Source organism: Pseudophryne corroboree, chromosome 4, assembly GCF_028390025.1.
Source record: "Pseudophryne corroboree isolate aPseCor3 chromosome 4, aPseCor3.hap2, whole genome shotgun sequence".
In the NCBI taxonomy this organism is placed as follows: Eukaryota; Metazoa; Chordata; class Amphibia; order Anura; family Myobatrachidae; genus Pseudophryne; species Pseudophryne corroboree.
The window spans coordinates 274,957,914-275,246,271 of NC_086447.1; the positions used below are offsets into that span (position 1 = coordinate 274,957,914).

The window sequence follows — 288,358 nt, forward strand, 5'->3', positions numbered from 1 at the left end:
ATATACATTTACAGACACCACTCAGAACACTTCTCAATATAGGGTTTTGCTACACTACACGATTAAGTCCACCAGTCGGGGTAATTGAGCTGTATTCCACTGGTAAACTCTGGGAATTATCAAATGGATTATCAGGTGACTCCAAAAGTCTGACTCCCACATCTTGTTTGGTCGTGTGCAATTTCCACTGTAAAGCAGAACTTGTCCGAACCAGCATTCACTTTAATTGTGCAATAATACTATTGCATTTGCCTTTCATGTTGGAACTGTTGGCAGGTCTGAGAGGACGCAGGTTACCCAGAACCTACTCTGGTACCCATTTCTAAGTTTTAAAATTGATTTTATCCAGATTAAAAAATGTTGCAACTTTTTAAATATGTATTGGTAATTGTTACCATGTATGAAGAATGGTTTGAGTCCTAGACATGTACCAAATTCACCACAGTATGTAAAAATGTACTCTGTTCTGTTCAGTTCTGGAATATTAATAAGGATAACTTTGGATTGAGGTACATATTTCACTGGATAAGTAAACTATGCATAGCTCCTAGGCTCAACATAATTCTTTCACTGCCCATATTATCTTCAAGCTTTAGGGAAAACAAAGAAAAAAAACGGTTTCCAAGATATGTGCAGAAATGTGACCTGATTTATTATCAAGAGCTGTACTTTTACCCAGAGCTCTACTCTGCTTGAGATGTTCCTTTAAAATAAATAAAGACTGACCTGAACAAACTAAATATTAAAAGAATACCATCATCTCAACCAGTAACAGTACACTTTGGGCGAGATTCAATTGATATATCACGCCCAGGGCCGGTTCTAGACCTTGTGGCGCTCAGGGCGAAATTTTCCATTGGTGCCCCCCTCCCTCTCCCGGGACATTAAAATAGGGTTAGTGCGCGCTGATTGCGCGCGTAAAAATTGGGGGCGTGGCTTCATAGGAAAGGGGCGTGGTCATTTTTGCTCCCTGTAGTTTTGCCCCCTGTAGCGTTGGGCACCCTGTAGAGCTGTGCCCACAGTAGCTGTGTTGTGCCCCCAGTAGCTGTTGTGCCTCCTGCAGCCGTGCCCCCAGTAGCTGTTGTGCCCCCTGTAGCTGTGCCCCCTGCAGCTGTTGTGCCCCCCTGCAGCTGTGCCCCCATTAGTTGTGGCCCCAGTAGTTGTGCCCCCTGCAGCTGTGCCCCCAATAGTTGTGGCCCCAGTAGTTGTGCCCCCTGCAGCTGTGCCCCCATTAGTTGTGGCCCCAGTAGTTGTGCCCCCCTTAGTGTGCCCCCTGCAGCTGTGCCCCCATTAGTTGTGGTCCCAGTAGTTGTGCCCCCTGCAGCTGTGCCCCCATTAGTTGTGGCCCCAATAGTTGTGCCCCCATTAGTTGTATAAAAAATACTTACCAGCCCCGTGCCTGTTCCCGACCACTGCACTGTCTCCGGTGCCGGCGCTGCTCCTCTGATCTATGGGAGAGACGTCATGACGTCTCTCCCATAGCGCTGCACAGAAAGGTCCTCTCCACGAAGGGAAACTAGACGCTACCTTACTGCGTGTCTAGATTCCCTTCGCGGAGAGGAGCTTTTCAAACCCGCCGCCGCCATCCTAGTTAGTAGCGGCTCTTGCCACGGCAGCAGCGCCCCGGGCAAAAGTACTGCTTGCCCGTGGCAAGAGCCGTTACTGATCACGCCTGATCTCCCGTCTTAAGTGACGGGAGTAGCGGGGCAATATACAATTGTCCTCTGTTATCGCCCCTATCATGCCCATAGCAGCCGGGTTTAGCCATGTAAAAAAGTGGCTAAACCTGACTAAAGTCATGGGCGCGATCGCAAAAAGTCCAGTTTGGCCACCCAAAAGGGTCACTTTTTCACGAATTTCAGCTCGCCGCCCCCAGGGGTAGCGAGCTGGAATGCTGATGGCACTCCCGTCGGCAGCAACATTTGTATTGCAGCTGGCGGGCACGATAGGGGCTGGGAGGGGGTGGCAACATTTGAATTCCGCCCCAAAAAATGAGTCAGATCAACTACTGTAAGTCGCTCCATGGTGCCTGAATCTGGGTTTAAAAGATTAAAGAACATCACTAGAGTCAGTGTTTTGTCAAGTAAACAATATTCTACTTGTTCTTCATTCTGTGTTCAGTGTGGATCTTACACAAGAAAATAGCTTAAATTTTAGCTCTTAAAAATAATACATCCGTGACTGTGATATTGTTGGCTCTGTTGGAGACAGTAAATCTAGTGTTTTGGGGCTTATTAAAACTTACAGTAAAACCACATCTGTGTCATATAAATGGATAGGGTAAATCTTTACTAGTAAGAATTATTTCTCCAGATAAAACAAATAGATTTAGCAGCTGCTGGTGTACTGAACAGTCTGGATCAGACATCTAGAAGTGATCAGAACTGCAAGAAGACTAATAGAAAAGCAACACTTTCTAGTATACAATGAAGAAGACTCGCTTGTAATGGGTCATAAAGTACAAGAGCTGGACAAGTGATGATTGGAAATAGGTAAAGTTTTCTGGTGAAACCTTCCCTTCTGCTAGAGTACAAAAAAGTTGTTCTACAAAGAGGCCAAGTTGAACTTCTATGAATGGGACTCCTTCAGCAATCCGTAACATATCCCCCAAAAAGGTATTTAGGATATATTTTATTTTTTACCTCTACATGGGCTGGGAGCTTCATTCTCATTAAAGAAGTGATGAATACAGCAAAATACAGTTAGAGTCTAAGGGGTAAATTGACTAAGAATTGTGTTTACCCGCGTTGCATTCTCAGGTGTATTTGCCCATTTTTTTCAAACATGAAAATATGCTAAAGCCAAACATGGGAGTTTTGCATTGAATCGAGCTTCCAAACACAGGTGAAATCCGGGCTGTATATCTGTAAGGCTGACTATGCTGAAGCCTAGGGGCCCATCTTTTTTTTTTTTTGCTGAGGCACTGTTACCTGTGCCCTATGGCACAAATTGTTAAGGGCGCTTTGCAATTTACGCTGTAGCAAGGAACACTCATCGTCAGCTGAGGTTTCTTTCTTTTGAGTCAATGGATGGGGGGGGGGGGGAAAGGTGACCAATAGCGCACTAACACTATTTCAAAAGTGAAAAGAAAAGGAAGAAAGATTGCGCTGTGAGAAAAGAGGACAGCAAACTTTATTTCAATTGGGTATTGGTAAAAACTGCAAGTGTAAATAATGGCGGAAGCTCTGCTTATCAACCGTCAGATGGCAAATGAAGTGCCGGAGGGGGCCCGAAATGCCTCAAAGCCTAGGGACCCGGCCATGGGTTAATACAGCCCTGGGTGAATTCACAAATACGATCAAATGCACCATTGGACAAACTCGAAAGTACTTTACCACAGTACACAGAACTTTACCAAGATTCGTGTTTGCAAACACAGCCGAGAATTAGGTAAACTCAGAACAAGATACACTTTTGAAATAGACGAACCCCTGAGCAGGGTTTGGAGAAGCCTGCACAGATCAGAATAATAAGTGTGATCTTTTCAGTGCTTCTCTGTGTAAAATTACAGAAAGAGTACAAAAAATAACAATAATAATAATAATGTGTGCCCCCCCCTCCCCACTATAACCAGCCCTGGTCTCCTTGAGCCGGTCCTGGATCAAAAAAATACACAGGACAAAATGCATTGGGATATCCTGTATTTACTGAATCAGCACCGGGTTCTTGGAGCCGGCCCTGGGTCTGAAAATATAGGGGTGGGGGGGTGTTCGTAGGAGTCCCCCGTATTCTTAGAAAAGGCTCCATGCTTCACTAGCGGGGGTGTAATGCCACAACCAGGCGACATGGTTTTGTGGTCTCCCCAGCCAAAGAATTCATCCACACTAACTAGTCAGCCCAAACCGGGGATTCTGGGGATATGAGGAGTTGAGGACCCCCCCCCCCCCCCAATAAAGAGATCCCCCTCTCCAGTTTACCCTAGACCTGGGCGGAAGGCCGGGGCTATCCCCTGCACCCCTGCTGGTGGGTACCAGGTTGACGGTGAGGAGCAGTAAAAAAAAGTAATATTGTCCTTTACAGGCTGACTACAGGTCCCAGTAAGCCCCCACGTGGGTTCCGTCACTTGTATAGCAGCCAATCAGTGGCCACTTCCATGGTAACTGGCCGCTGACTGGCTGTGAGTGGCTGGCTCTCAGCCAATCCACGCTTCCCGAATTGGTGGAACTGCACATTTGCAGAATGAGTATTGTGTTATAGCTCGTAGTCCCATACCCCCCTTAGCCGGAGAATGATTGACATGCTGTGGTATTTGGGGATCGGCGACTGGTACCATTCTTTAAAACCAAGGCATGTTGCCCCCGTTTTGAAGGTGGGCCGGGCCCAGGATCTGTGTTGTCAGGTGCAGACATTGTGGACTCGACAGAGGTGTTCTGATGGCCAGTCTGAGAAAGCTTCGGCTAACACAGATAGCTGCGACCATCGCGACCAATGGTCCCCATGGTGGTCTGATGCCTCTTTGGATGCAGCACTTGGAATGCATATGCTGGCAGGAGGCATCTAAAGACATCTCCTGCAGCATTACCATATTAGTTGTACTGGGATACATACGATGTCCCGGCAGACCGGACGCCGGCTGTCATTATCCTGACAGTAGCATCCCGTCTGTCAGAATATCGGTGGCAAGGCAGCAAGTTACCTCGCCACAGATTCTCTTCCCACTTGGTCGGTGGTGTGGACCCACCAACCGGGTGGGAAGTATGGGTGGTTGACGGGAATGCCGGCTGATTGTTTATCGGCAGGTGTTGGGATTCTGGCATCGGTCTCCTCAACACTGGGATCCGGACAGCCGGTAAACGGACTGCAACCTGTTGTACCATATTGGGCAGTTGCTTTGCAGTGGCTGTGCAATACTGTACAGATTATAATCAGACCTGTAGATTTATCTTGTGTATAACACCCCAGATGCACTCACATATAAATAAGATTTGATAAACCAGTGTACAAAGGTTTCTTTATGCTTTCATCATCTGATCATGGAACATTACCACAAAACCAGGAGCGCATCTACTGTGGGGTCCTGAAGCAAAGTTTTTTTTGTAATTAGTGAGTTTTTTAACAAAATGTAAGGAGTTTTTTCAGTGTATGTTATTAATATAAGATTATTTTAGTGATAGAATAATCACTTGTCTCACTTATGCATTTTAACACCAAAAATCAGATGTTCACATCTTGGGGGTCATTCCGAGTTGTTCGCTCGTTGCCGATTTTCGCAATGGAGCGATTAAGGCTAAAATGTGCATGCGCATGGTACGCAGTGCGCATGCGCTAAGTATTTTAGCACAAAACTTAGTAGATTTACTCACGTCCGAACGAAGACTTTTCATCGTTGAAGTGATCGGAGTGTGATTGACAGGAAGTGGGTGTTTCTGGGCGGAAACTGGCCGTTTTTTGGGAGTGTGCGGAAAAACGCAGGCGTGCCAGGAAAAAACGCGGGAGTGTCTGGAGAAACGGGGGAGTGGCTGGCCGAACGCTGGGCGTGTGTGTGACGTCAAACCAGGAACGAAATGGCCTAAGCTGATCGCAATCTGTGAGTAGGTCTGGAGCTACTCAGAAACTGCTAAGAAATTTCTATTCGCAATTCTGCTAATCTTTCGTTCGCACTTCTGCTAAGCTAAGATACACTCCCAGAGGGCGGCGGCCTAGCGTGTGCAATGCTGCTAAAATCTGCTAGCGAGCGAACAACTCGGAATGACACTGTCACTGACCTAGGTTGGGGGTGTTGTGAACTCGGGGGTTCTCCCGATGGTAGGGGAGAGGAACCACAGTTGGCTTGATATGGGATGGCTTGATATAAGTCTTCCTCATACAGGACTCTGACAGAAAAGCTTGGTGAAAATATTAAAGGACTTTATTGCAGGAAGAGAGCAACACAATGTCACATAACAGAGAAGGAGCGTATGGAGAAATGTCCAGGAAGTACTTGTGAGTGATGGTAAAAGATACTGGTGACTAAAGAACTTGAGAGCGGTGGTTAAAAGACACTGATGATTTGAAGAACTTGAGAGCGGTGGTTAAGACCCTGATAATTTGAAGAACTTGAGAGCGGTGGTTAAAGACACTGATGATTTGAAGAACTTGAGAGCGGTGGTTAAAGACACTGATGATTTGAAGAACTTGAGAGCGGTGGCCAAAGACACTGATGACTTGAAGAACTTGAGAGCGGTGGTTAAAGACATCAATGATTTGAAGAACTTGAGAGCGGTGGTTAAAGACACTGATAATTTGAAGAACTTGAGAGCGGTGGCTAAAGACACTGAGGATTTGTATAACTTGAGAGCGAGGGTTAAAGACACTGAGGACTTGTATAACTTGAGAGCGAGGGTTCAAGACACTGAGGACTTGTATAACTTGAGAGCGAGGGTTAAAGACACTGAGGACTTGTGTAACTTGAGAGCGACGTTTAACCTGCAGCCCACGCTGACTCCAAGAAGCACTGGTGACTAGAGCGCAGTGGAACCCAGCAGCGGCTGGGAACGCTGGAAGCTGTGCAACAACTGACACCTGGAAATGCCGGAGACACTGGGGTATGCTGCAGAGAGATCCGCCGAGGACAGAAGCACTGGCATCCACTTCAGGGGAAAAGACAGTACTCAGGCGCCGAGGCGCTGCCCGGCGTCTGCCTTTGAATCTCCTGCCTCCGCTGGATTGGCGGAACAGTCTGATGACGTCACCTGCTCCCCGCCCACGTGATGCTGGGTGTCATGGCGGTGCCCCTGCCCTGGAGAACCGCCGGGAGCCGCGCTAGCCAGGCGCAGGAGCCCGTGGACCAATGAAGGCGGAGGCCGCAACACAGACCAGCAGGCACGCAGGGGTAAGCGCAGTGAACTATTGCGTGTGACAGTACCCCCTCCTCCAGGAGTGGCCCCCGGACACTTTCCAGGTTTTGTTGGATGTCTGGAATGGAAAGCCCGCACCAGTCGGGGAGCCATAACTTTAGTAGCCTTGACCCAGCTCCTCTCCTCGGGGCCAAAACCTTTCCACTCCACCAAATACTGTAGATTCTTGTGAAGATAACGAGAGTCAAGAATAGCTTTGATTTCAAAGTCCGTTCCAGCTTCAGACTCTGCAGAGGTTGACCTTGGGGACTTTGAATGGAACCGGTTTAAAATAAGGGGGCGAAGGAGAGAAATATGAAAGGAGTTTGGTATCCGGAGGTGGGAAGGCAATCCCACTTTGCAGACAACCGGGTTCAGGACTTGTAACACGGGGTAAGGACCAATAAACTTTGGGGCAAACTTCATAGTGGGCACCCTTAACCGGAGGTTGCGGGTGGAAAGCCATACCCTGTCACCAACCTTGTATTGGGGAGCTGCTCGTCGCTTCCTATCCGCAAAGAACTTATAGCGGCCGGAGACTCTCTTGAGATTAGCATGAACTCGACTCCAAATTTGGCTGAAGTGCCGAAGAGTAGAGGCTGCAGCAGGAACCTCCTCCGGAGGACAAATGGGTAATTCAGGAACTTGAGGATGGAACCCATAATGAATGAAAAATGGGGACTCACCAGTCGAAGAGTGGTATAGATGATTATGGGCAAACTCGGCCCATGGCAACAGATCCACCCAATCATCTTGCGAAGGAGAAAGATAAACACGGAGAAAAGTCTCTAAATCTTGATTGACGCGTTCAGTTTGCCCATTGGTTTGTGGATGGTAAGCGGATGAAAACTTGAGTTTTATTTGTAAAGCCGTACAGAGAGCTCTCCAGAATCTTGCAGTGAATTGTACCCCCCGGTCAGAAACGATTTCCTGAGGTAAGCCGTGCAGGCGGAAATGTTCTCGGATAAATAACAAAGCCAACTTGGGAGCTGATGGTAACCCAGTCAAAGGTACAACATGTGCCATCTTAGAGAAACGGTCGATAATTACCCAGACAGTATTGTGACCCTTGGGCCAGTATTTACTAAAAATCCGAGTTTGGCTGATTTGTGTTTTTTTTTCTAAGTCCCAATCCGGGAATTCACTAAGCACCAATCTCGGCAGTGTCTGGTCTATTCGTAATGGTTTGAATGACAACGTTCCGAAATACGAATGAATAGACCATCGGTCAAACGCGGCTGTTATTTCATAGAATACGGGAATTCACTATTCATTCGTATTTGGGTGTTAGTCTCTGAGTGCTCAAATGCGGTCGTATTTTTTTGCGATTCGTAAAAAAAAAGCGGCAAAAAAATAGACCTGCTTTTTTCAGTCGTGTTTACATGTGTTGCAAATAAAAAAATCACTCACACCTGAATTAGGATGCCTATAAAAGGATGTTAGGCCCATTTCAATACACCTACACTCAGAAATGGCAGCAGGACTGTGGGCCAGTGATCTTTTGTGTGCTGTGGGATTCCTCAGACTCAGACATCACCCTGTAAGTAACCAGGGCCAAGAAACTGAACATGGTCAGCAGGTTGTACAGGTTCCGCGGAGTCTGCGCAGGCCTCGTTTTTTTAGGGGGCGTTTAAACTTGAACGCATTGTCCGATGATAAGGTCATACAGATGTTCCGTCTAAATCGTAACAACTTTTTCCGTCTGTATGACCTTGTCAAACTGGGCCTAGACCATGAGACAGCACGCTCTCGCCCTGTCTCAGGCCTGCACAAACTCCTGGCTGTGTTGCACTTTAAGGCTACTGGCAGCTTTCAGGCTGTGTCTGGGGATGTCATAGGAATCTCACAGCCCTCATTTTCCAGAATCTTAACACAGGTGATGTATACCTAACGACCTCTTCTGTTTTGTGTTTGTTTTAATTTCTTGGTGGCCAGTTCTGTCCTAAAATCTCATGTTTATTGTGCTTTAAAATATACACACAGGTGTTGGCTGTTTTGCAGCCCCACATCGAGGCCTCAATCTGCTTCCCTACCCAGGAGTCTCAGTGGCATGCCGTCAGGGTAGATTTCTATGAGCTGGCTGGCATGCCCAATGTGCTTGGAGCCATAGATTGCACACACATTCAGCTGAGACCACCTAGGGGCAGGCAGCACATATATACAAACTGCCATTTCGAACACTCCACAAATGTGCAGGTGGTTTGTGATGCAAATCTCAAAATAATGAGTGTTGTTGCTGGTTACCCTGGGGGCTGCCATGACTCCTTCATCCTCCGTCAGTCATCCCTCTTTGATAAGTTTGAGGACGGACAAATGCCAGATGGATGGCTGCTGGGTATGTAATTTGATATGTGTAGGCCTGTGTATACTTTGTCCAAATACAGGGGCAGATGTATTAACCTGTAGAAGGCATAAGGAAGTGAGAAACCAGTGATCTGTGCAAGGTGATAAAGGCACCAGCCAATCAGCTCCAATATGTAAATGAACATTTAGGAACAGATTGTCTGCTGCCTTTATTACCTTGCACATATCACTGGTTTTTCACTTCCTTATGCCTTCTACAGGTTAATACATCTGCCCCACAGTGTGTTACTTATGTGTTGCTGTATCTTAACATGAATCACGTTACTATATCTGTCTTTTAGGTGATGGAGGATATGGCTGTTTCTCTTGGCTTCTAACTCCATTGTCCCGACCTGATACCCCTGCTGAACACAATTACAATCATGCACATAAGTCCACGCGGAATGTGATAGAAATATGTTTTGGTGTGCTGAAATCTAGGTTTCGGTGTCTGGATAAGTCTGGTGGCCTTTTGTTGTATAGTCCCTCCAAGGTGACTCAAATTGTGTTCTGCTGCTGCTTTCTTCATAACATGTGTTTGCAACAACATCTGCCACATGTTGAGGAGGAGGAGGAGGAAGAAAGCAGCCAGTAAGCAGAGGAATTAGAGACATCTGGTGATACTTGGAGTACTGATGTAGGGAGGCAGGTTAGTTAGGCAAGAGATCATCAATCGCTATTTCTAAGGTAAGCTTGGTTTGCTTATTTCATTTGTTGTGTAATCATAAATAGATGTTTTGCCTTTTTTTCCAAAAACCATTACTCAGAATGTGTCTGTCTCCTTGACACATACAAACATACCCTCGCTATATGAAAAACAAATGTCGCATGTGTATTGTGTGTATTTTTATTCTCAAAACAGTGGCATGCATTAAGTCTGGATAAGTGATCGTAAACTTGCAGTGCTAATTTCTTACAAGCCCACATCATCCATTTAGTATTTCACTTTATCATTGTGTGTAACGTCCTAATGCACAGGTTCACAAACTCGGCCTTCAGGACCACACACAGTGCATGTTTTTCACGTAACCCAGTAGAAGCACAGGTGTATGAATTACTCACAGACATATGTTAAAAGGTTCACAGGTGGAGCTAATTATGTCACTTGTGATTCTGTGAGGAAACCTGCAAAACATGCACTGTGTGGGTTCCTGAGGGCCGAGTTTGAGAACCTGTGTTCCCAAAAAACACTCCTCAACATATAATATGTTAGCCTTGAGGAATACATGTGTCCCTATGTGTGATGCACCATCATATTTAAGACACACAAACTTACTGTAATCAGGAATAATTTATTTCCTAATGTTTGATGCTGTAAACTTGATGATGTGTAAGTAAATACACAGTTTGCCACACATATACATTATTATACACATTTTTTGTTTTTTGTTGTAAAAGTACATATTTGTTTGTTTCAGCATCATGTGTAAAAACATTCTTACTAATTTTTAACACACACAAACATGTCCCAACAATACTGACATTCATTTGGACAATGTTTTTCAAACAAAACAAAGCCAACATATTACAGGCTTTTTACGCAACTCAATTGTGTTCTTCTTGTAATGTTGTATAGATAAGAAAGCTAAGATATGTATCAATAACATTGTAATTTGGATTGTCTGCAGGAAAAGAGAATGATTGGAATCTAGAAAGAGTAATGATTAGAAAAAAATCAAGTGGTCAGTTTACTTCCTGCTAAAGATATTCTGCCTGGCTGGCAATTATTGTATCTGCAGGAAAAGAGAATGATTGGAATCTAGAAAGAGTAATGATTAGAAAAAAAATCAAGTGGTCAGTTTACTTCCTGCTAAAGACATTCTGCCTGGCTGGCAATTATTGTATCTGCAGGAAAAGAGAATGATTGGAATCTAGATAGAGTAATGATTAGAAAAAAATCAAGTGGTCAGTTTACTTCCTGCTAACATGTATGTGTGGCTCCATCAACATTTCCCTCCTCCAATACAAAAAAAAAATGGTAATGAATAAATGTGCGTACAAATTTTATGTTTTTGTTTGTACCACTTATAATTAATGGTGTTGAAAAAAGTGTCAAGGAGCTAAGTGTTATATTTTTTTAGCAAAAAAAACACTTGCTAACTATTTTGAGTTACTTATCACAAATGTCTAACTTGTTTTCTTTCACGTTTTTTTGGGTGGCTGCTTGTCCTGCCCTTTGCCTTTAGTACTGTCATGTTGTCGTGCTCTGGTGGAGCGTCTTGGTGGTGATGAGACTGGCGTGATATTTGGAGTAGTCGTACCAGAACTGCTGCTTGTTTGCTGTTGGTGCATGCATCTGAGTGTTTCATTCAGGTTAGTGAGGGTGGCATTGAGTTCACGTGTAGCAGCATTTTGATTGTCTACTATTTGGAATAAACTTTCATTAATCTTTTGATTGTTTTGAAAAATGCTCATATAACTTTGCTGTTGTCTGTGCTGTTCTTCCATTATGCGCTGTAAGTTGCCCATGACCTGTGTAATGTCTGTACGCATGAGTTCCATGGTATTGCCTATTCTGGTTGTTTGTTCATTTTGTCTACTTAGATTTCTTGATATTCTTCTGAGGTGAGATGGTAGGCTTGCAAACATTTGTGTCTGCTTACGCAGGCTATCTTCATTAGTGGCCTGCTGTCTAGCCCAAATAGTCCAAAACACCTGATCAGGGCCTTGTGTTCCTGGTGTTGTTGGGCTGTGTTGTGGTGGTGGTGTGCTTTGCTGTGGTGGTGTACTCACAGGTGCTGGGGGGCTCATTCCTTGCATTAATGGCTGCATTTCTAAGATGTTTGTCTCCTCCATGTCACTGTGTTGGTGTTGTTGCGGAGGGATGCTGTTCCCAGGACTCGAAGCTGAAATGTTAAACAAATCTCCGTTAGCTATCCATATATTTGTGAAATGTAAACAAATCACTACACATGGAACACATGTCATTCACTGTTGCTTTCAACTATTCTGGCTAGCAACATCATCACTCATAGCTTAAATACATACATATGCCTGTTTGAGGCAAATGTGTCTGGTTACTTAATTGTGAAAGCAAACACTTTAGTTTTATTGTAGCTCACACATACTCCACCATAAAAAAAACATTGGAATGCATAATGTGTTACCTTATAGCTTTGTTCAAACAAACATAGTAATGTTTTTATATGTATTTTGCAATGTTACCTCAAGCACACATGTGAAATTTGGAAAAACAACCTTACTTTTTGCAAACAAACCAACATGCGTTTTTGTTGCAGCATCTTACACACAATGTCATACTGTATGGCTCAAGTGGACATACATATCTTTACTGGATGTGGACAAGGCCATTTAGCTTGGATTCCATTTCAGTTTTTACTTACTGCAGTAAGTATTTTAGTTTTTGATGTGTTTTGACTTAATGCGGTTATGAATGATTTTGATTATGTTCTGACATTTTACACATTTTTTTCAGTTTGATACTCACAATCAAGATGAGGGGAGTGTCGATGACGTCTTGGAGGTGTGTCCAAAATTTGGAGTGGGGGTACAGAACATACGGACGATAATCTTCGTGGCGGGGTAGCCTGCTGTGTTTGTGCCGGGACATACGACCTTGCTTTCTTTTCGGCCACAGGTTTTTTGTGGTGATGTCTTACAAAAGTGCCACTTCTGCTGCTCCATACTTCTTTTGATGGACCTTTTAATGAAAGTGCAATTTTGTTATGGCCATTCCTTTACAAGCATACCCTATACTACAATGGACACTTTACCTGCTTCCGCAGCGTCATTATCATCAGATGTGATAGGAGTTACTGGCCGACAAGTAGTACTGCTTTTTTCAAACACTGTATAAAATAAATTATAAAAAAAATTCATGCTATTGTGTATACATCCACCCATTATGCTTATAAACATTTATTCTTTTAGAAATGCTTGGTATTTATTTAAAACAAACATAAGGACCAGAAATAAAAAATAAAAAAAACATTGACCAAAACACATATGCACTATGGCAACATCAACACAGGAAAACATGTACAGGACACTGACATAGGCCACAAGTTCAAGAAAGAAAAAAAACACACACAACTTAATTTTGTATTGAAAGGAAAAATATTACAAAAAACACTGACCAAAACACATATGCACTATGGCAACATCAACACAGGAAAACATGTACAGGACACTGACATAGGCCACAAGTTCAAGAAAAAAAACAAAAACAAAAAACACACACAACTTCATTTTGTATTGAAAGGAAAAATATTACAGATGCAATAATAAGATTTTACTCACCGGTAAATCTATTTCTCGTAGTCCGTAGTGGATGCTGGGAACTCCGAAAGGACCATGGGGAATAGCGGCTCCGCAGGAGTCTGGGCACAACTAAAAGAAAGCTTTTAGACTACCTGGTGTGCACTGGCTCCTCCCACTATGACCCTCCTCCAAGCCTCAGTTAGGATACTGTGCCCGGAAGAGCTGACACAATAAGGAAGGATTTTGAATCCCGGGTAAGACTCATACCAGCCACACCAATCACACCGTACAACACGTGATACCATATCCAGTTAACAGTATGAAACAAAACTGAGCCTCTCAACAGATGGCTCATAACAATAACCCGTTATTAAGCAATAACTATGTACAATTATTGCAGACAATCCGCACTAGGGACGGGCGCCCAGCATCCACTACGGACTACGAGAAATAGATTTACCGGTGAGTAAAATCTTATTTTCTCTAACGTCCTAGTGGATGCTGGGAACTCCGAAAGGACCATGGGGATTATACCAAAGCTCCCAAACGGGCGGGAGAGTGCGGATGACTCTGCAGCACCGAATGAGAGAACTCAAGGTCCTCCTCAGCCAGGGTATCAAATTTGTAGAATTTTGCAAACGTGTTTGCCCCTGACCAAGTAGCAGCTCGGCAAAGTTGTAAAGCCGAGACCCCTCGGGCAGCCGCCCAAGATGAGCCCACCTTCCTTGTAGAATGGGCTTTAACTGATTTAGGACGCGGCAGTCCCACCGCAGAATGCGCCAGCTGAATTGTGCTACAAATCCAGCGAGCAATAGTCTGCCTAGAAGCAGGAGCACCCAGTTTGTTGGATGCATACAGGATAAATAGCGAGTCAGTTTTCCTGACTCCAGCCGTCCTGGAAACATACATTTTCAAGGCCCTGACTACGTCCAGCAACTTGGAATCCTCCACGTTACTAGTAGCCGCAGGCACTACAATAGGTTGGTTCAAGTGAAAAGCTGATACCACCTTAGGGAGAAACTGGGGACGAGTCCTCAATTCTGCCCTATCCATATGGAAAATCAGATAAGGGCTTTTGCATGACAAAGCCGCCATTTCTGAAACACGCCTGGCCGAAGCCAAGGCCAATAACATGACCACTTTCCACGTGAGATATTTAAGATCCACGGTCTTCAGTGGTTCAAACCAATGTGATTTTAGGAAATTCAACACCACGTTGAGATCCCAGGGTGCCACTGGAGGCACAAAAGGGGGCTGAATATGCAGCACTCCTTTTACAAATGTCTGAACTTCAGGTAGTGAAGCTAGTTCTTTTTGGAAGAAAATCGACAGAGCCGATATCTGCACCTTAATGGAGCCTAATTTTAGGCCCATAGACACTCCTGTCTGTAGGAAGTGCAGAAATCGACCCAGCTGAAATTCCTCTGTTGGGGCCTTATTGGCCTCACACCAAGCAACATATTTCCGCCATATGCGGTGATAATGTTTTACAGTTACATCTTTCCTGGCTTTAATCAGCGTAGGAATGACATCCTCCGGAATGCCCTTTTCCTTTAGGATCCGGCATTCAACCGCCATGCCGTCAAACGCAGCCGCGGTAAGTCTTGGAACAGACAGGGCCCCTGCTGCAGCAGGTCCTGTCTGAGCGGCAGAGGCCATGGGTCCTCTGAGATCATCTCTTGAAGTTCCGGGTACCACGCTCTTCTTGGCCAATCCGGAACCACGAGAATTGTCCTTACTCCTCGTTTTCTTATTATTCTCAGTACCTTTGGTATGAGAGGCAGAGGAGGGAACACATAAACCGACTGGTACACCCACGGTGTCACTAGAGCATCCACCGCTATCGCCTGAGGGTCCCTTGACCTGGCGCAATATCTCTCTAGTTTTTTGTTTAGGCGGGACGCCATCATGTCCACCTGTGGCCGTTCCCAACGATTTACAATCAGTGTGAAGACTTCTGGATGAAGTCCCCACTCTCCCGGGTGGAGATCGTGTCTGCTGAGGAAGTCTGCTTCCCAGTTGTCCACTCCCGGAATGAACACTGCTGACAGTGCTAAGACGTGATTTTCCGCCCATCGGAGAATCCTTGTGGCTTCTGCCATCGCCGTCCTGCTTCTTGTGCCACCCTGTCGTTTTACATGGGCGACTGCCGTGATGTTGTCTGATTGGATCACGACCGGCTGGTTTTGAAGCAGGGATTTTGCCTGACTTAGGGCATTGTAAATGGCCCTCAGTTCTAGAATATTTATGTGTAGGGAAGTCTCCTGACTCGACCATAGTCCTTGGAAGTTTCTTCCCTGTGTGACTGCCCCCCAGCCTCGAAGGCTGGCATCCGTGGTCACCAGGACCCAGTCCTGTATGCCGAATCTGCGGCCCTCTAGAAGATGAGCACTCTGCAGCCACCACAGTAGAGACACCCTGGTTCTTGGAGACAGGGTTATTAGCCGATGCATCTGAAGATGCGATCCGGACCATTGGTCCAACAGGTCCCACTGAAAGATTCTGGCATGGAACCTGCCGAAAGGAATTGCTTCGTAAGAAGCCACCATCTTTCCCAGGACTCGCGTGCAGTGATGCACCGACACCTGTTTTGGTTTCAGGAGGTTTCTGACTAGAGACGACAGCTCCATGGCTTTTTCCTCTGGGAGAAACACTTTTTTCTGGACTGTGTCCAGAATCATTCCCAGGAACAGTAGACGTGTCGTCGGAACCAGCTGTGACTTTTGAATATTTAGAATCCAACCGTGCTGGTGTAGCACCTCCTGAGATAGTGCTACTCCTACCAACAACTGCTCCTTGGATCTCGCCTTTATTAGGAGATCGTCCAAGTATGGGATAATTAAAACTCCCTTTTTTTCGAAGGAGTATCATCATTTCCGCCATTACCTTGGTAAACACCCTCGGTGCCGTGGACAGACCAAACGGCAGCGTCTGGAATTGGTAATGGCAATTCTGTACCGCAAATCTGAGGTACTCCTGGTGAGGATGGTAAATGGGGACATGCAGGTAAGCATCCTTGATGTCCAGGGATACCATGTAATCCCCCTCGTCTAGACTTGCAATAACCGCCCTGAGCGATTCCATCTTGAACTTGAATTTTTTTATGTATGTGTTCAAGGATTTCAAATTTAAAATGGGTCTCACCGAACCATCCGGTTTCGGTACCACAAACAGTGTGGAATAGTAACCCCGTCCTTGTTGAAGTAGGGGCACCTTGACTATCACGCGCTGGGAATACAGCTTGTGAATTGCCTCTAGCACAGCCTCCCTGTCCGAGGGAGTTGCTGGCAAGGCTGATTTGAGGAAACGGCGGGGGGGAGACGCCTCGAATTCCAGCTTGTACCCCTGAGATACTACTTGAAAGATCCAGGGATCCACCTGTGAGCGAGCCCACTGATCGCTGAAATTTTTGAGGTGGCCCCCCACCGTACCTGGCTCCGCCTGTGGAGCCCCACCGTCATGCGGCGGACTAGGAAGAAGCGGGGGAGGACTTTTGCTCCTGGGAACTAGCTGTTTGTTGCAGCCTTTTTCCCCTACCTCTGCCTCTGGACAGAAAAGACCCGCCTTTTCCTCGCCTGTTTTTCTGGGTCCGAAAGGACTGTACCTGATAAAACGGCGCTTTTTTAGGCTGTGAGGGAACATGGGGTAAAAATGCTGACTTCCCAGCTGTCGCTGTGGAAACGAGGTCCGAGAGACCATCCCCGAATAACTCCTCACCCTTATAAGGCAAAACTTCCATGTGCCTTTTGGAATCTGCATCCCCTGTCCACTGCCGGGTCCATAAGCCTCTCCTAGCAGAAATGGACAATGCACTTATTTTAGATGCCAGCCGGCAGATCTCCCTCTGTGCATCTCTCATGTATAAGACTTTTATATGCTCTATGGTTAGCAGAATAGTGTCCCTGTCTAGGGTGTCAATATTTTCTGACAGGGAATCTGACCACGCAGCGGCAGCACTGCACATCCATGCTGACGCAATAGCTGGTCTAAGTATAATGCCTGTGTGTGTATATATAGACTTCAGGATTGCCTCCTGTTTTCTATCCGCAGGCTCCTTCAGGGCGGCCGTATCCGGAGACGGAAGTGCCACCTTTTTAGACAAACGTGTGAGCGCTTTATCCACCCTAGGAGGTGTTTCTCAAAGTGCCCTATCCTCTGGCGGGAAAGGGAACGCCATTAGTAATTTTTTTGAGATTATCAATCTTTTATCAGGGAAAGCCCACGCTTCTTCACACACTTCATTTAATTCTTCAGATGGGGGAAAAATTACGGGTAGTTTTTTCTCCCCAAACATAATACCCTTTTTTGTGGTACCTGGGTTTTAATCTGAAATGTGTAACACCTCTTTCATTGCCTCAATCATGCAGCCAATGGCCTTAGTGGACATTAGATTAGACTCATCGTCGTCGACACTGGTATCAGTATCCGTGTCGACATCTGGGTCTGCCATCTGAGGTAGCGGGCGTTTTAGAGCCCCTGATGGCCTTTGAGACACCTGGGCAGGCACAAGCTGAGAAGCCGGCTGTCCCGCATTTGGCATGTCGTCAAATTTTTTGTGTAAGGAGTCGACACTTGCACGTAATTCCTTCCATAAAACCATCCACTCAGGTGTCTGCCCCGCAGGGGGTGACATCACTTCTACAGGCATCTGCTCCGCCTCCACATAATTTTCCTCCTCAAACATGTCGACACAGCCGTACCGACACACCGCACACACACCGGGAATGCTCTAAACAGAGGACAGGACCCCACAGAAGCCATTTGGGGAGACAGAGAGAGAGTATGCCAGCACACACCAGAGCGCTATATACTGCAGGGACTAACTGAATTATGTCCCCTATAGCTGCTATAATATTTACTGCGCCTAAATTTAGTGCCCCCCCTCTCTTTTTTACCCTTATTCTGTAGTGTAGACTGCAGGGGAGAGCCAGGGAGCTTCCTTCCAGTGGAACTGTGAGGGAAAAATGGCGCCAGTGTGCTGAGGGGGATAGCTCCGCCCCTTTTTCGCGGACTATTCGCCCGCTTTTTTAAGGATTCTGGCAGGGGTAATTATCACATATATAGCCTCTGGGGCTATATATTGTGATTGTTTTGCCAGCCAAGGTGTTTTTATTGCTGCTCAGGGCGCCCCCCCCCCCCCCCCCCCCCCCAGCGCCCTGCACCCTCAGTGACCGGAGTGTGAAGTGTGTATGAGAAGCAATGGCGCACAGCTGCAGTGCTGTGCGCTACCTTGGAGAAGACAGAAGTCTTCATGCCGCCGATTTTCCGGACTTCTTCTGGCTCTGTAAGGGGGACGGCCGCGCGGCTCCGGGACCGAACACCAAGGCCAGTTCCATGCGGTCGGTCCCTCTGGAGCTAATGGTGTCCAGTAGCCTAAGAAGCCCAAGCTAGCTGCAAGCAGGTAGGTTCGCTTCTTCTCCCCTTAGTCCCTCGTTGCAGTGAGCCTGTTGCCAGCAGGTCTCACTGTAAAATAAAAAACCTAAAATATACTTTCTTCTAAGAGCTCAGGAGAGCCCCTAGTGTGCATCCAGCTCGGCCGGGCACAAAAAGGGCACAAAAATCTAACTGAGGCTTGGAGGAGGGTCATAGTGGGAGAAGCCAGTGCACACCAGGTAGTCTAAAAGCTTTCTTTTAGTTGTGCCCAGACTCCTGCGGAGCCGCTATTCCCCATGGTCCTTTCGGAGTTCCCAGCATCCACTAGGACGTTAGAGAAATATAAATTGTTCTGTGATGTGGCACTCCAAAGACACATTACCACTATATGAGCAAAAACAAAATGCAGCAATTTATATAAAAATTACATTGCAGTGTGGTGTCGCGGTACAAATACAAGAAAAAAATATATATTGTTTTTTAAATTAAATAATTAACATTATCTAAAGATGACATTACACATGTAAGTGGTTTCCAAACCACTTTCCAGTACTCCAGCCTCTAACATGACAACCACTGTTTTTAAAACATTGCACATGGATCACTTAAATATAAAACATAGTCACAATTTTTTTTTTTAAAACGCCCAAAAGGAAAACATTATTGCAGGACAATTCAGAGACACACCAAGTCCAAACTACACATGCAAAATATCTGTCTGAAAAACACATGACATACAATAAAGTAAGATGTTACATTGGCTTTTGTATAAAACATTAACCAAAACAATGTATTTGCTGACACACACTTGAAGATGGGAGTAATATCCAACGTCACATGACACACATTTCCAAAAAAAAAACACCAAAAAAACATAGAATGTAAATGCAAATACACATGCTCACCATTCTTCCTGGGCCTATCTTAATCCCGGACATGGGTTGCAGAGACAACTTCTGGAGGGATTACACTCCGCATGGGCTCCTCATACTCCAGATAACTTGCAATATAGGGCTGCCCACCACCGGTTTTCCGAGCCTCCTTGGCCTCCTTGGCCATTTTGGACTTGACACGTCGCTTTATGTCATAGTACTGTTTGCGGCACGTGTCCTCCGTCCGCTTGACCACCCCCTCACTATTGACAGCAGCAACAACTTTCGCCCACAACACCGTCTTCCTCCGTGTTGGCACCTTGGCGGACTCAGGGCCAAATAGCTGCCTCTGATACTTCATAAGCTCACGCACCAATGCCACATTTTCAGCAAAACTAAACTTTACATTCCGCCCAGTATTAGTAGTGGTGCGTGGCTGCGGAGCACTCTGACTGTCACTATCACTTGAGGCTGCTGCAGCAACCTCACCCACCTCCTCCACCTCACTAACCTCACTAACACACACCTCCTCCACCTGACCAACCTCCTCCCCCTCACTCACACCCTCCACCTCTGAGTCACACATAATTGTGTGTCTAAACAGTTAACACAGGGGGAAAAAAAGACAAACAACACACTCCTCCACTACCACTACACAACTCACACACACACACACACACACACACACACTGACAAGGGACTATAAAGAAAAATAACTTGGACTAAAAATGAGACAAAACCACAAAATACAAGACAACAAGAATGACAAGACGACTTCCAAACACAATACCACACTCAGAAATCGCTACCAACACTCCTCACCAAACCACAAATTCACCTACCTCCACAGCACAACCTCCCTCCTCCTCACCACTAACTAAACCCACGAGGTGCGGACGGTTTGGGGCGTATTTATATGGTTGCGCACAGACACTCCTACCATCTGAAACACAACCAATCACGAACGGGGATGAAAATCGAAACTGAAAGTGAAAATGCGGCCGCGGGAAGAAAAAAAAACCCTGCCGCGTTTAACTTAGGAAAAAAAACAGCAAATACAACGAAAACACGTACGCAAACGACAATGACGGCCGTAAATGTGCCAAAAAAAAAACGACTGGCATCGACATCGGAAAACACGACAACCATAAAGTCGACTGCTTCGTAACTTTGCGTATATGGGGGGTCATTCCGAGTTGTTCGCTCGCAAGCGGATTTTAGCAGATTTGCTCATGCTAAGCCGCCGCCTACTGGGAGTGAATCTTAGCATCTTAAAATTGCGAACGATGTATTCGCAATATTGCGATTACACACCTCGTAGCAGTTTCTGAGTAGCTTCAGACTTACTCGGCATCTGCGATCATTTCACTGCTTGTCGTTCCTGGTTTGACGTCACAAACACACCCAGCGTTCGCCCAGACACTCCCCCGTTTCTCCGGCCACTCCTGCGTTTTTTCCGGAAACGGTAGCGTTTTTTCCCACACGCCCATAAAACGGCCTGTTTCCGCCCAGTAACACCCATTTCCTGTCAATCACATTACGATCGCCAGAACGAAGAAAAAGCCGTGAGTAAAATTCCTAAGTGCATAGCAAATTTACTTGGCGCAGTCGCAGTGCGGACATTGCGCATGCGCATTAAGCGTAAAATCGCTGCGATGCGAAGATTTTTACCGAGCGAACAGCTCGGAATGACCCCCATGGATTCAAAAAGTTGCATGAAAATGCACCTGATACAAAACGAGTTTAAACACTACACAAACCGACTCAAACACGAATATTAGTAAATATTGCCCTTGGAGAGGGGCAATTCGGTGACAAAGTCCATAGAGATATGGGTCCAAGGCCTCTGAGGAATGGACAGTGGATGCAATAACCCCGCAGGAGGCAAACGAGGAATTTTGTGCTGAGCACACAGAGGACATGAGTTGACATAATCTTGAATATCCTTCTTCATAGTGTCCCACCAGTAAGACCTTCATAGAAACTCCCACATCTTTTGAACTCCAGGATGACCGGAAAACTTGGAAACATTAGCCCACTGCAACAACCTTGGTCAAAATTTAGCTGGCACAGACATTCTCCCAGGAGGAGGACCCAAAGCGGTGGGAGCCGCTGACATAGAAACTGGACTGAGAATCAAAGCCTTCTCAACGGAATTCTTGAGGTACAGCAAATTCTTGTTATGATTCCAGTACTCCTGACCGGAGGAGATCTTATGACAATGGCCAGAGTACTGGAAGGGAATGCTGGTTACGGGAGCAGGAAAGACTAGTTGCCCCTGGCGCCCTAACTCTATTGTCTCACCCGTGCTATTGGAAATCCCTTGCGAGACTATGGTTTCTTGAGCCCCTGGCAGCCACGTTTGAAAGGCGGATTATGTCTGCCCAACTCCGGTGCCCCCCGGTCTTAGTGAGAGACAAAGGGAAATCCGAGGCAGGATGATGACAAGAGGACCTCTGACTAACAACAGGCCAAGGGCAACAAGCTAACTAACCAAACCTGAAGTATGTGCGGAAAAACCGCCAGGTAAAAGGACAACCAAAATCCACTAGTCCATTACTCCTACCCAGCACCGCTGGATACCAGAGTGGATCTGTGGGAGCGTAATCCTCCGCAAAATGCTCCGAAACACAAATAATAAGTAATAAATAATAAAGCGGCCAAGCCGCAACACACGGCAACGCCGCGACTCACGAACACCACTGGATGTTTAAACGGTGCTCAGTCAGGACTCCAGGAACAAGATGACGACTTCCGAGTGCAGGACAACTGAGGACTGGAACGACCGGATACAGCAAGACTGGAAACACTCTCAGCAAACAGAGACAGCATGCAGGAAGCTATTACCGGCGTCTGTGTGAGGCACTGCAAGAGCATATAAACTGAAGCCCTCCAATCAACTGCTGACAGGGCTAATTGCGTGGATGCCGTGCAGCTGCCTTGCTGCACGGCCAGGAAACAGGTGCCCTACTTAATTTAAATGGACCCAGCAACGGGGAACGCGGTCCGCCAGTGGCGTCCCCGTTGCTAGGGTCCGTGCGGCTCCGTGCGCCCGGCGTCTAGCGTTGCCAGGGAGCCGGCGGCTGTACGCGTACGGCGTCCCAGGTTGCTAGGCGCCGGGCCGCACCGACGAGCGGACCCCGGCGCCTAACAATTCTTATGATCAGTGAAAATTGTAATTAGGTGTTTAGCACCTTCCAAAAGATATCTCCATTCCTCCAAGGCAGATTTTATTGCCAAAAGCTCTTTGTCTCCAATGGTGTAATTCTGTTCCGCAGGAGAGAATTTGCGAGAATGGAAACCACATGGATGTAACTTCCCATCTGGAGCGTACTGCGAAAGCACGGCACCTATGCCTACCGAGGAAGCATCAACCTCCAAGAAGAATGGTTTTGAAAAATTTAGTTGTTGAAGGACTGGAGCGGACATAAAGGCTGCCTTTAACTGAGCGAACACTGCTACAGCTTCGGAGGACCAATGACTTGGGTCAGAACCCTTCTTGGTTAGGGCAGTAATGTGTGCCACGATGGTAGAGAATCCCTTTATGAATTTCTGGTAGTAATTTGCAAAGCCCAGAAATCGTTGTACCGCTTTCAAGGAAAGTTGCTGAGTCCAGTCCCGGATAGCAGTGAGTTTCTCTGGATCCATACGAAGCTCCGTGCCCGAAATGATGTAACCAAGAAATGGAATAGAAGGAACCTCAAAAGTACATTTGGAAATCTTGCCATAAAGATGATTCTCTCGCAATCGAAGAAGTACCTCTTTGACCTGTATTCTGTGCTCTGTGAGATTTTTAGAAAATATCAGAATGTCATCCAAATATACCACTACACTTAGGTATAGCATATCCCGAAAAACTTCGTTAATGAATCCCTGGAAGACGGCAGGGGCGTTGCTGAGGCCAAACGGCATTACCAGATACTCGTAATGCCCGTCCCTGGTATTGAAGGCCGTCTTCCATTCGTCCCCCTGTCGGATACGTATCAAATTATAAGTTCCCCTTAAATCAAGCTTGGTGAAAACTCGGGCTCCACGAACTCTATCAAAAAGCTCCGTAATGAGCGGCAAAGGATACTTATTCTTAATGGTGACATCATTTAGACCACGATAGTCAATACATGGTCTCAGCCCTCCGTCCTTATTCTTCACAAAAAAGAAACCCGCCCCCGCCGGAGAAGTAGAGGGGCGGATGAATCCTTCCTGTAGATTAGACTTGATATAGTCCAACATAGCTTGGGTCTCGGGCAATGATAAGGGATAAGTGCGACCCCGAGGTGGCATTTTCCCCGGAATGAGCTCAATGGGGCAGTCCCAGGGTCTATGCGGTGGTAGCTGATCGGCCGCTTGCTCCGAGAACACGTCAGAAAACTCCCGATAGGCCTCCGGAATGAGCCCTTCATCTGACTTGGAAGATACATGGAGCGGATAGACTGGGGTGAGACAATTTGAATGACAAAAAGAACTCCAAGATGTTATTTGTGTCGAACTCCAGTCGACGTGAGGGTTGTGAAGTTTAAGCCAAGGAAGGCCAAGAACCAGATCGTGGGGCATCTCCCGATTCACTAGGAACTCTAGGTGTTCTTGATGCAGATCTCCCACTTGCAGTTTGATTGGTACTGTACAACTTGAAATCAGACCGTTAGAAATTTGGGTACCATTGATAGCAGTCAACGTAATAGGTCGTTCGACCGACCGCAGCTGACAACCCAGATCCTGGGCACAGGAAAGGGAAATAAAATTCCCTGCAGCCTCTGAGTCCAGCAGAGCCTTAACGGGTTTGGCTATTGACTCGGAGAACAGAGACACGGAGAGTAAACAGTCCACTGGCGGAGAAGGTTTAGAAGAAACTCCTAGCTCGACTCCTCCGGAACAAGCTAGGACTGCCCGTTTCCCGGGCGAGACTTGCAAAACTTGAGAAAGTGATCCACGGCTCCGCAGTAGAGGCAGAGTCTACCCTCACGACGACGCTGACGTTCTTCTGGGGACAGCCGGGATCGATTAATCTGCATGGGTTCATCAGGACTTGGAATAATCGTTTGCTTAGACGGAAGAGATCGGACCCTTGATCGATCTGACCGACTACGTTCGCCAGCTCATTCCTGCATGCGAAGATCCACCTTTACACAAAGCGAGATCAACTGTTCTAAAGAATCCGGCAAATCTCTAGTGACCAACTCGTCCTTTAGACGATCGGAGAGCCCGTTCCAAAAGGCAGCCCGAAGGGCATCATTATTCCAGCGCAGTTCTGAGGCTATGGTCTGAAAATTAATCACATACTGTCCCACTGAACGAGAGCCTTGTCGGACACGAAGCAAGTCTGCAGAGGCAGCGGTTGTCCTGCCGGGCTCATCAAAGATCCTCCGGAATGTCGTAATGAAATTGGTGTAACTAGAAACCAATGGATCAGATCGCTCCCATGACGGAGACACCCAATCCAACGCTGAACCCTCGAGCAAAGAAATAATGTATGCCACCTTGGACCGATCAGTAGGGAAGTTATGTGAAAGCAGTTCAAAATGTACCTCGCACTGATTGAGAAAACCATGGCAATTCTTTGGATTCACATTATAGCGAGAAGGAGTAGGGAGCTGAAGGCGTGACCTGGTTCCAGAGAAGGATGGAATATTACTAGAGACAACCACTGGAGCGGGTACTGGAGCTGGGGCCGGTACTACTGAAGCCAGAGAAGTCTGAATTTGATCCAGCCGGCCAGATAATTCCTGGAGATAATGCATCACCTGGCCCTGTGCTGCTTCCTGACTTTGTACTCGAGAAATAAAGTCCTGGATGGTACTTGCCTCTGGGCTCCGATACCCCGGGTCCATGTGGCCTGAGTATACTGTCACTGACCTAGGTTGGGGGTGTTGTGAACTCGGGGGTTCTCCCGATGGTAGGGGAGAGGAACCACAGTTGGGTCGGAACAGGGATGGCTTGATATAAGTCTTCCTCATATAGGACTCTGACAGAAAAGCTTGGTGAAAATATTAAAGGACTTTATTGCAGGAAGAGAGCAACACAATGTCACATAACAGAGAAGGAGCGTATGGATAAATGTCCAGGAAGTACTTGTGAGTGATGGTAAAAGATACTGGTGACTAAAGAAATTGAGAGCGGTGGTTAAAAGACACTGATGATTTGAAGAACTTGAGAGCGGTGGTTAAGACCCTGATAATTTGAAGAACTTGAGAGCGGTGGTTAAAGACACTGATGATATGAAGAACTTGAGAGCGGTGGTTAAAGACACTGATGATTTGAAGAACTTGAGAGCGGTGGTTAGAGACACTGATGATTTGAAGAACTTGAGAGCGGTGGTTAGAGACACTGATGATTTGAAGAACTTGAGAGCGGTGGCCAAAGACACTGATGACTTGAAGAACTTGAGAGCTGTGGTTAAAGACACCGATGATTTGTATAACTTAAGAGCGGTGGTTAAAGACACTGATAATTTGAAGAACTTGAGAGCGGTGGCTAAAGACACTGAGGATTTGTATAACTTGAGAGCGAGGGTTAAAGACACTGAGGACTTGTATAACTTGAGAGCGAGGGTTAAAGACACTGAGGACTTGTGTAACTTGAGAGCGATGTTTAACCTGCAGCCCACGCTGACTCCAAGAAGCACTGGTGACTAGAGCGCAGTGGAACCCAGCAGCGGCTGGGAACACTGGAAGCTGTGCAACAACTGACACCTGGAAATGCCGGAGACACTGGGGTATGCTGCAGAGAGATCCGCCGAGGACAGAAGCACTGGCATCCACTTCAGGGGAAAAGACAATACGCATCGGCGCCTGCCTTTGAATCTCCCGCCTCCGCTGGATTGGCGGAACAGTCTGATGACGTCACCTGCTCCCCGCCCACGTGATGCCGGGTGTAATGGCGGCGCCCCTGCCCTGGAGAACCGCCGGGAGCCGCGCCAGCCAGGTGCCGGAGCCCGTGGACCACGAAGGCGGAGGCCGCAACACAGACCAGCAGGCACGCAGGGGTAAGCGCGGTGAACGCCGCCTATGGCGTGTGACAGGCCCCCTTGTTTTTATGTAGTGTATAGCTTTTCACCAATAACACTATGACAACTAGGCTTCTAGCACAGCGTAGCTGCTATTACAGCTTGGATGCACGTCGATTGGTACCCCGGTAGATGCTGGGGGTTGTAGTCTGTCTAGCTCTGTGATTTGTGGCCTGTAAATAGTGTGATCTGGTTTAAACTACAACTCAGGACAGCCTGCAGAACTTCTCTTTGCAGTGGTGCAAGTAGAAAAAAACGTCTTAGTGGTACTGTGTGCAAAAATGGGTATGGCCACATGCCACACGGGGCGTGGCCAATGAAAATGGGGGCGTGATACACATATGGGGGGCCAGACACACATATGACCCAGTAGTGCCAGATACACATATGCCCCCACACAGGGATGGATTGGGGACTAAAAGTGGCCCTGGAAATACTTCTGGAAGTGGCCTCATGTGGGCGGAACCAAATCAACTGTAGGCGGAGCCAACATCAAAGTAGATGAGATTAGTACCTCACTATACCTGGGAAATGGTATGTTTACATAGGGAGGATAACATAACAGGATAACAATTTAAATAAAATCCTCTGCATATACAGTAAGTAAGGAAAGCAGTTGTTAACTGTTTGGGGATAAGTTACATTTCCCACATAATTTACAACAAATAGACCTTAAAAAATCCTGATATACTATGCTTATGGCTGATATCTCGAAAAAACGTAAGGAAGAAATATAAGGACACAAAGGAAGTAAACAATTTTAAACCACACATTTCTCTTACTTTTTCACATATTTCCTCTATTTTAAAATAGCAATTAATTTTGGATGATACACCATTTTAAAATGGCTTTAAAAAAGGTTACGTTTTAACTAATGGAGGATATATATACATCAATACAAATTAAAACAATAACAATTTGGGTTGAAACTACCATTCCTAACTACTGTTCCCATTTTTACTACCTACCATACCCAGCTCCTGTCCCTACTTTCAATACCTGTCGCTCTCACTTTCACTACCTGCCGTTCCCATCTCCTGTTCCCAGTTTCACTGCCTGCCACTCGCAGCTCCTGTCCCCACTTTCACTGCCTGGTATTCACAGCTCCTGTCCCCACTTTCACTGTCCGCCATTACCAGCTTCTGTCCCCACTTTCACTGCATGCATTTCCCAGATCATGTCCCCACTTTCACTGACCACCTTCCGCAGCGCCTGTCCCCACTGTCACTACCTGCCGTTCCCGGCTTCTGTCCCGACTGTCACTGCCCGCTATTCCCAGCTCCTGTCCCCAATTTCACTGCATGCTATTCCCAGCTCCTGTCCCCAATTTCACTGCATGCTATTCCCAGCTCCTGTCCCCAATTTCACTGCATGCTATTCCCAGCTCCTGTCCCCACTGTCACTGCCTGCTGTTCCCAGTTCCTGTCCCCACTGTCACTGGCTGCTATTCCCAGTTCCTGTCCCCACTGTCACTGCCTGCTATTACCAGCTTCTGTCCCCACTGTCACTGCCTGCTATTCCCAGCTTCTGTCCCCACTGCCACTGCCTGCTATTCCCAGCTCCTGTCCCTACTGTCACTGCCTTTTATTCCAAGCACCTGTCCCCACTATTGCTGCCTGCCCTTCCCAGCTCCTGTCCCCACTTTCATTGTATGCATTTCCCAGCTCCTGTCTCCACTGTCACTGCCTGCTATTCCCAGCTTCTGTCCTCACTGTCACTGCCGGCTATTCCAAGCACCTGTCCCCACTTTTGCTGCCTGCCATTCTCAGGTCCTGTCCCCACTTTCAATGTATGCATTTCCCAGCTCCTGTCTCCACTGTCACTGCCTGCTATTCCCAGCTTCTGTCCACACTGTCATTGCCAGCCATTCCAAGCACCTGTCCCCACTTTTGCTGCCTGCCATTCTCAGGTCCTGTCCCCACTTTCAGTGTATGCATTTCCCAGCTCCTGTCTCCACTGTCACTGCCTGCTATTCCCAGCTCCTGTCCCTACTTTTACTGCCCGCCATTCCAAGCACCTGCCCCCACTTTCACTGCCCACCATTCCAATTCCCACTTTCACTGCCCACCTTGCCCAGCTCCTGTAACCCACTTTCAATGACCGCTATTCCCAGCTCCTTTTCCCACTTTCACTGCATGCATTTTCCAGCTCCTGTCCCCACTGTCACTGCCTGCTATTCCCAGTTCCTGTCCCCACTGTCCCTGCCCCCCACTCCCAGCTCCTGTCCCCACTGTCAATGACCGCTATTCCCAGCTCCTTTTCCCACTTTCACTGCATGCATTTTCCAGCTCCTGTCCCCTCTGTCACTGTCTGCTATTCCCAGTTCCTGTCCCCACTGTCCCTGCCCCCCACTCCCAGCTCCTGTCCCCACTGTCATTGCCTGCCACTCCCAGCTCCTGTCCCCACTGTCATTGCCAGCCATTCCAAGCACCTGTCCCCATATCACTGCCCGCCACTCCCAGCTCCTCTCCCCACTGTCACTGCCCGCCACTCCCAGCTCCTCTCCCCACTCCTCTCCCCACTCCTCTCCCCACTGTCAATTCCAAGCACCTGTCCCCATATCACTGCCCGCCACTCCCAGCTCCTCTCCCCACTGTCACTGCCCGCCACTCCCAGCTCCTCTCCCAGCTCCTCTCCCCACTGTCAATGACCTCCTGTAACCCACTTTCAATGACCGCTATTCCCAGCTCCTTTTCCCACTTTCACTGCATGCATTTTCCAGCTCCTGTCCCCTCTGTCACTGCCTGCTATTCCCAGTTCCTGTCCCCACTGTCCCTGCCCCCCACTCCCAGCTCCTGTCCCCACTGTCATTGCCTGCCACTCCCAGCTCCTGTCCCCACTGTCATTGCCAGCCATTCCAAGCACCTGTCCCCATATCACTGCCCGCCACTCCCAGCTCCTCTCCCCACTGTCACTGCCCGCCACTCCCAGCTCCTCTCCCCACTGTCACTGCCCGCCATTCCAAGTACCTGTCCCCACTGTCACTGCCCGCCATTACAAGGACCTGTCCCCACTGTCACTGCCCGCCATTTCAAGCACCTGTCCCCACTGTCAATGCCCGCCATTTCAAGCACCTGTCCCACTTTCGCTGCCCGCCACTCCCAGCTCCTGTCCCCACTGTCACTGCCCGCCACTCCAAGCACCTGTCCCCACTGTCACCTCCCGCCATTCCAAGTACCTGTCCCCACTGTCAATGCCCGCCATTTCAAGCACCTGTTCCCAGGGCCCCTAAGTTACCTAATGGAAGTGTCGGCCCCTGCATTCATTATGTTGACACCAATAAAAAATAACCTTTTTTAACACTGTCAGTGATCGCGCTGAGCCCCCAAAAAAGTGGGTCCCAGGAACCCCTCACTTTTAAAAATTGGGGTCCTACCTGTCCTCTTCTGGGTCCAATTGGAATGAAGGTTCTTATTACTCTTATTAATGATTTGGACACGACAAAAGTGTTGCAAGGGGGAGGAGGGGGAGACAAAGCTCCTAAGGCGCGCATCAAAAATTTAGGACCGTGGCCACATAATCGTGCCAATTCACATTGCACCACACAGTAGTGCCGCTTATACACATTGTACCAGATAGAACCTCCTATACACACTATGCCAGGTAGAGCACTTTATACATACTGCGCCAGATAGAGCACGGTCTACACTTTGTGCCAGGTAGAGCATGTTATACACATTGTGCCAGGTAGAGCACATTATACACATTGCACCAAGTAGAGCACGTTATACACTTTGTGCCAGGCAGATTAAATTATACACATTGCGCCAGGTAGAGCACGTTATACACTTTGCGCCAGGCAGAGCAAATTATACACATTGCACAAGGGAGAGAATGTTAGACACATTGCACCAGGTAGAGCACGTTATACACATTGCACCAGGTAGAGCACGTTATACACATTGCATCAGATAGAGCACGTTATACACATTGCATCATGTAGAGCACATTATACACATTGCACCAGGTAGAGCACATGATACACTTTGCACCAGGTAGAGCACGTTATACACATTGCACCAGGTAGAGCACATTATACACATTGCACCAGGCAGAGCACGTTATACACATTGCACCAGGTAGAGCACGTTATACACTTTGCGCCAGGCAGAGCACATCGTACACATTAAACCAGGCAAAGCACATCATACACATTGCACCAGGTAGAGCACGTTATACACATTGCACCAGATAGAGAACGTTATACACATTGCACCAGGTAGAGCACATTATACACTTTGTGCCAGGCAGAGCACGTTTTACACATTGCACCAGGTAGCACACGTTATACACTTTGCGCCAGGCAGAACACATTATACACATTGCACCAGGACAATAATGGAAAATGTGCATTGGAAAACGTCACAAATAACATTTAATGATGTAAACGTAAATCCGAGGCGGTCAGCAGATGGTGACCTCAGTAGTATTTTACGCATAAAATTAAAACCTTTCCTTAGCACAGAGGTTCCCAAACTGTGTGCCGTGGCTCCCTGGGGTGCCTCGGGACACTTGCAGGGGTGCTCTGGGTTGATGGTCCAGGACCAATTCAAATTATTCATGGTCAATATAATAGGCAAACCAGTGCTGGTGGCTGCCAGTCATAAAATATGTGGCCAAACAGAAGCAAATCTTGTCCCTAACCACACAACTGATCCTAAGGATGACATATAAACGCGATCTACTTAATGTAATATTTCTTTCTAAATTTCTCAATAAGAAATTTATGGCCTAGGGGTGCCGTGAAAAAAATTCTGATATTCTAGGGCGCCGTGATTCAAAAAAGTTTGGAAACCACTGCCTTAGCATATAAAACTTTTTTTAAAAAAGGACATGATTGTCATTTTGAAACACACATAATCCTACTACAAGCCTGGCAGCATAAACTGTTCAATGAGACATATACATACAGATACATGTACATATGCATACGGTCACATACATAAACAAACATACTTCTATGTACTCAAACATAGGACACATACTGTATGTATAGCCATGCAAACAGATACACACACACATACTTCACATGCTGCCCATCCCTGAGTGGTCTATCTCCAATGTTACCTGGCTTGAGGGTGCTGGGAATGGCAGGGGACCCATTCCCAAATGGGGGTTCTTCGTGTACAGGCTTTTTAGAACCTCTGGAATAGCAGCGGGTAAAGGCAAAAGCCGAGGCAGAACTCTCTCTGCTCCGAGTCTCCCCCGCTGCCCGCCCGAGCTCTAAGCGGCTGTGCCTGTCACGTTGCGGCCATTCACTTCCTGAAGCAGGATGTTAGGTTATAGGGAGAAATGTAAATTTCTTTTGGATAACATGTTCCTCACACGTGAAAACACGATGAATGATGAACCTACAGTTTATCATCTAGAGAAAGCTATGTATGATTTAGAGAAAACTCTCATACGAGAAAGTAGTTTGTGGTGGGAAATAGCCACACTAGAGAGATATATAGGGGACAAAATGATACCGAAAGGTTTAACTATTCAAAAGGAATCATCCCATCAAGCTGAGAGTGAGGACTTTAATAAATCTTGGAAGAAAGTTCTCGATGCCTGTTCTTATTCTCTTATGGAACTAATTATCAGAGAACGAAGGAAGTCTTTAGAAGATCTAGAAGAGAAAATCAATGAGCTCACAGCTCGCATAGAACCACTAAGTAAGTTGGAAGGATATAAATCAATGGAAGAAGACATGGAGCACAGAGTTAAAAAGAAAGAAAGAAAGAGAAATTATTCAACGGTAACAAAAGAAATATTTCAGAGACAGAAATTCCATATACCCAGAGGAGTCAAAGGAAGAAGAAAAACAACTACTTTCTAGACAAAGAAGTTGTAGTTGTTCCTCAAGCGTCATTACAATAGAACCAGAAAGTCCACAACAGAAGAGCCTGAAATGGAGGAAACCATATACATCTCATAGGGAAAAAAATTACCTATAAGAATGAAAATCGCCCCAAACAGGGAACTCCTTTTCGAAAGAACATTGACAGAGGAAGATTCCGCTATTATGACAACCGCGATTTGGACTATAGGAGAGATACTTCTAGGAACCAATATAGAAGAAACGCACAAAGAACATACACCAATCGTTATGGTGATAAGTAAAAAAACTGCAAAGATGGAACAACAATAAAATGGGAAGAAGTAAATATGAGAATTATAAGCCGAAAGACTATATTGTGATGGATGAATATACAGCAGGGAAGAATTCACCATCCCCTTTTGTCACCAGGAATAGGTATGAAATATTGGGCCAGGAGTCTTTTTTAGACAGGAACAGAGGAAGAATGAACAGAAGATAGACCCCAAACAGATATGCAAAAAGAAGAAAAGAGGAACAAGGGATAAAAGAAAAAATAAAAGTAAAAACAAAAAATGTAGATTTGAATACCTCCACAACTATAGCCCAGGAAAAAAATATCACGCATATTTCAAAGGAGCTGGATAATCGAGTTTTTAATTTGAGTGATTACTCCTTAAAAAAGGATGAATTATCGGTCCTACAGAAGGGCTTAAAATATGCCCCAGATAATAAAATGGACAAATTCAATACTTATGCAGACCTCCAAAAATGTACTAGAAATTTAACACTTAAAAGATTCTTCATTACACAAAGAGAAGCGAGTTCAGAGATTAAAAATATCTTCAAACCAAAATCTTCTTTTTTCCCCTCACATATGAAAGGTTGCTATGTGGAAACCTTTAGTACGTTGGTAGGAGAAGATTTGGAGAAAATATTACCAAAAAAGAATTATTATCCAAATATTACCAGAAATGAAAGAGAAGCGCTCATATCCTTAGAAAAGAACGAGGAAATTATTATTAAACCCACTGACAAGGGGGGAAGTATCGTGGTAATGAATAAAACAGATTACGAACAAGAGGCTTTGAGGCAATTAGGTGACAAAACTACATACAAAATCCTTAGAGGTGACCCAAGTATGAGAATACAAAAAGGAATGGAAACCCTCATAGGGAAATACAAACTTCTCCAGATTATTAACGATAAAGAAGCTGGTTTTATTATCAACCAAAATCCTAGCTTACCTGTATTCTATTTGTTGCCCAAAGTCCACAAAAATATGGAAAAACCTCCCGGACGCCCAATTGTCGCAGGCACAGATTCCATAACAGCCAATCTCTCTGAGTACGTTGACCATCACCTTCAACCTGAGGTGGTCAAAATTAAGTCTTATTTAAAAGACACCATTAATGTACTCACAATACTAAAGGATACGGTATGGGAAGAAGGAGATGTCCTTGTGACAGCTGATGTAGGATCTTTATATTCCATCATCAATCACAATATAGGAATAAGTGCAGTGGAATACCATCTAAAAAATAGTAATATGGAGAGCACTAAGATTGATTTTTTTGAAGGAATCCATACAATTTATTCTTACAAATAATTTTTTCTGGTTCAAAAATCATTATTATCAGCAAGTGCAGGGCACCGCAATGGGCACAAAATTCGCCCCGGCCTACGCCAATATGTTCATGGGGTACTGGGAGGACCAATGTATTTGGAAAAATAATCTCTATAGTAATAACATCAGAATATGGAGGCGTTATATAGATTATATTTTTTTCATTTAGCGGGGGGAAGAAAAAGATCTGAAAATCTTCTGTGACATATTGAATAATAATTCTTATAACATACATCTCACCTTTGAGATTAGTACTAAAGAAGTACATTTTTTGGATTTAAGTATATACATAGAGAACAATCAAATTGAAACAAAGAATTATATAAAGCCGACCGACAATAACTCCTATATACCGAGAAAGAGTAATCATCATCCTATATGGCTTAAAGGAATTCCGAAAAGTCAACTACAAAGGATTAGAAGAAACTGTTCTAATATCGAAGTATATGATGAACAGGCTTCAGCTATGAAGACAAGATTTGAAGATAAGGGATATGATGGAGAAACTATAACAGAAACTATAAGAACAGTACGAAATACGGAGAGAAAAACATTATTGAAATATGAGGAAAAAATTGCCACAAACACCATAGAAATTCCATGTATCACCCAATACAATACCCAATATCAGGAAATTGAGAAGACGATCAAACGTCATTGGCATATCCTTAAAAGTGACCCACTCCTAAAAGAAAATATTCCGGAGAAACCCAAATTCGTCTATAAGAAAGCCAGGAATCTAAGATCAAGCCTGGTAAAAAGTGCCCTACCAGAAAAGAAATTGGGCCGGATAAAAACGACAGGCTTTCACAGATGTTGCGATTGCATTATGTGTAAACATCATACAAATACCCCAAAAAAGGTAACAGAATTCATTGCTACAGCTAGTGGGCAAAAATACCCAATAAAGGAATTCATTACGTGCAATACAAATAATTGCATATATCTAATACAATGCAGTTGCAATTTGCAATATATTGGACAAACATCCCGTAAACTCAGAGAGATGGGCTGAACATACCCGGAATATCAAAAAGGATTCGAGAAACATAATTTATCTAATCACTTCAAAGAGAAACATGTGTGCTCTTTGGACTTTATATCATTGGTCATCGGTATTAAAAAAGTATTTGGGAATTGGAGGAAAAAAGATGTGAATACTTTGTTGGCACAAACAGAAATGAAATTTATTTACAACTAGAGATGAGCGGGTTCGGTTCCTCGGAATCCGAACCCGCCCGAACTTCAGGTTTTTTTACACGGGGCCGAGCGACTCGGATCTTCCCGCCTTGCTCGGTTAACCCGAGCGCGCCCGAACGTCATCATCCCGCTGTCGGATTCTCGCGAGGCTCGTATTCTATCGCGAGACTCGGATTCTATATAAGGAGCCGCGCGTCGCCGCCATTTTCACACGTGCATTGAGATTGATAGGGAGAGGACGTGGCTGGCGTCCTCTCCGTTTAGACTAGAGTACTAGAGAGAGACACAAATTTTGGGGAGCATATTATTAGGAGGAGTACTACTTGCTGCTGATAGTGTGACCAGTGACCACCAGTTTAATTAATCCGTTCTCTGCCTGAAAAAAAACGATACACAGTGTGACACAGTCACATACCATATCTGTGCTCAGCCCAGTGTGCTGCATCATATGTAATACTGTATATCATTATCTGACTGTGCTGAGTGCTCACTGCTCACACAGCTTAATTGTGGGGGAGACTGGGGAGCAGTTATAGCAGGAGTACATATTTTAAGTACAGTGCACACTTTTGCTGCCAGAGTGCCACTGCCAGTGTGACTGACCAGTGACCACTGACCACCAGTATTGTGATTGTCTGCTGACCACCAGTATATTGTGATTGTCTGCCTGAAAAAGTTAAACACTCGTCGTGTGGTGTTTTTATAAACGCATTCTGCAGACAGTGTCCAGCAGGTCCGTCATTACATAATATATACCTGTCCGGCTGCAGTACTAGTGTGATATATATATATTTTAATTTTATCTCATTATCATCCAGTCTATATTAGCAGCAGACACAGTACGGTAGTCCACGGCTGTAGCTACCTCTGTGTCGGCAGTCGCTCGTCCATCCATAATTGTATACCACCTACCCGTGGTTTTTTTTTTTTTCTATCTTCTTGATACTAGTAGCTTACTTTAGGAGTCTGCAGTGCTGACAGACAGTGTCCAGCAGGTCCGTCATTACATAATATATACCTGTCCGGCTGCAGTACTAGTGTGATATATATATATATTTTAATTTTATCTCATTATCATCCAGTCTATATTAGCAGCAGACACAGTACGGTAGTCCACGGCTGTAGCTACCTCTGTGTCGGCAGTCGCTCGTCCATCCATAATTGTATACCACCTACCCGTGGTTTTTTTTTTCTATCTTCTTGATACTAGTAGCTTACTTTAGGAGTCTGCAGTGCTGAGTCTGACAGACAGTGTCCAGCAGGTCCGTCATTACATAATATATACCTGTCCGGCTGCAGTACTAGTGTGATATATATATATATTTTAATTTTATCTCATTATCATCCAGTCTATATTAGCAGCAGACACAGTACGGTAGTCCACGGCTGTAGCTACCTCTGTGTCGGCAGTCGCTCGTCCATCCATAATTGTATACCACCTACCCGTGGTTTTTTTTTTTTCTATCTTCTTGATACTAGTAGCTTACTTTAGGAGTCTGCAGTGCTGAGTCTGACAGACAGTGTCCAGCAGGTCCGTCATTACATAATATATACCTGTCCGGCTGCAGTACTAGTGTGATATATATATATATTTTAATTTTATCTCATTATCATCCAGTCTATATTAGCAGCAGACACAGTACGGTAGTCCACGGCTGTAGCTACCTCTGTGTCGGCAGTCGCTCGTCATCCATGAGTATACTAGTATCCATCCATCTCCATTGTTTACCTGAGGTGCCTTTTAGTTGTGCCTATTAAAATATGGAGAACAAAAATGTTGAGGTTCCAAAAATAGGGAAAGATCAAGATCGACTTCCACCTCGTGCTGAAGCTGCTGCCACTAGTCATGGCCGAGACGATGAAATGCCAGCAACGTCGTCTGCCAAGGCCGATGCCCAATGTCATAGTACAGAGCATGTAAAATCCAAAACACCAAATATCAGTAAAAAAAGGACTCAAAAATCTAAAATAAAATTGTCGGAGGAGAAGCGTAAACTTGCCAATATGCCATTTACCACACGGAGTGGCAAGGAACGGCTGAGGCCCTGGCCTATGTTCATGGCTAGTGGTTCAGCTTCAGAGATTAATTGCTTCTTTTTTGGTGGGGGTCCAAACCAACCCGTCATTTCAGTCACAGTCGTGTGGCAGACCCTGTCACTGAAATGATGGGTTGGTTAAAGTGTGCATGTCCTGTTTATACAACATAAGGGTGGGTGGGAGGGCCCAAGGACAATTCCATCTTGCACCTCTTTTTTCTTTCATTTTTCTTTGCGTCATGTGCTGTTTGGGGAGTATTTTTTTGAAGGGCCATCCTGCGTGACACTGCAGTGCCACTCCTAGATGGGCCTGGTGTTTGTGTCGGCCACTAGGGTCGCTTATCTTACTCACACAGCTACCTCATTGCGCCTCTTTTTTTCTTTGCGTCATGTGCTGTTTGGGGAGTGTTTTTAGGAAGGGCCATCCTGCGTGACACTGCAGTGCCACTCCTAGATGGGCCAGGTGTTTGTGTCGGCCACTAGGGTCGCTTATCCTACTCACACAGCTACCTCATTGCGCCTCTTTTTTTCTTTGCGTCATGTGCTGTTTGGGGAGTGTTTTTTGGAAGGGCCATCCTGCGTGACACTGCAGTGCCACTCCTAGATGGGCCAGGTGTTTGTGTCGGCCACTAGGGTCGCTTAGCTTACTCACACAGCTACCTCATTGCGCCTCTTTTTTTCTTTGCGTCATGTGCTGTTTGGGGAGTGTTTTTGGGAAGGGCCATCCTGCGTGACACTGCAGTGACACTCCTAGATGGGCCAGGTGTTTGTGTCGGCCACTAGGGTCGCTTAGCTTAGTCATCCAGCGACCTCGGTGCAAATTTTAGGACTAAAAATAATATTGTGAGGTGTGAGGTGTTCAGAATAGACTGAAAATGAGTGGAAATTATGGTTTTTGAGGTTAATAATACTTTGGGATCAAAATGACCCCCAAATTCTATGATTTAAGCTGTTTTTTAGTGTTTTTTGAAAAAAACACCCGAATCCAAAACACACCCGAATCCGACAAAAAAAATTCAGTGAGGTTTTGCCAAAACGCGGTCGAACCCAAAACACGGCCGCGGAACCGAACCCAAAACCAAAACACAAAACCCGAAAAATTTCAAGTGCACATCTCTATTTACAACATGAAAACCCTGATGCCGGGGGGCCTCAATGCAGAATTTGAATTAAAATGGTTTTTATAAAGAAGAATCCTATAGATATATTAAAATATTTTATTATTTTTTCTTCCCCATTATATATATTTTTCACTGTTGTTTTATGTTTATGTTTAGAGACACATTACAAATAGGTCTTTTTTATGTTATATATTCATATATTTATTATATGTATGTGTTCTCTGTTCTATATATAGTCCCCCAAGTAACTTTCAATTGTTTAAGTGTATGTAACACAGCTTCTCTAGACCTGGCATCCATTAAGACGTTAGGTATACGGAAGATGATCGCACATACTTCCGGGTTCGAGGTGAAGCGCATTTTGCGTTTCAAGGGAACAGGATCTGACGTCCGAGACTCTTCCGGGTTTGATTTGGAACGCATTGTGCGTTCCAGACGGGAGAGAACGGTCACAGCAATATGTCGTCTGTTCCCGCCACTATTCTTATTGGCTCCTATAAACCCTGAGGCCACCCGCGCATAACATCATTGGAGAGATGTAGTGTCAATTAGGAAAGTCTCCGCTAATTGGCTAAGCGGCGATTACCATGGTAACCCGTTTTTTTAGGAATAATTAGACTTTTATGTCAATATCAAGAATTTATTTTAGTATATTTAGCGTTCCTTGTACATGTATGAATTGTATAATGGGTCCACATTATATACCCATGTGAAAGATGTCATCATTTGTCGCAATCTCCATATATCTCTATAAAAAGGGGCGGGAACAAACAGAGCTTAAATAGATTGCTCTGGGATCACATAGCACACCCTGAGGAAGACAGTAATAGTCGAAACGCGTTGGTGGTTTTTGATCTATGTTGTTCAGATCTGTCACCTGAGGGATCCAGCTCTTTGTGGCAGTGGTAATTTTTGGGCCCATATTATTATTCATTTGCCACACTGTGCTGTTGTTTTTACATCGTCCCTGAAACAGGTGGCTGTTTCTGTGTAATACAACATTTTTATTGTTTGTTTTTTGTTTTTTATCAATAAAGTCCGTTTTTTTACATTTAAACGGTCTTTTTTACGGTTTGTTTTCCGACTTCCACATACATGAGGACGGAGATACAAAAGAAACCGCTATAGGAGTGGACATCGCCTACTTCAAGTAAGCATACATGTACGATTGTTATACCGGACGATAAAGAATATTAAAGATACCTTTATATGTATGGATCCATCTTTTTATTGTAAGCATGAAAGTGAGCATCATATATTACTGAGACACACATTGTGGGTGACCCTTAACGTTTAACAACACGGTTTGAGGGTTACTATAACCTCCTTTCCAAGAATTTATCTATTACGGTATTACACATTGGAATACCCTTTTTTCCCCATCTTTATATGTATCCTGTGGAGGGGCCTATATAAGATTGTCTAGAGGACGCCATCCCAGGACCTATTTAAAGATACCTTTATATGCATGGACCAGATTTTTTGAAAGTAAGAATTAAAGTGAGCATCACCTCCTCTGACTACTGCACCTATTGGGTGATCCCATTACGCCTTTCCATCACTATAAATGTGGAGGATTTGAAGATCTACACTATTTCTTTGACCCTTTGACTTTTATTATCAAGAATATACTACACATTGGGACATTTTTCTGTTTGTGTTTCTCTTCCATATGAACATTCCCGTTGATGAGTCAACATTCTGGTGAAGATATATTGAACCGGTCCTAGTAAGAAGTTAATTACAGGAATTATCTATTTACCGTTAAAAATTGGCGCGATCTAATGCCACCATTTACATTGTGCATTTACTTTTCTGGTCTGATAACACCAGTAGGTATTGTGTTGCTGCCTTTTGTTGTCCAGCGCAGAGTTGTATTTTCCTTTTCTTTGTTGTACTTCCTGATGTGTTATGACGGGGCTGTTCCTCGCTCTGCGGTGTTGGCCGCGGCTGCGTGTAGGGAAGGCGACACCAACCCTGCTATGCTCCGCCCTCCCTGTCTATGGTATGCCCAGACTGAACAACAGTGATTGGGTGGGCGGCTGGTCTCACACGGACACGGCATCGCCAGTGCGCCACAGCGATTGGAAGGGGAGACAGTTGGATTGCCATTAGTTGTGGCACACAGCGGTCATCACAGCGCGTCCTGTGGGACCCGCCTATTATTCAAACCAGAGTCCCTTAATGCGTATAGCGCGTAAAAAACGCGCTATAGCAAGTATTTGCGAACACTGCACTGTTGTGGTAGCATCGGTGTGGGTGCACACGCCTCTTACCTGGTCACGAAAGGTCTGTCTTGCCCATTGTCAGACTGCCTGCAGCAGCTGTGGAGGATGAACGTACAGAACCCCAGGAGCCACAGTTCTTTTGCAGTGCTGCTGGATGGATTTCCTGTCCTTCTGTTGGGGCTGGGCTCTTGCTGGGAAGCCTGGTGATGAGCTCCTTCTCCCTAACCAACATTTGGGTACCTGCCAGCAAGACTCCCCTCCCAACAGCCTAGCGAATCGCAGCCATAATGCTGCGGGGGGCGTGACCTAATGCCGCAAGTGGGCGGGGCTATGGTCAGCAAATATTTTAAAAAACATTGGTCTATCTAGTCCCCTGCTGGCTGGGAGGAGCTCTGTCAGAACAGCCTCTTCCTGCGATGTCAGAACACAGAGCTCCTCCAGGCTACAGGGCAGCTGACAGGCACTGGCCAGCTGCCTCTGCCTGTCAGAAAGGATGTGAGTAACTCAGCACTGGGGGCGTGGCCAGCTGCATCAATCGGCCCCACAGTGCTGCCGGCCTCCCGGGGAAGTTCCCGGCCACCTTTATGGCCAATCCGGCCCTACCCCCACAGTGCTAGATACGCCCCCACCGTGCCAGATACACATATACCCCAGCAGTGCCAGATATGCTCCTACAGTGTCAGATATGCCCCCATAGTGCCAGATACACAAATGACACCACAGTGCCAGATATACATAGGCCCCACAGTGCCAAATACACATATGCACCACAATTCCAGATACACATGCCCCCAGTGCCAGATAGGCTGTGCCCCCTGCTCACCAGCTGCTGCTGTGTGTCGGGAGGAAAGGAGAGCACATCGCCGTCCCTCAGTGCTCAGTCTGACTACGGCGGCGTGTATCTTCTTAAATGAGGCGCCGGTTCGTTAGCCAATCAGAGTTCGCGGACCTGCAGCCAATCAGGAGCTGCGGCTGCCAGTCCGCGAGCTCCGATAGGCTAACGAATCGGCGCCTCAGTTGAGAAGATAGATGCCGGAGACCAAAGTCGGACTGAGCAGTGAGCACTGAGGGACCGCGCTGCGCTCTCCTCTCAGCTCGTGCTGCAAGCTTGGTGGTCAGCCAGGCGGTACTGGCAATTTCTTATCAGTACACAGTACCACCATACTTGCAGCACTGTCTTTGTGACATTCCCAGGAATGGCGGAGCCTGAGAGGGTCCGTCCTAGGAAGGAGTCTGGGAGCAATGAAAAGTGAGACGGAGACGGAGCCCGGGACAAGGAGGCATTTATTAAGGTAATTTTGCTGGTGCTGAGCGCTCTGTGCTATTCTTGCAAGCGCAGTGAGGCCCTTTGGCCATTATTTGATGTTGCTGGTTGCAAAGGGGCCCCCATAACCGTTCAAGCTTTAGGGCCCCAAAAATGTATAATTTAGCTCCGCCCCTCTATTCAGAACCGCAAATCCTGGGTACAGCATTATCTCTTCAGCCTGCACGGTTCACTAGGAAGCGGGTGGGATGTAGGAGGTCTGACCACTCCTTCATTGTGCGGGGGAACTACCCAAAAAATCAGGAGTCTCACTCAGCTTGCAGGAGATTAGGCAAGTATGATGCAAATATGTGCGCAGTCATGATGTTTGGCGAGGCATCATCCGTAGCCCTAACTACATACCTACCAACTTTCTGAAGAAGGGAGGAGGGACACTAGGGTGCGTGACCTCAGAGGTAGGGGGTGTGGCTTCTTGGGAAGTGCCACGATTGCGGGCAATGCCCCATTTTTGCCGCTGTAGGGGGCTCTGTGTGCTCCTGGCATGCCGCCTGTCCCTCTCTCCGTGTGAATAGATGCTGTGCACATGCGCATAGAGTCTATTCACCGCTACTCTGCAGCAGGTGAGAGGCAGAGGGTCTCCCAATTTCCCCCAGACCGTGGGACACTGTGACCCGCGGGTGGGACAGCGGGACATTCCCAGAAAAACAGGACGGTCCAGACAAAATCTAAACAGTTGGGAGGTATGTAACGTAATCAGCCTCTTACTAATATGCTCTGTCCTGTTTACAAACACACCCTGTAACATGGCAGAAGCTGATCGACTCCTACTTTATAGATTTAGGGCCTAATTCTGAGTTGTTCGCAGCATCAAATTTGTTAGCAGTTGAGCAAAACCATGTGCACTGCAGGGGGCACAGATATAACATGTGCAGAGAGAGTTAGATTTGGGTGTGGTGTGTTCAAACTGAAATCTAAATTGCAGTGTAAAAATAAAGCAGCCAGTATTTACCTTGCACAGAAACAAAATAACCCACCCAAATCTAACTCTCTCTGCACGTTATATCTGCCTCCCCTGCAGTGCACATGGTTTTGCCCAACTGCTAAAAAATATCCTGCTGCGATCAACTTGGAATTACCCCCTTAGTATAAAGTCACAGTTGCGTTGCCTTGTGCTACTGGCCAGTATTGAAAATCATCATGGACAAATCACGGCTGCTGGCAACTATTAAAAACCATTTCTATGTCCTAAACTATACATTTACTAATTGCATATGAGATATGATCATGGTTTTCAGTGATAATACATGCAGGAAGCATAAAGTGGATCTTAGAACTAAACGTATGACACTGACTGGACACTTGTGTGGCTTTATTCTAGCTATTTCCATCCCAGGCCTGATCTTGGCAGAGACACTGTTGACAGCGGTTGCCAAGGAGACAGGAGAGGGTCCCATCTCTAGAGACTTCTGCAGGCGAGCAACCAATCATCGGCGCCACAACAGATCATGTGACGTTGAGTTGTATAATATCGTGTCCCCAACGGCGTGAGCGTGCACTGTACATCATCATCAGACAACGGCTGAGCCGGGCTCGGTGCGGGGCGCTACTGCTGCGGGAAGATGTTCGGGAACCTGCTCAAAGACTTCGAGGAAGACCAGTTCTTTTCGTGAGTTGCACATTGCAGTACATTATTTCTATCTATCTATCTATCTATCTATCATCTATCTATCTATCTATCTATCTATCTATCTATCTATCTATCTATCTATCTATCTATCTATCTATCTATCTAGTAGTGAATGATGCATCATATACGATGAGCTGAGGACACCCCTACCCTGGATACAGCATTGTAATGTCCCTTCTCGTCATCCTATGCCTTTATACTTACGATGTGCTGCTACCTCTAGTTCCACAAGTGCTGCAAACTGCCCATTAATATGAACATAGTAACCTATGTGCTTGTTACTTTCTGTATTAATAGGCTTGTACAGTAGTTCACGATCTCCTCTAGGAATATACAGTTACACCTTTTGTAAATACTTCCACACATGTTCTGTGCGTCCCCCTGTCATTTTTTTTAACAGTTTGTTGTTGTTGTTGTTGTTTAATACACTATGGAGAAACGTATGAAAGCTTGGAGAGAGATAAAGTACCAGCCAATCAGCTTCTGACTGCCATACTACAGGCTATATTTGAAACATGACAGGAGCTGGTTGGTCGGTATTTTATCTCTTTCCACACTATCTCTCCCCAAGTTTTGATAAATCTCACCCCCTAGTTGTTAATCACAGCACATTTCCTGGTAATGTTATTTTAGTATTAGTTAGTAATTTTAAATGTAAATATGATGCACTTGTAGCCTGTGGGAGATTGTAGTAAACCTTTCAGAGTGCTAAAATGGAGAGAGCTAAAGTACCAGCCAATCCGTGTTACAGGCTGTGTTTGAAAAAATTATTGGTTGGCACTTTATCTCTTTCCACGTTATCACTCTCCAAGGCTTAATACATCTACCCCAAGGTAAAAGAAATTCATTTTTATTTGATGTTGACCATAATGTGATCTCCAGTCAAGAACTACTTGCATTTGGGACTTCTAAAATGTTTAACTTGTTAACAGGACATCATTTCTACCGCTTGCGCCATTGTATGGCGTATATTTATTAAGCAAGGATAACCTCTCTTTCTGCTTAAACCAATTTACAAACCAGTTACCACTGAGAAATCATAATTTTCTAACACGGGGACATATGTACTAAGCGTGGCTTTTTTTTTCTATTGGCTGCAGTACCCCCAGGTAAAATCCGCCACCCAGCTCACTGTCAGTGAAGCCAGATGCCGTCCATGAGACTGCACTGGCTTCACCGTGATAGGCAGTGACCTCCTATTGGAAGTCCTACCTGCTAGTCACAGACACACAAGGCAGTCCCACTGGGAGGTGTTTCCTCCCTCCAGGACTGCCAGACCGGGCTGCCATAGGCAGAGAGCTGGCTTCCTGTAGAAAACCAGCTCCCTGTCTCGTTAGCTATAGCCAGATTCTATGGGCTGCAGCTGATGTTGACCATAAAAGCCGTGGTTTTGCACATGCACAGTATGGGGACAAGGTGGCAGAGACCCGGCAGCAGCGCCAATTGCAGCCCTCCTCTTCCACCAAGGTAGGAGCCACCGCTGGTACTAAGCCTTAAAAGTGATAAAGTGGAGAGTGATAACATACCAGCCAATCAGCTCCTAACTGTCATTTTTCAAACACAGCCTGTAACATGGCAGGTAGGAGTTGATTGATTGGTTGTTATGTTATCACTCTCCACTTTATCACTTTTTAAGGCTTAGTACAGAGGTTCTCAAACATGGTGCTCAAGGCACTCTAACAGTCCAGGTTTTAAGTTTATCAATGCCTGGGCACAGGTGACTTAGGGGTCTATTCATGTAGAAAACGAAAACAGAATTGCTACTTATCACTATACATCGCATCGCTTCGATGCAATGTATAGCTGTGATAAGTAGCAATTCATGTATACTTACCCTTCCGACGATGCGCTGCGGTGTCTGGGGCTCCTGCGGTTAGGTCATCTCCAGCGGTCCTTTCCAGCGATGCGCGGGATCCAGCGGCGGGTCCCTTTGCGCATGCGCAGGGTGTTGACCTCCCGGCAGGCCGCAGTGGTTGCTGGGAGGTCGGGGGGTGGAGCCAGCGCGAGGTGCAGAGCAGCGATCAGGGAAGCATTGAGCTTCCCTGCCATCTCCGCACCACAGTTCAGGTTACGCCGTCCTGAGATGGCGAACCTGAACTCCATGGAGAAGCGTAAAGCAGAGCTTTCCGCACCTTCATGAATCGCACTCACCATACAAAGGTATGGTGATGCGATTCAGGCAGAGAGTGGGGGTGCCGCTGGAGAAGTCAGAGACTTCTCCACGGTAACCCGCTCTGTGAATTGCAGTAAGCAGAGAAAAGCCCTGTTTAACGCAAAACAAGGCTTTTCTCTGCTGCATGAATAGACCCCTTAATAAGCACCTCAGTCAATTTGTTTCTGTGCTGAGCAGTGGCTATACCTAAACCCTGGACTGTTGGGGTGCCTTGAGGACTGCGTTTGAGAACCTTTGGGCCTTAGTACATCTGCTCAACAGTCCCTTAAATTTGGGCACAGTATTTTATAGGGACTGGGATCTGTGTGCAGTTTCGGCATCATGGCTTTATGTTTACTTGGTGCTGAGCGCTGTCCACTTGCGATACACTGCGTGTATGTGATTGTACGGCACAGTGAACACAGCAGAATTCCCCTAGGCATGTGTAGCCTTCTCGGCTTGCACATGTTCAGTATGAAAATGGTGGGAAATAATCACTGCTCATGGGCGGGCTCTTTGTGCAAGAGGTGGAGATGGGAAAGTGGTGGAGGATGTAACACTTGCACCGCTCAATTCTCTGGGGGGATAGTTTCATGTCTCCTGTCAGATTCCAATTATTAGCTTATGAAACATATAAAAGTAATACATTTTAGCAAAGTTAATGTGCGTATTGGAAACATCAAAGTGTTGTAATACATCAACCAGTAGAATGCCAACTTTTGTTAGTCCTACTCTGGTTTGGTTGCCAGGAATGCAGATTGTTGTGCTATTTCCGTAAACATTGTGTACTGTGCCGTTTCCTGAGAAGCCAACACAACTGTCTGATGTAGGCTACATATGTAAGCAGTATTTCTTCATATTATTAATATTCTGAATGTTTTCTGTTGCTCTTTCAAACCACTTTATGTACAAATGTTTGGTGTGTATTTAATGGCTTTCATTAATGCAGAAATTCGGCTGCTACAATCAATGCAGGTTTTAGTAATATGCATGCTTAAGTCCAGCTTGCCTGAGGTACATATTAAGTTACCTGTGCTCAAGCATGGATAGCCTTAAAACCTGGACTGTTCTTCTCCAGCATGAAAAATCGATAATGTATTGAAGTATGGGCCACAGGTTGCACAGGTCAGCCATATGAAAAAGATCAAAATCCAGGAAATTATTATTATTATTATTATTATTATTATTATGATTTGTATTTTCCTCTCTAAAGTGCCAACATACATTGCATATCGCTATACTTTGAAGGTATAATAGTAATAAATAGCATGCCACTTGAAACATGGTAAATATGGCCCTGTGCAAATGATCTTGCTGTCTAATAGTAAATGCAATCATTTAATTAAAAACTAAATTTGAGAGTCATCTATTCTTGTATGTGAAAGTGCTAAATGCTTCTAAAAGCATAATAAGTAAACTAGTAAAGGAGGTGAAATTGTCTGCTTAAAAATCCGTTTCATTTGCCCGCTGTCTGGATCCTGGCAGTCAGGATACTGACGCTGGAATCCCGCCAGCCGACATTGCCGGCATACCGGCACTACAGGACAATTCCGCTGCCGGCATACTGGAGGCTGGAATGCCGCTGTTGGTATATTGACAGACGGCCGCCGGTAAATCATACTGAATCCAGGTGTGAGTTGGCATGTGGGATCTGATTTTCCAGAAATCTGGTACCCTGCAGTTTGCAACAACAATTTCTCAACAATCTACTGATTAAACAGGTCTTCTGATATCAAAACAACTTGTCACATTTATGGTGATCCCATAACTTCTTACCTGATGGAATTAAGTAAATGGGGAAAGTTGGGACATATGATGTATGGGCATTAGATGTCATAGAGGAGTTATGTAACTATATAGAGCAGGGCTGGCCAAACCTGTCCTCGAGATCTACCAACAGTTCATGTTTTCCAGGCCTACTGGAGACCTGTAGAATTGTCAGTTAGGAATGAATGCAGCTCATATTAATTAGTAATGACTACACCTGTGCACCAGCTAGGTGGTCTGGAAAATGTGAACTGTTGGTAGATCTCGGGGACTGGTTTGGCCAGCCCTGATATAGAGGCTGTAGATCAAATGCTTATTTACACGCTGCAGAAATCGGAAGTGACTTCTAATATCTGTAATAATCTACGATAGCAGTGGTGTATTATTCTAGTAGACCCTGAAGAAACATCACAACTCACTCTTTATTACAAATAGTATTAACAGGAGTTTATATGTCACTTGTGTGTTATAAATATGCATGCACATATATTCTTATGCCTATTAACAGCAAATCAGGCCAGAAAGACTGGTCATACTGGACTAACACATGTATAATCTTTTATCGGCAACAGAGCTGAAATAAACACATTAATTGCTGAGGAGGATGACAGTAGTTTAGAAAGCAGTAAGTATGACGAGGTCACTGTGGCCTCACAGTAACCTTAGAAGTAAGTGAAAGGAGATGTGTTCTAAGTATAAAGTGGCTTGAACGTGTTGATAGAAGAGTTTAAACAGTGCACTGTATACTTTTTGGATTCACATGCAAGAGCCTCTGTTACATAAATCCCCATGCAAAGCCCTCTTCTAATCTGACTGATAACATTTGCAGGGAGAACATTGTACCTAGAAAACCAGTTCACAAACAGAGCTTTAAATAAGCTCTTTTTTTCTTACTGCATGTTATACGCTGCAGCATCAGAAGGTGCGTTACCTTATAATTACATTCTTATTATTTTTTAAATTTTTTACATAATCTACTGCATACTTGCCTACGCTCCCTAATTCTGCAGGAGACTCCCTTAAACAGCAGCAATCTCATTCACTCCCTGAATAGTCCAGCAATCTCCCTGATTGCACCTTAACCCCATTGTGCAGCTGTTACATTCTTAGGAGGAAAAAAATAAATCAGAGATACATACATTCAAATGGGAACATCAGTGCCATTTCCCTGCATTGGCTATAAGACACATTGGGCCAGATGTATGAAAGTGCGCTGTGGTTTCCGCTGACCACAGCGCACCTTAAGTCTGCATTTTGCGCTTACCCCTAATGTATGAACGGCGTGGTAACGCTGTGTGCATTGTCCGCCGCGCGCCCCCGCCGCTTCCCCGCAGTGGTGACTGTCAAACGTTGGGCAGAGGCAATGTATCATTGCCTCTGCTGTGACTTTTTTGACTCTTAAGTCCACCGGGCCGGAACGCCTCCCCCAGGCAGGCGATGTCTGCAAAATGTGCACTGGCTTAATTTTTTTTTTAAATAAACTTTATTGAACATTCTTCTGCTGGTCCACACAGCTCTACTGCGCATGCGCCGGGTGCCTCCGGCGGTGCAGACAGGAAGCAGGGGAGAAGGGCGCATGCGCACACATTGCGGCGCCGAGCCAATGTGGAACGTGCGCTATCGCGGGACAGGTAGGATAACGCCCTCCCACATCGGCTGGGGCCTCAATAATACATTGTGGCGGCTGCTGCGGGCGTATCACCGCGATAATGTGGTGATACGCCCCTGGACACATAACGTCCGTTAGGACGTTTTTCATACATCACCCCCAGTGATCCCTATGGCTACATGCATTTTAAATAAAGTTTCTCGTGGCCACTTACAGTATATGGAACCTCTTGTAAAGCACAATACACAAACAAATTCTGCAAAATATCAGTGTCTTTTCTTCAACAAGTAGATCTTGCTAACTTTGGGGGCTCATTTACATTTGAATGTAAGTCATTTTTATGACACGCCTCTCAGATGTAGCAGTACACGTCCGCACTGATAGGTGTTACTTTTACATCTCCCTGAAATGCGTTTTCAAAAGTAGCCAAGTATGATCTACAGTGCTGGTATCCTACCATTGTAGAGTCATGAAGTGCTACATTTCATAATGACTGAATTGTAATATCACAACATTGTCAATTTGATTGAGCAACTCAAGTGTTGCTCCATGCTGGTGCGCACAGCCGCCGGCGCTAACATTACTGTTCTTTTTCTCCGTCATATTGACGGGCTGGTAAGTAGTTGTGTATATGGGTGATTTTACTATTAATGTTTCTGATATGTGTTCATCTTAATCCAGTACCTACCTCTATATTGTGCAAGATCTGTAATAATAAGAATTTACTTACCGATAATTCTATTTCTCATAGTCCGTAGTGGATGCTGGGGACTCCGTAAGGACCATGGGGAATAGCGGCTCCGCAGGAGACTGGGCACATCTAAAGAAAGCTTTAGGACTAACTGGTGTGCACTGGCTCCTCCCCTATGACCCTCCTCCAAGCCTCAGTTAGGATACTGTGCCCGGACGAGCGTACACAATAAGGAAGGATTTTGAATCCCGGGTAAGACTCATACCAGCCACACCAATCACACCGTATAACCTGTGATCTGAACCCAGTTAACAGCATGATAACAGAGGAGCCTCTGAAAGATGGCTCACAACAATAATAACCCGATTTTTGTAACAATAACTATGTACAAGTATTGCAGACAATCCGCACTTGGGATGGGCGCCCAGCATCCACTACGGACTATGAGAAATAGAATTATCGGTAAGTAAATTCTTATTTTCTCTAACGTCCTAAGTGGATGCTGGGGACTCCGTAAGGACCATGGGGATTATACCAAAGCTCCCAAACGGGCGGGAGAGTGCGGATGACTCTGCAGCACCAAATGAGAGAACTCCAGGTCCTCCTCAGCCAGGATATTAATTTTGTAGAATTTTACAAACGTATTTGCTCCTGACCAAGTAGCTGCTCGGCAAAGTTGTAAAGCCGAGACCCCTCGGGCAGCCGCCCAAGATGAGCCCACCTTCCTTGTGGAGTGGGCATTTACAGATTTTTGGCTGTGGCAGGCCTGCCACAGAATGTGCAAGCTGAATTGTACTACAAATCCAACGAGCAATAGTCTGCTTAGAAGCAGGAGCACCCAGCTTGTTGGGTGCACACAGGATAAACAGCGAGTCAGATTTCCTGACTCCAGCCATCCTGGAAACATATTTTCTCTAACGTCCTAGTGGATGCTGGGGACTCCGTCAGGACCATGGGGAATAGCGGCTCCGCAGGAGACAGGGCACAAAAGTAAAAGCTTTAGGATCAGGTGGTGTGCACTGGCTCCTCCCCCTATGACCCTCCTCCAAGCCTCAGTTAGATTTTTGTGCCCGGCCGAGAAGGGTGCAATCTAGGTGGCTCTCCTAAAGAGCTGCTTAGAGTAAAAGTTTTGTTAGGTTTTTTATTTTCAGTGAGTCCTGCTGGCAACAGGCTCACTGCATCGAGGGACTTAGGGGAGAGAAGTGAACTCACCTGCGTGCAGGATGGATTGGCTTCTTAGGCTACTGGACACCATTAGCTCCAGAGGGAGTCGGAACACAGGTCTCACCCTGGGGTTCGTCCCGGAGCCGCGCCGCCGACCCCCTTGCAGATGCCGAAAAGTGAAGAGGTCCAGAAACCGGCGGCAGAAGACTTTTCAGTCTTCATAAGGTAGCGCACAGCACTGCAGCTGTGCGCCATTGTTGTCAGCACACTTCATAACAGCGGTCACTGAGGGTGCAGGGTGCTGGGGGGGGGCGCCCTGGGCAGCAATGATAGTACCTTATTCTGGCTAAAAATACATCACATATAGCCCCTGGGGGCTATATGGATGTATTTAACCCCTGCCAGGTCTCAGAAAAACGGGAGAAGAAGCCCGCCGAAAAGGGGGCGGGGCCTATTCTCCTCAGCACACAGCGCCATTTTCCCTCACAGAAATGCTGGTGGGAAGGCTCCCAGGCTCTCCCCTGCACTGCACTACAGAAACAGGGTTAAAGCAGAGAGGGGGGGCACTGATTTGGCGATATGACTACATATATTAAAATGCTATAAGGGAAAAGCACTTATATAAAGGTTGTCCCTGTATAATTATAGCGTTTTTGGTGTGTGCTGGCAAACTCTCCCTCTGTCTCCCCAAAGGGCTAGTGGGTCCTGTCCTCTATCAAAGCATTCCCTGTGTGTGTGCTGTGTGTCGGTACGTGTGTGTCGACATGTATGAGGACGATGTTGGGAGGCGGAGCAAATTGCCTGTAATGGTGATGTCACTCTCTAGGGAGTCGACACCGGAATAGATGGCTTATTTAAGGAATTACGTGATAATGTCAACACGCTGCAAGTCGGTTGACGACATGAGACGGCCGGCAAACATATTAGTATCTGTCCAGGCGTCTAAAACACCGTCAGGGACGTTATAATGCCCATTTTACCTCAGTCGGTCGACACAGACACAGACACGGACACTGACTCAAGTGTCGACGGTGAAGAAACAAACGTATTTTCCTTTAGGGCCACACGTTACTTGTTAAGGGCAATGAAGGAGGTGTTACATATTTCTGATACTACAAGTACCACAAAAAAGGGTATTATGTGGGGTGTGGAAAAACTACCTATAGTTTTTCCTGAATCAGATAAATTAAATGAAGTGTGTGATGAGGCGCGGGGTTCCCCCGATAGAAAATTATTGGCGGTATACCCTTTCCCGCCAGAAGTTAGGGCGCGTTGGGAAACACCCCTTAGGGTGGATAAGGCGCTCACACGCTTATCAAAACAAGTGGCGGTACCGTCTCCAGATACGGCCGCCCTCAAGGAGCCAGCTGATAGGAGGCTGGAAAATATCCTAAAAAGTATATACACACATACTGGTGTTATACTGCGACCAGCGATCGCCTCAGCCTGGATGTGCAGCGCGGGGGTGGCTTGGTCGGATTCCCTGACTGAAAATATTGATACCCTTGACAGGGACAGTATTTTATTTACTATAGAGCATTTAAAGAATGCATTTCTATATATGCGAGATGCACAGAGGGATATTTGCACTCTGGCATCAAGAGTAAGTGCGATGTCCATATCTGCCAAAAGATGTTTATGGACACGACAGTGGTCAGGTGATGCAGATTCCAAACGGCACAAAGATGTATTGCCGTATAAAGGGGAGGAGTTATTTGGGGGTCGGTCCATCGGACCTGGTGGCCACGGCAACTGCTGGGAAATCCACCGTTTTTACCCTAAGTCACATCTATGCAGAAAAAGACACCATCTTTTCAGCCTCAGTCCTTTCGTCCCCATAAGCATATCTGCCCAGGGATAGAGGAAAGGGAAGAAGACTGCAGCAGGCAGCCCATTCCCAGGAACAGAAGCCTTCCACCGCTTCTGCCAAGTTCTCAGCTTGACGCTGGGGCCGTACAGGACCCCTGGATCCTACAAGTAGTATCCCAGGGGTACAGATTGGAAAGTCGAGACGTTTCCCCTCGCAGGTTCCTGAAGTCTGCTTTACCAACGTCTCCCTCCGACAGGGAGGCAGTATTGGAAACAATTCACAAGCTGTATTCCCAGCAGGTGATAATCAAAGTACCCCTCCTACAACAAGGAAAGGGGTATTATTCCACACTATATTGTGGTACTGAAACCAGAAGGCTCGGTGAGACCTATTCTAAATCTGAAATATTTGAACACTTACAAAGGTTCAAATCAAGATGGAGTCACTCAGAGCAGTGATAGCGAACCAGGAAGAAGGGGACTATATGGTGTCCCGGGACATCAGGGATGCTTACCTCCATGTCCCAATTTGCCCTTCTCACCAAGGGTATCTCAGGTTCGTGGTACAGAACTGTCACTATCAGTTTCAGACGCTGCCGTTTGGATTGTCCACGGCACTCCGGGTCTTTACCAAGGTAATGCCCGAAATGATGATTCTTCTTCGAAGAAAATGGACGACCTCCTGATAAGAGCAAGGTCCAGAGAACAGTTAGAGGTCGGAGTAGCACTATCTCAAGTAGTTCTACGACAGCACGGGTGGATTCTAAATATTCCAAAACCGCAGTTGTTTCCGACGACACGTCTGCTGTTCCTAGGGACTGGACACAGTCCAGAAAAAGGTGTTTCTCCCGGAGGAGAAAGCCAGGGAGTTATCCGAGCTAGTCAGGAACCTCTTAAAACCAGGAAAAGTGTCAGTGCATCATTGCACAAGAGTCCTGGGAAAAATGGTGGCTTATTACGAAGCGATTCCATTCGGCAGATTCCACGCAAGAACTTTTCAGTGGGATCTGCTGGACAAATGGTCCGGATCGCATCTTCAGATGCATCAGCGGATAACCCTATCTCCAAGGACAAGGGTGTCTCTCCTGTGGTGGTTACAGAGTGCTCATCTTCTAGAGGGCCGCAGATTCGGCATTCAGGATTGGATGCTGGTGACCACGGAGGCCAGCCTGAGAGGCTGGGGAGCAGTCACACAGGGAAAAAATTTCCAGGGAGTGTGATTAAGTCTGGAGACTTTTCTCCACATAAATATACAATTTATAATGCTCTAAGCTTAGCAAGACCTCTGCTTCAAGGTCAGCCGGTATTGATCCAGTGGGACAACATCACGGCAGTCGCCCACGTAAACAGACAGGGCGGCACAAGAAGCAGGAGGGCAATGGCAAAAACTGCAAGGATTCTTCGCTGGGCGGAAAATCATGTGATAGCACTGTCAGCAGTGTTCATTCCGGGAGTGGACAACTGGGAAGCAGACTTCCTCAGCAGGCACGACCTCCACCCGGGAGAGTGGGGACTTCATCAGGAAGTTTTCCACATGATTGTGAACCGTTGGGAAAGACCAAAGGTGTACATGATGGCGTCCCGCCTGAACAAAAAACTGGACAGGTATTGCGCCAGGTCAAGAGACTTTCAGGCAATAGCTGTGGACGTTCTGGTAACACCGTGGGCGTACCAGTCGGTGTATGTGTTCCCTCCTCTGCTTCTCATACCCAAGGTATTGAGAATTATAAGACGTAGAGGAGTAAGAACTATACTCGTGGCTCCGGATTGGCCAAGAAGGACTTGGTACCCGGAACTTCAAGAGATACTCACAGAGGACTCATGACCTCTGCCGCTAAGAAGGGACTTGCTTCAGCACGTACCATGTCTGTTCCAAGACTTACCGCGGCTGCGTTTGACGGCATGGCGGTTGAACGCCGGATCCTAAGGGAAAAAGGCATTCCGGAAGAGGTCATTCCTAACCTGGTCAAAGCCAGGAAGGACGTGACCGCACAACATTATCACCACATGTGGCGAAAATATGTTGCGTGGTGTGAGGCCAGGAAGGCTCCACGAAGAAATTTCAACTCGGTCGATTCCTGCATTTCCTGCAAACAGGAGTGTCTATGGGCCTCAGATTGGGGTCCATTAAGGTTCAAATTTCGGCCCTGTCGATTTTCTTCCAGAAAGAATTGGCTTCAGTTCCTGAAGTCCAGACGTTTGTCAAGGGAGTACTGCATATACAACCCCCTTTTATGCCTCCAGTGGCACTGTGGGATCTCAACGTAGTTCTGGGATTCCTCAAATCACATTGGTTTAAACCGCTCAAATCTGTGGATTTGAAATATCTCACATGGAAAGTGACCATGATGTTGGCCCTGGCCTCGGCCAGGCGAGTGTCAGAATTGGCGGCTTTGTCTCACAAAAGCCCATATCTGATTGTCCATTCGGACGGGGCAGAGCTGCGGACTCGTCCCCAGTTTCTCCCTAAGGTGGTGTCAGCGTTTCACCTGAACCAGCTTATTGTGGTACCTGCGGCTACTAGGGACTTGGAGGACTCCAAGTTGCTAGATGTTGTCAGGGCCCTGAAAATATCGGTTTCCAGGACGGCTGGAGTCAGGAAAACTGACTTGCTGTTATCCTGTATGCACCCAACAAACTGGGTGCTCTTGCTTCTAAGCAGACGATTGCTAGTTGGATGTGTAGTACAATTCAGCTTGCACATTCTGTGGCAGGCCTGCCACAGCCAAAATATGTAAATGCCCATTCCACAAGGAAGGTGGGCTCATCCTGGGCGGCTGCCCGAGGGGTCTCGGCATTACAACTCTGCCGAGCAGCTACGTGGTCGGGGGGAGAACACGTTTGTAAAATTCTACAAATTTGATACCCTGGCTAAAGAGGACCTGGAGTTCTCTCATTCGGTGCTGCAGAGTCATCCGCACTCTCCCGCCCGTTTGGGAGCTTTGGTATAATCCCCATGGTCCTGACGGAGTCCCCAGCATCCACTAGGACGTTAGAGAAAATAAGATTTTACTTACCGATAAATCTATTTCTCGTAGTCCGTAGTGGATGCTGGGCGCCCATCCCAAGTGCGGATTGTCTGCAATACTTGTACATAGTTATTGGTACAAAAATCGGGTTATTATTGTTGTGAGCCATCTTTTCAGAGGCTCCGCTGTTATCATGCTGTTAACTGGGTTCAGATCACAGGTTGTACAGTGTGATTGGTGTGGCTGGTATAAGTCTTACCCGGGATTCAAAATCCTTCCTTATTGTGTACGCTCGTCCGGGCACAGTATCCTAACTGAGGCTTGGAGGAGGGTCATAGGGGGAGGAGCCACTGCACACCACCTGATCCTAAAGCTTTTACTTTTGTGCCCTGTCTCCTGCGGAGCCGCTATTCCCCATGGTCCTGACGGAGTCCCCAGCATCCACTACGGACTACGAGAAATAGATTTATCGGTAAGTAAAATCTTATTTTCAGGGCACTGACAACGTCTAGCAACTTGGAGGCCTCCAAGTCCCTAGTAGCCGCAGGCACCACCAATAGGTTGGTTCAGGTGAGACGCTGAAACCACCTTAGGGAGAAACTGAGGACGAGTCCTCAATTCCGCCCTGTCCGAATGGAAAATCAGATAAGGGCTTTTTCAGGATAAAGCCGCCAATTCTGACACGCGCCTGGCCCAGGCCAGGGCCAACAGCATGACCACTTTCCATGTGAGATATTTTAACTCCACAGATTTAAGTGGTTCAAACCAATGTGACTTTTGGAACCCAAAACTACATTGAGATCCCAAAGTGCCACTGGAGGCACAAAAGGAGGCTGTATATGCAGTACCCCTTTTACAAAACGTCTGAACTTCAGGGACTGAAGCTAGTTCTTTTTGGAAGAAAATTGACAGGGCCGAAATTTGAACCTTAATGGACCCCAATTTCAGGCCCATAGACACTCCTGTTTGCAGGAAATGTAGGAATCGACCCAGTTGAATTTCCTCCGTCGGGCCTTACTGGCCTCGCACCACGCAACATATTTTCGCCAATTGCGGTGATAATGTTTTTGCGGTTACATCCTTCCTGGCTTTGATCAGGATAGGGATGACTTCATCCGGAATGCCTTTTTTCCTTCAGGATCCGGCGTTCAACCGCCATGCCGTCAAACGCAGCCGCGGTAAGTCTTGGAACAGACAGGGTCCTTGCTGGAGCAGGTCCCTTCTTAGAGGTAGAGGCCACGGATCCTCCGTGAGCATCTCTTGAAGTTCCGGTTACCAAGTCCTTCTTGGCCAATCCGGAGCCACGAATATAGTGCTTTCTCCTCTCCATCTTATCAATCTCAGTACCTTGGGTATGAGAGGCAGAGGAGGGAACACATACACTGACTGGTACACCCACGGTGTTACCAGAGCGTCTACAACTATTGCCTGAGGGTCTCTTGACCTGGCGCAATACCTGTCGAGTTTTTTAATCATGTGGAAGACTTCTGGGTGAAGTCCCCACTCTCCCGGGTGGAGGTCGTGCTGAGGAAGTCTGCTTCCCAGTTGTCCACTCCCGGAATGAATACTGTTGACAGTGCTATCACATGATTTTCCCCCCAGCGAAGAATCCCTGCAGCTTCTGCCCTTTGCCCTCCTGCTTCTTGTGCCACCTTGTCTGTTTACGTGGGTGACTGCCATGATGTTGTCCGACTGGATCAATACCGGCTGACCTTGAAGCAGAGGTCTTGCTAAGCTTAGAGCATTGTAAATGGCCCTTAGCTGCAGGATATTTATGTGAAGTGATGTATCCAGGCTTGACCCTAAGCCCTGGATATTCCTTCCCTGTATGACTGCTCCCCAGCCTCGCAGGCTGGCATCCGTGGTCACCAGGACCCAGTCCTGAATGCCGAATCTGCGGCCCTCTAGAAGATGAGCACTCTGCAACCACCACAGGATGGATACCCTTGTCCTTGGTGACAGGGTTATCCGCTGATGCATCTGAGAATGCGACCCGGACCATTTGTCCAGTAGGTTCCACTGGAAAGTTCTTGCGTGGAATCTAACGAATGGGATTGCTTCGTAGGAAGCCACCATTTTTACCCAGAACCCTTGTGCATTGATGCACTGAGACTTGGTTCGATTTTAGGAGGTTCCTGACTAGCTCGGATAACTCCCTGGCTTTCTCTTCCGGGAGAAACACCTTTTTTTTTTTTTTTCTGGACTGTGTCCAGGAACATCCCTAGGAAACAGAAGACAAGTCGTCGGAACCAGCTGCGATTTTGGAATATTGAGAATCCAATCGTGCTGCCTCAACACTACCTGAGATAGTGCTACACCGACTTCCAACTGTTCCCTGGATCTTACCCTTATCAGGGAATCGTCCAAGTAAGGGATAACTAAAATTCCCTTCCTTCGAAGGGATATCATTTCGGCCATTACCTTGGTAAAGACCCGGGGTGCCGTGGACCATCCCTACGGCAGCGTCTGAACTGATAGTGACAGTTCTGTACCATAACCTGAGGTACCCTTGGTGAGAAGGGTAAATTTTGACATGAAGGTAAGCATCCTTGATGTCCCGAGACATCATGTAGTCCCCTTCTTCCAGGTTCGCAATCACTGCTCTGAGTGACTCAATCTTGAATTTGAACCTCTGTATGTAAGTGTTCAAAGATTTTAGATTTTAGATTTAGAATCGGTCTCACCGAGCCGTCTGGCTTCGGTACCACAATAGTGTGGAATAATACCCCGTTCCCTGTTGCAGGAGGGGTACCTTGATTATCACCTGCTGGGAATACAGCTTGTGAATGGCTTCCAAAACTGCCTCCCTGTCAGAGGGAGACGTCGGTAAAGCCGACCTTTGGAAACGGCGAGGGGGAGACGTCTCGAATTTCAATATGTACCCTTGAGATATTACCTGAAGGATCCAGGGGTCTACTTGCGAGTGAGCCCACTGCGCACTGAAATTCATTGAGAATGGGCCCCCACCGTGCCTGAGCTTGTAAGGCCCTAGCGTCATACTGAGGGCTTTGCAGAGGCGGGAAAGGATTTCTGTTCCTGGGAACTGGGTAATCTCTTCAGCCTTTTTCCTCTCCCTCTGTCACGAGCAGAAAAGAGGAACCTTTTGTCCGCTTGCCAACAAAGGACTGCGCCTGATAATACGGCGTCTTATTTTGAGAGGCGACCTGGGGTACAAACGTGGATTTCCCAGTTGTTGCCATGGCCACCAGGTCTAAAAGACCGACCCCAAATGTCCCCTTTCAAAGGCAATACTTCCAAATGCCGTTTGGAATCCGCATCACCTGACCATTTTACTGGTAGAATTGGACAACGCACTTATACTTGATGCCAGTCGGCAATTATTCCGCTGTGCATCCTGCATATATAGAAATGCATCTTTTAAATGCTCTATAGGCAATAATATACTATCCTTATCTAGGATATCAATATTTCCAGTCAGGGAATCCGACCATGCCAACCCAGCACTGCACCTCCAGGCTGAGGCGATTGCTGGTCGCAGTATAACACCAGTATGTGTGTGAATACATTTTTGGATACCCTCCTGCTTTCTATCAGCAGGATCCTTAAGGACGGCCATCTCATGAGAGGGTAGAGCCCTTGTTCTTACAAGCGTGTGAGCGCCTTATCCCCCCTAGGGGGTGTTTCCCAACGCACCCTAACCTCTGGCGGGAAAGGGTATACAGCCAATACTTTTTAAGAAATTATCAATTGTTATCGGGGGGAAACCCACGCATCATCACACATTTTATTTCTCAGATTCAGGAAAACTACAGGTAGTTTTTCCCTCACCGAACATAATACCCCTTTTTGGTGGTACTCGTATTATCAGAAATGTATAAAACATTTTCCATTGTCTCAATCATGTAACGTGTGGCCCTACTGGAAATCACGGTTGTCTCTTCACCGTCGACACAGGAGTCAGTATCCGTGTCGGCGTCTGTATCTGCCATCTGAGGTAACGGGCGCTTTAGAGCCCCTGACGGCCTATGAGACGTCTGGACAGGCCCAAGCTGAGTAGCCGGCTGTCTCATGTCAACCACTGTTTTTTTATACAGAGCTGACACTGTCACGTAATTTTCAACAGTACATCCACTCAGGTGTCGACCCCCTAGGTGGTGACATCACTGTTACAGACACTCTGCTCCGTCTCCACATCATTTTTCTCCTCATACATGTCGACACAAACGTACCGACACACAGCACACACACAGGGAATGCTCTGATAGAGGACAGGACCCCACTAGCCCTTTGGGGAGACAGAGGGAGAGTTTGCCAGCACACACCAGAGCGCTATATATATACAGGGATAACCTTATATAAGTGTTTTTCCCCTTATAGCTGCTGTATAGGTAATACTGCGCCTAATTAGTGCCCCCCCTCTCTTTTTTAACCCTTTCTGTAGTGTAGTGACTGCAGGGGAGAGCCAGGGAGCTTCCCTCCAACGGAGCTGTGAGGGAAAATGGCGCTTGTGTGCTGAGGAGATAGGCTCCGCCCCCTTCACGGCGGCCTTTTCTCCCGCTTTTTTAGGAAAACTGGCAGGGGTGAAATGCATCCATATAGCCCAGGAGCTATATGTGATGTATTTCTTTAGCCATATAAGGTTTAAACATGTTGTATTGCGTCTCAGGGCGCTCCCCCCCAGCGCCCTGCACCCTCAGTGACCGGAGTGTGAAGTGTGCTGAGAGCAATGGCGCACAGCTGCAGTGCTGTGCGCTACCTTATTGAAGACAGGAACGTCTTCTGCCGCCGATTTTTCCGGACCTCTTCGCTCTTCTGGCTCTGTAAGGGGGCCGGCGGCTCGGCTCCGGGACCCATCCAGGCTGAACCTGTGATCGTCCCTCTGGAGCTAATGTCCAGTAGCCAAGAAGCCCAATCCACTCTGCAGTCAGGTGAGTTCGCTTCTTCTCCCCTTAGTCCCATGATGCAGTGAGCCTGTTGCCAGCAGGTCTCACTGAAAATAACAAACCTAAACTAAAACTTTCACTAAGAAGCTCAGGAGAGCCCCTAGTGTGCACCCTTCTCGTCGGGCACAGAAATCTAACTGAGGCTTGGAGGAGGGTCATAGGGGGAGGAGCCAGTGCACACCAGTTAGTCCTAAAGCTTTCTTTAGATGTGCCCAGTCTCCTGCGGAGCCGCTATTCCCCATGGTCCTTATGGAGTCCCCAGCATCCACTTAGGACAGGGGTGGCCAACCAGTCAGTGACAAAGAGCCAAAAAACCTTGTTAGGTACGTCAAAGAGCCGACATCGAGCCGATGGCGCGCATGCAAAAAAGGAATGTGGCCTTGTGCCTGCTAGACTACACCCCTGGTATAAAATACATTGACAAAGCCAGAATGACATAAAATAAATTTTTAAAGCCAAATTCATTGAAAAAGCCACTTTCACATAATAAACTTCAGCTCCCCCATGTGTCACTCCAGCCAGCTACCCCATGTGTCACTCCTGCTAGCACCCTCCTATGTCACTCCAGCCAGCTCCCCGTGTCACTCCAGCCAGGTCTCCCATGTGTCACTACTGCCAAGACCCTGCTGTGTCACTCCAGCCAGGTCTCCCATGTGTCCCTACTGCCAAAACCCTACTGTGTCACTCCAGCCAGCTCTCCCATGTGTCCCTACTGCCAAAACCATGCTGTGTCACTCCAGCCAACACCCTCCTGTCACTCCAGCCTGCTCCCCCGTGTCACTCTAGCCAGCTCTCCCATGTGTCAATACTGCCAAGACCCTGCTGTGTCACTCCAGCCAGGTCTCCCCGTGTCACTACTGCCAAGACCCTGCTGTGTCACTCCAGCCAACACCCTCCTGTCACTCCAGCCAGCTCTTCCATGTGTCACTCCTGCTAGCACCCTATGTCACTCCAGCCAGCTCCCCCGTGTCACTCCAGCCAGCTCTCCCATGTGTCACTACTGCCAAGACCCTGCTGTGTCACTCCAGCCAGCTCTCCCATGTGTCACTACTGCCAAGACCCTGCTGTGTCACTCCAGCCAGCTCTCCCATGTGTCACTCCAGCCAACACCCTCCTGTCACTCCAGCCAGCTCTTCCATGTGTAACTCCTGCTAGCACCCTCCTATGCCACTCCAGCCAGCTCTCCCGTGTCACTCCAGCCATCTCTCCCATGTGTCACTACTGCCAAGACCCTGCTGTGTCACTCCAGCCAGGTCTCCCATGTGTCACTACTGCCAAGACCCTGCTGTGTCACTCCAACCAGCTCTCCCATGTGTCACTCCAGCCAACACCCTCCTGTCACTCCAGCCAGCTCTTCCATGTGTAACTCCTGTTAGCACCCTCCTATGCCACTCCAGCCAGCTCCCCCGTGTCACTCCAGCCATCTCTCCCATGTGTCACTACTGCCAAGACCCTGCTGTGTCACTCCAGCCAGGTCTCCCATGTGTCACTACTGCCAAGACCCTGCTGTGTCACTCCAGCCAGCTCTCTCATGTGTCACTCCTGCCAACACCCTCCTGTCACTCCAGCCAGCTCTTCCATGTGTCACTCCTGCTAGCACCCTCCTATGTCACTCCAGCCAGCTCCCCCGTGTCACTCCAGCCAGCTCTCCCACGTGTCACTCCTGCTACCACCCTCCTATGTGACTGCAGCCAGCTCTCCCATGTGTCACTCTTGCCAACACCCTCCTGTCACTCCAGCCAGCTCTCCCATATGTCACTCCTGCTACCACCCACCTATGTCACTCCAGCCATTCTCCCATGTGTCACTCCTGCCAACACCCTCCTGTCACTCCAGCCAGCTCTCCCATGTGTCACTACTTCCAGCACCCTCCCGCGTCACTCCTGCCAGGACCCTCCTGTGTCTCTCCAGCCAGCTCTGCCATGTGTCACTCTAGCCCACCCTCATGTATCACTACAGGCCCCCCCATCAACTCGTGCCATTGCAGCAGTCCCTAATGTGTCCTCTGTTTGCTTGTGGGTGTCTCACCTCTAGTATCTGGCTCCTTCAGTTTTCAGTCCCTGTAGTGCTGCTGCATGTCTGGCTGGAGTGCAGCGGTTTCTGTATCTGTTGTGGTCACGTGATTTAGAGTGTTGGGAGCCACATTTGAATAAAGAAAGAGCCACATGCGGCTCAAGAGCCACAGGTTGGCCACCACTGACTTAGGACGTTAGAGAAATCCGTTTAAAAACATTTCAAACAAAACTATCTAGCACTTTAACTTTGCTTGCTACTGAGCTGGTATCCGGTTGATAGGTCGACACTATATGGTCGACATAGTCAAAAGGTAGACAGGTTCAAATGGTCGACACAAGTTTTTGTTTTTACACATTTTTAAATTTTTCCATACTTTACCATCCATGTGGACTACGTTTGGGAATGGCAATTGGTGCCTATGGCAGCGAGGCACCTTGCCCAAAGCATGGCTAGCAAAACAGTACACTAAGTGGGGGTTTGTGTGCTGTAACCTACAATTGCACAGTGTCTAGTTCGACCTAGACACTGTCAAACTTTTTACTGTCGACCCATAACCATCATCGCCTTATGCTGGCCATACATCAGGGAGATATCGTTCCAACCAGCCAACTAGTTGGCTGGTTGGAACGATAATCTGGCAGTGTGTGGGAGCAAACGATTATCAGACGTTTGCTCCCACACGCTAAAAAACGTTCAGAAACGGTTGGTCCAACTAGTTGGGAAAATCAAACTTGTTTGATTTTCCCAACCAATCGTTCAGGTGTAGGGGGAACTTTCCCCCCAACTGAACGATAAGTAGGTGGACACTGGCCAGCAGTGTCCGCCTGCTTCTGTCATCACTGCCGGCTGGGCTGTCTTTTTCATCCCAGGATCCCCGGCAGCGGTACTATGGAGCAGGTCATGGGGTCTCACCGGGACCCCAGCTTTGGCACCCCATCCGAGATCACTGCACCCCGCAGTCGAGGCACCTCTCCACCTCTCCCCCCCCCCCCCCACGTGCGCGATCGTGGCACCCCCGCACCCCACCCGCAATAAGAATGGAGGGACAGAGACAGCGGGCGAGGGGAGCTGTCATTGAGGAGGCGGAGGTGAATGTCACATAAAGGCAGTGACCGGCTCCGAACCTGCACCCGAGATCACTGCACCCCCCCCGATTGCGGAACCCCCCCCCCCCCCGCGGTCACTGACACCCCCCCACTCCTGCACGATCGCGGCACCCGCGATGAGAATGGAGGGATAGCGGGTGAGGGGCACCCGCAATAAGAATGGAGGGACAGAGACAGCGGGCGAGGGGAGCTGTCACTGAGGAGGCGGAGGTGAACTCCCGCACGATCGCGGCACCCGCGATGAGAATGGAGGGATAGCGGGCGAGGGGAGCTGTACCTGAGGAGGCGGAGGTGAACTCCCGCACGATCGCGGCACCCGCGATGAGAATGGAGGGATAGCGGGTGAGGGGAGCTGTCACTGAGGAGGCGGATGTCACATAAGGGCAATGACCGTCTCCATACCCGCACCCGAGATCACTGCACCGCCCACAATTGCGCCCCCACCCCCGCACCACACCCGCGATGAGAATGGAGGGATAGAGACAGCGGGCGAGGGGAGCTGTCACTGAGGAGGCGGAGGTGGATGTCACATGAAGACAGTGACCAGCTCCGTACCCCCATGCCCCTGTGTGCTGTGACACAGGGGTGGCCACCAGGAGCTGGATCCAGCTAATTAACGCACCAACAAGTTCAATTCCTTTATACTTATATTGATCATGTTGGTGCGTTAATTAGGGGTGGGGGTGGGGGGTAACAGAGAGAGAGAGAGAGAATTAATTACACTTGAAACATTGGATGTTAGCTTTAAGTTCCCCGGTTCCCAAATCACACCCTACATTTGATAGGCACGTAACATTGCAACCATGAATGATGTGCAGTTATCTGTCATTTTAGATGGAGATACATCATCCTTGTGTATAAAAATAAAAAGTCATAATGGATTCAAAATGTCCTTCTAAGTGGTAACTGTTCATCTTTCAGTATATATAGCATTTAGTAATCAGAAGAAATTAAATGAAAAGCATATAGAAGCAATAAGTTCTACATATGATGACAGCAGGACTGTTTATTTAAAAGTGAAACAGTGTTTCTAGTCAATAGATACTTTATTGTGAAGACATGCTGATATTGCTAATTATAGACAAACAGGATTATTTATTTGAAAGTGAAACATTGTTTCTGGACAAGAGATACTCTGTTGTGAAGATTTGCTGCTATTGCCAACAATAGTTCAATATGTAAAACCGACAAAAGTTTTTAAAAGCTTTTTAGTTTATTTTTATCTTTTTGTTTTTTAAATTGTGTTAATTGCAGAGTGGTGTATATTACCCAAAGGATTCCGGGATCTTATTGAGAGGAGCAGCGGTTCCTTATTGTTTGTATTGGACTCTAGTGAGATATAAGGAGTGGAGTGGTTTTATCAAGTCCAAATGTGGTATTAAATAACGGTGTGAAACATCTAGGAACAGCACAGTGTTTGAACTGTTTGTATCTTGCTGTATTTATATATATTATATATATATATACACATACACACATATATATATATATATATATATATATAGCAACATCTAGCTCCTTCCCTTCCCTGCCTGCATCCACCCCAAGAATACCAAAAATCACCTGTCCGCATCCCCCACCGCAGCATAGACTCCCATGCCTGCATCTCCCAGAACAGTCTCCCCTGCCCGCACCCACCTCAGAGTGGCAGCACAGATTCGCCTGCCCCCGCCTCCAGCAGCAGCTCTGGCAGCAGCACTATAGTGTCCCCTTCCTGCACCCCACTATCACCCGGCACCCCTAGCACCCCGCGATCACCAGCTCCGGCGGCAGCACTATAGCGCCCCCTTCCTGTATTCTACCCCCTGCGATCACCCAACACCCCTAATCTTTACAGTTACCTGCCCTCATGCCAAATCCTCCACTTTTATAAAAAAAAAATAGCACAATTTTATTAAAATAAACATGCAAAAGTTTTTTGTTTCCTATAAAAAAACCCACATTATTTATTCAAAACATGCAGAAGTAGGCAGGCACTGTCCGCCTACTTCGGTGACATCACAAGTTAGAGAGAAGATGGCAGGTTGGTTGGTCTGATGAAAAGTTGGTTAAGTGTGTGGAGCACTGATGAAAAGTTGGTTAGATGTGTGGAGCACTGTTTTAGTTGAACAGACAAGTTGGATGGTTGGAAGTTTGGAGTGTTGGAGAAAAGTTGGTCTGATGTATGGCTAGCATTAGATAGACCAGCGTTTTCATGACTGCTGCCTATCAATTTATTTGCATTTAAAGAAAGTGTTCCTTCCAGATCCTTCTGGGGTTTTTTAGGACCAAATGTTGCATCCATTACTTTGAGAAAAGCATCTGCTGCTTGGAAGTGTTTTGGCCATCAGGTATTGGGGGAATTCAATTAAAAATTGAATAGCCCGTGGTTATTAAATTGCACTCCCATTTTCACCTGACAGACTTGTTAACACCCGTTAAATTAGTGTGCTAACGGGAGTTAAAACACTAAATCCGTTATAAGTTCACAGGGTCGCAGCACCTGTTAACCCACTAGTTATCTGGGAGGCAGTGAAAAAAATCTCTGTTAGCTCCTAGCTTTGGGCATAATTGGATAGCCCCACTCCATTGTGCGTTTATGGAGGCAAAGTTATTCCATGATGATTTCCAAAATCTTTATTTGTCACGGTGTAACTACATTATTGTCATGGGGTAACTACATTATTGTTATGGTGTAACTACATTATTATTATTATTATTATTATTATTATTAATAATAATATTATGATGAAGATATACTGAGTTTGAACATAGAACAAATTGCTTGTATGCGGTGATCCTCACAAGATATTTCTAGGTTTACAGAAAGTTACGCTTTCACTCAGTAGTTTAACAGTGAGTCATGTGACACGGGATGTAATAATTTCGACACTACAAGGTCAACAGTTATGAAGTCGATATTGTCAACATTCTCAGAATGTTGACATTATGTTTAGGCTGTGGGTGGGAGGGTAATGCTGGGTACACACTGGCCTATATATTGGCTGTTCAATTGGGCCAGTATATTATAGGCAGGTGTGTACCAGTGATATGTATGTGAACAATGTTGTTCACAGATATATTGTGTCGGCTCTGCAGTACAGCCAAGAATGTGATACATCTGCAATTATATTGGTGCATTGTGCTGCATGTACGGGTGGTCGTACACTTGCCTGTGGGGGACAATGTTACAGCTGTGCGGGCAAATTCAAATGCTCCCCCTCCCTCCAGGGACCGTCATAATAAACTGTCAATCAGTAATGTGTGTATACTTACCTTGATCGACGGTAGGTCCACCAACATCTGCCAGGTGTGTACCCAGCCTTAAGATGCAGGGGGGTGGGAGGGTTAGGCTGCAGGAGGGATGGTTAGGCTACAGGAGGAGGTTAGGATGTGGAGGGGGTTAAGGTTAGGCACTACAGAAGGGTTAGGTTTAGGGCAGGGCTTGACAAATTTTTGTAAAATCTAGAAGCAAGATCATTGTCTACAAACAAAATATGTATTGCCCACCATACATCAGTGGTCATCAGATTCTGTCACATGCAAATTTCATCTGGGCCGACCTTCCCTCAGTCCAGGACCTGTACCTGTCCAGAGCTAAAAAGTGGGCAACAAAGATAGTAAAGGACTAGCTACAGTGACATGTCTGAGCTGGACCTCACACTTTGCCCTTCATTGGGTGTCCACATATATTATCTATTTGGGGGTTATGGTGCCACGCTATATGTCTGAACTATACAAAATCAATGTAAGCAAGGCCATACTCACTCTAACTGATGATATTAAGAGATGGGAATGTCTTCCACTGTCATATCTAGGCAGGGCTAACCTGCTAAAAATGGTGGCTATACCGCGCATATTATATCCATTGCAAACACTTCCCATACTACTGACTAAACAGGACGTCCAAACGATCAACAAACTAATCAGAACCTTTATATGGAAGGGTGGCCGGGCACATATTGCTTTTCTCTAACGTCCTAGTGGATGCTGGGGACTCCGTCAGGACCATGGGGAATAGCGGGCTCCGCAGGAGACAGGGCACATCTAAAAAGCTTTTTAGGTCACATGGTGTGTACTGGCTCCTCCCCCTATGACCCTCCTCCAAGCCTCAGTTAGGTTTTTGTGCCCGTCCGAGAAGGGTGCAAACTGGATGGCTCTCTTAAGGAGCTATTTAGTAAAGTTTTTTTTTAGGTTTCTAATCAGTGATTCCTGCTGGCGACAGGATCACTGCAACGAGGGACTTAGGGGAGAGACTGGCAACTCACCTGCGTGCAGGAGGATTGAAGTCTTAGGCTACTGGACACTGAGCTCCAGAGGGAGTCGGAACACAGGTCAGCCTGGGGTTCGTCCCGGAGCCGCGCCGCCGATCCCCCTTACAGACGCTGAAGAAAGACGGCGGAACGGAGGTCCGGAAACAGGCGGCAGAAGACTTCACAGTCTTCAGAGAGGTAGCGCACAGCACTGCAGCTGTGCGCCATTGTTGTCACACGGCTCACTGACACGGTCACGGAGGGTGCAGGGCGCTGCTGGGGGCGCCCTGGGCAGCAATATAAATACCTATTTGGCAAATAAATACATCACATATAGCCATTAAGGCTATATGTATGTATTTTAACCCAGGCCAGTTATTAAAAAACCGGGAGGAAAAGCCCGCCGAAAAGGGGGCGGAGCTTATTCTCCTCAGCACTCAGCGCCATTTTCCTGATCAGCTCCGCTGGTGAGGAAGGCTCCCACTCTCCCCTGCACTGCACTACAGAAACAGGGTTAAAAGAGAAGGGGGGCATAAATTGGCGATATAATGATATATTAAGAGCGCATATATAGAAACAACACCTTCTAGGGTTGTTATATACATTATAGCGCTTTTGGTGTGTGCTGGCAAACTCTCCCTCTGTCTCCCCAAAGGGCTAGTGGGTCCTGTCCTCTATCAGAGCATTCCCTGTGTGTGTGCTGTATGTCGGTACGTGTGTGTCGACAGGTATGAGGAAAATGTTGGTGAGGAGGCGGAGCAAATTGCCTGTAATGTTGATGTCACTCTCTAGGGAGTCGACACCGGAATGGATGGTCTACTTATGGAATTACGTGATAATGTCAACACGCTGCAAGACGGTTGACGACATGAGATGGCCGGCGGACAAATTAGTACCGGTCCAGGCGTCTCAGACACCGTCAGGGGCTTGTAAAAACGCCCATTTACCTCAGTCGGTCGACAGACACAGACATGGACACTGACCCCAGTGTCGACGGTGCAGAAACATACGTAATTTTCCTTTAGGGCCACGAGTTACATGTTAAGGGCAATGAAGGAGCTGTTACATATTTCTGATACTACAAGTACCACAAATAAGGGTATTTTGTAGGGTGTGAATAAACTACTTGTAGTTTTGCCTGAATCAGATAAATTAAATGAAGTGTGTGATGATACGTGGGGTTCCTCCGATAGAAAGTTATGGGCGGTATACCCTTTCCCGCCAGAAGTAAGGGCGAGTTGGGAAACACACCTTAGGGTGGATAAGGCGCTCACACGCTTATAAAAACATGGCGTTACCGTCTCTAGATACGGCCGCCCTCAAGAAGCCAGCTGATAGGAAGCTGAAAAATATCATGACAGTATATACACACATACTGGTGTTATACTACGACCAGCAATCGCCTCAGCCTGGATGTGCAGCGCTGAGGGGGCTTGGTCGGATTTCCTGACTGAAAATTTTGATACCCTTGACAGGGACAAGATTTTATTGACTATAGAGCATTTTAAGGATGCATGTCTATATATGCGTGATGCGCAGAGGGATATTTGCATTCTGGCATCAAGAGTAAATGTGATTTACATATCTGCCAGACGAAGACACGACAGTGGTCAGGTGAGGCAGATTCCAGACGGCATGTGGAAGTATTGCCGTATAAAGGGGCGGTCCATCGGACCTGGTGGCCATGGCAACAGCTGAAAAATCCACTTTTTGTTACCCCGAATCACATATCGGCAAAAAAGGACACAGTCTTTTCAGTCTCAGTCCTTTCGTCCCCATAGGGGCAGGCGGGCAAAGGCCAGTCATATCTGCCCAGGGGTAGAGGAAAGGGAAGAAGACTGCAGCAAGCAGCCCATTCCCAGGAACAGAAGCCCCTCACAGCTTCTGCCAAGTCCGCAGCATAACGCTGGGGCCGTACAAGCGGACTCGGGTGCGGTAGGGGGTCATCTCAAGAGTTTCAGTACGCAGGGGGCTCACTCGCAAGGGAACTCCGGGATCCTACATGTAGTATCCCAGGTGTACATTGGAAATTCGAGACATCTCCCCCTCACACAATTCACAGGCTGTATTCCCAGCAGGTGATAATCAAAGTACCCCTCTTACAACATGGAAGGGGGTAGTATCCCACACTATATTGTGGTACTGAAGCCAACCGGCTCGGTGAGATCTGAAATATTTGAACACTTACATACAAGCGTTCAAATCAAGATGGAGTCACTCAGAGCAGTGATAGCGAACCAGGAAGAAGGGGACGATATGGTGTCACTGGATATCAGGGACGCTTACCTACAGGTCCAAATTTGCCCTTCTCACCAAGGGTACTTCAGGTTCCTGGTACAGAACTGTCACTATCAGTTCAGACGCTGCCGTTTGGGTTGTCCACGGCGCCCCGGGTCTTTACCAAGGTAATGGCCGGAATGATGATTTTTCTTAAAAGGAAACATGGACGCTTTCCTGATAAGGGCAAGGTCCAGAGAACAGTTGGAGGTCGGAGTAGCACTATCTTAAGTAGTTCTACGTCAGCACGAGTGGATTCTAAATATTCCAAAATCGCAGCTTTTTCCGATGACACGTCTACTGTTCATAGGGATGATTCTGGACACAGTCCAGAAAAACGTGTTTCTCCCAGTGGAGAAAGCCAGGGAGTTCTCCGAGCTAATCGGGATCCTCCTAAAACCAGGAAAAGTGTCAGTGCATCATTGCACAAGAGTCCTGGTAAAAATGGTGGCTTATTACGAAGCAATTCCATTCGGCAGATTTCCCGCAAGAACTCTTCGGTGGGATCTGCTGGACAAATGGTCCGGATCGCATCCTCAGATGCATCAGCGGATAACCCTATATCCAAGGACAAGGGTGTCTCTCCTGTGGTGATTACAGAGTGCTCATCTTCTAGAGGGCCGCAGATTTGGCATTCAGGATTGGATGCCGGTGACCACGGAGGCCAGCCTGAGAGGCTGGAGAACAGTCACACAGGGAAAAAATTTCCAGGGAAGTGTGATTAAGTCTGGAGAATTCTCTCTGCATAAATAAGCTTAGAGCAAATTTATAAGGCTCTAAACTTAGCAAGACCTCTGCTTCAAGGTCAGCCGGTATTGATCCAGTGGGATAACATCACGGCAGTCGCCCACGTAAACAGAAAGGGCGGCACAAGAAGCAGGAGGGCAGTGACAAAACTGCAAGGATTTTTCGCTAGGCGGAAAATCATGTGATAGCACTGTCAGCAGTGTTCTTTCCGGGAGTGGACGACTGGGAAGCAGACTTCCTCAGCAGGCATGACCTCCACCCGGGAGAGTGGAAACTTCATAGGGAAGTTTTTCAGCATGATTGTGGACCGTTGGCAAAGACCAAAGGTGGACATGATAGCGTCCCGCCCGAAAAACGGGACAGGTATTCCGCCAGGTCATGAGACCTTCAGGCGATAGCTGTGGATGTTCTGGTAACACCGTGGGTGTACCAGTCAGTGTATGGGTTCCCTCCTCTGTTTCTCATAACCAAGGTATTGAGAATTATAAGACATAGAGGAGTATGAACTATACTAGTGGCTCCGGATGGGCCAAGAGGGACTTGGTACCCGGAGCTTCAAGAGATGCTCACAGAGGACTAAGGGCCTGGGGAGCTAAGAAGGGACTTGCTTCAGCAAGTACCATGTCTTTTCCAAGAATTACCGCGGCTGCGTTTGACGGCATGGCGGTTGAATACCGGATTCTGAAGGGAAAAAGGCATTCCATAAGAGGTCATACCTACCTTGGTCAAAGCCAGGAAGGAGGTGACCGCACAACGTCATCACCACATGTGGTGAAAATATGTTGCGTGGGTAAGGCCAGGAAGGCTCCACGAAGGAAATTCAACTAGGTCGATTCTGCACTTCCTGAAAACAGGAGTGTTTTGAGTCTCAAATTGGGGTTCATTAAGATTTAAATTTCGGCCCTGTAGATTTTCTTCCAGAAAAAATTGACTTCAGTTCCTGAAGTCCAGATTGTAAAGGGTGTATTCCATATACAGTTCTTTTGTGCCTCTAGGGGCACCGTGAGATCTCAACATAGTGTTGGGATTCCTTAAAATCATATTGGTTTGAACCGCTCAAATCTGTGGATTTGAAATATCTCACATGGAAAGTGACCATGCTGTTGACCAATATCTCACATGGAAAGTGACCATGTTGTTAGTCCTGGCCTCGGCCAGGCGATTGTCAAAAAGAATGGGCGGTTTTGTTTTACAAAAGCCCATATTAGAATTTTCCATTTGAACAGGGCAGAACTGGGACTCGTCTCCAGTTTCTTCCTAAAGGGGTGTCAGCGTTGTCACCTGAAACAACCTATTGTGGTGCCTGCGGCTACTGGGGACTTGGAGGACTCCAAGTTACTAGACGTTGTCAGGGCCCTAAAAATATATATATATATATATAGTTAGGACGGCTGGAGTCAGAAAGTCTGACTTGCTGTTTATATTGTATGCACCCAACAAGCTGGGTGCTCCTGCTTCTAAGCAGTCTATTGCACGCTAGATTTGTAGTACAATTCAGCTTGCACATTCTGTGGCAGGCCTGCCACAGCCGAAATATGTAGATGCCCATTCCACAAGGAAGGTGGCCTCATCCTGGGCGGCTGCCCGAGGAGTCTCGGCATTATAACTTTGCCGAGCAGCTACGTGGTCAGGGGAGAACACGTTTGTAAAATTTTACAAATTTGATACTCTGGCTAAAGAGGACCTGGAGTTCTCTCATTCGGTGCTGCAGAGTCATCCGCACTCTCCCGCCCGTTTGGGAGCTTTGGTATAATCCCCATGGTCCTGACGGAGTCCCCAGCATCCACTAGGACGTTAGAGAAAATAAGAATTTACTTACCGATAATTCTATTTCTCGTAGTCCGTAGTGGATGCTGGGCGCCCATCCCAAGTGCGGATTGTCTGCAATGCTTGTACATAGTTATTGTTACAAAAATCGGGTTATTACTATTGTTGTGAGCCATTTTTTCAGAGGCTACTTCGTTTTGTTATCATACTGTTAACTGGGTTCAGATCACAAGTTGTACGGTGTGATTGGTGTGGCTGGTATGAGTCTTACCCGGGATTCAAGATCCTTCCTTATTGTGTACGCTCGTCCGGGCACAGTACCTAACTGAGGCTTGGAGGAGGGTCATAGGGGGAGGAGCCAGTACACACCATGTGACCTAAAAAGCTTTTTAGATGTGCCCTGTCTCCTGCGGAGCCCGCTATTCCCCATGGTCCTGACGGAGTCCCCAGCATCCACTACGGACTACGAGAAATAGAATTATCGGTAAGTAAATTCTTATTTTCGTAAACTTGCCCAACCTAAGTCCAATGGAGGTATCAACTTTCCAGATGTAGTAGTTTATAACCACGCTGCACTTCTGAGACACTTGAGAGATTGGCTACAAAATAGCTCTGTATATACGAACACATCCCTCGAACAGAATTTTTTAGCACATGTGGGTCTGACATGTTTTCTTCACCAACATGATTGGGAGATACCGGATCATATCAGATCTAACCCACTTCTGTGGTCTACTAGAAAAATGTGGCACATACTGCGCCACAATGCGAAATTGAATCACTTGCCCTTAATTAAAAACCCAGAGTTTTTGGATGGCATGGCTGCCCATCCCTTCACGACATGGAGGGAGGCTGGTATAACATCAACTAGGTCACTAGTATCTGTGGAGGACCACCGTTTGCTTACCTTCTCAGAGGTTTCAACGAGACATGCTGTAGTCATTTCGTCCCCCCTTCCATTCTTGCAAACACAATTTTACGTTAGGCATATTCTTACACATTTTGCGGAGGGGGATTGGACTAATCCACTAGATGGCCTCTTACTGCACCCAGTACCCAGTACCGAGACACAAGGCCATATCCATACACTACACTTTCTTGAGGACAATACTAGACCATGCCACTGTGACAGGTGGCATGTCCAAATGGTTGGCTCACCTCCCCGGACTGACCATACCAACAATGGAAAAGCACTACTATACTCTCGAAAAGGTCCTCCCAGCAAGCATGTACACTGAATTATTTCTTAATGGGTACCATAACACTTATCTATCCCCGTTACGACGCTACCATATGGGAACGTCGGAAACACACTCTTGCCCAAGATGCCAACAGAGTGAGGCTGACACATATCATTGTTTGTGAGCATGCCCAATTGTACAGTATTTTTGGCATCTCATTAGGAGATATGCGGAGGCTAATTTAATAACTTATGTGCTCTTTACCCCCGAATGGGCAGTCCTCGGTATTATTGATCCCACTCTTCGCATGCCATCGGAATGTAAAAAACTACTGATAGTCTTTAGTGCGGCCGGGAAAAAAACGATTCTACAAGGGTGGATAGATAGCGCGCCACCGCAAATACCATTATTTTTTAGTAAATAACACCATATATTCAGGATGGACTGGGTGGAGGCTATTGTTGATAGAGGTAAACAAGTAGACAGATTTTTCAATGTCTGGGAATCTTATATATCCACTTTGCCCCTCACTAAACGGCTATACATTCATAACAGCCTCAAGGACACTACATGGTACTTAACTAGGCTGGCTGCACAGGACCAGCCTCTATCTTTGGTTTAAGAATGGACAACTATGACGGCTCCCCTTATGGATACGTCTATGACGTATAACACCATCAGTCTATCGACAGTTTACTCAATTATCATGCAAAAGTTTTTATGGTTTGACATATGGGACTGCGTTGTACGATCCCTGGCTATAATCCATGTATGTTACTGTATACTACATTATTTGTACATCTGCACTTTGTAATACGGTATCAATGATGTCTCAATTAAAAGTTTATTAAAAAAAAAAAAAAGGACCAGCTACACCCCGGCCACAGCATGTTTAACTTGCTTCCTTCAGGCAGGCGTTACAGGGCCGTCCCCGCCGGGTCCACCAGAAGCCTCAAAAGTTTCTTTCACCAAGCAGTCTGCCTGCTGAACTCCTGAACATTGACTGACTAGACGTACATGTAACGCACTTGTGTCCCTATGGTATTCCTATCTGTATGACTTTACTTGCCTCCCCCCCACCTGCTTATCTGTTATCTACGGCTGTTGTATAGCAAACCGAAGACAAATTCCTAGTATACGCAAGTATACCTGGCCAATAAAGCTGATTCTGATTTCAGCTCCCAATTCAAAATATGCCACTCAGTAGGGTCCTAATTCATATTATGCCGTGTGGCAGGGCTGCAAATCAATATTATGCCACACAAATTGATATGCTGTGTAGTAGGGCCCAAAATTCATAGTATGCCACACAGTATGAAATAGCAAAATAGTGAACGCAGCCAGATTCATTAGAGGACCCAGTTGAGAATCCAGCACGCACTGTGTGAAACTTGCAAAATGTGTTTTAGAAGGCAAACATTAAGATGCATCATGTTTTGTTACGCTGTATCTCCTTTGCGTGATCCAATCACCAAGCTGTTCCTGATCTGGCAGTGTCCAGCTCCCCTGGAGATCACACTCCTCCTTCACTGTCCCTGCAATCTGTAGCAGCAGGTAGACTGATCAGACAGCAGACAGCCACCCATTGGTGGCATCTTTCGCAGACAGAAGGGAGGAGGCCAGGGACGTGAAGGCAGGGGAGACACTGTCATAATGATTAAAATAATACAAAGAAGATATTTATAACATAGATATCATCTTTTCTGCAGCGGGGTACACTGTGTTCCACAGGGAATACATTGGGTGTAGAGATGGATCTTGATCCAGGCACCAACAGGTTAACGTTTTAGCTGTCCCAGGATGCATTGGGGCCTACTCTATAACCCCGCCTCCAGGCACTGTGAGCTAGGATGCTACGGAAGTTCAAACAAGAATGAGGAATACTACTTCTAGTCGCTCTAGCATGGCCCAGACGGCATTGGTTTTTAGACCTGCAGGGTCTATCGATAGAGCGTCCTCTTCTACTTCCTCAACGCCCAGACCTCCTCGTTCAGGGCCCTTGTGTCTATCCAGACCTGGCCAGACTGGCTTTGACAGCGTGGTTCTTGAAGCTTTACTCCTGAGGGTCAAAGGATTCTCTGAGGCGGTCATCCAAACTATGCTGAAGGCCCGCAAACCGGCATCTGCGTGGATTTATTACATGGTCTGGAATTCTTACTTCACCTGGTGTGCTGCTAAGAATTACGAGGCTTACAAATTCAGTACTTCCAGACTTCTGGCTTTTCTGCAACAAGGCCTGAACTTAGGCCTTCGTCTGACCTCCCTCAAGGTTCATATCCCTGCCTTGTTGGTATGTTTTCAGAGAAAAATTGCATCTATTCCTGACGTTCATACTTTCACTCAGGGTGTTTTACGGATTCAGCCTCACTATGTCCCCCCTGTGGCTCCATGGGATCTGTCTGTTGTTCTGAATGCCCTGCAAGAGTCTCCATTTGAACCTATTGAGTCAGTGGACCTTAAATGGCTCACGGTCAAGGTCCAGTTCCTACTGGCTATTGCCTCTGCTGACCTAGGCGCTTTGTCCTGTCGTCCACCCTTTCTGATATTTCACCGTGACCGGGCAGTTCTTCGAACTTGCCCTGGTTATTTGCCTATGGTGGTGTTAACTATTCACCTTAACCAAGAGATTGTGGTTCCGGCCTTCATCTCTTCTGGTTTGTCCTCCAAAGAGCGGTCTTTGGATGTGGTACTGGCTCTCCGTATGTAGGTGGAGAGGACTGCCTCTATCAGGAGGTCACGTTCCCTTTTTGTACATTTTGGTTTTCACAAATGTACCTGGCCTGTGACTAAGCAAACCTTGGCCAGATGGATTAGAATGGTAAGCTTATGCACAGGCTGGACCTCCAGCTCCTGCTGCTATTAAAGCCCATTCTACTCGGTCTGTTGGACCCTCTTGGGCGGTCCGCCATGGCGCGTCCGCAGTACATTTGTGCAAGGTGGCTACGTGGTCCTCAGTGAACACGTTCATTAGGTTCCATGCCTTTGGTACTTCCGCCTCGCAGGACGCTTCCTTTGGACGCCGGGTTCTCATACCTGCTAAGGTGCGTCCCCTCCCTTGAGGAACTGGTTTAGGACATCCCCGATGTATTCCCTGTGGAACACCGTGTACCCCGCTGCAGAATAGGAGATTTATGGTAGACTTGCCATTGTTAATTCTCTTTCTGTGAGGTACACAGGGTTCCACAGGGCGCCCGCCCTGACGCACCTAGCTTTTATGGGTTTGTATGGCATTAGCCGCTGGTCCCTCCTCCTGTCGGTAGAATGTAGTTCTATGTGACTAACATCTGCCTTCTCTTTTACCTGCTCCTGGACTGGACTGATTAACGAAACAGAGCTCACAGTGCCTGGAGGCGGGATTATAGAGTAGGCCTCAGTGCATCCTGGGACAGCTAAAGATTTAACCTGTTGGTGCCTGGACAAGATCCATCTCTACACCCAATGTATTGTATTCCCTGTGGAACCCAGTGTACCTCGCAGAAAGATATTTAACAATGGTAAGTCTATCATAAATCTCCTTTTACAATTCTAATCATTTCCCCCCCTAGAAAATCCCTGCATATTGAGGTGGGAGGCAGTGGGAGAGGTGCCGCCCGCTGCTAATACTTAAGGTCGAGAAGCAGGGGGCAGGGCCAAGCCATGGGCTGTAAAAGCCCATTGAAAAAGGACATGTGCCTGAATGACAGGGGCGTGCAGTCAGCCCACCTAAAAGCAAGCCCCTGTCAGTTCCCGCAGATGCGATTGGACCAGCGGATCTGCTGGCCAGCGGGCACATGCGGCGGCGTGACCTGGCGGAGAAAGGGTGGCTGGCGGCAGACCTGGATCCAAGAGGATCCAGTCCCTGCCAGCCATTCTGCAGAGTTCAGCAGCGGAGACCCGGCTTCCCATTTCAAAAATGGCGCCTCAGCGTCAATTTTGAAATTCAAGATGGACGCCATGAGCCAATCACGGCTCGCCGCATCATCGCCCCGCCCCCTCGACTGGCTTATATAAGCCAGCGGCTGTCAGTCCGGCGGCGTGTAGGGAGCAGGCAAGAGCTCCCGAAGATAAAAGACACCGGAAGCCCTGGGGAGGTCGTGAAAAAGAGCTTAAAAGCCGCCACCCCCCAGGTGAAGATGCCAGAAGCCCAGGGTAGGCGGCGGCCATGAAAAAGAGCTTAAAGGTCGCCGCCCCCAGGTGAAGATGCAGCATAATAAACTATTTAAACATTAGGTGTTGTGTTTTTATTTTAATATTTTCTTTACAGGTGGTCTACGGGTGCCAGCGGGCCCTTAATGTCCGGGCATGCTGGCATTAGTGGTTCTCCAAGCGCTGGTATGCTGGGGCAGGCTTGCTGGGACCTGTAGGCCACCTATAAAGAACAATATTAGTATGTCATGAACCCCGCACCCACCGCCACCAGGGGTGCGGGACACAGCACTTTCAGCCCAGTGCTGGTTGTTGCTCAGGAGGAGGGGACCCTATTTAAATTTTTGGGGTCCCCACTTTCTGAGGAATTCCAGCCCTGGGCTGACTGGTTTGGATAGGTGTGTGGGGGGGGGGGAGTGTTTAATGTTATGGCAGGGGGTCAGCCTGGTGCTGGTTTTGCTTAAATGAGGGGTACCCTATGCTGTTTTTGGAGGGGGGAGCGGCCACTGCAATCAGCCAGTACCTCAGCAGTCACTGACCTCACCGCACGTCACTGGAGGAGGCATACCCACACTGAATGTTGGGGGCTTTCACTCCTCATGTGACAGGCACGCCCCACCTACTTCTGTAACCACCTCACGGATTTAACCAGTTTGTCCGAACGACAACGTTTTGTCCATTTTCCAGTATTTGGGAGCAAATGGTTGATTGTCATTTGCTCTCATCCATTGCCAGATTTTCATTCCAACCAGCCAGATCTGGCAGGTGATCTGCCAGATAATTGTATAGTGTATGCCAGTTTAAGATGTACTGAGAAAGATTATTTTAATTTCATTATTATTAATTTGTAATTTAAACTTTTTACTGGAGACCTCCTAATCATCATCATCATCATCACTGACACTTCCCACCCTCTACTGAACAAGCTGAATAGTCTTGCTCGTCTTGCTGAGATGTAAAACAGAAACTGGGTATTACTGCTCCTCAAGGCCTGTAATTGTGGAGACCTGCACTCGAGTGTTCCCTACTTGTGTTATAATGGAGAACTTAAGCACTGGACCACTTTGTCAGTCTGCGCTGCTGGCTGCATCAACTGGATGAGTAGCCCTTAAAATTGATTTTCTTTCATCTCCAAGTTGGAATCTCATTATTCTCTCAGTGGTATGTTGGAAAATTGGCCGGCGCTGTGTGAAATCTCTTGGACAGCATTAATGTACAATTGTTAGCAGCTTCTGCCAGACATCTTTTCATGATAGCGTAATATAGTATGTAGCTGGTCATATGAAATTCTTCTTGTATATATTGTTTTTGAGCTTATTCATTTCACTCAATTATTTTTCTCTTATGTAACACATATTTATTTTTTATTGATGTTTTCTTTTTTAAAAGAACAATTGTACATTTATATAACCTCAAAGTTTGGCAGAACAGTAGAGGAAATTATCTTTATTTTTTTTTAAGGGTACATTTCTCCGTTCTCCGTCACCCATCATTCCTGAGATTGCTGCCTGTTCTACAGATGTGCTCACATACACCTATCCTCCAAACCAAATAGCCTCAATTGGTGCGCCACAGAGTTTTCTTAAGATATGCTTCTTAGGGGACAATTTGGTTGTTTCGACCGTTTGGGTGCTCTAACCATGAGATTAGACTGATTTAGCCACTATACCCGGTCTATTTGGACACAACAAGCATGATAATTAATGGGCACTAGGAACAATTGAATTGCTCTGTCAGATGACCATTATTTAGCATTGCCCATAAAACTATTGAATTCCCCCCTTAATATGCTGTACTAACCCTAAGTACACTATTAGCAAATTAAGATGCAGTACAAGTGACTTGTGCCCTTGTATACAGTATGAGTAACTTGTGCCATGTATCTTTATGCTTCTTTAAACCAGTTATTTTGCCATAAGAGACTATTACTAAACACAGTATTTAGTTCACCATTAGCGTTTTAGGGTACTATAGTGGTACTTATCTTGCTGATATAGCTCTTCCTGCTTCCCCTCTTACCGAGGCAAAACAGGAAGCAATAACACCGAGATGTATTAAGAGAAGTCTCCCTTCTGTGATCCATGCAAGACCCACAGCGCCTCAGTGTAGTGCTGATGCACTGTCTTACCTCCCAGCTGGCCCCACTGCACATGCTTTAGATTCCATATGCAGCCTGAAACCCTACAGAAAACACCTGTCTGCCACAGGTTAGCACCCATACCGGTAGTTAATCCTGCCAATATGTGAAAAAACAAGCCACAAAAGCACACTCATAGGGTGTAATTCAAACCTGATCACTCGCTAGCGTTTTTTGCATCGCTGTGATCAGGTCAGAACTGCGCATGCGTATGCACCGCAATGCGCAGGCGCGCCGCACAGGTACAAAGCGGATGGCCGCTCAGCGATGGTTTTGTGCGAAGAATCCATTCGCATGGGCGATCGCAAGGAGATTGACAGGAAGAAGCGTTTGCAGGGAGGGTTCCTGAGGTCAATTCCAGTCCCGGACAGGCTGAAGTGATCGCAGTGGCTGAGTAAGTCCTGGGCTACTCAGAGACTGCACAAAATCTGTTTGTACAGCTCTGCTACAGATGCGTTCGCACACTTGCAAAGCGAAAATACACTCCCCTATGGGCGGCAACTATCTGTTCGTAGCAGTGCAAAAATCCCCTAGCGAGCGATCAGGTCTGAATTAGGCTCATAGTTTTAATAACAGCTGAATGATTTTCTGGCATCATACAATAGTATGACGGCAAAATCGTTAGACGTTTGCAGACACCATACAGAGAAGTGATTTTCTCTGCGTTATCTGCATTCATGTTCACTGAAGTTTGTTGTTTCAAATAGCACATTTGGCGCTTACCATCTCGTCTTACATCTCCCCCTTAGTATGCTATTAGCAAAATTCAGTAAGAAGTACTCAAGCACAGGAATTGCTATCAGTAGTAGCATCTTAGTCGTTCCAGGCACCTCTTGTCATATGGCGCAAAGAGGGTAGGTGTATGAGGACACACCTGTATGTAGATTTTATCTTGGGACTGATCACTTTTTTTGCTTTGCACATTTAGGGGCTAATTCAGTATGGATAGCAAATTCTGCCAATCAGTAGAATTTGCTATCCTTTTGCTCGCATGCTGGGGGCCGCCCAGCATACTGACTGGCGCCCCCCCCCCCCCCCCCCTACTACAAGCAGAAATTGTGATTGCTTCGTGATTTCTGCTTGTCAGCAAAAACCAAAGATGACTCCTGCCAGCGCAGCTTAGCTGCGGCCGCAGGAGTACCGGCACCATTTTACCTGTCGCGGCGGCTGCGTGTGACATTACGCCGCAACCACTTCCTTGATACGCCCCCGTTCGCACCGCCCACCATTCAGGTGCCCCCGCAATGCTTCGTCTGCTCCCTGGAAACGGAGCGTTCCCCGCCCCGCGACCGCCTCTGCCTGGTGACAGGCAGAGGCGCTCACATGTTCTGCAGACACCCCACAGAAAATGCGGGCACATGCGCAGGACGGGCACTGCGCTTGCGTCCGCATCTTTTCAGCAAAAATTCCGGTTGGATCGCACACGGCAATCCAACCTGAAATAGCCCCTAAATCTCCTGCTGGTCCTCATGTCCACAGTTTTTGAGAACACAACAGCACAGGGGGCAATTCAATTGTTTTATAAGCCGTGGTAATTAAGGGTGTGGTGTGCAAGGTCGATCACACTTAGGTCGACAGTGTCTAGGTCGACCACTATTGGTCGACAGTAAGTAGGTCGACGTGGGTTCTAGGTCGACAGGGACTGTAGATCGACATGAGGTTTTTTTCACTTTTTTTGGTTTCGTTCTCGCCGTACAGGGACCGGGAACCCCAATTAGTGCACCGTGTCCCCTCACATGGCTCGCTTTACTTGCCATGCTTCGGGCACAGGTTAACGTTCCCAATTGTAGTCCACGTGGATCAAAAAGTATGAAAAGTAAAAAAAAATGGGGAAAAAGTGAAAAACTCATGTCGACCTAGAAACCATGTCGACCTACTTACTGTCGACCTAAGTGTGGTTGACCGAGAGACCGGATACCAATATTTCTCTATCGTCCTAAGTGGATGCTGGGGTTCCTGAAAGGACCATGGGGAATAGCGGCTCCGCAGGAGACAGGGCACAAAAGTAAAGCTTTTACAGGTCAGGTGGTGTGTACTGGCTCCTCCCCCTATGACCCTCCTCCAGACTCCAGTTAGATTTTTGTGCCCGGCCGAGAAGGGTGCAATTCTAGGTGGCTCTCATAAAGAGCTGCTTAGAGAGTTTAGCTTAGGTTTTTTATTTTACAGTGATTCCTGCTGGCAACAGGATCACTGCAACGAGGGACAGAGGGGAGAAGAAGTGAACTCACCTGCGTGCAGGATGGATTGGCTTCTTGGCTACTGGACATGAAGCTCCAGAGGGACGATCACAGGTACAGCCTGGATGGTCACCGGAGCCACGCCGCCGGCCCCCTCACAGATGCTGAAGCAAGAAGAGGTCCAGAATCGGCGGCTGAAGACTCCTGCAGTCTTCTTAAGGTAGCGCACAGCACTGCAGCTGTGCGCCATTTTCCTCTCAGCACACTTCACACGGCAGTCACTGAGGGTGCAGGGCGCTGGGGGGGGGGCGCCCTGGGAGGCAAATGAAAACCTTTAAAAAGGCTAAAAATACCTCACATATAGCCCCAGAGGCTATATGGAGATATTTACCCCTGCCTAAATGTACTAAATAGCGGGAGACGAGCCCGCCGAAAAAGGGGCGGGGCCTATCTCCTCAGCACACGGCGCCATTTTCTGTCACAGCTCCGCTGGTCAGGAAGGCTCCCAGGTCTCTCCCCTGCACTGCACTACAGAAACAGGGTATAACAGAGAGGGGGGGCAAAATAAATGGCAATATATTAATATAAAAGCAGCTATAAGGGAGCACTTAATCATAAGGCTATCCCTGTCATATATAGCGTTTTTTGGTGTGTGCTGGCAGACTCTCCCTCTGTCTCCCCAAAGGGCTAGTGGGTCCTGTCTTCGTATAGAGCATTCCCTGTGTGTCTGCTGTGTGTCGGTACGTATGTGTCGACATGTATGAGGACGTTATTGGTGTGGAGGCGGAGCAATTGCCAAATATGAGGATGTCACCTCCTAGGGGGTCGACACCAGAATGGATGCCTTTATTTGTGGAATTACGGGATAGCGTCACGCTTAAGCAGTCGTTTGCCGACATGAGGCGGCCGGACACTCAATTAGTGCCTGTCCAGGCGCCTCAAACACCGTCAGGGGCTGTAAAACGCCCCTTGCCTCAGTCGGTCGACACAGACCCAGACACAGGCACTGATTCCGGTGGTGAAGGTGACGAATCAACCGTATTTTCCAGTAGGGCCACACGTTATATGATTTTGGCAATAAAGGAGATGTTACATTTAGCTGATACTACAGGTACCACTAAACAGGGTATTATGTGGGGTGTGAAAAAACTACCAGTAGTTTTTACCGAATCAGAAGAATTAAATGACGTGTGTGATGAAGCGTGGGGTGCCCCGATAAAAAAAAAAAAAAAACTGCTAATTTCAAAGAAGTTATTGGCTTTATACCCTTTCCCGCCAGAGGTTAGGGAGCGCTGGGAAACACCTCCTAGGGTGGACAAAGCGCTAACACGCTTATCAAAACAAGTGGCGTTACCCTCTCCTGAGACGGCCGCACTTAAAGATCCATCAGATAGGAGGATGGAAAATATCCAAAAAGGTATATACACACATGCAGGTGTTATACTACGACCAGCTATTGCGACTGCCTGGATGTGCAGTGCTGGGGTAGTTTGGTCAGAGTCCCTGATCGAAAATATTGATACCCTGGACAGGGACAATATTTTACTGTCGTTAGAACAAATAAAGGATGCATTTCTTTATATGCGTGATGCACAGAGAGATATCTGCACACTGGCATCACGGGTGAGTGCTATGTCCATTTCGGCCAGAAGAGCTTTATGGACACGACAGTGGACAGGCGATGCGTAGAGGAGTTATTTGGGGTCGGTCTATCGGATTTGGTGGCCACGGCTACGGCCGGGAAATCCACCTTTCTACCTCAAGTCACTCCCCAACAGAAAAAGGCACCGACCTTTCAACCGCAGCCCTTTCGTTCCTTTAAAAATAAGAGAGCAAAGGGCTATTCATATCTGCCACGAGGCAGAGGACGAGGGAAGAGACAGCAACAGGCAGCTCCTTCCCAGGAACAGAAGCCCTCCCCGGCTTCTACAAAAGCCTCAGCATGACGCTGGGGCTTCGCAAGCGGACTCGGGGGCGGTAGGCGGTCGTCTCAAGAATTACAGCGCGCAGTGGGCTCACTCGCAGGTAAATCCCTGGATCCTGCAGATAATATCTCAGGGGTACAGGTTGAAATTAGAGACAGAGCCACCTCGCCGTTTCCTGAAGTCTGCTTTACCAACGTCCCCCTCAGAAAGGGAGACGGTTTTGGAAGCCATTCACAAGCTGTATTCTCAGCAGGTGATAGTCAAGGTACCTCTTCTACAACAAGGGAAGGGGTATTATTCCACTCTTTTTGTGGTACCGAAGCCGGATGGCTCGGTAAGGCCTATTCTAAATCTGAAGTCCTTGAACCTGTACATAAAGAAGTTCAAGTTCAAGATGGAGTCACTCAGAGCAGTGATAGCGAACCTGGAAGAAGGGGACTTTATGGTATCCTTGGACATCAAGGATGCGTATCTCCACGTTCCAATTACCCCTCACACCAGGGGTACCTCAGGTTCGTTGTACAAAACTGTCACTATCAGTTTCAGACGCTGCCGTTTGGTTTGTCCACGGCACCTCGGGTCTTTACAAAGGTAATGGCCGAGATAATATTTCTTCTTCGAAGAAAAGGCGTATTAATTATCCCATACTTGGACGATCTCCTAATAAGGGCAAGGTCCAGAGAACAGCTAGAGATGGGTTTAGCACTATCTCAAGAGGTGCTAAAGCAGCACGGATGGATTCTGAATATTCCAAAATCCCAATTAATGCCGACAACTCGTCTGCTGTTCCTGGGGATGATTCTGGACACAGTTCAGAAAAAGGTTTTTCTTCCCGAAGAAAAAGCCAAGGAGTTATCTGACCTGGTCAGGAACCTCCTAAAACCAGGAAAGGTGTCTGTACATCAATGCACAAGAGTCCTGGGAAAAAATGGTAGCTTCTTACGAAGCAATCCCTTTCGGCAGATTCCATGCAAAGGGATCTGTTGGACAAATGGTCAGGGTCGCATCTTCAGATGCACCTGCGGATAACCCTGTCGCCGAGGACAAGGGTATCCCTTCTGTGGTGGTTGCAGGAGGCTCATCTATTGGAGGGCCGCAGATTCGGCATGCAGGATTGGATCCTGGTGACCACGGATGCCAGCCTGAGAGGCTGGGGAGCAGTCACACAGGGAAGAAATTTCCAGGGAGTGTGGTCGAGCCTGAAAAAGTCTCTTCACATAAGCATTCTGGAACTAAGAGCAATCTACAATGCTCTAAGCCAGGCGGAACCTCTGCTTCAAGGAAGACCGGTGTTGATCCAGTCGGACAACATCACGGCAGTCGCCCATGTAAACAGACAGGGCGGCACAAGAAGCAGGAGGGCAATGGCAGAAGCTGCCAGGATCCTTCGCTGGGCGGAGAATCACGTGATAGCACTGTCAGCAGTATTCATCCCGGGCGTGGACAACTGGGAAGCAGACTTCCTCAGCAGACACGACCTTCACCCGGGAGAGTGGGGACTTCATCCAGAAGTTTTCCACATGCTATTAAACCGTTGGGTAAAACCAATGGTGGACATGATGGCGTCTCGCCTCAACAAAACACTGGACAGGTATTGCGCCAGGTCAAGAGATCCGCAGGCAATAGCTGTGGACGCGCTGGTAACACCTTGGGTGTACCAGTCGGTATATGTGTTTCCTCCTCTGCCTCTCATACCAAAGGTATTGAGGATTATACGGCAAAGAGGAGTAAGACTAGTGGCTCCGGATTGGCCAAGAAGGACTTGGTACCCGGAACTTCAAGAGATGGTCACGGACGATCCGTGGCCTCTACTTCTGAGAAGGGACCTGCTTCAGCAGGGTCCTTGTCTTTTTCAAGACTTACCGCGGCTGCGTTTGACGGCATGGCGTTTGAATGCCAGATCCTAAAAGGAAAAGGCATTCCAGAAGAAGTCATTCCTACCTTGATAAAGGCAAGGAAGGAAGTCACCGCGAAGCATTATCGCCGTATTTGGCAAAAATATGTTGCGTGGTGCGAGCAGCGGAGTGCTCCGATGGCGGAATTTCAACTGGGTCGTTTTCCTACATTTCCTGCAATCAGGATTGTCTATGGGTCTCAAATTGGGATCTATTAAGGTTCAAATTTCGGCCCTATCAATATTCTTCCAAAAAGAATTGGCCTCAGTCCCTGAGGTCCAGATTTTTATCAAAGGAGTACTGCATATACAGCCTCCTGTGGTGCCTAAGGTGGCACCGTGGGATCTAAATGTAGTTTTAGATTTCCTCAAATCCAATTGGTTTGAACCACTAAAGAATGTGGATTTGAAATATCTCACATGGAAAGTGACTATGTTACTGGCCCTGGCTTCGGCCGGGAGAGTATCTGAACTGGCGGCTTTGTTTTATAAAAGCCCTTATTTAATTTTCCATTCGACATAGGGCAGAGCTGCGGACGCGTCCGCATTTTCTCCCTAAGGTGGTATCAGCGTTTCACCTGAACCAGCCTATTGTAGTGCCTGCGGCTACAGACGACTTGAAGGACTCCAAGTTGTTGGACGTTGTCAGAGCCTTAAAAATATACATTTAAAGGACGGCTGGAGTCAGAAAATCTGACTCGCTGTTTATACTGTATGCACCCAACAAGTTGGGTGCACCTGCTTCTAAGCAGTCGATTGCTCGTTGGATTTGTAACAAAATTCAACTTGTACATTCTGTGGCAGGCCTGCCACAGCCTAAATCTGTTAAGGCCCATTCCGCAAGGAAGGTGGGCTCATCTTGGGCGGCTGCCCGAGGGGTCTCGGCATTACAACTCTGCCGAGCAGCTACGTGGTCAGGGGAGAACACGTTTGTAAATTTTTACAAATTTGATACCCTGGCAAAGGAGGACCTGGAGTTCTCTCATTCGGTGCTGCAGAGTCATCCGCACTCTCCCGCCCGTTTGGGAGCTTTGGTATAATCCCCATGGTCCTTTCAGGAACCCCAGCATCCACTTAGGACGATAGAGAAAATAAGAATTTACTTACCGATAATTCTATTTCTCGGAGTCCGTAGTGGATGCTGGGCGCCCATCCCAAGTGCGGATTATCTGCAATACTTGTACATAGTTATTGTTAACTAATTCGGGTTATTGTTTAGGAAGCCATCTTTCAGAGGCTCCTCTGTTATCATACTGTTAACTGGGTTTAGATCACAAGTTGTACGGTGTGATTGGTGTGGCTGGTATGAGTCTTACCCGGGATTCAAAATCCTCCCTTATTGTGTACGCTCGTCCGGGCACAGTACCTAACTGGAGTCTGGAGGAGGGTCATAGGGGGAGGAGCCAGTACACACCACCTGACCTGTAAAAGCTTTACTTTTGTGCCCTGTCTCCTGCGGAGCCGCTATTCCCCATGGTCCTTTCAGGAACCCCAGCATCCACTACGGACTCCGAGAAATAGAATTATCGGTAAGTAAATTCTTATTTTAATGGGCGGCAATGTTGCAATTAATGGGCGCCCATTAATTAACACACTTAGGCCCAAATTGCGTTAAGTTCTGGTTAGGGCGTCCAAAACCAGGACTCATCGCACATTCCTGCTCGCTACCTCAGGGGGCTGCGAGCAGAAATGCCATCACCGGCAGCTGTTCATGCCCGAAAGGAGCAATAATGGAATTGCTCCAGTGGGCGCCCGACACTGACAGCTGCCGGTGCAAACAGTTGTATTCCCCCCATAGAGTATTTAATGAGAAATACGTGTTTCACTTCTGACCAGTAACTCGTCCCTTTTATGTGACTGAACACAGAGTTATAATGTGAGGCTACGTTGACCAACGTAGAAAGACTGTAATGTAAAAACACGATGACTGTCACAGCTCATACTTATTATGGATATCCTAGTCATCTGCCTTTGAAGAGCAATAGTATTCCAGCAGGTTCAGGGAAACATTTGGAAATAACCCTGTTGCATGGCATTGCAACTGAGCGAATATTAAATATCTGTAAAAACTATTAAGTGCTTTCACTAAACCAAGTGTAGTTGTTTGCTAAGACATGCTCCTCCTATAACTGCTGCATGGATGTACTGGTTTTCCCATGAATTAAATCTTTCTTAGGGGAAACCGTCTCAGTTATCTGTGCAGCCTCCTTTCCATATCCTAAAGCCAGCTTAATCAATTTAGAAAGCTCCAGAGTGCTTGTCCCAGCTGTATCTTCACAACAGGGAATCTGACTAGCACTGCACTGGAAAAAAAGAAAAGTCAACCACAGAGGTTTTATGTTTGCCTCCTTGCTGAGTTGTGTTTTAGTGCAGGGTCAGACTGGCCCACAGGGGCACAGGCGAAGCATCCGGTGGGCCATACTGCCTGGGGAGGGGAAGGGGAGGTTCCAGACTGTGTACTTGAATTATACATTATGCATATGTCCCATTATAATGCACAGGACTATGGTGTATTTTCTATCATGCATTGCTGTTATTAATCTGCTACATTATCATGTAGCAGCGCCCTGGGCTGCAATTAGAGTACCTTAAAATGACAAAAAAACACATAATATAGTCTAATAAACTATATATGTGTAAAAATCCCCTGCCATAATATTGATAAAAGAGCGGGAGAAGCCCGCTGAAAAAGGGGCGGGGCTATCTCCCTCAGCACACTGGCGCCATTTCCTCTTCACAGCTCCGCTGGAAGGACGCTCCCCAGGCTCTCCCCTGCAGTTTCCAGGCTCAATAGGGTAAAAAAGAGAGGGGGGGGGGCACTAAATTTAGGCACAAAAGTGTATATTATAGCTGCTATAGGGAAAATCACTTTGTGTAGTGTAAATCCCTGTTTATATAGCGCTGTGGTGTGTGCTGGCATACTCTCTCTCTGTCTCCCCAAAGGACTTTGTGGGGTCCTGTCCTGAGTCAGAGCATTCCCTGTGTGTGTGCGGTGTGTCGGTACGGCTGTGTCGACATGTTTGATGAGGAGGCTTATGTGGAGGCGGAGCAGGTGCCGATAAATGTGATGTCACCCTCTGCGGGGTCGACACCTGAGTGGATGGATATGTGGAAGGTATTAACCGACAGTGTCAACTCCTTACATAAAAGGTTCGATGACATAACAGCTGTGGGACAGCCGGCTTCTCAGCCAGTGCCTGCCCAGGCGTCTCAAAGGCCATCAGGGGCTCAAAAACGCCCGCTACCTCAGATGGCAGACACAGATGTCGTCACGGAGTCTGACTCCAGTGTCGACGACGACGAGACTAATGTACATTCCACTAGGGCCATCCGTTGCATGATTACGGCAATGAAAAATGTGTTGCACATTTCTGACATTAACCCAGGTACCACTAAAAAGGGTATTATGTTTGGGGAGAAAAAGCAACCAGTGGTTTTTTCCCCTTCAGATGAGTTAAATGAAGTGTGTGAAGAAGCGTGGGCTTCCCCTGATAAAAAACTAGTGATTTCTAAAAAGTTACTAATGGCGTACCCTTTCCCGCCAGAGGACAGGGTACGTTGGGAGACATCCCCGAGGGTGGATAAAGAGCTCACACGCTTGTCAAAAAAGGTGGCACTACCGTCTCAGGATACGGCCGCCTTAAAGGAGCCTGCGGATAGAAAGCAGGAGACTATCCTGAAGTCTGTATATACACACTCAGGTACTATACTGAGACCTGCTATTGCTTCAGCATGGATGTGCAGTGCTGCAGCAGCGTGGTCTGATTCCCTGTCTGATAACATTGATTCCCTTGACAGGGACACTATATTGCTAACCATAGAGCATATTAAAGACGTAGTCTTATACATGAGAGATGCACAGAGGGATATTTGCCGGCTGGCATCTAGAATAAATGCAATGTCCATTTCTGCCAGGAGAGTATTATGGACTCGGCAGTGGACAGGTGATGCGGATTCTAAAAGGCACATGGAGGTTTTGCCTTACAAGGGTGAGGAATTGTTTGGGGATGGTCTCTCGGACCTCGTTTCCACAGCGACAGCTGGGAAGTCGACATTTTTACCCCAGGTTCCCTCACAGCCAAAGAAAGCACCGTATTATCAGGTACAGTCCTTTCGGCCCCAGAAAGGCAAGCGGGTTAAAGGCGCGTCCTTTCTGCCCAGAGGCAGGGGTAGAGGGAAAAAGCTGCACCATACAGCCAGTTCCCAAGAACAGAAATCCTCCCCTGCTTCCACTAAATCCACCGCATGACGCTGGGGCTCCACTGGTGGAGCCAGGTGCGGTGGGGGCTCGTCTCCGGAACTTCAGCGACCGGTGGGTTCGCTCACAGGTGGATCCCTGGGTTCTACAAGTGGTATCTCAGGGATACAAGCTGGAATTCGAGACGTCTCCCCCTTGCCGTTACCTCAAATCAGCCTTGCCAGCTACTCCCCCGGACAGGGAGGTAGTGCTGGCGGCAATTCACAAGCTGTACCTCCAGCAGGTGATAATAAAAGTTCTCCTCCTTCAACAGGGACGGGGTTACTATTCCACAATGTTTGTGGTACCGAAACCAGACGGTTCGGTGAGACCCATTCTAAATTTGAAATCTTTGAACACTTATATAAGAAGGTTCAAGTTCAAATTGGAATCGCTCAGGGCGGTTATTGCAAGCCTGGAAGAAGGGGATTACATGGTATCACTGGACATCAAGGATGCTTAGCTGCATGTCCCAATTTACCCACCTCACCAGGTGTACCTCCGTTTTGTGGTACAAGACTGCCATTACCAATTCCAGACGTTGCTGTTTGGTCTGTCCACGGCACCGAGGGTATTTACCAAGATAATGGCCGAAATGATGATACTCCTTCGAAAGAAGGGAGTTATAATTATCCCATACTTGGACGATCTCCTTATAAAGGCGAGGTCCAGGGAGCAGTTGTTGGTCGGAGTAGCACTATCTCAGGAAGTGCTACAACAGCACGGCTGGATTCTGAATATTCCAAAGTCGCAGCTGGTTCCTACGACGCGTCTGCTGTTCCTGGGTATGATTCTGGACACAGAACAGAAGAAGGTGTTTCTCCCGGAGGAGAAGGCCAAGGAGTTGTCATCTCTGGTCAGAAACCTCCTGAAACCAAAACAGGTGTCGGTGCATCACTGCACGCGAGTCTTGGGAAAGATGGTAGCTTCTTACGAAGCAATTCCATTCGGCAGGTTCCATGCAAGTATCTTTCAGTGGGATCTGTTAGACAAGTGGTCCGGATCGCATCTTCAGATGCATCGGCTGATCACCCTGTCCCCGAGGGCCAGGGTGTCTCTGCTGTGGTGGCTGCAAAGTGCTCAACTTCTAGAGGGCCGCAGATTCGGCATACAGGACTGGGTCCTGGTGACCACGGATGCAAGCCTCCGAGGTTGGGGGGCAGTCACGCAGGGAAGAAACTTCCAAGGACAATGGTCGAGTCAGGAGGCTTCCCTACACATAAATATTCTGGAACTAAGGGCCATTTACAATGCCCTAAGTCAGGCAAGACCCCTGCTTCAAAACCAGCCGGTGCTGATTCAGTCAGACAACATCACGGCGGTCGCCCATGTAAACCGACAGGGCGGCACAAGAAGCGGGATGGCAATGGCAGAAGCCACAAGGACTCTCCGATGGGCGGAAAATCACGTGATAGCACTGTCAGCAGTGTTCATTCAGGGAGTGGACAACTGGGAAGCAGACTTCCTCAGCAGGCACGACCTCCACCCGGGAGAGTGGGGACTTCATCCAGAAGTCTTCCAACTGATTGTAAACCGTTGGGAAAGGCCACAGGTGGACATGATGGCGTCCCGCCTAAACAAAAAGCTAAAAAGATATTGCGCCAGGTCAAGGGACCCTCAGGCGATAGCTGTGGACGCTCTAGTGACACCGTGGGTGTACCAGTCGGTTTATGTGTTCCCTCCTCTTCCTCTCATACCAAAGGTGCTGAGGATAATAAGAAAGAGAGGAGTAAGAACTATACTCATCGTTCCGGATTGGCCAAGAAGGACTTGGTACCCGGAACTACAAGAAATTATCTCAGAGGACCCTTGGCCTCTGCCTCTCAGACTGGACCTGCTACAGCAGGGGCCCTGTCTGTTCCAAGACTTACCGCGGCTGCGTTTGACGGCATGGCGGTTGAACGCCGGATCCTGATGGAAAAGGGCATTCCGGTTGAAGTCATTCCTACGCTGATAAAAGCTAGGAAAGATGTGACAGCAAAGCATTATCACCGCATATGGCGAAAATATGTTGCTTGGTGTGAGCTGGGTCGATTTCTGCACTTCCTACAGTCAGGAGTGACTATGGGCCTAAAATTGGGATCCATTAAAGTCCAGATTTCAGCCCTGTCTATTTTCTTTCAAAAAGAACTGGCTTCACTGCCTGAAGTTCAGACGTTTGTTAAGGGAGTGCTGCATATTCAGCCCCCTTTTGTGCCCCCAGTGGCACCTTGGGATCTCAACATTGTGTTGGATTTCCTAAAATCACATTGGTTTGAGCCACTTCAGACCGTGGAATTAAAATATCTCACGTGGAAAGTGGTCATGCTTTTGGCCTTGGCTTCGGCTAGGCGGGTGTCAGAATTGGCGGCTTTGTCCTATAAAAGCCCCTATCTGATCTTCCATATGGACAGAGCAGAATTGAGGACGCGTCCTCAATTCCTCCCTAAGGTGGTATCAACGTTTCATTTGAACCAACCTATTGTGGTGCCTGCGGCTACTCGGGACTTGGAGGCTTCCAAGTTGCTGGACGTAGTCCGGGCCCTGAAAATCTATGTTTCCAGGACGGCTGGAGTCAGAAAGACTGACTCGCTGTTTATCCTGCATGCACCCAACAAGTTGGGTGCTCCTGCTTCTAAGCAGACTATTGCTCGCTGGATCTGCTCCACGATTCAACTTGCACATTCTGCGGCTGGACTGCCGCATCCTAAATCAGTGAAAGCCCATTCCACGAGGAAGGTGGGCTCTTGGGCGGCTGCCCGAGGGGTCTCGGCTTTACAACTTTGCCGAGCTGCTACCTGGTCGGGATCAAACACGTTTGCAAAATTCTACAAGTTTGATACCCTGGCTGAGGAGGACCTTGAGTTTGCTCATTCGGTGCTGCAGAGTCATCCGCACTCTCCCGCCCGTTTGGGAGCTTTGTTATAATCCCCATGGTCCTTACGGAGTTCCCAGCATCCACTAGGACGTCAGAGAAAATAAGAATTTACTCACCGGTAATTCTATTTCTCGTAGTCCGTAGTGGATGCTGGGCGCCCATCCCAAGTGCGGATTGTCTGCAATACTTGTATATAGTTATTGCCTAACTAAAGGGTTATTGTTCTGAGCCATCTGTTCGTGAGGCTCAGTTGTTTTTCATACTGTTAACTGGGTATAGTATCACGAGTTGTACGGTGTGATTGGTGTGGCTGGTATGAGTCTTACCCGGGATTCCAAATCCTTTCCTTATTGTGTCAGCTCTTCCGGGCACAGTTTCCCTAACTGAGGTCTGGAGGAGGGGCATAGAGGGAGGAGCCAGTGCACACCAGTAGTCCTAATTCTTTCTTAGAGTGCCCAGTCTCCTGCGGAGCCCGTCTATTCCCCATGGTCCTTACGGAGTTCCCAGCATCCACTACGGACTACGAGAAATAGAATTACCGGTGAGTAAATTCTTATTTTTTGTACTTTTCTAAGAACACCCTGACTCGGTCCAGCTCCTCTTCTACCAGCGATGCAAACTTCTGCTCTTTTGCAAATGGCACAGTCCACCGGAATACATGTTCTTCATCGTCATTCGTAATGCCGACAAGCAGGATGTCAGCGGCAAAGTGCAGACAAAGTTAAACTGCTTCCGCATGTTACATTTATACCGCTGACTCCGATAAAGTGCTTTAAATGCATTTTACTTTATCACAATTTGTCCGCATTGTGCCCCAGACACCGTGCAGTCAATCTACTGCTTATCCACATTGAGTGCATCTCCTTAAACCCAGTACTACACTCACATGTTGTACTTCTGTTCTTCCCACTGCGCAGGTGTGAAACGGCTCAGAGTTTTATTTTAGATATTTTTTTTAACAAAAGTAGCCATTTTCCATTTGGGAAACTGTTCCAAGAGCCAAGATTTATACGATATCTATTTTGGAGATTAAAAATAGTTACCTTAAAATAAAAGCAGGTTTCTTGTCTGGACAAGGTTGTCTGTGGTTCTTGGAACTCTGAGTCTGCATGTACTAAAAATATATTAGTCAGAATTCTTTAATTATCACGTCTGAGAAAAGCAACACGGTAATGTAATTTGTAGCTGCGCATGGTTGAGTCATTGTATCTTCTGGTTCTATCTGTCTGTACATAAGATAATTCTTTCTGCAAGTGTTCTGTGACACATATAACTGACACACTTAGATGATGTATGCAGCCAGTGTATTCATGTTCTGCAGTAACCTCTTTTACACATTTTAGAGCCTTTTTCTCTATCGTCCTAGTGGATGCTGGGGTTCCTGAAAGGACCATGGGGAATAGCGGCTCCGCAGGAGACAGGGCACAAAAAGTAAAGCTTTAGGATCAGGTGGTGTGCACTGGCTCCTCCCCCTATGACCCTCCTCCAAGCCTCAGTTAGATTTTTGTGCCCGGCCGAGAAGGGTGCAATCTAGGTGGCTCTCCTAAAGAGCTGCTTAGAAAAGTTTAGCTTAGGTTTTTTATTTTACAGTGAGTCCTGCTGGCAACAGGATCACTGCAACGAGGGACTTAGGGGAGAAGAAGTGAACTCACCTGCGTGCAGGATGGATTGGCTTCTTTGGCTACTGGACATTAGCTCCAGAGGGACGATCACAGGTACAGCCTGGATGGTCACCGGAGCCTCGCCGCCGGCCCCCTTGCAGATGCTGAAACAAGAAGAAGGTCCAGAATCGGCGGCATGAAGACTCCTCAGTCTTCTTAAGGTAGCGCACAGCACTGCAGCTGTGCGCCATTTCCTCTCAGCACACTTCACACGGCAGTCACTGAGGGTGCAGGGCGCTGGAAGGGGGGCGCCCTGGGAGGCAATGAAAACCTATTTTTGGCTAAAAATACCTCACATATAGCCTCCGGGGGCTATATGGAGATATTTAACCCCTGCCAGAATCCGTTAAGAGCGGGAGACGAGGCCGCCGAAAAAGGGGCGGGGCCTATCTCCTCAGCACACAGCGCCATTTTCCCTCACAGAAAGGCTGGAGGGAAGGCTCCCAGGCTCTCCCCTGCACTGCACTACAGAAACAGGGTTAAAACAGAGAGGGGGGGCACTAATTTGGCGTTAGAAATATATAAAAAAGATGCTATAAGGGAAAACACTTATATAAGGTTGTCCCTATATAATTATAGCGTTTTTGGTGTGTGCTGGCAAACTCTCCCTCTGTCTCTCCAAAGGGCTAGTAGGTCCTGTCCTCTATCAGAGCATTCCCTGTGTGTGTGCTGTGTGTCGGTACGTGTGTGTCGACATGTATGAGGACGATGTTGGTGAGGAGGCGGAGCAATTGCCTGTAATGGTGATGTCACTCTCTAGGGAGTCGACACCGGAATGGATGGCTTATTTAGGGAATTACGTGATAATGTCAACACGCGGCAAGGTCGGTTGACGACATGAGACGGCCGACAAACAATTAGTACCGGTCCAGACGTCTCAAAAACACCGTCAGGGGTTTTAAAACGCCCGTTTACTTTAGTCGGTCGACACAGACACAGACAGGGACACTGAATCCAGTGTCGACGGTGAATAAACAAACGTATTCCTTATTAGGGCCACACGTTAAGGGCAATGAAGGAGGTGTTACATATTTCTGATACTACAAGTACCACAAAAGAGGGTATTATGTGGGATGTGAAAAAACTACCGTAGTTTTTCCTGAATCAGATAAATTAAATGAAGTGTGTGATGATGCGTGGGTTCCCCCCGATAGAAAATATGGGCGGTATACCCTTTCCCGCCAGAAGTTAGGGCGCGTTGGGAAACACCCCTTAGGGTGGATAAGGCGCTCACACGCTTATCAGAACAAGTGGCGGTACCGTCTATAGATAGGGCCGTCCTCAAGGAGCCAGCTGACAGGAGGCTGGAAAATATCATAAAAAGTATATACACACATACTGGTGTTATACTGCGACCAGCGATCGCCTCAGCCTGGATGTGCAGAGCTGGGGTGGCTTGGTCGGATTCCCTGACTAAAAATATTGATACCCTTGACAGGGACAGTATTTTATTGACTATAGAGCATTTAAAGGATGCATTTCTATATATGCGAGATGCACAGAGGGATATTTGCACTCTGGCATCAAGAGTAAGTGCGATGTCCATATCTGCCAGAAGATGTTTATGGACACGACAGTGGTCAGGTGATGCAGATTCCAAACGGCACAAAGGTGTATTGCCGTATAAAGGAAGAGGAGTTATTTGGGGTCGGTCCATCGGACCTGGTGGCCACGGCAACTGCTGGAAAATCCACCGTTTTTTACCCTAAGTCACATCTCTGCAGAAAAAGACACCGTCTTTTCAGCTTCAGTCCTTTCGTCCCTATAAGAGTCATATCTGCCCAGGGATAGAGGAAAGGGAAGAAGACTGCAGCAGGCAGCCCATTCCCAGGAACAGAAGCGTTCCACCGCTTCTGACAAGCTCTCAGCATGACGCTGAGACCGTACAGGACCCCTGGATCCTACAAGTAGTATCCCAGGGGTACAGATTGGAATGTCGAGACGTTTCCCCTGCGCAGGCTCCTGAAGTCTGCTTTACCAAGGTCTCCCTCCGACAAGGAGGCAGTATGGGAAAAAATTCACGAGCTGTATTCCCAGCAGGTGATAATTAAATTACCCCTCCTACAACAAGAAAAGGGGTATTATTCCACACTATATTGTGGTACTGAAGCCAGAAGGCTAGGTGAGACCTATTCTAAATCTAAAAAAATTTGAACACTTACAAAGGTTCAAATCAAGATGGAGTCACTCAGAGCAGTGATAACGAACCGGGAAGAAGGGGACTATATGGTGTCCCGAGACATCAGGGATGCTTACCTCCATGTCCCAAATTTGCCCTTATCACTAAGGGTACCTCAGGTTCGTGGTACAGAAATGTCACTATCAGTTTCAGACGCTGCCGTTTGGATTGTCCACGGCACCCCGGGTCTTTACCAAGGTAATGGCCGAAATGATGGTTCTTCTTCGAAGAAAAGGCGTCTTAATTATCCCTTACTTGGACGATCTCCTGATAAGGGCAAAGTCCAGGGAACAGTTGGAGGTCGGAGTAGCACTATCTCGGATACTGTTACAACAGCAGGGGTGGATTCTAAATATTCCAAAAATCGCAGCTGATCCCGACAACAAGTCTCCTGTGCTTAGGGATGATTCTGGACACAGTCCAGAAAAAGGTGTTTCTCCCGGAAGAGAAAGCCAGGGAGTTATCCGAGCTAGTCAGGAACCTCCTAAAATCAGTGCATCATTGCACAAGGGCCATGGTAAAAAAATGGTGACTTCCTTCGAAGCAATTCCAGTCGGCAGATTTCATGCAAGAACTTTTCAGTGGGATCTGCTGGACAAATGGTCCGGATCGCATCTTCAGATGCATCAGCGGATAACCCTATATCCAAGGACAAGGGTGTCTCTCCTGTGGTGGTTACAGAGTGCTCATCTTCTAGAGGGCCGCAGATTCGGCATTCAGTTTTGGATGTTGGTGACCACGGAGGCCAGCCCGAGAGGCTGGGGAGCAGTCACACAAGGAAAAAATTTCCAGGGAGTGTGATCAAGTCTGGAGACTTTTCTCCACATAAATATAGCTAAGGGTAAATTTATAATGCTCTAAGCTTAGCAAGACCTCTGCTTCAAGGTCAGCCGGTATTGATCCAGTGGGATAAAACATCACGGCAGTCGCCCACGTAAATAGACAGGGCGGCACAAGAAGCAGGAGGGCAGTGGCAAAAACTGCAAGGACTTTTCGCTGGGCGGAAAATCATGTGATAGCACTGTCAGCAGTGTTTCATTCCGGGAATGGAAACTGGGAAGCAGACTTCCTCAGTAGGCACGACCTCCACCCGGCAGAGTGGGAACTTCATGGGGAAGTTTTCCACATGATTGTAAACCGTTGGGAATTACCAAAGGTGGACATGATGGCGTCCCGTCTGAACAAAAAACGGGACAGGTATTGCGCCAGGTTAAGAGACCCTCAGGCAATAGCTGTGGACGTTCTGGTAACACCGTGGGTGTACCAGTCGGTGTATGTGTTCCATCCTCTGCTTTTCATACCTAAGGTACTGAGAATTATAAGACGTAGAGGAGTAAGAACTATACTCATGGCTCCGGATTGGCCAAGAAGGACTTGGTACCCGGAACTTCAAGAGATACTCACAGAGGACTTATGGCCTCTGCCGCTAAGAAGGGACTTGTTTCAGCAAGTACCATGTCTGTTCCAAGACTTACCGCAGCTGCGTTTGACGGCATGGCGGTGGAACGCCGGATCCTAAGGGAAAAGGCATTCAGGAAGAGGTCATTCCTACCCTGGTCAAAGCCAGAAAGGAGGTGACCGCACAACATTATCACCACATGTGGCGAAAATATGTTGCGTGGTGTGAGGCCAGGAAGGCCCCACGAAGAAATTTCAACTCGGTCGATTCCTGCATTTCCTGCAAACAGGAGTGTCTATGGGCCTCAAATTGGGGTCCATTAAGGTTCAAATTTCGGCCCTGTCGATTTTTCTTCCAGAAAGAATTGGCTTCAGTTCCTGAAGTCCAGAAGTTTGTCAAGGGAGTATTGCATATACAACCCCCTTTTGTGCCTCCAGTGGCACTGTGGGATCTCAACGTAGTTCTGGGATTCCTCAAAACACATTGGTTTAAAACCAGTCAAATCTGTGGATTTGAAGCATCTCACATGAAAAGTGAACATGCTCTTGGACCTGGCCTGGACCAGGCGAGTGTCAAATTGGTGGTTTTTTTCTCAAAAAAGCCCATATCTGTTTGTCCATTCGGACAGGGCAGAGCTGCGGACTCGTCCCCAGTTCTCTCCCTAAGGTGGTGTCAGTGTTTCACCTGAACCAGCTTATTGTGGTGTCTTGCGCCTACTAGGGACTTGGAGGACTCCAAGTTGCTAGATGTGGTCAGGGCCCTGAAAATATAGGTTCCAGGACGGCTGGAGTCAGGAAAACTGACTCGCTGTTATCCTGTATGCACCCAACAAACTGGGTGCTCTTGCTTCTAAGCAGACTTTTGCTAGTTGGATGTGTAATACAATTCAGCTTGCACATTCTGTGGCAGGCCTGCCACAGCCAAAATATGTAAATGCCCATTCCACAAGGAAGGTGGGCTCATCTTGGGCGGCTGCCCGAGGGGTCTCGGCTTTACAACTTTGCCGAGCGGCTATTTAGTCAGGGGCAAACACGTTTGTAAAATCCTACAAATTTGATAACCTGGCTAAGGAGGACCTGGAGTTCTCTCATTCGGTGCTGCAGAGTCATCCGCACTCTCCCGCCCGTTTGGGAGCTTTGGTATAATCCCCATGGTCCTTTCAGGAACCCCAGCATCCACTAGGACGATAGAGAAAATAAGAATTTACTTACCGATAATTCTATTTCTCGGAGTCCGTAGTGGATGCTGGGCGCCCATCCCAAGTGCGGATTATCTGCAATACTTGTACATAGTTACAAAAATCGGGTTATTATTGTTGTGAGCCATCTTTCAGAGGCTCCGCTGTTATCATACTGTTAACTGGGTTCAGATCACAGGTTGTACAGTGTGATTGGTGTGGCTGGTATGAGTCTTACCCGGGATTCATAAATCCTTCCTTATTGTGTACGCTCGTCCGGGCACAGTATCCTAACTGAGGCTTGGAGGAGGGTCATAGGGGGAGGAGCCAGTGCACACCACCTGATCCTAAAGCTTTACTTTTTGTGCCCTGTCTCCTGCGGAGCCGCTATTCCCCATGGTCCTTTCAGGAACCCCAGCATCCACTACGGACTCCGAGAAATAGAATTATCGGTAAGTAAATTCTTATTTTTTTGTTTATGTTCTTCTTTGCATATTTTATTGCTTTAGTTAGTTAGAGGAAGCGTATTGTAAGAAATAACGTGTAAATAACGTGTAAACTGTAGTGTTGGCTATTTAGATATATTTGTTCATGTACTGTAATCATTTACTGATTGCTAAACGCTACATAATTGCACTCCTTAATCTGTCATAAACTGCTCATACTTATATGGACCATTATTGTCATCATCATCATCATCATCATCATCTTTTAGTGTCATCAGCGCTGTACAAGAATAACAGCCCCATAAATAATAATGCAAAATGAATGTATTAGCAATAAAACAGACATAACCAATCAAATGTATAATAAAATTAGATTTAATTTTTAGGAGAAGTAATTCAGTGGTCCTGTGCGAGTGTAGAGCAAAGTCACTGTATATATCTCAAAGTGGTGTCAGACAGGAAATAGGGAAAATATGGGGTATGTATAAAAAGGGCAGAGGGCCCTGCTCATGAGAACTTTCCAGTCTAAAGGATTGGGGTTAATGTGGGGGTGTACTGGGAAGAGATGATCAGGGAGGACAGTGGATGAGTATTAAGAGCGAAGAGGATTAATAAGCTTTAATGAACAGGTGTGTTTTCAGGGCATGTTTGAATCCCTGCAGCCTGTTGGACAACTAGATAGGATAGAGAAGTGAGTTCCAGAGAAGTGGAGCAGCACAGGAGAAGTCTTGTATGTGGGAATGGGAGGGGGTATTATGAGGAGGCAATTAAACAAGCCGAGAAGGAATAGAGAGATGAGAGAGAGTGTGGACTGAGATGAGGTCGGAGCTGTAGGAGGGGGAGGAGCGACTGAGTGCTTTGAAGGTGAGTGTCGGGAGCCCAAACTAGGTTCTGTAGGAAAAGGGGCACCTGGTGGTAATCAGACCAGTTGATCATTTCCATCAGTGCACATGTTATGTACACATCTGTTGTGGCTGTAGATATGGCCCCTGTTGCAGAATTGCTTATACATATGGGGCCAAATGTAATAGAGTGAGTTTCAAAAAGTGAGAGATTTGGTAAGGTTTTGCAGGGTTTTTTTTTTTAAAGTGGCACTCATTTACACAGCAAGATCAACCTGGTTTTGCAGTGTAAATGATTGCCACTTTAAAAAAAAAGAAAAACCATACCAAATCTCTTACTTTCTAAAACTCTCACTCTATTACATTTATCCCCACGGTCTTTTGGTGACGGCCCAGATATTTGATTACAGCATATCTAGTCAGTTGTAGTGCTTTGTTGTACTTTATTAGAACTATTAATGCACATCTGTGAACAGTTTTATTTATTTTTCTTCTTCACAATTAAAACCAGTTAATGCCACAGGCCTGTATTTTATATACATAGCAATAGGTAGGAAATATCATTTATTAGACAAATGAAACTTAATTGCACATCTTATAACATGCATATGTCTTATTCTAAAATTGCAGAGATCCATTCACTGCACACCAAGAACATGTCAGACAGATGATGAGAAGTTTCTCTGATCCTTTTGGCCGGGATCCCTTCTTTAGTATCACAGATGGCAGATCTCATGGCCGCAGAGGGCAGCACGGTTCCCAGGTGGCTCTGAGGGAAGATCACAGGGTAAGCACTTTCCAAGTAGTTCCTGAGTTCACACTGCTGTCATCAACTGAGATTTTATAGTCGGATTAATTTCAAAGAACTGATTGTTAGCTTAGGTCCAGTCTGCGGGCACTGTAATACCAACCTTTGACTGCCCTGATTTGCTCTTCTCTTTGCCTATGATATAATCCACAGCTGTTCTCATCCAGTACTATTCCTATAATAGTTTAGCACTTGTAAATTTTACTATTAACTGTTTTAGCTACATAGCTAGGCACATAATTGCAGTTACAGACACTGATGTACGAGTTTAGCACTGTTGAGCCCCTACAACAGATGTCGGTTCCTATACTTCTCACTGTGTAACTGATAACAGCAAGCTTGGCATTCTTCCATCTGCTATATATAGCGGGCCAATTTCCTTCTCTAAATGAAGCCCTCTAGTCCAGTTTTATGGGTTGTTATCAGAAAAAGTTAGGTATACAAGACAAGAAGCATAGGAAGCAGTAGCAAAGAACAGGTTAATGAGAGGTAGTACTGTATGAACCCAATAGATATATAAACCAAGCATAAAAGCACTGCAAGGTCAGGGGTCGCTGGAGCTCTGCCAGGCTCAGACACTGTAATCTGAACCTGAATATCAGCAGCCCACTAAAGGGGCTTTAGAGAAAGCAGTCATCTGCAGGTCAGAAGGAAGAGCAGCCAAATATATTCCGCCTTCTGGCAAGCTAAACCTGAGAGCACAACACACTTGGACTGTTGCTTGGAAAACTAAGCCTATATGTTGTTGTTGTTGTTGTTATTATTATTATTATTATTGTGGTAGGAAACATTGAATGTTCAAGGAAACTACAAAATGACAAATAAATTACCAGCTAGCATGCTAATTGTTGTTATTTGTGATTATAACTGATAATAATTCAGTAAAATAACTATTAATGCTTGCTTGTTCAGTTACTGTATGTTCTTTTTTCTTTACATCATTTACCAGAACGTTCGAAATGGATAATGCTGCCAGACTGATGCTTGAGTTTATTCCAATGTTGCACCTCTTCAATACGGGTGGTCTTCAGGTTGCCGACAGTCGGGATCCCGGCGCACAGTATACCAGCGCCGGAATCCTGACAGCCGGCATACCGACACTTTTTCTTCCTTGTGGGGGTCGACGACCCCCCTGGAGGGAGAATAAATAGCCACCGTGCCCGCAGCGTGGCGAGCGCAGCATGGCGAGCCCGCAAGGGGCTCATTTGCGCTCGCCACACTGTTGGTATGCCGGCGGTCGGTGTTCCGGCGCCGGTATGCTGGATACCACACCCCTTGAATACATGTGGTCCAATATTCCTCCATAGCTAGATGAGCGTGCTTGTAGTTCATGATTAGCTTATGCTGTATAAAGCACATTAGCTTGATATTTTGTATCTAAGCTTAGGACCCTGGTGTACATTATTAAAGTGTAATAGGACTTGCTCACGTGAGGGACTTGCTCAATGCTGTACATGTGCTGTGAGATTGAACCTGTGATAAAACTGCAGGACCATTGATCCTTGCGTATGAATTCATTAGCGCACTACATGACTAGTCCATTTATTTGCATTACTACAGGAGCCTAGCAAAATAAATAAATGCATGTTCTGAGCACCAGGGTAATGCTTTCCATTGTGACCATGCAATATGAGTGTCCTAAAAGTGTTCTAATATTTATTACAGGAAAAATCTAATGATTACAACTGATTCTTTTCTTGCAGGCTTCAAGTCTATCCCATATGCCTAGTGCCCCCTTTTCTAGCTTGGTCAGTACTCTGTGACTTGTGCAGTGTTGGCCTGGCCTGGTGGCATGGTCTTTTCTCTGAGTGGCGACTTGTAGCATGCATATTCTGGCCTTTGCAATATGAATACATGTGGGGCGTTTGGAACCTGTAATACACTGTTCCCTAAGGCTTCTATTTGTATAAGCACAACTATCACCGCATGTCTGTGGACTAAAATACGGAATTGTGTGAGTTTGCTTGTGACTGCTGCATTTTGTTTTTCATATTGAGGTTATTTGTTCTAAATTTACTAACAGAGTGCAAAATAGCCCCAAGTCTTGCCGGGTATGGGACTCTAGGTCGACACCCATTGGTCGACAGTGGATAGGTCGACATGAAAAAAAAGGTTGACATGAGTTTTTTATGTTTTTTTGGTGTCGTTTTCTCCGTCAAATGTGACCGGGAACCCCAATTAGTGCACTACGTCCCCTTGCAGCTGCGGGCAAAGTTACCGTTCCCAATCGTAGTCCACGTGTATCGTTAAGTATGAAAAAGTCCCAAAAAAATAATACATTTGAAAAACTCATTGTCAAGCCTTTTTTCATGTCGACCTCGTTCATGTCAACTTAATGGCCGTGTCTACCTATTTCTAGTGTCGACCTATCCACTGTCGATCAAAGGGTGTCGACCTAGAGTCCGGATACTGTCTTGCCAATGCTCATCTGGCCATTCCGTCTATGTAGATTACCTTTTTACTTTTTTTTTTCAATTGTTTTGCCTTTATTGGCTTCATCTCAAAGCTTTGTATACAAGGAACTTTCAAGTAAACTGTCACAGATACAAAGCAGGACTGCCAGACAGTATGCATAGCCCTGTAGACCAGTGGACTGGCAGAGATATGTGTCAGCCTGGTGTTGTAGGCAGTCCCATGCACAAGGTGGCAAATAGATGTGTTGTACAGGACATCACATGCTGCCCAGGCATGGATAGCAGAACTCTAATTGGTTATTTACAAACAGGGAAATCTGGAATGCAACACGAGAAGTCTCAGTAACTATGTTAATTAAAGAAAATTCTCACAACCTATTTATTGGTGTCAGGTGTCCTCCCAGTACTCCCAGCAATGCTTACTTTATATGTGTCATATCTGCAGTCTCTTCATATACTAAATCCAAGATGTCCTCTAATTCATTTATTGTTTTTATGTAAACTGCTCTGTTAAAGAGATGTTAACTATTTAGTTATTTATATAGCGCACACATATTCTGCAGCAATTTACAGAGAATATTTGGCCATTCACATCAGTCCCTGCCCCAGTGGAGCTTACAATCTATATTCCCTATCACATGTACATGCACACACATTCACGTTATTATTAATTTTGTTGGGAGTCAATTAACCAGTATATTTTTGGATTGTGGGAGGAAACCCACGCCGTGGTGGGAATTGAACCCATGACCTCAGAGCTGTGAGACAGTAATGCTAACCATTATATCAGCCATACTGTATCTCCTTTACTTTACCAGATAATGTCCTTTCTCTATTGTATGGTGACAATTTACTTGAGAGAACCTATTATGGAAGTAAAAGCTGCCCAACTGTATTAGTCTATTGTATGAAAAAAATATGATTTTACCAAAATACTCAGCAACCACAAAATTCATTAGGACAATTCTACAACTAATATAAGGGAATCTGTCAGGAGTCTATTTTAATAACCGTTTTTATTTTAAAATGTACCTCTTCATTGTTTCTGATCAGACAATCACAAGGGAGTAAAAACAAAACATGTTTATGGAAAGCATATTATAGGGACAGGTGATTGATTTGTCTGAAACTTTATAATAATCTACTGTATGTTCATATGGAATAAGCCATTAACAATGCTTGCTTATATTTTAAATTATAATAGCTCTGTGTCATTCTCCAGTTTCACTATAGTCCTTTGATATCTTAAGGTGTGTACACATGGTGAGATTCAGGCTATGGCTCTCATTCCGAGTTGATCGCACGTAGCAACATTTTGCTGCTCGTGCGATCAACTTGACGCCGCCTATGGGGGAGTGTATTTTAGCATAGCAGGGCTGCGATCGCTTGTGCAGCCCTGCTATGCTAAAAAAGTTTCCTGCAAAACAAGACCAGGGTAAGAGTTACTTACCTTGTGCGACGGATCCAGCGACGAAGGTCCCGGGATTGACGTCAGACATCCGCCCTCCAAACTCCTGGACACGCCTGCGTTCGGATCTCCACGTCCGGAAAACGGTGAGAAGACGCCCCGGAACGCCTCTGCGCTGTCAGTCTTCTTGCGATCGCGCTAGCGATCACTTTCTTCTTTATTACGGCTGTCGCTGGGCAACGACGCGCGTGCGCATTGCAGCCACTGCGCATGCGCAGTTCCGACCCATTCGCACCGCAGCGAAGAACCGCTGCGTGCGAACGGGTCGGAATGACCCCCTATATCTGATTCTGACTATGCGATAGGGACTGTTCTTGAAATACTGGCTCTGTGCGATTTTGTCTAACTGTCAATTTTGACTATCTATTATACTAGATAGTCAAAATTGACTTGACTGCACAGTCTATCTAGGCTTGCGATACCGAACTTGCAGGACCGCGCATCGGTCTATATAGTCAAATTCGCAAGAAAATATCTCACCGTGTGTACACGCCTTTAGGAGTGAAATATATCTCAAGAACAGATGTATTAAGACATGTTTAGTCAATATAAAACCAATCCATTATAAACTTTAGTGAGATCACTGATTATATACATACTGCTAAACTTTGTCCTTTTAATGTGAACTAATCTTCAAGTAGGTGTTTATGTAGCACTGGTTACTAGCAGTTTCTCCTTGCATTGGACAGTTGTAACTGATGTGATTTTGCAGATGGCTCAGTGGCCATTTCCGCATGTGCAGTGTAATCAGTACGCGTGCGCGGGCATCCACATTCAATCGCTATGTGATTGACAGGCTGTGAGAGTTCAGGGGCAGCATTGGGGGGGGGGGGGGGGGAGAGCAGGAAACACATGTCATGGCCATTTTCGGGGCTGCCCGATGTTGACACCTGCATTTAGGAAACATAGCCCCAAACCACCTGCACACGTAGCCTGGCTGCATATGAAGGGGTCTACCTCTAATTCCCGATTCTGTGATGCGGTCGCATTTGCGGCCCCCAGCATGATATTTTTTTCACTAGCAGATTTTGCGATTTAACAGAATCTGCTACTGATGCTGAATGAGAGCCATTGTCTCAAATTTTCTTTATGTGACTTGCTTTTTTCACAGTGTCTACTGCTGCCTACACTCACAACTGCTTCCCAGCCACAGTGGCAATCCTCGTCTCTTTTGCTCCCCTCTGCAGCTTTAAAAACTGTCGCAATTTGCCTTCTCGCGATTATCTACCATTTTCTCTAACGTCCTAAGTGGATGCTGGGGACTCCGTAAGGACCATGGGGAATAGCGGCTCCGCAGGAGACTGGGCACAACTAAAGAAAGCTTTAGGACTACCTGGTGTGCACTGGCTCCTCCCACTATGACCCTCCTCCAGACCTCAGTTAGAATCTTGTGCCCGGCTGAGCTGGATGCACACTAGGGGCTCTCCTGAGCTCCTAGAAAGAAAGTATATTTAGGGTTTTTTATTTTCAGTGAGATCTGCTGGCAACAGACTCACTGCAGCGAGGGACTAAGGGGAGAAGAAGCGAACCTACCTAACAGGTGGTAGTTTGGGCTTCTTAGGCTACTGGACACCATTAGCTCCAGAGGGATCGACCGCAGGACCCGACCTTGGTGTTCGTTCCCGGAGCCGCGCCGCCGTCCCCCTTACAGAGCCAGAAGAGTGAAGAGGTCCGGAAAATCGGCGGCAGAAGACTTCGGTCTTCACCAAGGCTTCACATTGCTCCTCATGTACACCTCACACTCCGGTCACTGATGGGTGCAGGGCGCTGGGGGGGGGGGGCGCCCTGAGGGCAATATAAGACACCTTGGCTGGCAAATCTACATCATATATAGTCCTAGAGGCTATATAGATGTAAAAATACCCCTGCCAGTATTCCAGAAAAAGCGGGAGAAGTCTGCCGAAAAAGCGGCGGGGCTATCTCCCTCAGCACACTGGCGCCATTTTATCTTCACAGTGCAGCTGGAAGATAGCTCCCCAGGCTCTCCCCTGTAGTTTTCAGGCTCAAAGGGTTAAAAAGAGAGGGGGGGCACTAAATTTAGGCGCAATATATTTATACAAGCAGCTATTGGGGGAAAAATCACTCAGTTATAGTGTTAATCCCTGCATTATATAGCGCTCTGGTGTGTGCTGGCATACTCTCTCTCTGTCTCCCCAAAGGACTTTGTGGGGTCCTGTCCTCAGTCAGAGCATTCCCTGTGTGTGTGCGGTGTGTCGGTACGGCTGTGTCGACATGTTGGATGAGGAATGTTACGTGGAGGCGGAGCAGAGGCCGATAAATGGGATGTCGTCCCCTGTGGGGCCGACACCAGAGTGGATGGATAGGTGGAAGGTATTAACCGACAATGTCAACTCCTTACATAAAAGGCTGGATGACGTAACAGCTGTGGGACAGCCGGCTTCTCAGCCCGCGCCTGCCCAGGCGTCTCAAAGGCCATCAGGGGCTCAAAAAACACCCGTTATCTCAGATGGCAGACACAGATGTCGACACGGAGTCTGACTCCAGTGTCGACGAGGTTGAGATATATATACACAATCCACTAGGAACATCCGTTGCATGATCTCGGCAATGATAAATCTGTTACGCATTTCTGACATGAACCCAAGTACCACATAAAAGGGGTTTTATTTTTGGGGAGAAAAAGCAGCCAGTGTTTTGTTCCCCCATCAGATGAGTGAATGAAGTGTGTAAAGAAGCGTGGGTTCCCCCGATAAGAAACTGGTGATTTCTAATAAGTTACTGATGGCGTACCCTTTCCCGCCAGAGGATAGGTCACGTTGGGAGATATCCCCTAGGGTGGATAAGGCGCTCACACGTTTGTCAAAAAAGGTGGCACTGCCGTCTTAGGATACGGCCACCTTGAAGGAGCCTGCTGATAAAAAGCAGGAGGCTATCCTGAAGTCTGTATATACACACTCAGGTACTATACTGAGACCTAAAATTGCCTCAGCATAAATAGTGCTGCTGCAGCGTGGTCTGATACCTTGTCAGATAATATTAATACCCTAGACAGGGATAATATTTTGCTAACATAGAGCATATTAAAGACGTCGTCTTATATGAAGGATGCACAGAGGGATATTTGCCGGCTGGCATCCAGAATTAATGCAATGTCCATTCTGCCAGGAGGGTATTAGAGACCCGGCAGTGGACAGGTGATGCTGCCTTAAAAGGCACATGGAGATTCTGCCTTATAAGGGTGAGGAATTGTTTGAGGATGGTCTCTGGGACCTCGTATCCACAGCAACAGCTGTGAAGAAATTTTTTTACCTCAGGTTTCCTCACAGCCTAAGAAAGCACCGTATTTTCAGGTACAGTCCTTTCGGCTTCAGAAAAGCAAGCGGGTCAAAGGCGCTTCCTTTCTGCACAGAGACAAGGGAAGAAGGAAAAAGCTGCACCAGACAGCCAGTTCCCAGGATCAAAAATCTTCCCTCGCTTCCTCTGAGTCCACCGCATGACACTGGGGCTCCACAGGTGGAGACAGGTGCAGTGGGGGCGCGTCTCGGGAACTTCAGGGACCAGTGGGCTTGCCCACAGGTGGATCCCTAGGTTCTGCAAGTAGTATCACAGGGATTGTCAAAGTCAGAAAAATATCTCTATGCACACTGCCATATTTGCACCTCATTCATGTCCGCGCTGCGCAGGCGTACGCTCTCCCGTACGTACACATACTCACAGCCGCGGGCACCCGCAGGCGCACGGTATGCGTATTTACGGTAGAGTTTATGTAGTCATAGCGTGCGATTCATACGTTACATATTTTCAGTATTAATGTAGTTTATAGATTATGGTCCCTTTGATAGATTCTGAAAGTTTGGTTAATATAGAATGTCCCTGAACGGAGGAATCCCTCTTTGTATTGTGCGAAGGGTCTAACAGGAGTCAGACAGTGGTGTTTGGTACCTATCGGAAGAGTATTTAAATAGCAATATTCCGGTGTTGGTTTGGAGCGGATTAATCGCTCGTGCGAATAGTTATGGACATAAGAAGTTATGTCCATTTTATTTGTTCTTACTTAGTCATGCATCTGAACAGTTGGAGACAGGCATCAGTGGGTCTCAAATGTCTCTTTGACCTCAGAGATCCCCCAAACAATAGTTTGCATGTTAAGAGGGCCTCATATCTACACATGCATAAGGTAAACACAGGAATAGTAATTGAAGATCAATTGTACTCCAAATCAGTATCTTTCCCGCAGACGGAGTGCAATAGCCTTTAATTACACTGAGCTTTGAGACTCAATGAAGAAGGCCAACACCTGTGTTTACAAATGGGGCTGGATTTGTATACAGGAAAATAAGGGCTGAGACGTCATTGTCTCAACTGAAAGTGGACATCATGAATATAGAACAGAACCCAGACAGGATTCTGTTTTGTATTCGCCAAACAATAGCTCTCCAGAAGACAGGAATGTGTTAGTTATCACCCATTGTTTTGCATAACCAAGACCACTGATACAGTTTACCTGTATGAATCAACCTATGACCTTTGTTATAATGCGAAGCCGAGTTCCTGCGTCCAATGGACAGTGAGACTGTAGGGACCATTAGATTGCATTGTGTGAGTAGCATAAAAGACGGGTCTGTGACATCCAGCTTGCACTTCTCTTCAAATGGTTCTCATTGCTGATAATCAGGAAGCTGGATGTCCAGAGGCGCTTGCGATCGTTTCCCCTTGTGCGTAAGTGTTTCTCCGCAATTATATTTGTCTTCTTGTGATATTGTCTTACTGTGAGCCAATCTCTCTCTCTCTCTCTCTCTCCCTTCTCTGTTCTCCCATATCTCCCCTTGACTAGTATTGTATTGTATTGTATTGTATTAGATTGGTATTGTATTGTATTTCTGGTGTAGCTATTTTGGTTAGGAAGTCTCTGTTATATTGTAGTGTATCATTTGTACTGTGATTCCTTTTTGCAAGTATATTAGTTATAATACAGTTAATAGGCTTTGGACCCTAAACCAGTATCTGTGTATTTCCTATAGTGTTAAGTGTTCACTTGAGCGTCGGTGACGCTCAAGCAGCTTTGTAGTTAGTCAGGTTACACAAGGTTGCACTTACACCCTGTACTCACATTAAGGTATTCTGTGAATTTCATTGGTATAAGGTTTAGACATAAAGGTATAGCGTTGTGAGCGTCTGCGCCGCTGGTGATCTCCTCGTGGTCTCGAGCGTCCGCTATGCCATAGCGAATCATTACTCTAGTCATAGCCAATAACGTGTCTTGTGATCACTGGGCCGTGAGCGAACGTGACGCTTGAGCGTCTCGCCTACGGCTGAGCGATCGTTACGCAACTAGCGTACCATTACGGTACTTCTTAAGTAAACAGCGTACAGTGTTCTTAGACTTCATAAAGGGTTGTTTATACGACAAGGGAATTTAGCATTGTCAATTGGGGGCCGTCCAGTCCTTCACATATCTGCACTAGGTAGATCAGCAGACATTATCCCCCAGCAAAAGGGCGGGAGGTTGTCTCGCAGTGCTGATGGGATAAGCGTCTGCTTCGCTTAGATAAAGAGTGCTGAAGGAATCCGGAGACCAGGAGGTAAGAACAAAACGCTTGTGTCTTTTAAAACTGTATTTTTCTTCTGTCTTGCGTATATACGCACGTATACATATATATCTGCATTTCTTTTCCATCCGTGTATTTCATTTTTTTCGTATATCACTATCCTGTTTGCCAGTTTTATAGTTGATAAATGTGCTGAGAGAGATTTGTCGCTATTTCAATAATTTAAGTAGAAGCAACATAGTTAAAATATAGACAAACACACAGCTTTGCCAAGAGACAAGGTCAGTGTGGTGCGCGGTAAATGATCAAGGATCATCTACATTGATAAACGTATAAATCGTGTTACGGTGGATCTTTGCTGTGCGTACACGTGTCTCTAACAAAAGACTGAGACTTGCGTACGCAACCCAAAGGCCGACGCACGCAGCGCAACGGAGCGTCCGTGTACGCTCATGTAACAAATCACAAATGTTATAATTAAAAGGCGATAAATAGCGCAAAGCAATAAGTAGCGCAACGCGGTAAATAACGCAAAGCGATAAATAGCACAAATTGATTTCAGCTTTCCAAAACTTAGTTTAAATACCTTACTTTACTGTAATACCTCTGGGGAGAGCTATCAGACTACGGGAAATGATTTTTCTGATCAGAAAACTATAAGAATGATATTGGGTTGAAAACGGTATGAGTGTATTGAATCCCGCTTTGTGGACTTTGTGATCTATGTGATAATCCCGCTTTGTGAACTTTGTGATCTATGTGGAACGTGATGAGCACGATCTGAGTGAAAACGTGCAACAGAGTGTGATAAAGTTTTCGTTGTATTACGCTCTGGCTGTTTTGGAGCACAGTAGGGAGACTCCAATGATCCTACCATTTATGGGCAACAAGTGTCTATAAGTGGTACGATTGGACCGCACGGTTGTATGTGTGACCAATAACGCAACGTGATATGAGGTCGTATATCCATGCGTAAATCTTGCCCTCATACGTGTTGTAGGGAGCACATGCAAGCGTGATTTGTGTAAAGAAAAAGGAAGGGAATTTTCTCAGGAAAATCTCTAAAAATAGGGCCTGCAACGGCTACACGTGTCTGCTAGAAGGCGGAACGGAGATACCCGGAGCAGAAGAAGTTCAGTGGAAGAGCTTTAAGGATTTCCAACGAAGTTCTGTGTTTGGTGCATTTTAGGAAGTTTTTTTCTGTGTTAAAAAGGTCCACAATGGCAGCCAAGTGCACAACACAGAGACGGTCGGAGGTCAGGATTCAGACTCCAGAGGCTTGCAGACCCCGAGGGTCTGCTCGGTTAGTAATGTGGGGGAAATATGGTCCCCACTCTGAGACCTTTTGTGATGAATGGACACGAATGACTGCGGGGGATAAGGTACCATTTCCCGGGATAGGTAGTTTTGACTTAGAGGTGTTGCATAATTTAAGGCGGAGGATCTGTCTCATAAAATACTTGAAACTACGGGTTAAACATGATGATTGTTTGCAGTTATGGCTACAGGAAAGTGAAATACAGAGAAATGTAACTTACATACCTAACTTTCATCTTGAGAGGAGAAACGTGGCAGCAGGGAGAATTATGATTGCGGAGAAAAGCACAGGGGTGAACAATATAAACGCTCTTAGCAACTGTAGTATAGATGATAAGAATAAGTGTAATAAATGTAACAAAGATAATTGTAATACTGTTGAATGTACAACTATTAACCCATGCAAGTCGCACCCCATGTTAAACTTTCCTCAGGAACACCAACCAGAAAGTGAACCCAGAACGATGTCGGCACCTCTTCCAGAAGCCATCACACAAGACGTCCAGGTGGACGCGACCCAGTCAGTAAAAACTGTAATCAAACCCCCTAATGGAGGGTCAGGTGAGGTCGTGTCCACAGGTATGTATGGTATTATACATCACGCACAAACAAATGTACCTTATATCCTAGAATCAATTCAGAATGACATTACTGGACTTAATCCTGTTAGGATAATTGCAGTACCAAATGGGGAAACTGACTCTTCAGGAATCACTCCTGTCAGGAACATCGCCATGTACTGCCCTTTTTCCCGAACAGAATTAAGAGCAATTCTGTCTGAATTTCCTGATCCTAGGAAAGACTTAGTTGCTTGTCAAAGATACATTAGAGTGCTAGGACATACTGCAGAGCCAAGTAACAAAGATTGGAGGACAGTTTTGAGGGCATGTTTACCCCCCGATGTTGATTCATTGAAATTTATCACTGATTGTAAGCTAGATGAGGAAGTGCCACTAACAAACAAGTATAACCAAGATAATGTAAAAAGAATCAACCTACAGTTGAAAGAATATTTTCCTACAGTAACAAAGTGGAATAAAATCTATACAATAAGACAAAAAGAAGGTGAATCCGCAGAAGAGTATTTTCACCGGGCTCTGCAGGATATGGCTAGGTACACTGGTATAGATGACATTGAAACTAATGTACACCACAGAGAGGTAGCTGTGTCCGTATTAGCGAACAACTTAAAAGATACACTAAAAATTAGGGTACAAACTTCAATACCTCATTGGAGAGGTATCTCGGTGGCGGCATTAAGAGAGTCCGCTATCGAGCATGACCGAAATATCCAAAGAACCAGGGAAGCGCAGGGAGAGCGGTTGATGACACTGAACATCCAAGCACTAGAGGATGCATCAAGTCGACCGGAACCCCAGGCCCCTAGCACATGGAGAAAGCCAAGGATTTGTTACCATTGTAGAAGAGAAGGGCATTATGCCAACAACTGTAATAACCCACATAAAGTTAGACCCCCTAGACCAAGAAATGAGCAAAATTACAACACACACCATTATAATCAGAGATCAGATAGGAGGAATTTTGAGCCACACCCATGATAGGTAGTCAAGAAAGGTGATCATACGACGGATGGTAAGCCTGAGGTAATGGTTAGTAAATTGGGAGGTCATTCACTGAAGACACAGGAATGACCAGGTTAAACGTTGTAAATGTATTTGTGAAAAATGTTTTTTCTCTCTCTCTCTATCCCCATCTCTGACGATCATTGGTAAGAATTCAAACATTGCATATTCGCTTGGTCCTTGCAGAAGTCTACCAAACCCCAGCATGACCTATCCACCACAATGTATTCTGGCCAGATACAGACAGTGGAATAATGCAAGTGCTGGTGGGGAGGGACTGCTCAAGGAAACCATTAGACACGTAGATACGACAGCCTAATAGTCTGACAATGTTTTCTTAATGTTGACAATGTTTAAAAATGCTTTGTTTCTCTTCTCTTATTGATGGTTATTGTCGAGTTATGTAATGTATATATGCACATGAATTGTTCTCTATCTCTTTTGTTTTTTATTTTCTCTCTCTTCTCACTCATGTTTCCATGATTTAAAGATGGTATGTCACCCCTCAGTTGGACCAATGGTAATGCCAGATTTTTGCTCCACACAGAAAGATCGCTAGTTAGGAAGAAAGATTACATCACCAGAAGGTTCATTCGGAAGACTGAAGAGACAGCACCTTTTGAGAGGACAGCAGAACAAGAAGAACGACAAGACGAGAGAACTTGTTATCGTAACAAGTTCTCTCCCCCTCAAACTGTTTTCTTATACCCCATTTACAAATTTCTTCTTTTCTCCTCCTGTAAGATGGACTTGCCCCAAGAGACTGTGATATGGATTTTCCCGTTAACCATGATGTTGACCAGAGCAGTCTGTTTCGGTGAGAGTACCAGTGAGGTCGAGAAAGGATCCAGAAAGGTCCTGATGACTGAGACGGAGGTGTAAATTTCCAATAGCAACCCAATCACCAAGCAAAGGCGAGTACCGGGCACGATCTAACAACCATGTTATTTGTAAACAATTGTGAAGGATTGTTAGTTAAAAAGAAAACTGTATCCGTAGGCTCTGTAACAATAATGCCAATCCAGTTTTAATGTCCATGTGGACCGGCATCCATTGAGTGACTATCACTCCTTGGTGGGTAACGTGTTAAGCCGAGCAGATTGTTGGGTGTGCTCTCGGGTACCTCAGGGTCACGGCAAGTCAGGGCTAGTACCATTTCCTTTAACGTTGGGGGAGGTACTTGAGCTGGGTGGTGGGAGACCGGTGGACCGGAGGTTTGGCATCTCCGGCCCTCCTGGTTTGAGGCTCCGCCAGTGCCATGTGGATAGGTCCCTCTTATGTTTCAACATCTCCAATCCCAGAAAACCGGGAAATTGGGAAGTGTCATGGAGCAACCTTACCATGACCTTTTCACACAGAGCAGATAGAATGCCTACAGATACAGAGCTCGTACGCCACATAGCCAGTGGAGGAAAATCTTTCCGGTATCGATATACCTTAGGAAATGGGATTACTAGAGTTGGAGAGGTATCACCAGGATACTGTGCACATATCGTACAGGCTGATGCGTGCATTAAGCAGATGGAAGAATTAGGGTCAGGAGATTTCACCTGGAAGGTTTGTAACATGGTCATGTCCTTCTCCGTCCCTTATGTTCTCCCCGATGACGCATATTTCATATGCGGGAGAAAGGCGTACAAGTGGCTTGCCCCAAACTCTGAAGGATTGTGTTATATTGGAAAGGTATTGCCTGAAGTGATGACTGTTACACATGACAAAATGAAGGACATACACCGTGGTGCCCAAGCTCCTTATACTCACACTCATTACGAGCACCGAGTTAAAAGACAACTGTCAGAAAGGTTAGAGCATCCGGCCTCTGATCTTATCCATGAGTCCACCGGGATTCGGGTTCTGGTAGCGTTGGATTTCACTCGTACCGCTCGGGGAGTGATGAATTATAGATACATTTCCGCACTCGCCAATTTGTTAGATAATATCACTGAAATGTATGATGACACATTTAGATACACTGGAAGAGAACTTCAAGCTTACAAAACAGAACTAGTTCAGCATAGGATGGTTCTTAATTATCTTACAGCAGTAACGGGCGGATATTGTGTTACATTGGCAACACAGTACGGCATAAAGTGTTGCACGTGTATCACAAATAGCACCGAGGATCCGGTAGAGGTCATAGACCAAAAGATGGACGATGTTCTCCAGTTGAGGTGGGAATTTCGTCGAGGACACAATCTCACCCTTGCTGCTGTGGGTAATGAGCTGACTGGTTGGGTGTCATGGTTGAACCCGCGAAATTGGTTCTCCGGTTTGGGAGACTGGGCTCAAGGAGTCATAATGGATGTTGGAAAGTTTCTACTATGTATCTTGGGTGTCGTTATATCGATTGGATTGATATTTAGATGCGGGCAGGCTTTAATGAGGTGCAAACAAAGTACAAAAGTGATGAGCTTGAGGAGTGAGGAAACCGTAATTAACCTGGATTTGATTTATGACCCAATGATAGAAACCAGAATGTGATGAAAATGCGATTATACGGTCCGTTTCTTTCACCTGTTTTTCTGCTTTTCTCCAAGATACAAGACCCCCTTGGACGAGGAAGTTGATGAGACGCTATGCAGACAACAGACAAGCACCAAAGATGAAGTTTTGACAACCTATGATATGGACACTTGATGAACTTTGCCGTGGATCCCCAGTTTCCCTAGTACTTTTGAACTCACGCTAGCCCAACATTTTTTGTACATCCGATGGCTCTGACAAAGCTATTTGCTCATGCCCAAGGAGCAATACAGCGCAAAGAAGACGACTCTCAACAGATACCGAACACAACTTCAACGACAGATGTACATTTCCCTGACATAGAATATCATTGCATTTTTTTTTCCGTAAGTGTTCTTTATCTTCATCTCTACAACCCTCAGGTAATGACACACATAGACGATAGGGAATACAGGCACAGATATCAGCAACCACATACCTCCCCCATTCATGTATCATCAACTAAAATGTGCATCCCCATTTTGTTACAACTAAAAGCCGAAATGAGCTCGGTAAAGTTTGACAGCCCATCCACAGACCTGTACCACAGGATGAGAAGGAATTCAAATGTATACTTCGCAATACCTCGAAGCTTGATTTACAACACGTACGGCACGATGATACATGACCCCCCCAAACATGGACTCATACACACACGCTTCTGCTATCTCACTAGGTCATACCCCCTTCACACCTACTCCTCTCTCCTTCCCTACCCAACCATGGAAATGAATTAACCCCTGACATATATTTTTCTTCTTTTGAAATGTTTTAGAAGGTGGCAGTTATTTATTGACTGCCAAAGGTTGGACTGTCAAAGTCAGAAAAATATCTCTATGCACACTGCCATATTTGCACCTCATTCATGTCCGCGCTGCGCAGGCGTACGCTCTCCCGTACGTACACATACTCACAGCCGCGGGCACCCGCAGGCGCACGGTATGCGTATTTACGGTAGAGTTTATGTAGTCATAGCGTGCGATTCATACGTTACATATTTTCAGTATTAATGTAGTTTATAGATTATGGTCCCTTTGATAGATTCTGAAAGTTTGGTTAATATAGAATGTCCCTGAACGGAGGAATCCCTCTTTGTATTGTGCGAAGGGTCTAACAGGAGTCAGACAGTGGTGTTTGGTACCTATCGGAAGAGTATTTAAATAGCAATATTCCGGTGTTGGTTTGGAGCGGATTAATCGCTCGTGCGAATAGTTATGGACATAAGAAGTTATGTCCATTTTATTTGTTCTTACTTAGTCATGCATCTGAACAGTTGGAGACAGGCATCAGTGGGTCTCAAATGTCTCTTTGACCTCAGAGATCCCCCAAACAATAGTTTGCATGTTAAGAGGGCCTCATATCTACACATGCATAAGGTAAACACAGGAATAGTAATTGAAGATCAATTGTACTCCAAATCAGTATCTTTCCCGCAGACGGAGTGCAATAGCCTTTAATTACACTGAGCTTTGAGACTCAATGAAGAAGGCCAACACCTGTGTTTACAAATGGGGCTGGATTTGTATACAGGAAAATAAGGGCTGAGACGTCATTGTCTCAACTGAAAGTGGACATCATGAATATAGAACAGAACCCAGACAGGATTCTGTTTTGTATTCGCCAAACAATAGCTCTCCAGAAGACAGGAATGTGTTAGTTATCACCCATTGTTTTGCATAACCAAGACCACTGATACAGTTTACCTGTATGAATCAACCTATGACCTTTGTTATAATGCGAAGCCGAGTTCCTGCGTCCAATGGACAGTGAGACTGTAGGGACCATTAGATTGCATTGTGTGAGTAGCATAAAAGACGGGTCTGTGACATCCAGCTTGCACTTCTCTTCAAATGGTTCTCATTGCTGATAATCAGGAAGCTGGATGTCCAGAGGCGCTTGCGATCGTTTCCCCTTGTGCGTAAGTGTTTCTCCGCAATTATATTTGTCTTCTTGTGATATTGTCTTACTGTGAGCCAATCTCTCTCTCTCTCTCTCTCTCTCCCTTCTCTGTTCTCCCATATCTCCCCTTGACTAGTATTGTATTGTATTGTATTGTATTAGATTGGTATTGTATTGTATTTCTGGTGTAACTATTTTGGTTAGGAAGTCTCTGTTATATTGTAGTGTATCATTTGTACTGTGATTCCTTTTTGCAAGTATATTAGTTATAATACAGTTAATAGGCTTTGGACCCTAAACCAGTATCTGTGTATTTCCTATAGTGTTAAGTGTTCACTTGAGCGTCGGTGACGCTCAAGCAGCTTTGTAGTTAGTCAGGTTACACAAGGTTGCACTTACACCCTGTACTCACATTAAGGTATTCTGTGAATTTCATTGGTATAAGGTTTAGACATAAAGGTATAGCGTTGTGAGCGTCTGCGCCGCTGGTGATCTCCTCGTGGTCTCGAGCGTCCGCTATGCCATAGCGAATCATTACTCTAGTCATAGCCAATAACGTGTCTTGTGATCACTGGGCCGTGAGCGAACGTGACGCTTGAGCGTCTCGCCTACGGCTGAGCGATCGTTACGCAACTAGCGTACCATTACGGTACTTCTTAAGTAAACAGCGTACAGTGTTCTTAGACTTCATAAAGGGTTGTTTATACGACAAGGGAATTTAGCATTGTCAGGATACAGGCTGGAGTTCGAGGCGACCCCCCCTCGCCGTTACCTCACATCAGCCTTGCCTGCTGCCCTCGGAGAAAGGTAGTACTGGCGGCAATTCACAAGCTGTACTTCCAGCAGGTGAAATCTAGGTACCCCTCCTTCAACAAGGCCGGGGTTACTATTCCGAAATGTTGTGGTACCGAAACCAGACGGTTCGGTGAGACCCATTCTAAAATTGAAATCCTTGAACACTTATATACGAAGGTTCAAGTTCAAAATGGAATCGCTCAGGGCGATTATTGCAAGCCTGGAGAATTTCGGGGTATCACTGGACATCAAGGATGCTTACCTGCATGTCCCTATTTACCCTCTTCACCAGGTGTACCTCAAAATTGTGGTACAGGATTGTCATTACCAATTCCAGACGTTGCCGTTGGTCTGTCCCCGGCACCGAGGGTATTTACCAAGGTAATGGCCGAAGTACTTATCCCGTACTTGGACGATCTCCTTATAAAGGCGAGGTCCAGGGAGCAGTTGTTCGTCGGAGTAGCACTATCTCGGGAAGTGCTACAATAGCATGGCTGGATTCTGAATATTCCAAAGTCGCAGCTGGTTCCTACGACGCGTCTACTGTTCCTGGGTATGGTTCTGGACACAGAACAGGATAAAAAGGGTTTCTCCCGGAGGAGAAGTCCAAGGAGTTGGCGTCTCTAGACAGAGACCTCCTAATACAAATACAGGTGTCGGTGCATCAATGCACGCGAGCCTTGGGAAAGATGGTAGCTTCTTACGAAGAAATTCCATTCGCCAGGTCCCATGCAAGGATCTTCCAGTGGGATCTGTTGGACAAGTGGTCCGGGTCGCATCTTCAGATGCATCAGCGGATAACCCTGTCTCCAAGGGCCAGGGTGTCGCTGTGGTGGTGACCTGCAGAGTGCTCATCTTCTAGGGGGCCGCAGATTCGGCATACAGGACTGGGTCCTGGTGACCACGGATGCCAGCCTTCAAGGCTGGGGGGCAGTCACACAGGGAAGAAACTTCCAAGGCCTATGGAAAAGTCAGGAGACTTCCCTACACATAAATGTTCTGGAACTATGGGCCATTTACAATGCCCTAAGTCAGGCTAGACCCCTGCTTCAACACCGGCCGGTGCTGATCCAGTCAGACAACATCACGGTGGTCGCTCATGTAAACCGACAGGGCGGCACAAGAAGCAGGATGGCGATGGCAGAAGCCACAAGGATTCTCCGATGGGCGGAAAATCATGTGTTAGCACTGTCAGCAGTGTTCATTCCCGGAGTGGACAACTGAGAAGCAGACTTTCTCAGCAGACACGACCTCCACCCGGGAGAGTGGGGACTTCATCCAGAAGTCTTCCAAATGATTGTACACCGTTGGGAAAGGCCACAGGTGGACATGAGGGCGTCCCGCCTCAACAAAAAGCTACAAAGATATTGCGCCAGGTCAAGGGACCCTCAGGCGATAGCTGTGGACGCTCTGGTAACACCGTGGGTGTACCAGTCGGTGTATGTGTTCCCTTCTCTGCATCTCATACCCAGGGTAATGAGAATAATAAGAAGGAGAGGAGTAAGAACTATACTCATTGTTCCTGGTTGGCCAAGAAGAGCTTGGTACCCAGAACTCCAAGAAATGATCTCAGAGGACCCATGGCCTCTGCCGCTCAGACAGGACCTGCTGCAGCAGGGGGCCTGTCTGTTCCAAGACGTACCGCGGCTGCGTTTGACGGCATGGCGGTTGAACGCCGGATCCTGAAGGAAAAGGGCATTCCGGAGGAAGTTATCCCTACGCTATTTAAAGCTAGGAAAGAAGTGAACGCAAACCATTATCACCGCATATGGCGGAAATATGTTGCGTGCTGTGAGGCCAGTAAGGCCCCAAAAGGAGGAATTTCAGCTAGGTCGATTTCTGCACTTCCTACAAGTCAGAGGTGACTATGGGCCTAAAATTGGGTTCCATTAAGGTCCAGATTTCGGCTCTATCGATTTTCTTCAAAAATAGAACTGGCTTCACTGCCTGAAGTTCAGACTTTTGTTAAGGGAGTGCTGCATAGTCAGCCCCCGTTTGTGCCTCCAGTGGCACCGTGGGATCTCAACGCGGTGTTGGATTTCCTGAAGTCGAATTGAGTTGAGCCACTTAAATCCGTGGAGCTACAATACCTCACGTGGAAAGTGGTCATGCTGTGGGCCTTGGCGTCGGCCAGGCGTGTATCAGAATTGGCGGCTTTGTCATGCAAAAGCCCTTATCTGTATTTTATATGGATAAGGCGGAATTGAGGACTCGTTCCCAATTCCTTCCTAAGGTGGTATCAGTTTTTCATGTGAACCAACCTATTGTGGTGCCTGCGGCTACTTGGGACTTGGAGGATTCCAAGTTTCTGGACGTAGTCAGGGCCCTGAAAAGTATATGTTTCCAGGACGGCTGGAGTCAGGAAAACTGACTCGCTATTTATCCTGTATGCACCCAACATGCTGGGTGCTCCTGCTTCTAAGCAGACTATTGCTCGCTGGATCTGTAGTACGATTCAACTTACACATTCTGCGGCTGGACTGCCGCACCCTAAATCTGTAAAAGCCCATTCCACGAGGAAAGTGGGCTCTTCTTGGGCGGCTGCCCGAGGGGTCTCGGCTTTACAAATTTGCCGAGCTGTTACTTGGTCGGGTTCAAACACTTTTGCAAGAGTCTACAAGTTTGATACCCTGGCTGAGGAGGACCTAGAGTTTGCTCATTTGGTGCTGCAGAGTCATCCGCACTCTCCCGCCCGTTTGGGAGCTTTGGTATAATCCCCATGGTCCTTACGGAGTCCCCAGCATCCACTTAGGACGTTAGAGAAAATAAGAGTTTACTCACCGGTAAATCTATTTCTCGTAGTCCGTAGTGGATGCTGGGCGCCCATCCCAAGTGCGGATTGTCTGCAATACTTGTATATAGTTATTGCCTAACTAAAGGGTTATGGTTGAGCCATCTGTTGAGAGGCTCAGTTGTTATCATACTGTTAACTGGGTATTGTATCACGAGTTATACGGTGTGATTGGTGTGGCTGGTATGAGTCTTACCCGGGATTCAAAATCCTTCCTTATTATGTCAGCTCTTCCGGGCACAGTATCCTAACTGAGGTCTGGAGGAGGGTCATAGTGGGAGAAGCCAGTGCACACCAGGTAGTCCTAAAGCTTTCTTTAGTTGTGCCCAGTCTCCTGCGGAGCCGCTATTCCCCATGGTCCTTACGGAGTCCCCAGCATCCACTACGGACTACGAGAAATAGATTTACCGGTGAGTAAAATCTTATTTTTTTCCCCCACGAATGTATGACTTGTTCTTTGTCCCCCAAGAGAAATACTACATGGATATTTAGGTGTACATATACTTGCAGTATTTAAATGTATTTTCTCTTTGCAAATTATTCATGCATTACGCTGTAGAATGCTAGGAATAATATTGTTGCATGCTAACATTTCTCTGTGTTAAGAACTGTGTCTTTTGTAAGTATACTTTATATTTATTTATTTTTGAAACTTCAGTATAAGCTTTTTTTTTCTTTTTTTTAATTTTAGGCCACTGATTTCAAAGATACTTTCCACTCCTTTGACAGTGTGATGGCAAACATGAGGAACAAAATGATAGATATGCACAAACAAATTGTAAGTGTTTTTATTACTTTATTTTCTCTGATTATTTAATCCGTAAGAAGTAAAGACTGGTCATTTACTTTGCAATATGGTTCCTGTGGAAGTGGAAGCGGATGTGCTTTTATCCATTGAACAAGGGCCCTATCTGTGAGGAGCTTGCGTGTGCTCCCTGTGTTTTGAGGGTTTCCTACAGGATCTCTTTTCCCTCCCACAATCCAAAAACATATTGGCATGTTGATTGGCTTCTTGCAAAAATGAACCTTAGCGTGTTGGTCTATATGTGTGATAAGGAATATTAAAGACCAAATTTCTCTTACGTCCTAGAGGATGCTGGGGACTCCAAAAGGATCCGCAGGAGACATGGGCACACTATAAGACTTTTACTGGGTGTGAACTGGCTCCTCCCTCTATGCCCCTCCTCCAGACCTCAGTTAGATTCTGTGCCCAGGAGAGACTGGACACACACTAGGGGGAGCTCTACTGTTTCTCTGGAAAAGACTTTATGTTAGGTTTTTTTATTTTCAGAGAGACCTGCTGGCTACAGGCTCCCTGCTTCATGGGACTGAGGGGAGAGAAGTCACACCTACTTCTGCTGAGTTAAGGGCTCTGCTTCTTAGGCTACTGGACACCATTAGCTCCAGAGGGTTCGATCACTTGGTGAGCCTAGCTGCTTGTTCCCGGAGCCGCGCCGTCAACCCCCTCACAGAAGCCAGAAGAGAGAAGCTGGGTGAGTATGCAGAAGACTTCAGTGACGGTAGAAGACTTCAGTAACGGAGGTACAGCGCAGCGGTCGCGCTGCACTCCATGCTCCCACACACACCAACGGCACTCGCAGGGCGCTGGGGGGGAGCGCCCTCGGCAGCAAGTTACTGAGGTTTTTAACTGGCAAAACTGCATATTAGAGGTGCCTGGGCACTATGTATGAGACCCCCGCCGGTATAATAATTTAAATTTGAGCGGGACTACAGCGCGCCGGGAAGGGGCGTGGCTTAGTCGCACAGCTTACCAGCGCCATTTTCTCTCTTCACGGTGCATGCAGAGACGCTGGCCCGGACCTCCACTCTCCTTGCAAGTGCTGGGAGCAAAACGGGGGTGGGCACAGTCAATTGGTGCTATATAATACAGCGCAGATATCATATATTATTTTTTTAGTAGTATATGGGCGCTGGGGTGTGAGCTGGCATACTCCCTCTGTGTTCTCTCTACAGGCTTCCCTGTGGGTCTGTCCCCTTTTGCCAGTGTGTGTGTGTGTCGGTACCGTGTGTCGACATGTCTGAGGCTGAGTGCTCCTCCCCGGAAGAAGTTACTGGGGGCGCAGAGAAGGATTTGGGAGTGACTCTGATTGGGTGAATATGTTGAGTACATTGAATGCAAATGTGGCGTTATTGTCTAAGAGGCTGGATAAATCTGATTCTCAGACACAAACGTGGAGAAAATCCATGGAGGATGCCTTGTCTCAGGTACAGGCCCCCTCAGGGTCACAGAAACGTTCCTTTACCCAAATGGCAGATACGGATACAGACACGGACTCTGATTCCAGTGTCAACTTTAGTGAAGCCACTTTACATCCGAAATTGGTAAAGAGTATTCAGTACATGATTGTGGCTATTAAGGATGTTTTACATATCTCTGAGGAACCTGCTGTTCCAGATACAATGGTTTGTTTATTTAAAGGGAAAAAGCCTGAGGTGAAGTTTCCCCCCTCTCATGAAGTGAACGCTCTTTGTGAAAAGGCTTGGGAATCGCCTGACAAAAGGTGGCAGATTCCCAAGAGAATTTTTATGGCATATCCTTTCCCCTCTGACGACAGGGAGAAGTGGGAGTCATCTCCCAATGTGGACAAGGCTCTGTCCCGACTGTCCAAAAAAGTGGCGCTTCCGTCTCCGGACACGGCTGCCCTCAAGGATCCTGCGAATTTCAAGCAGGAAACGACATTAAAGGCCATTTATGTTACTACGGGTGCACTCCTCAGGCCTGCCGTGGCGTCGGCATGGGTGAGTAGTGCTATTGCTAAGTGGGCTGATAATTTGGCATCTGACATGGATACCCTTGATAAGGATCACATTCTTTTGACTCTTGGTTATATCAGGGACGCTGCAGCTTACCTAGGGATGCGGCGAGGGATATTGGCCTCTTGGGATCAAGGGCCAATGCCATGGCAGTCTCGGCCAGGAGAGCGCTGTGGATTCATCAATGGAATGCTGATGCCGACTCCAAGGAAGCTATGGAAGCTCTCCCTTATAAAGGTAGTGTCTTGTTTGGTGACGGCCTCGCTGACCTGGTGTCTACCGCTACTGCGGGTATGTCATCTTTTCTTCCTTATGTTCCCGCACAACAGAAAAAGGCACCCCATTATCAGATGCAGTCCTTTCATCCTAATAAATATAAAAAAGGAAGGGGCTCGTCCTTCCTCGCTTCTAAAGATAGAGGACGGGGAAAAAGGTCGCCTGCTGTGTCGGGCGCCCGGGACCAAAAGTCCTCCCCCGCCTCTGCCAGATCCACCGCATGACGCTGGGGCTCCCCTATGGGAGTCCGTACCGGTGGGGGCCCGTCTCCGATTCTTCAGTCAGGTCTGGGTTCAATCGGGCCTAGATCCTTGGGTCTTGGAAATAGTGTCCCAAGGGTACAAACTGGAGTTTCAGGAGATGCCCCCCCCTTCCTCCCGCCGATTTTTCAAATCAGCCTTGACAGTTTCTATTCCAGAAAGGGAAGTAGTAAATACTGCGATACAAAAGCTGTGTCAACAGAGGGTCATTGTCCCGGTTCCCCCGTCCCAACGGGGGGAAGGGTTCTATTCGAGCCTCTTTGTCGTGCCGAAGCCAGATGACTCGGTCAGACCGATCCTGAACCTAAAATCCCTCAATCTGTACTTGAAAACTTTCAAGTTCAAGATGGAATCTCTTCGAGCTGTGATCTCCAGCCTAGAAGGGGGGGATTTTATGGCATCAGTCGACATAAAAGATGCTTACTTACATGTCCCGATATATCCTCCTCATCAGGCCTTCCTGAGATTTGCGGTCCAGGATTGTCATTACCAATTTCAGACGTTGCCGTTTGGGCTTTCCACGGCCCCGAGGGTCTTCACCAAAGTGATGGCGGAAATGATGGTACTCCTACGCAAGCAAGGGGTCACAATTATCCTGGACGATCTCCTGATAAAGGCGAGATCAAAAGAGCAGTTGCTGAGGAATGTGGAACTCTCCCCGACGGTTCTGCGACATCATGGTTGGATTCTAAATTTACCAAAGTCTCAGTTGATCCCGACAACTCGGCTGCCCTTCTTGGGCATGATCCTAGACACGGCACTACAGAGAGTGTTTCTTCCGGCGGAAAAAGCTCTGGAAATCCATTGCATGGTCAAGGAGTTGCTGAAACCGCCAAGTGTGTCGATTGATCAATGCACTCGAGTGCTCGGGAAGATGGTTGCGGCTTACGAAGCCATTCCGTTTGGCAGGTTTCATGCCCGGGTGTTTCAGTGGGACCTGCTGAACAAATGGTCCGGGTCTCACCTGCACATGCACTGGAAAATAAGTCTATCTTCCAGGACCAGAATTTCTCTCCTGTGGTGGCTGCAAAGTTCTCACCTTCTAGAGGGACGCAGGTTCGGAATCCAGGATTGGGTCCTGCTGACCACGGATGCAAGTCTCCGAGGCTGGGGCGCAGTCACACAAGGAAGAAGTTTCCAGGAATCTTGTCTCCACATAAATGTTCTGGAGTTAAGAGCCATTTACAATGGCCTTCTGCAAGCGAAAAACCTTCTTCAAGGTCTACCTGTCCTGATTCAGTCGGACAACATAACAGCGGTGGCGTACGTAAACCAGGGCGGAACAAAGAGCAGAGCGGCAATGGCGGAGGCAACAAGAGTTCTCCGCTGGGCAAAAAAGCACGTGAGCACTCTGTCAGCAGTCTTCCTTCCGGGCGTGGACAACTGGGAAGCAGACTTCCTCAGCAGACACGATCTCCATCCAGGAGAGTGGGCCCTTCATCAAGAGGTATTTGCAGAAGTGACAAGGCGTTGGGGGGATTCCTCAAATAGACATGATGGCATCTCGCCTCAACAAGAAGCTTCCGAGGTATTGTTCCAGGTCAAGGGACACCCAAGCCAGTGCGGTGGACGCCCTGGTGACTCCGTGGGTGTTTCAGTCGGTGTATGTGTTCCCTCCACTTCCTCTCATTCGAAAAGTGTTAAGGGTCATAAGACGAACAAGGGTTTCGGCAGTACTCATCATTCCAGATTGGCCACGGAGGTCCTGGTATCTGGATCTTCAGGAATTGCTCACAGAAGATTCTTGGCCGCTTCCTCTCAGAGAGGACCTGTTACTGCAGGGGCCATGCATATTTCAGGACCTTTGCGAAAGGTTGAGTTAAAATTTCTCACTTGGAAAGTGGTCATGCTTTTGGCCTTTGCGTCCGCCAGACAGGTGTCAGAATTGGCGGCTTTGTCTCACGAGAGCCAATATTTGATTTTCCATGTGGATAGAGCGGAATTAAGGACTCGTCAACAATTTCTGCCGAAGGTGGTTTCTTCGTTTCACATAAACCAACCTATTGTGGTGCCTGTGGCTACGGATGCTGTGGCAGTACCAAAATCTCTTGATGTCGTGAGAGCTTTGAAAATTTATGTCGCCAGAACGGCTCTTGTTAGGAAAACGGAGGCCCTGTTTGTCCTGAATGCTTCCAACAAGAGTGGAAATCCTGCTTCCAAGCAGACTATTGCACGCTGGATTTGTATTACGATTCAGCGCGCTCATTCTACGGCTGGGTTGCCATTGCCGGAGTCAGTAAAGGACCATTCTACCAGGAAGGTGGGCTCATCTTGGGCTGCTGCCCGAGGGGTTTCGGCACTTTAGCTGTGCCGAGCAGCTACGTGGTCGGGTTCAAACACTTTTGCCAAGTTCTACAAGTTTGATACCCTGGCTGATGAGGACCTCATGTTTGCTCAATCGGTGCTGCAGAGTCGTCCGCACTCTCCCGTCCGGTCTGGAGCTTTGGTATAGACCCCATGGTCCTTTTGGAGTCCCCAGCATCCTCTAGGACGTAAGAGAAAATAGGATTTTAATACCTACCGGTAAATCCTTTTCTCCTAGTCCGTAGAGGATGCTGGGCGCTCATCCCAGTGCGTGCTGTTACTTGCAGTTGTATTGTTGATTATTGGTTTTGGTTACACGAAGGTTGTGTTTCGGTTATTTTCAGCTTGTTGCTGTTTTTCGTTCATACTGTTAGCTGGTATTCCTGCTAATCCAGTTGTACGGTGTGTTTGTGGTGTGAGCTGGTATGTATCTCACCCTTAGTTTAACAAAAATCCTTTTCCTCGAAATGTCCGTCTCCCCTGGGCACAGTTCCTATAACTGAGGTCTGGAGGAGGGGCATAGAGGGAGGAGCCAGTTCACACCCAGTAAAAGTCTTTTAGTGTGCCCATGTCTCCTGCGGATCCCGTCTATACCCCATGGTCCTTTTGGAGTCCCCAGCATCCTCTACGGACTAGGAGAAAAGGATTTACCGGTAGGTATTAAAATCCTATTATTCTCTATACAGCGCTTTGTAATATGTGTGCGCTATATAAATAACTGTTAATAAATATATTTGTAATAAATAATATGAGGGAGGTTTAATAAGTAAGGTAACAAGATCTCTCATGTGTGTAATATTCTCTATTTTATGCTAATTTCCCGCCTGTCCAGAGCAGGTAGACCACTGCTTCTCCTCCAAGCCATTAGACTGTATATCATATCAGTCATACTGTCCCAACGGGAGGCATTCAGCATCCCAGCTGTCGGGATGAAGGCGCCGGTATCCCGACAACACAAAGGAGACCAGCGCCAGATCACTGACAGCCAACATTCCGAAGGTGACTATTGGGGCTTAGGGTTAGGGCCTGCGGGGGAGGTTTAGGCATTGAGGGGGGTGGGTTAGCCATAGCCGCCACCTCCCGAGGGTTAACCGTAGCCACCCCCCTCTGAGGATTAGGGTAGAGGACAGGGGGGGGTGTGGGGGGGGGGGGGCATAGCATAGCAACCACCGTGCTTTACGACAATGGGATCTCACATAAAAGTGTTCGCTACCCTGTAGTGCGAATTGGCCAGGCAAAGGGTGCGAGAAGGGCTGCTGTTGCCGGCATTTAATTCAGCGGCACTTTATCACCTTTGCTCACAATTGAATTCTCCCCCATGTGTGATCAGACTTTATTAGTGTGTTTCATCTTTCTGTAATATTGCAACGAAATTTCAGATAACCCTTTCCTAGACTGCAGTGTACCAAATAATTATGAATTTTGAATAAAAGCTATTGTAAGAAACATGTATTTCAGACAGCTAGACTAGTCAAAAGTTAGGAGACCCCCAAAAATAAAATATTACAGGGGAGATGTATGATGAGATATAACCAGCGCTATTTAACACTTATGAAAGCAGATAACTTACTCTTCTGTATGGTATCTGCAAACATCTAATGATTTTGCCATCGCCATACTATTGAATGGTGGTGGAAAATCATTCAAATGTTATTACAAAAAAAACGATAAGCGCACTTTGGTGGCTCATCATTATTTTACATCTCTTACCTGTCGGCATGTGCACTAACCAGCAGTGGCTTCTGGGATCTGTCTGCACATGAGAGATCTTGCAATGTTTGTGAGCTCTTGCGCATGCGCGGTGGGGCCGGCCAGGAGATTGTGCTGTCGGTCTTTGCAGGTATCGCTAGGGAGGGGGGGGAGGGGGGGGGAGTTCCCTAGTTCCCTAGTTCCCTAGTTCCCTAGTTCCCTAGTTCCCTCTCCGGCTGCCCAGCTGTTGAACTGTACATCTCTGCATTCTTGATTACTTCTTCACCTCTATAAGAAGTGAAACAGGAAGAGCTATTTAAGATAAGAAACCAGTCTGCAAAAGGTCACACGTTAAATCAGCATTAAATACATGTTTGTTTAGTTATTAGAAATGCTTACAATGTAAGGGGATTTTATGAAATACACATTTCCTCCTCAGACTTCTTGGCAGTCTTAACAATGGACTAACTCTGGTCAGCTGAAAAGGAAACTCCTTAGAAGGTGTATGTAGTGTGACTCCATGAGTTGTCTTTTTCGTGTTTATTCATGTGAGTAAGCAATGGCGAGTGCAGATAGTTTGTTTAACGTTACCTGAAATTGTCTTGGATGGATTCAGAAGGTCTCAGTGTTGCACCTTGGGCGGAATTTTAACCAGAGCATGGGTGGCTCTGTGGGTCATACATTGTTCTGCTGCTTTGGTGGTCAAACAGAAGTTTGTGGATGCAATTCTGACCTTCACGTCATCAGGTGGCAACACACTGTCTAGCATCCCTTCTGGATCAGGCCTACATATGATTCGTGGGCATCTGGTGGAATTCAGAGTTTTACATGGAACATCGCTGTGGTTTTTTTCAGTCCAGTCTGAAATTATGGATCTGGAGCCCTCCTTAAAAAGCATCTACCCTAGTCATAGGTGATTATTTGTATGGTATTTTTAGAATACAGTAGTTTATTTTCTTTTTTTAGTATTCTTTCAGAGCCGGCATTAATGAAGAAAGGCAACAGGAGTTCTGATCATGCGAACGGAGCATGCGATAAGGATCTAGCTTCTAATAATGAAGGGTCATTTTGTGTACTGTATTCCTCCAATTTTTAAAGCCTTGAACTCTTGACTAGTTTAAGGTGCTAGCAAATTGGATGATGAATGTTTTTACTAAAGAGGATTTGTATGTTTGCCAATGTTTGGAAAGAACCAGATCACACATGTACTGTATATCTTGATCAGCGGAGGTTCTTCAGAAACATATTACAAGGCTATATGAATACATGATTTACCAGATCCAACCTTGTTATGTGATTTTGAGGGCCTTTAGCACAAGAGCAGAGCTTTTTCTGTATGCCTGGTTAATAAAAAGCACACAACATATATGATACCACTGAACCAGCGCTGTATAGGGGTCAAATCAGATCGTATTCCTGTGGTTTTCCTTATTTCACGAACTGGTGAGAACCGAATAATCAGTTCTATGAGCATATGTTACATCAGACTGTCCAGCTGCAGCTTGGAGAGTTTTCTGGTGTCCAAAAGCCTTCCAGGTCTGGCATAGATGGTACCACGTCCTTATCCAGTCAGGTCAGTCCCCAAGAGGGGACTGACCTGACTGGATAAGGACGTGGTACCATCTATGCCAGACCTGGAAGGCTTTTGGACACCAGAAAACTCTCCAAGCTGCAGCTGGACAGTCTGATGTAACATATGCTCATAGAACTGATTATTCGGTTCTCACCAGTTCGTGAAATAAGGAAAACCACAGGAATACGATCTGATTTGACCCCTATACAGCGCTGGTTCAGTGGTATCATATATGTTGTGTGCTTGTCTGTTTTGATTTGAGGGAGGAGAAACCTCTTTTATGGTATCTTAACTAGCAGCTGTAAGCAGCGCCTTGTCACTTGTCTAAATTCTATTTTGCAAAACTCTATGGTTAATAAAAAGCTTACTGAAAAAGATTGTGATCACTTGGATAAGCTACAATCCAGTACCTAGAGGTTAGATCATATGAATCCCTTCCAGTGACATGAAGAATAAAAGAGGGATTCAGTCCCTAAAGATGATGTGGCTGTAGCCCATTTTCCAGCTAAGACTATGGGGTAATTCAGACTTGATCGTAGATATGCTAAATTTAACACATCTATGATCACTTTCACAGACATGTGTGGGATGCCCAGCATATGGCTAGTCCGCCCCGCATGTCTGGCTCTGTCCCCTCCCCCCCCCCGCACAGGTACAGAAGCATCGCATGGCGGTGTGCCTGAAGAGTAGCTCCCTATCAGCGCAGCTCCTGCGCGCTGGCAGAGAGCTACCCGTCGCTCTCTGGGTCGCAGCAGCTGTGTGTGACATCACGCAGCCGCCGCGGCCCGCCCCTGCACGGTCCGGGCATGCCTGCGTTGCCCGGACTGCGCCCCAAAAACGGCGGCCCAACGCCGCCGGCCCGCCCCTTCCTGCACAGCAAACACCTCTGCCTGTCAATCAGGCAGAGGCGATCGCTGGGCTGAGATGCCGATCGCATCTCTGGCATGCACCAGCACCGCAGTGCGCTGGCGCATGCGCAGTTCAGACCTGATCGCCCGCTGTCAGGTCTGAATTAGCCCCTAGATTTCTATTGGAAAGTAGTGGTCCATTTACAGATCCAATGGACAAGAAAAGGAGAAATATTATAAAAAGCTTTGCATTTCTTGAGGGACTGAAATAAAATCTGGAGTAGTGTAGTCTTAGGCCGTGTACACACGGTAAGATCTTTTCTTCCGATTCTGACTATATAGTCAGAATCGGAAGAAAAGATAGTGCAGATCGCAAGGTGACAGTCACCTTGCGATGCCGATGCGCGGCCCCGCGCGGTCGGCATCGGCCGAAAAAATAGGCTGTGCAGGCAAGTCAATCCTGACTATGGGTGTGTACACACGGTGAGATCCTTGCTATGCCCGATTTTCACTTGCGATTTCCCTTGAACTCCCCGGAGCCCAGATAGCACAGATTTTGACTAACTTTTCTTGAGATATGGACTATGTGTGCTTAAGATTTTGGCTTATGTGAGATTTTGGCTTATGTGAGATGTCATTGACATGCGAGATGAACTAGATAGTACACCGATCTAGCAAGGATTGACTTGCCTGCACAGTCTATCTTTTCTTGCGATGCCGACCTGGCGGGACCGCGCATCGGGATCGCAAGGTGACTTTCACCTTGCGATCTGCACTAACTTTTCTTGAGATTTTGATTATATAGTCAAAATCTCAAGAAAATATCTCACCGTGTGTACACACCCTATCTCTATAGAAGAGATAGTCAGGATTGACACTTAGCCAAAATCGCACAGAACCAGGATCGCAAGCACACTCATTATGTGCTTGCGATACTGGCTAAGTGCCGACCCGGCCCCCCGTCGCACAGTGAGAATCGGATAAGTCCGAATCTCACCGTGTGTACACACCCTTAGAGGCATTTAGGATTTGGACTTATACCTTTTATATAAGGATGTTCAAGAGAAACTAGTAGACACTGCGTAGGGAAATCAGTTGTGCTTGTGCACTGATAAAGTAATGGGTGCCTGACGGAGCGCCTCTTTACTGGTGTAAAATCCCTCTCTATTGGAATAAGCTCCAGCGAGTTTAGTATGTGTGGTCAGAATTCTTTTTTTTTTTTTTAAATCGCTGGGTTCAGTTCAGCTGGAAACATTGCACAGCAGTTTACAGGCATTGACATCAAAACAGGTGATTTGTTTTACTCCTACCAGAGAGTCGCCTGCTTTTACTCAACTTTTTGCATTCAGAAGGTTTATGAAATATCCTCGATGTGCACACAAATAAATTCCTAATGTACTCCGGCAGTTCTATTCTCTGTGCAATAAAGGAGAGTTCCTTGCATACAAAGACTTACAAGCTGTCTAGCTTCACGTTTCACTTACTGTCTCAGATTTTCCAGTGGCTGTTGTCATTTCCAGATCACCTGTATACTAAAAGTCACATTGTACCATCTCAACAACTGCAATTCCTTTGAGTACATACGGATACAGCGACAGACAAAACAATCAGTCTCAGAAGACAGTCTGTTCAAAATCCAATATATGGCACATCACATTCAATCCCAGGACAGTCTTTGATAAGGTCTTCCAGGATCCGCATCTTCCATGACCAAAATGGCATATGAGGAGCTTTCAGCTCTACTTGTTCAATCAGTTGGGATCACAGCCTTTTGTCTCTGAAACTTGTTGTCAGACTAACAAGGGGCATCAGGAAGTCACTTGATTGGTGGTAGGAACCAACACTGAAGCATCTGAGAGTGTCCACAGAACAGAATAAGTTGTGCTAATAGATGCCAGCACTAGAGATTGGCGGTGGGATGTAATGGCGTCTGAGAGCTGCAGGATGCCGGCTGATCTCGGACATCTTTTTCAAGGGGCAATCACTTACAAGTAATGGTTTTCCATTGTAAGTGTTTGCCCCTTTAAAAAAAAATGTCTGAGATTGTCCGGAATCCCGCACCATTGGTGATCTCAGACTCCATTACATCCAGCCGTAGGACTCTCATCTAAACACAGCAGTGGTGCAGGATAATTCTCTCCAGAGTGAAAGTAAACTACATGCAAATATTCTGACCGCCTGGCCGCACACCAGGTATTGATATCTGCAAAGCCAGAAGGTAGTCATCGCTTCACACCTTCTCCAAACATCTTCCGAATGTGACATCATCTGCTGATGCCCAGGTTGGTAGGGACTTCCTTCAGAAATTGGATCACTAAAAATGTTCTTTGCATTACAGATCAGTGTTGGTTGACACTTTGAGCTTGTATTGTTTATGTATATCCTATGGTTAAGGCTGCTGGAGTCCGAGGAGGGAATAAGCAAAGTAATTTGTAGCCATACTCATTGTGGCTTTGAAGCAGCTGCATGGTCACTCCCAGCATGCTCAGTCGTACCCGGGCTGCAACAGGCTGCAGCTTTTGTCACTCAATACAATGTCAGTGGGCACGGGCATGACTACGATTCATGCGCACACCGGCATACGCACCCATCATGGCAAACGAGCCGCACTAAGTCACAGCCACAATGAGCGAGGCTGCATCTGTATATTTACTGGTAATTTTTTATCTTGAAAGTGACCCATGACTGCTTGGGAAGTTCCTCAAAGACGCCAGAAGAAGGAACAGCCACACTCTTGCTCTTCCGGCGGGTTTTCTTTTCCATGTCTCGACACAGCTGACCAATGTGTTAACACATTATTAGGGCTGCCATAGAGCGATTCAAGGAAACTAAATAAACAGTATATTTTTATTGTAGTAGTTTGCTGTAAAACCGTAATTCTGCAAAGTGTGTGGGTTTCATTATACTTAGTTTGCATTAATCTTATCTAAGCATCTAGCAAACCTAGTTAGGGAACCAATGGGCTAAACTAAAAATAGAGTATGAAGAACACTTGTGTGTCCTGTTTATTTTTCAGAATGATGGTAGTCCTAGTCACATAGATGTGTATATGTGATCCTGTCATGTTACACTTTTCACCCCCTCCACAATTGCTGCCAAGATATTCCCTGGGCCATGACAGAAACTCCATTCACTGTTCCTCCTGGCAATTAATAAAAGCTTTTCAACACTTCATAAGCCAAACAAAGATATGTTTAGTCTTTCCAAGAATACGCCTTGTATATACCAATACTTGATTTAATGCATCATGTTTATACTTTAATATTAATTGCTATAAATAACACTTCACATTCACTCAATTGTAGCCCTATGCCATGTTTGGTCATGGTGCAAGTCTGGACAGACTTTCTTATATGTACAGTGTATCAGCCAAGTCTGTATGTGAGTTATTCATACTTTAATGTAGTAATATTATCTCCTCCCTAATGCTGAAGCTCCCGAGTTAAAAAAAATAAAATATAATCTTCACTCGCATGTGAGACACTCTAGCCCTGGGATCATGGTGCTATAATCGTGCTATCGGCTCGTAAGCTCTCACTTGCTCTTCCAGAGACATAGCACACCAATAACGTGAGACTTTGTGTATATTAAGCTTTGCTGAGCCCCATAATAGCAACAGATAGGCAGGTGTCACCGTGTGTTTTATTAGTGTGTTGCTCCCAAATGGTGGGAGAGTTTCCTAAACGCTGTAGCAAAGTGCAACTTTTATCCTTCAGTAGCTTTTTATAGCTTGTGTGTGACCAGCTAGTGCGCGTTACAGTTATTTCAATGGAGCTGGATTTTACCTGTTTAGTGACTACGCAAAGCTTTTAGAACTGTTAATGTACTCGCAGATCACATACACTTTCCTGCAGGGTTTCCCAAACTCCACCATTACAGTCCAGGTTTTAAGAATATCCATGCTTGAGTCCTGATAATTAAATCAAATTGAGGTACTAATTAAGCCGCCTGTGCTCAAGCATGGATATCCTTAAAACCTGGATTGTAATGGTGGCATTTGGGAAACTGTTGTAGTGATAGGAATACAAAGGGGTCTGTTCAATTATTGTCGGAATTCCCGACAAGTTGGAAAAACTGCATTTTCCGACTTCTTAGGTCGAATCTGGATTCGACCTATTTAAAAGTCCAGTGCCGTTTTTTCCAACTTGGCGGAAAACACGTGCATCGGTGGATTAGCTGCGGATCCACATATTTTGTCGAATTTACACGCGTTTCCGACAGGTTTTTGGCCCGTTTTCGACAATACTGATTCGACTTTAAAAAAAAGTCGGATCGGCATTGTCGAAAACAGGCAGAAACCTGTCGGAAATGCCAGCAAATTGAATACTGAAGTGTCGTATCCTCACCGACACTAATTAAGTATACCCTATAGAAGAGATGTTATGCTTTTTATTGACCTAGAAATGCTGCTTCGAAAACTGAAGTCATCAGCATTATTGTGCTATTAGAAATCTGCATGTTGGAACACACCCTTTGTTACCAAAGCACACCACAACATAAAACTCACTCACTACTTTTTTTTTTTTTTAATTATTCCAGTATTTAATCTCCTGTATGCAATATATTAAATACATTTGGGTCAGAGCAGAAGGATGTGGAGGGGGTGGGGGCTCAGAGCAGTGTACAGAGCTGATGGGGTAGGATGAGCACAAACATCACTGGGAAAGTAACTGGAAACCATGCCATGCTCACATATGTTTCATTTATTACATTGTTTTATTGTTCTTTCTCCAGGAAGGGTTGGCAGACCGGCCTGACACTCACTCATTTCAGTCCTCTACAGTAATGACATACTCCAAGACTGGAGATGAGCCCGCTAAGATTTTCCAAGCATCAAGTCAAACCCGCAAAGCCCCGGGCGGAGTGAGTATCTTTCCTAAAGTCTGTATCAATAAGTCAGATGAAATGAAACCATCCTAACCTACTGTGTTTGAGTCTTTAATAGCATTATTCTGTACAGGTCTGATTAATTGCTTGAATACTTACTTTACCATACACGGCTCTAGTGTTTATTTCTCTTACGTCCTAGAGGATGCTGGGGACTCCGTAAGGACCATGGGGTATAGACGGGCTCCGCAGGAGACATGGGCACTCTAAGACTTTAGATGGGTGTGAACTGGCTCCTCCCTCTATGCCCCTCTTCCAGACCTCAGTTTGATCCCGTGCCCAGAGGAAACTGGATGCACTGCAGGGGAGCTCTACTGAGTTTCTCTGAAAAGACTTTTGTTAGGTTTTTTATTTTCAGGGAGCACTGCTGGCAACAGGCTCCCTACCTCGTGGGACTGAGGGGAGAGAAGCAGACCCACTTTCCTGGACTGATGGGCTCTGCTTCTTAGGCTACTGGACACCATTAGCTCCAGAGGGTCGGAACACAGGTGTCGTCCTCACTGTTTGTCCTGGAGCCGCGCCGCCGCTCTCCTCACAGAGCCGGAAGATAGAAGCCGGGTAAGTATATGAAGTAAGAAGACGTCACAGGCGGCAGAAGACTTCAGTTCTTCAGAGAGGTACCGCGCAGCCATTGCTCCCACACACACGCAAGGGTGCAGGGCGCGGGGGGGGGGCGCCCTGGGCAGCAAGAATTTCCTCACATAAAACTGGCACCGTAATGGCGCCAAGGGAGTTATATCAACGCCCTACCTTAAAACGGACCCTTACAGTACTCTCCAGATAAATTACGTCAGATAACAAATACTAACATAAAAATTTATTAAAACAACATATAAACTCGACAACAATGTTCATAAGTATACAGAGTTGATACATTTACATTTGTCGCACAATTTGAACAATCAATTTGTGGTGATGAGGAAAAGTGTAGATATATCACTACAATTTCCTCCTTCTCCTTATTGTAGATTCGGAGGTAACATCAGATAATAGATAGATAGATAGATAGATAGATAGATAGATAGATATAGAGATTGGCATGGGTGGGTAGCGCAATTGCAGCGTGGACAGATAACTTGTCATCTGACATTGACACCCTAGATAAAGATAGTATTTTGTTGACCTTGGGTCACATTAAGGACGCAGCGTTGTATATGAGAGAGGTTGCGAGAGATATTGGGCTGTTGGGTTCAAGAGCCAATGCCATGGCAGTTTCTGCTAGAAGGTCCCTGTGGACCCGTCAATGGACAGGTGATGCTGATTCAAAGAGACATATAGAGGCTTTACCTTACAAAGGTGGTTTTATTTGGGGAGGGCCTCGCGGACCTGGTTTCCACAGCTACCGCGGGTAAGTCTTCTTTTTTACCTTCTGTTCCCCCACAGCAAAAGAAAACACCTCAATACCAGATGTAGTCCTTTCGGTCGCATAAGTTCAGAAAGGGTCGGGGCTCTTCCTTCCTCGCCAGAGGGAGAGGGAAAAGAACACCAGCTACGGCTAGTTCCCAGGAACAGAAGTCCTCCCCGGCCTTTACAAAATCCACCACATGACGCCGGGGCTCCGCTGAGGGAGTCCGCACCGGTGGGGGCACGTCTTCGGCTCTTCAGCCAAGTCTGGGTTCAGTCGGATTTGGATCCTTGGGTGGTCGAAATTGTATCCCAAGGCTATAAACTGGAGTTCGAAGAGGTTCCTCCACGCCGATTTTTAAAATCGGCCTTGCCAGCTTCTCCCCCAGAGAGGGAAATAGTTTCAGCTGCCATACAAAAGCTGTGTCAACAGCAGGTGATTATAAAGGTTCCCCTAGTGCAACAGGGGAAAGGGTTTTATTCAACCCTATTTGTGGTCCCGAAGCCGGATAGCTCGGTCAGACCAATTCTGAATCTAAAATCCCTGAACCTATATTTGAAAAGGTTCAAATTCAAGATGGAATCTCTCCGGGCAGTGATCTCCAGCCTGGAAGGGGGTGATTTTATGGTGTCACTAGACATAAAGGATGCATACCTTCATGTCCCCATATATCCGCCTCATCAAGCGTACCTGAGATTCGCTGTACAGGATTGTCATTACCAGTTTCAGACGTTGCCGTTTGGGCTTTCCACGGCCCCGAGAATTTTCACCAAGGTAATGGCGGAAATGATGGTGCTCCTGCGAAAGCAAGGAGTCACAATTATCCCATACTTGGACGATCTCCTGATAAAGGCAAGATCAAGAGATCAGTTACTGAAAAGCGTGTCTCTCTCCCTGAGAGTACTACAACAACACGGCTGGATTCTAAATCTGGTCCCGACGACTCGGCTGGCATTTTTGGGCATGGTTCTGGACACGGAAAAAAGACGGTTTTTCTCCCAATGGAAAAAGCCCAGGAACTCCAGAACATGGTCAAGGACCTGCTAAAACCAAAAAGAGTGTCAGTTCATCAATGCACTCGAGTATTGGGAAAGATGGTGGCGGCCTACGAGGCCATTCCGTTCGGCAGGTTCCATGCGAGAACTTTTCAGTGGGACCTTCTGGACAAGTGGTCAGGGTCCCATCTACAAATGCATCGGAGGATAAGCCTGTCCCCCAGGGCCAGGGTATCTCTCCTGTGGTGGCTCCAGAATGCTCACCTTCTAGAGGGTCGCAGCTTCGGCATTCAAGATTGGGTTCTTGTGATCATGGACGCGAGCCTCCGAGGATGGGGAGCAGTCACGCAAGGGAGAAATTTTCAGGGAATATGGTCAAGCCAGGAGGCTTGTCTACACATCAATGTGCTGGAATTAAGGGCCATATACAACGGCCTACAACAAGCGGAGAGTCTTCTTCGCAACCTACCCCTTCTGATTCAGTCAGACAACGTCACAGCAGTGGCGCATGTAAACCGCCAAGGCAGGACAAGGAGCAGAGCTGCAATGGCAGAAGCCACCAGGATTCTTCGCTGGGCGGAAAATCATGTAAGCGCTCTGTCAGCAGTCTTCATTCCGGGAGTAGACAACTGGAAAGCAGACTTCCTCAGCAGACACGATCACCATCCAGGAGAATGGGGACTTCATCAAGAAGTCTTTGCAGAGGTAACAAGTCGTTGGGGATTTCCTCAGATAGACATGATGGCGTCACGCCTCAACAAAAAGCTTCGGACGTATTGTTCCAGGTCACGGGACCCTCAGGCAGTGGCGGTGGACGCCCTAGTGACATCGTGGGTGTTTCAGTCGGTCTATGTGTTTCCTCCACTGCCACTCATCTCAAAAATATTGAGAATCATAAGACGAACAAGAGTGCAGACAATACTCATTGTTCCAGATTGGCCTCGAAGGGCCTGGTATTCAGATCTTCAGGAAATGCTCACAGAAGATCTGTGGCCTCTACCTCCCAGGGAGGACCTGTTACAACAGGGGCCCTGTGTGTTTCAAGACTTACCGCGGTTACGTTTGACGGCATGGCGGTTGAACACCAAATCTTAGCTAGGAAAGGTATTCCGGGGGAAGTCATCCCTACTCTAATCAGAGCTAGGAAGGAGGTAACAGCAAAGCATTATCACCATATCTGGAGGAAATATGTATCTTGGTGTGAAGCCAAGAATGCTCCTACGGAAGATTTTCAGCTTGGTCGTTTTTTCCACTTTCTACAGACAGGAGTGGATATGGGCCTTAAGTTAGGCTCTATTAAGGTGCAGATTTCGGCCTTATCTATATTCTTTCAGAAGGAATTGGCTTCTCTCCCAGAAGTCCAGACTTTTGTAAAGGGAGTGCTGCACATCCAACCTCCTTTTGTGCCCCCAGTGGCACCGTGGGACCTTAACGTGGTGTTACAGTTTCTTAAATCACACTGGTTTGAACCTCTTCAAACGGTTGAATTAAAATTTCTCACTTGGAAAGTGGTTATGTTGTTGGCCTTGGCATCTGCGAGGAGGGTGTCCGAATTGGCGGCTTTGTCTCACAAGAGCCCCTATCTGATTTCCATGAGGATCTAGCAGAGTTGAGGACTCGTCCTCAATTTCTACCTAAGGTGTCGTCGTTTTATATGAACCAACCTATTGTGGTGCCTGTGGCTACGGGTGACTTGGAGGATTCCAAGTCCCTTGATGTAGTCAGGGCCTTAAAAATTTATGTAGCCAGGACGGCTCGGGTTAGGAAAACAGAGGCACTGTTTGTCCTGTATGCAGCCAACAAAGTTGGCGCTCCTGCTTCTAAGCAGACTATTGCTCGCTGGATCTGTATTATGATTCAGCAGGCTCATTCTACGACTGGATTGCCGCTACCAAATTCTGTAAAGGCCCATTCCACTAGGAAGGTGGGCTCTTCTTGGGCGGCTGCCCGAGGCGTCTCGGCATTACATCCTTGCAGAGCAGCTACTTGATCGGGTTCAAACACTTTTGCAAAATTCTACAAGTTTGATACCCTGGCTGATGAGGACCTCATGTTTGCTCAATCGGTGCTGCAGAGTCATCCGCACTCTTCCGCCCGGTCTGGAGCTTTGGTATCATTCCCATGGTCCTTACGGGGTCCCCAGCATCCTCTAGGATGTAAGAGAAAATAAGATTTTAAACCTACCGGTAAATATTTTTCTCCTAGTCCGTAGAGGATGCTGGGCACCCGTCCCAGTGCGGACTATTTCTGCAAGGCTTGTATATAGTTGTTGCTTACATAAGGGTTATGTTACGGTTGAGATCAGTCTCTGGCTGATGCTGTTTTGTTCATGCTGTTAACTGGTTTGGTATATACCAGGTTGTACGGTGTGTATGGTGTGGGCTGGTATGTATCTCGCCCTTAGATTAACAAGAATCCTTTCCTCGTACTGTCCGTCTCCTCTGGGCACAGTTCTCTAACTGAGGTCTGGAGGAGGGGCATAGAGGGAGGAGCCAGTTCACACCCATTTAAAGTCTTAGAGTGCCCATGTCTCCTGCGGAGCCCGTCTATACCCCATGGTCCTTACGGAGTCCGCAGCATCCTCTACGGACTAGGAGAAAAAGATTTACCAGTAGGTTTAAAATCTTATTTTCCATGTATTGCCCCTGTCACAACATATCCTTATCTTCACTCTCCTAAAAAAAAATCACCAAAAAACTATTCATCCAATTACTTCACCAAATATACAATTCCATACTCTGCTATCCTGAACTAGCTCTGATTACTGGGCAAATAAAACTAATAGATTCATTTTCTAATATAATATCTCATTTTATTCAGTTGGCATCATTTTGTCACCATAAGCATAAATCGCTGACAATGGCATCAAAGCCATGCCCTCCAACTGTACCTTTTTGCCAGGTACAGTACCTTTTTTATGGCCTGTACCGATTTTTGGCTCTCCAAATTTCCATTGAAAGTATAGGAAAAGCCCTTTTCTAATTTGTACCGATTTTTCTGTGTAAAATGTTGGAGGGTATGCAAAGCTGCGCGGGCAAGTTCAGATGCCGTTTCAGCTGTGATGTCTGGCCAGACATATCGAGCGACTGATTGATAAGTGTGTAAGCTTACCAAACTGTCCGCTCTGTAGGTGAATCTGTCCGCTTAGTGGATCTGTCCGCTTAGTCTGTACTCCGCCTTAGGGTAGGTTTACCAAGGAATTAAAAAAAAAAAAACACTGCAAAGAGGAAAGCGCTACTTGCCAAATATTTATAAGAAAATGCAATAATAAAAATACTAATACATACACAGGCCAGTGTTAATAGCAATTACAATACAATAATTAGCTAAGAAACATTCATTGCTATTAATACCAGCCAATGCATATATGAGTATTTTTATTATTGCATTTTTGAATAAATATCTGGCAATCAGCGCTTCCCTCTTTGTAGTGGTTTTTCTCTAACGTCCTAGTGGATGTGTCAGATTGTGTTTGGTCTGTGTCCCCGGAGGGGGCGCTAGTGGGTCAGTGGAGGTGGAAGGAAGGAAACGAGGAGGTTGAATAACGTTCCTGCGCATGAGCGCAAAGGTATTTTTATTAGGCAGATGTATAACAGTTATTGCAGCAGAAATAATAATAACAGGTGAAAAAAGTCAATCACTCAGTAATGAATCTGAAAGTCTATGGCAAATGAATGATAAATGAATTTGAGAAATAATATCCAGAATATAAATCAGAAGAGCAGAATGTCTTATGGAATGGTTCTGGCTTGAAGACCAGTGCAGGGTTAAAACGGGAAACTAGGCAGTAGATGATATGGCAAACCTGAGCATAAGCAGGAGACCGACTCACAGTGCAGATGATGGGCACTGGCAGCAGCAAGCTGTGTCACAGGTGGAGGAAATGAACGCACCTGGAGTTTGTCTTCAACTGCAGGCTGAAGCACACAAGGTGGTGATGAGTGTGAGGCCTTATGCAGGTTGCAGGTATTGCTGAGCCTTGAAGTTCCACGGGAGAATGCAGAGTAACCAGGAGTATAATGTTCTTAGCAGAGAACCAGGAACTCAGGAGAGACAGGAACCGATCCTTTCATGTAGGTCGCAGATAGACACAAAGTCCAGGATGCCTGTGAGCTGTACCTGTAGCCTCCTATATACCCCATGGTACGCAGGGATTGGATGAGTGCAGGAAAGGTGGGTGCGGCCACGCACCGGATTGGCCGCAGCATACTGGCTATTGCAGACTGTCATGGCGGCGCCCACGCCGCGGCCCAGCGGGGACGCGGCGCGCTACACGCCTGCTGTCTCAGCAGTGCCCCCAGGATCCAGATGATGACCCATGGCAGGGGCATAGGCGACCGGTGACCGCAGGGAGCCAGGACGGAGTCCGCAGCGGCGGACGGATGTCAGCCTGGTAAGTCGATTCCTGACAGTACCCCCTCCTTTAGGGGTGGACACCGAACACCCACGTGGTTTGGAGGGATGAGTGCTGTGGAAAACACGGACCAACCTAGGAGCATGGACATCAGATGAATTCACCCAGCTTCTCTCCTCTGGGCCATAACCGCACCAATCGACCAGGTACTGGAGACGTCCATACCGGCAACGGGAGTCCAGAATCTTGTTGATCTCAAATTCCACGCCCCGCTGAGTTCGGATCTTGGGACCTGCTGGAAGAGTATTCTGAAAGCGGTTTAGAACTAAAGGTCTGAGGAGAGAAATGTGAAAGGCATTAGGTATACGAAGTGAAGATGGTAATTTCAACTTGTAAGCCACTGGGTTGATGACACTCTCAATAGGGTAAGGACCAATGAAGCGTGGTGCAAACTTCATGGAAGGAACCCTGAGACGAAGGTTGCGGGTTGATAACCAAACTCGATCCCCAGGTTTCAAATAGGGAACCGCACGTCTCTTGCGGTCGGCAAAGATCTTATATCGACTGGAGGCTTTTTTGAGGGAAACGTGAATCTTTTTCCAAATGGTTGAAAACTGAGTTAGTGCAGAAGTGGCAGCTGGAACATCCATATGAGGAAGCTCTTGGAATTCAGGTACACGGGGATGTTGCCCATAAACTGCAAAGAATGGTGTCGTATCAGTGGCAGTATGATATCGAAAGTTATGGGCAAACTCGGCCCACGGGAGCAGATTGAACCAATCATCCTGGGAAGATGACACATATAACCTTAAAAAAGTCTCAAGTTCTTGATTGACTCTCTCTGTCTGCCCATTCGTCTGAGGATGGTATGATGACGAGAATTTCAATTTTACCTGCATGGCAGAACAGAGGGCCCTCCAAAACCTCGCTACAAACTGTACCCCCCGATCAGATATTATTTCAGAGGGTAAACCATGTAAGCGGAAAATCTCCTGTATGAAGATTTGGGCAAGTTTCGGGGCAGAAGGGAGACCCTGGAGGGGAACGAAATGAGCCATCTTGGTGAATCTGTCCACTACAACCCAAATGGTATTATGTCCCTGAGAAGATGGAAGGTCAGTGATAAAATCCATGGACAGATGAGACCAAGGACGACTAGGGACAGACAAGGGTTGTAACTGACCTGCTGGTGACTGACGAGGAGTCTTGTGCTGCACACATTTAGGACAGGATGCCACGAAATCCTGGATGTCCATTTTCATCTTTGGCCACCAATATGATGCGGAAAGGAACTTGAATGTCTTCAGGACACCAGGATGACCAGTGAACTTGGACTGATGGGCCCAAGATAGCAACTTGGGACGGAGCTCTGAGGAAACAAAAGTCTTACCAGGAGGAGGAGCTGGGGAGACTTGAGAGGCAGCGAAAACCACGGGACTCAGGATGGAATGTGGCACAGAGTCAGATGTTCCTTCTTCAGATTCCATGGATCGGGATAATGCATCGGCTTTCACATTCTGTGAACCTGGGCGGAAATGAAGCTTAAAATTAAAACGTGAGAAAAACATAGCCCACCTGGACTGGCGAGGGTTAAGGCACTGGGCTGCTTTTAAATAAAGCAAGTTCTTATGATCCGTGAAGATGTTAAACGGATGTTTGGCCCCTTCTAGGAGATATCTCCATTCCTCGAGAGCCAGCTTGATTGCCAGTAACTCTTGATCTCCCACGGAGTAGTTAGCTTCTGCAGGAAGAAACTTGCGAGAATAGAATCCACACGGGTGGACTTTCCCATCAGATCCCTTCTGGGAGAGAACAGCACCTACCCCAACTGTAGAGGCGTCTACCTCCAACTCGAATGGTCTGTCGACATCTGGCTGTGACAGCACTGGAGCAGACATAAAGGCTAGCTTGATTTTCCGGAAGGCTGCCAAGGCTTCTTCTGACCAGTTGGAATGATCTGCCCCTTTCCGAGTCAGGTTGGTAATAGGAGCGATGAGAGTGGAGAATCCTCGAATAAATTTTCTATAGTAGTTGGCGAAACCCAGGAACCGCTGGATAGCTTTGAGGGAAGTTGGAATGGACCAGTTGGCAATGGCTTCCAATTTCGTCGGGTCCATCTGAAGATCCGATCCGGAGATTATATAACCCAGAAAGGGTATAGAGGGAACTTCGAAGGTGCATTTAGATAGTTTCCCGTAGAGACGATTCTCACGAAGACGTCGGAGAACTTCACAGACTTGTAGGCGATGAGATGGAAGGTCTTGAGAAAAGATAAGAATATCATCTAGGTAGACAACGAGGTATTTATACAGCACATCTCGAAAAATTTCATTCACAAAGTGTTGGAATACCGCTGGAGCATTACTCAACCCAAATGGCATTACCAGGTATTCATAATGGCCATCTCGAGTGTTGAAAGCTGTTTTCCACTCGTCACCACTCCGGATTCTGATGAGATTATAGGCACCGCGGAGATCTAACTTGGTGAAAATGCGGGCCCCCTTAACTCTATCAAAAAGTTCGGTAATGAGTGGTAAAGGATAACTATTCTTGATGGTAATGTCATTGAGACCCCGATAGTCAATGCATGGACGCAGTCCTCCATCCTTCTTTTTGACAAAGAAGAAACCTGCACCAGCGGGTGATGATGACGGACGGATGAATCCTTTCTGGAGATTCTCTCTGATGTAATTACTCATCGCCTCTGTTTCAGGAACAGATAAAGGGTAGGTGCGCCCCCTAGGTGGCTTCTTGCCAGGAAGGAGATCGATGGGACAATCCCATTCCCTATGGGGCGGCAGAATATCAGCAGCCTTTTCACAGAAGACGTCTGCGAAGTCTTGATAAACTGCTGGAAGACTTAGCTGTGACTTTACTTCGGTTGATTTAATGGGACACACTTGGGCTAAGCAGGATTGGTGACAATGTGAACCCCATGAGGTAAGCTGCAACGTTGTCCAGTTGAACTGTGGGTTATGTAGCTGGAGCCAAGGCATGCCCAAGACAATCTCCTGGGTGGCCTGAGGGATGACCAGGAACTTGATCAGTTCTGAATGAAGAAATCCAACTCCCAGAACCACTGGGGTAGTTTGATGTGAAATGTTCCCCTTAGAGATTCTACTACCATCCACAGCAGTAATGTATACAGGACAAGAAAGTTCACAGGTAGACAGACGAAATTTATTTACGGCAGCTTGGGTGATAAAATTTCCTGCAGCACCGCAGTCCACTAATGCTGACGCAGACTGGAGCCCAACGGAGGTTTCTAGCGTCACTGGAAGAATGAGGTCTTGTTGGGAAGGAGCTTGACTGAGAGATCCTAACTTGACTCCTCCCTTACAAGTCAGGATCTGGCGTTTCCCGAACGCATCGTGCAGGAGTTAATTTGATGACCCGCAGCAGCACAGTACAGGCAGAGCCTCTCCCGTATTCTTCTTGCCCGCTCTTCAGGAGATAGGCGGGACCTATTAATCTGCATAGGCTCGTCAGAAGAGGGAGACTGGAACTGTACAGGAGGTATGTACCTTGGTCTGCGAGACTCACTCCGAGCGCGTTCATTATTGCGTTCGCGGATGCGAGAGTCCAGCTTAATACATAGGGAGATCAAATCATGCAGTTGAACAGGAATGTCACGGGTTGTCAATTCGTCCTTGATCCGATCCGAAAGTCCGTGCCAGAAGGCTGCTACCAGAGCTTGGTTGTTCCACTGGATCTCTGCAGCCAACGTCTGGAACTGGATGACATATTGTCCCATGCTTCGGTTACCTTGACGAAGTTGGATCAGGTCTGCCGAAGCTGATGTTGCTCGACCAGGTTCGTCAAAGATCCGTCTAAAGGTTGACACGAAGTCTGAGTAGTTGTTGATCAGAGGGTCAGCACGTTCCCACAGAGGAGACACCCAACTCAGAGCAGAACCAGAGAGCAAGGAAATGATGTAGGCAACCTTGGACCTTGGTGTGGGAAAGTTATGTGGCAATAACTCAAACTGTATTTCACACTGATTGAGAAAGCCGCGACATAGTTTAGGACTGCCATCATATTTGCTCGGCACGGGCAGGTGCAGGCGTGATACTGGAACTGATGCAGCCGACGTAGAAGAATTTACAGCACTGGCAGGTGCTGGAGTAACTGGAACAGTAGGTGAAAGTACACTGGGCAGGGATTGCTGCAGTGTATCCAATCGGGAGGACATCCCTTGTAGAAAGTGAAGCATCTGCTGCTGCGCAACCTCTTGACCATCCAGACGGGAGACCAGATCTTGCAAGGCCTCTGACCCCACACTCCGTCCACCATCCGAGTCCATCGATCCTGGACTTACTGTCAGATTGTGTTTGGTCTGTGTCCCCGGAGGGGGCGCTAGTGGGTCAGTGGAGGTGGAAGGAAGGAAACGAGGAGGTTGAATAACGTTCCTGCGCATGAGCGCAAAGGTATTTTTATTAGGCAGATGTATAACAGTTATTGCAGCAGAAATAATAATAACAGGTGAAAAAAGTCAATCACTCAGTAATGAATCTGAAAGTCTATGGCAAATGAATGATAAATGAATTTGAGAAATAATATCCAGAATATAAATCAGAAGAGCAGAATGTCTTATGGAATGGTTCTGGCTTGAAGACCAGTGCAGGGTTAAAACGGGAAACTAGGCAGTAGATGATATGGCAAACCTGAGCATAAGCAGGAGACCGACTCACAGTGCAGATGATGGGCACTGGCAGCAGCAAGCTGTGTCACAGGTGGAGGAAATGAACGCACCTGGAGTTTGTCTTCAACTGCAGGCTGAAGCACACAAGGTGGTGATGAGTGTGAGGCCTTATGCAGGTTGCAGGTATTGCTGAGCCTTGAAGTTCCACGGGAGAATGCAGAGTAACCAGGAGTATAATGTTCTTAGCAGAGAACCAGGAACTCAGGAGAGACAGGAACCGATCCTTTCATGTAGGTCGCAGATAGACACAAAGTCCAGGATGCCTGTGAGCTGTACCTGTAGCCTCCTATATACCCCATGGTACGCAGGGATTGGATGAGTGCAGGAAAGGTGGGTGCGGCCACGCACCGGATTGGCCGCAGCATACTGGCTATTGCAGACTGTCATGGCGGCGCCCACGCCGCGGCCCAGCGGGGACGCGGCGCGCTACACGCCTGCTGTCTCAGCAGTGCCCCCAGGATCCAGATGATGACCCATGGCAGGGGCATAGGCGACCGGTGACCGCAGGGAGCCAGGACGGAGTCCGCAGCGGCGGACGGATGTCAGCCTGGTAAGTCGATTCCTGACAGGATGCTGGGGACTCCGTAAGGACCATGGGGAATAGACGGGCTCCGCAGGAGACAGGGCACTTTAAGAAAGAATTAGGATTCTGGTGTGCTCTGGCTCCTCCCTCTATGTCCCTCCTCCAGACCTCAGTTTGAATCTGTGCCCGGACGAGCTGGGTGCACCTTAGTGAGCTCTCCTGAGCTTGCTAAAAAAGAAAGTATTTTGTTAGGATTTTTTATTTTCAGAGAGATCTGCTGGCAAGTGGCAACAGACTCTCTGCTACGTGGGACTGAGGGGAGAGAAGCAGCCCTACTCACTAGAAGATAGGTCCTGCTTCTTAGGCTACTGGACACCATTAGCTCCAGAGGGATCGTACACATGAACGCACCCTTGGTCGTCCGATCCCGGAGCCGCGCTGCCGTCCCCCTCGCAGAGCCAGAAGACAGAAGCCGGCGTGAGAAGCAAGAAGACTTCGAAATCGGCGGCAGAAGACTCCAGTCTTCATATGAGGTAGCGTACAGCACTGCAGCTGTGCGCCATTGCTCCTACACTAAACCCACACACTCCGGTCACTGTAGGGTGCAGGGCGCAGGGGGGGACGCCCTGGGCAGCAATTGGGTACCTCTTGGCAAAAAGCAGCATATATACAGTTGGGCACTGTATATATGCATGAGCCCCCGCCATTATTTTACACACAAGACGCGGGACAGAAACCCGCCACTGAGGGGGCGGGGCTTCTTCCTCAGCACTCACCAGCGCCATTTTCTCTCCACAGCTCCGCTGAGAGGAAGCTCCCCAGGCTCTCCCCTGCAGAATCACGGTAGAAAGAGGGTAAAAAGAGAGGGGGGGGGGCACATAAATTTGGCGCAAAAACAGTATATACAGCAGCTACTGGGTTAACACTAAGTTACTGTGTGATTCCTGGGTAATATACCGCTGGGGTGTGTGCTGGCATACTCTCTCTCTGTCTCTCCAAAAGGCCTTGTGGGGGAACTGTCTTCAAATAGAGCATCCCCTGTGTGTGTGGTGTGTCGGTACGCTTGTGTCGGCATGTTTGACGAGGAAGGCTATGTGGAAACAGAGCGGGTACAAATGAATGTGGGGTCGCCGCCGACGGCGCCGACACCCGTTTGGATGGATATGTGGAAGGTTTTAAATGATAATGTTAATTCCTTGCATAAAAGGTTGGATAAAGCTGAAGCCTTGGGACAGTCAGGGTCTCAACCCATGCCTGATCCTACAGCGCAGAGGCCGTCAGGGTCTCAGAAGCGCCCACTATCCCAAATTGTTGACACAGATATCGACACGGATTCTGACTCCAATGTCGATGGCGATGATGCAAAGTTGCAGCCTAAAATGGCTAAAGCCATCCGCTACATGATTATAGCAATGAAAGATGTGTTACACATCACAGAGGAAACCCCAGTCCCTGACAAGAGGGTTTATATGTATGGGGAAAAAAGGCAAGAGGTAACCTTTCCCCCTTCACATGTGTTAAATGAGTTATGTGAAAAGGCTTGGGAATCTCCAGATAGAAAACTGCAGATTTCCAAACGGATGCTTATGGCGTATCCTTTCCCGCCAAACTAAGGCCGGCAATTGCGTCGGCCTGGATGTGTAGTGCTGTAGCAGCATGGACAGATACCTTATCTGAGGAACTTGATACCTTGGACAAGGATACTATAGTACTGACCCTGGGGCATATAAAAGACGCTGTCCTATATATGAGAGATGCCCAAAGAGACATTAGCCTACTGGGCTCTAGAATAAATGCAATGTCGATTTCCGCCAGAAGGGTCCTGTGGACTTGGCAATGGACAGGCGATGCCAACTCAAAAAGGCACATGGAGGTTTTACCTTACAGGGGTGAGGAATTGTTTGGGGACGGTCTCTCGGACCTGGTCTCCACAGCTACGGCTGGAAAGTCAAATTTTTTGCCATATATTCCCTCACAACCTAAGAAAGCACCGTATTACCAAATACAGTCCTTTCGATCACATAGAGGCAAGAAAGTCCGAGGTGCGTCCTTTCTTGCCAGAGGCAGGGGTAGAGGAAAGAAGCTGCACAAAACAGCTAGTTCCCAGGAACAGAAGTCCTCCCCGGCTTCCACTAAATCCACCGCATGACGCTGGGGCTCCACAGGCGGAGCCAGGCCCGGTGGGGGCGCGTCTCTGAAATTTCAGCCACAAGTGGGTTCACTCACAGGTGGATCCCTGGGCTATAGAGATTGTGTCTCAGGGATACAAGCTGGAATTCGAAGTGATGCCCCCTCACCGTTACCTGAAATCGGCGCTGCCAGCTTCCCCCATAGAGAGGGAAATAGCGTTAGCTGCAATTCACAAATTGTATCTCCAGCAGGTGGTGGTAAAGGTTCCCCTCCTTCAGCAGGGAAGGGGTTACTATTCGACAATGTTTGTGGTACCGAAACCGGACGGTTCGATCAAACCCATATTGAATTTAAAACCCCTGAACATATACCTGAAAAGGTTCAAGTTCAAGATGGAATCGCTCAGAGCGGTCATCGCAAGTCTGGAGGAGGGGGATTTTATGGTGTCTCTGGACATAAAGGATGCTTACCTTCATGTCCCCATTTATCCACCTCATCAGGAGTACCTCAGATTTGTGGTACAGGATTGTCATTACCAATTCCAGACGTTGCCGTTTGGTCTGTCCACGGCACCGAGAATATTTACCAAGGTAATGGCAGAAATGATGGTGCTCCTGCGAAAGCAAGGAGTCACAATTATCCCATACTTGGACGATCTCCTCATAAAGGCGAGGTCCAGAGAGCAGTTGCTGATCAGCGTAGCACGCTCTCGGGAAGTGTTACAACAGCACGGCTGGATTCTGAATATTCCAAAGTCGCAGCTGATTCCTACGACGCATCTGCCCTTCCTGGGCATGATTCTGGACACAGACCAGAAGAAGGTTTTTCTCCCGACGGAGAAGGCTCAGGAACTCATGACACTGGTCAGAGACCTCTTAAAACTAAAACAGGTGTCGGTGCATCACTGCACGCGAGTCCTGGGAAAGATGGTGGCGTCATACGAGGCCATTCCCTTCGGCAGGTTCCATGCGAGGACCTTTCAATGGGATCTGTTGGACAAGTGGTCCGGATCGCATCTACAGATGCATCGGCTGATCACCCTATCCCCCAGGGCCAGGGTGTCTCTTCTGTGGTGGCTGCAGAGTGCTCACCTTCTCGAGGGCCGCAGATTCGGCATTCAGGACTGGGTCCTGGTGATCACGGATGCAAGCCTCCGAGGGTGGGGGGCAGTCACACAGGGAAGAAATTTTCAGGGTCTGTGGTCAAGTCAGGAGACTTGCCTTCACATCAATATCCTGGAACTAAGGGCCATATACAACGCCCTAAGTCAAGCGGAGACCCTGCTTCGCAACCAATCGGTGCTGATTCAATCAGACAACATCACCGCAGTGGCTCATGTAAACCGCCAAGGCGGCACAAGGAGCAGGGTGGCGATGGCTGAAGCGACCAGAATTCTTCGATGGGCGGAGAATCACGTACGAGCACTGTCAGCAGTGTTCATTCCGGGAGTGGACAACTGGGAACCTGACTTCCTCAGCAGGCACGACCTCCACCCGGGAGAGTGGGGACTTCATCAGGAAGTCTTCACGCAGATTGCAAGGCGATGGGAACTGCCACAGGTGGACATGATGGCATCCCGCCTCAACAAAAAGCTACAGAGGTATTGCGCCAGGTCAAGAGACCCTCAGGCGATAGCTGTAGATGCACTAGTGACACCGTGGGTGTTCCAGTCGGTTTATGTGTTTCCTCCTCTTCCTCTCATACCCAAGGTGCTGAGAATCATAAGAAAAAGAGGAGTGAGAACAATACTCATTGTTCCGGATTGGCCAAGAAGGACTTGGTATCCAGAGCTGCAAGAAATGCTCACAGAGGACCCATGGCCTCTGCCTCTAAGACAGGATCTGTTGCAACAGGGGCCCTGTCTGTTCCAAGACTTACCGCGGCTGCGTTAGACGGCATGGCGGTTGAACGCCGGATCCTAGCAGAAAAAGGCATTCCGGATGAGGTTATTCCTACGCTGATAAAGGCTAGGTAGGACGTGACGGCTAAACATTATCACCGTATATGGTGAAAATATGTTGCTTGGTGTGAGGCCAGGAATGCCCCTACAGAGGAATTCCAGCTGGGCCGTTTCCTTCACTTCCTACAGTCGGGAGTGACTTTGGGCCTAAAATTGGGGTCCATTAAGGTCCAGATTTCGGCCCTATCCATTTTCTTTCAAAAAGAACTGGCTTCTCTTCCTGAAGTTCAGACATTTGTAAAGGGAGTGCTGCATATTCAGCCCCCGTTTGTGCCTCCAGTGGTACCTTGGGATCTTAACGTGGTGTTGAGTTTCCTGAAATCACACTGGTTTGAGCCACTTAAAACCGTGGAGTTAAAATATCTCACGTGGAAGGTGGTCATGCTATTAGCCTTGGCTTCGGCTAGGCGTGTGTCAGAATTGGCGACTTTGTCACATAAAAGCCCCTATCTGGTTTTCCATATGGACAGGGCAGAATTGCGGACTCGTCCGCAATTTCTGCCAAAAGTGGTGTCATCTTTTCATATGAACCAACCTATTGTGGTGCCTGTGGCTACTCGTGACTTGGAGGATTCCGAGTTACTAGATGTAGTCAGGGCTTTGAAGGTTTATGTAGCCAGAACGGCTAGAGTCAGGAAAACTGAGTCGCTGTTTATCCTGTATGCATCCAACAAGCTGGGTGCTCCTGCTTCAAAGCAAACTATTGCTCGCTGGATCTGTAACACGATTCAGCAGGCTCATTCTGCGGCTGGATTGCCGCTTCCAAAATCAGTAAAAGCCCACTCCACAAGGAAGGTGGGCTCTTCTTGGGCGGCTGCCCGAGGGGTCTCGGCATCACAGCTTTGCCAAGCGGCTACTTGGTCAGGTTCAAACACTTTTGCAAAGTTCTACAAGTTTGATACCCTGGCTGAGGAGGACCTTGTGTTTGCTCATTCGGTGCTGCAGAGTCATCCGCACTCTCCCGCCCGTTTGGGAGCTTTGGTATAATCCCCATGGTCCTTACGGAGTCCCCAGCATCCACTAGGACGTTAGAGAAAATAAGATTTTACTTACCGGTAAATCTATTTCTCGTAGTCCGTAGTGGATGCTGGGCGCCCGTCCCAAGTGCGGACTTCTTCTGCAATACTTGTATATAGTTATTGCTTAAATAAGGGTTATGTTATGGTTGCATCAGGTTATCTGATGCTCTGTTGTTGGTCATACTGTTAACTGGGTAAGTTTATCACGAGTTATACGGTGTGATTGGTGTGGCTGGTATGAGTCTTACCCTGGATTCCAAAATCCTTTCCTTGTACTGTCAGCTCTTCCGGGCACAGTTTCCTTAACTGAGGTCTGGAGGAGGGACATAGAGGGAGGAGCCAGTGCACACCAGTATCCTAATTCTTTCTTAAAGTGCCCTGTCTCCTGCGGAGCCCGTCTATTCCCCATGGTCCTTACGGAGTCCCCAGCATCCACTACGGACTACGAGAAATAGATTTACCGGTAAGTAAAATCTTTTTTTTTTTTTTTTGTTCATATATTAGGGTTGAGTAATCCCTCAACTGGGAGCAGCAGACTGACAGATTTTTGTACCGATTATATTAGCACCAGGTGGTTCTTTTTTTGTTTTCCTTATCAAGGAAGTTGCCGGGCCCTACACACTTAAGCAGTTAGAAGCACTGATGGAGTTCACCCTTTATACACTCCTAAAGCACATATGAAAAATAAAAATATACAGTGTTCTCAGCGCTGTGTCAGAAAAACATCCAGGTGACCATATGAAAAACTGCAATCACAGGTGCCCAAATGGTGGTAACTTTTGCCTGCATTCACCTCACACACCTCTGTCACTCAGGCTGTTAAAGAAACTGCTTGAGGTCTACAAGTGAGAACCCGAATGTAAGTTTCTTTCCAAAAGTTACCATTTGTGCACCTGTGATTGCAGTTCTTCATATGGTCACCTACACACTTAGCGATGGTTGAAATGAATGATATCGTTCAAAAATGAACGATAAATCATTCATATCTTCCAGTGTGTATGTATCAGCAATAAACAATGCGCAGCCCCGCGATCGCTCATCATTGATCTATCCTCGTTTATAAATGTAAGTCATTTTGGACGATAAAGATGTATGTACTCTCATATCGTCTAAACTGGCCATATCGTCCAGTGTGTAGTCAAAAATCGTTGGTGGAAAAATTGACCATTGATGATATTGTTGGTCGATAAAATCGCTAACATCGCCCAATGTGTAGGGCCCATTAGTTTCTCTCTTTCAGCAAGGCTGGGCAACATTGGACCATGGGATTGCAGGTTTGGACTGGAGCTGGCACCTAAATTACACTGTAGCTTTAAAACTAAGCTCCTCTCCGTTGCAACTGCAGACTTCCAGTTTCATTTAAGGGTGCCTTGGAGTAAGGGCACATTTTTCAGCCACTCTGTTACATAGAAACATAGAATTTGACGGCAGAAAAGAACCACTTGGCCCATCTAGTCTGCCCCTTTTTTAACCATATTACCTCAAACCTTATTTGATCCTTATTTCTTTGTAAGGATATCCTTATGTCTATTCCATGCATATTAAAATTACTAACAAGCCAAGTACCAGTTGTTTGTATAGCTGCCTGTTTGTCTCCTATGTGTGGCTATCAGTATATATTGCTGTGTAACTTTAACTTATGAATATTTCTGTATGCTATATATTGTACAGTATATATTGCTGTGTCTCACACACCCCTGTGTGTTCATCAGTATATATTGCTATGGCACTCTCACCTATGTGTATCTCTGTACACTATATATTGCTCTGTTGCACGTTCACCTATGTGTGGTTATCATTATATTAATGTCACTCTCTCCTATGCGTATCTATGTATGCTATAGATATTGCTGTGTCTTACACACCCCTGTGTGTTTCTCAGTATGTATTGCTGTGTCACTCTCACGTATGCGTATCTATGTATGCTATAGATATTGCTGTGTCTCACACTCTCTTATGTGTGTTTATCAGTGTATATTGATGTGTCACTCTCACTTATGCGTATCTGTCTATGCTACAGATATTTACTCCCCTATGTGTGGTTATCAGTATATATTGCTGTGTCACTCTCACCTATGCGGATTTATGTACGCTATAGATATTGCTGTGTCTCATACTCCCCTATGTGTGGTTATCAGTATATATTGCTGTGTCACTCTCACCTATGCGGATTTATGTACGCTATAGATATTGCTGTGTCTCATACTCCCCTATGTGTGGTTATCAGTATATATTGCTGTGTCACTCTCACCTATGCGGATTTATGTACGCTATAGATATTGCTGTGTCTCATACTCCCCTATGTGTGTTTATCAGTATATATTGCTGTGTCACTCTCACCTATGAGTATCTAGATTATATATTGCGCTGGTTCTGTGCCACCCATTGTATAACGTGTGTTTATCTGCCAGTTGTACAATAACTTTTACGTGCATAGCCCACTACTATGGCTAAGTCTGCAGTCATGCAGTTTCAAAGGCAGTACAGTGGGTGTAATGGTTAGTATTATTGCCTTACAGCACGGAAGTCTTAGGTTCGGTTCCCAAACCAGCCCTGACTGTATAGAGTTCTTCCTGTATTTGCGGCGGGGTACTTCGGTTACCTTACCGGGGATACTCTCTAGTACAATGAACAGAGGTTCACATTCCACAGAGCTGTCTGTCACATTAGTACTGTACATACCATCTAACTGTGGTGTTCTGTCTGATATTCAATTGTCTACTATGGCATAGTATCAAGCATATCAGCCTCAGTATTCAGGTTGATATACATTTTTATGACCCCTGTTAGACTTATTCTGAGGGCGTGACAGACCTCATGGCTGCTATGCGCTATTCCCTCGACATGGATTGCCATGTAGATGGCTGTCAGTCCATTCAGTTAGTGCGGGAAAGTAGTTGCTTTTCTTTTATTCTGATTTTTCCAATCCCATCATGGCTACCTAGATGGTTCCAAAACTCATGTTCTCTGTTCCTGTAACGGATTATGTTTGCTAGTGGAACTTGCTCCGATTATGTGTCCTAGTGGAACAATGGCTAGTTTAAGTTTATTCCAAATATGATCATTGGTCACTCCAGTTGGATCATTGTGACCACGTACGTGAATCTCCTAGACTTGGGTGCCGTGAAACTATGTTTTTGGCTTCAAGACTTTTTGGACACTGTCACTGATGATGTTACAGATCAATGTGTTCAAGCTCCAAGACAGTTTTCTGATTTTCTTAAGAGCCCGGTTCGTCAGGCCGAGCAGCCTGTTCACATTTCGTCAGACTCCACCTGTTAGTTTAGCAGTGCAATGCAGTGGTGGTGTTCTATGTAACTCATAGCGAACGCACGATGAGAGGAGCTGCAATAAAGGCAGCCCGACTCTGTTCCTGGGCACAGATTTTTGTTCCACACCCTTCGCAGTGTTTATTGCGAGTGTGAGAACTCTACAAACGGACATCCTCAGGAAAAACACATTTCTCTCTGGTCCTATCAGCTCAATATTGCATTTTGTATGGTCAACATAAGGATATCAAGAAAATGCCAGTGATACCACACATTACCTGTGACTTATATAAGGTGTGTAGCCAGTGCCCACACCTGTGCTTAGGGCAGTGGTTTGCAAATGTCTGAATCATGGCGCCCTAGAGTATAAAAAAAATAAAAAATCACAGTACCCTAGGCCAAAAGTTTCTTATTGAGAAATTTAGAAATAAATATTCAATTAAGTAAATTGTGTTTATATGTCATCATTAGGTTCAGTTGTGTGATGAGGGACAAGATTTGCTTCTGTTTGTCCACATATTTTATGATTGACAGCCACCAGCACTGGTTTTGCCTATTACATTGACCATAATTTGAATGTCCTGCACCACCAATCCAAGGCATTCCTGCAAGTGTCCTGAGGCACCCCAGGGTGCCTAGGCACGTTTGAGAACCACTGGCTTAGGGAATAAGAGTGAATGGGGGATACCCCATGGACACTTGCGTTTGCGAAAAAGTCATGCTGCCAACTTGCCTTAAACCAGGTGCAAGCAGTAGTGGAGATGGGGTCATTGGAATCCAAAGGTTCAGTTACCATTTGCAGGCTATTATTAACATTAGACAATAAAGGTGATGTTAACGCTGTAAGGTCATTTAAAAAAAAAAAGCTGATTGCAGTAAGAAATCTGAATTGTCCCTTCAGCTACATTTGTTACTACATGCACGGCCTGAAAGCTGGCCTGTCACTGGCTTATTTACAGCTGCTGTGCTAATGCCATTAACAAATATGAAGCTGGGCTCATGTCACTTCTACATGTGCTGTAAGCGGAAGCAGAGAATAGCAACCCGTTAGTGAGGCATGTGCCTAGCACAAGTCTCTGATATGTCCAATGACTAAAGAGTTTCCAGTCACTTGGCAACACGGTTCATTAATGAGTTGTTTTGTGTAGAAAATATTAAGGTATGATTATTAGTTAGTATGTCAAGGAGAGTGCTGAAGGCTACACAGTTTATATTTAGCTGAGGACTATCACTGGCTAAATATAATACTGTATATAGAAAATAACAGTCGCATAGCCTCACTATCCCAAAAAGAGAAAAATACCTCATGACCTTTACAAGTCACATTATTGAATAAAATTAAAATTATTATTTGCGGCGTAGTATTTCATAATTGTCTGTTTATAGGAATAAGTGCTATGAATCAAAGTTAAAAATAAAAAATATTATTATTATTAACAAATGAGGTGGAAATTGTTCCAAAGTCAGAGGTGGAAGACTGTATCACCAGACCCTAGAGCAAAACTGAACTAGGGGCCCAGCAGTGCTACTGCAGGTAACCAGGTCCCCTGCTCTGAATGCAGCAAGGAGGGAATCACGCCCCTTTCACATCGCACAAATAACCCGGTATTGACACGGCAATATGGGTCAGTGTGCGATGTGAAAGGTCCTTTGCTGAATTAGCTGGTCGCCTGACCCGGTAATTCAACCCGGTAAAAAAGAAGGGTTATTACCGGGTTGAGTACCGGGTCAGGTGCAGTGTGAATGGGAGCCGTTCCGATGCGACACGGCTCCCATTCACAGCATAGGCAGAGGCGGCGCAGGAGATGAGCTCATCTCCCGGCGCCGCCTCCACCCCTGCTGCTGCTGCGCCCCCCGCTGCTATGGCAACCGACCCGGTATATTGCCGGGTTGGAAAGCCAGCAAAGGAGCGCAAATGCCGGATCCCACCCGGTAAGGACACGTTTCTCTTACCGGGTGGGATCCAGCATTTGCGATCTGAAACCAGCATTACTGTATGAGCGTTTCACCTTGTGCAGCACTGTTGATGCCGTATGGTTGGGGTGAAGGGGCAAGGGACTACTCACTCATTAAAGTTATACTAAGAGGGAGATTGCACCATTAGCCTGCATGAGTCAGAGTTGTGAAAAAATGGCTTAGATTCCTTCAGTTGTCCATAATGCACAGTCTTTGCATACACAAATGAAGGGGGGGGGGGGGGGGGGGATTCTAGTTGCCCGAAAACCCCTTCTAGGACAGCGGCTCATTCATAACCACAGTAGCTGTATTGTATAACATGATTTTACTAGAGCTGCGGCCACAATATGCAGTAAAAGACACTGGGGGTCATTCCGACCCGTGCGCACGCTGCAGTTTGTCGCAGTGGTGCGAATGGGTCGGAACTGCGCATGCGCGGCGGCCACATAGCGCACGTGCGTCGTTGCCAGCGGAAAAAAGTGATCGCATCGGCGATCGCAAGAAGACTGACAGGCGGGAGGCGTTCCGGGGCATCAACTGACCGTTTTCAAGGCGAGGTGAGGCGAACTCTGGCGTGTCCAGGCGTTTGGAGGGCGGATGTCTGACGTCAATTCCAGGACCTTCGTCGCTGGATCCGTCGCACAGGGTAAGTAAGTCTGACCTTGGTCTTCTTTTGCTCAAAACTGCTTTTGCATAGCAGGGCTGCACAAGCGTTCGCAGCCTTGCTATGCAAAAAATCCCTCCCCATAGTTGATCGTATGGGCTGCAAAAAGTAGCTTCGTGCGATCAACTCGGAATGAGCCCCACTGTATGGAACTGAGCACTCCATTAACACAAGACTAGACTATAGCTTGTTAGGTGTAATTCACACTTCAAAATCAAGCATATGGAAACATCCCATCTGGAAATCCTGCCTCTGCCCTTGCGTTCATATATATTATTATAAAATAGTGTCTTCTTTAAATTTTAATATATTATTAATATATGTGCATAATGTGATTACAGTAATATTTACAACAGCTGTCATTTTTGTACAGATAAAAGAAACTAAGAAAGCAGTCCGTGATTCTGAAAGTGGAGTAGAAAAAATAGCTGTTGGACATCACATTAAAGATCGTGCCCATATTGTCAAGAAATTGAAAAACAACAAGACAGGGAACCATGAAGTCGACCAAGAATTTGTTAATCTCGATGAATGTGAGTGAGGATAAGTTGTGGCTTTTGTATTGCATGTATATTGGACATAAAAAAGTAAGTGTACCTCGACTTCTTCTATGCACATATGTGTACACCTACTCCCACAATTGGAAGCTTCTGCAAACTTGTACCCCTTTCACACCGCACAAACAACCCGGTATATTGCCAGGTCGACGCAGGTCAGTGTGCGGTGTGAAAGGGGTAAGTCCCGAATTCCTGGTTCACCTGATCCGGTATTTCAACCCAGGAAGAAAGCAGGGTTATTCCCGAGTTATTACCGGGTTAGGCGCAGTGTGAATGGGTTGTCGGGTCAATACAGGTTGTCGGGTCGATGCAACCTAGGACCGTTCACAGTATAGGCAGAGGTGGCATTAAAAGGGACAGGCGGCGCTTGGGGATGATCTGATCTCCAGGCGCCACTTCCGCACACGTCACCAATCCGGCAGTTTGCTGGGTTGGTGCATCCAGTCTGAAAGGGGTCCCAACCAGGTCGCTCTCGGGAAAGACCCATGTACAAGTCTCGGGTGTGACCCGGTATTGCGATCTGAAAGCGATTATAAAAGTGCACCTAAGTCATACTTGCCTACTTTAGAAAACTAGTTTCAGGGAGATTCTAGATGGTATAAAACAGGGGTGGCCAACCAGTCAGAGGCAAAGAGCCCAAAAATATCTGTAGTAAAGTCAAAGAGATGATATTATGCGTGCGCATAATTGGGGTGTGGCCTAACTGGCAAAAGGCCATGCCCCATTTTTGTACGCCTGCTTTCAGTATGACGATTGTAGAAGCATGACCATGTGTCACACCCCCGTTTTTAGTCACACTGGGGGCGAGAAACACTGAAACAATTCAGATCCACATAAAATATACTGCACCCCCACCCTTCACTCTGAGCCTCTCAGCCTCCCACCCTTCACTCTGAGCCTCTCAGCCTGCTCCCCCTTCACTCTGAGCCTCTCAGCCTGCTCCCCTTCACTCTGTGCCTCTCAGCCTGCTCCCCCTTCACTCTGTGCCTCTCAGCCTGCTCCCCCTTCACTCTGTGCCTCTCAGCCTGCTCCCCCTTCACTCTGTGCCTCTCAGCCTGCTCCCCCTTCACTCTGTGCCTCTCAGCCTGCTCTCCTTTCACTCTGAACCTTTCTCTTCCCCCTTCTTTCTGAGCCACTGTCCTCCCACTCTTCACTCTGAGCCTCTCAGCTTGCTTTCCCTTCACTCTGAGCCACTCTCCTCCCCACCCTTCACTCTGAGCCTCTCAGCCTGCTCCCATTTCACTCTGTGCCTCTCAGCCTGCTCTCCCTTCACTCTGAGCCACTATCCTCCCCCTTCACTCTGATCCACTGTCCTCCCCCTTCACTCTGATCCACTGTCCTCCTACCCTTCACTCTGAGCCTCTCAGCCTGCTCCCACTTCACTCTGAGCCTGCTCCCCATTCACTGTGTGCCTCTCAGCATTCACTCTATTCCTCTCAGCCTGCTCCCCTTCACTCTGAGCCTGCTTCCCCTTCACTCTGTGCCTCTCAGTCTGCTCCTCCTTCACTCTAAACCTCTCAGCCTGCTCCCACTTCACTCTGTGCCTCTCAGCCTGCCCCCCACTCACTCTGTGCCTCTCAGCCTGCCCCCACTCACTTTGTGCCTCTCAGCCTTCTCCCCCTTCACTCTGTGCCTCTCAGCCTGCCCCCACTCACTTTGTGCCTCTCAGCCTTCTCCTCCTTCACTCTGTGCCTCTCTGCCGTGGGGTGCGGTGAGGCAGAGCCTTTCCTGTCATATTAATGTATACGCCAGAGTTTTGACTGTATAAAGTATGTGAAAAATACAAAGAATATATGAGAAATATCTTCTTTGTATTATTCTTATCATTTTTATAGTCAAAACTCTGGAGTAAAAAGTCTAGCCAGTGCCTGCTGAGCCATTCACTTCACTGCACGTCCATGCTGGTGGGTGCCTAAACGCAGAGCCGGCCATAGGCATAGGCAAACTAGGCAATTGCCTAGGGCATTTGATATGCCATGGGGCATCAGCAGCTTCTGCTGATTAAAATTATATGTGGCATGCCTATATTCTGTGTGTAACATTTCATATGCAGATACAGCCACAGTCTCACACAGTATATAGGCATGCTGCATATCATTTTAATCAGCAGTAGCTGCTTGTGCATCCTAGCCACATAGCAATGCAAATAAGATGCATTTTCATAGAAAAAGGTGCCCGACATTAGCATTGTGGCAATATTTATGAGGACACATCTGTATCCAAGTAGAGGCAGAGGTCACAGTGTTAGTGGCAGTGTGATTGCTGTGTGCATGTGAGTGGGTTGGTTGTGCAGTAGTGTTCGGAATTTGTGTAAGGAGCATTATGTGTGTCATGTAAAAATGCATTAATAATGTGCAACATGTGTAAGGGGCACTATGCGTGTCATTATGTGTATAAGGGCATTAATAATGTGCGGTATATGTGTAAAAGGGTACTACTGTATATGTGTCATTATGTGTATAGGGGCACTAATAATGTGTAGCAAATGTGTAGGGGGACCTATGTGTGTCATTATGTGTATAAGAGCATTCATAATGTGCGGCTTATGTGTAAGGGACATTATGTGTAAAAGGGCATTAATAAAGGTTGTCATAATGTGTAAGGTGCATTATGTTTATAAGGACATTAATAATGTGTTTCATATGTGTAAGGGGTATTACTGTGTGGAATTATGTGTATAAATGCATTACTAATGTGTGGCATTATGTGTATAAGGTGCTCTACTGTGTGGTGTTGCGTATAGAAAGGGCACTACTGTGTCATCTAATGTGAATAACGAGCATTACATCACACCCTAATGTGATTAAGGGACTCTACTGTGAGTAGTAAAGTTTATAAGGTAAAGTGACACTACTGTGGGATGTAATATGAATTATGAACACTATCGCATGATCAAATGTGAATGAAGTTGCAGTACTGTGTGGCGTAATTGGAATTGGAATTACTATTGTGTGGCCGTGCCCCTTGCCAGCAAAAATACACCCCTTTATGGGCTGTGCGCCAAATGTGCAAACTGTTTCTATTTAAAATATAGAGGGTACAAACAACAAAATAAGGACTGCTATGGGTGAGGGGTGATGGTGCTGGGAAAGAGGTGCAAGGTCAGAGGCGGAACCAGTGGTGGTGCTAGGGGGCACCAGCCAAAATCTTGCCTAGGGCATCATATTGGTTAGGGCCAGCTCTGCCTTAACCTAACCCCCCCCCCCTCCCTGCAGCCTAAACCTAACCCCCTTCCCAGTGCGCAGTCTAACCTTAACTCTCCCCATGCTGCCTAAATCTAAGACTCTCCCCATGCAGCCTAAATCTTAAGACCCTCCCCCAGCGGCTTACCCCTCTATCGTGGCGGTGGCTGCTCGTTCGGGATCCTGGCTGTCGGGATTCCGGCGTTAAACTGGAGACACTATTTGGGATGCCGGTGAATAGTATCAGGATTCCGGTGTCTGTATTCTGACTGCTGGGATCCTGACCATATCCCCTGTTCACCAAGTAGATAGTTGCATTGTCAATAGAACCCTATACATGCTATCACTTCAAGAAAAGTAAAAACAAATAAAAACACCATCAGCTTGTTTTTAAAGCTATGTTTATTTACACACATACGTAATTGAACACAAAGGCTGCTACCTTTATACGCAGTAACATTAGCACTAATATTTATAATTGGTTTTGATCATTTTCCACATCTGTGAAATGGACTAAGAATGGCAACATCACATACGTGGCAACATCACATACGTGGCATAATGCACAATGGGGAGATGTATTAACCTGTAGAAGGCATAAGGAAGTAATAAACCAGTGATAAGTGCAAGGTGATAAACGCACCAACCAGTCAGCTCCTGTCAATTTGCATATTGAAGCTGATTGGCTGGTGCATGTAACACCTTGCACGTATAACTGATTTATCACTTCCTTATGCCTTCTCCAGGTTAATACATCTGCCATCTGCCCCAATATTCCACACACACACACACACACACACACACACACACACACACACACACACACACACACACACACACACACGTCACTGCTGGCTTACGCACACATACAATCTTTGCACACAAACAATACTGCTGCAGGAGAGGGGCACTGCGGTCTCCGTAAGGGCAAAGTGACTCTAAGGCTCTACTGGCCGGCAATGTTGCCCACAGCCGGCGGTCAAACTCCGCCACTGTTAGTCCAGACTTGCGCATGCGTGGGCCATATTTGAGCCAGGGCTGGGAGGTTCAGGGGGATTGGGGGATTGAGTGGGGTTTGCAGAGCAACGGGAGAGTGACCGGTGGGACAAGAGATGTTCGCAAGTATGACCTAAGTGTGTGGAGAGGAGGTGTACTGCCATACATGTAATCCCCACATCAAAGTCTATCCTCCTACTTTCTTTAGTGCCACTGCTTTTATTTGAATAAATTTGTCTGTTACTAGTTAGCCTAACTCTGGCTGTAATAAATCAGAAGAATAATGAACATCTGGTCTGACCTTTACTATACGTCACGTGTATGTTAGAAACTTTTCTATAAAATGCTTGTAGAAGACCCTAAGTGCATTTTTACTTTTATATTTTTTGATACAGTAGTGCATTTGCAAGTTACTTTGTCACCTGTAATGATGTTCGTCCCAATATATAGTGAACTGAAAAAAACAAAAGGAAAAAAAAAATCTCCCTAAATTCTTAGAGACATCCTGACCTGGTTTCCACTGTAAGTTTTCTTTTATAATGGAAACCAGTCTCCTGTGGTCAGTATTGCATGGGAAGTGTTAAGACCCCTAAAAAAATGCCCTCTGAGCCTTTCAACTTGTGATTGCAGCAGTCCACAAAATGAGGCACGGTGATGTGTCTGTCTCGTGTTTTAGTGGGAATACCTTCACTCCGCGTGTGCAAATTTCTCTTCCACCCCAGATGCGGCCATATTGCTTTGTATAAATGGCCTCTATTGCTTTTATTACCACTGCTTGACTCCATCTTAAAAACAACACCAAGCATATGAATGCTCTGTACAACAATTCTATAGATGCTTACATCTGGTACTGGCCTTATAAATTACGTGTTTCTACTTGATTTTCAGCTGAGGCACCGATCTTTAACAATGAATGGGACAGGAAGGTCTCAAAGTTCCACTCCTTTGAAAATAACTTCCCCTTAGAGGCTCCTAAACGCCAAAGTGCTCACTATTCCACAAAAATAGGACCCCCTGATCTGCCACGGAGGTGAGTTTGATATTATCACATGGAGAAATGACAGACATTGTGTATGCACTCTTTTCAATGTAAGATTTTCCTGGAGGAACCACTTTACAAAAAACATGAAATTTGCTTTGGTTACTGAGATGTAAGAAAAATCTGGCAGTAAAGAGGGACAACCTGACAACCTTAAATACAATAGACACACTGCGGTATGTAGTCATTTTGTCAGCATGTTGACATTACAGAGCTAGGGTTGGGCTATAACAGGAGAAAACATTGTGCATATTTTGTACCACATCCACACAATATAGGCATAGTATGTCACAGCAAGTGGAAGCAGTCAGGTACTTATCTATCTCATGTAATATTAAGTCACTTCCAGTGACATGCCGAAAATTAATTCTGAAACAGTTTAATTAGGAATTTCTCTAACGTCCTAGAGGATGATGGGACTCCGTAAGGACCATGGGGATAGACGGGCTCCGCAGGAGACATGGGCACTTTAGGAAAGACTTTGGATCTGGGTGTGCACTGGCCCCTCCCTCTATGCCCCTCCTCCAGACCTCAGTTTGATACTGTGCCCAGTGGAGACTGGGTGCTTTCAGGGAGCTCTCCTGAGTTTCCTGTAAAAGAAAGTATTTTAGTTAGGTTTTTTATTTTCAGGGAGCCTGCTGGCAACAGACTCCCTGCATCGAGGGACTGAGGAGAGAGAAACAGACCCACTCCTCTGAGTTTCAGGGCTCTGTTTCTTAGGCTACTGGACACCATTAGCTCCAGAGGGATCGGTACGCAGGTCTCACCCTCGCCGTCCGTCCCAGAGCCGCGCCGCCGTCCTCCTCGCAGAGCCAGAAGAAAGAAGGCGGGTGAGTATGTGAGGAAAAGACTTCAGAGGCGGCAGAAGAAATGATCTTCATAGAGGTAACGCACAGCAGTGAAGCGGTGCGCCATTGCTCCCATTCACCTCACACACTCCGGTTACTGTAAGGGCGCAGGGGTGGGCACTCACCAGCGCCATTTTTTCTCCACAGCACCGCTGAGAGGAAGCTCCCCGGACTCTCCCCTGCTTGACACACGGTGAAAGAGGGCTTTAAAGTAGAGGGGGGGCACATAATTGGCGCATATACATTATACATAAGCGCTACTGGGTAAACATTTTGTGTTTTTTCCTGGGTCATATAGCGCTGGGGTGTGTGCTGGCATACTCTCTCTCTGTCTCTCCAAAGGGCCTGGTGGGGAACCTGTCTTCAGAAAAGAGCTTCCCTGTGTGTGTGGTGTGTCGGTACGCGTGTGTCGACATGTCTGAGGTTGAAGGCTCACCTAAGGAGGAGGGGGAGTGTATGAATATTAGGTCTCCGTCGGCAGCGCTGACACCTGACTGGATGGATATGTGGAATGTTTTAAGTGCTAATGTAAACTTATTGCACAAAAGATTAGACAAAGCTGAAGCTAGGGTACAGTCAGGGAGTCAACCCATGTCTGTCCCTATGTCGCCGGGACCTTCGGGGTCTCAGAAGCGCCCACTATCCCAAATAGTTGACACAGATACCGACACGGATTCAGACTCCAGTGTCGACTACGATGATGCAAAATTGCAGCCAAGGGTGGCTAAATGTATTCGATATATGATTATCGCAATTAAAGATGTTTCTCTAACGTCCTAGTGGATGCTGGGGACTCCGTCAGGACCATGGGGAATAGCGGCTCCGCAGGAGACAGGGCACAAAAGCAAGCTTTTAGGATCACATGGTGTGTACTGGCTCCTCCCCCTATGACCCTCCTCCAAGCCTCAGTTAGGTTTTTGTGCCCGGCCGAGAAGGGTGCAATCTAGGTGGCTCTCTTAAAGAGTTGCTTAGAAAAAGTTTTTAGGTTCTTTATTTTCAGTGAGTCCTGCTGGCAACAGGCTCACTGCATCGAGGGACTTAGGGGAGAGATTTTCAACTCACCTGCGTGCAGGATGGATTGGATTCTTAGGCTACTGGACATAGCTCCAGAGGGAGTCGGAACACAGGGCTCGCCCTGGGGTTCGTCCCGGAGCCGCGCCGCCGACCCCCCTTGCAGATGCTGAAGATGAAGAGGTCCGGAACCAGGCGGCAGAAGACTCTCAGTCTTCATCAGGTAGCGCACAGCACTGCAGCTGTGCGCCATTGTTGTCAGCACACTTCACACAGCGGTCACGGAGGGTGCAGGGCGCTGGGGGGGGGCGCCCTGGGCAGCAATGTATAATACCTGTATGGCGAAAAATACATCACATATAGCCCTTGAGGCTATATGGATATATTTAACCCCTGCCAGATATCTAAAACTCCGGAGAAGAAGCCCGCCGAAAAGGGGGCGGGGCCTATTCTCCTCAGCACACAGCGCCATTTTCCCTCACAGAAAGGCTGGTGGGTAGGCTCCCATGCTCTTCCCTGCACTGCACTACAGAAACAGGGTTAAAACAGAGAGGGGGGGCACTGATTTGGCGATATGTATATATATTAAAATGCTATAAGGGAGGAACACTTATATAAAGGTTGTCCCTGGATAATTATAGCGTTTTGGTGTGTGCTGGCAAACTCTCCCTCTGTCTCCCCAAAGGGCTAGTGGGTCCTGTCCTCTATCAGAGCATTCCCTATGTGTGTGCTGTATGTCGGTACGTGTGTGTCGACATGTATGAGGAAAATATTGGTGAGGAGGCGGAGCAAATTGCCTGTAAGGGTGATGTCACTCTCTAGGGAGTCGACACCGGAATGGATGGCTTATTTATGGAAATTACGTGACAATGTCAACACGCTGCAAGCCGGTTGACGACATGAGAGGGCCGGCGAACAAATTAGTATCTGTCCAGGCGTCTCAAACACCGTCAGGGGCTGTAAAATGCCCATTTACCTCAGTCGGTCGACACAGACCCAGACACGGACACTGATTTCAGTGTCGACGGTGAAGAAACAAACGTATTTTCTTTTAGGGCCACACGTTAAGGGCAATGAAGGAGGTGTTACATATTTCTGATACTCCAAGTACCACAAAAAAGGGTATTATGTGTGAGGTGAAAAAACTACCTGTAGTTTTTCCTGAATCAGATAAATTAAATGAAGTGTGTGATGATGCGTGGGTTTCCCCCGATAGAAAATTATTGGCGGTATACCCTTTCCCGCCAGAAGTTAAGGCGCGGTGGGAAACACCCCTCAGGGTGGATAAGGCGCTCACACGCTTATCAGAACAAGTGGCGGTACCATCTACGGATAGGGCCGTACTTAAGGAGCCAGCTGATAGATGGCTGAAAAATATCCTAAAAAGTATACACACACATGCTGGTGTTATACTACGACCAGCGATCGCCTCAGCCTGGATGTGCAGAGCTGAGGTGGCTTGGTCGGATTCCCTGACTAAAAATATTGATACCTTTGACAGGGACAGTATTTTATTGACTATAGAGCATTTAAAGGATGCATTTCTATATATGCGAGATGCGCAGAGGGATATTTGCACTCTGGCATCAAGAGTAAATGCGATGTCCATATCTGCAAGAAGATGTTTATGGACACGACAGTGGTCAGGTGATGCAGATTCCAAACGGCACAAAGATGTATTGCCGTATAAAGGGGAGGAGTTATTTGGGGTCGGTCCATGGGACCTGGTGGCCAGGGCAACTGCTGGAAAATCCACCGTTTTTTACCCTAAGTCACATCTCTGCAGAAAAAGACACCGTCTTTTCAGCCTCAGTCCTTTCGTCCCTATAAGAGTCATATCTGCCCAGGGATAGAGGAAAGGGAAGAAGACTGCAGCAGGCAGCCCATTCCCAGGAACAGAAGCCCTCCACCGCTTCTACCAAGTTCTCAGCATGACGCTGGGACCGTACAGGACCCCTGGATCCTACAAGTAGTATCCAAGGGGTACAGATTGGAATGTCGAGAGGTTTCCCCCCTCGCAGGTTCCTGTAGTCTGCTGTACCAATGTCTCCCTCCGACAGGGAGGCAGTATTGAAAACAATTCACAAGCTATATTCCCAGCAGGTGATAATAAAATTACCCCTCCGACAACAAGGAAAGGGGTATTACTCCACACTATATGGTGGTACTGAAGGCTAGGTGAGACCTATTCTAAATCTGAAAAATTTGAACACTTACAAGGGTTCAAATCCAGATGGAGTCACTCAGAGCAGTGATAGCAAAGAACAAGGGGACTATATGGTGTCCCGGGACATCAGGGATGCTTACCTCCATGTCCCAAAATTTGCCTTTTCTCACCAAGGGTACCTCAGGTTCGTGGTACAGAACTGTCACTATCAGTTTCAAGACGATGCCGTTGGATTGTCCAAGGCACCCCGGGTCCTTACCAAGGTAATGACCGAAAGGAGGATTCGTCTTCAAAGAAAATGGACGACCTCCTGATAAGAACAAGGTCCAGAGAACAGTTGGAGGTCGGAGTAGCACTATCTCAAGTAGTTCTACGACAGCACGGGTGGATTCTAAATATTCCAAAACCGCAGTTGTTCCGACGACACGTCTGCTGGTCCTAGGGATGATTCTGGACACAGTCCAGGAAAAGGTGTTTCTCCCAGAGGAGAAAGCCAGGGAGTTATCCGAGCTAATCGGGATCCTCCTAAAACCAGGAAAAGTGTCAGTGCATCATTGCACAAGAGTCCTGGTAAAAATGGTGGCTTATTACGAAGCGCTTCCATTCGGCAGATTTCACGCAAGAACTCTTCAGTGGGATCTGCTGGACAAATGGTCCGGATCGCATCTTCAGATGCATCAGCGGATAACCCTATATCCAAGGACAAGGGTGTCTCTCCTGTGGTGATTACAGAGTGCTCATCTTCTAGAGGGCCGCAGATTCGGCATTCAGGATTGGATGCTGGTGACCACGGAGGCCAGCCTGAGAGGCTGGGGAGCAGTCACACAAGGAGTGTGATCAAGTCTGGAGAATTCTCTCCACATAAATATACTGGAGCTAAGAGCAAATTTATAATGCTCTAACCTTAGCAAGACCTCTGCTTCAAGGTCAGCCGGTATTGATCCAGTGGGATAACATCACGGCAGTCGCCCACGTAAACAGAAAGGGCGGCACAAGAAGCAGGAGGGCAGTGGCAAAACTGCAAGGATTTTTCGCTAGGCGGAAAATCATGTGATAGCACTGTCAGCAGTGTTCATTCCGGGAGTGGACGACTGGGAAGCAGACTTCCTCAGCAGGCACGACCTCCACCCGGGAGAGTGGGAACTTCATCGGGAAGTTTTCCGCTTGATTGTGAACCGTTGGGAAAGACCAAAGGTGGACATGATGGCGTCCCGCCCGAACAAAAAATGGGACAGGTATTGCGCCAGGTCACGAGACCTTCAGGCGATAGCTGTGGACGTCCTGGTAACACCGTGAGTGTAACAGTCGGTGTATGTGTTCCCTCCTCTGCTTCTCATAACCAAGGTATTGAGAATTATAAGACATAGAGGAGTAAGAACTATACTCGTGGCTCCGGATTGGCCAAGAGGGATTTGGTAACCGGAACTTCAAGAGATGCTCACAGAGGACTAATGGCCTCGGGAGCTAAGAAGGGATTTGCTTTCAGCAAGTACCATGTCTGTTCCAAGAGGAACCGTGGCATCGGCCTTTAAGAAAGGACCTGCTCCAGCAGGGACCTTGTCTGTTCCAAGACTTACCGCGACTGCGTTTGACGGCATGGCGGTTTGAACGCCGGATCCTAAGGGAAAAGGCATTCCGGAAGAGGTCATACCTACCCTGGTCAAAGCCAGGAAGGAGGTGACCGCACAACGTTATCACCACATGTGGTAAAAATATGTTGCGTGGGTGAGGCCAGGAAGGCCCCACGAAAAAATTTCAACTAGGTCGATTTCTGCACTTCCTGCAAACAGGAGTATCTATGAGCCTCAAATTGGGGTCCATTAAGGTTCAAGTTTCGGCCCTATAGATTTTCTTCCAGAAAGAATTGGCTTCAGTTCCTGAAGTCCAGACGTTTGTCAAGGGAGTATTGCATATACAGCCCTTGTGTGCCTCCAGTGGCACCGTGGGATCTCAACGTAGTGTTGGGATTCCTCAAATCATATTGGTTTGAACCACTCAAATCTGTGGATTTGAAATATCTCACATGGAAAGTGACCATGCTGTTGGCCCTGGCCTCGGCCAGGCGATTGTCAAAATTGGCGGCTTTGTCATACAAAAGCCCATATTTGATTTTCCATTCGGACAGGGCAGAACTGCGGACTCGTCCCCAGTTTCTTCCTAAGGTGGTGTCAGCGTTTCACCTGAAACAACCTATTGTGGTGCCTGCGGCTACTAGGGACTTGGAGGACTCCAAGTTGCTAGACGTTGTCAGGGCCCTGAAAATATATATATATATAATTCCAGGACGGCTGGAGTCAGAAAGTCTGACTTGCTGTTTATATTGTAGGCACCCAAAAAGCTGGGTGCTCCTGCTTCTAAGCAGACTATTGCTCGTTGGATTTGTAGTACAATTCAGCTTGCACATTCTGTGGCAGGCCTGCCACAGCCAAAATCTGTAAATGCCCATTCCACAAGGAAGGTGGGCTCATCTTGGGCGGCTGCCCGAGGGGTCTCGGCTTTACAACTTTGCCGAGCAGCTACTTGGTCAGGGGCAAACACGTTTGCTAAATTCTACAAATTTGATACCCTGGCTGAGGAGGACCTGGAGTTCTCTCATTCGGTGCTGCAGAGTCATCCGCACTCTCCCGCCCGTTTGGGAGCTTTGGTATAATCCCCATGGTCCTGACGGAGTCCCCAGCATCCACTAGGACGTTAGAGAAAATAAGAATTTACTTACCGATAATTCTATTTCTCATAGTCCGTAGTGGATGCTGGGCGCCCATCCCAAGTGCGGATTGTCTGCAATACTTGTACATAGTTATTGTTACAAAAATCGGGTTATTATTGTTGTGAGCCATCTTTTTTAGAGGCTACTTCATTGTTATCATACTGTTAACTGGGTTCAGATCACAAGTTGTACGGTGTGATTGGTGTGGCTGGTATGAGTCTTACCCGGGATTCAAGATCCTTCCTTATTGTGTACGCTCGTCCGGGCACAGTACCTAACTGAGGCTTGGAGGAGGGTCATAGGGGGAGGAGCCAGTACACACCATGTGATCCTAAAAGCTTGCTTTTGTGCCCTGTCTCCTGCGGAGCCGCTATTCCCCATGGTCCTGACGGAGTCCCCAGCATCCACTACGGACTATGAGAAATAGAATTATCGGTAAGTAAATTCTTATTTTTGCATATTACTGAGGAACTTACTGACACGAGGGTACACATGTATAAGGGAAAGAAACCTGAGGTCACCTTTCCCTCCTCACATGAGCTGAACGAATTATGCGAAAAAGCATGGGAAACTCCAGACAAAAAACTGCAGATTCCCAAAAGGATTCTAACAGCGTATCCTCGCCCGTCACAGGTCAGAATACGGTGGGAATCCTCCCCTAGGGTAGACAAAGCTTTGACACGCTTATCAAAAAAGATAGCGCTGCCGTCCCAAGATACGGCTACCCTCAAGGATCCTGCTGACCGCAAGCAGGAGGTTACCTTGAAGTCCATTTACAATTGCGTCGGCCTGAGTTTGTAGTGCTGTAGCAGCATGGACAGATTCTTTATCAGCGGATATTGAGACCCTTGATAAGGATACCATTTTAATGACCCTAGGGCATATAAAAGATGCTGTCTTATATATGAGGGATGCTCAAAGAGACATTAGTTTACTGGGCTCCAGAATAAACGCTATGTCCATTTCTGCTAGGCGTGTCTTATGGACCCGACAGTGGACGGGGGATGCCGACTCAAAGAGGCATATGGCGTTTTTGCCGTACAAGGGTGAGGAATTGTTTGGAGAGGGCCTCTCGGACCTCTTCTTCACAGCTACAGCAGGTAAATCGAATTTTTTGCCTTATGTTCCCTCACAATCTAAGAAGGCGCCTCATTATCAAATGCAGTCCTTTCGTTCAAATAAAAGCAAAAGAGTACGTGGATCGTCCTTTCTTGCCAGGGGTAAGGGCAGAGGAAAAAAGCGACTTTTTAGCCACATCTGGGTTCAATCACAGGTAGATCCCTGGACAATGGAAATTGTTTCCCAGGGATACAGGCTGGAATTCGAAGAGGTGCCTCCTCGCCGGTTTTTCAAATCGGCGCTACCAACTTCTCCCCTGGAAAGGGAGATAGTGTTACAGGCGATTCAAAAATTGTGTCTTCAACAAGTGGTGGCCGAGGTTCCCCTGCTTCAGAGGGGGAAGGGGTACTACTCAACCCTGTTTGTGGTCCCGAAACCGGACGGTTCGGTCAGACCCATTTTGAATTTAAAATCCCTGAACTTCTACTTAAAACGGTTCAAGTTCAAGATGGAATCGCTCAGAACGGTCATCGCCAGCCTGGAAGGGGGGGATTTTATGGTATCGCTGGACATAAAGGATGCATACCTGCATGTTCCCATATATCCTCCTCATCAGGCGTACCTGAGATTTGCGATACAGGATTGTCATTACCTAGCGGAAAAAGGCATTCCGGATGAGGTCATTCCTACGCTAATACAGGCTAGGAAGGGCATGACATCTAAACATTATCACTGGATATGGCGAAAATATGTTTCTTGGTGCGATGCCAGGAATGCTCCTATGGAAGAATTCCATCTAGGCCGTTTTCTTCACTTCCTACAGACTGGAGTGAATTTAAGCCTAAAGTTAGGCTCCATTAAAGTTCAGATTTCGGCCTTATCCATTTTCTTTCAAAAGGAATTGGCCTCTCTGCCTGAAGTACAGACTTTTGTGAAGGGAGTACTGCATATTCAGCCTCCTTTTGTGCCTCCGGTGGCGCCTTGGGACCTTAACGTGGTGTTAAGTTTTCTTAAGTCACATTGGTTTGAACCACTTCAAACAGTGGAGTTGAAATATCTCACTTGGAAGGTGATCATGTTGTTAGCCTTGGCTTCGGCTAGGCGAGTTTCGGAATTGGCAGCTTTATCATATAAAAGCCCCTATCTGATTTTCCATATGGATAGAGCGGAATTGCGGACCCGTTCTCAATTCCTACCTAAGGTGGTCTCATCCTTTCATATGAACCAACCTATTGTCGTGCCTGTGGCTACATGGGACTTGGAGGATTCCGAGTCCCTTGATGTGGTCAGGGCTTTGAAGATTTACGTGGCCAGAACGGCTAGGATCAGAAAAACAGAAGCACTGTTTGTCATATATGCAGCCAACAAGGTTGGCGGCCCTGCTTCAAAGCAGACTATTGCTCGCTGGATCTGTAACACGATTCAGCAGGCGTATTCTACGGCAGGATTGCTGTTACCAAAATCGGTTAAGGCCCATTCCACTAGGAAGGTGGGCTCGTCTTGGGCGGCTGCCCGAGGGGTCTCGGCACTACAGCTGTGCCGAGCTGCTACTTGGTCGGGGTCAAACACCTTTGCAAAGTTCTATAAGTTTGATACCCTGGCTGAGGAGGACCTCCTGTTTGCTCATTCGGTGCTGCAGAGTCATCCGCACTCTCCCGCCCGTTTGGGAGCTTTGGTATAATCCCCATGGTGCTTACGGAGTCCCAGCATCCTCTAGGACGTTAGAGAAAATAAGATTTTAAACCTACCGGTAAATCTTTTTCTCGTAGTCCGTAGAGGATGCTGGGCGCCCGTCCCAAGTGCGGACTATTTCTGCAAGACTTGTATATAGTTGTTGCTTTCATAAGGGTTATGTTATAGCTTCGTCGGTTATGGACCGATGATATGTTGTTGTTCATACTGTTAACTAGATTGTATATCACAGGTTATACGGTGTGATTGGTGTGGCTGGTATGAATCTTGCCCTTAGATTAACTAAAATCCTTTCCTCGTACTGTCCGTCTCCTCTGGGCACAGTTTCTCTAACTGAGGTCTGGAGGAGGAGTATAGAGGGAGGAGCCAGTGCACACCCATACCTAAAGTCTTTCTTAAAGTGCCCATGTCTCCTGCGGAGCCCGTCTATCCCCATGATCGTTACGGAGTCCCAGCATCCTCTACGGACTACGAGAAAAAGATTTACCGGTAGGTTTAAAATCTTATTTTATGCCAGTCACATACAAAGCATATGTGATATAATTACCATGTAATGCATTAAGCAACTGCAGGCGTGAGCTTGGAGCAAGTCAGTCCACAGTCCACCCTGATGACAATACATGCAGAAGGTCAACGCAAGAGTATCCAACTCCTCTATTTCCATGCTAATCAAGAAAAGCACTTACAAAATGTAGTATTGTTATTATTATAACCCAGATAGACAAATGTTTCCTTCAGTAGACATGACCTGTTGGAGGGAAAGTGGCCACAGGGGAGCTTTCTGCCATATTTGAGGGACCTGTCCTAAGTAAAGCAATTTTGGGTCAACATTCACTTAACTATGGCCATCATTCCGAGTTGATCGCTAGCTGCTTTCGGTCGCAGCGCGACGATTAGGTGAAAAAGCGGCATTTCTGCGCATGCGTGCGGGCTGCAGTACGCACGCGCGAAGTATTTTCACACAAAACTGTGCAGTTTTACACAAGGTCGAGCAACGCTTTTCTGTCGCTGTGTTGATCGGTGAGTGATTGACAGGAAGTGGGTGTTTCTGGGTGGTAAGTGGCCGTTTTCAGGGAGTGTGCTAAAAAACGCAGGCGTGTCAGGTAAAAACGCAGGCGTGCCTGGGGAAACGGGGGAGTGGCTGGCCGAACACAGGGCGTGTTTGTGACGTCAAAGCAGGAACTAAACAGTCTGAAGTGATCGCAAGGTAGGAGTAGGTCTGGAGCTGCTCAGAAACTGCATGAAAATTTTTATTAGCAGTTCTGCTAACCTTTCGTTCACACTTCTGCTAAGCTAAGATACCTCCCAGAGGGCGGCGGCCTAGCGTGTGCACTGCTGCTAAAAGCAGCTAGCGAGCGATCAACTCGGAATGAGGGCTTATGTTGGTAGGTCCAAATCCTACGAAAGTATCCAGTCAAATCTATTGTTGCTTCCCGCTGGAAACAAACACAACCTCCCACCTCTCAGTAGCCTTAACAATGCTTCTGGCATGTCTCATGCACAATGATGATTACCTCCTGCCTTTCTGGTAGGCCATATCTCTTTAACTTGATGTGGCTGCTCTGGCTAATTCAGGAGGCCCAGCACTCCCCTACTACTACAACAGCACACCACCTTTACTTCCACAAACCCAGACCTCATTCCCTTAGAAATAGACCATGAAACGGAAACAGATATTGGCTAAATTATATAAAGGTTTGTTTAAAATACAGAAAGAAGTCAGAAAGCTAAGACTGTGTATTTAACATAAGGTGCTGGGGGGCATTTATGGCATCAGTAAGTTAAAGTTGACCTGTCACCCGCACACCTCTTATCAGCATGTAGCCGTTGACACTCAGTATATAGATGTACGGTTGTGCTTCATTGATGTCACTTGAAAATTGCCATCTGAGTTGGATCTACCACCTGCACTAAAATGACCTAACTCCATGTAATAAAGTAGAAGCTTTCTGTATTAATGTATTATTTGTGCTAAGTTGACTGTTACCTTCTTTTATAAACTATGCATTTTATTTTTTATTTTAGGGAGCGGAACATCTCCAAAATGGTCATCTAGAGGATACGTCACAGCATGTTACTTGTAACAACAGCGTTTCATAAGTAAACAACAGAACATTTGGTAACATAGGAGACGTGAGCTGACGCTTTGTATCAGGGCTTCAAAATAAATAAGATGTGCGCATTTGATTTGGTTCTGCATTTTATTTAATAAGGTCTGTCCATCTATTCTCACATACCAGCTTAGTGTACTTGCTATGTATCTCCAATAATGAACACATTCTCTTCTAAGGTGCATGCCATCCTGATTCAGGAATGATGTCATATAACGGTTCCAAAGCATATATAGATATATAATATATTTTATTACTCGGTTAAGATTGTAGCTTTATGATGTACCAACATCAGGATATATTTTTAATAGTGTACATTATGTGTTTGTCCTGTGCAGCTGTCAGCATTTAATAATGTAGCTAATGCCCATACATTCTTTATAGGATTTATGGTATGGACTTAATATATTAAGCTAATGGAGTTGAAGCATATACAATGATATAAGAAGGGTTTCCACCTTCAGATGTCTTTTTTTTTTTTAATTGCTTATGAATTACTATGACTTCTGCTAAAACATTTTGGCCTGATTCATGTTTGTAAATAAAGCAATAAAAACACAAAATTTTGTGCCTGGAACAAACCATGAGGGTCATTCCGAGTTGATCGTAGCTACGATCATTCACACTGACATGCGGGGGGACGCCCAGCACAGGGCTAGTCCGCCCCGCATGTCAGTGTCGGCCCCCCCCACAGAAGTGCAAAGGCATCGCACATCGGCAATGCCTTTGCACTTCAAGAGCAGCTCCCAACCAGCGCAGCTTTAGCGTGCTGGCCGGAAGCTACTCGTCACTCCCCAGCCCGTAGCGGCTGCGTGTGATGTCACGCAGCCGCCGCGGCTCCCCCTACGGTCCGGCCACGCCTGTGTTGGCCAGACCGCGCCCCCTAAACGGCGGCTTAACGCCACTGTCCAGCCTCCTCCCGCCCAGCGACCGCCTCTGCCTCAGAGGCGATCGTTAGGCAAAGACGGCTGGCATGCGTCGGCACACTGTGGCGCCGGCGCATGCGCAGTTCCGACCCGATCGCTGCGCTGTGAGAAACTGCAGCGAGCGATCGGGTCGGAATGACCCCCCATGTTGCCATGCAAAGGGAGCAAATACATTTAGTTGTTTTCTGTGCAGGGTATATAGTGGCTGTTTTTGCATGTAGCCACAAATGTTAGACAGCTTTATTTTTACACTGCAATTTAGATTTCAGTTTGAATACACCCCACCCAAATCTAACTCTCTCTGCACATGTTACATCTGCCCCACCTGCAGTGCAACATTTTTTATTTTATTTTTGCTTTTTTGCTTTACTTAAAACATGAATCAGGCCCAATGTGCTTTTCAGGAAACCCTTTTCTCCTTCAGTACTACATGGCAGTCCTTACAGTATAATGGGTTAAATCCTTTCTTAGGTAGGTAAGAAAGGTATCTAAACTCCCCCTAACCCCCCACCCCCGGATGCTGTCCTCCTCTTACTGTGTGTTAGCAGTGGCTCTCCTTTCTATTATCTATCTCAGTGTCACACCTTTCTAATGGGTGCGTATCACGTGACCGCCAGTCACCATACCGACGCTGGGATTCCGGCATTGAGATGCCCGGCGGGGGAGGCGAGTACAACGAAGCCCCTTGCGGGCTCACTGCGCTCTCCACACTGCAGCTCTATTCCCGCTCTTTGGGTGCCGTGGGAATAGTCCCTGTTAGTTGGCATGCCGACTGTCGTGATTGTGAGGGGGCGGGATGTAGGTGCCGATATTGTGACCGCCGGTCACATAACTACATCCCTTTCTAATATTGCAAGCCAATATGAATGAAGCCCTGGGCTGGTTGTGTGAAGCTGGGAGAAATAAGCACTTTTACAGTACTTCAGTTTTGGTTGTAAACATGGAAGAAACAGCTTCTGAAAGCAGGAATGAGCATGACCTGGTCCCAAATAACTGACAGACAGAAACAATGGTCTGTGACAGTGTTTCCTTCTGTACCCGTGGGCCAAAAGAAGTCACAAATGAATAAAATCTGTGCAGTTTATGAAGAAGGTTTTTCTGTAGAAAATGGAGTATTCTGTAACACTTGCAAATCCCAGAATAAGGAAAGATATCAGCCTACAGAACACTGTAAAGAATGAATATCATGGATGAAAAAAGCTAGAGGTGATCTTTGTGATAGGGGTGGGTTTAAAAGAAGAAGGTATCTTACAAGCAGCTAAAGAAAGGGATTCCGCAGTGATAGTAGAAGTTTCCTCTGGTATTGAATCTGGTGAAATTGAGGAAACACAGGAAATTTTAACTTCTGCATGTTGGTGGCAAAGGACCTGGGAGTCTATTTACTAAGCCTTGGAGAGTGATAAAGTGGAGGGAGAAAAAGTCCCAACCAACCAGCTCCTAACTGTCACCTATTACATGACAGTTAGGAGCTGATTGGCTGATGCTTTATCCCCATCCACTTTAACGCTCTCCACGGCTTAATAAATAGATCCCTATTAAGGAATGAGATCAAGTAGAAAAACACCAGTCTAATACTAAAAGCTTAGAATGTGTGTCTGCAATTGCTAATGGAGGTATATTGGAGTGGTCTATTGTTGCTAAAGTAGTCACAGCTATAGTTAGCATGTCTGCAAGGACTACAATTCCACTATAAGAAGGGGGTACGCATAGAGACCCCATGGAAAGAACAATGGAAAGTGCTTTCAGAAACCTTCCTCTGGTACCTCATTGAAATACGGCATTGTCCTAGCCCCAACTAGGGCTCTAAGACTGTGGAGAGATACACTACATGCGCGTGTCAAGGATAAATAGACAATAACTGGTTAAATGTATTGGAATTCTACTGAAGAACTGAATATCTGTGTGAAGCTTCCTTTTTAGCAAGGTTGCTGCATCAATTGTAGTGCCAGATGAGCCAACTGGTTACACCCTTGGGCAGCTGATGCACAACCAAAATGAACAATAATATCCCTTTTGAAGGAAAATGCTTATCGTAAGTATAGTAAAATGGTAGTGCATGATAATGAAATCCTTTGGAAGGAAAGGTAACAGATTGCCACAGAAGTGAGGGCCAGGATTATTCTGCCTCCATCATGCTGACAATTGTGAGATGCAAGGAGCAGTAAACCAGGAAGGCAGTACAATAAGGTAGTATGTGCCATCTACCACTGAACAGCCTTTCCGAGCCTACAGGACTCAAAATGAAAAGCAAGGATACATTGTCCAGATGAGTTCCCACCAGCAGGGGGCAGAACTGCACAGTATATAGACCTAAGGAAACATTCTATCAGAGATCTTCTGGATGGCTTTTAGACATCACAAAAATCAGAAAGGATATGTCTGTATAATCCAGGACTCATCCGGACCTAGAAGCCCTTCACAGCAGTTTACAGCCTTAATAAGGTTCCTTCGGATTTGAGGAGTAAAAGGTTTTATTCCAGATTATTACTTGTCAGAAAAACCTCCGAAGCTTTTGATACTATTCTGAAACTGATAAGACTCAAGAGATTTGTGAATTCAGGGCAAAATGAATATGGAATCGGCAAAATGTATAGAATGTGGATTCTATCCTCTCAGCCATCAGAACCACAGATCTTACTGTCATGTCCTTGTGGCAGTTCAACACAGCAAGTTCCTCAGGTTCTGAATCTTGCAACATCTCCAAGAGCCTTTTATGGAAATGCTGGTGACATTAATGGTGGAGTTAAGGAAATAGGGGGTGAAGATATGGCCATACCTGGAAGATATCCTAGTTATAGTGACTGATTTTGAGTCGGACGCTTTGGCATCCGCATGTATGTCTTTTGATGGTCACACACTTGCAACTTTATGCTAATACCACTACAAGCCCTTCTCTTGTGGACATCCATGCGTATGAGTGTGCAGGGGCTGAGACGCCCACTTTCAGCGTATCTAGATGCTGCAATCCTGCTTTGTTCATCTTAAGATAACACCGTGAAAACCTGCACCACCCTTTTGCTAGGTGCAGATTATCCATCTGGGTATTACCTAAAATGTGTGTACCCAAACACTTCAGTGATACTTCATAACACACCCATAAGACGGAGCAGCTCTGTTCGTCTAAATAGTCACCACACAGGAAGGCCCAATACATTTTCAGTACACTTGTGTCTGCATCTCAACAACGGCGACTCTATGTGAACACAATCGGGTCACATGCATGGTGCGACTTAGGTGCATGCATAGTAAGACATCGACATAGCGTACGATTCAGAATCAGAACCGAAGTGTTTCTTTCTTATAGGCAAAATTGGTTGAACAATTGATTTCTTGGTTTTCTCTGACGTCCTAGTGGATGCTGGGTACTCCGTAAGGACCATGGGGTATAGACGGGCTCCACAGGAGACTGGGCACTCTTAAAAGAAAGATTAGGTACTATATCTGGTGTGCACTGGCTCCTCCCTCTATGCCCCTCCTCCAGACCTCAGTTAGTATCTGTGCCCGGCCAGAGCTGGATGCACCCTAGGGGCTCTCCTGAGCTTCCTAGAAAAGAAAGTATTTGTTAGGTTTTTTATTTTCAGTGAGATCTGCTGGCAACAGACTCACTGCTACGTTGGACTGAGGGGAGAGAAGCGAACCTACCTGCTTGCAGCTAGCTTGGGCTTCTAAGGCTACTGGACACCATTAGCTCCAGAGGGATCGAACACAGGCCCAGTCCTCGGTCGTCCGGTCCCGGAGCCGCGCCGCCGTCCCCCTTGCAGAGCCAGAAGAACGAAGAGAAGTTGAAAATCGGCGGCTGAAGACTCCGGTCTTCATTAAGGTAGCGCACAGCACTGCAGCTGTGCGCCATTGCTCCCTTAGCACACCACACACTCCGGTCACTGATGGGTGCAGGGCGCTGGGGGGGGGCGCCCTGGGCAGCAATTAGATTACCTTACTTGGCGAAAAGCACATAATACAGTCTGATAAACTGTATATGTGCATTAACCCCCGCCATTAAAGTACATAAAAGGACAGAAGCCCGCTGCTGAGGGGGCCGGGCCTTCTTCCTCAGCACACCGGCGCCATTTTCTCTTCACAGCTCAGCTGGAAGGAAGCTCCCCAGGCTCTCCCCTGCAGTATCCTGGTACACAAAGGGTAAAAAAGAGAGGGGGGGGCACATAAATTTAGGCGCAAGACTGTGTATATAAGCTGCTATAGGGGAAAAATCACTCAGTATAGTGTACATCCCTGTATTATATAGCGCTGTGGTGTGTGCTGGCATACTCTCTCTCTGTCTCTCCAAAGGGCCTGGTGGGGGAACTGTCTTCAAATAGAGCATCCCCTGTGTGTGTGGTGTGTCGGTACGCGTGTGTCGACATGTCTGAGGTAAAAGGCTCCTCTAAGGAGGTGATAGAGCGGATATGTGTGTGGGAGGGTGTCTCCGTCAACCACGCCGACACCTGTTTGGATATGTGTAAGTGCTGAGGTAAAATTATTGCACAAAAGGTTAGGGAACAGAAAGGAAATCTACCCTGGTCTGTCCCTATGTCACAGAGACCTTCAGAGTCTCTCTATGTTCACTATCCAAAATAACAAAGTATCGACACAGAGTTTAACTCCACTGTCGACTACGATAATGCAAAGTTACAGCCAAGAGGGCTAAAAGATATTCAATATATGATTATTGGAATAAAAGATGATTTGCATATCACTGATGACTCATCTGTCCCTGACACGAGAGTACACATGTTAAGGGGAAGAATGCTGAGGTAAATTTCCCTCCTCTCATGAGGAAAAAGAGCTGGAATCTCCAGACAAGAGACGGCAGCTTCTCACAAGAGAATTCTCAGGCTGTATCCTTTCCCCACTAGGGCCAGGATGTGTTGAGAATCTTCCCCTTGGGTGTCCTGTTTGCACTAGCTATTCTCAGGGATCCTGCAGATAGCGTGCACATTCTAGTATACTACCCAGACCGGCGATTGTGTCGGCATGGGTTTATAGCGCTGTGGCAGCGTGGACAGGTACCTTATCAGCAGAGATTGAGACCCTAGTATGCATATAAATATTTTAATATGCTGTCTTAAGTGATAGATATATAATTATAAAGCATGCCCAAAGGGACATGAGTATACTGGGTCCTAGAGACAAAAGCTATGTCGATTTCTGCTTGACGTGTCCTGTAGAATATACATTGGACAGATGATGCCGACTTAAGAGGCATATGGAAGGCTGAGGATTGTGTGGAGAAAGGTTCTCGGGCCTGGTCTCCACAGTTATAGCTGGTAATTCTGATATTTTGCCTTATATTCCTGCACAGCCAAGAAAAGCACGACATTATTAAATGCAGCTTTTCGAATAAAGAAACAAGAAAGTCTGAGGTGCGTCCTTTCTTGTCAGAGCCGGGGGCAGAGGAAAGAAGCTGTACAACACAGCTAGTCCCCAGGAACAGAAGTCCTCCCCGGCCTCTACAAAAATCCACCGCATGTCGCTGGGGCTCCACAGGCGAAGCTAGGCCCGGTGGGGACACGCCTTCGTAAGTTCAGCCACAAGTGGGTTCACTCCCTGTTAGATCCCTGGGCAATAGAAATTGTATCGCAGGGATACAGGCTGGACTGTGAGAAGATGCCCCCTCACCGAGGACCCGGCGGGCTTCCCCCCAAGAGAGGGAGCCAGTGTTAACTGCAATTCGTAAATTGTATCTTCAACAGGTGGTGCTCAAGGGTCCCCTCCTTCAACAAGAGGGTGTTATTATTGGACCATGTTATAATCCCGAAACCAGACGGTTCGGTTAGACCCATATTGAATTGAAATCCCTGAACATATACCTGAAAAGGTTCAGGTTCAAGATGGAATCGCTAAGAGCGGTCATTGCATGCCTGAAATGAATCGGGACATAAGGGATGCATACCTTCGTGTCCCCATTTATCCACCTCATCAGGCGTACCTCAGAATTGCGGTACGGGATTGTCATTACCAATTTCACCAAGGTAATGGCGGATATGATGGTGCTCCTGCGGAAGCAAGGTGTCACTATTATCACATACTTGGATGATCTCCTCATAAAAGCGAGATCAAGAGAGCAGTTGCTGGACAGCGTATCACCTTCTCTCGAAGTGAAACGGCACCACGACTGGATTCTATATATTCCAAAGTCGCAGTTGGTTCCTACAGCTCATCTGCCTCACCTAGGCATGATCCTAGACACAGACCAGAAGAGGGTTTATCTCCCGATAGAGAGAGCTCAGGAGCTCATGACACTGGTCAGGAATCCACTGAAAACCAAAACAGGTGTCAGTGCATCACTGCACTCGAGTCCTGGGAAGGATGATGGCATCATACGTGGCCATCCCCTTCGGCTGGTTCCATGCAAGGACAATGGAACTTACTGGACAAGTGGTCCGGATCACATCTTCAGATGCATCGGTTAATCACCCTATCCCCCAGGGCCAGGGTGTCTCTCCTGTGGTGGCTGCGGAGTGCTCACCTTCTCGAGGGCCGCAGATTCGGCATTCAGGACTGGGTCCTGGTGACCACGGATGCAAGCCTCCGAGGGTGGGGGGCAGTTACACAGGGAAGAAAATTCCAAGGTTTGTGGTCAAGCCAACAGACTTGCCTTCACATCAATATCCTGGAACTAAGGGCCATATACAACGCCCTAAGTCAAGCGGAGTTCCTGCTTCGCGACCAACCAGTTCTGATCCAGTCAGACCGCAGGGGCTCATGTAAACCGCCAGGGCGGCACAAGGAGCAGGGTGGCGAGGGTAGAAGCCACCAGAATTCTTCGCTGGGCGGAGAATCAAGTAAGCGCACTGTCAGCAGTGTTCATTCCGGGAGTGGACACGACCTCCACCAGGGAAAGTGGTGACTTCATCAGGAAGTCTTCACGCAGTTTTGCAAATTGATGGAAACTGCCTCAGGTGGACTACATGGCGTCCCACCTCAATAAAAAGATAAAAAAGGTTTTACGCTGGGTCAAGGGACTCTCAGGCGATAGCTGTGGTCGCAGTAGTAACACCGTGGGTGTTCCAGTCGGTCTATATATTCCCTCCTCTTCCTCTCAGACCCAAGGTCTGAGAATTGTAATAAACGGAGGAGTGTGAACAATATTCTTTGCTCCGGATTGGCCAAGAAGGACTCGGTACCCGGAACTGCAAGAAATGCTCTCAGAGGACCCATGGCCTCTGCCTCTCAGTCAGGACATGTTGCAACAGGGACCCTGTCTGATCCAAGACTTACCGCGGCTGCGTTGAACGGCATGGCGGTTGAACGCCGGATCCTAGCGGAAAAGGGCATTCCGGATGCAGTTATTCCTACGCTGATAAAGGCTAGCAAAGACATGACAGCAAGACTTTTTCACTGTATATGGCGAAAATAGGTTGCTTGGTGTGTGGCCGGGAAGGCCCTACAGAGGAGTTCCAGGGGGTTCGATTCCTGCACTTCCTACAGTCAGGAGTGACTATGGGCCTAAAATTAGGATCCATAAAGGCCAAGATTTCGGCCCTATCCCTTTTTCTCTCAAAAAGAACTGGCTTCACTGCCTGAAGTTCGGACGTTGTTACAGGGGTGCTGCATATTCAGCCCCCTTTTGTGCCTCCAGTGGCACCTTGGGATCTTAACGTGTGTTGGATTCCTAAAATCCCACTGGTTTGAGCCACTTAAGACCGTGGAGCTAAAATATCTCACGTGGAAAGTGGTCATGCTTTTGGCCTTAGCTTGGACTAGGCGTGTGTCAGAATTGGCGGCTTTGTCATGTAAAAGCCCATATCTGATTTTCCATATGGAAAGGGCAGAATGGAGGACTTGTCCCCAATTTCTCCCTAAGGTGGTATCATCGTTTCATTTGAACCAACCTATTGTGGTGCCTGCGGCTACTAGGGACTTGGAGGATTCCAAGTTGCTGGACGTAGTCCGGGCCCTGAAACTTTGTTTCCAGGACGGCTAGAGTCAGAAAAACTGACTCGCTGTTATCCTGCATGCACCCAACAAGCTGGGTGCTCCTGCTTCAAAGCAGACTATTGCTCGCTGGATATGTAGCACCATTCATCTTGCACATTCTGCGGCTGGACTGCCGCATCCTAAATCAGTAAAAGCCCATTCCACGAGGAAGGTGGGCTCTTCTTGGGCGGCTGCCCGAGGGGTCTCGGCTTTACAACTTTGCCGAGCTGCTACTTGGTCGGGTTCAAACACTTTTGCAAAATTCTACAAGTTTGATACCCTGGCTGAGGAGGACCTTGAGTTTGCTCATTCGGTGCTGCAGAGTCATCCGCACTCTCCCGCCCGTTTGGGAGCTTTGGTATAATTCCCATGGTCCTTACGGAGTACCCAGCATCCACTAGGACGTCAGAGAAAATAAGAATTTACTCACCGGTAATTCTATTTCTCGTAGTCCGTAGTGGATGCTGGGAGCCCGTCCCAAGTGCGGACTCTCTGCAATACATGTATATAGTTATTGCTTAACTATTGTATGAGCCATCTGTTGAGAGAGGCTCAGTTATTGTTCATACTGTTAACTGGGTATAGTTATCACGAGTTGTACAGTGTGATTGGTGTGGCTGGTATGAGTCTTACCCTGGATTCCAAATCCTTTCCTAGTAATGTCAGCTCTTCCGGGCACAGTTTCCCTAACTGAGGTCTGGAGGAGGGGCATAGACGGAGGAGCCAGTGCACACCAGATATAGTACCTAATCTTTCTTGTAAGAGTGCCCAGTCTCCTGCGGAGCCCGTCTATACCCCATGGTCCTTACGGAGTACCCAGCATCCACTACGGACTACGAGAAATAGAATTACCGGTGAGTAAATTCTTATTTTCTCCTGGTACAATTCGCCCCTCTATCAGGTCCTTTGTGGCTCCGATGGCTGCTTCATTCAAAATAAGAGAAGAAAGTGCATTCACTCATTGATCGAGAGTGATTATGGCCGAGTTATACAAGACAGTCTTATGTATATAGAACAATTAATTGTAATTCCAGGAGGACTTCACAAAAGTGACATCCCTTCCAAGTAATCTGTTTGTAGATCAGTGAAATAATTACACATGTGTACAAGAAGTGTGGTCCTAAAGTACCAGGATAACACAAGCATACTCTACAGTACTCGAGCGGTGGGACTGTCTTGATCAGGTCTCAATAGCAGAACTTCCCAGGCAGTAGGATGCCAATCGTTCCTTTCCTTGGATATTTTGTCTTCTGCAGAGTCTCAGTTTGGGAGAGATGTTCTGCACACATCCACCTAATAAATGTTTTATTATATAGCATATGTAGCTTTGTTTGTGGCCCTCCATATTGTGGTTGATTGGGCACATCCCTTAGTAAGCGCTACCATGGATTGCTGAAAGAGAAGTTGTTACCAGGTAAATCCTTTTTTCCAAAGTACTCCACGGCAGCCTCTGCTTCCCTCCCATGTTCAGTCAGAAGTATATTTTTAAGGGTTGGGAAGTTGTACAGAGATACAGTGCAACAAGTGGTCACTGCATTATATACCATCCTGGATTGTGGGTTGTGTATATACTGTATGTATGTATGTATATATATATATATATACTTACCTCTATCAACTTTAGAAGGGATTTAACCCATTGTAAAGCTGCCGTGGAGTTCTTAGAAAGAAAGGATTTCTCTGGTACATTATTTGCGATTATATAATCAGTATTTTCAAAGCTCTTAGAATTGTAGAAGTAGTAGAAGTTCTCAGTAAAGGTTTTAGGTGGGCAGGTATGAGCCAATAGCCTGACGTCATCTATAGTTGGACATCCACTATAATAACTGCTGTCATTTCTTTCTTGCTGTATATATCCATTTGGAAAATCTACACTTTCGTATCATAGGATTAGTAACATCACAAATGAAGCAACTAGTGGAGACACTTGTTCACAAGCAAAGTAAAATGATTTTAAACAAATGTTGATCATTTGAATATGAAAATGGGATTGTTCTTCCACTGAAATTATTTTAAACATTTTTTGCTTGGTTTTTATATTTTACTTTTTCTATTGATTTCCAGTTCCTATGTTGTATTATATATTTACAAAGAAACAGCAACAATTAAATTAACTGCTTTATTATTATGGATGATGTATGTAATACATTCAAATTTTGATAAAAATTCAACTAACAATATGTCAACCATATTTTTTGTTACCAGGCTTTAAAACCGTATGAATGCAGAATAAACGTCATGGTGCACTTTTGTCAATTCGTTGTCCTTTATTTTTATTTATTTTTATATATAGTACATCTATTGGTTATACAGTCAACAAAATTTGCCAACTTGATGAAGATTGATTAGTTTATAAACCGTTTTTAATGTAATGTTAAAGGTATTATATGTCCAGTCCGTTTTAAACAGAAATTAACATTTAATTTTGATTGGATGTACATTAGTGATAGATTATCAAAATATTAAATACCTGAGGTGAGGTCGTGTTCCCCATGGTTTGTCGATTCTCTTACCACTGGTCACATTCTAGCAAGTGACTAGGAATGCTTAGATGCACCCGCTTTGCTTGCAGGTGCTTTTAGAGCTTTCTCTGACGTCCTAGTGGATGCTGGGAACTCCGTAAGGACCATGGGGAATAGACGGGCTCCGCAGGAGACTGGGCACTCTAAAAGAAAGATTAGGTACTATCTGGTGTGCACTGGCTCCTCCCTCTATGCCCCTCCTCCAGACCTTAGTTAGATTTCTGTGCCCGGCCGAGCTGGATGCACACTAGGGGCTCTCCTGAGCTCCTAGAAAGAAAGTATATGTTAGGTTTTTTATTTTACAGTGAGACCTGCTGGCAACAGGCTCACTGCAACGAGGGACTAAGGGGAGAAGAAGCGAACCTACCTGCTTGCAGCTAGCTTGGGCTTCTTAGGCTACTGGACACCATTAGCTCCAGAGGGATCGACCGCAGGACCCGTCCTTGGTGTTCGTTCCCGGAGCCGCGCCGCCGTCCCCCTTACAGAGCCAGAAGCATGAAGATGGTCCGGAAAATCGGCGGCAGAAGACTTCAGTCTTCACCAAGGTAGCGCACAGCACTGCAGCTGTGCGCCATTGCTCCTTATACACACTTCACACTCCGGTCACTGAGGGTGCAGGGCGCTGGGGGGGGGGGCGCCCTGAGCAGCAATAAAAACACCTTGGCTGGCAAAATAATCACAATATATAGCCCCAGAGGCTATATATGTGATAATTACCCCTGCCAGAATCCATAAAAAAGCGGGAGAAAAGTCAGCGAAAAAGTGGCGGAGCTATCTCCCTCTGCACACTGGCGCCATTTTCTCTTCACAGTGTAGCTGGAAGACAGCTCCCCAGTCTCTCCCCTGTAGTTTTCAGGCTCAAAGGGTTAAAAAGAGAGGGGGGGCACTAAATTTAGGCGCAATATTGTTTATACAAGCAGCTATTGGGGAAAATTCACTCAGTGATAGTGTTTATCCCTACATTATATAGCGCTCTGGTGTGTGCTGGCATACTCTCTCTCTGTCTCCCCAAAGGGCTGTGTGGGGTCCTGTCCTCAGTCAGAGCATTCCCTGTGTGTGTGCGGTGTGTCGGTACGGCTGTGTCGACATGTTTGATGAGGAGGCTTATGTGGAGGCGGAGCAGATGCCGATAAATGGGATGTCGCCCCCTGTGGGCCGACACCAGAGTGGATGGATAGGTGGAAGGTATTAACCGACAGTGTCAACTCCTTACATAAAAGGCTGGATGATGTACAGCTATGGGACAGCCGGCTTCTCAGCCCGCGCCTGCCCAGGCGTCTCAAAGGCCATCAGGGGCTCAAAAACGCCGGCTCCCTCAGATGGCAGACACAGATGTCGACACGGAGTCTGACTCCAGTGTCGAAGAGGTTGAGACATATACACAATCCACTAGGAACATCCGTTACATGATCCCGGCAATAAAAAATGTGTTACACATTTCTGACATTAACCCAAGTACCACTAAAAAAGGGTTTTATGTTTGGGGAGAAAAAGCAGGCAGTGTTTTGTTCCCCCATCAAATGAGTGAATGAAGTGTGAAAAAGCGTGGGTTCCCCCGATAAGAAATTGGTAATTTCTAAAAAGTTACTGATGGCGTACCTTTTCCCGCCAGAGGATAAGTTACGCTGGGAGATATCCCCTAGGGTGGATAAGGCGCTCACACGTTTGTCAAAAAAGGTGGCACTTCCGTCTTAGGATACGGCCACTTTGAAGGTACCTGCTGATAAAAAGCAGGAGGCTATCCTGAAGTCTGTATTTACACACTCAGGTACTAGACTGAGACCTGCAGATAGTGCTGCTGCAGCGTGGTCTGTAACCCTGTCAAACAGGGATACTATTTTGCGAACATAAGTCGTCGTCTTATATATGAGGGATGCACAGAGGGATATTTTGCCGGCTGGCATCCAGAATTAATGCATTGGCCATTCTGTCAGGAGGGTATTAGAGACCCGACACTGGACAGGTGATGCTGACTTTAAAAGGCACATAGAGCCTTATAAGGGTGAGGAATTGTTTGGGGATGGTCTCTGGGACCTCGTATCCACAGCAACAGCTGGGAAGAATTTTTTTTACCTCAGGTTTCCTCACAGCCTAAGAAAGCACTGTATTATCAGGTACAGTCCTTTCGGCTTCAGAAAAGCAAGCGGGTCAAAGGCGCTTCCTTTCTGCACAGAGACGAGGGATGAGGGAAAAAGCTGCACCAGTCAGCCAGTTCCCAGAATCAAAATTCTTCCCCCGCTTCCTCTGAGTCCACCGCATGACGCGGGGGCTCCACAGGCGTAGCCAGGTACGGTGGGGGGCCGCCTCAAAAATTTCAGCGATCAGTGGGCTCGCTCACAGGTGGATGCCTGGATCCTTCAAGTAGTATCTCAGGGGTACAGGCTGGAATTCGAGGCGTCTTCCCCCCGCCGTTTCCTCAAATCTGCCTTGCCGACAACTCCCTCAGGCAGGGAGGCTGTGCTAGAGGCAATTCACAAGCTGTATTCCCAGCAGGTGATAGTCAAGGTGCCCCTACTTCAACAAGGACGGGGTTACTATTCCACACTGTTTGTGGTACCGAAACCGGACGGTTCGGTGAGACCCATTTTAAATTTGAAGTCCTTGAACACATACATAAAAAAATTCAAGTTCAAGATGGAATCGCTCAGGGCGGTTATTGCAAGCCTGGAGGAGGGGGATTACATGGTATCCCTGGACATTAAGGATGCTTACCTACATGTCCCCATTTACCATCCTCACCAGGAGTACCTCAGATTTGTGGTACAGGATTGCCATTACCAATTCCAAACACTGCCGTTTGGACTGTCCACGGCACCGAGGGTCTTTACCAAGGTAATGGCAGAAATGATGATACTCCTTTGAAAAAAGGGAGTTTTTAATTATCCCGTACTTGGACGATCTCCTTATAAAGGCGAGGTCCATGGAGCAGTTGTTGGTCGGAGTAGCACTATCTCGGGAAGTGCTACAACAGCACGGATGGATTCTATACATTCCAAAGTCACAGCTGGTTCCTACCACACGCCTGCTGTTCCTGGGGATGGTTCTGGACACAGAACAGAAAAAAAGTGTTTCTCCCGCAGGAGAAAGCCAAGGAGCTGTCATCTCTAGTCAGAGACCTCCTGAAACCAAAACAGGTATCGGTGCATCACTGCACACGAGTCCTGGGAAAAATGGTAGCTTCTTACGAAGCAAAATTCCATTCGGCAGGTTCCATGCAAGAACTTTTCAGTAGGACCTCTTGGACAAGTGGTCGGAATCGCATCTTCAGATGCATCGGCTGATAACCCTGTCTCCAAGGACCAGGGTATCTCTACTGTGGTGGCTGCAGAGTGCTCATCTTCAAGAGGGCCGCAGATTCGGCATACAGGACTGGGTCCTGGTAACCACGGATGCCAGCCTTCGAGGCTGGGGGGCAGTCACACAGGGAAGAAATTTCCAAGGACTTTGGTCAAGTCAGGAGTCGTCCCTACACATAAATATTCTGGAACTGAGGGCCATTTACAATGCCCTACAGTGGCGCACCCAGGGGGGGTTTCCGAGTACCCAGAAACCCCCCTCCACTAAAAAAAAAAAAAAATTTTTTTTTTTTTTTAAGCTGCATGAGTATTATTAATGACTGTCTAGCGTCCTCTGCAGCCTGCTGTCTTCCTGGTGGCACTTGCAAGTGCAATAAAAGTTTACTTTATTTTAATTATAGTACATATATATCCATGTGCATACATATATACACATACATACATACATACATACATACATACATATAAACACACACACACACACACATATGATATACATATATACATATATATACATGTGTATATATATGTGTACTGTATGTGTGTGTACATGTATATATATATATATGTATGCATGTTTAATATGCTATGTATATGTGTATATGGGTTCACTACGATCTCCCGGCGACCAGCATACCTGCGCCGGGAGGCCGGCCGCCGGCTTACCGACAGTGTGGCGAGCACAAATGAGCCCCTTGTGGGCTCGCTGCGCTCGCCACGCTACGGGCACGGTGGCGCCTATTCTATTCTCCCTCCAGGGGGGTCGTGGAACCCCACGAGGGAGAATAAGTGTCGGTATGCCAGCGGTCGGGCTCCCAGCGCCGGTATGCTGGTCGCCGGGAGCCCGACCGCCGGCATACTGAAGACCTCCCGTGTATATGTATGTGTGTGTGTATGTATATATATATATATATATATATATATATATGTGTGTAGATATATGTATGTATAGATATATATATATATATATATATATATATACACATACACACACACACAGACACACTAGTTTTACGGACCCAGCATATACTGGATCACCTCAGTCCCCACCCCCGTGATTGGCTCCGCCCAGTTCTGGAAACCACCCCTTGCAAATCCTGCGTTTGCCACTGCCCTAAGTCTGGCAAGGCCTCTGCTTCAAAACCAGCCGGTACTGATCCAATCAGACAACATCACGGCAGTCGCCCATGTAAACCGACAGGGCGGCACAAGAAGCAGGATGGCGATGGCAGAAGCCACAAGGATTCTCCGATGGGCGGAAAATCACGTCTTAGCACTGTCAGCAGTGTTCATTCCGGGAGTAGACAACTGGGAAGCAGACTTCCTCAGCAGACACGACCGACACCCGGGAGAGTGGGGACTTCATCCAGAAGTCTTCCAACTGTTGGTAAACCGTTGGGAAAGGCCACAGGTGGACATGATGGCGTCCCGCCTAAACAAAAAACTAGATATTGCGCCAGGTCAAGGGACCCTCAGGCAATAGCTGTGGACGCTCTAGTGACACCGTGGGTGTACCAGTCGGTTTATGTATTCCCTCCTCTGCCTCTCATACCAAAGGTACTGAGAATAATAAGAAAAGGAGGAGTAAGAACGATACTCGTGGTTCCGGATGGGCCAAGAAGAGCTTGGTACCCAGAACTTCAAGAAATAATATCAGAGGACCCATGGCCTCTACCGCTCAGACAGGATCTGCTACAGCAGGGGCCCTGTCTGTTCCAAGACTTACCGCGGCTGCGTTGGACGGCATGGCGGTTGAATTCCGGATCCTAAAGCAAAAGGGCATTCCGGAGGAAGTCATTCCTACGCTGATAAAAGCCAGGAAAGAAGTAACCGCAAACCATTATCACCGTATTTGGCAAAAATATGTTGCGTGGTGTGAGGCCAGGAAGGCCCCAACAGAGGAATTTCAGCTGGGTCGTTTTCTGCACTTCCTACAGTCAGGAGTGACTATGGGCCTAAAATTGGGTTCCATTAAGGTCCAGATTTCGGCTCTGTCGATTTTCTTCCAGAAAGAACTGGCTTCACTGTCTGGAGTTCAGACATTTGTAAAGGGAGTGCTACATATTCAGCCCCTTTTTTGTGCCTTCTGTGGCACCTTGGGATCTCAACGTGGTGTTGAGTTTCTTAAAATCACATTGGTTTGAGCCACTTAAGACTGTGGATTTAAAATATCTCACGTGGAAAGTGGTCATGTTATTGGCCTTGGCTTCGGCCAGGCGTGTGTCAGAATTGGCGGCTTTGTCATGTAAAAGCCCTTATCTGATTTTCCATATGGATAGGGCAGAATTGAGGACTCGTCCCCAGTTTCTCCTTAAGGTGGTATCAGCTTTTCACTTGAACCAACCTATTGTAGTGCCTGCGGCTACTAGGGACTTGGAAGATTCCAAGTTACTGGACGTAGTCAGGGCCTTAAAAATTTATATTTCCAGGACGGCTGGAGTCAGGAAAACTGACTCGTTTTTTATCCTGTAGGCACCCAACAAAATAGGTGCCCCTGCTTCTAAGCAGACTATTGCTCGCTGAATTTGTAGCACAATTCAGCTGGAGCATTCTGCGGCTGGATTGCCGCATCCTAAATCAGTAACAGCCCATTCCACGAGGAAAGTGGGCTCATCTTGGGCGGCTGCCCGAGGGGTCTCGGCTTTACAACTTTGCCGAGCTGCAACTTGGTCAGGGGCAAACACGTTTGCTAAATTCTACAAATTTGATACCCTGGCTGAGGAGGACCTTGAGTTCTCTCATTCGGTGCTGCAGAGTCATCCGCACTCTCCCGCCCGTTTGGGAGCTTTGGTATAATCCCCATGGTCCTTACCGAGTTCCCAGCATCCACTAGGATGTCAGAGAAAATAAGATTTTACTCACCGGTAAATCTATTTCTCGTAGTCCGTAGTGGATGCTGGGCGCCCATCCCAAGTGCGGATTGTCTGCAATACTTGTATATAGTTATTGCCTAACTAAAGGGTTATTGTTGAGCCATCTGTTGAGAGGCTCAGTTATATTTCATACTGTTAACTGGGTATAGTATCACGAGTTATACGGTGTGATTGGTGTGGCTGGTATGAGTCTTACCCGGGATTCAAAATCCTTCCTTATTGTGTCAGCTCTTCCGGGCACAGTTTCCTAACTGAGGTCTGGAGGAGGGGCATAGAGGGAGGAGCCAGTGCACACCAGATAGTACCTAATCTTTCTTTTAGAGTGCCCAGTCTCCTGCGGAGCCCGTCTATTCCCCATGGTCCTTACGGAGTTCCCAGCATCCACTACGGACTACGAGAAATAGATTTACCGGTGAGTAAAATCTTATTTCTCTGACGTCCTAGTGGATGCTGGGAACTCCGTAAGGACCATGGGGAATAGCGGCTCCGCAGGAGACTGGGCACAAAAGTAAAAGCTTTAGGACTACCTGGTGTGCACTGGCTCCTCCCCCTATGACCCTCCTCCAAGCCTCTGTAAGATTTTTGTGCCCGGCCGAGAAGGGTGCACACTAGGGGCTCTCCTGAGCTTCTTAGTGAAAGTTTAGTTTTAGGTTTTTTATTTTCAGTGAGACCTGCTGACAACAGGCTCACTGCATCGAGGGACTAAGGGGAGAAGAAGCGAACTCACCTGCGTGCAGAGTGGATTGGGCTTCTTAGGCTACTGGACACCATTAGCTCCAGAGGGACCGAACACAGGCCCAGCCTCGGAGCTCGGTCCCAGAGCCGCGCCGCCGGCCCCCTTACAGAGCCAGAAGCAAGAAAAGAATAAATTGTGGTTGTCCTTTTATTTTTTCTGTTTTATACTTACGAGTTGGATTCTACACACTCGGAAAGCCGGACAGGGACATCTGAGTCGACACAATCAATCAGGAACGTAACCTTTCCCCTTTTTTTTGCTTGCGCTGTGTGTACTAGGAAGGTTTACCATTTTCTGTATTTATTCTTGTCTTTAAATGTGGTGACATTTATTTTGAACCATCAGGTACTATAGCTGCATTGCGCCACTCGAGGCACTTTCCTATTTTTCTGTTGCATTCTATAGAAGCAAGAAAAGGTCCGGAAAAATCGGCGGCAGAAGACATCAGTCTTCAACAAGGTAGCGCACAGCACTGCAGCTGTGCGCCATTGTTACTCAGGCACACTTCACACTCCGGTCACTGAGGGTGCAGGGCGCTAGGGGGGGCGCCCTGAGCAGCAATGTAAAACACCTTGGCTGGCATAAATACACCACATATAACCCCCAGGGCTATATGGATGTATTTTAACCCCTGCCAGAACTCACCAAAAAAGCGGGAGAAAAGGCCGCCGAGAAGGGGGCGGAGCCTATCTCCTCAGCACACGGGCGCCATTTTCCATCACAGCTCCGCTGGAAGGACGTCTCCCTGACTCTCCCCTGCAGTCCTGCACTACAGAAAAGGGTAAAAAAGAGAGGGGGGCACTAATTTGGCGCAGTTTTTATACTAACAGCAGCTATAAAGGGAAAAGCACATTTTATAGTGGTATTCCTGTATATATATAGCGCTCTGGTGTGTGCTGGCATACTCTCCCTCTGTCTCCCCAAAGGGCTAGTGGGGTCCTGTCCTCTATCAGAGCATTCCCTGTGTGTGTGCGGTGTGTCGGTACGATTGTGTCGACATGTTTGAGGAGGAAAATGAGATGGAGGCGGAGCAATTGCCTATTATACAGTTGTCACCCCCTAGGGAGTCGACACCTGAGTGGATGAGCTTATGGAAGGAATTGCGTGACAGTGTCAGCTCTTTACAACAGACAGTTGACGACATGAGACAGCCGGCTACTCAGCTTGTGCCTGTCCAGGGGTCTCAAACGCCATCAGGGGCTTTAAAACGCCCGTTACCTCAAATGGCAGACACGGATACTGACTCCAGTGTCAATGATGAGGAGACAAACGTGACTTCCACTAGGGCCACACGTTACATGATTGAAGCAATGAAAAATGTATTGCATATCTCTGATAATACAAGTACCACTAAAAAGGGTATTATGTTTGGTGAGAAAAAACTGCCTGTAGTTTTTCCTGTGGCCGAGGAATTAAATGAAGTGTGTGATGAGGCGTGGGTTTCCCCCGATAAAAAACTGATAATTCCTAAAAGGTTATTGGCATCGTACCCTTTCCCGCCAGAGGATAGGGCACGTTGGGAAACACCCCCTAGGGTGGATAAAGCGCTCACACGCTTGTCTAAACAGGTAGCACTACCCTCTCCTGATACGGCTGCCCTAAAGGAACCTGCCGATAGAAAGCTGGAGAATATCCTAAAATGTATATACTCTCACACGGGTGTTATACTGCGACCAGCAATCGCCTCAGCCTGGATGTGCAGTGCGGGCCTGGCGTGGTCGGATTCCCTGACTGAAAATATTGATACCCTAGATAGGGACAGTATATTACTGACTATAGAGCATTTGAAGGATGCATTTCTATATATGCGTGATGCACAGAGGGATATTTGCCGACTGGCATCAAGAGTTAGCGCGCTGTCCATTTCTGCAAGAAGAGGTTTATGGACGCGGCAGTGGTCAGGTGATGCGGATTCTAAAAGGCACATGGAAGTATTGCCTTATAAGGGGGAGGAGTTATTTGGGGTAGGTCTATCAGACCTGGTAGCCACGGCAACTGCTGGAAAATCCACATTTTTACCCCAGGTAGCTTCTCAACCTAAGAAGACACCGTATTATCAGGCGCAGTCCTTTCGGCCCCATAAGGGCAAGCAGGCAAAAGGCGCCTCATTTCTGCCCCGTGGCAGAGGGAGAGGAAAAAGGCTGCAACAAACAGCCAGTTCCCAGGAACAAAAGCCCTCTCCCGCCTCCGCAAAGTCCTCAGCATGACGCTGGGGCTTTACAAGCGGACTCAGGCACGGTGGGGGCCCGTCTAAAGAAGTTCAGTGCGCAGTGGGCCCACTCGCAAGTGGACCCCTGGATCCTTCAGGTGGTATCTCAGGGGTACAAATTGGAATTCGAGACGTCTCCCCCTCGCCGTTTTCTAAAGTCTGCTTTACCAACGTCTCCCTCAGACAGGGAGGCAGTATTGGAAGCCATTCACAAGCTGTATTCCCAGCAGGTGATAATCAAGGTACCCCTCCTACAACAGGGAAAGGGGTACTATTCCACACTATTTGTGGTACCGAAGCCGGACGGCTCGGTGAGACCAATTTTAAACCTAAAATCCTTGAACACTTACATACAAAGGTTCAAATTCAAGATGGAGTCACTCAGAGCAGTGATTGCAAACCTGGAAGAAGGGGACTATATGGTGTCTCTGGACATCAAAGATGCTTACCTACATGTCCCAATTTACCCTTCTCACCAAGGGTACCTCAGGTTTGTGGTACAGAACTGTCACTATCAGTTTCAGACGCTGCCGTTTGGATTGTCCACGGCACCCCGGGTCTTTACCAAGGTAATGGCCGAAATGATGATACTCCTTCGAAGAAAGGGAGTTTTAGTTATCCCTTACTTGGACGATCTCCTGATAAGGGCAAGATCCAGGGAACAGTTGGAAGTCGGAGTAGCACTATCTCAGATAGTGCTGCGCCAGCACGGTTGGATTCTCAATATTCCAAAATCGCAGCTGATCCCGACGACACGACTTCTATTCCTAGGGATGATCCTGGACACAGTCCAGAAAAAGGTGTTTCTCCCGGAGGAGAAAGCCAGGGAGTTATCCGAACTAGTCAGAAATCTCCTAAAACCAGGCCAAGTCTCAGTGCATCAATGCACAAGGGTCCTGGGAAAGATGGTGGCTTCTTACGAAGCAATCCCATTCGGCAGATTCCACGCAAGAACCTTCCAGTGGGATCTGCTAGACAAATGGTCCGGGTCGCATCTTCAGATGCATCAGCGGATAATCTTGTCACCAAGGACAAGGGTGTCTCTCCTGTGGTGGTTGCAGAGTGCTCATCTTCTAGAGGGCCGCAGATTCGGCATTCAGGACTGGGTCCTGGTGACCACGGATGCCAGCCTGAGAGGCTGGGGAGCAGTCACACAGGGAAGAAATTTCCAGGGCTTGTGGTCAAGCCTGGAGACATCACTTCACATAAATATCCTGGAGCTAAGGGCCATCTACAATGCTCTAAGCCTAGCAAGACCTCTGCTTCAAGGTCAGCCGGTGCTGATCCAGTCGGACAACATCACGGCAGTCGCCCACGTAAACAGACAGGGCGGCACAAGAAGCAGGAGGGCAATGACAGAAGTTGCAAGGATTCTTCGCTGGGCGGAAAATCATGTGATAGCACTGTCAGCAGTGTTCATTCCGGGAGTGGACAACTGGGAAGCAGACTTCCTCAGCAGACACGACCTCCACCCGGGGGAGTGGGGACTTCGCCCAGAAGTCTTCCACATGATTGTGAACCGTTGGGAAAAACCAAAGGTGGACATGATGGCGTCCCGCCTCAACAAAAAACTGGACAGGTATTGCGCCAGGTCAAGGGACCCTCAGGCAATAGCTGTGGACGCTCTGGTAACACCGTGGGTGTACCAGTCAGTGTATGTGTTCCCTCCTCTGCCTCTCATACCCAAGGTACTGAGAATCATAAGAAGGAGAGGAGTAAGGACTATACTCGTGGCTCCGGATTGGCCAAGAAGGACTTGGTACCCGGAACTTCAAGAGATGCTCACAGAGGACCCGTGGCCTCTACCTCTAAGAAAGGACCTGCTCCAGCAGGGACCCTGTCTGTTCCAAGACTTACCGCGGCTGCGTTTGACGGCATGGCGGTTGAACGCCGGATCCTGAAGGAAAAAGGCATTCCGGATGAAGTCATCCCTACCCTGATCAAAGCCAGGAAGGATGTAACCGTACAACATTATCACCGTATTTGGCGTAAATATGTTGCGTGGTGCGAGGCCAGGAAGGCCCCTACAGAGGAATTTCAACTGGGTCGTTTCCTGCATTTCCTGCAAACAGGACTGTCTATGGGCCTAAAATTAGGGTCCATTAAGATTCAAATTTCGGCCCTGTCGATTTTCTTCCAGAAAGAACTGGCTTCAGTTCCTGAAGTTCAGACGTTTGTCAAGGGGGTACTGCATATACAGCCTCCTTTTGTGCCTCCAGTGGCACCTTGGGATCTCAATGTAGTTTTGGGGTTCCTAAAATCACATTGGTTTGAACCACTCTCCACTGTGGACTTAAAATATCTCACATGGAAAGTGGTAATGCTGTTAGCCCTGGCTTCAGCCAGGCGTGTCTCAGAATTGGCGGCTTTATCCTATAAAAGCCCTTACCTAATTTTTCATACGGACTGGGCAGAATTGAGGACTCGTCCTCAATTTCTCCCTAAGGTGATTTCAGCGTTTCACTTGAACCAGCCTATTGTGGTACCTGCGGCTACTAGGGACTTGGAGGACTCCAAGTTGCTGGACGTAGTCAGGGCCCTGAAAATATATGTTTCCAGGACGGCTGGAGTCAGAAAATCTGACTCGCTGTTTATCCTGTATGCACCCAACAAGCTGGGTGCTCCTGCTTCTAAGCAGACTATTGCTCGTTGGATTTGTAGTACAATTCAGCTTGCACATTCTGTGGCAGGCCTGCCACAGCCAAAATCTGTAAAAGCCCATTCCACAAGGAAGGTGGGCTCATCTTGGGCGGCTTTACAACTTTGCCGAGCAGCTACTTGGTCAGGGGCAAACACGTTTGCTAAATTCTACAAATTTGATACCCTGGTTGAGGAGGACCTGGAGTTCTCTCATTCGGTGCTGCAGAGTCATCCGCACTCTCCCACCCGTTTGGGAGCTTTGGTATAATCCCCATGGTCCTTACGGAGTTCCCAGCATCCACTAGGACGTCAGAGAAAATAAGAATTTACTTACCGATAATTCTATTTCTCGTAGTCCGTAGTGGATGCTGGGCGCCCATCCCAAGTGCGGATTGTCTGCAATACTTGTACATAGTTATTGTTACAAAAATCGGGTTATTATTGTTGTGAGCCATCTTTTCAGAGGCTCCTCTGTTATCATGCTGTTAACTGGGTTCAGATCACAGGTTGTACGGTGTGATTGGTGTGGCTGGTATGAGTCTTACCCGGGATTCAAAATCCTTCCTTATTGTGTACGCTCGTCCGGGCACAGTATCCTAACTGAGGCTTGGAGGAGGGTCATAGGGGGAGGAGCCAGTGCACACCAGGTAGTCCTAAAGCTTTTACTTTTGTGCCCAGTCTCCTGCGGAGCCGCTATTCCCCATGGTCCTTACGGAGTTCCCAGCATCCACTACGGACTACGAGAAATAGAATTATCGGTAAGTAAATTCTTATTTTTTTCATAGGATACCATGGTTGGATTTTTGTACCTTCTTGGAAGACTTATATACTCATATTTCCAACAAGATGCTGAGTTTAGCTTAAGCTCTGGTGTTAGACTTGTAAAATCAGGGATTTAGTTAAGGGGGAAACCCACAAGGGGTAATACCAAAAATGATAACATTAAGACAGAAAATATAAAATGTTGCCTAATAAGCAGTTCTGGATTAAGGACTGGGAGGTCGTCCCAGGGCCCCCCACGCAACGCTCCTCTAACCCAGCACATCAATATCTGTTCTCCGCATGCACCCGGCTCTGGATCTCTAGACGTGAGTGCTTCTGGTGGCTGGAGCCTCACTGCAGCTCTTCCCAGCATACATCCCCCCTCACGCAGAGTGCATAATAATGAGATACTTACAGTCAGCCAGGTCCCGGATCACTCACATTGGTAGTGGATACGCAACATGTGCCTCTGTCTTGGTGTAAACAGCCGCCGCTATTGGGCACATCAGGACCGGAACAATCACTGGGTACTGCTGCTGGTAGGGGGAGGGACTGAAGCTGCCAATCATGGCATTGGGGTATCCACGGCTTGGCACAGGTGCCTAAAGTGTGGGGTATGTGCGGCAGCAGTGGGAGTGAGGCAGAGAAGAAAAATTAAAAGGTTATTTGGGGATGAGGGGTGCGGAGCTGAAAACTGGAGGAGCAAGGCATCTGGAGAGGCTACCGTACATGTACTGTGTGTCTGCCCGTGCTTGACACAGTAACCTACTGTACAGCGTACCTGGGGTGCTGCTGGTGGGGCAGGACAAAGATCTGTACATGCGCACTCCAGGAGATCTGGAAAGGGCAAAGTGTTCCTCTGCTACAAGACCTCCCCAGAACAAGCAGCACTCAGTGATTCCCAGGCTGGCGGGGGAGGTGTACACAGCTTGCATAAATGACTTCAGTGGACCAAGTGTACAAATGGTAAGTGTCTGGTGGGCTAAAGTGGTGGTGGGCAGGTGTTTTGGTATACTCATATGGGTTTAGATAAATCACATATTTTAATATAAAGAGTGGAAAAAAATTATAAATTGTCCCTGTTCTGTTTTTGGTGACAAATGTTCTGTTTTGTTAGTTTATAGATCATTTTCTGCTTTTGAAGCTCTTTTCTCTTACTTTTTTTGTAAAGCTCTGTGGTTTATACTTATTTTCACTGTTTATAGCTCTCCTTAATATGTCTGTGTGGGAAGCGGTTACAATAACGCTAGTCGATCCTGGAGGTCACAATGCCGACACTGGAATCCCGACTAGCGGTGAAATGCCGCCGCCGGAATACCCGGACCACAGGCTATTCTCTCCACGGTATCCATAGAGCGAAAATACAACCTGTGGTGAGTGCAGCGAGCCACCATGTCCACAGCGTGGCGAGTTCAGCAAGCCCACAAGGGGCTTTCTAGCACTCACCCCACTGCTGGCATATGGGTGGCAGGGATGCCGCTGTCGGTATACTGACTGCCGACATCCTGGCCGCTGGTACGTCATACTCAATCTTATGTTTATGGTGTGCATACTATGCTTTGTTTTTTTATGGCAAAATGTTTAAATACAATGACTATATGCTGTCATGGCTCTTTGTTTAATGCTCTTTTATACCCCTTTCACAGAAGATTAAATTCCCAGGTGAAGTTCTACCCGGTAATTTGCCGAAAAACACAGATCCTTTTTCTGTGTTAAAGGGTCAACCCGGGTTGAAATTCCCGGGACTTCGACCCAGGACTTTACCAGGGTTGGAGACCCAGGAATTTCGACCCCGGTTGACCCTTTCGCACAGACGAATTACTCGTTTTGATCCGCAAATTACCGGGTAAAAATTCTTGAGCCGGTAATTTGCTTCTTTGTGTGAAAGAGGGAGTCAGTCAGAGACCGGCAAAACGATCCGGCACTGAAATGCCTGGTAATTGACGGGATTTCTGTCTGAAAAGGGTATTAGTGAGAGCTGTGACTATTATGTGAGTATTGTATGGAGGGAAGTCCTAAGCCATGTACTGATCGTGGCTTTGGACTTAGGTCAGAGTTGGCCCTGAGCAAGTTGATGCTCTAGGCAAGATTCCGGCTGGTGCTCAGGTGAAGAGTGCCTGGCAGCTTATTCACTGCTGAATCTAAGCCAGTCAGCTGAAACCTTATGATTCACTAAGGGAGAAAATACATCACTGATGGAACTTTTTTTACCTGATGTTTCTAAGTCTTGGTGTCTGTGTTGAGGTAACTGATGCTGCTGCATAAATATTGTCTTCAGCCCTGACGGGTGAAACATGCAGAACCTGTCTTGGGGGTTCTCAACAATGTCCCAGGAGTAAGTTAATAGAAGCGCAGAGTTCCTATTCAGAAGGGACTGTAGGATAGGATAATTTAACGGGATGTAGATGAATATCAATGTGTGTGTAAAGCAGGGCTCGACAAATCACAGGGGCCAGGCCGCCATGGCTCCTAGATTTTGCTGCCTGGATACCAGCTTATGGAGGGAGGAAGCAGAGCCTCTTCAGTACAAGCGCAGATTCGTGGGCATGCATGTATCTCACGAACATTTCATATACAGGAGTGCATGTGCTGAGTTTCCATACCGGCATGCACTGACTGCTGTGCCTGTCTTTCCCAGTCTGCTCTGTCTGCTGTCTCCCCTCCGCAGGGTGGCTGCGGAGGGTTGGTTTGCTTGGGGATAACCCCTTAGTTGTGTGCCCGTGAGGGTTGGTTGCCTGGGTGGCTAGCTGCTCATTAATGTGGTCGTGGGAAGGGGGTGGTGGTTGTTTGGCTGGTTGGTAGTTGCACAGCAGTGTGGCTGTAGAGAACTAGTTTGCCTGGGGGTACCCCCTTAGTTGATTGGCAGTGGGGGTTGATTTGCCAGGGGGTGGGAGGATGCTGCTCAGTAACGCGGCTCCAGGGAGTGTGTGTGTCGGGAAGGGGGGGGGGGGTTGTTTCAGGTTTTTTTGTTTTGTTTTGTTCTCTTAGGTGGTCTGGATCCTACACTTTCATCCTGGCTCCTAGATTTTAGAAAAAAATTGTCAAGCCCTGGTGTAAAGAAGCATTCACCCATCTTGTGTTTTACTTCTTCTATTGGAGAACAGCTACCTGGACAGGTGTTCTGCTGCAGCAGTGGCAGGCCTCGGGACTTGGCCACATCTTTTACCTAAGAGCTGGGGTCAGAGTCTGGTTCTCTGTCCCAGTTATCCAGTTCCCTTCTCCCAGCCGTGGCTCCCCTACAGATGGTGACGGCAGATCTGACAAGAGGGAGAGGAGCTTCTTGCAGTGGTTCTCCTGTAGACGACAGCAGCAGAACGGTTCTGCAGCACCTCAGCCCATCAATTAGCCAGCTCTGACTCAGTTTCTCAGTCCCTGCAGGTAGGTATGGACTCCTTCCCCTAAGCTGCAGCTCTCTGAGCAACAGTGGCATCAAATCTGACAGAAAGGAAGGGATGGGGGGGGGGGGGGCTGCTGGACAGCGGGCTCTATTCCCCTCAGGCAACGATTCATCAGTTGCAGCGGCTTCTTGCAGGCACGGAACAGCTGGAACGTGCAGCAGAACTTAGATGTCCAGCAGGCCCAGATGTCCCTCTGCTTTTCCAGATGCCTAGGGCTGGCTCTGATTTAGGTTATATTGTATATATAGGTCTGTAATAAGTCTCCGGTAGTTTGAAAGTGTTTAAAGTATTTGCAGGTATTTATAGGGCAAAGTCGCTGAGATAAGAATAGTTATGTGTCTATAAGACATCCCTGATTGAAATGCAGAAAACTTCTGGGTAGTAGTGATGGGTGCCACAGAGGTGGTTGGGATTACTACCCTCACCACCACATTCAGCCTCTCTGTCCCCTCCAGTACCACCTCTGATGGAACACACTGTGCACAATACAGAAAAGTTTGTAATTTGGAGCACTTAGCCATAAGCTTGTTGTATACAGCTGACTATGGGACTAATTCAGACCCTGTCGCTCATGTCAAAAATCGCTATGAAGCGATTTTTGCACATCTTTGCATATGCAAGGTCCTAAACTGCATTCTCTTCAGAACACTTTAAGACCTGGAGGGGGTGGGAACAGGGTGCCGCCGTCGCATTTTGTGGGCGTCGATGCTCTGTGTAAGGGGCACAGTCCGGACAACGAAGGCATGTCTGGACCGTAGCTTGGGCTGAGCGCGGCGGCTGCGTGACATCACACGTAGCCACTACGACCCTTAACATGGCGGGTAGCTTTCTGCCTTTGCAGCTATGCTGCGTAAGCAGAGGGCTACCTTAAACATGCGAAAGCGGTCTGGTTCTGGCACGTGGGGCAGACTTGCCCTGTGCTGGGTGCCTTCCGCCCCCTATGTCTAAGAATTTGACCGTATATGTGCGTTTTTTTATCATATCTACGATCAGGTCTGAATTGCCTCTTATGTTGTATACAGCTGACTGTGGTTGTGATGTTTGGGATGCGGTCATTTTACCTACAATCAAAATCCCGACAAGGTCAAAATACTGACATTTAAAATGTCGACAGGTCAAAAAGTCGACATGAGTTTTTCATGATAGTTTCATTGAAACCGACTTGTTCATACTTTACCATCCCAGTGGACCTGGAGGTGGAATATAATAGTGTGCCGAGTGCAGCGAGGGGATGCGGTACTCATATACGGTGTCAATGGCAACCTATGTCGCCATTCACACACACACACAAAAAAACTTGTGTCAACTTTTTGACCTGTCAACATTTTAAATGTCGGTATTTTGACCTTGTCTGTATTTTAAATGTCGAGATTTTGACCTTGTTGGGATTTTGACCGTCAGTCAATTGTTGACAGGATTTTGATTGTAGGTATTTCATACTAAACCTGTGATGTTTATATCCACCACAGTGAAGTAGTTACAGTTTATAATTATCTGAATATTACCTGTAATGTGTTAGTGCACACCAGTAATATAATTGGACTGATTATATTTGCATTTCTTGGAATTACAGTAATCTTTGAGACCCAGTTGCCTGTAATGCAGTAAGCTAATATTGTACATTTATAATACAGTATACGTTCGGTACCATTTACCAGCTTGGCATTTGTGTGGTGTTAGGATTTTTATTGTGATAGCTAGCATGTTTACTGTAATTGTTTTATATCTTTTTAAGTATTAAATTAGTGTATATTAACCATGTGGTTTTATTTGAATATCAAAGTAGTAGAGGATTTAGCACTAGCGCTTATTTATGGTAGATATAAGTATTAATATAATGATACTTTTTAAATATATTCTTATATACACGTTATATTCTAGCCTTATTTTACATTATGGTATTTTTCTCTCTTAATATGCTTTGTGTTGAAAAGTTCAAAAGAAAGGCTTTAGAAAACATTTAGAGACAACATATGGCAATACCTGGTATGTGATTGGAGCAACGTGTACTATGACACACTCTATGCCCTTAATGGAAACAAACATTACGATTATTATTGCAATTCCTGCTGCGGGATACACTGGGCTCCACAGGGAATAACATTGGGGTGTAGAGTAGGATCTTGATCCAAGGCACCAACAGGCTAAAAGCTTTGACTGTTCCCAGAATGCATAGCGCCGCCTCCTCTATAACCCCCGCCTCCGTGCACAGGAGCTCAGTTTTGTAGTTGGTGCCATGCAGTGCAGGCATACAACAGGGGGGCTGCTCCAGCAGCCCTGAGAGGATGGCGTATATACTGACCCCACAGACACTTATCCTGATACTTCTAATGGGGAATCTGTTTCACAGGTGGATGTTCCTGACTTGTTGGAGGCTATCAGGTTAATTCTTCAAATTACTGATGACCCAGAGCCTGATACTGCCCCTAAGAAACCGGACAGATTTAAACGTCAGAAAGTGGTTAAACAAGTTTTACCTTACTCTGACCATTTAGTTGACATACGTCAGGAATCCTGAGAAAATCCAGGAAAGAAATTCAAGCCTCACAAGAAGATGCTGGCTCGCTATCCCCTCGCAACTGAGCTAAGTAAAAATTGGTAGACACCCCCCCGCCAGTGGATTCGAAGATGGCACGGCTGGTGGTATCCTCAGCTCTGCCTGTAACTACCGTCACTTCTCTGAAAGAACCGACGGATAAGCAAGTGGAGGGTTGTTTAAAGGCGATTTACACCCTAGCAGGTGCTGCGCATCGGCCCACCATTGCAGCGACTTGGGCTGCAGAAGCTATTGAAGCGTGTGCTCAGGAGTTGGAAGCTGAGCTGCCTTCCAACGTTTCTGATCATGCTAGACAATGTCTATCGTATATTGTCACAGCTTCTCATTACGTTAAGGAGGCGGCTTCTGATGCCGGTATTCTGGCGGCCAAGGCTTCCACTACTTCCATATTGGCTCGCCAGATTCTCTGGTTGTGGTCCTGGCCTGTGGATCTGGACTCTAAGAAAACCCTGGAGGTGCTCCCTTTTAAGGGAGATATTCTTTTCGGAGAAGATCTCAACAAGATAGTGGCTGACTTAGCTTCTGCTAAAACACCTTGTCTACCTAGTACTGCTCCTTTGGTACCGAAGGCTAAGAGTACTTCCTTTTGCTCCTTTCGTCCTTCAGGGAAAGCAAAGGGTCAGGCGTACCCGAAACAGGCTTGCACTTCCAAACCCACTAAGCCCAAATCTAAACGGGCCTGGGCTGCCCGTCAGACTGCTTCCAAAACTGAAAAGCCTGCTGCATGATGGGGCGGGCCTCCCTCTGGAGGATCCCAGGGTGGGGGGCCGACTTCTAGGGTTTACCCAGGAACGGTTGCAGACCACTTCAGATGCCTGGGTATGGGAAGTCGTCACTCGAGGTTATGCCGTATCCTTTAAGAATCGTCCCCCTCATCGATTTTGCCTGACAGACGTCCCTTCGGATCAGGTGAAGGCAAAAACTCTTCATTTGGTGGTACAGTCCCTCCAGGACACAGGAATGGTAGTACAGGTGCCTCTGGCTCAAAGAGACAAGGGGTACTATTCACCACTGTTCCTAGTCCCGAAACTGAATGGGTCCTCTCGGCCCATTCTCAACCTCAAGTCCTTGAACAAATTTGTGAGGGTCTCCAAGTTTCGTATGGAAACTCCTTGCTCTATTGTTCTGGCCTTGGAACCTGGGGATTATATGGTCTCCCTGGACATACAGGATGCTTACCTGCATATTCCCATTGCAATGTCGCATCAGCAGTACCTGAGATTTGCGGTTGGCAACCTCCATTACCAATTTCGGGCATTACCTTTTGGTTTGACCACGGCTCTGCGAGTCTTCACCGAGGTCATGGCGGTAATGACGGCTGTCCTCCGCCGTCAAGGGATCAGGGTCCTACCATATCTGGATGACTTGTTGATCCTGGCAAATTTCCCAGAAATTCTACTACACCATCTGGATCTGACTATCCGGTTTCTGCAAGCACACAGGTGGCTCATCAATTGGAAGAAATCTTCCCTGGTCCCTGCACAGAGCATGGTGCACCTGGGGGCATTGTTAGACACTCACAACCAGCGGTTGTTCTCTTCTCAGGAGAAGGTTTTGAAGCTTCAGGACAGGATTCAATGCTTCCTATCTCGTCCGCAAGTGTCAATACATTCAGCAATGCAAGTGCTAGGTCTCATGGTGTCGGCTTTCGACATGGTGGAGTATGCTCAATTCCATTCCCGCCCTCTGCAGAAACTGATTCTTGCCAAGTGGGACGGCATCAGGTCTTAAATGATCTCCTTGTCTCCGGAGGTCCGTCTGTCACTAAGCTGGTGGCTGCAGGACCATCGATTGAGCAGGGTCGTCCCTTCTGGATCTCCAACTGGGTCCTTCTGACGACGGATGCCAGTCTGAGAGGTTGGGGCGCGGTGTTGGAGCAACACTCCCTTCAGGGTCGGTGGACCAGGGAGGAGGAGTCTCTCCTCCCAACAAACATTCTGGAACTGCGGGCGGTGTTCAACTCACTGAACTTGGCCCAGCATTTAATACAGAACAGACCTGTTCAAGTACAGTCGGACAATGCCACCACGGTGGCGTACATCAATCATCAGGACGGCACTCGAAGCCGCATGGCAATGAGTAAAGTATCAAGGATTCTTCGGTGGGCGGAATGCCATCTGCCAGCCATATCGGCAGTATTCATTCCGGGGGTCCTAAACTGGGAAGCAGACTTTCTCAGTCGTCAGGACGTACAGGCCGGAGAATGGAGCCTCCATCCAGAAGTGTTTCAACTCCTCGTGGACAAGTGGGGCCTTCCAGATGTGGACCTGATGGCGTCTCGACACAATCACAAGGTTCCGGTCTTTGGAGCAAGGACAAGGAATCCTCAAACAGCATTCGTGGACGCACCGGCAATTCCATGGAACTTTCAGCTGCCATATGTGTTCCCTACGGTGTCACTCCTGCCCAGAGTAATAAGGAAGTTCAAGCAAGAAGGAGGAATCCTACTTCTGATCGCTCCCGCGTGGCCCAGACGGCATTGGTTCTCAAACCTTCAGGGTATCCCGATAGAGCGTCCCCTTCTACTTCCACAGCGCCCAGATCTTTTCATTCAGGGCCCCTGTGTATATCAGGATTTAGCCCGGCTCGCTTTGACGGCGTGGCTCTTGAAGCTTCCGTCTTAAGGGCCAAAGGATTTTCTGAGGCGGTCATTCAAACCATGTTGAGGGCCCTGGAAACCGGCTTCTACTCGGTTTTATCATAGGGTCGGGTATTCTTACTTTGCTTGGTGCGCAGCTAACAATCATGATGCTTACAAGTTCAGTACAGCCAAACTTTTGGCCTTTCTACAACAGGGCATGGACTTGGGCCTTCGTCTGGCCTCCATCAAAGTACATATTTCTGCCTTGTCGGTGTGGTTCCAGAGAAAAATTGCGACTTTACCTGATGTTCATACGTTCACTCAGGGTGTGTTGCGGATTCAACCTCCGTATGTCCCGTCTGTGGCTCCTTGGGACTTGTCAGTGGTTTTGGAGGCGTTGCAAGGGTCTCCGTTTGAGCCTCTTGAATCTGCAGACCTTAAGTGGCTTTCTCTTAAGGTATTGTTTCTGCTGGCTATTGCCTCTGCTGAACGGGTGTCGGATTTGGGTGCCTTATCTTGTAGGTCCCCATATCTGATTTTTCACCGTGACCGGGCGGTTCTTCAAACACGTCCCGGGTACTTACCCAAGGTGGTGTCTTCTTTCTACCTTAATCAGGAGATAGTGGTTCTGGCCTTTGCCTCTACTGACTTGTCTTCCAAAGAGCGGTCTTTGGATGTGGTACGGGCTCTCCGTATCTATGTCAAGAGAACTGCATCCCTTCGGAAGTCTGATTCTCTCTTTGTACTGTTTGGTTTTCACAAATGTTACTGGCCTGCTCACAAGCAGACCCTGGCCAAATGGATTAGAATGGTAATTGCACATGCTTATGTACAGGCTGGCCTTCAAGCTCCTGCTACCATCAAGGCCCATTCTACTGGGTCTGTTGGACCTTCTTGGGCGGCCCGCCGTGGTGCGACCCTTGAACAATTGTGCAAGCCGGCTATGTGGTCCTCAGTGAACATGTGCATAAGGTTCTATGCCTTCAATACTTTCGCCTCCCAGGATGCATCCTTTGGACGCTGGGTTCTTGTGCCCGCTACAGTGCGTCCCCTCCCGTGGGGAACTGCTTTAGGACATCCCCAATGTCATTCCCTGTGGAGCCCAGTGTACCCCGCAGCAGAAAACGAGATTTATGGTAAGAACTTACGGTTGTTAAATCTCTTTCTTCGAGGTACACTGGGCTCCACAGGGCGCCCACCCTGACGCACTTAGCTTCTTTGGGTTGGTATGGCATTAGCCTCTGACACTTTATCCTGTCGTGAGAATGTGGTGTATGTGGCTACTAACGGTTGTCGTCTTTTTTACCTGCAACTGCATTGAACTGGTTAACAAAACTGAGCTCCAGTGTCTGGAGGCGGGGATATAGAGGAGGTGGCGCTATGCATTCTGGGAACAGTCAAAGCTTTTAGCCTGTTGGTGCCTCGGATCAAGATCCTACTCTACACCCCAATGTCATTCCCTGTGGAGCCCAGTGTACCTCGCAGAAAGAGATTTAACAACGGGAAGTTCTTACCATAAATCTCGTTATTATGAATCTAATTAAAAAGAATATATGAATTATGAATATATTAATGTCCGCACACAATCCTGTGGGTGAAGAAAGTATCCCAGATAGAGCTATATGATACGGCACTGACTCTATAGGCTCAATTAAATTAGCTCATCCCCATACACAAGGGAGGCGAGTTGATGTTGTGATGCCAGGTAAGCAACATCATTGATACCTGCCACACTCACAGCCCTGTCTTACCCCAGATTTTGCTATGTAAAAATAAATTAGCATATCCAGCAGTACCGTACGGCCGGATACACATCAGAACAATATCAGCATGATTTGCCGTATAAGAATGTCAAATTGTGTGTGCGCCCCTGCAAACGACATACAAGGTTGTTTGATTGACCGTTCTGACCAGTCAATCAAACGATATGACGTGTGGTGCTGTGCATATTAATGAAGGACAGAACGACACATCATTCCTTCGTTCATTAAATCGTTTAATTGTCTGGGCCGTCCGTCGGAGATCGTCCAGGACAAAGGGAAATTGCTCCTACCATTGGCCCGATTGCCCGTCGTTCTATAATGCGTACCCTAAATTGACCCCTGAGTGTACATATCTTTTAGAAAGTCTTGCATTAAGAAGAAATCAAGTTGAAGAAACCTCTATTGAGGAAACACTGACATTAGCTTTGTACCAGCTCCTAGCAGATTGCACTACATCAAAGGAGCTGCGATTACAATGTGTAATTGGTGTTTGTACAGTGTGTCATTTGTCTTTGTACAGTGTGTAAACTATCATAAGCTGTAAATTGACCACTTACAATATAAAAGAACCTTTCCAGGCTTCATCTTTCTAGGTGTGTCTTATACCATTGCTAATAGGAGAAGCCTCCAATATGGTATCTAGTTCTGAGGATTTCAGCCAATAGCCTATCATATGGGCCTATGGTTCCTGATTGAGGAGATATCTTGATACAGTTCAACATATTTTTTGTTTGACACTGGAAAATAATGTAATCTCTTTGACATCCGGTTTATAATGCTGTTCATCATTTATATAGTGGCCTTAGATTGATATACAAATTATATTAATAATGCTTAATAATGAACTTCACTAACTTAGATTTTATGTGACTCCACACCAGTATAGTTTTCTTAGTATCAACATTCAGAACGACATGAGAACTGCAATATGATTTAAATGTCGATGTTCTATATGTTGACAATAGTATGTCGACAGACCATTTTTGAATGATTTTAGGGTTGGGAAAAGGCATACTCTCCTTTGGAGCAGACAGTCGCATGCCCAACATTCACAATGTGGACATTGTGAATACCACGGCACCTTCTCTAACCACCGTCCATATTACACACTCCTATGCCACAGGCTGCATTACAATTGTAAAAGGAAAGATGAAAAAGAAACATGTCATGGTCTATCACATACAGCAGTGATTTTCAACCTTTTTTTTACTCGTGGCACACCGAACAATATTTTAAAATTGCCAAGGCACACAATCAGTTCCCCACAGAAAACAAAAAACACACATTGTCCCTCACAGTAAAAAAAGAATCCACACATACATTGCTCCCCACATAAATCACGTTGCTCACACATAAATCAATCACATTTCTTCCCACATAAATCCTATTGCTTCCCACATGAATTATTCACATTGTTCCCCCCATAAATACATAAATCCTATTGCTCCCCACAAGAGAAATAACATAACAAATATTAGCCCATACCGGTCAGCTGACCTCCTCCCTGTCCCTCAGTGGTGGGGGTTGTTCATAGTGGAGTGCTGCGAATACTGAGCAGCGGGCGATCGGGAAGGTGTGGATGTGGGTGGGCAAGGAAAGCTGTGGATGCAGGCGGGAACTGGAAGATGTGTACACAGGCGGGTGGGCTGGCTGGGTGGTGAGACGCGGCGGCCATGACCTATGATATCACACTGCCGCATCATCATGGCATAGGTCACAGCTGGAGCATGACTGATCCTCTAAGAAGAACCCAAGCCAACAGTTCACTCTGAAGGTACAGGAAGCTGCTCTGGCTCGGCGGCACACCCTGCAACTGGTCGCAGCACACTAGCGTGCCACGGCACACTGGTTGAAAAAGCCTGACATACCGTATACACACTGCTACCTCACTGGTGAATCACATATTGAATGTTACATATTTTTGCTTATTTTTAATTTGTGTTTATTACATTGACCTGAGCTGTGATCCTCTGGATTATGTAGAATGACTTCTTGGTAGCTCTAAATTGTGGCTTCATCAGACAGGTCTGTCTGGATTTCCACATCAGAATCCTGAGTGGCATTACAGGGGTCTAGAGGACAATGACCATGATTTACTGTCACATCCCGGAGTAGGTGAGTTGCAGATGGTAGTGAAGTATTTGTCTCAGGAAGTGTGCTCAGCATTTCTTCCTGCCATGATCTTGGTGCATAGAAGCTCATGCTGTCTGAGCAGTCCTTCATGTTGTCAGCTACCTCTTTTACTCTTCTACTCAGCCTCTGCATCTCAGACGTCACTGCTGCAAAGCCCCTCTCCAGCACCTGAGATAGATGCATGTACGCCATGTAGTTCTGATCTTCATATGTATGTCTATAAGACCAGTCACCCTGCTCTGCAGTTGGTCCGCTGTACTCCTCTCTTACTGGCTGACAGGTGGCATAATCAGGTTCTTCAGCTATCTCTGCATACTGCATCTCAGACGTCACTGCTGCAAAGCCCCTCTCCAGCACCTGAGATAGATGCATGCACGCCATGTAGTTCTGATCTTCATATGTATGTCTATAAGACCAGTCACCCTGCTCTGCAGTTGGTCCGCTGTACTCCTCTCTTACTGGCTGACAGGTGGCATAATCATGTTCTTCAGCTATCTCTGCATATTGCATATCTGCATATGTTGTAGCTCTGACTTCAGCCAATATGTGAGATAACTCCATGCATCCAGTGGTGTCCTCATCCTGCTGAGGAACTAGGAAGAAAATATATATTCTTTTTTAGATATAACAGCCATTGGATATAGATTCTGTATAGATTAACTGTTTATGTAATGGTGGTCAGATAAATATTTCTAGGAGCGTTTAGTAGTATTTTCACTATGACTGTAAAGGTGCATACACAGTTGCCAATAAAATGAACGACGTTGCGCATTTTCACCCTTCCTGAATGACGTTGTTCACTTTCTCAGCAAGTGTGTATCACGACGACCGATGAGCGGCACCACGGATCATTAACGACCCTCGGTGTCAGTGGTGCACGCATGCTCAATTTGGACCGTCGTCCAAGAGCTGCCTGCACGGCCCGGCCGCGACGTGATGTCACTGAGCGATATGGTCGTCACATCGCTTAGTGTGTAAGGCCGGCCCGGGAGGGGAAAATTGTAGACGACATCGCTCATAGAGTGACGTCGTCTAGTGTGTATGCACCTTAAGATAACATACAGATATCTGTATACAGCTCATTACTGATGACCAGTAATGAGACATGGCTCTTTTTCTTCTACAAGGCCCCAACTCTGATTCTGCATTGGGACCTAGGCCCAAATGTACAGTATTCAGCCTTAAAGTGGTCACTACAATACACTGTGAATCCCTTCCTCGCTCTCCCCATCTGTTATGTTTATGCTGTCACAGATACGGCTCACTCTTTGCGATGTCATTGTTAGTGCATATTTTATTGTTAGAGCACCAAGCAATGGCTCTTACTTGGCCTGGCCTGGTTATGATGGAAGAGAGGCAATGCTTGCTGACCTTGGGGACTCGGGCTGCAGGATGAAACCTACGGCTGTATTCTCCCACTAGTCCAAGTCTCGTTATGCTCTGCTAAATATATTCAATATGGTTACTGAAATATAGATGGGCTATTGTGAAATGTAGCAATTACAAAATGGGTGAAAAAGAGTTAAGCTCACTGTAATGTGTGACTAATAACCCTTTTACATTCGCAGGCTCGGGTAATTCCCGGGAATGTGTCCCGGGATATTTGCCGGGACACATTCCCGGGAATGACCCTTTCACATTAGCGGTCCGACCCAGCATATTGCCGGGTCGGTGACGTCACCTCTGACTCTAGCGGAGGCAGTGCTTGGAGATAATCTTCTCCAAGCACCGCCTCCTCCTATGCAGAGAACGGGTGCCGGGTCGCCTTGACCCGGTATACCCGTTCACACTGCACAGCTTCCCGGGATGGTCGCGGATTCAACCCTAGTTGAGACCTGGGTTGAAATCCCGGGATGCTCGTCCCGGGAAATTGTAAGCGTTCACGTGCAAAATCCCAGGATAAAATTGTCAGTGTAAAAGGGGTATTAGTGTCATTTTCAGGGAATAGGTAAGCAGTATACATATGGAAAGAGAAATCTACTATATATTACAAGCTAGAAAAACTTCAGCAATTCAGTTTTTTTCACCAAGGCTTTTGAAATCTGCCTACAGCCCATCATCGCTACAGTGACAATAAGCCTGTTGTGTCTGTAGGCAAAGTATGGAAGTAACTGCCTTGTTACTGGCACACTAGTACTGATAGGACGCTGCTGCCAGTGTGTATAGGACGCAGCAGTGTTAGTGTGCCACTGATACATAGGACGCACCAGTGTTAGTGTGCCACTGATACAAAGGGCGCACCAGTGTTAGTGTGCCACTGATACAAAGGGCGCACCAGTGTTAGTGTGCCACTGATACTGTACATAGGACGCACCAGTATTAGTGTGCCACTGATACATAGGATCCACCAGTGTTAGTGTGCCATTGATACATAGGACACTGCTGCCAGTGTGTATAGGACGCACCAGTGTTAGTGTGCCACTAATACATAGCACGCACCAGTGTTAGTGTGCCACTGATACTGTACATAGGACACACCAGTGTTAGTGTGCCACTGATACATAGGACGCTGCTGCTAGTGTGTATAGGACGCACCAGTGTTAGTGTGCCACTGATACATAGGACGCACCAGTGTTAGTGTGCCACTGATACCTAGGACGCACCAGTGTTCGTGTGCCACTGATACAAAGGGCGCACCAGTGTTAATGTGCCACTGATACTGTACATAGGACGCACCAGTGTTAGTGTGCCACTGATACATAGGATGCACCAGTGTTATTGTGCCACTGATATATAGGATGCACCAGTGTTAGTGTGCCACTGATACATAGGACGCTGCTGCCAGTGTGTATGGGACGCACCAGTGTTAGTGTGCCACTGATACATAGGACGCACCAGTGTTAGTGTGCCACTGATACAAAGGGTGCACCAGTGTTAGTGTGCCACTGATACTGTACATAGGACGCACCAGTGTTAGTGTGCCACTGATCCAAAGGACGCACCAGTGTTAGTGTGCCACTGATACAAAGGACGCACCAGTGTTAGTGTGTCACTGATACATAGGACGCACCAGTGTTAGTGTGTCACTGATACATAGAATGCACCAGTGTAGTGTGCCACTGATACATAGGACGCACCAGTGTTAGTGTGCCACTGATACAAAGGGTGTACCAGTGTTAGTGTGCCACTAATACTGTACATAGGACGCACCAGTGTTAGTGTGCCACTGATACATAGAACGCACCAGTGTTAGTGTGCCACTGATCCAAAGGACGCACCAGTGTTAGTGTGCCACTGATCCAAAGGACGCACCAGTGTTATTGTGTCACTGATACTTAGGACGCACCAGTGTTAGTGTGCCACTGATGCATAGAATGCACCAGTGTTAGTGTGCCACTGATACATAGGATGCACCAGTGTTAGTGTGCCACTGATACATAGGACGCACCAGTGTTAGTGTGCCACTGATACATAGGACGCACCAGTGTTAGTGTGCCACTGATACATAGGACGCACCAGTGTTAGTGTGCCACTGATACATAGGACGCACCAGTGTTAGTGTGCCAGGAACACTGGTTATGATATATGGGTAAATAACAAGTACCAGGAGGATAAGGGACCTGATTCAGAGATGAACGCAGAAGGCTGCATATGCAGCCAGATCTGCGTCCATCTCCTCAAATGCTGGGGGCTGCCAGCACAGGACAAGGCCACCCAGCATGTGTGGGGCCGCTTTACGATGCATCTGCAATTATATTGCTGATGCTTCGATCTTAGGTTGACCCCTGGCAGCGCAGCCTGGCTATGCTGTCAGGCTGCACGCCCCCATTATTTTAATCGGAGCAGCTGCGTGACATCACGCAGCCGCCCCAGAACACTCCCGGAATACCCCCATTCGGCCTACCACGCCCAAACCCCCACCGCTGCCCCGTGAACACCTGACGCTTTCAATCACACTGCAAAGGATGCGGTCGCAATCTGTAAGGTCACACACGCGCACTGTGGCCAGTGCGCATGCGCAGGCCACCCGAATGCAGCCGCTGTGTACAGACGCGCGGCTGCATTCGGGTCTGAATGACCCCCAAGGTACGCAGGAGGGGGAGGTTTGCAAGTGTCCATTCATTAGTCTTAAGTGATAAAGGACGATATTACCAAATTCTCCATTGCTTTGACTGGCGCTCATTATTAGGTGTCTCTGTGTTGTCGCTGATGGGTACTTTCACTAGATGAGAATAAGCAGAAGAAATATTCAGGTTACTCCTGTGTATATGGATGGTATAGCCCGATTTGGATAAATCCACATCTCAAACAGATATTACATATGCCGAGCGGTATCTGGATGACTGGTCTACATTAACAAAGTCTACAGTCAGAAGGCTGACACCAGGTCAACAGTAAGTATGTTGACAGTGTCTATATAGACATTCATTTAGGTCAACAGGATCAAAAGGTCCACATTGAAAATATCAACACAATTTTTTTTACGTGTTTTGTGTTGATAGGTTCAGGCTAAAACGAGCAAAAAGCACATGTCGACATTTGTGTGGTGACATTTTCAGTGTTGACCTTTTGAGCCTGTCGACCTACTGTAAATACATTTTGATCTAAAGACCCTGTTGACCTATTGACCATGTTCATTTAGAGTAGTAATAACACACCCATGCCAAGCGTACATTGGTGGTCATTCCGAGTTGATCGCACATAGCAACTTTTTGCTGCTCATGCGATCAACTTGATGCCGCCTATGGGGGAGTGTATTTTAGCATAGCAGGGCTGCGATCGCTTGTGCAGCCCTGCTATGCTAAAAAAGTTTCCTGCAAAACAAGACCAGGGTCAGACCTACTTACCCTGTGCGACGGATCCAGCAACGAAGGTCCCGGGATTGACGTCAGACATCCGCCCTCCAAACGCCTGGACACGCCTGCGTTCGGATCTCCACGCCTGGAAAACGGTGAGTAGACGCCCCGGAACGCCTCCTTCCTGTCAATCTCCTTGCGATCGCGCTAGTGATCACTTTCTGGCCGCTGCCCGGCGACAGCCGCCGATGGGCAACGACGTGCGTGCGCAATGCGGCCGCCGCGCATGCGCTGTTCCGACCCATCTGCACTGCAGCGAAGAACCGCTGCGTGCGAACAGGTCGGAATGACCCCCTTTATGCTATTATTGGGCAGATCTTCACATTATTAGTAAATGGGGACAATAATTGCATAGTGCATCAGCGATGATCAGACTGTTGGGCATAACACATCTCCAACATGCCTGACTGATCCCATTACTGGTTGGCCACATCTGGCAGTATATGTGCTGCCATTTCCCCTGTTCCGTCACAGGGGTGGAACCTAGATATCATGTGCTCGTACACTGTGAGATATCTGACAATGTATGGCCTGATACAGAGGCGGAACTACCGGCAGTGCAGGCAGTGCACTGCACTGGGGCCCGCCTCTGTCCAGGGGCCCAAGCATGTAATGAGTCAAACTGACTCATTACATGCCGCTGTGCGCTGCAGGCAACCGCTGCCCGCAGCGCACAGCCGCCCGGAGATAGGAGCTGAGCAGCGGTACAGACGGAGGAGGGAGCCGGAGGACGGAGCCGCAGCAGCGCTTTGTTACTGGTGGAGGCGCTGCTGCTGCTGCTCCTCTGCTTCCCTATAGGCTGTCTTCCGAGAACAGCCTATAGGGAAGCAGAGGGGCAGCAGCAGCAGCGCCTCCACCAGTAACAAAGCGCTGCTGCGGCTCCGTCCTCCGGCTCCCTCCTCCTCATTCTCTACTGCCCGGGAATCGTCGTCTGACGCAGCTGCACCGAGGAGCCTGAGGGTAAGTATAATTCTTCTTTCTTTCTTTCTTTCTTTCTTTCTTTCTTTCTTTCTTTCTTTCTTTCTTTTTCTTTCCTTCTTTCTTTCTTGTGCCTGCCTGCCGCAATGTGTAAAAAGGGGGGACTACCTGCCGCAATGTGTAAAAAGGGGGGACTGCCTGCCGCACTGTGTAAAAAGGGGGGACTGCCTGCCGCAATGTGTAAAAAGGGGGGACTACCTGCCGCAATGTGTAAAAAGGGGGGACTGCCTGCCGCAATGTGTAAAAAGGGGGGACTACCTGCCGCAATGTGTAAAAAGGGGGGACTGCCTGCCGCAATGTGTAAAAAGGGGGGACTGCCTGCCGCACTGTGTAAAAAGGGGGGACTGCCTGCCGCAATGTGTAAAAAGGGGGGACTACCTGCCGCAATGTGTAAAAAGGGGGGACTGCCTGCCACTATGTGTAAAAAGGGGAATCTGCCTGCCGTAATGTGTAAAAATGGGGACGCTGTCTGCCGTAATGTGTAACAAGGGCACGCTGTCTGCCGTAATGTGTAAAAAGGGCACGCTGTCTGCCGTAATGTGTAACAAGGGCACGCGGTCTGCCATTATGTGTAAAAAGGGGTAATCTGCCCGACGCTATGTGTAAAAATGGGGAATCTGCCTGCCGTAATGTGTAAAAAAGGGGGGCTGCCTGACGCTATGTGTAAAAATGGGGAATCTGCCTGCTGCTATGTGTAAAAAGGAGGAATCTGCCTGCCGTAATGTGTAAAAATGGGGACGCTGTCTGCCGTAATGTGTAACAAGGGCACGCGGTCTGCCGTTATGTGTAAAAAGGGCACGCTGTCTGCCGTTATGTGTAAAAAGGGCACGCTGTCTGCCGTTATGTGTAAAAAGGGCACGCTGTCTGCTGTAATGTGTAAAAAGAGGAATCTGTTCGCTGTAAGGTGTAAAAGGGTCTCTACCTGGTGTAGTGGTGCTACTGTGCGGCGTAATTTGAATAATGGAGACTACTGTGTTGGTATTATTTTGTGGCCACACCCCTTCCCCACGAAGCCACGCCACTATGTATTTTTGCGCGCGCCTACGGCGCGCACTGCCCCCAGGGTGGACTTGGATGGGGGGGGGGGGGGGCCCAAAGCATTTTGTCGCACCTGGGCCCACCGCTTGCTTGTTCTGCCACTGGCCTGATACCTCCTGGTTTCAGGCTGTCAGATAAAATGTCTGTTGGTCTGACATTCTATCTGACAATGTATGCCCTGCAATACACTGCTATAGGAAATCTGCTGTAACATTAATTCCATAACTATCATTCTTATACACGCTGCCCTCTCACCGTGTCCCCACATGGAAGAAGATGTCCACACTCCCAGATGTGGCTATTACAGAAATGCCGTGTATGTGATTTCATTGTTTTAGATATGGATTCATGCAAAGACAATTTCCCTATTTAAAATAAATGCAAGTTTAATATCAAGCAACATTTACCTACCTTGTAATAAGTATATTTATATTTTACATTATTCATATAGTGCACATATTGCCCAGCGGTTTACAGAGCATATTTCAATCATTCACATCTGTCCCTGCCCCAGTGGCGCTTACAATCTATGGGGGTCATTCCGAGTTGATCGCTAGCTGCATTTGTTCGCTGTGCAGCGATCATGCAAAAAAATGTCAGTTCTGCGTATGTGGTGCAATGCGCACGCGCGACGTACGAGTACAACGAGTAGTTTTACACAGGGTCTAGCGATGCATTTCAGTCGCACTGGCTGCTGCAGAGTGATTGACATGAAGTGGGCGTTCCTGGGTGGCAACTGACCGTTTTCAGGGAGTGCTCGGAAAAACGCAGGCATGGCTGGGCAAATGCAGGCGTGTTTGTGATGTCATATCCGGAACAGAATGGTCTGAAGTGATCGCAAGCGCTGAGTAGGTTTTGAGCTACTCTGAAACTGCACAAAATAAATTTGTAGCCGCTCTGCGATAGAACTGTTCGCACTTCTGCTAAGCTAAAATACACTCCCAGTGGGAGGCGGCATAGTGTTTGCACGGCTGCTAAAAACTGCTACCGAGCGATCAACTCGGAAAGACCCCCTATATTCCCAATCACATGGACACACATACCAGTATGTGTTTGGAGTGTGGGAAGAAACCAGAGAACTCCGTGCAAACCAACACAAACATGAGAATACACAAACTCAACACAGATGAGCCTTACATACCATACTAGTACAATATTGCAAAATTCCTCTTAAGTATTGCTGAGTCTATCTTGCCACTCAGCGGGCTATGGGGGTCATTCCGAGTTGATCGCTCGTTGCCGATTTTCGCAACGGAGCGATTGAGGCAAAAATGCGCATGTGCATGGTACGCAGTATTTTAGCACAAAACTTAGTAGATTTACTCACGTCCGAACGAAGAATTTTCATCGTTGAAGTGATCGGAGTGTGATTGACAGGAAGTGGGTGTTTCTGGGCGGAAACTGACCGTTTTCTGGGAGTGTGCGGAAAAACGCGGGAGTGTCTGGAGAAACGGGGGAGTGGCTGGCCGAACGAAGGGTGTGTTTGTGACGTCAAACCAGGAACGAAACGGGCTGAGCTGATCGCAGTGTAGGAGTAAGTCTCGAGCTACTCAGAAACTGCTAAGAATTTTGTATTCGCAATTCTGCTAATCTTTCGTTCGCTATTCTGCTAAGCTAAGGAACACTCCCAGAGGGCGGCGGCTTAGCGTGTGCAATGCTGCTAAAATCTGCTAGCGAGCGAACAACTCGGAATGACCCCCTAAATGTAATAGCCTGTGAGCTGCTGGAGGTAAGGGACTTTGTGCGAGTCTGCCCGAATTTTTAAAACGGCAATCATTTATAAGACAACACCAGGTAACTCGCACAAAGTCCCACACCTCCAGCAGCTCACAAGCTATTCCATTTAGCCCAGAATCTCAGAACAGGTGTCATCTTAAGCAGGGTCAAAACTATGTAATATCCCTTTCACACCGCACAAATAACCCGGTATCGACCTGGCATATTGCCGGGTCGACACAGGTCAGCATGCGGTGTGAAAGCGCCATGTCGGAAATCCCGGGTCGCCTGTCCGGGCAATTCAACCCAGAAATAAAGCAGTGTTATACCCGGGTTGAAAACCGGGTCAATGCAGCGTAAGCGGGCTCCCGTGTCGATGCGACCCGGGACCCGTTTACTACAACAGGGAGAGGCGGTGCGGAGATGATCTCATCTCCCAGCGCCGCCTCCGCCCCTGCTGCTATGGCAACCCGCCCGGCGTATTGCCAGGTCAGGGAAGCCAGCAGCAGCGTCCAATGCCGGATCACACCCGGGAAGGACCCGTTTCCAATTCCCGGGTGGGATCCGGCATTGGCGGTGTGAAAGGGATATAATTAACTACATTGGCCTCATTCAGCTACAATAGCAGTTTTGCTAAAATATCAAAACTGTTACTTCTTACGATCGCATGCTGGGGGCCGCCCAGTACAGGGCAATGCCGCCCAGCATGTGAAGTGCCGCCCAACGATACAATCGCAATTTAATTATGAACGCATCAGCGAAATCTGCAATTAGTGGTAGCCCCCTGCATATGCAGCCCGAGAATTTACCGTCAACATCTACCCTACTAGTTATGTCATCAGTACTATGACCTATATTATGTGCTCTTACCAGTTGATGAACTGAGAGATCTTTGCTGGCAAATGAGACAAAACAGTGCTATAAGGATTTGTTCACTGGATTTGTCATAACAGTCATTATGACCTCACGATCCATTCCGTGCCTCCATCCAGGCCAGGTGGAATGTGGTCATGTGACTTTGTAACTGCCATATGTAATACTATGTACAGTACATACAGTATACACCAGAATACAAAGTAGCTTATCTTTTGGCAACGTCCGCTTCAAAATGATGAATCACCTAAATAAACGGATTTTTAAAAGCTATGTCCATCTAATGCCTAATATATCTTTTTTAAACATCCTCTGCCCAATTATTAGAACACCACAAGCCGGCTCACCATAGTGAGCACCTTGCCTATAACTGATGGCAGGACTGTTTTGAATTAAGTCTTTCTGGCACATGGAGACTTATATTAAAAGTAAAATAATTTGAATGGATATAGACCTTATATTTTAGGCTTCAAAATGTATAAAAAGTAATGCATGTAGATCAAATAATACAAATACATAGTGGTAAATGTTGCCCCTCCCTCCCAAGTATCTTTATTTGGCCTTAACATCTGCTGTATTGGTTTTTCAAGTCTAACAAATGACTATTATTAATATGTGTAACTTTGTATAGTAGGATATGAATGTTGAGGGTGTGATGGTGTTTATTTGCACAATCTATTTGTAACCAATCTTACTTATCCCAATTTGAGGCATGAAATACAGTGACTGCAACACCAGAAAAAAGGGGCTATGGCAGTGGTTCCCAAACTTTTTTGAATCGCGGTGCCTTAGAGCATCAGAAAAAAAAATTCACGGCACCCCTAGGCCAAAAGTTTCTTATTCAGAAATTCAGAAAGAACTATTAAATTCAGAAAATTGCATTTATAGGTCATTCTTAAGTTCAATTGTTTGGCGAGGGACAAGATTTTCTTCTGTTTGTCTACATATTTTATGATTGACAGCCACCAGCACCGGTTTTGTCTATTCCATTGACCATAACATTTTTTTATTGGGCCTAGACCACCAATCCAAGGCATCCCTGCAAGTGCCTTCAGACACCCCAGGGTGCCACGGCACACAGTTTGAGAACCACTGCACTTTGGACTTCTAGTGTTAGAGGATATGAATGCAAGCAGTGTAGTCAGGTAGTGGGAGGAGCCAGTAATGTAATTGGAAGAGCAGGGCCGTTTCTTGGGGCAGGCGAGCAGTCCAACCGCACTGGGCGCCCGCCGCGGCACTAACTGTGGCTCCCTGCTTCCCCCTCGTATTTCTCCCCGAGTAACTCCCTCGGGGGGCGGAGTTTCACGGAATGACGCGGTTGCGTCGTTACGTCACGACGCAACCCCCTCACGACCGCGAACCCCCCCCCCCCCCCCGAGCGGAGTACAGTGGGGGATCCAAGTTAGGAAGAGGGAAAGGCCGAAGAGCGGTAATCGCCTCTGTAAGTATTCTCTCTCTCAATGTGTAAAATGGGGACACCTGCCGTAATGTGTGAAATGGGGACTCTTGCCTGCCGTAGTGTGGGGATTTAATGTATCAAGGGCATTGCGGTGTGTGGCATAATATGGTGCAGGGTGCATTTCCAGTGGTGGTCGTGATCTGTTGGAGCAGGGTCAAAAACTGGATTGTGAGTTAGTCTTTTCAGACGAGGCCATGCCCATTTAAATGAGGCCACACCCATTTAGATGAGGCAACGCTCCCTTGTCGGGTGCGCGCGCACATTTTTTTTTCCATCTAGGTGTGTGGGGGGGCGGGGCACATTTTTTATGTCATGGGGGGGCGCATTTTTAAATCTCGCACTGGGAGCCAAATTGGCTAGAAACAGCCCTGACTTCTGCTAAGCTAAGATACACTCCCAGAGGGCGGCGGCCTAGCGTGTGCACTGCTAATAAAAGCAGCTAGCGAGCGATCAACTTGGAATGAGGGCCTATGTTGCTTTCTTTTTGATGTTTTTCTAACATGCTGATGACTGCAAGCAATCTGTGTCGCATGGAATATCCGAGGTTTCATCAATACCTCTAAAAAAAAAATGTGAACAACTTAATATTTTGTATTGGACAGCATACAGCAGAACTTTTTTTTTTTTTAACGTCAGTGGACTCATCACCCTTTTTTCCCCTTCTTTTACCCTTTGGACAAACCTTTGGACTATATATGTTGTTTTTAGAATTTGCATTCATCTATTGAACTATCTCAAGAAATCCTTTTATTTATTATTTTCCTCTTGGCAGCACCGAAGGTGTTTTTCTCGCTTTTGTTATAGTTAATGAAGTATTTATATCATGAAGTGTGCTCAGCATTTCTTCCTGCCATGGTCTTGGTGCATAGAAGCTCATGCTGTCTGAGCAGTCCTTCATGTTGTCGGCTACCTCTTCTACTCAGCCTCTGCACCTCAGACGTCACTGCTGCAAAGCCTCTCTCCAGCACCTGAGATAGATGCATGCACGCCATGTAGTTCTGCTCTTCATATGTATGTCTATAAGACCAGTCACCATGCTCTGCAGTTGGTCCGCTGTACTCCTCTCTTACTGGCTGACAGGTGGCATAATCATGTTCTTCAGCTATCTCTGCATATTGCGTATCTGCATATGTTGTAGCTCTGACTTCAGCCAATATGTGACATAACTCCAGGCATCTTTTAGTGGCGTCATCACCCTGCTGAGGATCTATGGACAAAATATTTTTCTCTGACGTCCTAAGTGGATGCTGGGGACTCCGTCAGGACCATGGGGAATAGCGGCTCCGCAGGAGACAGGGCACAAAATTAAAAGTTTGACCACTAGGTGGTGTGCACTGGCTCCTCCCCCTATGACCCTCCTCCAAGCCTCAGTTAGGTTTTTGTGCCCGGCCGAGAAGGGTGCAATCTAGGTGGCTCTCCTAAAGAGCTGCTTAGAATAAAAGTTTGTTAGGTTTTTTATTTTCAGTGAGTCCTGCTGGCAACAGGCTCACTGCAACGCGGGACTAAGGGGAGAAGAAGCGAACTCACCTGCGTGCAGGATGGATTGGCTTCTTAGGCTACTGGACACTAGCTCCAGAGGGACGATCACAGGTACAGCCTGGATGGGTCACCGGAGCCGCGCCGCCGGCCCCCTTACAGATGCTGAAGAGGTCCAGAAATTGGCGGCTGAAGACGTCCCAGTCTTCTTAAGGTAGCGCACAGCACTGCAGCTGTGCGCCATTGCTCTCAGCACACTTCACACCGCGGTCACTGAGGGTGCAGGGCGCTGGGGGGGGGGCGCCCTGGGCAGCAATGTAATTACCTTTACTGGCTAAAAATACATCACATATAGCCCCTGGGCTATATGGATGTATTTAACCCCTGCCAGGATTACAGAAAAAACCGGGAGAAGAGCCCGCCGTGAAGGGGGCGGGGCCTATCTCCTCAGCACACAGCGCCATTTTTCCCACACAGATCCGCTGGTGGGAAGGCTCCCAGGCTCTCCCCTGCACTGCACTACAGAAACAGGGTTAAAACAGAGAGGGGGGGCATATTTTGGCGATATTAATATATATTAAGCTGCTATAAGGGAAAACACTTACTATAAGGTTGTCCCTGTATAATTATAGCGCCTTGGTGTGTGCTGGCAAACTCTCCCTCTGTCTCCCCAAAGGGCTAGTGGGGTCCTGTCCTCTATCAGAGCATTCCCTGTGTGTGTGCTGTGTGTCGGTACGTGTGTGTCGACAGGTATGAGGACGATGTTAGTGGAGGCGGAGCAATTGCCTGTAATGGGATGTCACCCCCTAGGGAGTCGACACCGGAATGGATGGCTTTATTTATGGAATTACGTGATAGTGTCAACACGCTACAAGGTCGGTTGACGATATGAGACGGCCGGCAAACCAATTAGTACCTGTCCAGGCGTCTCAAACACCGTCAGGGGCTTTAAAACGCCCATTACCTCAGTCGGTCGACATAGACACAGACACGGACACTGACTCCAGTGTCGACGGTGAAGAAGCAAACGTATTTTCCAGTAGGGCCACACGTTACATAATCACGGCAATGAAGGAGGCGTTACATATTTCTGATACTACAAGTACCACAAAGATGGGTATTATGTGGGGTGTGAAAAAAAAAACTACCTTTAGTTTTTCCTGAATCAGATAAATTGATTGAAGTGTGTGATGAAGCGTGGGTTACCCCCGATAGGAAGTTGCTAATTTCAAAGAAGTTATTGGCATTATACCCTTTCCCGCCAGAGGTTAGGGCGCGCTGGGAAACACCCCCTAGGGTAGATAAGGCGCTCACACGCTTATCAAAACAAGTGGCGTTACCGTCTCCTGATACGGCCGCCCTCAAAGATCCAGCTGATAGGAGGCTGGAAAATACTCTAAAAAGTATATACACACATACTGATGTTATACTGCGACCAGCAATCGCCCCAGCATGGATGTGCAGTGCTGGGGGGGTTTGGTCGGAATCTCTGACTGGAAATATTGATACCCTGAATAGCGACAATATTTTATTGACTATAGAGCATTTAAAGGATGCATTTATTAGAGATGAGCGGGTTCGGTTTCTCTGAATCCGAACCCGCCCGAACTTCATGTTTTTTTACACGGGTCCGAGCGACTCGGATCTTCCCGCCTTGCTCGGTTAACCCGAGCGCGCCCGAACGTCATCATCACGCTGTCGGATTCTCGCGAGGCTCGGATTCTATCGCGAGACTCGGATTCTATATAAGGAGCCGCGCGTCGCGGCCATTTTCACACGTGCATTGAGATTGATAGGGAGAGGACGTGGCTGGCGTCCTCTCCGTTTAGAAATTAAAATAGATAGAAGAGTGAGAGTGAGACACTTCATTTACTTACTGGAGCTTAGGAGGAGTTATACTAGTGACTGATGACCAGTGACCTGACCACCAGTGCAGTTTTATAATTTATTATTATTTAATAATCCGTTCTGTTCTTGTTCTCTGCCTGAAAAAAACGATACACAGTGACTCAGTCACACTCACATACCATATCTGTGCTCAGCCCAGTGTGCTGCATCATCTATGTATAATATCTGACTGTGCTCACACAGCTTAATTGTGGGGGAGACTGGGGAGCAGTTATAGGTTATAGCAGGAGCCAGGAGTACATATTAAACAGTGCACACTTTTGCTGCCAGAGTGCCACTGCCAGTGTGACTGACCACTGACCACTGTGACCAGTGACCTGACCACACTGACCACCAGTATAGTATATTGTGATTGAATGTCTGCCTGAAAAAGTACACTCGTCGTGTGACTTGTGTGGTGTTTTTTTATTCTATAAAAATTAAAAAACTCATTCTGCTGACAGACAGTGTCCAGCAGGTCCGTCATTATATAATATATACCTGTCCGGCTGCAGTAGTGATATATATATATTTTTTATATCATTATTTATCATCCAGTCTATACTAGCAGCAGACACAGTACGGTAGTTCACGGCTGTAGCTACCTCTGTGTCGGCACTCGGCAGTCCATCCATAATTGTATACCACCTACCCGTGGTTTTTTTTTTCTTTCCTCTTTATACATACTACATCTCATTATCATCCAGTCTATATTAGCAGCAGACACAGTACAGTACGGTAGTCCACGGCTGTAGCTACCTCTGTGTCGGCACTCGGCAGTCCATCCATAATTGTATACCACCTACCCGTGGTTTTTTTTTTCTTTCTTCTTTATACATACTACATCTCATTATCATCCAGTCTATATTAGCAGCAGACACAGTACAGTACGGTAGTCCACGGCTGTAGCTACCTCTGTGTCGGCACTCGGCAGTCCATCCATAATTGTATACCACCTACCCGTGGTTTTTTTTTCTTTCTTCTTTATACATACTACATCTCATTATCAACCAGTCTATATTAGCAGCAGACACAGTACGGTAGTTCACGGCTGTAGCTACCTCTGTGTCGGCACTCGGCAGTCCATCCATAATTGTATACCACCTACCCGTGGTTTTTATTTTTCTTTCTTCTTTATACATACTACATCTCATTATCATCCAGTCTATATTAGCAGCAGACACAGTACAGTACGGTAGTCCACGGCTGTAGCTACCTCTGTGTCGGCACTCGGCAGTCCATCCATAATTGTATACCACCTACCCGTGGTTTTTTTTTTCTTTCTTCTTTATACATACTACATCTCATTATCAACCAGTCTATATTAGCAGCAGACACAGTACGGTAGTTCACGGCTGTAGCTACCTCTGTGTCGGCACTCGGCAGTCCATCCATAATTGTATACCACCTACCCGTGGTTTTTTTTTCTTTCTTCTTTATACATACTACATCTCATTATCATCCAGTCTATATTAGCAGCAGACACAGTACAGTACGGTAGTCCATGGCTGTAGCTACCTCTGTGTCGGCACTCGGCAGTCCATCCATAATTGTATACCACCTACCCGTGGTTTTTTTTTTCTTTCTTCTTTATACATACTACATCTCATTATCAACCAGTCTATATTAGCAGCAGACACAGAACAGTACGGTAGTCCACGGCTGTAGCTACCTCTGTGTCGGCACTCGGCAGTCCATCCATAATTGTATACCACCTACCCGTGGTTTTTTTTTCTTTCTTCTTTATACATACTACATCTCATTATCAACCAGTCTATATTAGCAGCAGACACAGTACGGTAGTTCACGGCTGTAGCTACCTCTGTGTCGGCACTCGGCAGTCCATCCATAATTGTATACCACCTACCCGTGGTTTTTATTTTTCTTCTTTATACATACTACATCTCATTATCATCCAGTCTATATTAGCAGCAGACACAGTACAGTACGGTAGTCCACGGCTGTAGCTACCTCTGTGTCGGCACTCGGCAGTCCATCCATAATTGTATACCACCTACCCGTGGTTTTTTTTTTCTTTCTTCTTTATACATACTACATCTCATTATCAACCAGTCTATATTAGCAGCAGACACAGTACGGTAGTTCACGGCTGTAGCTACCTCTGTGTCGGCACTCGGCAGTCCATCCATAATTGTATACCACCTACCCGTGTTTTTTTTTTTTCTTTCTTCTTTATACATACTACATCTCATTATCATCCAGTCTATATTAGCAGCAGACACAGTACAGTACGGTAGTCCACGGCTGTAGCTACCTCTGTGTCGGCACTCGGCAGTCCATCCATAATTGTATACCACCTACCCGTGGTTTTTTTTTTCTTTCTTCTTTATACATACTACATCTCATTATCATCCAGTCTATATTAGCAGCAGACACAGTACAGTACGGTAGTCCACGGCTGTAGCTACCTCTGTGTCGGCACTCGGCAGTCCATCCATAATTGTATACCACCTACCCGTGGTTTTTTTTTTCTTTCTTCTTTATACATACTACATCTCATTATCAACCAGTCTATATTAGCAGCAGACACAGTACAGTACGGTAGTCCACGGCTGTAGCTACCTCTGTGTCGGCACTCGGCAGTCCATCCATAATTGTATACCACCTACCCGTGGTTTTTTTTTCATTCTTCTTTATACATACTACATCTCATTATCAACCAGTCTATATTAGCAGCAGACACAGTACAGTACGGTAGTCCACGGCTGTAGCTACCTCTGTGTCGGCACTCGGCAGTCCATCCATAATTGTATACCACCTACCCGTGGTTTTTTTTTCTTTCTTCTTTATACATACTACATCTCATTATCAACCAGTCTATATTAGCAGCAGACACAGTACAGTACGGTAGTCCACGGCTGTAGCTACCTCTGTGTCGGCACTCGGCAGTCCATCCATAATTGTATACTAGTATCCATCCATCTCCATTGTTTACCTGAGGTGCCTTTTAGTTGTGCCTATTAAAATATGGAGAACAAAAATGTTGAGGTTCCAAAATTAGGGAAAGATCAAGATCCACTTCCACCTCGTGCTGAAGCTGCTGCCACTAGTCATGGCCGAGACGATGAAATGCCAGCAACGTCGTCTGCCAAGGCCGATGCCCAATGTCATAGTACAGAGCATGTCAAATCCAAAACACCAAATATCAGTAAAAAAAGGACTCCAAAACCTAAAATAAAATTGTCGGAGGAGAAGCGTAAACTTGCCAATATGCCATTTACCACACGGAGTGGCAAGGAACGGCTGAGGCCCTGGCCTATGTTCATGGCTAGTGGTTCAGCTTCACATGAGGATGGAAGCACTCAGCCTCTCGCTAGAAAACTGAAAAGACTCAAGCTGGCAAAAGCACCGCAAAGAACTGTGCGTTCTTCGAAATCCCAAATCCACAAGGAGAGTCCAATTGTGTCGGTTGCGATGCCTGACCTTCCCAACACTGGACGGGAAGAGCTTGCGCCTTCCACCATTTGCACACCCCCTGCAAGTGCTGGAAGGAGCACCCGCAGTCCAGTTCCTGATAGTCAAATTGAAGATGTCAGTGTTGAAGTACACCAGGATGAGGAGGATATGGGTGTTGCTGGCGCTGGGGAGGAAATTGACCAGGAGGATTCTGATGGTGAGGTGGTTTGTTTAAGTCAGGCACCCGGGGAGACACCTGTTGTCCGTGGGAGGAATATGGCCACTGACATGCCTGGTGAAAATACCAAAAAAATCAGCTCTTCGGTGTGGAAGTATTTCAACAGAAATGCGGACAACAGGTGTCAAGCCGTGTGTTGCCTTTGTCAAGCTGTAATAAGTAGGGGTAAGGACGTTAACCACCTCGGAACATCCTCCCTTATACGTCACCTGCAGCGCATTCATAATAAGTCAGTGACAAGTTCAAAAACTTTGGGCGACAGTGGAAGCAGTCCACTGACCAGTAAATCCCTTCCTCTTGTAACCAAGCTCACGCAAACCACCCCACCAACTCCCTCAGTGTCAATTTCCTCCTTCCCCAGGAATGCCAATAGTCCTGCAGGCCATGTCACTGGCAATTCTGACGAGTCCTCTCCTGCCTGGGATTCCTCCGATGCATCCTTGCGTGTAACGCCTACTGCTGCTGGCGCTGCTGTTGTTGCTGCTGGGAGTCGATGGTCATCCCAGAGGGGAAGTCGTAAGTCCACTTGTACTACTTCCAGTAAGCAATTGACTGTTCAACAGTCCTTTGCGAGGAAGATGAAATATCACAGCAGTCATCCTGCTGCAAAGCGGATAACTGAGGCCTTGACAACTATGTTGGTGTTAGACGTGCGTCCGGTATCCGCCGTTAGTTCACAGGGAACTAGACAATTTATTGAGGCAGTGTGCCCCCGTTACCAAATACCATCTAGGTTCCACTTCTCTAGGCAGGCGATACCGAGAATGTACACGGACGTCAGAAAAAGACTCACCAGTGTCCTAAAAAATGCAGTTGTACCCAATGTCCACTTAACCACGGACATGTGGACAAGTGGAGCAGGGCAGGGTCAGGACTATATGACTGTGACAGCCCACTGGGTAGATGTATGGACTCCCGCCGCAAGAACAGCAGCGGCGGCACCAGTAGCAGCATCTCGCAAACGCCAGCTCTTTCCTAGGCAGGCTACGCTTTGTATCACCGGTTTCCAGAATACGCACACAGCTGAAAACCTCTTACGGCAACTGAGGAAGATCATCGCGGAATGGCTTACCCCAATTGGACTCTCCTGTGGATTTGTGGCAACGGACAACGCCAGCAATATTGTGTGTGCATTAAATATGGGCAAATTCCAGCACGTCCCATGTTTTGCACATACCTTGAATTTGGTGGTGCAGAATTTTTAAAAAAACGACAGGGGCGTGCAAGAGATGCTGTCGGTGGCCAGAAGAATTGCGGGACACTTTCGGCGTACAGGCACCACGTACAGAAGACTGGAGCACCACCAAAAACTACTGAACCTGCCCTGCCATCATCTGAAGCAAGAAGTGGTAACGAGGTGGAATTCAACCCTCTATATGCTTCAGAGGTTGGAGGAGCAGCAAAAGGCCATTCAAGCCTATACAATTGAGCACGATATAGGAGGTGGAATGCACCTGTCTCAAGCGCAGTGGAGAATGATTTCAACGTTGTGCAAGGTTCTGATGCCCTTTGAACTTGCCACACGTGAAGTCAGTTCAGACACTGTCAGCCTGAGTCAGGTCATTCCCCTCATCAGGCTTTTGCAGAAGAAGCTGGAGACATTGAAGGAGGAGCTAACACGGAGCGATTCCGCTAGGCATGTGGGACTTGTGGATGGAGCCCTTAATTCGCTTAACAAGGATTCACGGGTGGTCAATCTGTTGAAATCAGAGCACTACATTTTGGCCACCGTGCTCGATCCTAGATTTAAAGCCTACCTTGGATCTCTCTTTCCGGCAGACACAAGTCTGCTGGGGTTGAAAGACCTGCTGGTGAGAAAATTGTCAAGTCAAGCGGAACGCGACCTGTCAACATCTCCTCCTTCACATTCTCCCGCAACTGGGGGTGCGAGGAAAAGGCTCAGAATTCCGAGCCCACCCGCTGGCGGTGATGCAGGGCAGTCTGGAGCGACTGCTGATGCTGACATCTGGTCCGGACTGAAGGACCTGACAACGATTACGGACATGTCGTCTACTGTCACTGCATATGATTCTCTCAACATTGAAAGAATGGTGGAGGATTATATGAGTGACCGCATCCAAGTAGGCACGTCACACAGTCCGTACTTATACTGGCAGGAAAAAGAGGCAATTTGGAGGCCCTTGCACAAACTGGCTTTATTCTACCTAAGTTGCCCTCCCACAAGTGTGTACTCCGAAAGAGTGTTTAGTGCCGCCGCTCACCTTGTCAGCAATCGGCGTACGAGGTTACATCCAGAAAATGTGGAGAAGATGATGTTCATTAAAATGAATTATAATCAATTCCTCCGTGGAGACATTGACCAGCAGCAATTGCCTCCACAAAGTACACAGGGAGCTGAGATGGTGGATTCCAGTGGGGACGAATTGATAATCTGTGAGGAGGGGGATGTACACGGTGATATATCGGAGGATGATGATGAGGTGGACATCTTGCCTCTGTAGAGCCAGTTTGTGCAAGGAGAGATTAATTGCTTCTTTTTTGGTGGGGGTCCAAACCAACCCGTCATATCAGTCACAGTCGTGTGGCAGACCCTGTCACTGAAATGATGGGTTGGTTAAAGTGTGCATGTCCTGTTTATACAACATAAGGGTGGGTGGGAGGGCCCAAGGACAATTCCATCTTGCACCTCTTTTTTCTTTAATTTTTCTTTGCGTCATGTGCTGTTTGGGGAGGGTTTTTTGGAAGGGCCATCCTGCGTGACACTGCAGTGCCACTCCTAGATGGGCCCGGTGTTTGTGTCGGCCACTAGGGTCGCTTATCTTACTCACACAGCTACCTCATTGCGCCTCTTTTTTTCTTTGCGTCATGTGCTGTTTGGGGAGGGTTTTTTGGAAGGGACATCCTGCGTGACACTGCAGTGCCACTCCTAGATGGGCCCGGTGTTTGTGTCGGCCACTAGGGTCGCTTATCTTACTCACACAGCTACCTCATTGCGCCTCTTTTTTTCTTTGCGTCATGTGCTGTTTGGGGAGGGTTTTTTGGAAGGGACATCCTGCGTGACACTGCAGTGACACTCCTAGATGGGCCCGGTGTTTGTGTCGGCCACTAGGGTCGCTTATCTTACTCACACAGCTACCTCATTGCGCCTCTTTTTTTCTTTGCGTCATGTGCTGTTTGGGGAGGGTTTTTTGGAAGGGACATCCTGCGTGACACTGCAGTGACACTCCTAGATGGGCCCGGTGTTTGTGTCGGCCACTAGGGTCGCTTAGCTTAGTCATCCAGCGACCTAGGTGCAAATTTTAGGACTAAAAATAATATTGTGAGGTGTGAGGTATTCAGAATAGACTGAAAATTAGTGTAAATTATGGTTTTTGAGGTTAATAATACTTTGGGATCAAAATGACCCCCAAATTCTATGATTTAAGCTGTTTTTTAGTGTTTTTTGAAAAAAACACCCGAATCCAAAACACACCCGAATCCGACAAAAAAAATTCGGTGAGGTTTTGCCAAAACGCGGTCGAACCCAAAACACGGCCGCGGAACCGAACCCAAAACCAAAACACAAAACCCGAAAAATTTCCGGCGCTCATCTCTAGCATTTATGCGAGATGCACAGAGGGATATTGGCACTCTGGCATCAAGGGTAAGTGCGCTGTCCATTTCTGCCAGAAGAAGTTTATGGACGCGACAGTGGTCAGGTGATGCGGATTCCAAGCGGCATATGGAAGTTTGCCGTATAAAGGGGAGGAATTATTTGGGGTCGGTCTATCGGACTTGGTGGCCACGGCAACAGCCGGAAAATCCACCTTTTTTACCTCAGGTCACCTCCTACCTCAGGTCACCGTCTTTTCAGCCTCAGTCCTTTCGTTCTCATAAGAACAAGCGGGCAAAAGGCCATTCATATCTGCCCGAGGCAAAGGAAAGGGTAAGAGACTGCAGCAAGCAGCTCCTTCCCAGGAGCAGAAGCCTTCCCCCGCTTCTGAAAAGTCCTCAGCATGTCGCTGGGGCCCTACAAGCGGACTCAGGTCCGGTGGGGGGGTCGTCTCAAGAATTTCAGCGCGCAGTGGGCTCACTCGCAAGTCGACCCCTGGATCCTGCAGGTAGTATCACAGGGGTACAGATTGGAATTCGAGACGTCTCTTCCTCGCAGATTCCTGAAGTCTGCTTTACCAACATCTCCCTCCGACAGGGAGACGGTGTTGGAAGCTATTCACAAGCTGTATTCCCAGCAAGTAATAGTCAAGGTACCCCTACTACAACAAGGAAAGGGGTATTATTCCACGCTGTTTGTGGTACCGAAGCCGGACGGCTCGGTGAGACCTATTCTAAGTCTGAAATCTTTTGAACACTTACATACAAAGGTTCAAGTTCAAGATGAAATCACTCAGAGCAGTGATAGCGAATCTGGAAGAAGGGGACTTTATGGTGTCCTGGGACATCAAGGATGCTTACCTCCATGTCCCAATTTGCCCTTCACACCAAGGGTACCTCAGGTTCGTGGTACAAAACTGTCACTATCAGTTTCAGACGTTGCCGTTTGGATTGTCCACGGCACCCCGGGTCTTTACCAAGGTAAAGGCTGAAATGATGATTCTACTTCAAAGAAAAGGCGTATAAATGATCCCTTACTTGAACGTTCTCCTGATAAGGGCAAGATCCAGAGAACAGTTAGAGGTCGCAGTAGCACTATACCAAGTAGTGCTACAACAGCACGGGTGGATTCTAAATATTCCAAAATCCCAGCTGATCCCGACAACACGTCTGCTGTTCCTAGGGATGATTCTGGACACAGTTCAGAAAAAGGTTTTTCTCCCGGAGGAGAAAGCCAGGGAGTTATCCGAGCTAGTCAGGAACCTCCTAAAACCAAGAAAAGTGTCAGTGCATCAATGCACAAGAGTCCTGGGTAAATGATGGCTTCTTACGAAGCGATTCCATTCGGCAGATTCCACGCAAGAACCTTTCAGTGGGATCTGCTGGACAAATGGTCCGGATCGCATCTTCAGATGCATCAGCGGATAGCCCCGTCTCCAAGGACAAGGGGGTCTCTTCTGTGGTGGTTGCAGAGTGCTCACCTTTTTGGAGGGCCGCAGATTCGGCATTCAGGACTGGGTCCTGGTGACCACGAATGCCAGCCTGAGAGGCTGGGGAGCAGTCACACAGGGAAGAAATTTCCAGGGAGTGTGGTCAAGCCTGGAGACTTCACTTCACATAAATATACTGGAGCTAAGGGCAATTTACAATGCTCTAAGCCTGGCAAGACCTCTGCTTCAGGGTCAGCCGGTGTTGATCCAGTAGGACAACACCACGGCAGTCGCCCACGTAAACAGACAGGGCGACACAAGAAGCAGGAGGGCAATGGCAGAAGCTGCAAGGATTTTTCACTGGGCAGAAAATCATGTGATAGCACTGTCAGCAGTGTTCATTCCGGGAGTGGACAACTGGGAAGCAGACTTCCTCAGCAGACACGATCACCACCCGGGAGAGTGGGGACTTCACCCAGAAGTCTTCCACATGATTGTGAACCGCTGGGAAAAACCAAAGGTGGACATGATGGCGTCCCGCCTCAACAAAAAACTGGACAGGTATTGCGCCGGGTCAAAAGACCCTCAGGCAATAGCTGGGGACGCATTGGTAACACCATGGGTGTACCAGTCAATGTATGTGTTCCCCCCTCTGCCTCTCATACCCAAGGTACTGAGAATTATAAGGCGAAGGGGAGTAAGAACGATACTCGTGGCTCCGGATTGGCCAAGAAGGACTTGGTACCCGGAACTTCAAGAGATGCGCACGGAGGATCCGTGCACTCTACCTCTAGACTTACCGCGGCTGCGTTTGACGGCATGGCGGTTGAACGCCGGATCCTGAAGGAAAGGGCTCCGACGGAGGAATTTCAACTGGGTCGATTCCTACATTTCCTGCAAACAGGATTGTCTATGGGCCTAAAATTGGGGTCCATTAAGGTTCAAATTTCGGCCCTGTCGATTTTCTTCCAGAAAGAATTGGCTTCAGTTCCTGAAGTCCAAGCTTTTGTCAAAGGAGTACTACATATACAGCCCGGTTGTGCCTCCAGTGGCACCGTGGGATCTCAATGTAGTTTTGGGATTTCTCAAATCCCATTGGTTTGAGCCACTCAAATCGGTGGATTTGAAATATCTTACATGGAAAGTGACCATGCTACTGGCCCTGGCTTTGGCCAGGAGAGTGTAAGAATTGGCGGCTTTATCGTACAAAAGCCCATATCTGATTTTCCATTGGGACAGGGCAGAACTGCGGACGCGTCCTCAGTTTCTCCCTAAGGTGGTATCAGCGTTTCACCTGAACCAACCTATTGTGGTGCCTGCGGCTTCTAGCGACTTGGAGGACTCCAAGTTGTTCGACGTTGTCAGAGCCTTAAAAATATATATATATATTTAAAGGACGGCTGGAGTCAGAAAGGCTGACTCGCTGTTTATACTGTATGCACCCAACAAGCTGGGTGTTCCTGCGTCTAAGCAGACGATTGCTCGTTGGATTTGTAGCACAATTCAACTTGCGCATTCTGTGGCAGGCCTGCCACAGCCAAAATCTGTAAATGCCCACTCCACAAGGAAGGTGGGCTCACCTTGGGCGGCTGCCCGAGGGGTCTCGGCATTACAACGCTGCCGAGCAGCTAAGTGGTCAGGGGAGAACACGTTTGTAAAATTCTACAAATTTGATACCCTGGCTAAGGAGGACCTGGAGTTCTCTCATTCGGTGCTGCAGAGTCATCCGCACTCTCCCGCCCGTTTGGGAGCTTTGGTATAATCCCCATGGTCCTGACGGAGTCCCCAGCATCCACTTAGGACGTCAGAGAAAATAAGAATTTACTTACCGATAATTCTATTTCTCGTAGTCCGTAGTGGATGCTGGGCGCCCATCCCAAGTGCGGATTGTCTGCAATACTTGTACATAGTTATTGTTACAAAAATCGGGTTATTATTGTTGGAAGCCATCTTTTCAGAGGCTCCTCTGTTATCATGCTGTTAACTGGGTTCAGATCTCAAGTTGTACAGTGTGATTGGTGTGGCTGGTATGAGTCTTACCCGGGACTCAAAATCCTTCCTTATTGTGTACGCTCGTCCGGGCACAGTATCCTAACTGAGGCTTGGAGGAGGGTCATAGGGGGAGGAGCCAGTGCACACCACCTAGTGGTCAAACTTTTAATTTTGTGCCCTGTCTCCTGCGGAGCCGCTATTCCCCATGGTCCTGACGGAGTCCCCAGCATCCACTACGGACTACGAGAAATAGAATTATCGGTAAGTAAATTCTTATTTTTTTTTAGATATAACAGTCATTGGTTATTTCAGGGACATTATAACAGAGGAGAGGGACCGTGTGCAGACTCCGGGTGGGCCCCCTCCTCTCCATGGCACAGTAGGCCCTGGAATTGTGCAGGTTTCTGGACACATGGCGCCCGCCATGTTTCGGAGACTACTCACTGCTGCGCAGGCCAAGTGCCCATTTAGTGGTGATTTTCTGCTACTGTTGCAGCGCAGATGTGGGACTCCAGAAAGGTAAGTGATAGAACATGGCTGAAGTGTGGGCCCACACATTGCACCAGGGGCGGAACTCTGGGAGGCAGTGGAGTCGGCTGCCGCCGGGCTCCTGACCTCAAGGGGGCACTTCTCCTCCACTGTCTCCCGCTGCCTGACAGATCGTTCGCTGCGAGGAGCTTTCGTGTCAGTGACACGGAAGCTGCTTCCTAGTATATACAGAGAGCTGGCTATGGCTACAGCTAGGGAGAGCTCCAGAACGCAGCTCCTGCCAGGCCCTTCCAGATGAGCTGGCCGAGTGAAGCTCTCTGTTCTTCCGTTGGACTGATAGCAGCAGTTAGGCACCGGCAGCACTTGCCTCAAGCTGCACTGGGGGGGTGGGTGCTGGGGGGTCTTTAATAAATGTTGGCAGCACTGTGCTTTATGTGTGCAAGTTTAAGTGAGGTGTGTGTGTGTGTGTGTGTGTAAGTGAAGGAAGCATGTGTTTGTTTTTGTTTGTGTGTGTATTTTTAAGTGATAGAGGCGTGTGTGCTTGTAAGGGAGACGTGTGTATGTGTGAGAGAGGCATATGTGTGTTTAAGTGAAAGAGGCGTGTGTGTGTGTGTGTGTGTGTGTGTGTGTGTGTAAGTGAAAGAGGCATGTTTGTGTGTTTAAGTGAAGGAAGCGTGTGTGTGTGAGTTGAAATGAAGGAGGCATGTGTGTGAGTTTAAGTGAAGGAAGCATGTGTAAGTGAGAGGCGTTTGTGTGAGAGGCGTGTGTGTGAGAGGTGTGTGTGTAAGTCAGAGGCGTGTGTGTGTAAGTCAGAGGCGTGTGTGTAAGTGAGAGGCGTGTGTGTTTAAGCGAAGGAGGCAGGGGCGGAACTGTGGGAGGCAGTGGAGTCGGCTGCCGCCGGGCTCCTGACCGCAAGGGGGCACATCTCCTCCACTGTCTCCCGCTGCCTGAGGACCGCGCTGCTATTGCAGACGGAGGAGCTGTGTCAGTGACATGGAAGCTGCCTCCTGTAGAGAGAGCTGGCACTGGCTGCAGCTAGGGGGAGCTCCAGAGCACAGCTCCTCCCGGGCCCTTCTAGTTAAGTAAGCCAGCTGAGGGAAGCTCTCTGCTCCTCCGTGCGCCTGATGATAGACAAAGGTAGGCACTGGGTGGGGGAGAGGTGGATTTGGGGGGAAGCACTGTGTTTTGTGTGTGCTTGTTTTTAAGTGAGGTGTGGGTGTGTTTTTAAGGAAAGTTGTGCATTCAAGTAAAAAAGAGGCATATGTGTGTGTGTGTGTGTGTGTGTGTGTGTGTGTGTGTGTGAGTGATGTGAGAGGCATGTATGTGTGTGTGTGTGTGTAAGTGAGAGGCATGTATGTGTGTGTAAGTGAGAGGCATGTATGTGTGTGTAAGTGAGAGGCATGTATGTGTGTGTAAGTGGGAGGCATGTATGTGTGTGTAAGTGGGAGGCATGTGTGTGTGTGTGTGTGTGTGTGTGAGAGAGGCGTGTGTGTGTAAGTGAGAGGCATGTGTGTGTGTGTGTGTGTAAGTGAGAGGCATGTGTGTGTGTAAGTGAGAGGCATGTGTATGTAAGTGGGAGGCATGTGTGTGTAAGTGAGAGGCATGTGTGTGTGTAAGTGAGAGGCATGTGTGTGTGAGAGGCACGTGTGTGAGAGGTGTGTGTGTGTGTGTGTGTAAGTGAGAGGCACGTGTGTGAGAGGTGTGTGTGTGTAAGTGAGAGGCACGTGTGTGTGTGTGTAAGTGAGAGGCGTGTGTGAGAGGTGTGTTTGTGTGTAAGTGAGAGGTATGTGTGTGAGAGGAAAGGATTAAAGGAGGCATTTGAGCATTTCTACAGGACTATGTACAGAGCACACACCTGGTCTGGGTACACACTACCTTATAAATATATGGAGGGGTGTCCGTTCTGAATGTGTGTGTGTGTGTGTGTGTGTGTGTGTGTGTGTGTGTAAGTGAAAGGCGTGTGTGTGTAAGTGAAAGGCATGTGTGGGTGTTTAAGTGAAAGCGGCGTGTGTGTTTTTAAGTAAAGGAGGTGTGTGTGTGAAAGCGGCGTGTGTGTTTAAGTGAAAGAGACGTGTGTGTGTTTAAGTGAATGAGGCGTTTGTGTGGTTTTTTATATATATCTAGTGTTCACGCTAGGTGTCTTTCACAGGACGCTGCGCCCTGCCCCTTAGACAGCTGAATCCCGCCCTGCCCGTTTTTGTGCGCCCTGCCGTTTGCTGCCTGCCGGACCCCGCCACGCCGCCGAACCCAGCCGTGCGCCGCCGGACTCGGTAAGCACATGAGAGTCCCCCTGGGCTAAATTAACCTTGTAAGTATTTTGCAGCTGTAAACTTCAATCTCAGTGCTCTCTACCTGGTGCAGTGTGCCTCAGTGCTCTCTACCTGGTGCAGTGTGCCTCAGTGCTCTCTACCTGGTGCAGTGTGCCTCAGTGCTCTCTACCTGGTGCAGTTGCCTCAGTGCTCTCTACCTGGTGCAGTGTGCCTCAGTGCTCTCTACCTGGTGCAGTGTGCCTCAGTGCTCTCTACCTGGTGCAGTGTGTATAATGTGCTCTATCTGGCGCAATATGTATAACGTGCTCTACCTGGCGCAGTGTGTATAGGAGGTTCTACCTGGTGCAATGTGTATTAGGTGCACTACCGTGTGGTGTAATGTGAATTGCCACTATTATGTGGCCACGCCCCTTCTCCACAAAACAACGCCCCTAGATTTTTGATGCGTGCCTTCGGCGCGCACTGTCCATGTTTTGGCCTATAGGAATGGGAGCACCAAGCATAATAGTATGTACCTAAGTTTGCCCATCTAACTTAAAAATGTGCCCTCCCGAATGGAAAAATGTGCCCTCCCCGTGATCAGCACCCTGCCCTAAAAAAATCCTAGAGTGAACACTAGTTATATCTGCTCACCGCTGCGCCAAAGCATCTCCATCGAGACCCGCTGGCGGGTGAGGGAGCACTGTAGGTGTACTATAATGGTATGCTGGTGTCTGTTTTATTGTAATGACTGACTTGGTGTGCGTCCACTTTCTAGGATTGCTGCATGTTAATCTCAGGAGCCGGAGCTCAACCCTAACTTCCACTGACTCGCTGACGACACGTAATCCCGGAAGTCGGAAGCCGCGAAACCGGAAGCGACTGGCCTGCGTTTCACGCTTGCGGGCCAGACGATACAAGCTGTATCGGAGCTCTGGGAATCGGCTGCCCGGCCCCACCGGAGGTCCTTCAGATACGGACCCGGGAGAGGAGGGAACGGAGGATTCTGGACACTTTCGATTTACAGGTACTGTTACCCGATAAGCACTAGTTCACACATTTGTGGTGTGTAAAAAATAAGAATTTACTTACCGATAATTCTATTTCTCGTAGTCCGTAGTGGATGCTGGGGACTCCGTAAGGACCATGGGGAATAGCGGCTCCGCAGGAGACTGGGCACAAAAGTAAAGCTTTAGAACTACCTGGTGTGCACTGGCTCCTCCCCCTATGACCCTCCTCCAAGCCTCAGTTAGGATACTGTGCCCGGACGAGCGTACACAATAAGGAAGGATTTTGAATCCCGGGTAAGACTCATACCAGCCACACCAATCACACCATATAACTTGTGATCTAAACCCAGTTAACAGCATGATAACAGAGGAGCCTCTAGAAAAGATGGCTCACTACAGCAATAACCCGATTTTTTTTTTTTTTGTAACAATAACTATGTACCAGTATTGCAGACAATCCGCACTTGGGATGGGCGCCCAGCATCCACTACGGACTACGAGAAATAGAATTATCGGTAAGTAAATTCTTATTTTCTCTGACGTCCTAGTGGATGCTGGGGACTCCATAAGGACCATGGGGATTATACCAAAGCTCCCAAACGGGCGGGAGAGTGCGAATGACTCTGCAGCACCAAATGAGAGAACTCCAGGTCCTCCTCAGCCAGGGTATCAAATTTGTAGAATTTTACAAACGTATTTGCTCCTGACCAAGTATCTGCTCGGCAAAGTTGTAAAGCCGAGACCCCTCGGGCAGCCGCCCAAGATGAGCCCACCTTCCTTGTGGAATGGGCTTTTACAGATTTTGTCTGTGGCAGGCCTGCCACAGAATGTGCAAGCTGAATTGTACTACAAATCCAACGAGCAATAGTCTGCTTAGAAGCAGGAGCACCCAGCTTGTTGGGTGCATACAGAATAAACAACGAGTCAGATTTTCTGACTCCAGCCGTCCTGGAAACCTATATTTCCAGGGCCCTGACAACGTCTAGCAACTTGGAGTCCTCCAAGTCCCTAGTAGCCGCAGGCACCACAATAGGTTGATTCAGGTGAAACGCTGAAAACCACCTTAGGGAGAAACTGAGGACAAGTCCTCAATTCCGCCCTGTCCGAATGGAAAATCAGATGAGGGCTTTTACAGGATAAAGCCGCCAATTCTGACACGCACCTGGCCCAGGCCAGGGCCAACAGCATGACCACTTTCCATGTGAGATATTTTAACACCACATATTTAAGTGGTTCAAACCAATGTGACTTTTGGAACCCAAAAACTACATTTAGATCCCAAGGTGCCACTGGAGGCACAAAAGGAGGCTGTATATACAGTACCCCTTTCATAAACGTCTGAACTTCAGGGACTGAAGCTAGTTCTTTTTGGAAGAAAATTGACAGGGCCGAAATTTGAACCTTAATGGACCCCCATTTCAGGCCCATAGACACTCCTGTTTGCAGGAAATGTAGGAATCGACCTAGTTGAAAATTCCTCCGTCGGGGCCTTACTGGCCTCGCACCACGCAACATATTTTCGCCAAATGCGGTGATAATGTTTTGCGGTTATATCTTTCCTGGCTTTGATCAGGATAGGAATGACTTCATCCGGAATGCCTTTCTCCTTCAGGATCCGGCGTTCAACCGCCATGCCGTCAAACGCAGTCGCGGTAAGTCTTGGAACAGACAGGGTCCTTGCTGGAGCAGGTCCCTTCTTAGAGGTAGAGGCCACGGATCCTCCGTGAGCATCTCTTGAAGTTCCGGTTACCAAGTCCTTCTTGGCCAATCCGGAGCCCGAATATAGTGCTTACTCCTCTCCATCTTATAATTCTCAGTACCTTTGGGTATGAGAGGCAGAGGAGGGAACACATACACTGACTGGTACACCCACTGTGTTACCAGAGCGTCTACAGCTATTGTCGGAGGGTCCCTTGACCCGGCGCAATACTTGTCGAGTTTTATAAACATGTGGAAGACTTCTGGGTGAAGTCCCCACTTGCTGACAGTGCTATCACATGATTTTCCGCCCAGCGAAGAATCCTTGCAACTTCTGCCATTGCCCTCCTGCTTCTTGTGTCACCCTGTCTGTTTACGTGGGTGACTGCCGTGATGTTGTCCGAATGGATCAACTCCGGGTGACCTTGAAGCAGAGGTCTTGCTGAGCTTAGAGCATTGTAAATGGCCCTTAGCTTCAGGATATTTATGTGAAGTGATGTCTCCAGGCTTGACCATAAGCTCTGGAAATTCCTTCCCTGTGTGACTGCTCCCCAGCCTCGCAGGCTGGCATCCGTGGTCACCAGGACCCAGTCCTGAATGTCGAATCTGCGGCCCTCTAGAAGATGAGCACTCTGCAACCACCACAGGAGAGACACCCTTGTGCTTGGTGACAGGGTTATCTGCTGATGCATCTGAAGATGCGACCCGGACCATTTGTCCAGCAGGTCCCACTGGAAAGTTCTTGCGTGGAATCTGCCGAATGGGATTGCTTCGTAGGAAGCCACCATTTTTCCCAGACCCTTTCATTGATGTACTGAGACTTGGCTCGGTTATAGGAGGTTCCCGACTAGCTCGGATAACTCCCTGACTTTCTCCTCCGGGAGAAACACCTTTTTCTGGACTGTGTCCAGGATCATCCCTAGGAACAGACGACGAGTCGTCGGAATCAGCTGCGATTTTGGAATATTGAGAATCCAATCGTGCTGCCGCAACACTACCTGAGATAGTGCTACACCGACCTCCAACTGTTCCCTGGATCTTACCCTTATCAGGGAATCGTCCAAGTAAGGGATAACTAAAATTCCCTTCCTTCGAAGGAGTATCATCATTTCGGCCATTACCTTGGTAAAGACCCGGGGTGCCGTGGACCATCCATACGGCAGCGTCTGAAACTGATAGTGACAGTTCTGTACCATAAACCTGAGGTACCCTTGGTGAGAAAGGTAAATTGGGACATGAAGGTAAGCATCCTTGATGTCCCGAGACATCATGTAGTCCCCTTCTTCCAGATTCGCAATCACTGCTCTGAGTGACTCAATCTTGAATTTGAACCTCCGTATGTAAGTGTTCAAGATTTTAGATTTAGAATCGGTCTCACCGAGCCGTCCGGCTTCGGTACCACAACAGTGTGGAATAATACCCCGTTCCCTGTTGCAGGAGGGGTACCTTGATTATCACCTGCTGGGAATACAGCTTGTGAATGGCTTCCAAAACTGCCTCCCTGTCAGAAGGAGACATCGGTAAAGCCGACTTTAGGAAACGGGGAGGGGGAGACGTCTCGAATTCCAATTTGTACCCCTGAGATATCACCTGAAGGATCCAGGGGTCTACTTGCGAGTGAGCCCACTGCGCGCTGAAATTCATTGAGACGGGCCCCCACCGTGCCTGATTCTGCTTGTAAAGCCCCAGCGTCATACTGAGGGCTTGGCAGAGGCGGGAGAGGGCTTCTGTTCCTGGGAACTGGCTGATTTCTGCAGCCTTTTTCCTCTCCCTCTGTCACGGGGCAGAAATGAGGAACCTTTTGCCCGCTTGCCCACGAAAAGACTGCGCCTGATAATACGGCGTCTTCTTATGTTGAGAGGCGACCTGGGGTACAAACGTGGATTTCCCAGCTGTTGCCGTGGCCACCAGGTCTGAAAGACCGACCCCAAATAACTCCTCCCCTTAATAAGGCAGTACTTCCAAATGCCGTTTGGAATCCGCATCACCTGACCACTGTCGTGTCCATAACCCTCTACTGGCAGAAATGGACAACGCACTTAGACTTGATGCCAGTCGGCAAATATTCCGCTGTGCATCACGCATATATAGAAATGCATCTTTTAAATGCTCTATAGGCAATAATATACTGTCCCTATCTAGGGTATCAATATTTTCAGTCAGGGAATCCGACCACGCCAACCCAGCACTGCACATCCAGGCTGAGGCGATTGCTGGTCGCAGTATAACACCAGTATGTGTGTAAATACATTTTAGGATACCCTCCTGCTTTCTATCAGCAGGATCCTTAAGGGCGGCCATCTCAGGAGAGGGTAGAGCCCTTGTTCTTACAAGCGTGTGAGCGCTTTATCCACCCTAGGGGGTGTTTCCCAACGCACCCTAACCTCTGGCGGGAAAGGATATAATGCAAATAACATTTTAGAAATGATCAGTTGTTATCGGGGGAAACCGGACCTCTTCTGTCTTCTGGCTCTGTAAGGGGGCCGGCGGCGCGGCTCTGGGACCTATCCATGGCTGGGCCTGTGATCGGTCCCTCTGGAGCTAATGTCCAGTAGCCTAAGAAGCCCAATCCACTCTGCACGCAGGTGAGTTCGCTTCTTCTCCCCTTAGTCCCTCGATGCAGTGAGCCTGTTGCCAGCAGGTCTCACTGAACATAAAAAAACCTAAAACTAAACTTTTCACTAAGCAGCTCAGGAGAGCCACCTAGTGTGCACCCTTCTCGTTCGGGCACAAAAATCTAACTGAGGCTTGGAGGAGGGTCATAGGGGGAGGAGCCAGTGCACACCAGGTAGTTCTAAAGCTTTACTTTTGTGCCCAGTCTCCTGCGGAGCCGCTATTCCCCATGGTCCTTACGGAGTCCCCAGCATCCACTAGGACGTCAGAGAAAATAAGTGTGCTGGGAGTTACCTACATAATAAGAACAGCCACAGTGGAAAGGGTATATTGAACCGTGATCATCCCAAGAAGCCTATCAGCTATTAAACTGAGCTGCTGGGACGAGGTGATACACGGCTGTACATTCATATAGGAAAATCCCTACTATTTAAAAACTGTTTTTCTAAAGGACATTAAGTATCATCCACGTGGGATAAGCAGGTCTCGGGACTTTTTCCTATGCCTTTTGGGGCGAGTACTGAATTACATTTATAAGCATTGGCACACTGATATGATTATTTGTGAAAGATAATAGATTGTCATTATCATCACACTGTTGTGTTCATCAGGTTATGCTAAGATAAATCGTGCTAATTCTTTGGATGAAATTTTATGATTTTATAAATATGTTTTAATATGTCCTAAACGTACAAATAAATTTAGAATCAGTCTGACCACCTCCTTCTGGTACTCTTTCCTTTACCCCTGGTGCGCCAAGGTATTTTCCTATTTTTTGACACTTTCTATGTGTACCTATATTACTATTGGGAAAGGTACCTGACCACGTTGCTACTGTTCACCCTTAGTGCCGGATACCTACATATGGTATGTGTGTGTATATGTAGGGGGGCACCAACATTTATCATGCCTCCGGGCGACTGGGACGAACTTACGCCACTGGAAGGAGGTGTGTGTGTTTAAGCGAAGGAGGCATGCGTGTGTTTAAGCTAAGGAGGCGTGTGTAAGTAAGAGGCGTGAGTGTAAGTGAGAGGCTTGTGTGTGTTTAAGTGAAAGTGGCGTTTTTGTGTGTGTTTAAGTGAAAGTTTGTGTGGTTTTTATATATATACACTGTATATCGGCACACCACGGCGCCAAAGCATCTACATTGTGACACGCTGGTGGGTGAGGGAGTACTGTAGGTGTGCTATAAAGGTATGCTGGTGTCTATTTTATTGTGATGACTGACTTGGAGTGCCGTCCACTTTGTATGTGTATCTATATTACTATTGGGAAAGGCACCTGAGCACGCTACTACTGTTCAACATGAGTGCCGGATAGCTACATATGAAGGGTGTGTATGTATACAGTATGTAGGGGGCGGCACCAACATTTATCATGCCTCCGGGCGACTGGGGTGAACTTACGCCACTGCATTGCACCCATTATAGAAACGCCAATATATATATATATATATATATATATATATATATATATAGAGAGAGAGAGAGAGATATGAATGTTGTTTTTAGCTATTAAAAGACCCAAGTTTGGGGGTCATTCCGAGTTGTTCGCTCGCTAGCTGCTTTTAGCAGCATTGCACATGCTAGGCCGCCGCCCTCTGGGAGTGTATCTTAGCTTAGCAGAATAGCGAACGAAAGATTAGCAGAATTGCTACTAAATAATTATTTGCAGTTTCTGAGTAGCTCCAGACCTACTCACAGATTGCGATCAGCTTAGTTAGTTTAGTTCCTGGTTTGACGTCACAAACACGCCCTGCGTTCGGACAGCCACTCCCGCGTTTTTCCCTGACACGCCTGCGTTTTTTTGCAAACGCCGGGAAAACCATGAGTTACCACCCAGAAACGCCCCTTTCCTGTCAATCATTTACCGAACAGCAGTGCGACTGAAATGCGCCACAGAATCCACAGCAAATCTGCTAAGTTTTTAGTTAAATAACTAAGCGTATGCGCCCTGCGTGCCTTACGCATGCGCAGTTTGCAACAAATCGCAGCATAGCGAAAATCGGCAACGAGCGAACAACTCGGAATGACCCCCTTTGTCTTAAGATAGTATTAAGTTATCACCGCCTTAAACCATTATGCGTGTATATTACATTATAAGTGCTCACATCAACACTTGAATTTCCCCATCAATAATATAATTATGCATAACATGTAAAGCATCTCTTTGCCGTGATTGCATGCAGTGCCGTAACTAGGTATTTTAGCGGTGTGCAAGAAACGGCATTGGCGCCCCCCTACGCAAGATAGGGGCAGTGCGGGCCGCAGGCGTGCAGAAAATATATAGGGGCGTGGCTTAATGGGGAAGGGGCGTGGCCACAAAATAATACCAAATCATACTACGGTGCATAGTAGTCTCCATTATTCAAATTACGCTGCACAGTAGCGCCACTACACCAGGTAGAGCCCCTTTTTACACATTACGGCAGACATCATTTCCTTTTTACACATTACGGCAGACAGCGTCCCCTTTTTACACATTACGGCAGACAGCATCCCCCTTTTTACACATTACGGCAGACAGCGTGCCTTTTTACACATTACGGCAGACAGCGTCCCCCTTTTTACACATTACGGCAGACAGCGTCCCCTTTTTTACACATTACGGCAGACAGCGTCCCCTTTTTTACACATTACGGCAGACAGCGTTCCCCTTTTTACACATTACGTCAGACAGCGCCCCCCCTTATTACACATTACAGCAGACAGCGTCCCCTTTTTACACATTATGGCAGGCAGCATCCCCTTTTTACTCATTACGGAAGACAGTGTCCCCCTTTTTACACATTACGGCAGACAGCGTCCCCTTTTTACACATTACGGCAGACAGCGTCCCCTTTTTGTACACATTACGACAGACAGCGTCCCCCTTTTTACACATTACGGCAGACAGCGTCCCCTTTTTACACATTACGGCAGACAGCGTCCCCTTTTTACACATTACGGCAGACAGCGTCCCCCTTATTACACATTATGGCAGACAGCGTCCCCCTTATTACATATTACGGCAGACAGCGTCCCCTTTATTACACATTACGGCAGACAGCGTCCCCCTTTTTACACATTACGGCAGACAACGTCCCCTTTTTACACATTACGGCAGACAGCACCCCCCTTTTTACACATTACGGCAGCCAGTGTCCCCCTTTTTACACATTACGGCAGCAAGTCCCCCTTTTTACACATTGCGGTAGACACAAGAGAAAAAGATATGGAGAGAGAAAGAGAGAGAGAGAGAGATACTTACCATCTCTCCCCGCTGGCAGTCAGGCTCCTCGTGCTGGCAGATGATCAGATCCCTCGGTGCAGGCAGCGGAGAAGGAGGAGGAGGGAGGGGGACTGGAGCCGCAGCAGCGCTATGTAATTGGTAGAGGCGCCGCTGCAGCAATCCCCTCTCCTTCCGTATTGGCTGTCCGCCACTGAGAATGCTGGGATGAAGGAACCGCATCCCAGCATTCACAGCAGCGCCGGGTAGCCAATACGGAAGGAGAGAGGACTGCTGCAGCGGCGCTACTACCAATGACGTAGCGCTGCTGCGGCTCCAGTCCCCCTCCCTCCTCCTCCTTCCCTGCTTCCGGCACTGCTGCTCTCCTCCAGCGCGGTGCAGGGCACAAAACAGGCGGCATGTAATGAGTCAGATGGACTCATTACAAGCCGCTGGCCGTGCGCCCTCAGGGTAACTGCGCTGTGTGCCAGGCACACCTGGCACAAAGGTAGTTACAGCGCTGATTGCATGGGCTGCCATGGAAGCAGTATACCAGGCCTGAACAACGTGTGGCTCTCAACCTGGGCCTGATTCATACGTGGATGGTATTGCAGAGCTGCTGCGTCCGTGTGATAATAAGCTAATGCCGCAGGGGGTGTCTTGTGTAAATAAATGCTTTTTGCTGGCTTCTGTAATCCGCTGCTGGACATGTGGACAGTGGCAAGTGTCAATCAGCCAGGCTATCTCTAACATTTTAGTTATGGTAAAACTTACCGTTGATAACGTTATTTCTCCTAAGTCCACAGGTTCCACAGGATAACATTGGGATATGATGATGCGACAACGGATTTGCACCAATCGATCAAAGCTTTTGGCCTCCCAGCATGCAACCGGCCCGTCCATATATCCCCGCCTCCTGGCCTAGGCAAATCAGTTGTTTTTCAAAAGCTCAAGGCATGAGCATCATAGAGAGCCCTAATCAGACGAGAAGAACACACATGCACACCCTTCCGTACAAGAAGGAAGATATTAGTGAGTGAAAGTATCCTCAAATCAGGTGCATCTGGGTGGGATCCCTGTGGACTTAGGAGAAATAATGTTATCAACGGTAAGTTTTACCATAACGAATATTTCTCCAGCAGGGTCCACAGGTTATCCACAGGATAACATTGGGATGTCCCAAAGCAATTTAGTGGTGGGGACGCTCCTGATTGGACAGGAGAATCCTTCGTCCTGAGAGGCAAAGAATCAAAGGCATAATGTCTAATGAATGTGTTAAGGGAAGACCATGTGACTGCCTTACATATCTGTTCTGCAGAAGTACCACGTTGTGCTGCCCATGACAGACCTACCTTACGAGTAGAGTGAGCAGAGACATTAGCCGGAACAGGGAGATCAGCTTGAGAGAATGCTTCTGAAATTGTCATCCGAAGCCACCTCGCCAGTGTCTGCTTGTCAGTAGGCCATCCTCTCTTGTGAAAATAGTAGAGCATGAAGAGAGTGTCTGTCTTTCTGATGGCACTGGTATGATCCACGTAGATCCTCAAGGCACGGACTACGTCCAACGATGCATCTCCCGTGGAAAGGACCGGCCCCCGGAAGGCCGGGACTACAATTTCTTTGTTACAGTAAGGTGGAATTTAGACACCACCTTAGCAAGATATCCAGATTTGGTTATGAGAACTGTTCTATCTGGATAAAAAAAATCAGAAAAGGAGGGCGACATAACAAAGCCCCTACATCTGAAACTTTTCTAGCTGAAGCAATAGCCAGTAGAAAGAGAACTTTAGCTGTCAACCATTTAAGATCCAAATGGGGCAACTTGAAGAGCCTTTAGGACTAAAATTAAGTCCCAAGGCACTATAGGAGGAAAAAAGTGTGCACATCCTGTAGGTTAGCAATTTTCTTTTGGAACCATACAGTTAATGCTGACACTTGCACTCTCAAGGAAGCCACCCGCAGATCTTTGTCCATTCCTGCCTGTAGGAATGCCAGGACTTTGGAAACTCTGAACGCCCTAGGGTCAAATTTCCGGTCACTGCACCATTGAATATAGACTTGCCATATTTGGTGATAAATGCGAGCTGAGGAAGGTTTCCTTGCTCTGAGCATAGTTTGAATTACCTGTTGTAAGAATCCTCTTGCTTTCAGGATGGAAGTCTAAAGAGCCACGCCATCACAGACAGTCGATCTGGACGTTGAGGGAGTAGGAATGGAGCATCCATCGACATCCTCTGCAGATCTGTATAACAATGTCTTCCGGGCCGGAGCTATTAGTATCACGGCGCTCTTTCCTTGTTTTACCTTTCGAATTACCCTGGGTAACAGGGCGATTGGTGGAAACACATAGGCCCACCTCACTGACAAGGCATCCACAAAGATCGCTCTGGGATCCTTTGTTATTGACTTGTATGCGGGAACTTTGTTGTTCTGGTGTGACGCCATGAGATCTATCTCTGGTAACCCCCATTTGTCTACCAGATTTCGGAAGACCTCTGGGTGTAAAGCCCATTCGTTTTGTCAAAGTCAAATTGCATATTTCGATATTTAGAATACGCTATGGCATTTATTAATGGATGCATCTACGATGCATGCATCGATACGGTAGGGCGCGAATGACCATAACGGCAAGTTACTGTGCGCATTATGGTAGAAGATGCATTTGTTAATAAATATCATACTGTGACAAAAATAGCAAGTAATTCTTACACACACTCAAATGTGGTATCTCCAGGAATACAAATCAAATAGTGTCTTAAATATATCAGATTGCTTAAATAGCCATTGTGAACATACAATGTAGTGTTCTTAACTCATGGGATTTCTTTGTTGGGAATGTAAATACCTTATGTGTGCACGAACAATTGAGAGTTGTGTGTTGAGTAAATAGATCCTGGACTGTCATTACCTGGTGTATTTATAATGGGTGCAGTGTGTGCAGTGCACACGGGCCCCACAGGGTACAAGGGGGCCCACACCGCACACCCTGCACCCATTATTTGTAATACTTACTCTCTGGAGTCCCGCAGCAAAGCAGCAGCGCTGCCGAAATCACTGGGAAAATTGTGTGGCGCCATTTTCCGGTGTTTTGCTCATGTGCAATAGGAAAATCACTGGGAAAATGGCCACCGCGCCATTTTCCTGGTGATCTGCGCATGCATTCTAGACTCTGGGGCAGTGCTAGGGTCCTCTAGGGACTCTAGTGCCCAGAGACCCAGCGCTGCCACCGTTAGAGAAGAGGGGGCCCTGACAGAGCCTGCACATGGGCATCCTCCTCTCTAGATACGCCCCTGCTGTCATTGTTACACTAGAGGTCAGAACAAACAAGAACACAATATAACATACAAAACCCTAAGGATAGGCAAATGCCTGATCGTGCTATAGAGTCAATAATATATAATAATGTAAAATGCCGGTGGGTAAAATTAAATGTATTTGTTACATATGTAAACAATAAAAATTGCTCATTTCTATATTATGAATGAAAAGTCTGTAATAGATACAAGCATAAATAATAAAAGCAACAAAGTGACTGAATTGACTTTCTGGATTTGTAACTAAATAGATAGTTGCAATTCTTTCTCTTGTATATATTTGGGGGCGGGACTTGGGAGCAGACCTCGTCTTCTATGGCTGTTACATAGATGATTTGATTTTGATTTTTGATGGTGATATTCATTCTTCTTTTCTACCCCATTTTTCTACACTTTTAAACACTAATTAATTTAATTTGACCTTCACTTGTAATATAGAGAGAAGGAGTGTCTCCTTTCTGGATATTGCCCTTTCGATAGAAGATAATCAAATTATTTCACGAACGTATAGGAAGGAAATGGATAATTATAACTTTTTACATTATAGTAGTTCTCATTATCGCCCCTGGGTTCAGAATATCCCCAGAGGTCAATTGAGGCGATTGCGGAGAAATTGCTCCGAGGCCAATACCTTTGATGAACAAGCTGCTGACATGCTTATAGCACTGAGGAATAAGGGCTATCCTGAAGATCTCCTATCTACAGCGCTCATAGAAACTAGGCGATTAGAAAGATGTGATCTCTTAGTTTATAAGGAGAAAAAGACAAAGAGTGATCTAGATACACTTCCTTTCATCTGTAAATGCAATGCCACCTCTAGAAAAATTAAGAATATAATCAAGACTAACAATTCTGCAGAACGACCCCCTCCTTAATGCCAATATACCCACCGAACCCAAGATAGTATTTAAGAGATCAGAAAATCTGAGACACTGGTTAACACCAGGGAGTATATTTACTAAAATGGGAATTCTATTTAAGATGGGATGTTGCCCATAGCAACCAATCAGATTCCAGGTATTATCTTCTAGAAGGTGCTAGATAAATGAGAAGTAAAATCTGATTGGTTGGTATGGGCAACATCCCATCTTAAATAGAACTCCCATCTTAGTAAATTTACCCCCAGGTTTTTTTTAGGATAAAATAACTAAAAACGAAGCTTCAAATGAATTACATGTGAGCGATGCGCCCTCTAATTGGTTACCATGTAGGATTAGGGATTGCTATAAGTGTGGGTCAAAATGATGTATCACGTGTTCATTTATCAGTAGCAATGTACAACATTTTAATTCTCCAAATGTCGAGGAACAGTTCGAGATTAAAGCATATATTAACTGCAAAACTACTTTTGTGGTTTATGCTTTGCGGTGTAACTGTGGACTCATCTATGTCGGCAGAACGAAAAGGAGCTTGAAAGTACGATTCCTAGAACACTCCTTTGTGAATGGGATATCAAAACATTTTGTTGAATATCATGCTGGTGATCTCAAAGGTCTCACACTTACTGGTATAGAATGAGTGAGCCCGACTGCGAGAGGAGGGGATAGATACAAGAGACTGTTTACGGGAAAATTATTGGATTCATAGATTAAGGACCCTCGTTCCCGAGGGACTTAATGAGTATATTGAAATTGATCCATAGGTGTTATGGTCTCTTATATTCACCTCCGCCTGGATACAGTTTTTTTTTTTGGGCGGAATAAGAATATCCCTCCAGTATGTTTTAACTCTAATGACCTGAGGTCATGGTGGCTAGCCGATCAAGTGAAAATTAGTCTAACCCCTGAGGTAAATTAGTGAATAGGCTAGGGATCATAACCCACCGCAACTCCAACAAACATTGTTAGACCTGTTAGTTTAAACTTATGTTGAGAACGGAATGGTGTTCGCGATAGATTACTGTAGATGTATGTATATACATCTATGAATTAAACTAACACCAGATGGTCAAGTTACTTCATCTATATATGTTTATTTGTATTTGTCTGTTTTATCTTTATATATTGTTAGATCTGTCACCATATATTTATGTTGATGGTCATTTGAGAAATAGAATGGTGTCTTGGATAGGGTAGTACAAATATATGGGGGTATATATATACCTTTAGATGTGAAATATATCAGTAAAATTAATAATACTTGTACTGCTGAATAGTGAATCCATTATTGTCTATTTCTGTATTTTTGTCTCTGTTATGCTGCTATACATATCTTTGGTCTCGCTTTCCCTATTTGATCTTTATGTGTGTAAAATGAAGCGAGAACAATTTTAAGTATTGTAAAAATGGAACTTATTGTATACGGAGTTAATTCCGGACACTTGCAACATTGAAAAGCCATTTAATTAAGTCAGCCATATGATCTATTTTAAATACAAGTCTAATCAAATAATGCAAAGCAAAATTATGTTTTTTAGGTATGTTTAGACTCTGTGATATATATTAATTATTTTTCTTTTTGGATGCACAATGCCGGTGGTTTAGTATTATTATTCTTGTGCAATATGTATATAATATATGTCTTTAGATTTATATGGTATATACGTGCTGTTAGCACTATATCAGGAATCTGATATAAGATCAATTACAGCTGTGAGAAGAGCACCATATAAATAAGGATTAACTGGAGCAGGGAGACAATCACCTATCGAGAAAGTCACAGGAAGTGACGAAACGCGTCTAGGGCTCCCTGCATGAGCTGGAGAATTGGGCATTATAGCGATCAGCTGCCGATCTACAACAGCACTGGTCACGGCTCCCGCACTCGGCTCCCCGCAAGTTTGAACTGTCATCTGCCTCTTGTGTGGCCGACCACCGGCCGGAGTCCACCGCTGCGATACATACGGCTGCCGCTACACAGGTATACCTCCCGAGTACGCTCGGGAATTACAGTACCTCCTCCTCACACCCCGCAAAGAGTCCCGGATAGCAGGGATAAAGTGAGTAGCGGCTCCCAGCAGCAACTTTCATTAATTCAGTGCGCTTACTCGTATCCTAGCTCTTCCAGTGAACTTTTTTCATTGCGTCCACATTGGACATTAATTTATATTTGCAGCGGCATATGGATCACAGCAATTTATTAACTCTGCCACAATAAATATATACCAGTCTCCAGCTTTTCCTTTTGGATTACAAATATATACGAGAAAGAATTGCAACTATCTATTTAGTTACAAATCCAGAAAGTCAATTCAGTCACTTTGTTGCTTTTATTATTTATGCTTGTATCTATTACAGACTTTTCATTCTTAATATAGAAATGAACAATTTTTATTGTTTACATATGTAATAAATACGTTTAATTTTACCCACCGGCATTTTACATTATTATATATTATTGACTCCAGAGCGTGGCCCCTTCTTTTCCTTGTTTCTAGATATATCAATTGAGACTAGTACAGATAAGTCTCTGAGGCTGTCGCAATTGAGTCAATTATTATCAATTTTATTAATATTATTATTTATATCAATACTGATTCGCGCTATTAGGTTTTTGTATTGTGTTTAAAATGCCTGATCGTGTACTCGAACACAAGCCAGAACCTTGTTTGCTTAAAATCTTTAAATGATTTAATCTAGAGCACCAAAAGGTGACATTCAGTATCGTACAGACCAGACATTGATGTATGATATGTCAAATGTATAGTATTTATATTCTCCTACACATAGTTTTAAACACATCTAACCCATGGTTTATATATACTTCATAACGTAATTGTAATAGCAGGAAAACATATATATATATATATATATATATATATAAAGGATGGGATTGCATAAAAACATCATGTGCCGGATCAAATTGTTCAGGATCACATAAGCAGTAATCCGGTGGTTGTGAGGATATTGTCGCATACTGCTGCAACAAGTTATTAGCAATACCGGATTCATGTATATTACTGTATGATAATGTGGTGGGTTTGACTGGTCTTGTGGCGGGAACTCAGATGTAAACAACGGTAATCACATCTCAGGACTTAGTCATCGCCCACCGTTTGAGCCGACCAATGATCCCCAGTGTACTGGATATATCCCACCCCTAGACCAATAGCAGAAGACCCAGCCCCAGACATGTACCTTCTCCAATACACAGTATATAGGTATTTTCCCTTACCCAGGAATTCAAATGTTGCTGATTCTAAAAGGAGATGACTGTCCACTGAGCTAAGGGTGATGTATGCTGGCTGTAACTGTGGGGGTCATTCCGAGTTGATCGCAATGGCAGCCGCAGAGTGATTGACAGGAAGAGGGCGTTTCTGGGTGTCAACTGACCGTTTTCAGGGAGTGTTCGGAAAAACGAAGGTGTGCCAGGAAAAATGCAGGCATGGCTGGCCGAACGCAGGGCGTGTTAGTGACGTCAAATCCGGAACTGAACAGTCTGAGGTGATCGCAAGCTAGGAGTAGGTCTGGAGCTACTCTGAAACTGCACATTTTTTTTTCGTAGTCGCTCTGCAATCTTTTTGTTCGCACTTCTGCTAAGCTAAAATACACTCCCAGAGGGCGGAGGCTTAGCGTTTGCACGACTGCTAAAAACTGCTAGCGAGCGATCAACTCGGAATGACCCCCTGTTTCCCATGTAACTGTAACTCTTTACCACTTAGGCTTATATATGTTATACTGAATGATATACTGTTATTTTGTATGCATACCTTTTAATATCAAATACATATATATATCTCTGAGCGTTAGACCTCAGTATACCATGTGTGTGACTACTTGCTTTCTCTTAAGGGACACTGGGGGTCATTCTGAGTTGATCGCTAGCTGCCGTTGTTCGCTGCGTAGCGATCAGTGCAAATAAAGACTAATCTGCGCATGCACCGCAATGCGCACGCGCGTTGTACGGGTACGAAGTCCTTTGTGGTTTTGCACTGGTTCTAGCGATGATTCCAAACGCACAGCCGAACGCAAGGAGATTGACAGGAAGAGGGCATTTCTGGGTGTCAACTGACCGTTTTCTGGGAGTGTTTGGAAAAACGCAGGTGTGGCCAGGCGTTTGCAGGGCGGGTAAGAAAATCCGTCTCCCCATTTAGGACTCCCATAATGAACACTGCGGACAAGACTGGAAGATGAAGTTCTACCCACTTTGATGTGTAACTAATCTCCCTCATTGCATTCTGGCTGCGAGTTCCTCCCTGATGGTTGAGGCACGCTACTGCCGTTGCATTGTGCGAGCGGATTTGGACTGGTTTACCCTGAAGGATGTCCTTTGCCTGAATAAGTGCCATATATATGGCCCGAAGTTCCAATATATTTATTGGCAGGCAACTTTCTTCCTTGGTCCACTGCCCCTGGAAGCAACTGCTTCCTGACACCGCTCCCCAGCTGTGAAGACTGGCATCCATTGTTAGAATTTTTAAATCTGATATCCAAAAGTTGGTTTCCCTTTGTCCAGATGGGATGTCTGTAGCCACCAGGCTAATGACCTCCTTACTCCCAGAGGAAAGACTGTAGTCTGCATTTTTATTGTCTGATGACAACCATTTCATTTGGAAAGGATCAGACATAGAGGCCTCGAATGGAACTGAGCATACTCCACCTGTCAGGGCCGGGTGTTTTTGTGAATCCGTTAACCCTGGACCAACCAAAGGTGTAGGTGCTGGGGTATGATGAAAGCAGGGAGGACGAAGAAAGTTCTGTTTCATATATTTATTGTAAGCAACAATTCCAGTAAGGAGTTAAATGACAAATTATTAATCACCATATATAAACTGACGTATTGCATAAAGTGGTAGAAATGATAAGCAGGAACAATCTTAAAGATACATTGAGGAAATGTTCATAGAACTGAGTTTTAAGCAGGCTTGTGAATGAATGATGAATTGTCCAAAAGAAACAACATTTGATGCTGAACTGTAAAGTGTGTTAACTGGATAATGCAGACATAAATAAGTAACTGTAGACAGGGGCGGATCCAGAACAAAATGACAGGGGGGGCACCATTACAGGGAAAGAGGGGGTTGGGGTATTCTTTTATGTGCGCCAAAGGCACGCGCGCTCCTGGAAAAGTGGGTGTGGATCCGCAACAAGGGTCATGGCCTCAAAAGCAATGCCCTATCCACAAGCCATGCCCTCATTTTCATCACATCTTCTAACCCTTCCTCTTCCATTCCAAAGCTCATGCCTACCTTTTCCTCCTCAGTCCTCACCCAGTCCCCTCACCAGTCACAGCCAGGCTCCCCTTCCCAGCCTCTAGACTCAGAGTAACCGTCCTCTCTTCCACCTCCTGACCCCTTTTCCCGCACCCACCACTGCTCAGCTCCTCACCTTAATCTCAGACTGCTTTTCTGTATACACGGAGAGGCAGTGGGCGACTTAGAGTATGATGGAGAGAGGCAGTGGGTGACAGGAAGAGGGTGGAAGAAGAGAAAGGTGACAGGGAGAAATAGTGGGAGATGGATAGGCAGCGGATGATAGGAAAGGGTGACGGCAAAAGACAGTGGGTGACAGGGAGGTGACGGGGAGAGGCAGTAAGTGACAGGGAGAGGGTGACAAGCAGGGGGTGACGGGAGAGGGTGATGCCTTGCAGAGTCAGAGGATGACAGGAGAGGCTGACAGGGATATAGTGACTCAGGGGAGAAGCAGAGGGTGAGGGTACGGGGAGAGACATAGAGGCAGTGGGTGACAGGGAGAGGCAGTGGATAGATAAGAACCCCTTGGCCCATCTATTCTGGCCTTGTACATGCACTATTATACACTAGAGTTCATTTTTGTCACAAGCCAATTTATTAACCAGTATATTTTTGGATTGTGGGGGAAAACAAGAGGATACCCACGCAAGTACGGGGAGAATATACAAGCTCCACACAGGGAATGGATCCCAAGTGCTCAGAGGCAGTAATGCTAACCACTACACCATCTGTACTGCCCAATGCAGCGAGCACATTACTATCCCCAGTACGTTGCCCCCCCCCCCCCCCCCCCTCAAGGAGTGCAGCAAGCACATACCCCTCACTAGTGGACCAGTAAGTATTTCCGCACCCAGAGCAGCACAGTGAGCACATACCCCCAACCCAGTAAAGGAAGGAATGTGCCCCCATTCAGGTGCTGTAGCTAAAAAAAATAAAATAAAATAAAAAAATGTGTGTGTGTGTGTATATATATATATATATATATATATATATACATACATACACATATATACACATATATACACATACATATATACAATGTGGTGATCCTGGCACTCCCTCTCCCACTGATAACGTGCTGCGGTGCCCTCCTAAAAGACCAATGCTGATCCTCAATGTAAGCTGCAAAAAACGGCGGCACTCAAGCAGACTCAAATCGTTGTAGTCAAACAGCGGTTAGTTTTAATCCGACATGTTTCGGGGAATTCCCCGTCCTCAGGGCATAACAACCAAAACTAAACCACAATACATCCTTATATACCCACCAAACATTAAATGAAACTAACATACATGACCGTGCTCACCTGTGTCACGGCGCCAAACGTCCGCCCCGGAGTCCCGCACACGCCGGAGTCGCCAGCCTGTGACATCATAAGTGGGCGTCGCGCCTACCATCGTCATGGCAACAGGACGCTCCACGTGCTGCTGCACTGTCCGTCCCGGCCGGAAACATCCATGCGCGTCACCGGACCCCGTGCATCACGATTGGTCCGCGGCCCAGGAGAGCTACCATGACAACCTAAGCAATAACAAAAAATGTAAACAAGACAAGACGAGTGCTGTAAAGATATACAACACAGCAGATCAACAACATTTAGACATACATTTAAAAACAACAGTTATCTGGGATAATGATCCCTGGTATCCAAAATCGTATCAAGCTAGTTTAACCCTAAAATAGATCCCAAGTGGTTATGTGGGTGAGTTAACTATAGGGCTCCCTAGTGAAAGAACATGTGTGACCTATAGAAAGCACTGTAGTCCCAAATTCTCATTAAGACCTCCTGGGGACAATGTTCCCAAAGTGAAGATCCAACGGGTCTCCCTTTGTAATAATATCCTACCCCTGTCTCCACCCCTAAGGGAGGCAGGAACCTGATCAATTAAAATGGCTCTAATACTCGCCACACCGTGTTTAGCAACTAAGCAATGGCGCGCAAAGGGTTGTTCACTGTTCCCTTTTTCATGTGCCTTCTTAATGGCACTTCTATGAAGGGCCATCCGTTCGCGAAACTGCCTTATGGTCTTACCCACATAGGAAAGACCACAAGGACATGTTAATAAATAAACCACATGTGTGGACGTGCATGTGAGACGGTGCCTAATAGTAAATTTTTTACCAGTCATAGGGTGGTTAAATGATGTGCCTGTGATTAATGTGTTACAAGTTGCACATCCTAAACATCTAAAACAGCCTTTTTTAGACCTAAGGAAATGCTTTTCCTGATACTTAGTTAGACTAGACACATCCAATTTAACTACATGATCACCGATGTTTCGGCCCCGTGTGTAACTGGGTAACAGGGACGTTTGAGCTAAGGAAGTCAACGCGGGATCGGTCTGGACCATGGGCCACAATAGTTTGGCTCGTTTGGTCCTGTCATCAGATCCAACTGTATATTTATTAACCCAAGGTAACCTACGTCTAGATAAGGTGTGCATCTTGGGTCTGGGGCATAATGCTGTTTCACGAGGGATATCCATAGCCCGCTTACGAGCCTGCTGCAGAGCTTTTAGTGGATAACCCCTTTCTGCAAATTTAACTAGCATGGCTTCCATAGCTTTATCAGTTTCAACCGGATCAGTAGTGATCCGGCGTACTCGCATAAACTGCGAGAATGGTAGGCCTCTGCGTAAAGCAGGCGGGTGGTGGCTCTGATAACTCATTAATGTGTTGCGATCTGTGCTCTTGACATAAAGAGAAGTGGCCAATTGACCATCCCGTAGCGTAATGGTGACATCTAAATAATTGATTGATTTATCGTCAATTACAAACGTAAATTGAACCGCATGCTGTGTGGCATTGTGCTCCTCCCATAATGAACTTAATTTATCCCTAGGGCCCCGCCACAACACCAACAGGTCGTCTATGAAACGTCGGTACAAGACGACCGCCGGCGCTATAGCGGGGTCCAGGGAGAACATTTTCTTTTCCACTTGGTACATGAATGCGTTCGCGTACGATGGGGCCACGGCAGACCCCATCGCACATCCCGCGGTCTGTAACCAGATTTTACCATTAAATATAAAGTAATTACATCTGAGAATGCGGTTCAGTAATGATAAAAAGAAGGACACATCAGGGCCTGTATAAGCCTCATTGTCCTGAATCAGCAAACGAACAGCCTCTACACCTGCATCATGCGGGATGCAGGTGTAGAGGCTAGTGACGTCAGCACTACATAATAGAATACCATCGGGAAAGGGACCCAATCGCTGCAATTGAAGAAGCAGGTCTGTAGTATCCTTCAGATACGAAGGTAGTGCCTGTACACAAGGATTGAGAAAGGAGTCTAAATAGACTGATATTGGGTGGTATAAGGATCCCCTGGCCGACACAATGGGGCGGCCAGGGGGATCCACCAACCTTTTATGAACCTTGGGCACTGTGTAAAACAACGGTACCCGTGGATGTTCAACCTGCAAACTTTGACAAATATGTTTAGTAATCAAACCCTGATCCATAGAAGTGTTTAGAAAAGTATCAAGGTCTTGTTTAAAGCTTCGGGTAGGGTCCATAGTGAGACGTGAGTAAGTACTTGAGTCGCCAAGCTGTCGCTCACATTCCTTGACATAGTCGGTGAGATCCTGTATCACTATGGACCCCCCCTTGTCAGCCTTACGGATTACTATGTCCGATCGTATGGCAAGTCCATTCAAGGCATCTAATTCAAGTTTGGATAAATTTAATTGAATGTCCCTTCTTGAGCAAGGTTGAGCCTCTGTCTCCATCATTCTTGTAAACGTACGGATCGTGGGGTTGAGGCTAGGAGGGTCAAATTGTGACCGAGGAACTATCTTTTGAAGTTGTGGGGGGATATTTTGACTAGAAATACTTGCATCATCCTCCCCTCTATGGTTAAAATGTTCCCGTCTCCGGAGCGTTCTGCCCAGACGTTGGACTTCCACCTTTCTTTCCAGGGCATCCGGAAAGGTGGTAGGGACAAAAGAAAGTCCTTTAGATAATGTCCGATATTCAATATCCGTCAGGGGTGTAGAGGACAGGTTAAACACAGTCTCTTTACAGCACTCGTCTTGTCTTGTTTACATTTTTTGTTATTGCTTAGGTTGTCATGATAGCTCTCCTGGGCCGCGGACCAATCGTGATGCACGGGGTCCGGTGACGCGCATGGATGTTTCCGGCCGGGACGGACAGTGCAGCAGCACGTGGAGCGTCCTGTTGCCATGACGATGGTAGGCGCGACGCCCACTTATGATGTCACAGGCTGGCGACTCCGGCGTGTGCGGGACTCCGGGGCGGACGTTTGGCGCCGTGACACAGGTGAGCACGGTCATGTATGTTAGTTTAATTTAATGTTTGGTGGGTATATAAGGATGTATTGTTTTAGTTTAGTTTAGTTTAGTTTAGTTTTGGTTGTTATGCCCTGAGGACGGGGAATTCCCCGAAACATGTCGGATTAAAACTAACCGCTGTTTGACTACAACGATTTGAGTCTGCTTGAGTGCCGCCGTTTTTTGCAGCTTACATTGAGGATCAGCATTGGCTTTTAGGAGGGCACCGCAGCACGTTATCAGTGGGAGAGGGAGTGCCAGGATCACCACATTGTATGTTATGGAAGTTAAGGGTTACGGCGTTTGCCAGCGTTTTCCCTGATTTCATCCAAGGCACCCCTCCATTTGAGACCATTATATGTTACATCATACAGGACTAAGCTTTCCCTTAGCTGGGAGTTATTTGTATCCATTTTCGGACTTCTAGCTGGATACCCTTGGGATAGTTCTTACCACCTACAACTATATAGGACCACGACGGTGCCTGGTGATATAGAACATGTCTGATATTAATTCTGAGGTGGATAGTGCTCTGGACTTGATTCAGCGTGATGCAAGTGAGCGGTTGAGCTTTTCGGATGTGGAGGCTAGAGCCATATTGGTGGACAGACGGCTCGCTGATGACACTGTGAAGAGCACTAATGATGAGCTTTACAGAAAATGGCTTAGAATGAAACAAAAAGAATGTGATTTCATGTATCACGGAATAAGTCTGTCTGATTACTACAGGAGTAACATGATCCCACGTGGGTTTAGGATTCGCAACACACCCACTATTGGCCGGTTCAACACCTCGTTTTGCCGTAGATGGGTGGCAATCCTAAACAAATGCTCGATGGACCTCATATTGCTAGTAGTGGAGGAATCCACCAGAGAGCTCAACAACATCAGAGAGCAGCTCCTAGCTTTTGAGGGTGAGCATAAACCTACTCTCCAACTTGATACTCAAACCGATTGGAAGACCAGACTTAACAGCCAAGTCGATCAATATAGACAGGACTTGGTGCGCTTCAAAAAAGAGAAACTCATCACAGTCCAGAGGGACTATCAGCAGCGACAAGTGTATCCCTGGTTGAATGGAACTCGCACTACACAGGATTCCCAATATCCCAATCGGCGTCAATACTCACGTCGATGGCGGGAACCACGAGGTGGTACAAGCACCTCTGCAAGCGATTCGGAAGGAGCATCCGGTAGGACCAGCACAGCAGAGGGTCAATTCCCTTTAGGCCAGCACCCACGGGGGGTACAAGCTCAGTCCATCCGCACACCAGGCACAGGACGCGGACGAGGACGCGGAGGGCGGGGCAGAACCAAAGATACATACGCTCCCAAGCCCCCAAGAAATTAAAAGAGACTGTGTTTAACCTGTCCTCTACACCCCTGACGGATATTGAATATCGGACATTATCTAAAGGACTTTCTTTTGTCCCTACCACCTTTCCGGATGCCCTGGAAAGAAAGGTGGAAGTCCAACGTCTGGGCAGAACGCTCCGGAGACGGGAACATTTTAACCATAGAGGGGAGGATGATGCAAGTATTTCTAGTCAAAATATCCCCCCACAACTTCAAAAGATAGTTCCTCGGTCACAATTTGACCCTCCTAGCCTCAACCCCACGATCCGTACGTTTACAAGAATGATGGAGACAGAGGCTCAACCTTGCTCAAGAAGGGACATTCAATTAAATTTATCCAAACTTGAATTAGATGCCTTGAATGGACTTGCCATACGATCGGACATAGTAATCCGTAAGGCTGACAAGGGGGGGTCCATAGTGATACAGGATCTCACCGACTATGTCAAGGAATGTGAGCGACAGCTTGGCGACTCAAGTACTTACTCACGTCTCACTATGGACCCTACCCGAAGCTTTAAACAAGACCTTGATACTTTTCTAAACACTTCTATGGATCAGGGTTTGATTACTAAACATATTTGTCAAAGTTTGCAGGTTGAACATCCACGGGTACCGTTGTTTTACACAGTGCCCAAGGTTCATAAAAGGTTGGTGGATCCCCCTGGCCGCCCCATTGTGTCGGCCAGGGGATCCTTATACCACCCAATATCAGTCTATTTAGACTCCTTTCTCAATCCTTGTGTACAGGCACTACCTTCGTATCTGAAGGATACTACAGACCTGCTTCTTCAATTGCAGCGATTGGGTCCCTTTCCCGATGGTATTCTATTATGTAGTGCTGACGTCACTAGCCTCTACACCTGCATCCCGCATGATGCAGGTGTAGAGGCTGTTCGTTTGCTGATTCAGGACAATGAGGCTTATACAGGCCCTGATGTGTCCTTCTTTTTATCATTACTGAACCGCATTCTCAGATGTAATTACTTTATATTTAATGGTAAAATCTGGTTACAGACCGCGGGATGTGCGATGGGGTCCGCCGTGGCCCCATCGTACGCGAACGCATTCATGTACCAAGTGGAAAAGAAAATGTTCTCCCTGGACCCCGCTATAGCGCCGGCGGTCGTCTTGTACCGACGTTTCATAGACGACCTGTTGGTGTTGTGGCGGGGCCCTAGGGATAAATTAAGTTCATTATGGGAGGAGCACAATGCCACACAGCATGCGGTTCAATTTACGTTTGTAATTGACGATAAATCAATCAATTATTTAGATGTCACCATTACGCTACGGGATGGTCAATTGGCCACTTCTCTTTATGTCAAGAGCACAGATCGCAACACATTAATGAGTTATCAGAGCCACCACCCGCCTGCTTTACGCAGAGGCCTACCATTCTCGCAGTTTATGCGAGTACGCCGGATCACTACTGATCCGGTTGAAACTGATAAAGCTATGGAAGCCATGCTAGTTAAATTTGCAGAAAGGGGTTATCCACTAAAAGCTCTGCAGCAGGCTCGTAAGCGGGCTATGGATATCCCTCGTGAAACAGCATTATGCCCCAGACCCAAGATGCACACCTTATCTAGACGTAGGTTACCTTGGGTTAATAAATACACAGTTGGATCTGATGACAGGACCAAACGAGCCAAACTATTGTGGCCCATGGTCCAGACCGATCCCGCGTTGACTTCCTTAGCTCAAACGTCCCTGTTACCCAGTTACACACGGGGCCGAAACATCGGTGATCATGTAGTTAAATTGGATGTGTCTAGTCTAACTAAGTATCAGGAAAAGCATTTCCTTAGGTCTAAAAAAGGCTGTTTTAGATGTTTAGGATGTGCAACTTGTAACACATTAATCACAGGCACATAATTTAACCACCCTATGACTGGTAAAAAATTTAGTATTAGGCACCGTCTCACATGCACGTCCACACATGTGGTTTATTTATTAACATGTCCTTGTGGTCTTTCCTATGTGGGTAAGACCATAAGGCAGTTTCGCGAACGGATGGCCCTTCATAGAAGTGCCATTAAGAAGGCACATGAAAAAGGGAACAGTGAACAACCCTTTGCGCGCCATTGCTTAGTTGCTAAACACGGTGTGGCGAGTATTAGAGCCATTTTAATTGATCAGGTTCCTGCCTCCCTTAGGGGTGGAGACAGGGGTAGGATATTATTACAAAGGGAGACCCGTTGGATCTTCACTTTGGGAACATTGTCCCCAGGAGGTCTTAATGAGAATTTGGGACTACAGTGCTTTCTATAGGTCACACATGTTCTTTCACTAGGGAGCCCTATAGTTAACTCACCCACATAACCACTTGGGATCTATTTTAGGGTTAAACTAGCTTGATACGATTTTGGATACCAGGGATCATTATCCCAGATAACTGTTGTTTTTAAATGTATGTCTAAATGTTGTTGATCTGCTGTGTTGTATATCTTTACAGCACTCGTCTTGTCTTGTTTACATTTTTTGTTATTGCTTAGGTTGTCATGGTAGCTCTCCTGGGCCGCGGACCAATCGTGATGCACGGGGTCCGGTGACGCGCATGGATGTTTCCGGCCGGGACGGACAGTGCAGCAGCACGTGGAGCGTCCTGTTGCCATGACGATGGTAGGCGCGACGCCCACTTATGATGTCACAGGCTGGCGACTCCGGCGTGTGCGGGACTCCGGGGCGGACGTTTGGCGCCGTGACACAGGTGAGCACGGTCATGTATGTTAGTTTCATTTAATGTTTGGTGGGTATATAAGGATGTATTGTGGTTTAGTTTTGGTTGTTATGCCCTGAGGACGGGGAATTCCCCGAAACATGTCGGATTAAAACTAACCGCTGTTTGACTACAACGATTTGAGTCTGCTTGAGTGCCGCCGTTTTTTGCAGCTTACACATACATATATATATATATATATATATATACATACATACACACACACACATATATACACATACACATATATATATATATATATATATATATACACACACACACATATATATACACACACACACACACACACACACACACACACACACACACACACACACACACACACGTGTGTGTATATATAATTATATATATATATATATATAGGAAAAAAGAATTCTCATGGGAGCTGAACCACCTCAGATGTCACATATAGATGTATTTATTCTAAAAATTTACAGTAAATACTGCAATATTACATGAAAACATCAATAAAACAAATGGATAATCTTATGCAATAAGTGAACAATATAGATTGATAATCATCTGGCAATATTTATTAGATGATATCTACACTTGAATAGAATATCGATTCTTCCACCAGAGAGTTCAGATGTATGCTCAAATTCACAAACACGTAAATACCCAACGCGTTTCGTCCATATAGGACTTCTTCAGGGGTCGTGATCTGAGTGGTTTATAGAAAGAGAATACATTGTTGGTATGTTCATTTAGCATCTTGTTACTAGATTATAATTATCTACTTACATACCAAAAAAGGTCAATATATGTAAATTTCAAATTCCCATCCAGCCGTGGGCATGAACAGTATTCTCAAAGGTAGACGATCTGAAAATGTCACCATCATATTTGATGTTAATTTAAAGTGACCGTATACATATATACACAAAAGATAGAAACAAATCAGAGAAGGAGGAAAGTACAAGATCGAATGATGGAGGAATGGATACAAATAACTCTCTACTATTGGCTACAATCAACAACTAATTAATAACTGTTAAGTTCATTAAGATATTACGTTTTATAGTGAGATCAAAGATAAAAATTATTGTTATGATTGTTGCAGTAAATAACCAATTGCATCAAGGGTAATTAAACGGAATTACTTACATTACAATATTCGTGTTTATCACATACAGTTCACCAATAAATAAAAAGAGAAATATTGCTGTGACAATGACCTATGGATTGAAAATGCAAAAAAATCCATTGGAAATAACTGTTTTTTAACAACATTGGTTATAAACATCAGGCTTTCACATACAGTATGTATAATTGAGTCCAATCTTTTACAGTAATGACTTTTACAAAGGATATATTCCGACAACACTTATGGATACAGTACATTTGAAATATTTTATAAGGGACCATGTTGAACACAACAACTAATCAAAATATATCATAATGGGGATTCTCATTCTTACTCACAAATAGTAGTGAATAATGTCCAATACAATTGTTATCAGACCTATTTCCAATTGGTATGGAATACGGTGGAAACCATTTCAGTCACACCCCATTCCACAATAACTGTACCGCGCCTGCTTCCGGTTCCGGCTGATGACAAAATATGTCACTTCCGGTTTCTGTGGGACCACATGTGGCGTGCCATGCATAAAATGCCACTAATTGTATAATAATATAAATTGGTTCTAATGATTTTTAACATTCTCAAAATGATGTCACTACTTCATAACTAATATAGACAATATGCCATTAATTAATATTTCTGATTATTCTTTAATTATAGTGTTTTGATGCCCTAAATAATAATAATAATAAATGATAATCTAAAAGGTAAAAAGATTACTATACCCATTTGGTAATTCATTAACCAATCTTAGTGAAGTTAAATTTAATTAATCAAATAATAATAAGCTCACCTTTTCAGTATAATGATAACAACTCCAACTTTGGATGAGAGCAATAAGATAGACTCAAGATTGGTCAATTTAAATCCTAAAAAAGAGTTTTATACATTCTTATTATAAATTAGAATCTCTTTTCAAATGGTATGGAGATGTCTATTGATAGAGTACTCACCTTAGTAGTCCCTCAGGATACCATTCACAGCTATAACTGAGGGTGATAATGGAGCTACTATATATACCTCCTATAGGATGACATCACTTCCTGTTAGGGTAAATTAATTAATTCAATTCTCCCATTCTCTAGTCATTCTACTTACTATATCAATGGTTCCCACTACATACTAAATGATAAATATTGTGGGGGATGATCAGTTTAATCCACCTCATGTGAAGAATATTTATGGACACATTTGCGTTCCAACATCGTTAGCGGCGTGCATTTCACGGACGCCACTTCCGGTTCCGGTGTGCGTTTCACAGACGCTACTTCCGGTTCCGGCGTGCGTTTCACGGCCGTTACTTCCGGTTCCGGCTAGGAGCTGACTTCGTCATTTCCGATTGGGGCTTAGCAGCGCAAATACGATCTGTATTACTCTGCTTGCCATTGGTGCATCTCAAAATTGCCAATTTTGCATTCCAACATACCCACCTATTTAAATTTCTAACTGGGAACTACAATAAATGATTCATTTACCAATGTGGCCACGTGATGCGATCCACATTCTAATGGTACATTCCATCAATAAATTAAACAATAAAAACATCATAAGCTCCACTGTATATATATAAATAACTGAAATCATCCATTATTATTAATCTAATGCTAACATTTAAAATATAATTGATACAGTACGAATTAATCTTAATCAATTATTATATTATATCATATTAATTCTTAGTGCTGTTGGTTATTGTCTCAAATTAATTAATCCTATTTAATAAAATGTGTAAATGATTATGATTACTAACAAATTCATTTATGAAATAATATTAAATTCATATATAAATGAGTGACTATTAACAATCTTACTTATATCCTTATAGGTAATTAAGTGATGATTAAATTCAATAGTGCTAAATAATTAGAGAATTAATTAGTGTACTTAGTGTATTAATACAGAATTAATAATTGTTAACAAAATATTGTAAAATTCAAATAATCCAAAGTGACATATAATAATATCCAAAAACATAACCTTAATTGTTATTGTGTGATAATTAAAACGTGCTAAATAATTAATTTAGGATTACAATCAATTTGCTAGGTGTATTTAACCATAATTCCTAATTGCTATCGATATGTGACTCTACAGATTTGTTATGTGACAGTTCGAATAGCTATCTAGATCAACATGATCCCTTATTTACAATTATTATAAGTTTAATAATTCATGATACAACCATAAAATATCAGTGTGCACCACTACTGTCACCAACCTAATTATTCGTATAACAAAATGTCAACTATTCAATTGTTACAACGTGGAGAAAAATTATCTGATATGAGAGACAGCTACCACACGATGGTCAAATAAATAAGATATAATAAGAAGGGGAAATTTAAGGGTTTTAAGAGGGAGGAAACAATGTACACTTCTTCGTTAAGGCCATTGGAAGCCAAATTAACTATTGGACAGGGGAATTAAAAGGTGACAATTCAGGTTCTTAGAGAAAGGAAACAATGTCCACATCTTCATTAAGGCCATTGGGAGCCAAAGTGTCTAGTGTGTATATCCAGTAAGTTTCACGTTTGGATAATCTTAGATCCCTACTCCCTCCTCTGGGGTCTACAGGTATATGTTCTAAGACAGTAAATGAGAAATTGTCCTTAGTCACTGTAGCGTTATGCTTCTCAGCATAATGCCTTGAAAGACTATGGGAAAGAAATTTGTTTTTCACATTTCTCATATGTTCTTGAATTCTGATCTTTGTTAATCTTTTTGTCTTTCCTACATATGTTAAACCACAGTCACAGGTGATCTTATACACAACGTATTCTGTGTTGCAGTTGACCAGGTGTATCAGCCTGTAACATCTCCCTGTTTCAAATTCCATACTGAAAGATTTGCGATCCATAAACTTACAACATATGCATCTAGAACATGGAAAGCATCCTTTCGTAGGTATAATATTGTCATTATTTTTATTGAAAGGATGTGGTCTTGGCAACCTACTGGGTGCCACTATATTTTTTAAATTAGTTGCTCTCTGAAAGACCAAATTCGTTTTTTTGGGAAGAGAAGAACCCAAAACCGAATCTCTTAAGAGTATGCCCCAATGTTGTTCCATGATTTTTCTAATGGCTACATTTTCCTGATTGAATTGCGTAACAAAAGGTCTGCAGTACCGCTGGTCAGTCTGAGTTTTGTTTTTGGGACATAACAATTTATCCCTTTTTTGCAGAGATGCTCTAGACTTAGCTGCTTCAATGGTGTCAAAGTTATAACCTCTTTCAACAAACCTTTTGCCTATTAAACTTGCCTGTTCCCAGTAATCATCCATATTTGTGCAATTTCGTCTTAATCGCAGAAATTGCGCGTATGGCACACTATTCTTCCAAGCTGGGTAATGACAGCTGGTTTGGGGAATGTAGCTGTTGGCGTCAACTTCTTTGAAGAATGTTTTCGTTCTTATCTTTTCGCCTGATACACCTGTTAAAGTCAAATCCAGAAAATCAATTTCTATTGGATTTTTTTGATAAGTGAATTTCAAGTTAAATCCATTAGACTGTATGGATGTCATGAATCTGGTGATGCTACTTTCGTCACCTTTCCAAATAAAAAGAAGATCATCAATATATCTTTGATAGAGTAATATGTTGACTTGAAACTCTGAGCTGTATATATAGATGTCCTCCCATGCCTTCATGAACAGGTTGGCATACGATGGGGCAAATTTAGTCCCCATCGCCGTGCCTTGTTGTTGCAAATAGAACTTGTTTTCAAACTCAAAGAAATTATGATTTAGAATAAATGAGATGCTGTCCAATAGGAACTGTACCTCATTTTGAGTTAAACTTGGGTCGTTCAATAAAACTAACCTAATGGCCTCTAAACATTTACAGTGAGGGATAGATGAGTACAATGCTTGTACATCTATGGTTAACCAATGATATTCATCGGACCACACAAATGTCTCCAATTTTTGTAATACGCTAGTAGAATCTTTGAGATAAGATCTCATTTCTGTCACATAGTGTTGCAATCTTATGTCTAAATAATGGGACAAATTCGCCGTCAGGGAATTAATCCCTGCCACTATGGGTCTTCCTGGTGGAGCAGTCTTACTTTTGTGGATTTTTGGAATATGATAGAAATTAGAGACTACAGGGTGTTTGACATACATATAGTCAAACTCTTCTTTACAGATCAAATTCTCTTTTAAGGCTTTTGAAAGTAAACAAAATAACTCCTCCTGGTATGGTATAGTGGGGTTATTTGACAATTCCATATACGTCTGCCCATCTAATAGAATTTTGGATGCCTCGTTTAGATACGCAGTTTTTGTTTGCAAAACAACTGCTCCACCCTTATCTGCCCCTTTAATCACCAAATCAGTATCCTTTTTCAGGGATTTCAAAGCTCCCTTTTCTTGTGGATTAGGGTTAGTCCCATACTTATTGCTCTTAAACTTTAATCTCTTGAAATCTTCCCTAACTGATTCATAAAAGATATCCAGATTGCTGCCTCTGGACTCAACCGGGTAAAACTTAGAAGGTAATTTCACCAAGGGAGTTTTATCATTTGTGCTAGCGCCTGATGGAGGATTCTTGAGGAAATGTCTTTGTATCGTTAGTTTGCGAACATATTTATTGAGATCAATAAATAGATTGAATTTGTTCACATGTAAATCTGGTGCAAATTTCAACCCTTTATCTAATAGGGAGCATTCCGCTGATGATAATTGTCTCTCTGTGATATTGACAATCCCAGACGGGGCTTCTCCTGATTGAACAAGGCTCTCCTTTTTTGGGGGCTTTTTTCGGCCCCCTCTACACCCTCGTCTCCTCCAGTGTAGCCTCTCTTTGTACCCTGTGGTGAGTCCAGTCTGATATGTAACTCTTCTCTTTGTTGCTGTATATGGGGAAATCTGTAGCCCCGCCTTTCCTCTAAAAAATGACCCTTTTGGTTTCTATCAGGGGTAGGTGATCTGTCAGTATTGTATCTATTTCTGTAGGTGGAATTGTAATACTCCTTAGATTACATAAATCTGTTCCTTTGGTAACCCTGATGGGAAGGAAATTTATTCCTATAACCCCTCTGATCGTATCCTTGATTAGGGTAAGGAGACCTATAAGATCTCCTAGGTCTATACATGCTTTTACGGCCACCTTGATTCTCTCTATAGTTCTTAAATGCTTCTTGTTGTGGCCTTTCCCATCGGGGATACCTAGTCATTGGTACTTGATTCCTCTCATCTAATCTCCCCTCGTTGATGGGTAGATGGTGTATTTGACCAGAGATATAATCGTTTTTATCTCTGATAAATTTCTTTTGTTTGCGTGCTATGATTTCCTCTTCCATAGTATCCAATTTATAATGTAAATCCAATACATTCCGTTTAAATTCCTCGCTGTCCTCAAATTTGGTAGCTTGTAATTCTACTTTTTTTATTTCCTCCTCTAAACGACCTAACTCCTTCTTCCTTTCAGTAATTATTAAGGTGATGAGCTTCACCGAACAATCATCTAGAATAGTGTTCCAGTTGGTAATGAAACTTTCGTCCGTCCCCCCCCTATTGTGGGGGTTTTATGCAATCGTAAACCTCTCAGAATTCTACCTACTTCTAAATATTTTTCTAGCGTCATAATGTCATACCAATTTTTTAACTCCTTCACTGCTAGTTTTTCAACTAAATTAAGATAACCATAATAATCGTCATCATCTGTTTGAAAAACTTGTTCCTCCTCCTCAAAAATGTTTCTAACCTTCAAAGATCTCTTGGATCTATCATTAAATATAGGCATTTTAGCCTCTTATTCGGAAAGCAGCAACAAGGGTACTTACTGACAAAAATACTACACAAACAAAAAATAAAGAACCCTTTTTTGCGCTAATGAATGTTAAAGCTCGTACCACTAAGAAATGCCTCCTGTCAGACAAGGCACGAAATTAGGAATAGGAAAAAAGAATTCTCATGGGAGCTGAACCACCTCAGATGTCACATATAGATGTATTTATTCTAAAAATTGACAGTAAATACTGCAATATTACATAAAAACATCAATAAAACAAATGGATAATCTTATGCAATAAGTGAACAATATAGATTGATAATCTGGCGATATTTATTAGATGATATCTACACTTGAATAGAATATCGATTCTTCCACCAGAGAGTTCAGATGTATGCTCAAATTCACAAACACGTAAATACCCAACGCGTTTCGTCCATATAGGACTTCTTCAGGGGTCGTGATCTGAGTGGTTTATAGAAAGAGAATACATTGTTGGTATGTTCATTTAGCATCTTGTTACTAGATTATAATTATCTACTTACATACCAAAAAAGGTCAATATATGTAAATTTCAAATTCCCATCCAGCCGTGGGCATGAACAGTATTCTCAAAGGTAGACGATCTGAAAATGTCACCATCATATTTGATGTTAATTTAAAGTGACCGTATACATATATACACAAAAGATAGAAACAAATCAGAGAAGGAGGAAAGTACAAGATCGAATGATGGAGGAATGGATACAAATAACTCTCTACTATTGGCTACAATCAACAACTAATTAATAACTGTTAAGTTCATTAAGATATTACGTTTTATAGTGAGATCAAAGATAAAAATTATTGTTATGATTGTTGCAGTAAATAACCAATTGCATCAAGGGTAATTAAACGGAATTACTTACATTACAATATTCGTGTTTATCACATACAGTTCACCAATAAATAAAAAGAGAAATATTGCTGTGACAATGACCTATGGATTGAAAATGCAAAAAAATCCATTGGAAATAACTGTTTTTTAACAACATTGGTTATAAACATCAGGCTTTCACATACAGTATGTATAATTGAGTCCAATCTTTTACAGTAATGACTTTTACAAAGGATATATTCCGACAACACTTATGGATACAGTACATTTGAAATATTTTATAAGGGACCATGTTGAACACAACAACTAATCAAAATATATCATAATGGGGATTCTCATTCTTACTCACAAATAGTAGTGAATAATGTCCAATACAATTGTTATCAGACCTATTTCCAATTGGTATGGAATATGGTGGAAACCATTTCAGTCACACCCCATTCCACAATAACTGTACCGCGCCTGCTTCCGGTTCCGGCTGATGACAAAATATGTCACTTCCGGTTTCTGTGGGACCACATGTGGCGTGCCATGCATAAAATGCCACTAATTGTATAATAATATAAATTGGTTCTAATGATTTTTAACATTCTCAAAATGATGTCACTACTTCATAACTAATATAGACAATATGCTATTAATTAATATTTCTGATTATTCTTTAATTATAGTGTTTTGATGCCCTAAATAATAATAATAATAATAATAATAATAATAATAATAATAAATGATAATCTAAAAGGTAAAAAGATTACTGTACCCATTTGGTAATTCATTAACCAATCTTAGTGAAGTTAAATTTAATTAATCAAATAATAATAAGCTCACCTTTTCAGTATAATGATAACAACTCCAACTTTGGATGAGAGCAATAAGATAGACTCAAGATTGGTCAATTTAAATCCTAAAAAAGAGTTTTATACATTCTTATTATAAATTAGAATCTCTTTTCAAATGGTATGGAGATGTCTATTGATAGAGTACTCACCTTAGTAGTCCCTCAGGATACCATTCACAGCTATAACTGAGGGTGATAATGGAGCTACTATATATACCTCCTATAGGATGACATCACTTCCTGTTAGGGTAAATTAATTAATTCAATTCTCCCATTCTCTAGTCATTCTATTTACTATATCAATGGTTCCCACTACATACTAAATGATAAATATTGTGGGGGATGATCAGTTTAATCCACCTCATGTGAAGAATATTTATGGACACATTTGCGTTCCAACATCGTTAGCGGCGTGCGTTTCACGGACGCTACTTCCGGTTCCGGCGTGCGTTTCACAGACACTACTTCAGGTTCCGGCGTGCGTTTCACGGCCGTTACTTCCGGTTCCGGCTAGGAGCTGACTTCGTCATTTCCGATTGGGGCTTAGCAGCGCAAATACGATCTGTATTACTCTGCTTGCCATTGGTGCATCTCAAAATTGCCAATTTTGCATTCCAACATACCCACCTATTTAAATTTCTAACTGGGAACTACAATAAATGATTCATTTACCAATGTGGCCACGTGATGCGATCCACATTCTAATGGTACATTCCATCAATAAATTAAACAATAAAAACATCATAAGCTAATGTTACGCAATTCAATCAGGAAAATGTAGCCATTAGAAAAATCATGGAACGACATTGGGGCATACTCTTAAGAGATTCGGTTTTGGGTTCTTCTCTTCCCAAAAAAAACGAATTTGGTCTTTCAGAGAGCAACTAATTTAAAAAATATAGTGGCACCCAGTAGGTTGCCAAGACCACATCCTTTCAATAAAAATAATGACAATATTATACCTACGAAAGGATGCTTTCCATGTTCTAGATTCATATGTTGTAAGTTTATGGATTGCAAATCTTTCAGTATGGAATTTGAAACAGGGAGATGTTACAGGCTGATACACCTGGTCAACTGCAACACAGAATACGTTGTGTATAAGATCACCTGTGACTGTGGTTTAACATATGTAGGAAAGACAAAAAGATTAACAAAGATCAGAATTCAAGAACATATGAGAAATGTGAAAAACAAATTTCTTTCCCATAGTCTTTCAAGGCATTATGCTGAGAAGCATAACGCTACAGTGACTAAGGACAATTTCTCATTTACTGTCTTAGAACATATACCTGTAGACCCAAGAGGAGGGAGTAGGGATCTAAGATTATCCAAACGTGAAACTTACTGGATATACACACTAGACACTTTGGCTCCCAATGGCCTTAATGAAGATGTGGACATTGTTTCCTTTCTCTAAGAACCTGAATTGTCACCTTTTAATTCCCCTGTCCAATAGTTAATTTGGCTTCCAATGGCCTTAACGAAGAAGTGTACATTGTTTCCTCCCTCTTAAAACCCTTAAATTTCCCCTTCTTATTATATCTTATTTATTGGACCATCGTGTGGTAGCTGTCTCTCATATCAGATAATTTTTCTCCACGTTGTAACAATTGAATAGTTGACATTTTGTTATACGAATAATTAGGTTGGTGACAGTAGTGGTGCACACTGATATTTTATGGTTGTATCATGAATTATTAAACTTATAATAATTGTAAATAAGGGATCATGTTGATCTAGATAGCTATTCGAACTGTCACATAACAAATCTGTAGAGTCGCATATCGATAGCAATTAGGAATTATGGTTAAATACACCTAGCAAATTGATTGTAATCCTAAATTAATTATTTAGCACGTTTTAATTATCACACAATAACAATTAAGGTTATGTTTTTGGATATTATTATATGTCACTTTGGATTATTTGAATTTTACAATATTTTGTTAACAATTATTAATTCTGTATTAATACACTAAGTACACTAATTAATTCTCTAATTATTTAGCACTATTGAATTTAATCATCACTTAATTACCTATAAGGATATAAGTAAGATTGTTAATAGTCACTCAATTATATATGAATTTAATATTATTTCATAAATGAATTTGTTAGTAATCATAATCATTTACACATTTTATTAAATAGGATTAATTAATTTGAGACAATAACCAACAGCACTAAGAATTAATATGATATAATATAATAATTGATTAAGATTAATTCGTACTGTATTAATTATATTTTAAATGTTAGCATTAGATTAATAATAATGGATGATTTCAGTTATTTATATATATACAGTGGAGCTTATGATGTTTTTATTGTTTAATTTATTGATGGAATGTACCATTAGAATGTGGATCGCATCACGTGGCCACATTGGTAAATTAATCATTTATTGTAGTTCCAAGTTAGAAATTTAAATAGGTGGGTATGTTGGAATGCAAAATTGGCAATTTTGAGATGCACCAATGGCAAGCAGGGTAATACAGATCGTATTTGCGCTGCTAAGCCCCAATCGGAAATGACGAAGTCAGCTCCTAGCCGGAACCGGAAGTAACGGCCGTGAAACACACGCCGGAACCGGAAGTAGCATCTGTGAAACGCACACCGGAACCGGAAGTAGCGTCCGTGAAACGCACGCCGCTAACGATGTTGGAACACAAATGTGTCCATAAATATTCTTCACATGAGGTGGATTAAACTGATCATCCCCCACAATATTTATCATTTAGTATGTAGTGGGAACCATTGATATAGTAAATAGAATGACTAGAGAATGGGAGAATTTAATTAATTAATTTACCCTAACAGGAAGTGATGTCATCCTATAGGAGGTATATATAGTAGCTCCATTATCACCCTCAGTTATAGCTGTGAATGGTATCCTGAGGGACTACTAAGGTGAGTACTCTATCAATAGACATCTCCATACCATTTGAAAAGAGATTCTAATTTATAATAAGAATGTATAAAACTCTTTTCTAGGATTTAAATTGACCAATCTTGAGTCTATCTTATTGCTCTCATCCAAAGTTGGAGTTGTTATCATTATACTGAAAAGGTGAGCTTATTATTATTTGATTAATTAAATTTAACTTCACTAAGATTGGTTAATGAATTACCAAATGGGTACAGTAATCTTTTTACCTTTTAGATTATCATTTATTATTATTATTATTTAGGGCATCAAAACACTATAATTAAAGAATAATCAGAAATATTAATTAATGGCATATTGTCTTTATTAGTTATGAAGTAGTGACATCATTTTGAGAATGTTAAAAATCATTAGAACCAATTTATATTATTATACAATTAGTGGCATTTTATGCATGGCACGCCACATGTGGTCCCACAGAAACCGGAAGTGACATATTTTGTCATCAGCCGGAACCGGAAGCAGGCGCGGTACAGTTATTGTGGAATGGGGTGTGACTGAAATGGTTTCCACTGTATTCCATACCAATTGGAAATAGGTCTGATAACATTTGTATTGGACATTATTCACTACTATTTGTGAGTAAGAATGAGAATCCCCATTATGATATATTTTGATTAGTTGTTGTGTTCAACATGGTCCCTTATAAAATATTTCAAATGTACTGTATCCATAAGTGTTGTCGGAATATATCCTTTGTAAAAGTCATTACTGTAAAAGATTGGACTCAATTATACATACTGTATGTGAAAGCCTGATGTTTATAACCAATGTTGTTAAAAAACAGTTATTTCCAATGGATTTTTTTGCATTTTCAATCCATAGGTCATTGTCACAGCAATATTTCTCTTTTTATTTATTGGTGAACTGTATGTGATAAACACGAATATTGTAATGTAAGTAATTCCGTTTAATTACCCTTGATGCAATTGGTTATTTACTGCAACAATCATAACAATAATTTTTATCTTTGATCTCACTATAAAACGTAATATCTTAATGAACTTAACAGTTATTAATTAGTTGTTGATTGTAGCCAATATTAGAGAGTTATTTGTATCCATTCCTCCATCATTCGATCTTGTACTTTCCTCCTTCTCTGATTTGTTTCTATCTTTTGTGTATATATGTATACGGTCACTTTAAATTAACATCAAATATGATGGTGACATTTTTTAAGATAGTCTACCTTTGAGAATACTGTTCATGCCCACGGCTTTATGGGAATTTGAAATTTACATATATTGACCTTTTTTGGTATGTAAGTAGATAATTATAATCTAGTAACAAGATGCTAAATGAACATACCAACAATGTATTCTCTTTCTATAAACCACTCAGATGACGACCCCTGAAGAAGTCCTATATGGACGAAACGCGTTGGGTATTTACGTGTTTGTGAATTTGAGCATACATCTGAACTCTCTGGTGGAAGAATCGATATTCTATTCAAGTGTAGATATCATCTAATAAATATCGCCAGATGATTATCAATCTATATTGTTCACTTATTGCATAAGATTATCCATTTGTTTTATTGATGTTTTTATGTAATATTGCAGTATTTACTGTCAATTTTTAGAATAAATACATCTATATGTGACATCTGAGGTGGTTCAGCTCCCATGAGAATTCTTTTTTCCTATTCCTAATTTCGTGCCTTGTCTGACAGGAGGCATTTCTTAGTGGTACGAGCTTTAACATTCATTAGCGCAAAAAAGGGTTCTTTATTTTTTGTTTGTATATATATATATATATATATATCTATATCCTGTCACACTGAGTTGAATTTTGGATATTTTGTTCAGAGGTAGAAATACTCTCTGAAGACCTGAATCCAGTACAGCCCCCAAATGAGTCATCTGTTGTGACGGAACCAGGGAAGACTTTGCCCAATTTATGAGCCAACCGTGTCTCTGTAAACAAGCTATTGTCTGTTGCAGATGACACTGAAGCAATTCCTGAGACTGTGCCAGCATTAATAAGTCATCGAGGTATGGAAAAATCCTTATCCCCTGCTGACGGAGATAAGATGCCATCACCACCATAATTTTGGTGAATACTCTGGGACCTATAGCCAGTCCAAATGGTAGGGCCTGGAACTGAAAATTATGCTGGAGGATAGCTAACCTGAGACCATGCTATAGGAACATGCAGGTAAGCATCTTGGATATCCAGAGATACCATAAAATTCTCCTGCTCCATGGCCAAAATAATGGAACGTAAGGTCTCCATATGAAACCAAGGCACCCAAATGTACTTTGTCAGCACTTTGAGATTGAGTATGGGCCAGAAGAACCCATTTGGCTTCTGGACTAGAAACAGGTTGGAATAAAAACCTTGTCCTTGTTGTGCAGGGGGAACTGAAATTATCCCTCCTGACTGAAGCAACTTCTGAACTGCCTTTTGCAAAGCCCTGGCCTTCGTTTCCACTGAAGACGGGCTGGTACAAAAAACCTTTGAGGAGGGTGTTTCTTGAAAGCAAATGCATAACCGTGAGATACCGCTTCTTGCACCCAGGCATTTGTGGTAGACTGCTGCCAGATCTGTGCAAACTGAAGAAATTGGCCTCCCACCCTGGGGTCCCCCAGGTGGAGGCCCGCACCATCAGGCTGATGGCTTATCTTCTGCTTTGGAAACTGGTCCTCTGGTAGCCCAATGCTTTTTAGTCTTACCAGACTTGTTGGATTGGGACTATTTACCATCACCCTTTCGTTTCGCTTTTCCTTGATTCTGAAAGGGCCAAAAAGCTGTTAATCTAGGTTTGAATTTGTGTGTGGAAGGAAACTTCACTTTCTTGGAGTCTGCTTCTGACTCCAAAATACTGTTTAATTATTTACCAAAAAGAATATCTCCAGTAAAAGGCAAAGACTTCAGAACCTTTTTGGATTCTGAGTCAGCTTTCCATGTACGTAGCCAAACCACTTTGCGACCTGCTACTGCTGAGGCTGATGCCTGAGAGGCAATTGTACACATATCCAAGGCTGCTTCTTCCATAAACGTCGCTGCCTGTATGATATGTGCAATTAGAGATTTTTGCTCTTTAGATGCCATTGAAAGACCCTCCTCCAATGCATCAGCCCAGGCTGCCACTGCCTTTGCCATCTAGGCTGAAGCTATGGCTGGTCTTATGATTGCCCCAGACAAGGAAAAAATAATTTTAAGAAAACCTTCAATTCTCCTGTCCGTGACATAATTTAAAGATGTTGACGGCAGAGGTAATGTAGATTTTCGCACCAGTCGAATGACATGCGTATCTACTTTGGGAGCCACCTGCCTTACAGTCCCCAGCCAGAAGAGAATAACTGGAATTCCAATTCCTTGGAATTCTAAACTTCTTACTGGGTGTAACCCAAACCTCTTGCACAATCTCCGTCAGGTGTTCTTACCTAGGAAACTCAGTCCTAGCTGTTTTATGACATTTAAACACAGGTGCCTTGGATTTTAACACAGGCTCTGCTGCCTTCTCCAAGGAAAGAATGGCTTTCATTGCACTAATCAGCTCAGGTATGTCTACCGAGCTAAGTTCTTCCTCCTTGTCGTCGTATGCAGACCCAGAGTGTGATGAATCCTCATTCTCCGACGAGTCCTCATCTGAAGCATGTGTAGACTGTGAAGATGTTATTTCATATCTATGTGATTTACTTACCACCGGCCTTTCAGCCTGTTTTTGTTGAGAGGCTGCCGCTTCCCCTGCTGAATGTAATAACTCCCATGTGGAAGGTTGCATTTAAGGGTTAACAGGGTAACCTATCCCTGGTATCGGAGCTGGCATTATCCGCTCAGCTATAATGGATAATGTCTGTGCAAAAGTAGCCCATGGGGGTTCAATGTGAATCTGTGCCTGCCTTGGATTATTTAAAAAGATTCGGTGAAACCTAAAACAATTTGCACATAATCCATTTTGAACCAGATCCTGAGAGGTTAACCCAGCTTTGCAAGACAAACATGAAATGAGTGTTGGTGCTGCTGTGGAAAGTGTATTTTCCTCACCCTTGCCGCTCTTAGACATGATAAATAAATCACACACCTGTACAGTGTTACTACACAATTTGTGACTGTAATCACTTTAAAATTTGTTAAAGTGACACACAATCCGACCCTACCCTGCTTTGCACCAGCATTGACTCTCCTGCCTACGGATTACTTCCTCCCACTCCTACCTCCAAGATTTTTCACGTGCTGCACCACTTCTCTGGAATTCCCTACCTCTCCCCCTCAGACTCTCCACCTCTCTACAAAACTTCAAACGGGCTCTCAAGACCCACTTCTTCACAAAACCAAGCCAAATCTCATCCTAACCCTCTGTTCTACGCTCTCTATGTACCCCATTTGTGTCACCCCTGTCTGTCTACCCCTCCCCTTTAGAATGTAAGCTCTCACGAGTAGGGCCCTCTTCCCTCATCTGCTTATCCTTTCTTAAATTAATAATCTTCAACTGCACCAAATCCAGCAGTCTTCTGCCACCTGATACTTATTCCAGTGTTATCTGCTGATGTAACTATGTTCATTTACCCTGTACTTGTCCTATACTGTCATCAACTGTAAGTTGCTGTTTTCCTGTTTGATTATTTGTTTATGTACTCTGTAATTGGGCACTCTGGAACCCTTGTGGCGCCATATAAATAAAGGATAATAATAAATAATAATAATAATAATTGAGGATCGGAATACAGAGAAAAACTGACAGAATTATAGTAAAGTCAGCAATCACACTAGCAATCAGTCACAGGTTATACATTAGTATAATAGCAATATGAGGGGGCGTGGCTTGGCTGGCAACTGGAGAAGACGTGCAGCGTTTCAGCTCTCCCCAAATGGCACACATAAAGCCTCCTAACCCCCTATTCCCACATCCCTAACCAGCTACAAGACGCTCTAGAGGTCTCCCTAACCCTGCTGCCGACACCTGGGGAGCCCGCGGAGTCGGGGAGCACTTTTAAGCGCTCCTGCGGACTGCGGCCTACCTCCCCAGATAGAAGCCGGGGCCTGGAGTAGAGCAGATATTGGACGGCACCCACCAGGCGCACACGGGCTTCCTGCTGAGACCTGACTTCCCTCCCCGCATTCATCGGGACCTGCTGACGGGACCAGGAGACAGACCCTCTCGTAGCGGTGAGTTTGCTCCATAGCCGGAGCCCGCCCCGCGACCGCTGCGCCGGCTGCCCTCACTGAGCCGCTGGGACTTTCGCGGGTTGGCTGCCTCCCACCTGCGGCCCCGAGACGTGGCGGCTTCACCCGCCCGGACCGCCCGACTGCTTGGCTGCCTGGCTGCCTCGGAGGGGGGACGCGCCGTCCTCTCACACTACACGCCGCGTAGACCTTGGGGCCCGCTGCACTCCCGGACGCCTGTCCTTGGAGGGTCCTGGCCGGGGATCACTGACCCGTCTGGCACATGGGAGCACACTCTCTCCCCAACACCATACTCCCACATAGATGTTAAAAGGGGTCTAATTATTCCTCTGCTTCTGGGGTTGAAACCACAGAGCTGGAGACCCCCACCACCTTCCTGCAGGCCACGGCTTAGTCCCCATCCAGAATCCGGGGACTCCATTTTTACACAATACCCGGCAGACATCAGGGCTCATCAAACCACAGGCTCCACAATATAGCTCACGCCAGGGCTCCCCCTAGTGGCACATCTGGGGTGAATTATTGAAGAAATATACCTCTGCTTATACAAAAGATATTAAATGATCACATTTCAATATCCCAGAGCCTATAATGCTATAAGATATGCTCCTGAACCGGCCACCGTGGCCATTGATGCCGTAATGTGCTGCTGAAGCCAACCCACGGGGAGCCATACCGCTGAAGGCACTCCCATGCTAAACATGTAATCATATCTCACCTCGTCAACTTGATTCAGGGAAATTAAGCTGCTTGAGTGATGTCCAAGAACAAGAAATCTTCTCAGAAGACAGGCAACCCGACTCCTCGGGGGAACATGTCGCAATCTGCAATGAGGCCCTTCTTACAACCTACTTTACCCGCTCCTACTGACAACCCTTCTGCAGCAACCTCCCCCACTCTCCCACCAGCCCCTCACCCATCCCCCCCGAATGCGGATACACCGCAAGCTCTCTCATCGGGTGGCAAGGATCTGCAAGACATATTGGCTTATATGAAGACCCTACCCACTAAACAAGATTTACAAGATACAGTGAGACGTGAGCTGGCTGCCATGAGACAGGACATTTCACACATCTCTGACCGAGTATCGAGCCTAGAAGATCACCAAACCTCCTCTGATACAATTCTACAATCAGTGACGACTGTCATCGAAACCCAATCATCGGAGATCCGCTCCCTACAGCTGCGGTTGACAGATTTGGACAACAGAGGGAGACGAAACAATATCCGCGTGCGAGGCCTACCGGAAGAAGTTCCTCCAACAGGCCTGATCGACGCCCTTACGAAGATCTTCAACGAGATCCTGGGTAACGATCCCAATGATACCATCACCTTCGATAGGGCCCATCGCGCCCTGAAACCAAGAGGCCTCTCCGCGGATAGACCACGTGATGTCATATGCAGGTTGCATTATTTCTCCCAAAAAGAGGATATCATGCGCAAAGTTCGCCAACTTGATGGAGTAGACTTCAATGGTTCCGTGATACAAATTTACCAAGATTTGTCCTGGCACACATTACAACAACGAAAAGCCCTCAAGCCCCTGACGGAAGAATTTCGCAAACGTCAGTTGAAATACCGGTGGGGCTTCCCCTTCAGCCTCCAGGTCTCCTCATCTGGAAAAACCCACACCCTCAACTCCTACTTGGATCTCCCAGAGTTCTGCACGGAACTTGGCATACCAAAACCTGATTTACGCGATTGGGACTTCCCTATTCCAGAGCTACCATCTTTCCAGCCCCTGAACATAGGACCACCTTGGCAGGTGGTGCGGAAGGGTGGAGGGAAAGGCACTAAAGGTCCTCCCCCCAACAAGGATCCACTTGTCACCTGACCGACTATCCAGGACCCTTTGATTGTCCAAGTTCTACTTTAGATATTTCTACAGATTACAAAGTGTCACTGTTCTTAGATCACAGCGCGATATCACATCACGCCACTGAAGAACCACCATGTGAACTTCCGCTGTAACAGAGGCTCCGGCCTCACCTCCCCCACACGTTTTGGGTCGTTGATTATTATTACTATTTCTTGTTCTATTAATACAAGATTTCTTACATTTTTCACTATTCGAAGATTTCCTCTTGTTGATGAGGTATAAGGTTTACAGCTCATTGCGTACACTCAGTTCAGCTTATATATGTATATTGCTTAATACAATGTTTTCACTCATTATCATTATGCCTTTGGCGGTGGCTCCCTTATCCGCCCCACACCCGCCCCTGGCTGTTTGGCCTCTTGGATACCCAACCCTCAGACGGAAGGTTATCCCAATGCGGTTTTTTTTTTAATGTTTTTTGAATGTTCTTACTGTTCTTTTTTTCTCCATGCCCTGTCCCCCTCTTTTTCCTCCATGCTCCCCTTTCTCTGACCATTCTGGACTCAACGCATTCCACCATAACACATATCCCCCATGACGTCCACCGGCACAATTAAAGTCGCTTCGATCAACGCAAAGGGTCTCAATGTACCGGAGAAAAGGTCATCCCTTTTGAGGTCCCTTTGGGCTGATAGAGTGGATGTTGCAATGGTCCAGGAGACGCATTTTAAAATCTCAGCTAAGAACCCTCCCTTGACCAACTACCGCTACCCCCAGGCTTTTTACAATAACAACCCAGATTCTAAATCAAAGGGCGTAGCGATAGTGTTCTCCAGGACCCTCCAGCTGTCAGATATGTCAGTCCATAAATTGGTCCCGGGCCGTCTTCTGGTGGTGCGTTGTAAAATATGCTCCTGTCCATACACATTTATTGCACTTTACGCCCCAAACAAGGATCAGGTCTCATTCTTCCGCACTGCACTCTTCCACATAGAACCACTCCTTTCAGGAGTGACTGTTCTTGGAGGTGACCTGAACTGGATAATGGATCCATCATTGGATTCATCTTCCAACGCTCCCCGGACCTCTCAACGTCAGTACCGACAGGTTAGACGACTGTTTCATGACCTCCAACTGGCCGACTCCTGGCGGGTTCTTCACCCCTCAACTAGAGACTACTCCTTCTACTCCCCTCCACACAAAGCATATTCCCGCCTCGATTATCTATTTCTGAGTCACAGGTATCTCCCCTTATTGATAGACTCCTCCATCGGTCCGATAACCTGGTCTGACCATGCTCCTGTACACATGACACTCTCGACCCCGCAGACTACCCCAGGTCAATGGACCTGGCGTCTCAACGAGTCATTGTTGCAAGACCAGTATTGCAGGGGTGAAATAGAAAAAGCTCTGACTGAATTCTTCTCCATAAACGACACTGAAGACGTCTCAAAAATTACCCTATGGGAAGCGCACAAATGCACCATACGAGGTAAACTCATACAGTTGGGGACATTTGTGAAGAAACAGAAGTCAGCACTAATCACTAAATTATTAGACCAACCATCTTGAGTCCCTACACAAATCGACCCTTTCGGAGACTGATTACTTAGCTCTACTAGATACACGGCTCTAACTAAAGAAAACCCTTACTGATAGTATCCAACTCTCTGTCCGAAAATGTAATTCTAAATACTACCAGTGGGGTAATAAACCTGGTCGCCTCCTGGCCCAGGCCCTCAAAGCCCAACGTTCCTCCCTATATATTAACAATGTAAAAGATCTTGGGAATACCCGCCGATTCAAAACCCCAGAAATTGCGGCAAGCTTCAAACAGTACTACTCCCTTTTATATAATCTAGAAAATCGACCGGACAATACCGCTTCCCATGCGACTTATTACGGGCGAAGGCTTACCTAGAAAAAGTGTCCTACCCCGTCCTATCACCTCTGGATAGGGAAGCTTTGGAACTACCCTTTACCCAACAAGAACTGGAGAATGCCCTGACCATGACCCCGTCTGGTAAGAGCCCAGGACCAGATGGCTTGACCCTCACCTATTATAAACAATTCAAGGACCTCACATCCCCTTATCTCCTCCAGGCCTTTAATTCAATATCCGCAAACACCCATTTCTCTAACGTCCTAGTGGATGCTGGGGACTCCGTCAGGACCATGGGGAATAGCGGCTCCGCAGGAGACTGGGCACAAAGTAAAAGCTTTAGGACTAGCTGGTGTGCACTGGCTCCTCCCCCCATGACCCTCCTCCAAGCCTCAGTTAAGATTTTGTGCCCGAATGAGAAGGGTGCAATCTAGGTGGCTCTCCTGAGCTGCTTAGAGTAAAAGTTTAAATAGGTTTTTTATTTTCAGTGAGACCTGCTGGCAACAGGCTCACTGCATCGAGGGACTAAGGGGAGAGAAACGAACTCACCTGCGTGCAGAGTGGATTGGGTTTCTTAGGCTACTGGACATTAGCTCCAGAGGGACGATCACAGGCCCAGCCATGGATGGGTCCCGGAGCCGCGCCGCCGGCCCCCTTACAGATGCTAAAGCAAGAAGAGGTCCATAAATCGGCGGCAGAAGACTTTCCTGTCTTCATAAGGTAGCGCACAGCACTGCAGCTGTGCGCCATT

General features: G+C 46.4%; 2 protein-coding genes across 6 annotated transcripts; one reads left to right on the forward strand and one right to left on the reverse strand.

The window, feature by feature from the left end:
- Positions 1–43,437: 43,437 nt before the first annotated feature.
- Positions 43,438–177,095, forward strand: MLF1 (myeloid leukemia factor 1). Of its 4 annotated transcripts, XM_063916138.1 has the most exons (9): positions 43,499–43,566; positions 48,079–48,131; positions 101,665–101,821; positions 103,546–103,590; positions 122,813–122,899; positions 136,581–136,709; positions 160,024–160,183; positions 165,274–165,415; positions 176,934–177,095. In XM_063916138.1, the coding sequence occupies exons 3-9, from the start codon at positions 101,702–101,704 to the stop codon at positions 176,962–176,964; spliced, it is 714 nt and encodes a 237-aa protein (XP_063772208.1). In that variant the 5' UTR covers positions 43,499–43,566; positions 48,079–48,131; positions 101,665–101,701; the 3' UTR covers positions 176,965–177,095. The 4 variants fall into 4 exon arrangements, with proteins under 4 accessions (XP_063772209.1, XP_063772206.1, XP_063772207.1 ...); XM_063916136.1 differs by lacking the exon at positions 48,079–48,131 and having other exon boundaries at positions 43,439–43,566; XM_063916137.1 differs by lacking the exons at positions 48,079–48,131; positions 103,546–103,590 and having other exon boundaries at positions 43,439–43,566.
- A 36,020-nt stretch (positions 177,096–213,115) lies between these two features.
- Positions 213,116–222,859, reverse strand: LOC134911334 (uncharacterized). Of its 2 annotated transcripts, none has more exons than XM_063919588.1 (3): positions 222,731–222,859; positions 217,425–217,494; positions 213,116–213,917 (listed from the first exon to the last, which is right to left on the reverse strand). In XM_063919588.1, the coding sequence occupies exons 2-3, from the start codon at positions 217,434–217,436 to the stop codon at positions 213,201–213,203; spliced, it is 729 nt and encodes a 242-aa protein (XP_063775658.1). In that variant the 5' UTR covers positions 217,437–217,494; positions 222,731–222,859; the 3' UTR covers positions 213,116–213,200. The 2 variants fall into 2 exon arrangements, with proteins under 2 accessions (XP_063775658.1, XP_063775657.1); XM_063919587.1 differs by having other exon boundaries at positions 213,116–213,925.
- Between the last annotated feature and the right edge of the window lie 65,499 nt (positions 222,860–288,358).

Bases quoted from the DNA above. Each gene is read 5' to 3' on its own strand.
- MLF1 (XM_063916136.1), top strand. From the start codon at position 43,520: ATGTTCGGGAACCTGCTCAAAGACTTCGAGGAAGACCAGTTCTTTTC. The intron at 101,822-103,545 runs GTAAGCACTTTC...CTTTTCTTGCAG, and splicing joins CTCTGAGGGAAGATCACAGG to GCTTCAAGTCTATCCCATAT. The intron at 136,710-160,023 runs GTGAGTATCTTT...ATTTTTGTACAG, and splicing joins CCCGCAAAGCCCCGGGCGGA to ATAAAAGAAACTAAGAAAGC.
- LOC134911334 (XM_063919587.1), bottom strand. From the start codon at position 217,455: ATGAGCGCCAGTCAAAGCAATGGAGAATTTG. The intron at 213,926-217,424 runs GTAATATCGTCC...TTTTCTTCCTAG, and splicing joins TCAAAGCAATGGAGAATTTG to TTCCTCAGCAGGATGAGGAC.